The 247,540-nt window shown below is 47.9% G+C and overlaps 9 protein-coding genes, 2 long non-coding RNA genes and 1 other non-coding gene across 22 annotated transcripts; 4 read left to right on the top strand and 8 right to left on the bottom strand.

Moving 5' to 3' along the window:
• Positions 1–4,319: 4,319 nt before the first annotated feature.
• rprm3 (reprimo, TP53 dependent G2 arrest mediator homolog 3) lies at positions 4,320–6,477 on the bottom strand. Its single transcript, XM_088634391.1, has one exon. The coding sequence runs from the start codon at positions 5,206–5,208 to the stop codon at positions 4,882–4,884; it is 327 nt and encodes a 108-aa protein (XP_088490517.1). The 5' UTR covers positions 5,209–6,477; the 3' UTR covers positions 4,320–4,881.
• A 19,569-nt stretch (positions 6,478–26,046) lies between these two features.
• On the bottom strand, positions 26,047–48,350 carry nr4a1 (nuclear receptor subfamily 4, group A, member 1). Of its 3 annotated transcripts, XM_088634450.1 has the most exons (8): positions 47,975–48,350; positions 47,258–47,806; positions 31,176–32,024; positions 30,283–30,412; positions 29,472–29,635; positions 29,096–29,298; positions 28,116–28,294; positions 26,047–27,945 (listed from the first exon to the last, which is right to left on the bottom strand). In XM_088634450.1, the coding sequence occupies exons 2-8, from the start codon at positions 47,483–47,485 to the stop codon at positions 27,689–27,691; spliced, it is 2,010 nt and encodes a 669-aa protein (XP_088490576.1). In that variant the 5' UTR covers positions 47,486–47,806; positions 47,975–48,350; the 3' UTR covers positions 26,047–27,688. The 3 variants fall into 3 exon arrangements, with proteins under 3 accessions (XP_088490576.1, XP_088490584.1, XP_088490591.1); XM_088634458.1 differs by having other exon boundaries at positions 47,258–48,350; XM_088634465.1 differs by lacking the exons at positions 47,258–47,806; positions 47,975–48,350 and adding an exon at positions 36,684–36,831 and having other exon boundaries at positions 31,176–32,026.
• Positions 48,351–48,526: 176 nt separating this feature from the next.
• On the bottom strand, positions 48,527–48,598 carry trnaa-cgc (transfer RNA alanine (anticodon CGC)). Its single transcript has one exon. It is a non-coding gene; the product is annotated as a tRNA-Ala (tRNA).
• Positions 48,599–58,778: 10,180 nt separating this feature from the next.
• LOC148678590 (uncharacterized) lies at positions 58,779–64,964 on the bottom strand. Of its 2 annotated transcripts, XR_015939439.1 has the most exons (4): positions 64,813–64,964; positions 63,275–63,408; positions 63,034–63,084; positions 58,779–61,711 (listed from the first exon to the last, which is right to left on the bottom strand). It is a non-coding gene; the product is annotated as an uncharacterized LOC148678590 (long non-coding RNA). The 2 variants fall into 2 exon arrangements; XR_015939438.1 differs by having other exon boundaries at positions 63,275–64,964.
• A 14,477-nt stretch (positions 64,965–79,441) lies between these two features.
• On the bottom strand, positions 79,442–98,080 carry tamalin (trafficking regulator and scaffold protein tamalin). The gene is made up of 8 exons (XM_088634489.1): positions 96,974–98,080; positions 93,063–93,112; positions 91,487–91,541; positions 87,225–87,327; positions 84,526–84,619; positions 83,027–83,093; positions 80,982–81,048; positions 79,442–80,230 (listed from the first exon to the last, which is right to left on the bottom strand). The coding sequence occupies exons 1-8, from the start codon at positions 97,178–97,180 to the stop codon at positions 79,749–79,751; spliced, it is 1,125 nt and encodes a 374-aa protein (XP_088490615.1). The 5' UTR covers positions 97,181–98,080; the 3' UTR covers positions 79,442–79,748.
• A 2,149-nt stretch (positions 98,081–100,229) lies between these two features.
• On the bottom strand, positions 100,230–134,900 carry dgkaa (diacylglycerol kinase, alpha a). 3 transcript variants are annotated; one of them, XM_088634427.1, is made up of 24 exons: positions 134,742–134,900; positions 122,504–122,638; positions 121,154–121,230; positions 120,685–120,829; positions 119,779–119,859; positions 119,310–119,359; positions 118,649–118,723; positions 117,498–117,614; positions 113,984–114,101; positions 112,562–112,650; positions 111,942–112,061; positions 111,704–111,802; positions 110,535–110,627; positions 109,849–109,922; positions 109,227–109,301; positions 108,583–108,668; positions 108,055–108,144; positions 107,606–107,766; positions 106,665–106,729; positions 105,430–105,520; positions 103,682–103,868; positions 103,464–103,584; positions 103,164–103,224; positions 100,230–102,332 (listed from the first exon to the last, which is right to left on the bottom strand). In XM_088634427.1, exons 2-24 carry the CDS (start codon positions 122,586–122,588, stop codon positions 102,234–102,236), a joined length of 2,259 nt encoding a protein of 752 aa, XP_088490553.1. In that variant the 5' UTR covers positions 122,589–122,638; positions 134,742–134,900; the 3' UTR covers positions 100,230–102,233. The 3 variants fall into 3 exon arrangements, with proteins under 3 accessions (XP_088490553.1, XP_088490544.1, XP_088490562.1); XM_088634418.1 differs by lacking the exon at positions 134,742–134,900 and adding an exon at positions 133,982–134,675; XM_088634436.1 differs by lacking the exon at positions 134,742–134,900 and adding an exon at positions 127,819–128,041.
• Positions 134,901–135,719: 819 nt separating this feature from the next.
• On the top strand, positions 135,720–144,525 carry LOC148678587 (uncharacterized). The gene is made up of 2 exons (XR_015939490.1): positions 135,720–136,264; positions 144,160–144,525. It is a non-coding gene; the product is annotated as an uncharacterized LOC148678587 (long non-coding RNA).
• A 258-nt stretch (positions 144,526–144,783) lies between these two features.
• Positions 144,784–168,452, bottom strand: rnf41 (ring finger protein 41). Of its 5 annotated transcripts, XM_088634525.1 has the most exons (8): positions 168,120–168,452; positions 161,646–161,730; positions 161,190–161,275; positions 158,421–158,534; positions 154,944–155,215; positions 153,713–153,848; positions 152,624–152,727; positions 144,784–151,920 (listed from the first exon to the last, which is right to left on the bottom strand). In XM_088634525.1, exons 4-8 carry the CDS (start codon positions 158,508–158,510, stop codon positions 151,566–151,568), a joined length of 957 nt encoding a protein of 318 aa, XP_088490651.1. In that variant the 5' UTR covers positions 158,511–158,534; positions 161,190–161,275; positions 161,646–161,730; positions 168,120–168,452; the 3' UTR covers positions 144,784–151,565. The 5 variants fall into 5 exon arrangements, with proteins under 5 accessions (XP_088490651.1, XP_088490642.1, XP_088490660.1 ...); XM_088634516.1 differs by lacking the exon at positions 161,646–161,730; XM_088634534.1 differs by lacking the exons at positions 161,646–161,730; positions 168,120–168,452 and adding an exon at positions 167,848–168,086.
• Positions 168,453–168,881: 429 nt separating this feature from the next.
• nabp2 (nucleic acid binding protein 2) lies at positions 168,882–177,843 on the top strand. 2 transcript variants are annotated; one of them, XM_088634645.1, is made up of 8 exons: positions 168,882–169,337; positions 171,205–171,300; positions 171,432–171,544; positions 172,323–172,461; positions 173,183–173,254; positions 174,161–174,236; positions 174,339–174,396; positions 175,811–177,843. In XM_088634645.1, exons 3-8 carry the CDS (start codon positions 171,466–171,468, stop codon positions 175,972–175,974), a joined length of 588 nt encoding a protein of 195 aa, XP_088490771.1. In that variant the 5' UTR covers positions 168,882–169,337; positions 171,205–171,300; positions 171,432–171,465; the 3' UTR covers positions 175,975–177,843. The 2 variants fall into 2 exon arrangements, with proteins under 2 accessions (XP_088490771.1, XP_088490761.1); XM_088634635.1 differs by lacking the exon at positions 171,205–171,300 and having other exon boundaries at positions 169,160–169,337.
• A 1,324-nt stretch (positions 177,844–179,167) lies between these two features.
• slc39a5 (solute carrier family 39 member 5) lies at positions 179,168–190,988 on the top strand. The gene is made up of 12 exons (XM_088634477.1): positions 179,168–179,516; positions 180,743–180,991; positions 183,136–183,377; positions 184,771–184,984; positions 185,415–185,595; positions 186,391–186,560; positions 186,779–186,904; positions 187,645–187,729; positions 188,581–188,718; positions 189,088–189,168; positions 189,748–189,938; positions 190,473–190,988. The coding sequence occupies exons 2-12, from the start codon at positions 180,764–180,766 to the stop codon at positions 190,620–190,622; spliced, it is 1,806 nt and encodes a 601-aa protein (XP_088490603.1). The 5' UTR covers positions 179,168–179,516; positions 180,743–180,763; the 3' UTR covers positions 190,623–190,988.
• A 754-nt stretch (positions 190,989–191,742) lies between these two features.
• On the bottom strand, positions 191,743–234,482 carry ankrd52a (ankyrin repeat domain 52a). Its single transcript, XM_088634404.1, has 28 exons — positions 234,299–234,482; positions 231,634–231,717; positions 227,065–227,143; positions 224,994–225,064; positions 224,046–224,246; positions 222,956–223,043; positions 221,866–222,008; positions 221,335–221,547; positions 220,596–220,674; positions 219,716–219,830; positions 219,298–219,380; positions 218,792–218,909; positions 218,050–218,118; positions 217,788–217,928; positions 217,190–217,252; positions 216,902–217,013; positions 215,977–216,048; positions 215,254–215,455; positions 213,769–213,856; positions 213,419–213,536; positions 212,855–213,074; positions 212,027–212,114; positions 210,748–210,831; positions 210,418–210,563; positions 210,010–210,092; positions 209,454–209,536; positions 209,122–209,213; positions 191,743–208,469 (listed from the first exon to the last, which is right to left on the bottom strand). The coding sequence occupies exons 1-28, from the start codon at positions 234,323–234,325 to the stop codon at positions 208,228–208,230; spliced, it is 3,204 nt and encodes a 1,067-aa protein (XP_088490530.1). The 5' UTR covers positions 234,326–234,482; the 3' UTR covers positions 191,743–208,227.
• A 1,183-nt stretch (positions 234,483–235,665) lies between these two features.
• On the top strand, positions 235,666–247,219 carry coq10a (coenzyme Q10A). The gene is made up of 5 exons (XM_088634610.1): positions 235,666–236,361; positions 241,415–241,570; positions 242,479–242,671; positions 242,955–243,056; positions 243,445–247,219. The coding sequence occupies exons 1-5, from the start codon at positions 236,234–236,236 to the stop codon at positions 243,610–243,612; spliced, it is 747 nt and encodes a 248-aa protein (XP_088490736.1). The 5' UTR covers positions 235,666–236,233; the 3' UTR covers positions 243,613–247,219.
• Positions 247,220–247,540: the final 321 nt, after the last annotated feature.

Below are 247,540 nucleotides of genomic sequence, written 5' to 3'. Positions count from 1 at the left end.
TTTACAGTACATCGAGACAATGCAGGAAAGCCAGTACAAAGGCCAGCAATGTAAGGATACTTAGAAGTCTCAGGTATCTGTTTAAATAATTTGACTGGGTAGCCCGTTACAGATTTCCACACCCTTTGGATCTAAGAAGTGCCTCCTGTTCTCAGTTTTAAATCTCCCTCCCTGTAGTTTCCACTTAATAATAATAATAATAATAATAATAATAATAATAACTCCTTACACTTATATAGCGTTTTTCTGGACACTCCACTCAAAGCACTTTACAAGTAATGGGGATCCCCTCCACCACCACCAGTGTGCAGCCCCACCTGGATGATGCAATGGCAGCTGGAGAGCGCCAGAACGCTCACCACACACCAGCTCTCAGGAGAACAGAATGATGAAGCCAGTTCATAGATGGAGATTATTAAGGTGCCAGGAAACTGGGGTAACACCCCTACTCTCTTCGAGACATGCCCTGAGATTTTAAATGACCACAGAGAGTCAGGACATCGGGTTTACTGAAAGGCAGTCATTTTTTACAGTATAGTGCCCCCGTCACTAAATTGGGGAATTAGGACCCGTGCAGACTGCAGGGTGAGCGCCCCCTACTGGTCCACTCATGCACTGTTGATTCTGAACCAGAGCCCTACCTTTGTCAGTGCTTGTGAATACTTGAATCTGGTCGCCGCTGTCATCTTCTCTGCTCAACACTACATAGGTTCAGTTCATTTAGTCTGCTAGTGCAGGATTTTCCCTTAACATCTGGAATGCATATGGTTTCTCTTCTCCAGGCTAATCCCACATCAGCAATATCTTATTTTATAACATAATTATGAATTTAATTCAGATTTTTAGAAAATGAATTTTAAAAATATAACATTTGTAACAATATACTCAAAACTCAAAAATCAAATGAGTTTTTACTAGAGCGTTGTGCAATTGTAACCTGACATTCCTTGATTTAAGATCTACACTTCTAAGTATCCTAACATTGCTGGCCTTTGTAATGGCTTTCCTGCATTGTCTCGATGTACTGTAAATGGCCACATCAAACTCAGCAGTTCCCAGCTTGTATCTATAGCTTATTTTTGCGACTGGTATGTAACACTCTGCACTGATGTAAATTAAAGGGCAACAGGCAGGTGTTTGTCAAGTCTTGAAATATTTTCCATTGTATTGTTAGGATGTGCTGCTGAAACTCATATCCTTTTGCCACCTGGGACCGGATTCAATCCATCAGTCTGTCACTTCATTGATATAATAATTCCCTCGATTGGGCGCGTTTTCAAGGTCTTGTGTAACCGATGGCATGGATGGTTTACACAGTTCCAAAGAGCAGCTGCCTGTGGAGCAGTCAGTGGCCCAGGAGAGCCATGCATGATATTTCCAGTTTAAAAAACCGTACTAGTAACTGCTAGTAGCAGAGCCTGTCCCGTCAGCCATCCCTTAATTGTTTGACAGCCTTGCCCTTCAAATAAGCTGTACGTGGCCGGAGAGCGATCATGCATCAGACCCTCTGTCACTTTTGACGCGGAATAGATTCAGACATTTGAAAGATGATCAGTCTCTCGGAGCAGATCCGGGATTCAGTCACAGCTTCAGCCTGCCGGGCAGTTTCCTTTACGTGCGCCAGGCACCATTTGAGATCCCTTCGCTCGCACGGGTTCGAGATGGAAGTGCGATGGCACTGTTAACGTGGGCTGCCTTGAGATGTCGTTCTCAAGAAGAAAACAGAGACACGCAGCAGTGGGGAAAGAGAGGCGTTTGTGTGATCGTGTCGGGTGACAAATGGAACAGCTGGGAAATTAATAGCCCTGACAGCCTGGCAGATGGGTTTCTCCGCGCTACAGGTGGGCTACTATATGGGTCAGTGCAGTGACTTTTTAGCTAAGCCTTGGACAAGAGGTCCAGCCCGTCTGAACACTGAGTGCGGCTGCCTACTGCTTGTGGCCCCAGACTTTAGGATGAGTTTAGAGGTGACCTTGTGGGTAAAAAAAAATGGAGATGCTGAATGCTGTCTTAGCAGCTGGCAATGTGTTTTACTGCACTCCCTGTCATGTTTCCAAGCTGCAGAGTTCTGTCTTGCAGTTTTCAAGGGATTTAGAGCTATGCTAATGAGTATCTGGAGGGCTGTAGTCATTCGTGTTGCCACAGTGCTAGTCTGGGAGGCATGCCTTCTGCAGGCTGGCCTTGCGTTGTCAGTGTGAATGCTGCCACTAGCAGTGATGTACTGTAATATTACTGTGGTTATGTGCACTCTGTTTTGTGCTTGGTATTGTGCTAGATAGACATATGCTTATTTAATCCTTTTTTCTTCTTCCGCACATTTGTAAATACTCACGCTGACAGGGCACTGCGTGTCTGTGAAGACCGAGACCAGCAAGCTGCTAAAACCCTATAGGTTGTGAAGATAAACACATTCTTAAGGGGGTTATGCGCCGATACAACTTATGTTCTTGTGATCAATGCCACTATCCAATTAAGCTGTCACACCATAAAACGGGAAAGTGTTGATTGTGGTTACATTGACCTTGCCGATTTTGAAATTGGACAACACTGCTGTTGGCCAGCCCAGGACCTGTCTATAATAAAACAGGCCACCTGCACGTTGTCTATATTTCAAACCTTCAAACATGAAGGCCGGGGAGCACTCTTCAAATCTGTCAGGAGTGGAACTTGTGCTCCTGGGAGACTGCAGGCAGAGTGTCCAGACTTTCTCACACAATGATCTTGATTTTTGCAGCAACTTACGCAGTTGAAAAGAAAGTGCTCTGCGTCTATAGAAACTGGTGTAGGGGTAAACGGCTGGATTCCTGCTCTCAGAGGCTAAGAAATAATGTTTGTTGGTTGAAACGGGGCGTCATGCTGTTCTGAAACTCATGGCGCGTGCCCAGACAGGATTTGCCCTGTTCACCCCCCTTCGAGCTGGAATAAATTCAGCATTGCTCCCGCTAATAGGATCCTTCCCCTGCTGTGATCCCTGATTGCAAGTATGATTGTGTAGCTGATGTATTCACTACGGCTGGCGGACGCACTGAATTATTTCTGAGCTGCTGCATGATGAGCTGTCTCGGAGGCTCGCGCTGCTGGAAGGGGAAGGCCGCGATGCCCTTCGTCTTCAGAGACGCCTCGGAGCTCAGCGCTCCCATCGCAGTGCAGCGGAAGAGTTGCAGCTCCGGCTACCCCCCCAGATCCCGTATTGGATTGGATTGAAGCCACTCGCTAATGGGGGGGGGATAAGGCATGCTGGGAAACGCCACGCCTCATGCACAGCCAGCGCTGGGTGGACCCAGAAAGACCAGACCCCCTGACCTCTTATTAAAACTACCCTGGTCCTAGAAGGCGAGAGCTCCACCTGCCCATCTGTTTTCGAACCACTTTATCCAATCCGGGGTCGTGGGGGAGCTGGAGCCTATCTGACCAATCAACAAGCACAAGGCAGGACACGCTCTGGATGGGACGCCAGTCCATCGCAGGCAGACACACACTCGCACCGGGGGCTAATTTTCCCAAAAGCCCATGAATCCACCAGTATGTCTCTGGACTGCGGGAGGAAACCAGAGCTCCTAGAGGAAACCCACACGAACAGGGGGAGAACATACAAACTCCACACAGACAACGCCCCAGGAACTGAACCCGGGGTCCCAGCGCTGTGAGGGAGCACTGCTCACCACTGTGCCACTCTACCACCTGATACTTTTATATCACAGTATTTCAGCAACTGAAGACTCTTTTGTTCTGTTATTGCTCTGTTGAAGTGTAAAAGATTCATAATACTGTAACGCAATGGGGGCTCAGGCGGGCGCCCTTGCCGCATTAGGTCGGCCCCCCACCGTCGGGGGCTCGAACCCGGGACTCCCGCGTCACTCAGCAGGGACCCAGCCCGGTGAGCCAAAGAGAGATCTCTCCACAGCCCAGTAGCTGTAGTCCTGCTATCACAGGGAAGGGCGGTGACGTCACCGCTCTGGTACGCCGGCTCTTACACAGTGCCTGTCGGCCGTAAGCGTTACAATACAAACTCTACCATCATTCCGTGAATAAATTACACTGCTGACTAGTGAACGGATTTTAACCCCTTGCGTTAAAGAGAACTCTATAGCAGACACCCCTGCTAACTTTATTCAGTGTTAGACATATAATTCATAATAATTATAATATTCGTCCTTTGAATTATTTTAAATCGTTGACGCACGCACACGTGCCCTGTGTTTCTAAGACTGTAGTCGGATGAGCGAGTTTCATTCATACTTGGAAATCAAGCCGTCATTCGAACGTAACCTCTACAAGTCACGAGTTTAAAGCAAAAAATAATACACCGTGCAGGTTAATCAATATGCAGGTGCAAATTCTATTGCAAAACAAGCAAGAAAGACAAGTCTAAAAACAGGGTTTTTTTTCCAATACAATTACAATTAGGTTTAGTTAATAAACCTATCCAGTTGGTAAATTACAGCCTGCAGTATTGTTTACTGTGTAGGTTATACAGTCGTCCATCAACATATTAACATTGATGAAAAACTGTAATCCGTGACAAAAAGGGTTATTCGTTTAAATTTTTAAAATACAAAGTACCGGATTTAAAGGTAAAATCCTTCAGTGTCACTCAGGAACGTCTTCGCAGTTTCGCGCTGTTACCTCTGCGGCCAGTCTTCCCGGAGAGGAGGTCTCTTGGTACCATCCTGGACGAAATTAATTCAAGGGACCGTGACAGATCGCCGTCTGAGCAAGAACTGGCTTCTCAGTAGATAAGGAGCCATTTCCCCGGCAAACTCCGGGGAGCTGAACGTCCTTTTAAACCGAGTTTAAAGCGAGTCCACCCGCTTGGCTTTTAAGAATCGGAAGAATTGCTGGCACCGGGGTACCGAGCGGACCCGGATCCCTCGGCGTACTTTAGGACCCGATCATTATAGCTTCTGCCTCTTTGGAGGGTCTCCGGTCTTCCGCGAGGAGGTTGATCATACTCTCCGACTTGATGAGCAGGTTGCAGCCTAGAAAAAATATCCCGAACGCCACCGTGAGCGACAGCACGCACAGCACCGCGATCTGGACCACCTGCATGACGTACAGGTTCCGCTCGTCCGGCAGGGACACGCCGAAGCCGTCGTTGGTGCTGGCCGAGTTGGTGAAATTGCAGCACCGCAGGAGCGCCTCTATGCCTACCGGCCCGGGGGGTTGTGTACCCGCAAGCGTCCGGTTAAGTATCTCCGTTGCATTCATTTTCCCCGGAACGACCCCGTCCTCGGCCCCACACTATAACCGGCTGCGGCTGCGAGGTCAGTCTCGGTGCAGAAAACTTCCAAGACTCGCAGGGTCCTGCAAAACCTGTAGCCTTCGGTCGCTTTTAAAAGACAGCCGGCGTTTCTAGGGTAGTGACAGGGACTGAACGCGTTCGCGCAGACGTCACGTTGTCTCTTCCCGAGGGGAGTCGTCGGGGCGACCCGCAGCCCTCGGTGGGGCTCCGACTGCAGGGGCAGCGCTGGCAGACAGAAAGACTGAACTGTACTCAGCTGAACTGGGTTAAATCGTCCACGTGTTAATTCTTGAATCCAAACAATTTAGGCATTTTCCTCCTCCTGAATCGGTGTCGCATAAACGAGACGCCCGTTCATTTCGTTTTGTCCTGTCTTTGACGCCCGGGGGACTTCGGTGAGACGCGACCTCCCAACCTTTGATTTGAGGGAATGTGATGAATTATTAGACGGATGTTTCACAGCTCCTCTTGCCTACGCGATCACGCGTGTACCGTCCTCCTTCCCCGTGTAAGCGGAGAGATACCATCTCCAGTTTCTTCTGTTGCTGAAGTCCCGGGTATCTCGGACAGGGTCAGTGCGGCGGTGTCCAGCCCGGGGTCGTCTCTGCCTGCCTGCGCTCCGCGCTGTGGCGTTAGTTTCGGACACGACTACAGACTCGGTGAGACGGGGGAAGGATGACGTCGAACTGCCTTTAACGTTTTGGGAGTTTCGCTCGGTCGGCCCAAGCTTCGTGATGGGCTCTCGGGGGGTATTTACTGGAGTGTCTGGGAGGTCTACGCTCTCTGCTTTGGGTTCCCACGCGTGTCCGGACGTTTGGTCTTCGATTTGTCTCGCTCACGTGAGGGAGAAACTTAAAAAAGACAGCTTTTTTACGTTGCACACGATGTTTTTTTTTTCTTGGTGGGCAGCATATTTAAGAGTGACGCAGTAATCGAGATTTAAGTGAGGGGCGCGGCTGAGAGAGACGATGGGTGCTTACTGCCCGCGGTTTGTGACATACACGTGACCTAATGGCCAAGGATTGAAGACCCTTTCATTTTTGTTCCCGACAGAAAACCGTTTGTGTGTTGTTTAAATTGACTGTGACGCCCGCAGCTCACTGAGTTGCAAATAAGGTAAAGGACTCAGGCAAGTGAGAACTACAGGGAAGTCCATTTTCATCTGTGATCTTTAGGGTCTTTACACAAAGAGTTGTGTGGGCCTGCAGCAAGTTACACAGCCGTTGTTGACTGCTGCCTTTTTAGAAACGGTTGGACGAGACCGAGAAAGGCATTTGAGTCGAACGGCCTCCGCTCGTTTGCACGCTTAAGTTATGTGGTAAAAAAGCACCAACATGAATTTGAAGGCTCAGTTATATATTTTGTTTTTTCTTATCGCTGGAGCATCATGTTGGAAACATCCGCCTGGAGTGCGAGAGGTTTTAGAAATGGTTCCACTTTCATTCCAAAAATGTTTGAAGTATACAGAAAAACAAAAATGTCTGAAATGACCTGGAGAAGGAGGCGCATTAATAATGCCAGAAGCTAACCTTCCCGGGCCCTTAATTAACGTGGTAGTCGAGTTGTTCTTCAACAAAAGGACGCCGGTGGCCTCGTTAAAGCCGCGTGTAAGGACAGGTGTGTCAGGTGGAGCGTGAATGTTTTAAGTGGCCCAGAGGGGCCGAGGCAGAGCTGTGGGGGCTCGGAGGCGAGGGCAGTGAACCGGGACGCGCGTTTCTTTGGCGCTGATCGCTCCGGTATTTGTGACGCGTCTCTCGTACCCGCCTCAGACTCTCACACCGGGACGCTGGGTTCCTGGATCTGAGGTCTGGGCGTTGTGGAACTGGAGCACGGCTGGGGCAGTCCTGCTCCAACCGGGACGAGATGTAGGCGCAGGGCAGCCGCGATTTCCCTTAAAGTTTCATTTGACTTTTCTTAACAGAAGACCACCCTAAATAAACAGAGTAAAACGATATGGTACGGAATACCAGAAATCCGAGTGCAATCGCTTTTTATCAGGGTCCGCTCATGTTAGATGACGCCATCCTCTGCTGTACGGTGTGTGGGTCTTGATCCGAAACGCACTACGGGTAGGCTGTGGCTTGAGCTCCGTATCTCCTGGCTTTTGTTAGTTGAATCAATTATGTGACTTCGTTGTGACATTTCCGCTCCTAAAGTAGAACCTGTTCTTCCAAGAACTACGCTGGTCTTGGAAGGAGTTCATTGTAGAAGTGTGAGTCTCTTGCTTGACTATAGGTTTTCCAGTGGGGGGGAGATCATACTTATGTAGCGCTTTTCTGGACACTCCACTCAGACTGAAACTTGACGCTTAATTACAGGTACTGGGGATCTCCTCCACCACCGGTGTGTAGCCTGGATGATGCGACAGCAGTCATAGTGCTCCAGTACACTCACCACACACCAGCTCTCAGTGGGGAGGAGAAGCCAGTTCATGGATGGGGATTATTAGGAGGCCGTGACTGGTGAAGGTCAGGGTGAAATTTGGCCAGGACACTGGGGTTACACCCCTACTCTTTTCGAGAGACACCCTGGGAATCTTAATGACCACAGAGAGTCAGGACCTCATTTTTACGTCTCATCGGAAGGACGGCGCCTTTTTTTAGAGTATAGTGTCCCCGTCACTATACTGGGGCATTAGGACCCACATGGACCGCAGGGTGAGCGCCCCCTGCTGGCCCCACTAACACCTCTTCCAGCAGCAGCCTTAGTTTTTCCCAGGAGGTCTCCCATCCGGGTACTGACCAGGCTCACACCTGCTGAGACTGACAGTTGTGAGTTGTGAGTTGCGGGGTGATATAGCTGCTGGCGAGATACGGTGACGAGATCTTAATTACCCCATTAATGAGTGAGAGTCAGTTTACTTTGGGGATGGGGTGTTATTTTAATACATTAAATTTGTGTCCCCGTAGAGCAGGCTAGGGGTGATTTTGTAAATGCGGCACATGGTACTAATTTGACAAGTAACCAAATTAGTGGTACGTGCGAGGAGACAGTGAAATTAGCTTGTTTGCCGCTGTTGGCTCTTCTTTCTGCTGGAGCGATCTCCTGGTAAGAGATCGGTCTGTTGTGTGCGCGGTTTTGTTGCCTATCAGTTATATTTAGGTATTATTGGGTAAAATGAAACTTGAATACACGAGAAGCGAGTGATATCTTGAGCATTGTTACATGTCTGTAACATTGAGCATAACCCTATGCTCAATACCCACTGCTCGGCTGTGTCACTAAAGCTCATTGCGTGGGTTTTTTAGATCGATCTGTGCGAGGCCATTTGTGTTTTACGTTTTTATAGCGCGCTCCTGAATGCTCCCGCACTAAACAGCGGCACAGTAACAGCTGCTCTTGAGTCGTTCCTTTCGCACTATAAAATCCAGCACAAAACAGAGAAAGGGCCTGTTGTAATTGTGGTGGGTCGTCGCACGCTACACTAAGGGCATTCAGCAGTTGAATGTTTACAGATAACTCAATTTCTTAGTTCCAGAACTGAAAACAATTGAAAAGTCTAATTGCTACTTTATTTTGATGATGATGAAAAAGCTCCTTACATTTTTGCCCGTCTGTCCAGCTGTGTGTCTTACTGGAGTAGTTCAGGTGACGTTCCTTGCTAAAGGGTACAACCACAGCACACTGTCTCACCTGGGATTGTAACCCACAATCTTTAAATTTCAAGTCTAGAACTCTGACCATTCTGGCACACAGTTTATGCGGTAAGTGAATTGTCTAAATCTGGGTTTCCGTGCGATAATCAAGAACCCGGATCACTGCTCTCTGCACGCGTACGGGGCTGCATCGTTAGCGCTCTCCAGCAGATGGCAGCATTGTCCCGTTTGTCCAATACGAATCGCACCTGTCCGTCGGTCGAAATGGGAAATGAAAAGAAGCCGTTTTCACGCTAGAGGGAGCACGCATAAGCCCCGAGCCGTTGGGACCGCGGTAGAAACGGCCCAGCAGTACTGTGCCCCTGGTAACCGTTCTTCAAATAATGAGAGAGACCAGATAAGGCTCAGCATGTGCCCTGTCTCCAGCTGTCGCAGGGGCAGTGGGACAGCAGCGCTAGAAGGAGGGCTGTAGTTAAGGTTTATCATTATTTGACGCTCTTCAACTAGATACATCAACTGAGAACAAACTGTAGCTTTCAATGGCAGCCCAGAGAGCTAGCCACTTACACAGCAGGGCGTTAATCAGTGCTATCCAAGTGATGTACCCCACTTGAGGACACAACAGAGCCACCCCACTTGGGATTCGAACGCAGGACCTCCTGTCCAGGAGCCAGAGGTCTTGGACATGAAGTGATTTAATTTGGGGTCTGTGATTGTTGTTGCTCTGACACCACATCCATCTTTCTGACCTAGCGATGGCGCACAGCATCTGTTTAGGATGGGACCATCAAGAACATAAGAGCTTCAGAATGGCCATGAACAAGATGAGGCCGTTTAGGTTATTGATTTTTCTGAGGACCTCATCCAGCTGTGTCTTGAAACAAGCCAGGATATCATCTCCAGCATTATGGCTGCATAACTTGTTCCACACTCCCACATCCCTTTGGGTAAAGAAGTGCCCCCCGATCTGTTTTAAATGCACTTCTATGTCTTTCTTGGGGCCATGTACTATGGGTCATCGTACCAGTTAGTCACTGTTACACCAGTAGCCTCAAGTACCTGTGTTTCCTCACAGTGGGACCTGCCGGCACTTCCTCAGTCTCATCATGGGCAGCTGAGAGGGTCGTACCTGTGAGCCAGAAGTTAACATTCAACTGGCTTTTCAGTTCCAGATTGTGAGGTTTTATAAAGTCAAACCAATGCCAGTTCACCATGTTGCTCCATGTTGCAAATCCATGACAGTACTGATCCTTCTCCTGGTCTGCTTGGCTGCTGCTGTCTTCCTTGCCATGCTCTTTTGCTTGATAGAGGAACACGTGTTGTCTTTAGAATCCAAGTGGCAGAATTTAACAACAGATTTTCTAACTTTAGCTGTTATACAGTACCTGCGTGAGTCCTGAACATGACGCAGGCTTTGTCAGCTACAGTATGTACAGGTTTAAATCAGCTTGCGGATGAAATTCTGTAAATTGCACAGTCATGAGATGATAATGCATTCAATGCAGGTGACTGTGTTTCAGCCTGAAATGATCTGGGTGCCTATCGTAACTGGATCTATTGATTCCCAAAGCATAATCGCAAAACCTTAGCGTTGGGCTTTGCTATCCAATACTGCTGTCAAAATCCAGCTAAGTGATGCTCACATGATATAGTGAGGAGAGGCCTGTTCCAGTGAAGACAGTTCTGAACTCGGGACGCGCTGTCCGCCCGGTAACACAGACTGGGAAATCTGATCTCCAGCGTACGGGTCTCTGCTTGTTCTATTTCGGGCTCTGTCTGGGGGCAGTGGGGAGATTTGTGGCGAACCGAGAAAGAGAGATAGCTGGCAGGCCGGCGGTCTCAGTTTGTTCCTGGCAGATGAAACCGAGGCAGCTGAAAAGACTCCGCTGCTGCCCTGCCCCTCTGTAACCGATCAGGAGCAGAAAGATGGCTGAACATGTCGGGTTAAGAAAGCAGCGCCCTCGGCTGAGAAAGTTTCGGGGAAGCGTGGGGACTGCAGACCTGCTTGTGTAGATTTGTCACGTGGTGGCCGATCCTGCAGAGTCACCAGCCAGCAGGTCCTCTAGGCCACACTTACATCATCGGCTTGGCAAGAGCTGGGGTCTGTGTGTTTTCATCAGTCTGGAAGCTTAATTGTTGCCTCTCCTTGCTGGCTCCCCTGCAACCTGAATTGGATAAAATGCTTAGAAAATGGATGGATGATCTGTAAACTACGCAGTAGTGCAAATCCCATGCTTGAAAAGGCAAAAGGAAGTGTTTAGAAGCTAATGGTTCATGGACCATACATATACGAACTGCTGAATTCGGACCATTCAGGGTGAGATTTAACTAACACTTCTATTACACTACGTGCTTCTTGTTATCTTTTTGGGGAAAAAAAGGCAAGGTCGCAAAATTCTAAGAAACATCTTACAAACGTCCACTCTCTGCATGTGGATCTTAGCAGTTTGGGAGATTAAGATGTCCTGCCCCCTGAACTGCTTCACTGTCCTTTCTTCCTTATCTTTGTGGTGAGTGTTTAAGATGCATCCGCCTCAGGTTCAGGTCTGACACTCCTGTCCTTAAGAATATTTGGCACCAAAATCCTTCATTTGTAAGCTGGAAGTGTTCAGGAGTCACGGATGATGTTCTGTTTGTGTGGCCGGAGGAGGACAGAATCCACTTTTGACATTTACCTTCACATTCTTCTAGAATGCCTTGAGATCTTTATCAAAAAGTAAAGCTTTTTCCCAGAAGCCAATTAACCTACCAGTATGTCTTTGGGATGGTGGAGGAAACCCACACGCAACACGCAAACTCCCCACAGCGCTCCAGGTCTGGAATTGAATCCCAGGCCCCAGGGCTGTGAAGCAGCAATGCTCTTACCCCCTCGGTATCAGTGCTCATGCCCTCAAGGCCTGACATCCTGCTGGTGCTTTTCTTTACTCTCCTCTTCCTTATCGAATTAGTTCTATTAAATATTAACGATCACAGGTGGGAAGACATTCTGCAAGACAGCTGTCCTGTGTGCATTGATGAAAACGATGTTAATTTGGCACGGCCTGTTGTGCAAACATCTGTATTTCCCAAGAAATGAAGAATGGTGTATCAAAAGAAATTGCAGGAAACAGCTTTAATTATTGAGTTTACAAAAAGCAACAAATGCTATTTATAGGTTTGCTTTCTAGCTACCTTTCCTCTTTCTTCTTTTAGAAAGAAAAGGCAGACAGGGTTAGCCTTTCAGGCTTGTTATTAAAGTGGCTTGTACTGGAAAGAAGACGCTTCTCTTCCAATGGGCAGAGACGAATCGCTTGCATCTTGAGTGGGTGTCCCGGCGTTGCTCTTCGGGCTCTGCTGTCGAAAGGCCCTGGCACCCACCACCCACCTGGGCCACGTGACAAGCGCCCCGCCCCCTGCCTTGGAGCTGTGCTTCCCTCGAACATACACGCATGGGGATCGCGTTCCCAGAGCAGACTCCTGCCAAGTACAGTGCTAATCCACAGGGCCCGCCAACAGCCAACACACACCAACACGTCTAAGTGGCGTTATTGATTTCATACGCGGCACTATTTTTAAACCGCCAGCAAAACCTAGACCTGCAGAACCGTACTGGGAACACAGTGTTCAGTGGGCCAGGGGGTTGAGGGGTTTAGAGCCCCTCACATGCTAAATGGGCGATAAGCCAGACCGAAAGCATACCCCAGTTTTTTTTTAGCTGCCTTAACCCCAGTATCACCTTGAATCTTCTGCCGTGTTTTAGAAACATAAACATCTGGTTATGTAAGTGTCCCTTTAGCTTTCCTTCTGAGATCCCTGGCCTCAAGACCTGAGCTCAGCACCTTCAACAATTCCCAGAGAAAATACCTTTTCACCTTGCAAGCTCCAGTGACGGAAGAATTCCGGGAGCGTATTCATTCAAACAGTATAAATCTCGAATTCTTTCTTTCTCTAGGTTGATAAACTAGTCACATTACTTCCTGTGTCTTTTCTAGGAAACAGGCTGAAACAAGTTTTTTTTGGGGTGGGGAAGTTAAAATGACAGAGATTATGTGCGCATAGCAAGACTCCTCCACAGATTTGTTTTACTGAGCAGATGGGTTTATCCCAGGCAGCTTCCAGTTGTATTCAGTTGATGTAATAAGTACAGATAAAATCATTTGAATTGTCAGTTCATCGTCTATCTATTACTTAATCTTTATTAACTCTATCTTTATTAACTTTCAGGGAAATAGAATCTGACACCTGGTGACATGGCAGTACTGTAGAGCAGTGGTCCAGCTGCTGGGGAGTCCAGTGTGTCTGCAGGGTGTCCAGTCCTGGTCCTGCAGGGTCAGTGTGTCTGCAGGGTGTCCAGTCCTGGTCCTGCAGGGTCAGTGTGTCTGCAGGGTGTCCAGTCCTGGTCCTGCAGGATCAGTGTGTCTGCAGGGTGACCAGTCCTGGTCCTGCAGGGTCAGTGTGTCTGCAGGGTGACCAGTCCTAGTCCTGCAGGGTCACTCCATCTGCTGGTCTTTAAGGTCTGTTTAAAGCACAAGCACCTGAAGAACTGGGTGACATTGTTAAATTGGTCCCATTAATCCAGTAAACTGCTTGGAATAAAAATCTGCAGACACACTGGGACCAGGACTGAACACCCCTACTCAGTAATTCTTCAAGAAACCTCACAAGGAGGGCCGTTGATCACCAGGCATGACTCTCCACTCCATGTAACATCTGGTTTTCCTCCTGGTCCTTCAGAATAAGAGGTCTATTTTCTCTTGCTCTTAGCATGATGACATTTTCCACCGTTTCTAGCTCTTGGAAAAGGGCAGACAGATGCCTAGTCCTGGGTTTGAGAAAAATGATTTTGTGGAATGAATGGTGCACAGTGCCTACAGAGCAAACCAACTGAATGTATTGCTTGTATGACTTTCCTTTATATTATAGTCTCTTCCTTTTGGCTAAAAATGCAGGTATTTGAGTTGAAACAGTGGGTATAATGAACAAGAAGCCTTTCAAAACGCAAACGTTTATTACGAGTGTTTTGTTTTGCCTGTTAATTATACCTCCTTTTATACGGTATCATTTGTATCTCATTCTTTTATATAATTACAGCAGTCCTATTAACTGGTCAGAAGGACAGTCCTGAATTGTTTGCAACTGTACACTTTTTTTCTGATACCATGGAATGAGTGCAGAAAACAGCTGAAACAACGCCAGATGTTCTCTAAAGGAATTAAAGGTTTAGCTGAGAAAGGCGCGAGAAGCAAAAGACAGTCCCAGGGTCAAAGGCGAGGAGGCTCAAACTTTAAGGGCAAACCACTGGGGCAGTTAATCACCCGGGCTATTCTCTTGTGGTATCGATGTAAAAAAAGCCACATTCTGTACGAACGATCCCCCTGATACTCTTTCCCTTCTCATCCTCCGCGAACATGGTTAAATGCTTATCTAGGAGAAAACATGTCTTTGTCTTCTGGTCCTGACCCTTCCCGAGTGCAGCACAAGAAAGACACTTTGTGTGCGCAGTGGGAAAGTGACTGTAAGGCTGTGTCCAGCCCAGGGGTCCAGCAGGACAGTGCGCCGTTCAGTGTGTGATTCAGGATTTCCTAAGCCCACGCGCGCAAGAATTCTCAAACGATGGAGCCGAAGAAGGAAGAAACAGAAAATGGGATTCCTGTGTCTGCTTGACGTCAGGCCTGGTTGGGCCATTGTGCGTTTTGAGAAATGGCTATTGCAGAGCTCAACAGTTTCTCTGTTATGCTGGGCCAGCCTCACTGCCCTCCAGTTGTTCTGCAATGTGAGGGCTCAATGGAGCCCTTGTCTTGGACATTGCAGTTCCAGCTCCGGGCTGGATCTGAGGAACTGACGGAAAACCTCCTCATATGTTTCCCTGTCTAACGAAAAGTTAAAAAAATTTATTTGACTATAAATCTGGGAAAAATGTTTTCTACCACTGGTTCATCCAGGGACATCAAAATTTGGCCCCTGCCATTGTTTCTAAAAGCTATTTTGGAGAGTGCATATGCTTAAAGATAGATAGATCACTATCACATTGAAATAATACACAGATAATTCCACACTGGCAGGAGTTAAAGTATTAAATAAAGCATACCCTAGCCCCTCAGTATCTGATGCCTTGATCTGCAGGACCTGCTGGAGGTAACCGTGCTGAAGTCCATCCTGACATTAAGCCTTGTGGGTGTGTGGAGCAAATGAGTGAAAAAGGAGAGTCACAGGTTCAGGATTTAAAAACATTTATGTGCCTGGCTTGCTTTTTTGCAGTGTGTCTGCAGTTCTAGGGATAAAAACAGCACAACCCAAATCGTGTAGCAGTGCCTAGAAGGCGACACCTCGAGTAGTACAAGCACAGCACACTCGGCCAGGGCGCAGGCTGGGAGCTGGCCCAAGAACCCATGGAAAAACAGTGTTCCTGCCTAGCTCAGGCAGGCCTGTCAGTCAAGGCATGACTTGAGGAGAGCATCGCTGCAAGCAGATGGTTTTATATTGTAGATGTGAACAAAGTGTCCCACGCATGTGGACACCCACAGACCCAAGGATCTAGTAGCTGGCTGCCCTTGATCTGGTACATTTCTCAGGTAATGTGTTATGCTGTTGCCCACTCTTTTGTCAACATACCGCCCCTCCTGCTGTGACAGACGCATCATATACCGAAGAGTTCTTTTAGCTGAGCCTCTTCTGCTTGACCTACGGTAGATTGATTTCGTGCACAAAGATGTAAAGTCAGACAGCCACCTCATCCCAAACGAGGTCAGTGTGACCTTCGGGCATGACTGGAAGTGAGGTACAAGTGCCTGCAGGGAAAAACCCAATCAGGCACAGGAAAGAATTAAAAGTGATTGGAGAAAACAATAGTCTCCATGCTGTTGAAGCTGACTCAGTGGGGTTCTTCTAATTGTATAAAAGAACTTACAGGTGAGTGACTGAATGCTGGCCTGTAACTAGAACCTACATTCCTTGGAAGAAAATGTAGTCATAACCTCCTTGTGAAAGTGTTAAATCCCTGCCTCTCTGCTTGGGTCTGGATGTCAAGATCAGCCCATCAGATGCTGCTATGCTTTCTGGACACACCCTTCTCCTGCAAGGCTGGGTCGACAGAGCAAGCTGCTTGCGATCAGAGTCCGTCCAGAAGCCAGTCAGCACCAACAACAAAACCACATCTGCCCTGGCCAGCAGGAGATTAACCATATTTAAACCCTCATGGATGGATCTTCTCATGGATAGTTCCAGGGGCATCCATGGTGTGGGGAGTGTCCGACCACAGAAACATCCATGAGCAAGGATCCATGATCCATGAAAACCCTGCTGTAGTGACTCCAAATAATCCTCATTACTGCCAGTGAATAGAGATCTGCTGCAATATTCATAAACCAGGCAGATGTCCTGCCCTGAGACTGTTCCATAGGCCCTGTGTCCAGAGCAGGAGGTCATGGGTGGGCAAGCAAAGACCCTTTGGTGGCTGACTTAGCTGACCACTGTGGTGTTGTCTATCCTTACGAAAGATGTGGATCCCCATGAGAACAGGGGAAAAAATGCTACAGTGCCAGGAACAACACCAGAGGTTCCAGGCCATTCAGATCCCTAACCCAGCCTGCTATTCCAGATGTCTCCACAGCCGTGTGTAGCTCTCACTGGAGAACAGTTCTTCTTAGGGGGATTTGAGCCATGTAGTCTGGATTGAGCCACCAGGATAGGAACAGGACACCGTGGAGCTTCCTTCAACAGATGGGGAGAAGGTGCCACAGGTCTCTGACATCACAGTCCTGGTTCAGACTCTGGGGAGTTTTTCATGGAAATCCAGGCAGCATCTCTCAGACAAAGCTGTCCACATGCAGCAGGGGAGTCCTGTGCAGTAAGTGTTTGTAGCCAGGTTGCATGCAATGTTGAACTGCCCTTGTCCTGGGGCACAGCTTTCTTGGGGACATGCCTTAAAGACGTGAGCGGGCAGCAGCCAACATCACTATGACGGGGGCCGTGAAGTCTCTCGGCCGTCAGGATGTGAGGTCTGCAAATATTTCGGTGATTCTGGGCACAGTCCTGTGGGAGCCTCAAGAGCAGGTTGTGGCCCAGAGCCCCATGCTGAGACCCCACGCCAAAATACAGGACCCTGGGTCAAGTCACTAGACCCTGGTCTGAGGGTCTGGTCTGCATTCACTGCACTGGAGGCAGGGAAGAGAGGCTGTGGGGCTTTTCACATTTGGGACCAAAAAGCATCATATTGAGCAGGCAAGCTGGCCTTTGGCATTGCCACAGTTATAACATAGTTAGCAGGCGTCAGTGTCAGCTCACGTTAAAGGAAGAAACAAATCTTTCAGAATCAGTGTTTTGTCAACATAATTACTGTACTGGCAGTAAAAAAGAAATGCAGAAAGGAACAAGATCATAATGAGAAAGTGTACACTGGACCAAACTAAATCCTACATAGCAAGCACTGTAGCAGATAGGCTAGTTGTGCTAGTTTAATCTATATATACATAGCTAATACTGTATTCATGTTAATATGCAAGCTAAGGAAGGAAATATTACACCAAGATATGGCTTTTACGTAATGTTCCATGATCAGGCAAAATGCTTCCTTCACTGCAAGGGTTTAAGTTTACCAATATTCTAGGTGGGTCCCCAGCCAAATTGTCTGAGAGTCTTGCTAATTTTACTCTCCCTGATCGCCTGCCAGCTGCACTGAAAGAGGTCAGTACTCCCTGTTCCCAGGTGGCAGTACAGTGTGATGTCTCAAGGGACAGATGGGGGCATGGAAGGGAGGGGGGGCATGTTTTTTAATTCGGCATAGGGGGTATCCAATTCTCAGGAGGAATGGGGGGAAGAGCTGCTGAGTTATTTTTTTCCATAAATTAAAACGCTAAGATAAATTTATTAGCTCCAGCTTTACTGATCTACCTTGGAACTATAGTTTTGCCACACTGTGCAACAGCTAATTTTAAAATGGTATCTTGCAGTTTGTAGGATCGCTGTGCATAATGTCACTGTGTAGATGTTTTATGAGTTTATAATGTATCATTAAATGCAATACTTACAGACAGTAATGCATCTGTGGACAGAAGTTAGATTATTATTAGTTTCAGAGAAGATGTTTTAGTAGCTGCTGTAATAATAATCAGAGCACAGTAGCTGACAGTAGAGTTGACACCCTGAAGCCTGATCTGGCCACATCATCTGGTCAGTACTGGAATGGGAGACCTCTGTTGTGCTGTAAATGGTGTTGGTAGAGCTCATCTCTCTAATCCAAAGCCCCAGATGTGGACGCTGCATTGAAGCAGGTTTCATCATTCAAGCAATACCTTCAATTAAGCTGTGTTTGGAAGATTTAGGGGTGTTAACCCCAGTGTCCAGGCTCAATTCTGCCCTGATCTCATACAATCTGACCTCCCTTTCAGTTGGTGAAGGTGAAACATTTTCTCATTCCTCCCCCTGAGCTGCTGTGGTGGGGCTGCTGGTGCAGAATGGCAGCTGTGTGTCACCCAGGTGGGGCTGCTGGTGCAGAATGATTCTGTGTGTTGCCCAGGTGGGGCTGAGCTTGAGTGATGCAGAGGGTCCTCTCCAGTAAGTAAAGTGCTTTGGGATCCTTAGGGATTAGAAGCACTATATACATGTAAGGCATTAGAAGCTGTATTAGTAACAGTAGACAGGCTAGTAATACAAATCCAGAATCATAAATTACTCTTTTCCCTTTGCGGTTCACTTTGGAATGGTCAGCTGATATTCATCTCTTCTTGCTGTTGCTAAACTCAGCTGGGGAAAAATGAACGTCCGGATTCACAAATGTACACAATGCCTGCACTCTGAGCATGCTACCAAAGGGGTAATTTAAGGGTAAAGACATAATTTAAACACAGCCTTTCCAATCCTATGCACAAGCACAGCATAGTAAAGACGGAGCAGATCAGCGTGAAATGCAACACAGAAGCCTGGCGCATTAGAGAAACCTGCATGTAAATTTAGGGTGGTAAACTTTCAGAAAGGCAGCCTGGAGAGGGCAGGTGAAGTGGGCAGTCAATCGGGACGGGCACAGTGGGTTTTCTCTCCCATTCCTCCCGGCCTGTCAGCCCACCTGCTGCCTGAGAGCTGCCCGCGGTGACCTTCCCGAGCCAAGAAGCGCCCAGCCTCGCGGCCGCCTCCTGTGCGCGTAACTCTAGCCGCGCCGCCGCCCCTGTTTTCTCATCGGGACATTTCTGGTGCGCTCGCGCTCAGCCTCCAGAGCTTGGAGCTTGGGCACGGGGCTGTAATATTATCCCCCCGAAGGCTGGGAATCCGCGGGGTTTAACGACCTGGCTGGCACATCGTATTTTCTCAGCTGCACAATCCGTGGGCCAAGCGAGCTGCGAGCTGCAAGCTCCTTTTCACCCGCGAAGCAGAGAGAGAGAGAGCGAGAGAGAGAGAGAGACGTATTTATATAATCGTATACCCACTGTCTCTTCTTCTGCAGCCAGGGTGAAGTTTCACTGACTTTATCCAATTACTCCCCATGGATGGCGGCTTTCCTTTTTCTCCCTGAACACGAGGTTGCCGTGTCCTTCAGTTTGCGCACCCAGTAACCTCAGCGGTCCGGGCAGCACATGTATATGAGAATCTGCAGATCAGGTGCGGCGCAGAGTGCCAGCACCAGCAGGCATTGCTGTCCTTCTCCTGCCTTCGCCCTGAGGGTGCTGAGAAGCTAACAGGCCTTAAGCCTCATGCTCTTGTGCCTTCAGGGCCTTGTAAGCATTTCTGAACATCGGAACATCTGGGTATAGATTATACAGCTCATATCTCTGTCTAGATCTGGAAACTACATGCATGAACAGAGGGGCCCTGGGACCCGACACGCTGTTTTAGGTGCAAATAAAAGGAGACATATGGGTCAGCAGACCCTGCGCAGCCTTGGCGAGATCAGCCGGGTGAACTTTGACCCAGGCACATAGTTGGCCAGCGGGATGCTGGTTGAACTGGGAACCTCTCGGCCGTGAAAAAGGTGATCGTCTCACTCGAGGGTGTCTGCCGTGGTCAGAGATGTGCTTCGACGCACTAGAGCTGGCGGTTTCGCAAAGGAACCAGGAGCAGAAGCGTCTCTCCCAGTGCGCTGTGATTCTCCAGCGGGGACCGTTGCCTGTCTGGGCCAGCGGCGCTCGGTCCACAGTGGGCACAGTATTGTATAGATCGTGTGTGCTGGAGTGTGCTGCCCATGCACAGCCAAGGCAGGTAGACGAACGCCATTGAGCTTATGTGGGCTTCCCCCATTGTCCCTTTATCTGGATCTCTCTTCGCCGAGTCGCTCTGGCAGGAAGAGGTTCCTCCAATCCCACAGTGCTCTTTTCTGTTGAGACTCGAACCCTGAGATGGCCTGCCGAATACTCTGTCAGGGGGTAGAGGTGTTCGTGGGGCCAGCAGGGGGCGCACACCCTGCAGTCTGTGTGGATCCTAAAGCCCCAGTATAGTGACGGGGACACTATACTGTAAAAAGGCGCCATCCTTTGGAAGAAATATAAAACTGAGGTCCCGACTCTCTGTGGTCATTAAAAATCCCAGGGCATTTCTCGAGAGGAGTAGGGGTGTATCCCTGGTGTCCTGGCCAAATTTCCCATTGGCCCTTACCAATCATGGCCTCCTAATAATCCCCATCTCTGAACTGGCTTCATCACTCTGTTCTCCTCCCCACTGATAGCCGGTGTGTGGTGAGTATACTGGCGCACTATGGCTGCCGTCACATCATCCAGGTGGGGCTGCACACTGGTGGTGGTGGAGGGGAGTCCCCATTACCTGTAAAGCACTTTGAGTGCAGTGTCCAGAAAAGTGCTGTATCTGTGTTATTTATTTTTTGTAAGATACAGCTGATTGCTGGGGTATTTACTACATACAGTATTCACCTCCCTTTATTACCCCTCTTTCCTCAGCTGTTCCGCCGGACCTGACCGCGGTACTGGGACGGGATGTGAAATCGCCTCTGGTCCGGCCCTCCGCCGTGTCAGGCTCTGAGCCTCAGCGGCAGAGGCACGCTGGCTGGGCAACGAGGGCACAGCTGCCCCGCCGAGCCATTTGTCACGATGGGCTGAGGGAAGCGCGGATAGAGTTTCAGCGCTTTCCTCCAACGCCGGCCGCGCTAAAAATACCGAGCTGGGAGCTTCCATTTCTGTCCCGTTTGCCCCCAAGCCTGAGGCAATGAGAAATGGAAGCCAGTCTGGACATGGGTGGCAAATGTTTCTCCCTGGGGTCCCCTATTCGTCTGCCTCATGCACGGACAGGAAGCCCCACCTCCATTCGCGACAGTGATGCTAAGATTTACCAGAATTGCAGCTCACTGGGGAAGCACACGGATGGGTGTGGTATTGTGCATTCCCTTACGAGCGTAGAGCACCCACTGGGTTCCAAGAACCCAAAGAACGATCACGCCTCTGTACGCCGCTGTGCTCCCTGAGGATCCAGAAAGTGCTCTGCTTCACATGAACACAAAGTGTGCTTTAAAACCCTCTGGGGCTTCCGGCTTCCTTTCTTTCCTGTCCCGGAACAGGAAGGGATCGTGCTGGGGCAGCGAGAATCTGATGGGATCCTGAATTGCTTCCAGTTATGGGAAACTGGCCGGAATTGACCTGGAGGGCAGTTCCCCTGCAGGGGGAGCCGGACGGTTGGGGGGAGACACACCAAGGAGAGTGCTGAAAGTCACTGAGCCCTCCCGCCCGCGGGGCTGATGTATGTATATGTATAGTGCAGGGGTAAAGGTGCCAGCGTAAATCAATCACCAGGCAGCAGGCCGCCTCTCAGCATCATGCGTCCTGTTGATGAGAAATCCCAGCTGAAGCCACAGCACTGCGTTGCCTCTGCTGGGTTATTTCAGTTTTAAGAGGTTAACGGGGAGCATGTCTACATGTATCACATTGTAGGCGGTAATTAATTGTTATTGAGACTTGGCGTGAGTGATAGGACACAGGAGTGTTTCACAGTGTGGTTGCCCTGGTGATGGCACCCCCCCCCTACCCTGAATCCAGTTCTCGTAATGCCCCTCAAAGTGCCCCCTCAAAGAGGTGGGGGGCTCCAGGGTGCAGTGCAGGGGGTGGGGGGGGGCTCATCCCATGTTTTATCCCGCGGGGGCTGGGGAAATAACAGTTCCCCGGCTATTTCGAGTCGCCATTTATCAGCAAGCAGCAGGTGCGGCCCTCGAAGACAAGTGTATTATTTACTTCCCAGGGGGCAGCAGAACTAACGCCACTCTTTCGCTGCACGCGCCGTGTTCCCCAGAAAGAAGAGGTCAAGGATTACTTCCCAGCGCTTCCTTTCGGTTGCCCGTTGACGTTCATAATTGGAAATTCACCCCTTGAGCGCTGTTCCACTTCTTAGCTCCCCCCTCCTGCACACAGACAATAATCGGTGCTTTTGAGGAGAAATGTAATAATAATAATAATAATAATAATAATAATTTCTTACACTTATATGGCGCTTTTCTGGACACTCCACTCAAAGCGCTTTACAGGTAATGGGGACTCCCCTCCACCACCACCAATGGTGGCAGCCCCTCCTGGATGATGACAAATGAAATGACAATTTGTGCAACCACGTGACACAACCCAACACCCCCACCTGTGCAGCAGCGCGGAAAAAAATCAAACCTGCAGGACCTGCATGGACGGAATTCCATGAGGACCGTGGTGTTCAGGTGTTGCGATGGAGGGGACGAAGTAACTTGACCCAGTCCTGCGTGGAGAGGACCCCTGCCCCTGCCCCTGCCCCTGTCCTTCCCGGCCTGGCCCTCCACCCCCAGGTCTAAGTGGGAAAGGGTAGAAAATGAGATAACAGAGATTTGCAAATAAGCCGTACAAGAATAAATATCAGCCTGTAAGTTGATTCCTGTGGAATGTAGAAGATCCAACAACGATACTGGGGCTAAGGGCAACAAGAGGACCTTGTGACAATCAGAACAGGAGACAGGAGACACTCCGTGACTCACAGAGCCCAGCTGGAGGTCTGGATCAGGCTCCCCAGCTGTGAAATTGGAACTGACTCTGCGGGAGTCCATGAGGAGCAGACTGATGGGCTCCTACTGCCGTCCAAATGAACAAGGCGGGCCGAGCGATTTCACCTCCTGTGTAAGTGCACTCCTGGATGTGTACACTACGTTGATTTATTCGCAGGTGAAGACTTTGGGAATTCTAGGTGAGTTTTGGGGGAATGCAGCCATGTGATGTTCTTCTGTTTTTTCTGACCAAGATTTGAGCTTTCAGATTTCTTGTATTTTCATGTTCGGAGCTAAGCGTGGGATCTGAGGATCTGCGCCTGTGACTGGAAGGTTGCTGGTTCGAGTCCCACGGCCGACAGAGGAATCCTACTCCGTTAGGCCCCTGAGCAAGACCCTTAACCTCAGCTGCTCCAGGGGTGCCGTATAAATGGCTGACCCTGTGCTCTGACCCCATGCTTCAATCTCCCCATCTGTGTGCCCGTGTGTCTCATGAAGAGCAAGCTGGGGTATGCAAAAAGACACATTCCTAATGCAAGACATTGTATACGGCCAATAAAGTGACCTTACCTTATCTTCTTCCCCTTCAGGGCCAGCAGAGTCCTTGAGTCCCCCTCACCTCCAGTGTCTCCGGAGCGCTGTCAAGTCACGTAGTTCACTGGAGCCGGCGCGAGAATGTGTGTGTCATGGCCGCCGCGGTGCTTCAAAGCGGGTCACATGCTCTACATTGCTGGGGTGTCACCAGCTCTTGTCATATAGAAAACTGCGCGCAATCATTTGTCAGCTGGTGAAAGTCACGAAATGTGCAGAAGCTGCACAGGACAGATACAGGCAGCAGCATTGCTCGTGCTCCTGGACAATGCCCTTCATTGCCAATATCCTGGAATTACCCCCCCAATCATATGTGAACACACATGGGATCGCTGATCTGGACAGCAACCTCTTGTGTTCAGGGCTTCTCACACTGGTCTGGTGCATTGGAGCACTTCAGTGTATCCAGGTTCTTGGCTGGTATAGAGATCATGCTATTAAAAGACCAAGATAAGACTCAAAGAGCTGAGGCGTTTTTTTGCACTAAATTAGTGCAGAGAGGAGACCTGAAAAGTCAGTTTGGGAAGCTCTGCTCCAGCTGAAGGTTATGGTGCTTTGATTTCAGTGCAGTTTAGAGCCATGTACAGTAATCTATGTATCAGCCCCTTGCCATCCCAAGCTGCGATCACTGATCAGCTCTGCCTATTCTTCAGCATTCAAGCCTGTTAAACGTCTTCCACAGCCTTCTCAGAGACAGGAGATATAACTGTGGCAGGACGGACGAATTGAACATTTATCTTAGACGACCAGGATGATCATTTATATCAATGGTACCCAACCCTGGCTCTGGACAACCCCTGTTGTCCTCTGGGTTTCATTCCAGATGAGCTTGCCACGGCTTAGTTAAACCCTTCAGTACACTAATAAATATTATTATTAATAATAATAATAATAATAATAATAATAGCTTACACTTATATAGCGCTTTTAAGGACACTCCACTCAAAGCGCTTTACAGATAATGGGGTCTGCCCTCCACCACCACCAATGTGCAGCCCCACCTGGATGATGTGATGGCAGCCATAGTGCGCCAGAACGTTCCCCACACATCAGCTCTCAGTGGGGAGGAGAGCAGACTGATGAAGCCAATTTAATAATTGGTTTACATCTTTTCTGTGGTTTTGGCTGCGGCGCAGGTCAGGACAGCGCAGGCAAGAGTGCATCTGAGCTGTTGACAGCAGGGCTGGAGCAGGAACCAGGACCAGGGCTGAAAAAAATCCCGTTTTATACCTGGTCAGGTCCTGTTGGCGAGCGTTACCCCAAGCCCAACGTGGTTAACAAGCATCCTGCTAGTCAGGCCACAGTGTTTATTCCACAGGGGTTACTTGCAAAGCCCCTGCCCGTGCTGTCTGCTCACGTTCATGTTGCTCTAGTTCCCCTTTTATCAACCTGCAGATAAAACTTTTAACTTCTGATTTCATGAGCAGAGGGCAGCACACGTTATCTTCCGTATTCCGTGAGGCAGGAGGCTCATGTTGGTCTGTCCATTCTGCTCCCTGCCCAGCCTCTGTTGTCAGCAGAGACACCCCCCGCTGTTCCAGATGCCCCCCTGTCATGAGGAGCGGTTTATATTTCCTGTCCTGCCGCCTGATGCATGCCTATCATTGTGTCATAATTCAAGGGGCCGCGCTGCCTTGCAGAGAGCCTCATGTGGGTTTTTTTTTTTCTTTCTTTTCCACTGTGTTTGCCAACAGAGGAACACATGACTGGCACCACACAGTTGGAGTCAGGTCAGCGGATTTACAGGGGGAGCTCCTACCCACTCAGGGAAGAGCGTTTGGGTTGAAAATGTGAACTTAACGAGGAGCTGCTCTCTCTCTCTCTCTCCGTCGCTCCAGATCAAATCTGCCTGAAAGCACCTGCTGATCACGCCGAAACCAAATCGGGTGTTGGCGCATCTCTCTGGCAGGCCCCGGGTTAGGGCCTGTGGTGAGCCACCAGCCACAGAAGGTAACTGCGCCCAACGCAGAGCTGTAAATCACAGAGCTAGAGAACGGCCAAAAAAGGAAGATAAAGATGCCTGCTTTTTTGCTCTTGCAAGTAAATTTGATCACCAGCAGTGGCAGGGTAAAGCCCAAGACGGGCCAAACAGATCCTCTGGCTCCTTTTGGCTGTTTTTAGTTTGTGTGGTGCTGCAAGGATCTCATTTCCCAGCTAAATTGTTTTAGAAAAAATGTTCGATATTTAAGAAAAAAAAAAGTCTAGTTTAGAAATATTGAATTAAAAATATCCTAGTTTTTTTTTTCTTTTTTTCGGTTTGTTAGTAGGCTGGCAACTTTCTTAAAAACATTTGTACATGGACCTTGAGAAAAAAGCTGACCCTCCCCCATCAGTCTGTCCCCCAACCGTCAAAGGCTTCTCGATTTGATTTTAAAGCTGGTTCTACTGAAAAGCTAGAGCTAAGTGAAGGACAGTCAGAGGTCCTTCTCCAGTGCCATTTCGTGCTCCTGTGAAGGTTGCTGTTGCCTGTAAAAACCCAACCAAGCTTTTTATTACTAAACCTTCAGGTCACATTGCGGTGGCCCTTATAGAAACTGTGGAAGGGGCTCCAAGATCAGTTTCCAGTCCCATGATTCCCCGGGGTCTTCCCATCAGACCCTGTGCAGGCCACATGCTGACAGTGCTCTGCAGAACCTTTCCCTGATGTAGCCACTGTCCACACAAGGCAGTCAGCGTAACAGCACGTAAATCACACAGCAAAATGGAAGTACATTTTAAATCCTTTTAATTGAATATTAAATATATACTCAGGAGGAAAAAAAAAAATCACAGAACCGTAAAACCTTCACAAATATATTCAAACAGAAATACTTTATATATTATGATATAAGCACACATAAAAAAAGGAAGTTATATTAGTCTTACATGTACGAGCTGTTAAAAAAATAACGCTGTACTAAGTGCACATAGCTGCTCACGTGTTTTTTTTCCTTTATCACATTTTGTCATGTGCGACCTTGGATTGTGTGTGAAGGTCCTTAATACCAAAGCACATATTCTTCCCACGGAGAATATCCTGTAAGGCAACATTTGTGCTATTAACAGTAGCTCCTGCCCATTGTCTTCCTGTCCGCGCACACAGGCCAGGGGGAATGGCACCACAAAGCGCTTGGTACCAGCATGAATTAAGGAGATCTGAACCAGCTGTACATCTAATGTGTTCTGTATAGCTTACAACAGTGCAAAGGAGACGCGGAGATATCCATGAGCTTGTTTCGTTTAATTACCTGAAGGCTAAAAAGACCTGATTTGCATAAGGCACTAAAAATCTGTTTTCTGCTAGCCTATTGTAAACTGGCGTAAGCGACTCTGGGCGGGACCCCTGGCATAGTCTGGCATTCCCTGGCACCGAGGAGAGACGCCCAGTTGGCAGAGGGGGCTCCAACCGCCCTGCAGACCTGTTCACAACATGAGGCACTTGCACTCAACCTGGCATTGCATGAATACTGTGACCAGCCTTTTATATATGCAGTTTTTTTTTAAATAAGCCAGTTCTACAGAAAGCTGCGTGCGAACACGAGTGTGCTGGGCAGGCCTGGTCCTCAGGGTGCACAACCGCCCCCCCACCAGAAGAACTTTCCGATCTTCATCCATAATGGCCTGATGCCACCTTTGACTTTTTCCCCCCCAAGCACATTATATATAGAAAAGTACAACAACCTTTGAAATACAGGACCAATTGCTGGAACACTGCTAAGGTCAAACCCTGTCACCCACTCACTGGCTAGGGTCATGCCCACTTCAGCAACACCCCTTTGGGAACATGAGTCTGGACCTCTGTTTGGACCTTATAAGCCCTAATGCTGCCTCCGACTGGATTTATGGTCCTCTCCCGCACATGACAGCACCATGATGTAAGCCCCTCCCCTCTGCTCACAACCCCCCCTTTTCCCAGAATCCCACACTCTGTGTGTATCCATTTCCAGCCTTATAAGGGCCCATCTGCAGAAAAAAAGTTCCGCCCCTATACCATCTGCCACTTGGAACTCTTGATATCTTCCACAATAAAAAGGTCACTTGTTTTGTTTTGTTTTTTACAGCAAGGAGACAACGACACAAACTTGAAATAAAAGTCTTGATAGTTTCCAGCTGAAAAGGTGGTAAGAGAAGAAAATGCCCCATCACGCTCCCCCCTCCCCCTTTTTCTAAAGTAGTTTCTCCCAGGGAGGGTGGGGGGGCAGGCACGTGGATCAGTCAGCCAATCACTCAGCGCCTTCTGAAGAGGCGGTGCCACGCAGCCAGGTGGGCTCCAAAGGGGCGGAGTCAGGCAGGCCCCTGTGACGGTAACTGCAAGTGCTTTCCACTCAAGGGCTCAGAGCTGGTTTTCCTCTGCTCCTACTCCTCTTGCAATCAGAAGGGTAAAGTGTCCATGAAGATTTTGTCCACAATGGGGGGTGGTGGGACCAGGTCCTCCAGTTTCAGGTAGAAGATGCGCTGCAGGCCCTGAGTGCACAGTGTCCTCAGCTCAGGCAGTTTCCCCAGCAGTTTGGACAGGTAGTTGGGACGACCTGGATCGCTCATGGTGCTGGAGACATGGTCTTTAAGGCAGGTGATCAGGCGGTTCTGGAATTCCTCCACCCTCTTGGGCTCCTTGAGGCCGTGACGGTCTAAGGGAAACAACAAGAAGGGTTTTAGGGACAAAGGGTCAAGGTGCCTTATCCAAGAGATGAAGGTCTCATCCGTAACCAGAGCTGGTCAGAGACGACAGAAGTCTAAAGGTCAGTGTTAGCTGAGGTTCTTTGCAGAGACGTAGCGGTGTGTGTGGGATAGTGCTCACCTGCGATGATGACCAGGGCGGCCAGGCAGGAGAAGGAGGACACGTCGATGTCCATGCGGTGCAGGCTCTGGGAGAAATCCATGATGGAATCGATCCAGTCGCCGAACCCCCGCACGCACTGCGTCCGGTGCATCACCACCCCATTACAGAAGATCAGCTCGTTTTTCTCCGGGTTTGACCTGCAGGACCCAGGAGAGAGACCAGTCAATCCCCTGCAGATCTAGGCCTAATCTCTGAACAGCTGAGAACCTAATCAGTAAAACAGCTGAATCCGTTTTACTTTTTGGCATTCAACATACTGTCTCAGTTAATTCAGCTGGCCAGTGCACAACAAGTGGGTGATGCATATCCCTAGAACTGTGAAATCACTGCACCGCCAATCCTAAAAACCCGTGTTGGGGCTGGCAAACACGACCACTTAACGAGCTCAATCAGCTCATGACTGGCTTAATGGCTTCAGGTGCTGCTGCTTTGAAGACGCCTAGAAAACCTGCAGGAACACTGACCCTGCTAGAAAAGGACTGGACATCCTGCAGACACGCTGACCCTGTGTTACACTGAGTTATGCTAGGAAACCCCTTTTGAAGCAAATTTTAGGTTGACTTTTCACCCGTTATATTACTGAATGGCTCTGTGGCTGGAAGGTTGCCGGTTTGTATCCCGCAGCTGGCAGAGGAATCCTACTCCGTTGGGCCCCTGAACAAGGCCCTTAACCCCAACTGCTCCAGGGGCGCTGTATAAATGGCTGACCCTGCGCTCTGACCCCCAGCTTCTCTCCCTGTCTGTGTGTCTCATTGAGAGCAAGCTGGGGTATGTGAAAAGACACATTCCTAATGCAAGACACTGCATATGGGCAATATGCAAGCGGTCAGTACAAGTTCTTCAGGATTTGTGGATACAGTGACTGCACAGCCTGGGCTCGGAGGTCAGCGGGACCAGGAGAGGACGGGAGCCGCGATGCGGACCGGGCTTGTCCCTACCTGTACGCCAGCCGGAGGATGAAAAGCTCCACGAAGGCCGACTCGAGCAGCAGCTCCTGGTCCTCGGGGCAGAAGGCCGTGAAGCCCGGGATGGTCTCGGCCCATTTGCGGATCACATCCATGGAGCCCGTCAGCAGGTCGTAGAAGCGCCGGATGTCGTTGGCGTCTTCCTTCTCCAAGAGGCTGGTCACCATCTCCTGGTACTGCGAGAGGGGAGGACGGGGGTCAGAGGCTGCTGGGCCTCCAGCAGGAGGGCAGCGGCGACAGGCTGGCAGCCGTTTCCAGCGCGGCATGGCGCAAGTGCTTTCACAGGGCGTGCAAGGCCTCGGAGAGGACCGGCAAAGGCCCCGCTGTGAGGCTGCAGGCTGGTCTTTACCTGGGAGTAGTCCAGCTTCCCCACGGGGGGCTCAGCGTCGACGTGCGCCCGGACGAGGGAGGCGATGACGTTGACCGGGGGCGTGGCCGATGAGGGGTCCAGGGCGCTCTTTGGTTTGGATGGCAGACGACCCCTGCGACCTTTCAAGCTGTCGGTTCGGACAACTAAAAAGAGAGAAAGAAAATCCCGTCTTCAATAAAAATAGATCTCTCTACAATCAGCTTAGGTCTTAGGACTTAACTTGTGTTAAGGTTTTTGGAGAAGATAAGCTTTCTGTTTTCCCTGAATGCTTAACCACACTTTCAGCCTTTGTTTCTTTTACATGTATTTTTTTTAAAAGCATCTTGATCATCCACATTACTCTAGATCCAGGCCTGCGAATGGGCTGATCACAGACACCGGGAATCTGTATGACAGGTTTCCATCCTGAAAAGAAACAGCCCTATTCCTGTGGTGTTCTGGTTTTTGGAGAGTATAAGCTTTCAGTTTTCCCTAAATGCCAAACCATAATTTCACTTTTTTTCCTCTTACATGTATTTTCTTTTTAAATGTCTTGATCATCCATATTATTCTAGATCCAGGGCTGGGAATGGGCTGATCAGAGATATATCCAGAATCTGCAGAACGGGTTCCCATTAAGAAATGAAACAGCCCCGTTCCCCATGCACAGCCATTCAAAGAAAGCAATGTGTTTTTTTCACATGCAGGTGGAGCCTGGAGTGCATTGCACTTCCTGATAGCGCTGTTGAACAGGTTCTTCTGGAGTGTGCAGCCAGTACCCTCTGCCCCGCCTTGCCTCGCCCCACCTCACCTTCCTTCACCATGCCCACAGCCAGGCACTTCTGGAATCGGCAGAACTGGCACCGGTTTCGCCGCCGCTTGTCCACAGGGCAGTCCTTGTTGGCCAGGCACACGTATTTGGCGTTTTTTTGCACAGTACGCTGTGAAAGACACAAGACACAAGAGATGAGATGGACGAGCTGCTGCTGTCGGAGCTCTGCTGCACGGGCTGGAGAAATCCACCGTGCACGCTGACCTGGATGACTGGCAAGGAGAGCAGGGAAAGGCAAAGGTCACAGGTCAGAAGGTCAGAGGTTACAGGACCTCAATGATTACGACAGGAGGATGGCCAGGACTCATGCAAGTGCAGAGCAACGTGCTTGATTAAAAAAACTGATGTTCAGGACAGATGACAACAACCAAGCCTTTCACCCCAGCTGTTCTGAAGCCCAATCATTTGCCATTTCTCACAGCTATATAACCCTAACCCCCCCACCCCATCTCAGTTCATGCGTCCCTCCTCCAACACAGCTCCCCCTTAGCAGCTGTCCACGTGCTATGTGCTAATAATATTATTCATTCTTTTTTTAAAAACACCCTGGGATTTTTAATGACCACAGAGAGCCAGGACCTCAGTTGTACGTCTCACCAGAAGGACAGCGCCTTTTTTTTTTTTTACAGTTTAGTGTCCTAAATCACCATGCTGGGGCATTAGGACCCATATGGACCGCAGGGTGAGCGCCCCCTACTGGTCCCACTAACACATCTTCCAGCAGCAGCCTCAGCTGTCCCAGGAGGTCTCCCATCCAGGTACTGGCCAGCTGAGAGTTGCTAAACTCTAAACCCCTTTGTCTCTCGCCGAACAACCCCCCCCCCCAAACACATTCAATTCCCTTTTTTCTTGCTCGAACCCGGGCCGCCTACCTTGAAGAAGCCCTTGCAGCCCTCGCAGGTGCGCACCCCGTAGTGCTGGCAGGAGGCGCTGTCCCCGCACACGGCGCAGCGGCCCTCGTTCGTCCCGGGGCTGCGGGCCTTGGGCGACGCCAGGGGCCCGTCCAGCAGGGCCGGGCTGTCCAGCGGGCCCTGCTCCAGCGACAGGGGGCCGAAGGGCAGCGGGGAGGAGTGCTGCGGGTGCCCGTAGGGGTCGGGGTCCGACAGCGCCGGCGGGTGCGGGTGTGGGTGGTGGTGGTGGTGGGGGTGGGGGTGGGGGTGGGGGTGGGGGTGCTGCCCCAGGGGCGACTGCTGCTCGGCGCGGGGGCTGAAGGTGAAGAAGTTTGAGGGCGGCTGGGGGAGAGGGGCCTTGTCGGCGCCCCAGCCGCCCGGGGTGGGGGAGTACGGACTGAAGGGGGAGTCCCAGACGGAGACGGGCTGGTTCTGGAAACCCGGGGTGGAGGGGGAGGGGGCCGAGGCCGGGCTGCCATAGTAGTCCGAGCCGCAGGAGGACAGGGTCTCGTCCAGCTGGCCCAGCGAGAAGGAGCCCGGGTAGCAGCCGAACACCTGGAAGTCATCCAGCTTGAAGGCGGACGGCTGGCCGGCGCCGGCGGGGGAGGGCGAGGAGGAGGAGGAGGCCGAGGCGATCTGGCACAGGTAGGCGTCGAACTCGCCGGCGTAGCCGTCCATGAAGGTGCTGAAACTGGGCAGGGAGGGAGCGGACAGCTGGTCCCGCTGGCCACTCAGGTCCATGGCCAACTTGGTGCTGAAGTCGGGGCTCAGGAACTCGGAGTTGTAGTTCTCGTAGGGCAGACTCCCATACTGGGTTTGAACACAGGGCATCTCTAGGGAAGAGGAGCAGAGAGCTGGGCTTAGTTCGGATGAACGCGGTGTTTTTACAAACAGAAACCATTCCTCCAAAATCGGCGAGCGAGGGCTTATCAGATCGCCACACCGGAGCACACGAAGCAGAAAGGAACACGAAGTGAGAAGTGAGGGCCGGGAGGTGTGAGCGCTATTGTTAATTATGACCCTCTGCAGAGAGCAGCTCGGGCTGCTGTAACAAAGGCGCAGTCTGTGCTGGCTGGGGCTGGAGGGCTCCCAGGCCAGCCTGCCATTCGGGATCCTCCGGGCCCGTTTCAGGGTCCTTTCTGAATCCGGCTTTTCACAATGTGGCTGAACACAGGGCGACTCTTCTCGGCAACAGTCCTGCTGTGTCAAACGCGAGACGCGGAAGGCGACTGCGGTCTGCAAGAGGGAGACGTCCGAGTTGAGGGAGGCGCGCTGTTCCTCCCCCCCCAGCTCCTCCCGAAGGAGTCGGCGTGCCCGCTGACCGAACTGCTTTTCCAGCTGGTGCTGGACTTCGAGACATGGGCCCAGGCCGCATCAGAACCGCGGGCCGGACCCTGGGCCTGGGGCACACGGCCCTGGAATTGCCCCTCGGCCATCGGGCTGAAGGCTTGATTCCGACGTGTGCCGAAATCCCAGCGTCCCGCTGCGGGGAACGCATTCCCAGAGCTCAGGGAGGAGACTCAGCTCTAGACCCTCCTCCCATATTAACCAAAGTCCTGAAATACTGTGTTGCAAATGAGCAGCGGGCGTCTTGCTTGAGCTGACAAGTTTCTTAGCAGGTTTCATTAACTAGATATCCTGCATCCATCTCCTGATGTCAGCTATGACCTCACTATTGATTTACAGCTGTAAAAAGGATTGAGGCTGCTTGTCCGGTCCACAGCTTCAGAAATGAAGTGTTGGTCCTGTACAGCTCTAAGTGAGCATGTAAGGGGTCACCAAATAACATGTCTTGAAAATGACGCCGTGCATGTATGCATTCTCTGTTTTGCATGGGTCTGATGTTCACACTGCTGGTGCTGGTACAACTGCACAACACGAGGAAGGTTACAAGTGAGAGGAGAGCACTGGGACCAGTTTCGGTGGGAAGTCTCACACTCAGCACTTTGGACAGGGTTGATGCCACATTTTGCAGCTCGGCTCCGTTTTAAAACATGCCTGAAAAGAGGTCTTAAACAATAAAACTAGCCAAGCGGATGGTTTAGAAAGAGCCTATGGCTCTGGTGGCGCAGGTGCGATGGACACCGGAGGGCGGAGGGCATTCCCGGCACAGGCAGGGGGAGAGACCCCGCCCTGAGCGCCCCTGTCAGACAGACCCTGCCCGGTGCATCGGAATAATGACCTGGGCTTCCCCACCCCCCCACTCAGTGGGATCCCCGGCTCTGGTTTTCAGTTTCGAGAAGACCCAGGTGGGGAGGGCTTGTTACCGACCTTTCTGCCCTGAAAAACCCTCCATTGGACACCCCCCGGCCTGGAGACTAACGAGGCCTGGAGGTGAGTCGGGTTTCGGCCCTGCCTGATCCCTGCCCTGCCTGATCCCTGCCCTGCCGATTCCTGCCCGGCCTGATTCCTGCCCGGCCTGATTCCTGCCCGGCCTGATTCCTGCCCCTTCAAGCTTCTGCCACCCGGCTGCCGGAGACAAGCCTGCGGCTTCTCCACTTCCCAGAAACCAGGCGCAGAGTCGCCGTCGCTCTTGGAAAGGGTGGCAAACGTACCCGAGGGCGAGACCGAACGATTCCAGAAGAACGGTCGTCTTCCCTCCAGATCCCCGCTCGGCTTCCTCACAGTGCCAACAAGCAGCGAGTGTTTTGGGAGGTTGTTTTTTTTCCAGCTTGCGAGGAGGAACTTCAACCCTCAGGGGTTCGGTCGAGATCTAAGACGGTTACAAATCAAGGGGATTCCGCCAGATCGCGACACCTGAACAGGACTGCCAGGTTCCCCGCAGGGATCTCACTCTCATACCTGCGTCGCTCCAGCAGATGAAAACAAAATCTACCAGACCCGATAGCTCCTCTCAATGGAAAATGACTACTTTCCCCACTTTGCACTTTCCATGAACTCACCCCGCCTCTGAAACAAACTGTGGTCAAAACGAAACGCACTGAAATCAGAACCTCGACTTTGCTGCCTCAACACAGCCCCGTGTGAAACCCCAGAGGCAAGCGCTCTGCAGCCCGAGAGTGCCGAAGCAAGTTCCTCGAACCCACGCTGGGCTGTTGTTTCAGTTCGCGCTGCCATCCTGCGTGAGGGCCTTTCGCCTGCTTGCCTTTGCGTTCGAAGCAACTTGGCCGCGCCGAAAGACTACTGGAGTCACAATACGAAAGGATCTGAAGCTGCTTCTTTTGGCTTCTGATCCCACAGAGGAAAACGGGCCTTGCAGAAAACTGGGGGCACCACTGCACTGAGCACACAGGCCTCGACCAGATCATGAATACTCCTCCTCGTGTAGCTGTGTGCTGCTCTGCGAAAGGGGTGTTCTTTAAGAGATGCCCTCTTTAGCTCATAGTATTGAAGAGCCCACAACTGTGTTGTTTCTCTTCCGGTGTGTTAACGGTATATACACAAACACTTGCTCAAGTCCACTCCCCGGCAGTGACTTTATTCAAGTCAACGAGAGTGGGTTTTTTTTGCCTTATATAAAAGGCCTAATCATGAGCAAGTTCCACAATCAGGGCCTGAGGAATCAGCACTCATTTAGAATACCGTGTACAATTTTGATCTCCATGTTACCAAAATAAAAGATACTGAAGTTGTGGAATCATTCCAGAGAAGAGCAACCAGATATACCTCCAGGGCTGGAAGAAATGTCTAACGCTGACAGGCTGTAAGAACTGGACATTTCAGTCCCCGAACACAGAAAATGATGAAGCAAGTATTCAAACCCCTGAAAGGCCCTGAAAAGTCTACCTGGCAGACTTCTGCAGAATCAGCACTCTGCACAAAGAGTTGTGGGAGTATGGAACAAGCTATGGTACAGAGCCATGGTTCTCTGAAGGAATGCAGAGGGGGCAAAGACCCTCAGATCAATTAGATACAAGCAAGCAAACAAACTGGAAGAGCCAAGTGTCCCCCTCTGAAATGCAATCGTTCTTTTTACTGGTCTAACACGAAAACTGGAACTCCTGTCCAAACATCTAGTGACGGTTCTGGAAGCCTGCAACCCCCAAGGGATTTTCTTTTGTCTCCATTTCAGCTTGGCCGCAGTTTCGGGACCGTTTTACATCAACTTCCAATCCCCCCCAAGAAACTCTTGCAAACACTCTTCTGTAGTAATACCACCGGTTAAGTGTATATATACATCCCCCCCAACTAGATTCCAATCACAAAACCATTAAGGTCAGTCACGTGGTGGATATGAGCTATACATGACTTAATTGATGCAGTTGTAGCTTTATCCAGTACCTATGTAGACTATCAAAGCAATTTCAATAATGATTCATGAAATTCTGCTGATCGTGCTTGTTTGAAGAAACAGCGGCTTTTTAAAATCACTTAAGACCCGCTGAGCCCCGACAAACAACCCTACCTGCCCTCTGCATTGTTTCTCAACAGGAATTTTGTTTTAGTTAAAATATATAAATCGAGCATCCCTTCTCATGACCTCAGCCTGGTTATTCATTTCTCATTTCTACGCGATATCCTTCAGCCTCGGGTTGTCCCAGGACGACGCCCGGGCTGACACGACACGGCGCTCCGAAGGGGACGAACTGCCAATTCGGGACAGTCCGGCGGGGCAGCCCGGTGTGCCCCACGGCCACAGCTGAGAAAACGCGCAGGGCTCCCAGGTGTCCGTAGCACCGTAGGCGCTCTCTGCTCCGTGGGATTCTTAATCACTAAAACAGATTCTCCGCGTTTTTAAATGCGCTGAAAAAAACAATCGCATCCGCGGAGCGTACAGAATTCCTCTTTGGATTTTCAATTTAAAGCCCGTGTGTTCAATGTTAGATTCCAATCCAGAGCTTTATAGAACATCAACCCCAATGTGTAGCTGCGCTGCGGACTAGAGACCATCAAGAACAAGCCAGGAAAAAAAGACAAGGTCCCTTGTAGAATTCAGAATGAAAGCCTGGGACAGATCGAGCCTCAACCCAACCTTTCGCCGGCGCTGGAAAGCGCCTTCCTACTGTCCTCGGGAGAGGTGGGCGTTCCCTGTGCGCTCGGCTTCGCTGTGAGCTCGCCTGAGAGCCGGGCAGCGATCTCCTCATGTCCGGATCTGTCCAGCTTCGAACAGGTGACGACGCGGGCACTAGACAGACGCACTCTTCAGCGTATGTTAAAATATCGAGCCACAACGCAGCGGTCCGTGAACGACACGAATGTTGCCGGCATGCAGCCTTGTAAGAGCCGTTAGCTGTCGGCAAGATGCAGCCGCTTGTCAAGAGTCGAAAGAAACGAGCTGACCCACGACTTAACACCACGTTATGAGTCTTAGCCCAAGTCAACAAGCGATGTCATGTCCTGTACGACTGACAGTACGTCTTTTCCCAATGCAACACGCCTATAGGTAACTTTCCTGCCCGCGGTCACTCAGACTGTACATCTGCACTTCGCTACTCCGGTCAAAGTGGATTTTAAACGCCAACATCTACACTAAAGATCATCGTAATAACATCCTCACACTGCAAATAGAAGCAAGATGTTGTTGCCTACCTGCTTTATATACAGCTCCTGTTGCCGATAACGCAAACAATTTGTATTCCAAATGATACCCGTTTTAGTGCCTTTACCAGTATCACATGTTCCCGGTCGCTCAACTTCTCTAAGCTTTCTGCTGCTAAGCCTTTTATGCCACTGAATTTTATTGCCCCGTGACATCACACAGCATAGGCGTCCTACGCGCCATATAAGGTAATGGGGCGGGAAAGCTTTCCGGCCGCGGGCCAATAGGACGGCCCAGCGCCGACGTCCTAGTGGCTGACGCACAAGGGATTCCATTGACGCAAACAGGCCGGGCGGATTGTCTGATCTAAAAATAGCCCCCGAGCGACAAGGCTACACGCGCTGGGGCTATTACTGCCTGGAATGGGCTAAATATAGGCGGACGATGACATAAATAGGAGCCAGGAAAGCAAAAAAAAGGATAACTCTCAAACCAGAGGCGTTGCATTATGGATAAAGTGTTTATTATAGAAGCACGCGGTGTGACGAAGGGCCGAGAGCAGTGTTTCCGCGCCCCGGGACCAAGCCTGTCCCGGATCCAAGAGGGATTCCCGTTTCGGTTGTGACGGTTGTCTTGTTTGGGTTTGACAAGCTGCACGCAAAAGTAAAGTAAAGTGAAACCACCCGCCGATATCATGTGGTGTCTGCCCGCGACATTAAGGAAAAGGCTATCATCACATTAAATACAGTACTGTACATTCAGATACAGTACAGTGGCTTCTTAGGCTTTGCATCTTAACAAATGAACAAAAACGTAATTTCTCGTTACGACTCGTCCCTTCGCCTTCGCAATTTTCAGATATTCCCTTTATAGCACTCGTTTACAAAAAAAAAAAGTCTAGGCTGCGCTAGGCTCTGTGTAATTAACGACAGTCATTTTTCTTAAATAATGCATTCTTCCGTTATTAGAAAATAGTCAAACTAATACAAGATAAAACGCACAAAAGGGAGAACTACCTTCAATGTCATGGGTTTTACATTACACTCTGGCACCGTATTTGGCGAATGGAATACTCTGTGACGTCAGCCGCTGTTCACGTGACGCGTTCCTTTCACCTCGGCGGGGTGACCGAGAGGAGCTGCGCGCTCGTGAGAGAGAGAGACAGAGCGGCGGGCAGCGGTAAAAGACACTATTTCTTAGTTTGAACATGTTTGGGCAAGGATTTGACCCATCCCTCTCTCGTTTCCTTTCTTATTTAAAAAAAGGTGTAGGAGGCAGGAGAAGCAGAGCTACAGTGACGCAGAGTTGGCAAAAAGCCCGGGTTTTCCTGCCCGAGCGAAATCACGTTCAGGACAGTTGCTGGGCTGCTGGGCGTCAGCGTTAACCCCGACCGACATCGTGACCCTAGAGGTCACCACGCGTTTCCACTTTAGTCCACCAGTATAAGATAAGATCATTGTATTAGCCATATACAATTTCTTGTATTAGGAATGTGTCTTTTCACAGACCCCAGCTTGCTCTCCAGAAGACACACAGACAGGGAGAGAAGCTTGGGGTCAGAGCGCAGGGTCAGCCATTTATATGGTGCCCTCGGAGCAGTTGGGGTTAAGGGCCTTGCTCTGGGACCCAAGGGAGTAGGATTTCTCTGCCAGCTGCGGGATACGAACCGGCAAACCTTCCAGCCACAGGGCGCAGATCCTGAGCCACATAGCCACCGCCCTGCCCTCAGTATAGTAGTGGGATTCTACACACACAGTGATGGCTGGATGTATGTCTGGTACCGTGCTGCATGTCCCTCAATCTGAAGATGTGCACTCGGGCAAGCATGTCGTTCAAGGTTTTATAACTATTTTCAAGAGACACCTAAACAACTCTATAAGCGGCCAGCAAATTGACATAGTGGTTTTCGCTGTAGCCTCACTGCTAATTGTCCTGGGTTTGATTCTCATGTAGGGCACATTCTGTGTGGAGTTTGCATGCTCATTTTTGACATGCTGTTTATGTTAACTGGTGTCTCTAAATGGCATAATTGTGTGCTCTGTACGCGCACTCTGCACCAGACAGCCGTCTCACCCTGCTTGTGCCCCGTGTGCTTACAGGACAGGCTCTGGGCTGCAGCAGAGCAAGAATAAGTGGCAATTAAATTATCTTATTACAACCAATAATAAATGACTTTTTAATAATGAGTGGACTGATCCTGAGGGGAACATGAAGGAGACCGATTTCAGGATTCACGGTTGTAACACTGTCAAGGCCTACCGCATTAAAATGGGCCTCAATGTACGAGTGAGTCAGGCACCATGTGTCACTCAAGCCTCAGCTACCAAACACCTGCAATGTTTTTGCCTGCTCCATTTTATGCTGGGTGTTGTGTTACACACAGTGTATTGCTGAGGCCAAGGCTGCATCTTTTAGCATAGCAGGATGCTGTGCTGTGCCAGAACACTGGAAAATAAACCCGCAGGAAATAAACCGTGGTTTATGTAGTACTCAGTGAAAGCTGCCGTTCACCACGTGCTGTGTTGTGTCTATATGTTGGATTGCTTGAGTTCTGACAAGCAACACTATATATATATACGCAGCGGGAAAAAATTGAAATAGTCTTCACAGGCTTTGAGAGAAACGCTGTTGGACAGTATGTCCCTGTGCTCTTCAAGTGCGGTTTCAATAAAGATCTGTCATATAAATTAATCAAAGGTGTCAGAGTTCCTGGGGGGCCGTGACACTTTGTTTCAGCGTCATAAAAATGAGAATCTTTCGACGCCGCTTACTTTTGCTACCTAGTTTGTTGCCATGTGGATCGTCTTGCAGGAAATGGACAGAAACCCGCTGCGTGCCGAAACCAACACACGGCCCAGCGGGATGCACACACAGAGAGCCTTTCTTTCCCTGCCTCAGAGGGGTTTTTGTCCCACTGTGCCGCCTGGGACAGCTCTGCGTAAGCGTCCTCAAAGGACGGGGTGAAATGACTGAGCCGTGCCGCATTCCAGCCATCCTCACCACCTCGGACTGACTCTTTCTGCCTCACTGCTTTGAGAAACAAAGAGCTGTTGAGTCACTTTGGCAGAACGTCTTCTATTTAGTGTTGAGCGGCGGGAACAGACGCCGTCCGAGCTGTGGAGCAGAGCTTCCATACCTAAGAGGAACAGGCGAGGCCCCCAGCCAAATCATCCCCAGAAGAAAATGGTCCCACCTGACTCGTATGATTCATATCATAGTGTTTGGAAAATGCTAAGTTGACTGTGATAATAAACGTGCAAATCCCCCCCCCTCCCAAAAAAAAAAGAGGTGGAAAAACCAGGTTCGGGGTTGTCTGGAAAATTGGATTGACAACAGAAACCGCAGAATCATGTGGAAAAAGGTGACACGACAAACCACAACTCTATCCTTGCTTTCCTTGTACACAGCTGCAATCATCAGAACAACTGCAAACATTTGTCTTTAAGGTGGTGTGCTAGACATGGCTGACTGCTTTGCATTTTTAGAAGAATGAACTGAGCAGCAGATGGCGAAATTTGAACCGACAGTAGATAGCAGAATATGAAGGAGGCAACAAACTAGAGACTCTTCTACCTGCTTGGTCTCCCCTGCCCCGTTCACTGCCTGGTATGGAATGCCCCGTTTACCAGCGACAGCGCAGCGAAGCGAATGTGAGACTCATCCACGAAATGCGCCTCACAGGTGCAGAAGACTTTGTCGGACCAGTGGATGGTGCTCCGCTGTCTGGATGAGAACTTCAAAACCAATGTCAGCTACAGTGACCAGGACGCAGCAGGTCCAGCAGGAGCTGCGGTCTTCAGGACGGGATGCTAAACCAAAGTCCTGTTGACACAGTCGTTCAAGAGTTCAGGGCGCTGTCTGTCAGGCGACCTGTAAGCCGGTGGCAGAAATGTGCAGGTGCGCAGGGTGACTGCGTTGCAAAATCCAGCAGTCTTCCTCATCTGCGAAGTGTACTAGGTGGATAGTTTAAGAAGAAAGCCTCTTCACTTGTTCGTGTTGCCCTTGTGTAACAAGTACTTCTTGAGCTAGCAGTAGGTCAGAGTTCCCATCACACAATGTCTTTGTTGTACCCAGCTACTGCCCGTAAACTACCCCCGTGCAAGGTGCCTGGGCGACGTCCTGCCCCACTGTGTTCTGAATCAGACCCACAGATCACCACGTGCAGCGTGGTCCCGAGGTGAAAAGCGATATGACATGGAGAGAGAGAAAAAGGAACCTTTTGTTGAAACATTTTTCCGTTTGTGGTCAGAAACGTCAGAACTGTTTAAGGGCTCTTTTCGACCTCCTTACTGTGCTGGAATGTTTCACTTTATTGCAACTCTGGTGGGATCTCAGTTCTACCTCAGTAAGTTTATTTTGCTGAACCAAGATCTGCCTTTTCCACGGCCTGAAGCAGATCTGAATTTAGGGAGGGCAAAGGGCTTTCAAGGACTGACACCAGACAAGGGGGGTCACAGAGCAGCAGGCTCAGACGCCTCACAAAGCCCCTTATTATTCTTCTGTGAGTGCCGAGAGGCTTCTTCTGAGGATCTACACAGAGAGAACCCCTCTCCATCCTGAGCTTTGTGCTGCAACCCCATAGCCAATTAACTGCAGTGAAGGAAAAAAATAGACATTGTCTGTACAGGTCACGTCCACTCACGTCTGATGTTACCATATCGGTGCAGGAAAATAACCACCGGTTTCCTTACTGGCCTCCAGTAAAACACTTTCTGGAGGTGCACTGGTGAAGCATCTGGAGATCCTTGTGATGTGGCTCCTCGTTTGCCAGGCCGACTCACTAACCAACCCAGAAACAAAAAACCCCATAAAAATACGTCGATATGCGTTGGTCAATATTTTCACATCTGCCGCGCAAAGGAAACCCAACATCAAAACAAAGAAAGCAGGCAGCACGCCCACTGGTTAGGCTGACGGTGGCATTACCTGCACAAGAGCCACTGCTGCAAGTTTGGACAGATAGGGGTAAGAGAGTAAGGGTAGTCTGTGGTTTAGTGCAGTAACACCATAGCTGCTTGTCCTTCCTTGCCTGTCTGTGCTGGAACCTGTTAGCAGAATGGACACGCAGGAAGGCACTGAGAGACGTCCTGTGGCCTGTCCTGGCTTCCCACCTCCTATCAGCCCGACTAGTACTCTACTGCTTATGTCCCGTTTCTCCAGACACACCACTGTGCACTTCTGTTGTGCTGCTAGAAGCTGAACCCCTGTGTGCCTTTTCACACCCATGTGGCTCCTGGGCTGATCCTATTTGCCTGTGTTTGGTCAGATGTCTGGCTTCTCTACAGCCATGTGGAGACCAAGCAGAGTTGCTCCAGTTGGTTGTGCCCACAAAGGGAAACCACTGCACGTGACAGTCTGATAATATTCTCAAAAGCGGCGTTCTGACTGTCTGACCTTAATAATGACATCACGTTGGCCACTAGCCCAAGAAAGAGGTTTACTAAATGCTTAGACATGCTGGGTGTGACACATGATTGTTTTTTTGGAGAAAAGAAATCTGCAGCCTCCAGTCTTTGAAAATGTTCATGGTCACAGAAATGGAATGTGTCAAGAACGTGCGCATGAGTTATATATTTGATGCTTTTCAGTGGCATTTCTTGACGTAATATAGTTTATGACAGCACAACCTACGTCACTGCAGTAGAGCAAAGATATGAATTACTAACAAACAATGTCTACCCACAGGGAATCCTTGAAGACAGGCATTCAAGGTGGCGCACAGAGGAAAACACATCTGTATTCCTTAAAAGGAGGTGCTAATTATAGGCTACTAGATTCCCTATGGGCATCATGCCCTGCCTTAGGTTTCCATGCTGCAGGCTGTATGAGGAGTGATCTAATCTTGGGACAGGCCATGCTTGAGCATTGTTTGCACTGAGCTGTCATCGGTGAGGAGCTCCGTGAGGGGGTGGCTGGGTGATGTCAACAAGGGTGACCCAGGGCCATGAGCCAAAGCACAGCAGCTGCCGTCCTGCCGTCAAAAATAGTGCGCCTCCATGGTCTGGAAATCGCTGCTTTTCCTTATGAAGGTTTGCCGCGGTAGGTGTTTCGGTGTAGCGCGCATTAAAGAACGCTCAAGAATGCTGAACCTCGCAGACAGACCGCTGATGTCACAGAGACGCAGGAGTGCAGCCCACCACATTGTGGGGGATCTTTGATTGCCGCATGAGGCTGGAGTTTGCAGAAAATCGCTTGTGATTGCCCAGTTCTCCAAATCAGAACCCTGCGCCCCTCTCCCAACACACTGCAGCCACAGAGGCCGAGCGTTATCTGCTAATCTCCGAAATCCCAAGCATACCCTGTCACGACTATAGTCCCCCCTCCTTAAGGGTGCTCCAGCCCTTTCACTAAAGACTTCATTCCCTGCACCTGTTTCCCATTCCCTGCCCACCTTAAAAGCCAGGCGCTGACGCTCTTCCGGTCTCTGCATCTGATTTCCATATCGTGCGAGTCCGGGACCAGGAGGCGCCTGGTCCCGTTAAGGTTTTAACCCCTGTTCCTTGTCCCTGTCCGCCGGTTCCGACCCGGTCTTCGTGGTTTTTAATTCTTGTTCTGATGGATCTCCTGGTTTTGGACTTTCTCGTGTGTTTTTGGATTTTCCCTAAGGATTACTCTTGGATTGTTCGCCTCGGCCACACCTCCCCCGTGCACCAGCGCACCTTGGACACGCCCCCCTGTCTTCAGCCCCGTTTTCCTGCATGACGTTTCCCCAGTGTTCCCCCACTTCGTCGGATTGTGTCGTCCGCATAGGGTCCGGAAAGAACTGTTCGTTACACACCCGAGATGTCCTTGTTCGATGCCTGCGAAGACCGGTCAGCGAGTTTCCCCTGTTCCTGAGCTCTCTGCCAGACAGGCAGGTCACAGACCCACAAAGCATCTGGTCCCATTCACAGCATACAAAACTGTATCTGCAGCCTGAATGAAAGCAGACTTTTTAAGTGCTCGGGCATCTGTTCATTTATGCCAGTACGTATACATGCAAGGATTCAATGGAGTAGATTAAACATGCATTCATATTTTTCATTTTGAAAAAGGCACATCTCTGCCTTCTTTGACACCATGGGAAAAGCTGGTGTAGCTAGTTCTACTTCAAACCTGAGAGCAACTGAGATCTCACAGATTTATCGCAGGGTGCCTAACCCTCACATTCTCCTCTCTGTATTATAATCCCAGAGCTCTAGTGGCCTTGAGTGAAATCCTTTGCCAACACCTGCCTCAGCTCTTAATGCAATGGATTCCTGTCTCTCCACCCCCCCCCCCCCGCCACATCCCAAACTGTGAGGAGTTGGGTTTCACTGGGGTCCTTTGATGGATGTAGCCTAAAACCAGCGGTCCTTGGAGAGCAGTGTTTAATTAGTCTGACTGACAGCAAGCTCTTTGCCCGATTGCTAATCCTTGGAGTTCACGTGCTGGTGATATTTATACACTTAGTAGCCACTAGAGGGGCAGTGAAAGAGTGGTGTTGCCAGCAGCTATATCACAACTCACAACTGGCAGCCCACTTCAGCTCAGTAGGTGTGAGCCTGGTCAGTACCTGGATGGGAGACTCCTGGGAAAAACTGAGGCTGCTGCTGGAAGAGGTATTAGAGAAGCCAGTAGGGGGTGCTCAACCTGTGGTCTGTGTGGGTCCTAATGCCCCGGTATAGTGATGGGGGCACTATACAGTATACTGCGGATGAGACGTAAAACTGAGTTACTGACTCTCCATGATCATTAAAAATCCTGGGGTGTTTCTTGAAAAGTGTTAACTGGTGTCCTGGCCAAAATTTTCTCCCTGGCGTTTACCAATCATGGCCTCCCAATAACCCCCATCCCTGATCTGGCTTCATCGCTCTGTTCTCCTCCTCACTGAGAGCTGGTGTGTGGTGAGAGTACTGGTGCTCTGGCTCTCGATTCATCATCCAGGTGGTGGAGAGGAGTTCCCAACACCTGTAAAGCACTTTGTGTGGAGTCCCCCAAAAAGCACTGTATAAATGTAAGGTGTAGTGTTACTATTATTGTTGTTCTCAAATATGAAATAAATGAAGTTGCAATTGCACCCTAATAGTATGTAATTAATTTGTTCTGAAAATTTGGATAGAAAGTACTTTGAGATAATGCTCATTATGAATAGTTTTTTGATGATTTATTATTATTATTATTATTATTATTAATTATTATTATTATTATTATTATTATTGTTGTTGTTGGCACAACCAGCAACATTTGTCAGCCTGTATGAGCGTTTACAAAGACCATCACACCTTCTGAGGATTAGCCCGTGAGGAATCCTACAAAACAGCTCCCCGAAGATCTGCCGACACCCTGCCTTCAACCTGCCACCCTGTTTCACAGCACAGAAACTGGATTATTTGAGGAGGACAGCAGTCCTGTGTGCAACATGCTCTACATGCTGCGGGAAGAAATCCTAGAGAATGTCGTTCTTCAGATCATGCCGTCGGCGCAACAAGCTCATCCAATGTTTTTCAGCTCCTGACAAGGGACGGTGGCAGCACAGTTGCATTGTGGTCTCCAAGGCCTGGGGCCCTGGGTTCAACTCCGAGCCTGCGGTACTGTCTGGGTGGAGTCTGCATGGTCTCCCCGTGTCCTTGTGTTTGCTCGGAGCACTCCGGTTCCCAGCCACAGCCCAAAGACATGCAGGTAGGTTAATGGGCTTCAGGTAAGACTGGCCCTGCTGCAACTGTGTGTGTGCCCTGCAATGGGCTGGGGTCCCTTCCAGGACACACCCCAACTTGTGCCCAGTGCGTGCTAGGACAGGCTCCAGCTAGGGTGGATGTATGGACAAGGGGAGGGGGGTCACAACATCAAATCATGGGGGAACCAGCCAAGACTTGAAACAAAACTGAGAGCTGTGTGTGGTGAGGTACTGGAGCACTATGGCTGCTGTTCCATCATGCAGGTGGGGCTGCACACTGGTGCTGGTGGTGGGGAGTCCCCATTACCTGTAAAGCGCTTTGAGTGGAGTGTCCAGAACAGCGCTATATAAGTGTAAGCAATTATTATTATTATTATTATTATTATTAAAAGTGAACACATGGAAGCTGGACAGGACCTTGATGAAGTGGAGATGAAATCGTCCTTTCCTAGCTCCTCCAATTATTTGGCACTGGTGTTCAACCTCATGTTTAGAACAAATAGATGCATCTCTGTCAGAATTTACCCAACCTGAAAATATTTGTCTACATTATGATTTGTTGTTTTACAAATGTCACAACCCCTCCCCCCCAGATACAAACAGGACACACTGGATGTGTGGAATTTATCTTAATTTGAAGAATTCGTGTCTCAGGATAAGGACTGCCTGTCTTAGCCTGTCCTTGTGCAGATGCAGTATCGATGCAGATAACAACAGTATTATCAGCTTTTTGCTGGTGTCCCCTGATCTACTGTATTTGCCACAGTTCATCTTAACCTTCACTGTGGCCAACTTTGTCAGTGAGTTCATGGGTTTGTACACTGCAAAAAATCCCTACATTGTTCTCAGAGTTTTGGACTAAACAGATTTTTTTTTATCTCTAGATATAGAACTTTCTTACAAGGCCAAGCGTTAATCTGGTCGCTCAGCGGAGCCAGAATGTAACCAAAGAAATGTTGCTTTATAAAGTGCTGAACAAAATGACACACAATAGTCCAGTTCAGAAAATGCACCATACAGCTGTAGTACAATGTCCCTTGATTTTAGTTCTTCAACTTACAATTCAATCTTAAAGATCTTATTTTATATATCCTAATGTTTGAGGTCTGTTTTATTAGGCTTTTTGGAAATCATATACAGGTTTCTTATCATATACAAAGAGCTTTGGCACAAAAACTGCACTATACAGACTGGCGTTTATAACAAAAGTTTGGGAGGGGTGACAACAACTAAGTTCAATCAGACTCAGCTGTCAGTAATTAGCAATCGCTTCTGACAATCCACTTCTCTCCCAAATGCTATAAATACCTACGAGATCCCTCTCTCTCTCTCTTGCATCCCACCTCCACCCCATCTCCACCTCTGCAGCTGCCCCTTGGTCAGCCTGCAGGGGGGTCCTGGTCTCCTTGTCCTCTGGCCAGGAGGCCAGCCCTCAGCCAAGCGGGTTAAACCACAATTTGGCTCCATGCAGCTTTCATCCCGGGTGTTGTCATTCCTACTGAATTCATACTACGTCCTCACGTCTTCTAGAAGACTTCAATGAGGAGTCGCGAAGAACCGTTCTTAAGAGCATCCCATTCCAGCTCCCCTCAGGACCGTGCTCCGCCCTGCCTCCTGCCCCAGGCCCTCTGTCAGACCAGCCCAGGTGTCTCCCCACTCCTGATCCTTGTATGGATTTCCTCTGCTGCGGCTGCCTCAGTGTTCGCAGCTCCTCCACGTGTGGTATCGTCTTCTGATTTAACAGGTTCTCCAACTGTGCCGGAATCTGCAAACTGCCAGAACCACCTGGTACCGCACGCCCTGGGGGTCAGGATCTGCGGGTTCTGCCCACGCGTGGAGCAGACGGCAGCTCTCCCGACATCAAAGACACACAGCTACACAACCAGGCAGACGCGTCACTTGCAGTAATCTGCAGTAATCTTGCTTTGGGGGGGGGCCGTCAGTGCGTGTCGAGCGCTGCGCTCTCACAGTGTCCGAGTACTCGCTTACCTGATGCGCGTCACCGCTGGCGCGTCCCCCGGCTGCGCGCTTCACCCGGGACAGCGAGCCCAACCGGCCGTGCAGCCGCCTCCCGTCCCGGAAAAGAAGCTCACTTTCTCTTCCTCGCTGCTTTCTTTCTTTCTTTCTTTCTTTTCGCCTCCGAGGATTCCTGCCGTCACAAAGACGCCCCTGTCTTCTGATCAGATCTTTCACATTCCACGCCATGGCGATATGCATCAGGGAAACCAGTCGGACCGCAAAAAGAAAGCCGGGGTTTCTTCGTTCGCCTGTGTAACCCGACGCCCCTCCGCCCGGCGTTTTTCCAGTCCTGCTGCCGTCTCTCTTTTTTTTTCTCTCTCTCTCTCTCTTTCTCGCTAAGCACTTCCCCTCGCCTGAGAACGATCAGATGCTCCTATGGCTCAGAAACAGGGGCAAGTCTCTCCGATGACGTCAATGAAGGGCTCGATTGACGTAGGTGGAATCCCTGGCGGTGACGACACCGGGCCCTTCTGGGAGGGAGGCCGGCGAAAACAAACGTGAAGGCGATCTAAAAATAGCCTACCGAAAGAAAGAAAAGAGCGAGAAAAAAAGAAAGTCGTTGCTGTCCGTTTCGTGACACGCACACAGATGGAGACGAGATAATTATAGCACCTTTAGCGAAGACGTGAGAAAGTAAAGGACGACCCCCCACACACACACGATTCACATTTTTGCTGTATAGCTAACCTTAATCGCCGCTTCCGACCGACTTCCTGTACAGGGAGATCTGTAGGCGCTTATCTTTTATATGGCAGTTTGAGTTTCCACTGCCTCGGTGAACGTTACATCTGCAGTCATACGCGCAGCCTCCGTGCTCAGAAAAAAATTCCCATTTCCTCGTAGTCTCCAAAAAAAAAAAAATGCGAGGCTCTCTTTAAAGCTGTACCGGGAGATATGCAGAGGAGACCGACAAGTCGGAGCCTTTCATTACTGCTGTAGTCGTACGCTAGGCTCTCACCGCGCATGCCTCTGTGGGGGTTGTGCACTTTCACCGTGCTGCGAGCGAGCTGTCCTGATCCCAACGGGCACGACTAAGCGCCACCACCTTCAGCCCCCACCACGTCTCCGGCAGTTGTGAAAGCTGGGGTGGCGGAATCGGAAAGTGCAGAACCTGAAAAACCAAAACACGCCGGCCGTCACTATTCATACAACGCCTTCCTCCCAGTTTCTATAACGGGTCTTTCTTGTATTTATTTATATATTAAATAATGTCCTACTTCTCGCGAAATAAAATCCGAGTGGAGATGCCGGGGATTGAACCCGGGACCTCACACATGCGAAGCGTGCGCTCTACCACTGAGCTACATCCCCAGGCCCGCTTCAGCCGCCCCCCCCTACAGACTGCAGGAGCAATCCCACAGCCCTCCAGTGAGGGGTCCTAACCCCCTGTACAAGCGGGAGGACGGCCGCGCGAGTCATCCAGCTGGCTTGGCCGCTAATCTTTTTGCCCTTATTGGCTGACTCTCAAGCAAGATTCGCTGTCTCCTCACCCTCCCAAGCCCACATACTGCAGATGCAATTCATCTCTTGGCCCGGTTGGAGGTCGATATAAATCAAATGTTGATGTGTTTTTTTTAAATAAGAATTTCTGTAAAAAGCCTTTTTTTTTAAAAAAAAATCCTTTCTCGCCTACCTTACAGTGCCTTAGTGCAACTCCTTTCGTTGTTTCACCGGCACGTTGTTTCAGTTGGCGGAGACTTCTCGGCTGTCAGAAGAAAAACGTCTGTCCTTTCTTTCCCGCCTCTCTGACCCTCCGCTTACCAGGAGGACCGCTCTGCCCTCCACACGGACAGCGGGTCGCCCGGCCTGCGGGCCGAGCAGTGCAGCCGTACCGTGACGTGAAGCGCTCGGGCCCCAGTGAGGTCCGCCCTGCGGCCGTCCCCCTCAAACCCGCGCTCGCAGGCTCGCAGGCTAAGGGGCTGCACTCTTCGGTCTTCCTCTCTGACACGGCGGGCCCCGTTCATGCCGCCCTCGGTCCACCCGTGGGCCCTTCCTCTCGCGATGTAATCACCACGGACATTTCGATTAATTCACCCCAGCAAATGACTCCGGTGCACAAGCGTCGCTTTCTTTCTTTCTTTTTTTGTCTCGTTTTGTGTGTACGAATGCTGCTCGGGGTTTTTCCTATAGATTCTAGATCAATTTTGCATCTGGGGATCAGGCATTTGCACCCCTAAAGTACTACTCGAGGAAACGTGATTACATAAGTCTCAGTAACATAATACATTAAGCGAGATACGCGAGCCTTGTTATTAAATAGTTGGGAAGGCTCCTGCGTTCTTTGACCGTATTAAAACACCAGTGTCCTTATCGAGTTACTTTCAGTGTGTTCGAATTAAAAAAAAAAAGAGGTAAACCGAGAGGTGGGGTTTTTATATTTAGATGTCCGACACTAGTAGGGCTGCCAGTCCCGGCCTGCCGACAGCTCGCCACACAGACCGAACCGCTGGAGTCACGCGGCCTCCCCGCGCCTCAGCGAGACGAACACCTGGAGCAGCCGCGCGCCACCCGATCCCGTCAGCCCCTCGCTCCTCGCTCGCTCCACCGAACAAGCCGAGGGCTCACCTTGCCGGAAAGAGTTTGAAAGAGACCCGGAAAAGCGGAGGGACGGCGGGCCCCGAGCACTCCTCTGTTCCGAAGCGAACGGGGCAAGTTCGCCTCACAGGAGTTATCGACGGGACTGCGAAGGGAAACCAGAACCGAACGCCGTAATTCAGGACGCTGTAACTCCCTAACCCACCACCTTAGTCTTTAATTTATTTTCTTTCCCTTGAAGGGCAATATCTTAAATCCAATAATGTCTCAAAACGTCTGGTACAACGAACCCACGTTTATCTATCGATTGAAATAAAGACGGCCATGTTTTTTTTTTCCCAATACATGATACTGTTAGCAATTTCGTTAAATGTTATCACATTTCTATGCAACTTTACTCTCGGGAACTGAGGCAGTTAAATAATCGACAGAGTTTAACTGAAAGAGTTCCGTCGGCAAAGGAAGAGATTCAATATATCCATCGACAGGAACTTCATCGCAACACGGCCGCGTAATGACACCTAGCGGCCTGCATGCGACACTACAACTGGGCGATCTGGTTGGACGGAAAGCTGCCTTTCCGCTGGCTTTAATGAAAGTCGTCTTCGCCTCCTCGTACGTTTTCCTTTAGGTATCTCGTTTCAGAATAGCGACCTTTTCCGCTTGCAGTCTCTTCCTTTACCGAGAACAGCCCGTTTTTAAAACAGAGAACCCTTGTGACTAAAGGCACTGACGCCACCTGCCGGAGATCCGGCTGTTTGCGGCGAAAAGGCTCTTGCCCACGGCTCTCGAAATCTGCGGGCGGGTTTCTCGTATAGCGGCAAATTCTGTCTTCGGCAGTAGCGGTATCTAACCTGGTATCCTTGGTTTCGAGGAAAACGTGATCTCGGGAATGTGGACATTGCCAGCTCCCTCCATCCATGTTCGAAAACCGCTTAGTCCGACACAGTACAGGGCAGCAGTGAGCCACAGTCTCACCTGGCGGACAGTAGGGTCACCTGGAGAGAACGCCAGTCCAGCACAGGGCACAGGGGTGAAGCCTTCCATGGTGAAATGTAGAGGTGAAAGTACACGTATTTCATTGTGGTTAATGCTGCTTTTTACTAAGGCATTTATTTAGCATTTGTGGGTTTGTATACAGATAATATACATATATATACTTCACCAGCAGCCATATCACCCTGCAGCTCACAACTGGCAGCTCCCTAAAGCTAAGCAGGTGTGAGCCTGGTCAGTACCTGGATAGGAGACCACCTGGGAAAAACTAACGTTGCTACCTGGAAAAGGTGTTAGTGGGGCCAGTAGAGGGTGCTCACCCTGCGGTCTGTGTGGGTCCTAATGCCCCAGTAGAGTGATGGTGATGCTATACTGTAAAAAGACGCCATCCTTTGGATGAGATGTAAAACTGAGGTCCTGACTCTCTTTAAAGAGAGTCATTAAAAATCCCAGGGTGTTTCTTGAAAAGAGCAGGGGTAAAATCTGGGCATCATTGGCCTTTACCAATCAGAGCCTCCTTATAATCCCCATCTATGAACTGATAGCTAATAGCTACACGTCACTGAGAGCTGGTGTATGGTGAGTGTACTGGCGCACTATGGTTGCAGTTGCATTGTCCTGGTGGGGCTGCACACTGGTGATGGTGGAGGGGAGTCCCCATTACCTGTAAAGCGCTTTGAGTGGAGTGTCCAGAAAAGTGTTATATAAGTGTAAGCAATTCTTCTTATAATTAAATCTGCACTTGGAAGCTGGACAGGGCCTTGGTGAAGTGGAGATGAAATCTTCCTTTCCTAGCTCCTCCAATTATTTGGCACTGGCACTTCTTATTATAACACTCCTTCCTTTTGTGCACATAATAGTACTGTCAGTCTCACACGGGGGAAACACGATGAGTTTTTGGTGCAGAAATTAGTTTTGTCACCACAGCACAATTCACTTAACATTTCTTAAAGGCCGCGATGCCAAAAATGACTGAGCCCACTGACAGACTGCTTGAATGCATAGCAACCGGGCAGCAGCAGCTATAACTATATTTTCTGTTTCTGCTAAGCCAGTCTCACACTCTGTTCCTGGAGGACTGAGCGTCTTGCGTCTAAAATAACTGCCTGCAACTCGCCATCTGTTGCTTCCGTAAACGCAATACATTTAAACAGAAAGACCCTGATGAGTGTAAGTGACCGCTCCCACCCAGCTTTCCCCTGTTTGAGCTCTCTCTCTTGGGGAGAAGGTTAAGAGTTTGGGATGTTGTCAAATCCAAAACAGAGCGGTTCAGGAAGAGCTCCTTTGCTGAAGCTATTTGGTCTCTTAACTCAACACTTACAAAAGTATTGATTAAAGTATTTATGGGCAAATTCATTGATTCTATATTATTCTGAATATGATATGTATTATTTATGATGTTTCTTTCTCTTCTTGTATCTGACCTTTTTTTTTGTATCTCTGTTATTTTGAGCAACACCACAGAAAAGTCCCAACAGCCCAAAGGAATGGCTTGGCAATAAAGTTGACTTTGACTTCTAGTTTTTGTTCCACCCTCAGTAGTCAGTTAAACAGTTAACCTTATTATTTTCTTAGGTAGACACACAGAAGATTCTGTCTTCTAATGCTGATTACTCAAACATTAATTTCATTAAAGGTATAACCACCTACAGAACACCTCAGGGCCTGGCTAGAAATATTCCAATGATGCAGCTAATAATAATAATAATAATTGCTTACACTTATACAGCGCTTTTCTGGACACTCCACTCAAAACGCTTTACAGGTAATGGGGCTCCCCTCCACCACCACCAATGTGCAGCCCCACCTGGATGATGTGACGGCAGCCATAGTGTGCCAGAACACTAACCACACACCAGCTATCAGTGGGAAGGAGAGCAGAGTAATGAAGCCAGTTCATAGATTGGGATTATAAGGAGGCCATGATTGGTAAGGGGCAATGGAAAATTTGGCCAGGACGCCGGGGTTACACCTCTACTCTGTTCGATTCAATTAATCAATTAATTGAATAATTAGATCCACTAAGTAATTGATGGCTCAGACGGAACACAAACAGAAGAACCAGGGCCTCCAGGAAATGAGTCTGACACTCCTGGTCTGAGTGACAATAACCTACTGACACTGCAAATCCAGTAAAATACCCACTGATACTTTTTTACACACTTTGTGCCACAGGTGGGCAACATCTAGCCACCAATTCAGACTCACAGGGCTTCTGTTGGTTGATGCAGGTGAAGCACGTAATTCCTCTGATCATTTCATGAGTCTCTTTTTAGGTTCAGAGCCATAGTAGCTCAGACGGCAAGGGCGTCTGGCTCCTGACTGGAAGATCCTGGGTTCAATCCCAGAGAGGGGCAAGTGATTTAGCTTACTCTAATTCCTTCCAGATGGCTCCCAGGTCCCCTCACCCTGCTTTCCAAATGAGTACTGGGGGTTAATCCTTCCTGGGGTAATAGGCCATCTGGAGTGTGATGCTGACCACACGTCACCATCACCTCCATCTCCAATGTTGGAGAGCTGAGAAAAATGGTGACCCCCCCCCCCCCGCAATGGGTCTTTATGGCCTGAAAAGGCACCTACCTTCTTAGGGTTTTAGTAAGGAAAAAATTTGATGTGCCACTTTGCTGACAACATACCAGCCTGCAGCTCACAGCTGGCAGCCCACTGAAGCTCAGCAGGTGGGAGACTTCCTGGGAAAGCTAAGGTCACTACTGGAAGTGGTGTTAGTGGGGCCAGTAGGGGGCGCTCACCCTGCAGTCTGTGTGGGTCTTAAGGTGAGGGGGATGCCGTACTGTAAAAAGGTGCTGTCCCTTGGATGAGATATAAAACCGAGGTCCTGACTGTTTGCGGTCATTAAAAATCCCAAGGTGTTTCTCGAAAAGAGTAGGGGTGTTACCCCGGCATCCTGGCCAAATTTCCCCCCTGGCCTTTATCAATCATGGCCTCCTAATAATCCCCATCTTTCAGTGGAGTATCTGGAAAGGAGCTATATAAATGTAAGCAATTCATTATTACCTCTTTGGGTCACATCAGCTGTGATCAACTCCCTCCTACAGGGATTGTATAGATATCATATTTCAATCAGCCCTTTTTGTAATTAATTAATCTAATTATTTATTATTTTATCAAAATGATTATTTTGTCTCCTTGCTCTTAGGTTGTATTTTTTTCTAATTAAAAATGGCCATAAAATTCATAAGAATGTGTACATCTGCCATGGTGGTTTAAAAGCCAATACCACATTACTTAAAACCATAAACAAACAGATCAAAGAAAACTAGTTGAGATTTCATGAAAGCGATTTCAGTATTCTCTAAGTAGGATCTCTACCAGTAATAAGAACCATCGAATTCGAATAAATCCTCTGTAAATCTAAAATAAAACAGTAGAGGGCGCCAACTACACACACACAGACAACTGTACAATCGGTACCGCTGCACTAAAAGTCCAATGATAAGTAAAACAACTGGTTAATATCTAACGTCAAAATTCAATTTTGATTTATATTACTTTGTTTTGCATGTAAATTTGGATGAAGGTTACTGTTAAGTGCAAAGGTTTTTACATTTACTAAAGAAGATCTTCCCAAAAAGATGTTTCTCTGCTCAATGTTGTGAAATTATCACAACAGGCGGAGCAGCTTTGTGTCACTGAGTGTGGAGACGGTTGGGGATCTGGCCTTGTAATGGGGAGAGAGCGTGTTCAAGACCAGGCTGGGGCACAACTGCTGAATCACTGAGCAAATGCCTCAGATTGCTCAAGCGTAGTGCCAGATGAACAAATGTAACTTGCTTAAGATCAGCCCATCAAATAAATATAATTATGGAACAAGTAATAGGTTTGTTCCATGGTGAAAAGAAGAAAGAAAACACAACGTTTCAGCTATAGAGCCTTCTTCGGGTGTGAGGAAGGCTCCATAGCCAAAATGTTGTGTTTTCTTTCTTCTCTTTTCAGCATGGAATAAACCTTTACTTGATCTTTTGCAGCCTACGCATGCCGACGCAGCTACCCACCTGAACTAAACATGGGCCTGCTAACACAACACCTGGGATTCCATGGTATGTGTTCTCAAAGAGTGCAATGGATGTATCATCTTTTAAGAAGCTCGGTCCCAATGCCACATGCTCAAGAGCTCTTGGGCAATGGGCCTGCCCCTGGGGTCAGCCCTGCCCCTTGCTTTGCTTGTCGGTCAGCTTGGCATGGTAATTTCACAATGTCTGGCGGAAGCAGGAGTCTAGACTTGTGACCTTGCCGAAAAGGCCTTACTCTAGCAAAATAATGTTGTTTTTTTTAAAAAACGAAGGACCGCAGGTTGATAGGAAATGAAGACCGTTCTGTCATGCTCTTGGGTTCATTCCAATTTGTTAACAGCACGGCTTCTTTCTTCAAAACCGAGTTTTACTCTCTTCTTCTCACACGCATGACAGTACCTCCACTCACACTACGCTGAAGAATGGTGCCCATTTAGCTCTGCCGCTCTTACCCACGTCCAGTCTCCCACTGCCTGGAGCAAACCCGCCTCCCCTGGAGATTTGACATGAGATTTATTAGAATAAATTGAAGAGAAATATGTAATAAGCCAACAACCATACGTGCATGATTAGCATTTATTAGCATCGGAATGTGGCAGCTCTTTATGTATGCCATTGTTCACAGGACTACTGCCTCACTGGAATTCTTTGCTTCCATCAAGTACAGGGGAGGGAGAGGCTGCTGATCCTGGAACAAAGAGGGGTTCAGTGAGGAAACATGACTGACGTCTTCAGGGTGGAAGAGAATCGGGTCAGGCCCAGCTACCGCTCGTGTTGCGTTTGTGTTGTGGCGCTTGGTAGGAGGGCCAGACCCAGAGACTGGTTGGGATTTTTAAAGAGAGACAAACGAGGAGTCCGCATTTCCATCTGCATTTGTCTTCAAAGGCGTGGCTGCCTCTTGCTTCATACAATCAGGGGGCGGCAGATGTACCCTGAAGACGTCTCATCCCCAGTGCAAGACACTTTTTTTCAAAAAACAGTCCTGCATCCCACCAGGATGCTCATGACCCACAACACAGGCAAAATGCTTGCAGGGGTCCCGTCGCTGGTTTTTGCAGCTACAGTATGTGCACGCTCTTGAGCAGAGAAGGGGAGGCTGATCTGCCATTGTGCCCAGCTGCAAGAATGCTGCCATTCAGCTCGCCCACTCGGTGGCCTGCTTTGGCACTCCCACGCGCCATCAGAGAAAAGGGAGTGGATTGTGCGCCGGAGAGTAAAGAAAATGACTGAAATTTCTCGGATGAGCTGGGTAAGCACTGCAATTCACATGCTCCTGGCTGGGATCACCAGTGGGTGTCAGTTAATGGGCTTTGACTAAACTAATCACTTTATGCACGCAGGCTAATCAAACCCTTTTGGTTCACTGAACTCATTTAGGTACATTAGGATTTAGGTACATTAAGTTAGGACTTAACAGTCATTTTTATGTATAGCCAGATGTGATGTTATGAAATGATTATTATTGAGCTAGAGCCTAGGTCAGATTAAAACTGAAATCAGTAGGCGCTGTATTAAAAAAAGGGTGGTGGGAGTCAGGAAGAAGCTACCCAGCCTAGTTGTGTGGAAGGTGCTTGCCATGCTTCTGTCAATAAGGTTCTAAAGTCCAAACAACCAGGGCGGGCTGAATGGCCTCCTCTTGTTTGTAAATGTAAATGCTCTCATGTTCTTAAAAGGGAAAACATAATGAAATACTAAATCCCCAGCGTAAAGCTTCTGTATGTTGTAACGCTTACGGCCGACAGGCACTGTGTAAGAGCCGGCGTACCAGAGCAGGTGACGTCACCGCCCTTCCCTGTGATAGCAGGACTACAGCTACTGGGCTGTAGAGAGATCTCTCTTTAGCTCACGGGGCTGGGTCGCTGCAGAGAGACGCGGGAGTCCCGGGTTCGAGCCTCAGTCGGGATGGGGCCGACCTAATGCGGCAAGGGCGCCCGCCTGAGCCCCCGTTGTGTTACAATGTATTACAGGTGTTTCTTGAAAATGTTGGTGAAAACTGGCACGTAATGCAAGCGTCAGAAGGTAGTGTGGCCTGTCGCACTTTCTAAGCATAAAACAGGAAGTGTGCCTCAGCCGTGTGAGTTTCAGGCAGGTATGGGAGAAGGGGATGAGAAAACTCACTAGCCAAGAGGCCAAACCAAGCAAGAGATGAAAGATCTGCAAACAAGGCCCTGATGCAAACTGGGCCTTTAGATGCTTCCAACTTTGCACAGCTGTGAAAAGCGTCCAAAACAGGAGATACCCTGAGCTGCACACGTCAGCCTCTGCACTGGCGGCGGGGCCACTGGCAAGCACCGATTCCATTTGGAACAGGAAGCACGTGACTGGGTGGGAGCTTTCTCTGAAATCCTTCCCAGAGTCCCACAGGAAGTGAGACAGGAAACAGGGCTAGAGGCCCGTAGCTGGGGTTTTGAGGGGAGAGGCTAGTGACATGTTCCTGAAACTGCATGCTCAGTCAGGGCTTTGGTATACGTAATGCAGGGAAGGAAAGAACTGGCACTTAAGGTTCCTCTTCCACCCTGTCCACAGTGCCTGGATCCAATCCAAAGCCGGGCCAAAGCCATCCCGGACATTAATAATAATAATTAATAATTGCTTACACTTATATAGCGCTTTTTCTGGACACTCCACTCAAAGCGCTTTACAGGAGATCTGAGATTTACATTATGTCTCAGATTTTACTCTACTGGTATTCCTGCTCTTTGAAACAATAGCACACTTCTAGAGCCACCACATTCCTATGCTAATATATTGTTTATCATGCATATTTCCCCACTTGTATGAAATATTTGCACTGTGTAATAAATCTTTACTACACAGAGGCTCTCCGTCATTTCCAGCATCTTACGTCCAACATGGTCTGCACCTCGGTGCTGAAGCATGTGAGAAGTCCTCGGATGAAGGCTGGAAATTTTTCAAGACTGTTCAAGTACCTTTCATGTCTGCGCTGCACAAATTTCACATACTCAGAAATCCTGAAAGGTACCATCAAAGTTAACCCAAAAGTTACCCCTTCTTCCAGATCAACGCTGAAAGCAGGCTAAAACCAGGTTGCTGGTTTTCATCACGATGGGATGAATGGATTATTTTCTAAACACACTTATTGTTGTATGTAAAATATGCACAGGCTAGCGCATGGGTGAAATTTAAATAAATATTGAATCTACTTGAATTTATACAGCATTGGTGAACCCCATTAGTTTCTGTCTGCAGGTGAGAAAAAACAAAAACAAAATGGCTTAAACTGATGTGCACAGAGTTGTGTGTTTCACTGCAAAAGGTTCAGGAGCGCTGTGATGTGCAGTTGCAGACACTGCCCGAGAGGTTTCAGAGCATTGTGCCACACTGATTTGCACAAGCTCACCACGACTGCCTTTCCATGCGGAAACACACAGCAGAACAGATGAGCTGTAGACAGAACACCACTGGCCGACAACGCCCGAGGCATGTGAGAGTCCAATGAAATGACACAACAGGAAAGCTCTCCCTCATTCAGCTTCCTATTTCTTTGAATCTTGCACAACTGGAGGTCAAATAGTGGCTTTTATTGCCAAGTCACAGCCTCAGAGCTTTTCTTCATGGCCCAGTGACACCATTTATACCTTCCTATCATTGCGCCAGCGTCACACTGGCTGATGAGAAAGACTTACTGTATTTCAGAATCGCGTTTACTCCTGAAAAGGTGTTTACTCTAATGTCCCAAGTCCTGTAACATCAGAACGAAAGCATTCTTAAAAAAAATTATTTCAAGTTCTTAAAATGTAATAAGTCAATAATATTACACAATTGCCCCAGGGCAAATTAAAGGGCATTACTTCTTTACATAAAGAATTGTGGGTGTCTTCCGTCAAATGAACCAGCCAATTAATCTGTGGTCAAGGTCAATTCCATGGCAATCTTGAAGAAACAGCTGGATGAATACAGAACACAACTGTGGGGGAACAAGCCATTTTACTTTCACTTGGTTCTTATGTTCTTATTTGCATGCTGATGTGCGTGAGTCCCGTCTCATCCCTTTGAGTTACTATTTCTAGGCTAGTCCGAAACAGGAGATGACAGTTTTGCACCAACAGTTGAACCCCCCCCAACCATTAGAGCACATCCTGAATAGGATGATGTAAAGCACAGGGAGGAAATAGGCGTCAGTACCACGGTGTACTTTATCAAGGGCTATTTTTTCCTCTTCTGGAATCCTTTCGCATAAGAACATGTGAAAGTGATAACATGAAGAAGGCAGCCATCTTGCTCAGCCTAATGATATACCCTTGAAGTTTAAAGGAACAAAAATAAAGTTATTTTTTTATTTTAATGATTCCCACACAATTGCTAGAGCCAGATAAAGACTATGAAAGGACAGTTGCAGGGTATCCAGGGGTTTAAAAGCAGTCAGCAGGCTGTTTTCACGCGCAGTGAGAGAAATAGCAGCCAAGCAGAGCAGCATGTGAAAATAAGCAAAATCTCTGCCCTCTATGCAGCTCTTTAATTCTCATGGATGCAAAAGAGAGAAAACATCACAAGTCCTAAACTTGAGAAAATGCAGAAGCTGGGAAATCACTGTCTACACACAGTCTACTCACAGCCTACACACTAAGGACTGCTTCATCTTTGGGCTGCTGCTGTTGTGTTTTTTTACTGTCCTTTCTGAACTCTCCATTGCTTTGTCTTCAGTCTCACTCCTTCTGTTTTTGTGGGTCTGACAGTCGCACCTGCTGCGAGAGAACAGGTGGGGTCAGCTGAGGTCAGTCTGGTCTGGACAAGCTGTGGGTGCAGCTCCTCCCCCTTCCTGCAACGCTCCCCCAGTGTCACAGCCTAGTGCAGCACAGAGCAGAGACAGCGCACTCAAGCCTCAGCAAAGCGCAGTCTGCTGAGTCAGATCAGAACAGGAAGGCTACCTGTGGGAAGTGCTGGTTTTCACGTAGATGTGCCTGGATGACTGTTCACAGAGCATGCCCAGGTTCCTGCATGCCATTCTGGGCACAGACTGGCAAACGTGTTTGTTGCTCTCCAAAACACCCCTCTGCCTCACCTGCCACAAATATACAGGCCCTCCTCTCATTTGAGTCCACAACGCATTTATCTTCGTTCCTGGGGAGATTCCAAAAGACCTCCCAAACCTTTCCCTCTGTCCTCCCTAAGAATACAGTACTGAGCCCCACTTTTGGAGCAGGAGGCTTTAGAAATTCATACTGACTTTGAGTGCTGACTGGCAGTTTTTTATGGTTTTTTTACACCTCCATGCCAAGGGCTTGACTGCTTGCAACCATCCATTCAACGTGTCATGTGTTCATAAGGGATAAATAAGCAAGCGCTGCAACCTATCTGTTGCCGTCTCTCCTCTCGATTTCTGGATTTGCAAGACTTGTTATTTTTTAAATGAAGCCCACAAGCTCACATGCACACACAACCAAGCCCCCGGCCTCAGAAGCAGTTCCAGACGGCTGTTCTCTGACTTGCTGAGTGCTTCAAGCTGTTCTGTAGGAAGTGCCCAGATGGAACGCGATCTCTCTCCTTCACCCCCCTCCCTCCCTAACCCCCACGCAAGCCCCCTCCAAAACAGCAAACGCCTCCTGATCCCAAGTCCTGTTCTCTCTCCGTCCGGAGGTCCTGACAGGAAAAAACAAAGGGCTCTAATTTCAAAAGGCTAGCCCCTTCACACTGCCATTGCACAGCTCCCCAGGACACTCTGCCAGCAAATAAGAATCCCCCAAATCAAATAACAACAAAAAGGGGGGTTTGGGGGCAGCTGTTGGGTGGAAGCATGTTGTATTCATTTTGCATGCGACATCACAGAGGCCAGGAAATGATACTGCACCCCTGCAATCTGACAGTCTCATAGCTCCTGCCAGGATACAGATTTCTGTAAATGTACCGGAATTCTTAGGAACAAGAACATGTCGGGACATCCTTTTTTTTCCAGATTTCTAGGAAGTTTCCATTATATTATCAGACAAAACAGTGGGGGTAGCAGTTTTGCCCACTGTTCTATGTCTCTCTGTAAAAAACTGTCTCTGGTCTCTCAGCACATTTTAGTCTTCTTGACCGGATGAGGCTAAATGTGCATCTCCTCCTCCTTTTTATGTCTGTCTCTTTCACGAATTCAAAACAATGGCTCATTTAAAGTCCCTAAAAGTCTAAAGTATAGAGAGCTTTCAAGTGCCTAAACAAAAGCATTCAAATATCCTTTTTTATCGAGATCCAGCATTATCTAGATCAAGAGAGTGCTGTGTGTTCAACAAAATTTCCTCACTGTTCTCCATTTGAGATTTCATCCTTCTTGGCTAATGTTTTTCTTCTTTTGTACTAACCGATACTAGAATGGGTGATGGACCTGAAAACCCACAACCACACAGCAAAGATTTGTTAGTAGTATGTTACGCAAAGCTTCCAGTGACTTACAGGGTGAACAGGTGCTATAACATCTGCCGTTGTGTAAGATACACGAGACGGGATTCTTGCCTCACCTGCCGGACGGCAGCAGAGGGAGGTCAGTTAACGCAGCAAATCAGCAATAGATCAAGACACCCTTTGGTAACAAGCCCTTCCCCTTAACCCCTGGAAAAAGCAGAGTGAGATGACAGAGACGAACGAGACAAGACATTTTCATCAACGAGCCTGCTTCGGGCAAGGTGGGACAGATTTGCCCCTCTCCTCCACGATATACTTCCAGGAGTCCTTTATACGGAGCCCTCCTCCCCTGGATTCTGCTCATACTCTCCTGCACGAACTCCGCGGGCCACGTTCCCTGTCTTCTTCTCCCCTGGGGTCGGAAAACTTCTAATTTAGTCTCGGTCGCCAGTCATCTTTCAACTGCTGCAGACTGGCCTGTCTTTGATCTCAGCAGGACCCCTGTCCATAAATCCTGCTCCTGCATTTATATGAGCATCAAGGAAAAGAAAAAAAGAATTGTTGAGGTTGATATTCCAGACACAGAATATTTTCAGTAGAAGATCTGACAGAAGCATGATAATTTGTGTCATCTGTGATGTCACAGGACCTGGATTATGCAGCTAGGTTGTACAAACAGTTTGGGAGAACTGACCACAAGGTGTGGACGGCACAGTGGTGAGCATTGCTGCCTCACAGCAGTGGTGGGGTGGTGTCTGTGTGGAGTTTGCACGTTCTCTTCGTGTTCCGTTGGGTTTCCTCCACTGGTTGGTTAACTGGCTCCTGGGAAAACTGGCCCTGGTGTGTGTGTGTGTGTGTGTCTGTGTGAGCCCTGTGATGGACTGGCGGCCCACCCGGGGTGTACCCCTGCCTTGCACCCATGTGCTTGCTGGGACAGGCTCCCAGTTCCCCCACGACCCTGGATCAGAAGAAGTCGTTTGAAAATGGATGGATCGCAATCTGGAGCTATATTATGAATATTCTAGAAATGGGGTCACTGGGATTTTGGAAGACCACCAGCCTGTATGGGTCTTCTGTGAGCTCCCATACAGTACACTTCTTCCAAATCAACTTCAGGTTCATGTGTAGGGTAAAGCAACAGTGTTTCGCCACTAGAGGGAACTGGCAGCTTCAGTTTTCAGGACAGCAGAGCTTTTGAAATATTACTGTAAGTGGGAGGCAGACATGCTGGGACAGATCACTAAACTTTACTCCAGATGCAAAGTTTGATGTATTTCCTCTGAGAGGAAATTTTAAAACTGCCAGTGTTGCAATCCTAGATTAACACAGTTTGACACAGTTTTTATTTGGCCAGTAACACGTTCCTGACATTTTCAATTGTCCAGTTCTGTTCCTGCTGAAACAAGATTTTAAAGCCCTTTGGATGAAGAAAACACCCTCCACTAGCGATACTGAGTGACACTGAGATTCAGTGTAAGTAAACAGAGACCATCTTAGCTTGACAGAGTTTGGTTTAATCACATAGAAGAGCTTTGTTTATTGCTACAAGTTATTATTTCCCCAGCTATTAACCTGTTCAATTTGGACAATTGAGGGTGTATTCTACTTTATATATTTTTTCATTATACATGTATATTTCTTATTTGTTAATGGGTTTGTGTTGTGCTCAATGTATTGTGCATTGTGTTATGTCATTTACCTGCCCACAAAGTAATTTTCCCATTTGGGAGAATAAAGAAAGTAAGTTAGAAAAAACTGCTGCAGGGTCAGCACTGCCGTCTGAATCTGAGGACAGCTACCAGCTGTCTAAAAACTGGCTAAATAAACCGAACTTCAGTTTACCTGGCATCCCAGGCAGTAGACTTCATCCAGTATGTCGCCCCATAATCCTCTCTGTTCAAGGCAAAAGAGACTCAGTTCCATAAACCTGTGTGTGACGGTCGCTGCAGTATTCTACTGTGGTGCAGCGCACAGGGTGACCGGTCACCTAAAGCCAAAAGACTTCTGTTCCTCCACATTCCTGAAGCCCCAGGCTAAGAAAATGAAGTGGAGGAGCACCTGTCTCGTCCATATGTGTACTTACACAAACGAGTGGGTTTCCAGTGCTGGTCCTCTTGAGCGGGGCTTGAGAAAATCCTGGCTTCTTCAATACAGGCCGCTGCTGGAGCCGGATCCATCCAGAAAATAATCTGCCGAATTTCTTCATTGACCCACATGCTGAAGATCAGTTCACTAGCTTACTGACCATGTAACTTTCGTTACTTTACAGACTGCACTGACTTTACCAGAATCTAGAGTATACTGACATAGATGAAAAAGAAAAGGAGTCATCTTATAGATTCCTGTAGTATTCTACTTATGATGTCCCAAAGTCTGAGTATTTAACTCTTATTTGTAATGTCATCTTAATTAAGCCTTAATGGACCATTTAATCTTTTTCCACAGGTCACACATTAGTGATAAAAACAGGGATGGACAATTTTCAACGTATCTCAGTTTCCGATGACCTCAGTTGGTTAATTATTGGCTTTTAATTTAACCAATTCCTCCCCCCTCCTCCTACACTGGGAACCATTTTTCAAATAAAAAGGCAGGAACTTTTTATTCTCCCAAAATACACAGTAATATCTGTATTTGTTTCACTCGAGAAACCACAAATTGCTGTTCACTGTCAAAAAAAAAACAGGCACTAGACGAAAACGAGGGCTACGCAGTCCGGAATTTCCTTTCGTACTTTCCTCAGAAACCTCGAAATGTAAACAGACCGGAAGAAGCTACAATACAGCCACCGTCTCTTCGTTAAACCGAACGAAACTCCGCTCCAGGCGGACAGGTTCGGGAGTCTTCAATTAACACTGTCAAAGCATTTATAATTCTGACGGAACTCCACTGCTGCGGGTTTTATTAAACGCGTACCGGCTGAAGTGATCGAGGGGTCGTTTCACCGGCAAACCGCCGCCATTGGCGGGGGGCGCGTGGCCCGGGCGCGTTCTCTTGGTTTCTCGCCCCGAGACGCGCGGTTTCGGAGGTCATTAACCTTTGCAAGTTTCCTGGCTTTGTGCTCTTATCATAGCGGAAGGAACGACAACAGAAAAGATCTGCGGTTTTTCTCAGCAGCGAGATCGAGAATATATTTCATCGTCGGGGGGGCACTTCGCTACGCCGGAGATAACATGTTAATTCATTAAACGTTGTTAAAAGCTAGTGATATTTTACTTGAAAAATTCTGAATGAGAAAACTGTTGGTTAGGTATGACCATACATTACCGACAACACCGCTGCCTTTACTCAGTGCATTTTCTAGAATTACTGGGATCTTTCCAAACGTTTTGCAACCCGAGGGCGGCCACACACGTTTGACACAGTTCACCATTTTATCCTCCTCCGAATTATTTTAAGAACAATGACGTTCGGGGAGAGGAGGCACAACGATTACAAATGGTTTCAAGAACTAAAACGCGACGCAGCTTCCAGAACAGGTAAAACGATATGTCGGCATCACACAGCGAAGATGCTCTTTAATAATGCTGGCTTGACAAAATGGGGGGCCGTGCATCTTCAGCGAAATAAACGTTAAAGGAAACCTCAAGAACTATAAATCTGAATAAAAGAGGGAATTACCTGTAGGCAGTTTATAAGAAGCGAGGGGAATTTATATTTAGTTCCTGACACAGGCATAAAAGCCTGGGGCTGTTTGTCGGTATTGTGTCTTGTGCTCTGCGGTTAAGACGCCGGAAGACTCGACTAGCTGTCGGTTTATCTTTGTTGATCGCTCTCTCTCTGACAAGTTTACAAAAAAAAAACGGGGCGAAGCAGCTCCGTTTCCTTTCGTCTGCTATGGCGTATTACACATGATATAAACATTAAACGTGGAGTCTGTAACGCAGAAAAGAGGATTATCTTCTTTATTATCTTCTGCCGCGCGTGTTTCATCTCTTCGTTATCTCATAGGATCAAGAAATAACCGAGAATGAAACTTACAAATATTTAAAAGGTTTTAAAAAAAGAACACACTCTGTTACACTCGAAGAAAAAAAGTGGATCTTTTTTTTTATTTTCCGATGAAGTGTGCACCCGTGTCGGAGAAAAGGCGTGGCTCTCCGGTGCGCGCGGAGTGAAGAGGGGTGTCAATATTTGCACATCTGCTGCCCACTGGAAATCTAATAGATGAGACAAAGCTTCCAGGCAGCAGCGGTCCTCTCCCTCCTCCGCTAGCAAACTGTAATGGCCATCTGCCCCTTCCTTATCAGAGCAGGGGCCGCTTGTTATTCTTTCCAAATTGAGCAAATTACCAACTGCTAACCAGTTTGGCGCACGTGCGGCGGGTCTGTGCGTGCCTCCCGCTCACAGACACGCCCACTGTCTCAGCCGCCGAGCGCACCGATAGGCTGCGAGCTCCACAGGGTCATCCACAGAGAGGAGGACGTGCCCTGTGATTGGAGGAGAGTCCTGAGGAGTGATGACCTCATGGGCACTCAACAAACATACTGTATGTGTGTCAGAGCCCAGGGACACTGTCGGATCCTTCAACAGTCAAGCCTTCTGGGATCCCAAGGCCACTTTTCCAGAGCTGTAGTTTTGAAGGAATTTTATTCCATTTATTGCTTTTCAAAACCCCTTGCCTGATCTGCAGTGCCCACCTAGTATGATACGTCAGAGGTGCCGAACAGAAGCATTTTCCCTCGGGTGTTCAGAGGTCTCTCTTAATCCTCAGCAAGTAAAAAATAGCATTCAGTGGGTGCAGCTGAGCTGAGGTGGGCTGAGCTGAGCTCTAATAAAAACCTACAGCCACTTTGTTCCTCTGGTTTGTGTGCAGGTTTCCTCATTTCAGACAGTGAAGTTCTAGCCTGAGCACAGCGGTTTCCTATTTTAGAAACTGTCCTCAGAAGAAAAGGGCAGCAAACAGAAAGACGATAGCGAACAAGAGCAGTGATGCAACATGCGAACCCACAACAGACACCAGGGCAGAGAGCAAATATGTGGGTGGGATGAACTAACCCCTGAGCATCTCCTGTTTGTGTTTGCGCAATCAGTGACCGGGGCCACTCGTCTGCGGCCACCAGCAGCGCTCCTGGATACTGAGGAGGAGCAGGGGGAGAGGGGAGAGGGGAGAGGGGTGGCAGTTGGCAGGCAGGGACTCCAGACTGGCTCCAGAGGTCAAAGTCAGTGCACTTGGCCGGAATCATTTGGTAACAGAAATGATCCAGAAAACATGACTGTCTTGGCTTTCCTTAGTACACTTTGGTTTATGTGGCTTCATTTCAGACACATTGGGATTAGAGCCACTGGGGATCAGGTATCTGTGGAGCTAACATTATAATAATAATTCCTTACACTTATACAGCACTTTTCTGGACACTCCACTCAAAGCGCTTTACAGGTAATGGGGACTCTCCTCCACCACCAGTGTATAGTCCCCACCTGAATGATGTGCCGGTGTGCTCACCACACACCAGCTATCAGTGGGGAGGAGAACAGATTGATGAAACCAATTCATAGATGTTGATTATTAGGAGGTCAGGATTGGTAAAGGTCAGGGGGAAATTTGGTCTGGACACAGGGCTAACACCACGGACAGTCAAGACCTTTATTTTATGTCTCATCCGAAGGACAGGGCCTTTTTACAGTATAGGTTCCCTGTCACTATAATAATTATAATTGCTTACACTTATATAGCGCTTTTCTGGACACTCCACTCAAAGCGCTTTACAGGTAATGCGGACTCCCCTCCACCACCACCAATGTGCAGCCCCACCTGGATGATGCGACGGCAGCCATAGTGCGCCAGAACGCTCCCCACACACCAGCTCTCAGTGGGGAAGAGAGCAGAGTAATGTAGCCAATTCATAGAGGGGGATTATTAGGAGGCCATGATTGGTAAGGGCCAATTGGAAATTTTGGCCAGGACACCGGGGTTACACCCCTACTCTTATCAAGAAGCGCCCTGGGATTTTTAATGACCACAGAGAGTCAGGACCTCGGTTTTACGTCTCATCCGAAGGACGGCGCCTGTTTACAGTATAGTGTCCCCGTCACTATACTGGGGCATTAGGACCCACACGGACTGCAGGGTGAGCACCCCCTGCTGGCCCCTGCTGTATCAGTCCAGCTGATACAGTCTACAGTATGCCGCAACAGCAATCCGATTGACCTAGCAGCTTGATCTCATCAGATCTCGGGAACAGGGCTGGGCCCAGGGCCAGTGTCCCAGGGATGGGAGATCTATAGTAAAATTAGATTGCTGCTGTAAATGGTGCTCTGCCCTGTGATGGACTGGTGTCCTGTACAGGGTATACCCTGCTTTGTGCCCGTTGCCCGTATGCTCTGGCTCCACCACAACCCTGAATTGAAAGAAGCTGTTAGAGAATGGAAGGATGGACAGCAGTGGACAAGTGGTATTGGTGGACCAGTAGGTGGTGGACTTCCTTCTGGGCCTCTGGAATGTCTTAACTAACACCCCCAGGATGGAGATCAAGGGCAACGTGCTGTTGGTCAGATAGAACGTTAAACAGAGCAACTGACTTCTCGGTTATTAAAGATCCTGTGGATCGATTCATGAGTAACAGCTGCTAGTCCCTGTTTTTTACGCCACCCTTTTCTGGAATTTTAAATTGTGGCCTATCTCACATTGCCTCTTTATTTAATTGACATAGGAATTTCTCATGGCTCCCTACTGACCTGCTGTGTGCAGAATGGCCGCTGTGCATCTCCCAGGTGGGGCTGCTGGCGCAGAATGGCCGCTGTGTGTCTCCCAGCTTGGGCTGCTGGTGCAGAATGGCCACTGTGCATCTCCCAGGTGGGGCTGTTGGTGCAGAATGGCCACTGTGCATCTCCCAGGTGGGGCTGCTGGTGCAGAATGGCCGCTGTGCGTCTCCCAGGTGGGGCTGCTGGAGCAGAATGGCTGCTGTGCGTCTCCCATTTCAGTCTGCACTTCAGTGGTTCCCTCCTATATGTAAAGTGCTTTGGGATCCTCTGGAATGAACAGAACAAAATAATAAAATAAAAACTTAATGTGCCATAGAAATGTCCCTATGTCAAAGATACTGCAGATTTTAATATACAGCAGTAAATCCACCTCCATCCATGATGAGCAGATTAAAGCTGATCATCTGGAATCATGAGCTGTCACAGCAAATCCTGTGACTCGTGTGCATAAGGATAAAAGTGTGAGCACCACACTGAGACAGATTTCTGGCTTTCAGAGAGATGTCCAGCGCTCTCCAGTTTTTTGACGTAAGGACTTAACAGGTAGGAGCAGCAGCACGCGGCTGTGTAGCCCCAGACTGATACGTCTTGTTTGTACGTCCCTTTGGAACTGTGACCTGGAGCACCGGGTTTTGCAAAGGCCACTTGAATACATAATACAACACAGAGAAAACAACTTGAAAATGTAATATATATCCATATGATTTTTCATATAATATACTTCTATACTTTTATATATTGATATTATAATTTTAATGTTATTAATATATGAATTTATATGGATATGTATATACATATATTACTATATATAATATATAGCCATATGATTATATATATTAAATCATATATATAAATATACAGCATATGATTTGATATATAGCCATGGGTAGCCATATGACATTCAAACTATTGCACAACTGGCAATGAGACTACTTGACAGTGGTTCAAGATGGTGGTCCCCATGAAAAGGCGCTATATGAAGGACGAACCGGCTGTGTAGAACAGACTGATTGGATGAGCGAAGGGAATTCCAGGGTCAGACAGCTGTGGCTCTGGTGCTCCAGCGGGGTTCAGCAGCTGACGGATGTTTCTTCCGGGCTCAGCCAAGCCCCAGCCAAATCCCCCGGCACCTGTCGGACCGGAGGGGGGGGATCACAAATGTCACTTCTTCGCCGAGAGGCTGCCGCGACGGCTGGGAGCTCTCGAGCCAAGCATACCCTGTAACACGAACCCGCGATTCGAAAAAACCCCACTGTCATTTCCTGTGAGAGCACATGCCAGTGCTTCACGCACTTACAGTAAACGTGACTTATCGTTCATAACAGATTTTATTTATAAAAGCAAACGTTAGCCCTGAGCCTGCAGGACCTGTGCCTCATTTTATTCAATCAGGAAGGGCACCGGGCTCCGATTCCGAACGAACTAGGAAGTTCAGAAGGAAGCTCAAGCGCTGAGATTAGCTTCCCCACTGTCAGCTCTTGGCAGCTTTTCTTTCAGCCATGAACTGTGATAGAAGGGGTAGAGCCACAGTCCTGCAGGTTTTAAAGGGATCTGCACACCCATTGGCCCTCGAACACCTGGAGGAAAAGGTAGCTTCAGTCAGGTCGAGAAATATAATCAGAGGCTCTTTTTAATTCAATGGCTAAAGAACATTAGTCAAAATGTCCTAGAGATGGCATGTAAAAGCCTTGTTGAGAGCTGGTGTTTAACGTGACAGTTTGGTATGGGAACCTGGGGTCAAAAAGCAAAACCAAACTGTCCAGGATTTTTTTTTTTTTTTTTGGTTTTTTACATTTATAGGAGAAGGCAAAGACAAATTTCCACAGCAGTGGACAATAAAGTATCTATCTTAATTTAGGGCCTGGATAAAAAGAGTTTTGAGGCTCACCAGGATAAGGATAAACAAAAACAGTCAAAAGTGTATCTACCTTTCTGCAGGAGCAGTCAGATCCACCTTGTTTACAATCAAGTTGACCCTAATGTTTTCAGGATTCATCTGGCTGCTGCCCAGAAGGGGGCAGTATGGAGTAGCCAGTAGGGCTCTAGATCCATTAACAGCATGGATCCTGCTCACTCCCTACCAGAGGACTTCACCCATCCTTTCCTTGAACGATCCCAGGAATCTGCTTCAGCCAGATGCCTGGGGAGCCTGTTTCTGACTCCCACAATCCACAGCGCAAAGAAAGATCTCGAGCAAGATTCTTCACCCTCTGATTGCTCGAGTCCGCACCGCCTGTATAAATCACGGCACTGCTGGCTGGTTTCCCTGCGATAAACTGTCATCCCCTCGGAGGGGAAGTCTTCTTCTTTCAGCTCATACTGTGGTATACTCTGGTACCAGGAGCGGCTCAACTCCCAGAGGACTTTAGCCTTCACTTTTGGAAGTCTCTAAAATGATCAAGGGAAAGAGACTTGGAATAGAGTGGAAGGCTGCCTAGTTCTACATTAAACTGCTACTACCCTGTGCTCTGACATACACATTATGAAAACATCTCTGTATTACTGAGCACTGTATTACACTAACAAAACTCTACCAACAGCCCATGAAAACAGGGATAGTACCCACTGACTGGAGTTTTGCTGATGTCACGCCCATTCATAAAAAGGCTGACAACGCCAAAGCGAGTAATAAGAGACAAAATTATTTTTACACATAGATAAACAGAACAAAACGGGTGGGTAATGGGTGTGGCTTTGGTTAATGTGGATTTAGAAAAGGAAAACGTTTTTCTTAACAAACATTTTTCACACCCGAAGAAGGCTCCTCAGCCGAAACATTTCCTTTCTTCTCTTTTCAGCAGGGAATAAACCTTGAACTTGTTCCTTTGCAGCCTATGCATGCTGACGCAGCTACCCACCTGAACTATCTTTTTTAACTAACGCGTTAAGGTTCTGCAAACAGGCAGCAGTAGAAATGGATACAAACAAAGCTTGTGGTATGGTATGTATAGAATATCATAAAGTTTTGATAAAGTTCCTTATTAAAGATTAATTCCTTATTTTGAGGGGTTCAAGGTAATGCACGGATGGGGATTAACATCTGGTTGATGAGTGAAAAGCTGAAAGTACTGGTGAGTCAGGAGGAGCCAGGATGGAAAACAGGAGGCACTTCCTGCCACATGGGATTGTGGGAATCTGAAACAAATTGTTTGTTTCTTTCAACAGTTGCTTTCAATTCTTAGTAAAGATGTGAAGATAGGTCAGAGCCTAGAGAAAAATGGGAACCTATATAGTTAGTCAGGCAAGAAGACGAGCAGTTCAGTGACTTTTTGCAGGGTCACATGGACCCCAGAAGTCAGGGATTAGGGATGAACAGCTCAGTGTCGTTTATTTTCTTTCAGGTGTTAGAAACACTTAAGGTCTACAAATCACCAAGGCCTGGTGATAATCTACTCATTGTGCTAAAAGAAACAAACACAATTAGTCAAGGTGCAACAAGCACAGCAGGTGGAGTCCAGCCCTCAATGTTCCTCACATGCAAGCATTGCAGTGGTGTCATGCCAGCACCACATGGACTGTGACCACCAGCTCCCACCCTTTATACAGTAGCTCTAACCCAGACCGCATTCTGAGTATTTTTGTTTTGGAGATGAGGCCAACCTCCACACTTATTATAAAAATGTCAGTCAGCTATTTTAGGACAATGGAGAAGGTCAGAAAGTACCTGTGACAGTATGACAGAATGGCAGCAGTATTTCCAAAGCCCTGCAGTTTCACGTGCTGGTGGAAAGATTCTGTGCTGCAGGTGGGGCTCGGCTCAGCCACACAGCAGCTATATCACCCTGCAACACATGACTGGCAGCCCCCTGAAACTCAGCAGATGTGAGCTTGGCCAGTAACAGTAATAAGAAGAATCAATTCAAGTGAGTGCATGTGAGTTGCAGGGATGGTGCAATTCTAACGTGTTTCTTCCCTGGCACTTTTATCCATCCATTTTCTAACCACTTTATTCAGTTCAGGGTTGAGGGGTGGCCAGCAAGCAGTGGGCATGAGGCACGGTACACCCTGGACAGGATGCAAATCCATCACAGGGCTCACACAGACACACACACACACACACACACTCACACCTGGGTCAGTTTTCCCAGAAGTCAGTCTAGCATTTTTCCCAGAAGTCAGTCAGCTACTAGCATGTCTTTGGACTGTGGGAGGAAACTGGAGCACCTGGCAAAAAATTGTGTGAACATGGGGGGAACATGCAAACTCCACAGAGACAGCAGTCAGGGACTTTCTTTTGGAAAGTTAAATACTTCATTTATAACAGGACAAGAAGGAAGCAGGGCACAAAGGATCAAGATATCCAGGGTCCCAGCACTGTGAGGCACCAATCCTAACCACTGCACCGCCCACTGTGCCAGTCAGCATTTAACAGTTCCACCAAAGATAATTCCAATGTAGCTGCTATCAGCTAATTGATCCTGGGATCTCATCCAACAAAACCAGGGCATCGGTTTGACAGCCAGGGCAGAGAATTCCAGTCTCCCACAACCCTTTGTGTAAAGAAGAGCCTCGCGTTCACAGGTGAAGACCACAGGATTGGCTCCGTCAACACCTTTGAGAATTATGAATAGTTGGACCAGGTCCCCTCGTATTCTCTGATCAAGACTGAAAAGATTCAGTTAGTTTAGCCTGTCAGCATGGGACACTCCTTTGAGCCTGGGAATGTCACTAGCAGCTCCCTGGCCTGATTCCAGAGCAGCAATATATCTGTTCTGGAACTGGTGACCACAATTGTGCCCAGTAATTTAATAAGTACAGTACTTACTATCGTATTGTACAATTTGAAATTATACAACAATGAATTCTAAATTTAACTGTTATCTACTTTTGACTATATATCTCACCAATCCCAGTTGCCCCTTTACTCCTTCTGGCCAGCCCTCTGGCTCCAGTGCTTGGGGGTATGTCTGATCCCCCCCGTTCACCTGGGGGAGGAGTGAAGGAGCTACACGATTTCGCCCAGCAGAGCTGGTCACGGGTGAATAACTGCCCTGTGCTGGCCAGTCCTTGATTTAAAAAAAACAAAAACAAAACGATTAGTTAAGAAGGACTCTTTTGTTGCCTGTAGTAAACAAACACTTTTGTCAAATGTTGCAAGTATAACTGCACCCTGATCGGGACAGTGGTCCCACCACTGTCGCCCCCTGTGTTTCGCAAGCCCGGGCCTGTGACGTCCTTCCTGTCTGCTCCCTGCTGAGCTCTGTCTGCACACTCAAGTGAAGGCCCACATCCTGTCTTCGCGGTGCTTCGGGCACCTCTTGTACTTCTTGCTGAAAACCACGCTCCCCGCCACATCCTCTAGCAGGGTGTGTGCCCCCCACCCCCCCCATCTCACAGGAAGTTGTCCTTAAATAGCATCTCACCCCCCACCCACCCCCAACACATACACACACACCTCTCCTCCCACCTCAACCCGTCATGACGCGGGCAGTAACCTGATCTCCAAAACAAGGAGCAGCCCAAACCTTTTTCTGGAATGGCGTCATAAAAATCACCGCGTCCGTGTTCTCCACATCAGCCGGAGTCGTGCAGAGCTGGGGGCGGGCCGCTGTCTCTGTCACCTGCTCTGTGCTGGGCACAGGAGTGGGCAGACCCAGCCCCCTGGGCACCTGCCTGCCCGAAGAGCCCTGCATCAGAAGAAGGGGCTCAGTTTCTGAAGACACATACCCACTGCCAAGCCGCCCTGCTCTACCCTGAGCCCCTGTGCGCAGGTCTGCCACCACAGGGCTGGAATGCTGCTCTTTCTGATCTTGTTACTTTGCCAAGAACAGGGCAGGAGGGCAGCATGTCTTGCCCGATGGAAACAGCTGGGAGGCACAGCGCCGCAGCACGTCCGGGGCAGCACCCCGCCCTCGATCCCCTTGTGGAACGTGGGGCCGAGGACACAGCTGCGGCAGGCCGGAGCACGAGACGGACGCGGGAAGGCTCGGTGCCGAGGCCAGGCCGTTCCGCTCACTGGAGCGGAGCAGGCCGGTCTCCAAAGCACGGAGCCACTTCAGGCCCTTGGGGGCAGGGTTTGTTATTTTTATCAGTCAACACAGAACAGTTCTGTGAGGCCTTGGCATTTCTCGTTCAAAGACGTCCGTTTATGAGAACCTAAGGGACCAGTTCTACTAACAGACCAGAGTACTGTGGTGTCCAATGCTGAACGAGGTCACTTTTTCAAATTTAACTGGGGCCCTGACTAGCTCTGTTGGTAGAACATGAGACTCGTAGTCTCAGGGTAGTGGGTTCGTGTCCCACGCTGGGTGCCAGGTCCTCTCTGTTGGAGGTTGGGCACAAGGCTAACAACCCTGTCCTGTAAAAAAATAATGTTATGGTTGCTGTTGCTGCCCCTACATGCTGGAAGGTATTAACATCTACATTCATTAGAATTGAACTATAGCTTGGTGATAAATTGCCAAATAACATTTATCAGTCCCTTAACCTCAGGTTGGGCAGGTGGTAGTGGAAGAGTGGATTCTGGAACCCCCGACGAACCAATCTGGAGCAAAGTCAAGTCTGCTTTTAGGTAGCACCAGCTAGTTGAGCCACCCTTCAAGCCAGCTAATGTGCATTTTATTTTTTGCATCACTTTGCGCCTGAACTGCTCCCCTGTTGTTCTCCACTGTTCAGAGGGGGGGCACTCTCAACACAAGCCCAGTCCGGATCAGTGTCATCTGTCGCTCATGTAGTCTGAGACTGGCCTGGGTTGCCCTCGGAGGGGGTCGTTGCCCTGTGGTGAGGCCCCGCTTCTGGCTTTGTTCCACTGACACTTGTTCCTGCAACAGAACTGTCTCCAGGGAGCTGAGACCAGCAGCAGGAGAACATGACGCAGACGGCCGCAGTTTCACTTCCCTGGCAAGGCAGCTGGTATCGTCCGGGGGCATCTGCAGTTTGACCGAAAGCACCACGAGCTTTGAGCACCCCACCCGACGCACAGATACCCAAACCTCAGCCCACGCCAGTCTCGCGCATGGATCGCCAACGGACGCACCTTTGCACACAATCCGATGCGGTGCTTCATGCCGCAGAATCACCCTCCCAGTGGCCTCCTGATGCACAGCGGCTTGATCCGTTTCAGGGTTTGACAGCCGACCAATTGACTTAACCCTGAGCAGGCTGCTGTGCAGTAGCTCAAACACAACACAACCCCCCTCTCACCTTAAAATGTAGACTGCTTTGTATGCAAATACTTTTTATATATAGGGATTTATATATTCAATATTTTTGGTTTGATTTTATGTAATACTTCAGCATGAGTGTTTCAAAAGCTGGGCCTTTCAAATCTGTTACTTTCACTTCTACGTCAGAGCAGGTTCACGTGAACAGACAGGCAGCGTGGAAAAGGAGAATTCAGATATTTCTGTGGCAAGAGAGAGACCACAACAAGCAGAAAACTGCAACACAGCTAAACTGCTCACGCAAAGGGAGTCTAATCTAAATCCAGATCCTGCTGACTCCAGTGTGTGCACCCACGCTGAGCTTTGGCCCACAGGCCTCACTGTCATTCTCACTGCCTCTTTGATCCGCTGGGCAGGTGGAACATCTCCTTCGAGAAGCTGCGGACATTTTCTCAGTGTGCATCAGCAGACACGGTTTTCCGGAACTTTGAATCACAGACTCCGTGGAAGTGCTGTCCACTGGGGTTTCAGGACACATCAATAGCGTCTCCAGGGCTTGTAAATATGCATCCATCCCCTTTAACTTAAGAGCGTTTTTCCAAACCTAACGTGTCTCAGACATCTCCCAGGCCGTGTGGAGCCACGGGGCTGTCCTCATACACACGCAAACAGACTCAAAACAGAACTTGTCTCATAGAGACAGTTCCTCCTTGGCATGGTCACACACAAGCCCTCACAGGACTGTAAACCGCAGATGTGCGTCAGTGAAGCCTGTAGGCAAATGATTTGGGTTCTTGTACTCTGTAGTTTGCACGGGACAAGTGCTGTGTGCCTGGGAGGTTCAGCGAAGTTACAGGAGGACAAATCTCCAGCCGGCACTTGCTGTCTACATTTAGCATCTGGTTGTCGTGTGCCGGATCGCTGTCCCCCACGTGTACTGTTTGTGCTTCTGTGCCAAAGCGGATGATAAAGAAAAAAAATAGCAATCCCAGAAATGTGTTATTGGTCTCTCACCACTGAAACAAGGGGAGTGGAACATCAGGTCATGATCTCCAGGTTGGCTTTATCCCTAATATATATGCTCTGTATTTTGTATTTTACATGGAAAATTAAAAAAAATGTCACAGCATCCAGTCATCTGATTTGTGCCGCTTAAGTAAAAGAGAAGCAAGAAAGAACAGAAGGCTCTTCTTTACAAAGAGGGTTGTAGGAGTCTGTAACACACTACACAGCCATGATGTTGAAACCCAGACCCTGGCTTCTTTCAATATTAACCAGTATACAACTAACCACCAAAAGATGGCTAGATGGGCCAAATCGCCTCCTCTTTGTAAACGTTCTCATCTTTTTTGTATATGTTTGATATAGTTGGGTATTTTGTTGTTCTATATCACTGCAGAGCTTCATTAAAGAGTGAGCGCTCCAGGATATTCTGACTAGGCTATTTCAGTACACTAATACCATGAGTCCTAGTTGCACAAGCAAAAAAACTCTCTCACACTTGTGTACTACTGTAGGAATTACAGTGCCGTTTACTTTTACTATTACTTTACTATTATTTTTGGAATTACCCCTGGCCAAACGCTGGCGTTTCATTTGCCACCGAGGTGGTGAAAGGGATTCGGGGAGCGGCGTGTGACTGGCGAGTCACCCACGCACTGCCAGCGTGGGACGCGAGCTGACGCACGGACAGAAATAGGCTGCGCTCTGTTTCTTTCTTTTCGTTTTCCGCGTGACGAGGCCTTGAGCCGCAGACACAGGCGACGTTTTCCGAAGAGCAGACGAATGGCCGCTGGACATCTGACCGGCGTCTGTCTGTCAGCATAGCTGGTATAAAAGACATTGATGCAGGGTGATGTCAGGAGGGTCACTGCTCCTTTGTCTTTCCTCAGACTCTACAAGAGACAGATTCTTTGACTCTCTTCAAATCCATCACCTTTTTACTCGGGCCTGTGCCAGATTGCCCTACATTCTCTCTTTATACACCTGTATGTTCTTGTTTTTCACCTTTTATTGTACTTTCTTTGGTCTTTTTCTTTGTACTGTGTACTGTGGACAGCACCCTTGGATTTGGAAAGGCGCTTTTAAAAATAAAATAGCTGCTGATGATGCCCTGCCTGATGCTTAGGGTGTACGAACAGTGAATGTGCTCCCCCCCATTTGTCCTATAAAAGCCGAGGCTGCCACCACATTTGAGCAACTTCTGCATTAACGTCACCAGTACCTTACAAAAGGGGAGGCCGTTGTCTCTCCAGCAATGCACAGATGTCCCCCGCCCATCAAGTATCTGTGTGCATGATGTTCCCAGCCCTGAGGACTGCACTGCACACATACCGTAGGGCAGTGCCTCTCCAGGACCAGGTGTGGGCAGCGGTGGTTCTGATAGGTCCCTCTGACGTGTACGGGCATTGTGGGAAAGAAAGTGGATTTCCTTCTGCTCTCTCGCAGCTATTGTAAGAGAGCCAAGGCAGTGTCCAGACAATGCCTTTTTGTAGAGCCGTGGACAGTGGGAGCCTGCTCGGCTCCGCCCACCATTGTTCCAGGGCCCTGCTGGAGTTGTTTTGTCTCTAAAATCCGAGATGTGGTGCTCCTGCATTCTAGCAGGCTGTCCCACAGTAAACAAGGCCAAGCTATAAATAAACAACGCTTAAAATGACACAATGGTTAGCAAACACATTAGGAAGTAAATCTCCCACTCTTCTACTTGCTGGTACCAATCACCGGCTTCTGTATTCTTCCATTTTGTTATATTCCGGCTCTGCACTGTTAGAAGTTTAGCTTGCTTGCTCCCTGTTCCCTTCCTCTACTTTATACAGTAGGTTTTGCCTTTTGCTCTGAGTGGAGCCTGCAAGTCATTGGGGGAGTTAACCTGACTAGACCAGACAGCTCAATGGATGCATTACCAGAACGCAAAGAGTTGTGGGAGCCTGGAACAAGCTACCCGGCCATGTTGTTGAAACCTTGGCTTCTTTCAAGCAACTGAAATCAAATGGATGAGACCAGGTCTCACACACGTGCACATGGATGACCAAGCAGGGACAATTGAAAGACACCAGTTGATGTATCTACCCCATCTTGGAAAGGTGGGAGCAAACTCAAGCACCCAGATTAAACACACACAGAACCTGCAAGGAACTGAACACAGATCCCATGAGCTGTGAGGCAGCAGCACACTACAGAAAAACTACAGATTTATGAAGTCATTAAGCTTCAGCTGCTGGCTAGTTACATTAACCTCTAGTAACGACAGACTGCTAAAGGCATTTCCACTTGGAAAAGCCTTGCTTCTCTGGAATTCAACAATACAGCTAGCTATTTCCAGCAAAAATAAAATAACTCTTAAGTATTAGTGCTACAAGTCAGCCCCAGCAACATCAGCAAGGCACAGGCAAAATGTAAAGGATTCTAAAGTAATCCTTTTCACATTGAATTAAGCACCTTCCAGTCAGTACACAATACAGAACAATTAAATTTGGCTCAAAACAGGATTGTGAATGCTGTCAGTTATCCACACCCTCAGCATTCTATCACTTCTGTGATTCGTTGGTGCATCTTTGAATATGCAGAAATAAAAGAAATTAAAATAGATATGCAACATTTTACATATGCATCATTGCTGGAAATGTTTACATTCGTTTGTATGTAATTCAGTTTTGTTAAAATTTAAATTTCTTCTAGCCCGGTGTTGGAACTAGTCTGGTAAAGAATCTGTAAGAATGCCTCAGTGCCTCAGAGCACATTTTATTTGGAACAATCTCAATTCTAAAGGAATGAAGGCACCATTGTGGCCCTGTGTTTTCCCATCAGGATGAAAGCACGTGTGCCCCAGCCCTCTACTGTTCCTGTGTCCCAGGGGTGTGTGTTTAGAAGTGTTGAATTGGAGTTTTCCAGTACAATACAATGGAATATGGGACGCCTGCTGGAATGTTTTTGAATTCTACTTCACACATTCCTGACATTTGCCCCCAGGGGTGGAGAAGAACCAGTGACCTCATAGAAGCAGGACAGGAACTCTAACCTTCCATCCTGTGAAAGCTCACTGGGAACCAGAGCAAGGAATTGGAAGAATTTAAATACTGGTGAACTGAGAACCTTTCATTCCCAAGAACACATTCTCCACCTATCCACATGTTCTCATAGAAAACTACTCTGGACGTTTAGGGTAAAGCCTATTGTGGGTCATACTGAAACTAATTAACAGAGAATAAATGATTGGTGTTTTTAGAGAATAGACGATACTGACCGATTATGCACTGACATTTGTTAGGATCAAGGTTTTGAAGTGAAATGTCTTTTTAGGTCACTCTACATATATTAGAATAAACAGTGGAGTTGCAGAGCACATCATTTTAGGAATTCTTTACACTAAAAAAGGAAGAAAAAGCAATCACATTTCCCGTTCTCCATGCACACCAGACACAGACACTCACGGCACACCATGATGTATCCAAATGCCACGCATTTATTTATGTATTTTACTGGGGAACAATGGAGCCCATTCAGTTGCTTCGGGAGAAAAACAAAAAGAAAAAAAAAATGATCCAGAGGGGCCTAAACAAGAATATCTTTGATGATTTGTGAGCATTCCTTTTTTTTTTTAAAGAGGAACCAACCAAAATTGTTTGTTGTTTGTTAAAATCAGGAATATTTACAAATTGAAAAAATTAATAAACCAGGAATAACAAAAATAAATAAATAACTTAGAAAAGAATACAAATAAAATATATACATTGAAAAGCGGCTGGGGGGTTATAACTTGCTCTCCTCTTCCTCCAGCGAGCGGTTCAGTCCCGGGATGAACTTGAGGAGCCTTCTTCGGAAGCTCTTCTGCTTGGGCTTGCGTGGTAAGGACCCGCAGCTGCCCTGCCCGCTGCCCGATCTGTCCCAGCTGCCGCCTGCCCCTCTCTGGTAGCTGCGGGTGCTGGCGCTGCGGGTGAGCTGCGTCTTGGCCGGGGGGAGGAAGTCGCCGCCGCCGAGCCTGACGCTCTGGGCCCCGTTCTGTCCCACCTGCCCCGAGCTGCCGGCGTCGCCCACGTCCAGGCAGGTCTGGTAGAGGGGGTCCTCGCTGCCCTCGGTGGCGGCGCTCAGGTAGCTGGCGCTGCTGCAGGTGCTGCCCGTGGAGTAGATCTGCCGGTGGGAGGCCGGGCTGGGGGCCGCGGAGCTGCTGCCGTAGATGTAGGTGTGAACCGACTCCAGGGTCTCGTACACGGCGGGGTCGTTCATCACGATGCCTGCGGAGACGGGATCAGAGCTCAGGGAAGGACTGGCGGAAGAGGCCAGGTGGCCCGTTCAGCCAAGCGAGTCTTTCCAGAGAATCACCTTCGGAAACATGGAGGGTTTCCTGAATTTCACTTTTAAATGGTGCTTTTTGTGGTGATTTTTGATACAATCATCATCAGCACCATCCTTACACCTTTACAGTGCTTTTCTGGACACCCCACTCATGTGCTTTATAGATAATGGGGGCTCCCCTCCACCACCTGGAAAATCTGGCCAGCATGCCAGGGTAACACCCCTACTCTTTTTGAGAAACACCCTGGGATTTTTAATTGCCACAGAGAGTTGGGACCTCGGAATTATGTCTCATCTGAAGGACAGCGCCCTTTTACAGTATTGTGTCCACATTACTATACTGGGGCATTAGGACCCTCACAGACCGCAGAGTGAGCGCTCCCTACTAACCCACAATTATCTCTTCCAGTAGCAGCCTTAGCTTTCCCAGGAGGTCTCCCATCCAGGTCATGACCAGGCTCACACCTGCTGAGCTTCAGTGGGCTGCCAGTTCCGATATTCACTTCTTTCGCGAGAGCACACTTGTCTATCGCTCAGGAACTTCACACAGACGTGATTCTGAGCCACGGCTGTTGAGATCTGTTGCGAGTGAGCCCCAGCTGCTTGGGGCCAGCAGGCTGTCGATCCTGGCAACTCGGACAAACAGTGATCCCGCCACCTCCCGAAACGCAAAGATTAACGAGGACTCACCATGAACCAGCCTCTGCTCCTGAAGCATCAGTGACCGGTACTCATCCCACTTCTCATGTAGCGTTTGCTGTAAAGAGGGAAAAACAGACAGATTAGAGAAAGTGCCTATTGCTGCAGAGTCACGTCACAGTACCCCAGCTATGTGCCACTCGGTGAACTGTTCAACGGCTCAGCTTGGACTTAAGCACTGGCACCTGGGCATTCCTTCTCCATCCTGGCTGTCTCCTAACACAAGGGCTCAGATCCCTTCCTGCTGCCCCGTAAGGAGACAGTCGGGACGAGCCAGAACCGCACCGTGGGCACAGGGCCACGACCACGAGCCCGAGATCTCAAGAACCGAGACCTCTGTGTAAAGAGGCATGAGAGAAAAGGGCTAGCCTTCCCCCATCGCGATTTCACAGGGCTCTTCGGAGTCAGACAGTGAAGCATATGCAGGGCCTTCCTTCCTGAGTTTTGGAGCAGACTTTCCTGTAATAGAAAGCCATGCCTGTGCTAAAAACAGATCGCTTTCACAACAACTTGGAGGCTTGTTGGGGAAAACCACAAAACAAACAGAGCAGGAGGCATTTTCTGGGAGGGGCATTAAATGGATACTGTCTCTATTTCTCATTTTTAAAAATTTAACAGATCCTAACTGAGCAGACTAAAACTGTTAGGTTGTTTATAGAATGTGATCTTCATTTCACCTTACGATAGCACTATTAACATTCGTTAAAATATGTCATTTTCTAATTTGTTAAATTTAGCAGATACTGATTGGTAAACTAAATTTCATCAACTTATTTTTGATTTCATGCCTGTTTCAGTTCTTTGCACAAAGGGTTGTGGAGCGTGGAACAAGCTGCCCAGAAATGACATTGAAGCTGAAACCCTAGTTTCTTTTAAGACACAGCTGGACAAGATCCTCAGATTGCTACTAACAGCCAGACAAGCTAGCTGGGACAAATGGCTTTCCGCTTAAAAATGATAGTTTATTAAACATGCGGTGATTAGCTCAAAATACTTTTTAAAGGTTGTTCAAAAGTGTCTATGTGTTGAAACAGAGAGAGAGATTCAGACATCTATCCAGTAACTCTTAGGCTGACTCCAAATTCATAATGTCAGAGTGATTTTGGCATGGTTTTAAACATTGTCCATTGAAAAGATATGGGGGGAGGCAAGGTAAAGCCGAATTTGCCCCTATGACTGGATGTGCCCGATTTCTGCCCAGTTTTGCAAAGCAACGGTCAATCCTACAGTAAGGATACACCTCGTCTCTGCAGGATCAGCTTGCCTGGCCTCTAAGGAGCAGTCAATGTCTCTGACAGTGCAGACAATAAGGATTCCTTCTCAGCATTTCCCTATTTATAAGAGTACTGGCGAATCAGACAGCGAGGACGGGCCATTGAGCTCTGAGTCCTACACACTGCAGGACTCTCTCACAACACCGGGCAGCGTTTTGACACATCAACCCACATCACTACGCCTCCACAGCTTGGCCAGGCAGTTTACTCCATTCGCGCATGAGGGCCTCTCTGTGTAGAAACAAAAAAAGTCTTACGACTTCCCCCAAAACACCGACCGGACTGGGAATTTCCATCACGTGCACAGGTGCCGGGCTCTGTGCCAGCGTCAGTGTGGGCAAACACCTACCCGTGACCTGACAGATACAATCTCTCTTTGTCCTCGTACAGACTTACAAGCGGCTCTTGTCCTCAAGCAGAGAGATTGGAAAATGCATACCGTGGAAAAGGCAGGAAATATCAAAAATGACCCTAGGAAGGACGAAGACTGACATTCTTACGGGGGCAGCAGTGTGAAGCAGCCTGCCCAGCCGTGCGCTTGAAGCCGATCCCCTGACTGGACAAGCTGGACAAGATCCTGGGATCAATTAGCCGCTAACGACCGATCGGGCCAGACAGGCCAAAACGCCCCTCCCCCCTCGTTTCTGACTTCCCGTTTGAACTTCATTTACACCTCCAGAGCTTCGGCCCCCTGAACATGCACACGCAGGGCAGCGGTTTCAGAAAGGAGAACTAAGAAGCTCAGAGGGAAGGAGCGCTCACCTTCAGGTACTGCAGTCTGGTCTCCAGTTCTGCCTTTCGGATGGAGTCGCCGTACACGGTCTCCAACCTGCGGACAGACAGCCAGGCAGCTCGTTAACCCCCGCAGCCCGAACAGCTCCCCAACTGCACTGCCCACCACAGCTCAGCCACCGAAAACTTCAGCTGACCCAAGGCCATTTCAGAACACAGAAGAATCTTACAGCTGTGTTATAAAGACCTTTTATGCCCGATGTGAACACATGGCACGTCGAGCTTGACTTGGGGGCCTAAGCAGACTGCTGCTCCCTATCACATTACAAGTCACGCAGCTTTCCTAGCGACTGGTCGACACGCAGCCTGAGCAGTTCCCACGGACGAGGGAGGGTCAGCGTCAGCCACGGGGGGCCAGGCTCACACAGCGAGTCTTGAAGAGGCAGATAAAGCCCTCTGCTGCCCCTGGGCTCTGTGGCTGTTATGGCATCTGATAAGCTGCCTTCAAAGCGTGCAGCGCAGCCAGTTGCGACAGCGCCTTCTTCTCGTTTCACAAGCTGAGAGCGTGCGCAAGGTTATCCTGAAGCCTCCGCGGGCTGGCCTCTACTCTGCCCGCGGGTCATGAGCCATGTGCGAAACAGTTCACACTTTGCAGAAGTGCCACCACAGTTCACACGGGAAAAAAAAAAAGAGTTTAATCTTTCCTTCAGCGGTTTCGACTGAAAAGAGAAAATGAATGTGCGTATTGAGGTGCAGGAAGGGGCCGGGAGAGATGTGAAATTAATTTTCTGCAGAGAGCTGCGACAAGGCTCTTGAGAGTTGAAGGCAAGAGAGCGCTTCAGAAACTTTTATTTTCCCCCGCTTAGGAAAAAAGCAGCATAGAAATTTGACATATTTATTAGGAGACAATGCAGGAAAACAAACACAGGACCCCGACTGCAGAAGCTTTCCAAGCAGAAGTTCTACTGTGGAAAAACTGCAGTTATACTTGTGAAACTTTAAACTTCACCAACCTCTGTAGACAAATTTACTCCAAAACGACCTAACAAATCACAAAATAACCCAGATCAAAGCCTGCAGCTGGGCAGGCCTGAAATTAACCAGGTTGCTGTGCGGAGTGTTCTAATTTTTTTTCTTCTGCTTTTAAAGCCATGGTTATTGAAGAAACACATTCAAAGTGCCTGTCAAAAAGAAATACAGCTGCAGGCACAGACACAGGTATCCTGAATCTGAGAAAAGGCCATTCACAAATTCCTAAGTGCAATAAAAATGAAAATTCACGAGCTAGTTTTAGGGTGTTTGCCTGAGCCATATTAGGTTGCGATACCAGGTTTAACAAGCTTAAGCCTCGTTAATTCCAACTCACACATGGGGCTCTGTCTTGAAGATTATTAGGCACTGCTGGAGAACTGGACCCTGCTGCACAGAAACTGGCAGCTTAACCCCAGCACAGCTGAGTGGTTCTTAACACAGAGCACCACTGTGTTCCTCGCTAGTTCCTTGTTCTGCTTCTCTGTACAGCCTCTCACCTGATAGTGTTCCCCGATGACCTGATAAGCTGAACAATCTCCTTGTGTCGAAAGCCCTCCACGCTCACATCGTTCACAGATGAAATGGTGTCTCCTGCGCACAAACAGGGAGATTAAAAAAAAACGCTGAACTTCACATGAATTAATGCTCTTTTAGACTTAAACCTATTGCTCCTCCCGCTATGCCATGTGCAGTTGAGGAGGTGTGCCCTGTTCACATCCAGGAATACCAGTTTCTCAATCAAAATGAAGTTCTGGAGCAGATCTCGTAGAGGTGCAGGGCTGCTTTTTCCTGTTCTAGTTTGTTACAATGTGAAATACATCAGCCTGAGACTATCCAATCGCAACTTGTGCTCATGTGGTAACAGCAACAGGGTATACATCAGGCCCTGCAGTGACCCACCGGACCAAACTGCCGGTCACCCTGCTATCCATACGGACAACATGGCTCTGTGCGTTGTTTAAGGCCACAGTAAAGGCTGAGGAAAGAGCGCTTTGGGTTTAACTAAAGACAGACAAGAGGTGGTGTTTCCTGTGATCTCACATCGAAAGTGAACAATGAGATCCGACTGCACGGGTCTGTTATGAGGTCAGTCATCATGCGAAATGATCTGAAACCTCACATCAGCACAATACTAGTCGGCATTAGAGAGGCGAATCTCCCAGGAATCTCTGACTGAGCTCCATTGGGATTTTGTAGAAAGACACCAGCTGTTTGGTGATGCCCTTTCCAAGAAAAATGACTTTCTTTCGGTTATTGCAAACTTATTTACTCAGCCAAAGTTGTAATCCCTTTTAATCAGCAACGTGAAAAGAAAAATAAACTTAAAAAGTGTAACAAGTGTGTGATTTCCCAGGTTTCTTTGCGAATGTAATGAGTTTTCTTTTGCTGTGAAACCTAAAACACGAAAGATCCAAAAAGCTTTAAAAATGTCAAACACCTAGCTGAATCTTGTGCGTTTTTCATAAGGCTGCCTGCTTTTTAATGTAAAACAAGACAGCAGAGCATGCCTGTGATGCAGGAAGTTGAAGTCTTGCTGCTCAGTTATTGGCAATGTCACTTCATGGGCGACCAGACCTTCTCCGGCTTCACCCCAAAGCTCTGCATGTCTACCCCAAGATTATCGCCATCCCAGATCTCTTTCAAAACCAGACTCAAAATCTTCTTCTACAGAAAGGCTTTTACTGGATTGGAATCTGTGTCTGCTCCTTGCATCTGCTACTACATTTCTAATCCCTTGTGTTTCTTTGTGGTAATTAAGTAATCTCCTTTTTTTGTTTAACTGTTTTTCTTTAATTGTTTTTTCTTAATTTGCCTGTAAAGCTCTTTGAGATATGTTCAAATGTGCTATTCAATGTTATTATTGTTAAAATAATATTGAACTGTCTGACGTGACAGGTCACGAGGGCAGTAAGAGTCTACTTTTGGTCTGGGAGCCTAATCGCCTCTTCATTCCTGTCAAACAGGTCTGGTCACAAAACAGAAACTGCACCTCCCTGCCAAAACAAACAACAAAAGCTTTGGTGTGTTCTGATGGTTTTTGTTTTCCTTGTTAGACAACATCACCTGCCAAGGGGCTCCAGTGTCTCTGAGATCAGTCACTCACAAAGCCACAGACACGCGAACAGCTATGTTTCGTCCCAGTTTGCAACAGAAACAAGTTGCTGCGTTTGAGCGAACAAATTTATGGTGAGAAACCACTGTTCGTATCTATGCTAAATCAGCCTCTAACAGAACAGTACTGACAAAAAAGCAAACACTATTACTGAGCAACTTCTAAGTTTAAAGATGGCCCACATTAAGGTCCTCTTACTTTTCGTGCCATGGAGTTCCTTCTCTGCCCCCATTTTAAAAGAATTCTGTGTGTTGTATGTCGTAATAAAATTCGACAATCCCATGTGGTATTCTGGGAGTTTAACACACAACCGCATGCTGGCAGGCCCTGCCAGTTCAGTGCTGTCTGACACAAGTGTTCCATATAATTTTAAAGATAATCCTTTTCCTCTTTTTTATCTTAATGCTGTGCGAAAGAAATCACCAGTCAGCATTTTCCGAGTCTCTCATTCCAGATTTCTGCTTCCTGCATCACAGGTAGTTTCTGTCACACCTGATAAGGCTGGTCTGGTTTGTGTGACAGTAGTGGTCAGCGGGTTGGTTTATGACTCAGTCCCAGAATGTACACACACATGCTTGCTTGTGTAACTAAGCACAAGCACCAATGTGTAGCGTACGCTTGTGCTTTGTTACACAAGCAAGCAAATCATTGGTCACTGTAAGGACTAGCGACTGTCCTTCAACTGCTGCTGGACTAAACCAGACAGTGTTGGCATCTGTACTTATTTGTTATATTAAACCTGACAGTGGTGCACAACTAATATAAGCTTAACCATAGTTTCAGGGCTGAGACAGGCAAGAGCAGAGGGGTCTGTAGGTCAGTTCTGTTGGAGACGGGAAATGGGGATGGTGTTTTTCAAAACTGGAGTTCAAGACTGGATTCCAATGAAAAGTATTCCCCCGGGACTGGTCAGTTTTAATCTAGCCCCTAATAAATGAACGGGCCTCATTGGCTTTATCCCAGCAAATGGAGGAATGGAGGATTCAGAGATCCTAGAACCTGCTGTCCTGGATTGTGGCTCTGTAGGGGACAGGACTGACCGCCGGCTTCCGGTATATTTTGTATGCAAAGAGCACCACTCACCAACTTTGAGGCCGGCATGATACGCAGGACTGTCCACGTACACCTTGCACACAAAGGTGCACATCTCCACCGAGTTGAGATTCTGGTGATGGAGTCCATACGTCTGCAACACAAACGGACAGAAGTCAGAAACCAAAAGGACAGAGCTTCAGAGAGCAGGACACAGGAATGAGCATCCACGTTGAAAGCAAAGCTGTAAAAAGCCATACAACATCATTTCTACTTAACGCCCAAAGTATATTCTGCTGAAGCTTAACACCTGCTCCAGTAGACTGGAGAACAGGCTCATCAGGAGCTCTCAGAAGGGAACTGCAGGCCCCCAGTGAAGATAAGCCTTTTCCACCCACTCCTACACAGATCCTAACAGCTGTCAGGTCCGGTCGGTTTGCTGCTTTGCATGTGAAACACATACTTGCTTTATCACAGGGAAGTTTATGGCATTTTGAATAACCCACTGGAGTAAAAATAAACTTTGAACCTTAGGATGGAGTTAAAAAACCCCTTCCATTGTGAGTTAATACCTGTAGAATCCAAACCAAGCTGTCATTTTTGAAAGAATGATTATGTATAAAAAAAACTCTACTCATCCCACATAATTCCAAAGCAGGATTTCAATCCCAAACTGTTTATACAGATCCTCTCAAGAGAGTTAGGATAGTAGGTCACTTGGAATACATTTGGGGTTTTGAGATTATATTGTAAAAAATGTTGTGCACTCATGGAGCTAAACATTTTATTTTAAATCTGAGCGCTAACTGCATTTTGTGGAGACTTCAAAAAGCTGTGCAACATCGTTTGAACTGATTGCTGGAGCCCACCCACTTATAACTGTACTTCCACTGAAGTCCTGACCACAGAAGACTACAAGGAGGCCTGATGCAAGTATTTGTGCTCCTCAAAGAAATGACACAGCAGATGTCTTCAAAATAAAAAGTCAAACACGAACTCTAGGACACAGGTGGAAACTACAGAGAAGCTGCATTTAAAACAAAAGACACTTTTTTTACTCAAAGGGTTGTGAGAGTACAGAATGAGCTTCCAAGCCATGTTGTTGCCTTGTTTCACAAAAAGGCTGCATGACTTCCTTGGATCAATTCACTCCCGACTACCAAACCTATTAGCTGGGCAAAACAGCCTCGTCTCATCTGGAACATCTCATATTTTCTCACGTCTTTAGAAGCAGAACAGCGCACTGCACGAAGCCTGGGTGTGTCGTTTTAAAAGCTCTGCGTGCTGAATCCGCCAATTTGATTTGCAAATAATCGGCACCGAAACTCCAACAGAGAACAAGGCCTCCTGGAGCACACAAAAGAGAGGGCCTGAAGGAAGAGGACACCGAGATAACAAAACGAGCCAGGTGTACAGTATATATACAGTGCGGTAGACGTATCCAGGCGTTTCGAGAGTGGGAGATGTGCCGTTTGTTGCTGGCCGTCTAAACTGGCCTTTTGACTTCAGCCACAGCTGCAGACACACGGGCGCAATTCTGCCTGTTGTGCTGAGATATTAAGAAACTGTGGTCATTTGTAGGATGCCTATGAAATGCCTGTGCTAATGCTATTTCCTCCAACCTTTCCAAACAGTGATTTTGACATCCTACAAACCCCACTTTGTGAAATCTGCGAGAAGCTTTGACTATTTTAGAGGTACCTGTATAGACTGTTACCACAACAGATAAGTGGGCAAAGGAGAAATGCCAAGCAAGCCATGACAACATGACAGTTCAAGCCAGCTGGAGACATGAAGCATGCCTGGGCTCTGTGGCTGGATATGCACTAATTCATTATACAGCACTCGCACAAACCATGAGCAGTGCTGATCCTGGAACTCAGTGCAAGGACTCCCTTGCTAAATTAACATCTGTTTGCTATCTCTCTTCTGGGGTTCCTGGACAATCCTAGCAAGAGGCAGTCATTTGTTCTCGTGGATTAACTCACTTAAGACACAGGGTGACAATGCAGATTGAAACGGTGCTGGACAATGACAGAGAATAGATTCTGTCATGGAAAGACCGTGGGAGAGACAGATGTTCCTGCCAATAAGAGGTGTTCAAACCGACACGCACAAAGAGAATGCAAAATCTCTGAAGTGCCGATCCTTTCCTCAGATAAAGCGCCTCTGACTCTCCCTGCTTTGTTGAATCGTGGTGAAGCCCCTATCCTGCAGCCCCTCTGCCAGCGGGGCCTGCACAGCCATGATCTTCTTGACATCAGCAACGGTGGAAACTCCCTGAAATCAGCCAGTGACGCAGGGATAGATGAGACTCCCGCTGGCACGCAGGGAAATACCCTGGCGCCTCAGCCACGTGGCCAGGAGGTGGCCAGGGGTGCACCCACGGACTCGCGCCAGCAGGACGGACCGGAGAAGAGCCTATTGGGCAATTAACCCGCTCCCCTGCCCGGCTCTGTGCATCAATACGTTCCTTACAGTGTGTCAGACTATCAGCTGGCACTGAAAGGGAAGCACGAATTAAGGATGAAGGCAGGGGCGGGGAACTTCTTTATTATGGCGATTGGTGATTTATTATTATTTCTTCCCTGTTCTACATGGGATCTGACAATCCCAAAGCATTACGATCTGGAAATATTAGGGAATCCCTTTATATCTGCACCACCTTAGTAGTCTCTGTTGGCAGTATGCCTACATGCCCCAGTTCACAGTGGGCTCATGGCTGGTACAGTAGGTGACACGATGCCTACAGTCAGCATCTCCCATCATGTGCACATTTAGTTCAGTTCACACTTACAGGGACTGTGCGGTGAAATGCCCCTTCAAACAGAGCGTTGCTAGGGTCTCAAAACACCACTAAGGGGAAAGACGGGATCCGATGAGTAAATCAAGAATACTGAAATCACTTCCTGTAGTCGACTGAGTCAGGAAAGCCTGTCGCCGTCGTGCAAAAACAGCCCATTTCTATATGCGGCAAGAGTGACCGCTCCGGGCTTGGGGCTGCTTTGAAATTTTACTTTTTTTTTTTTACTTTTCATTTGAGCAGATTATCTAAAAACACAGGAAACCTTGCAAGTTGAAGCCATCAGGCAAAACAAGAGGATGTGGTACTGATTTCAGAACATAGATAAATGGCACGGCCTGGACGGGCTTGCGATAAAATCGGGCTTACGTGCTCCCAGACACATCCGAGCTGCTTTTACCGAGAAGGGAAGACCCATCAAGAGCTCGCTGGACACCAGGATGCACGAGCGATGCCTTAGAGAGGCCGTTCAGCCCCGGACTCCGGGTTGTTAATAATAATAGTAATAATAATAATAATAGCTTACACTTATATAGCGCCTTTTCTGGACACTCCACTCAAAGCGCTTTACAGGTAATGGGGACTCCCCTCCACCACCACCAATGTGCAGCCCCACCTGGATGATGCGACGGCAGCCATAGTGCGCCAGTACTCTCAGCACACACCAGCTCTCAGTGGGGAGGAGAGCAGAGTAATGAAGCCAGTTCATAGATGGGGAGTATTAGGAGGCCATGATTGGTAAGGGCCAATGGGAAATTTGGCCAGGATGCCGGGGTTACACCCCTACTCTTTTCGAGAAACGCCCTGGGATTTTTAATGACCACAGTCAGGACCTTGGTTTTACGTCTCATCCGAAGGACGGGTTGTGTGAGTCTTTAGAGCAGAACAAGAACCGGGAAGGAAGGTGTTCTTCAGGAAGTGTATACACCTTCATCACCATTGTCAGAGATCGTGGCGCCCCTGCAAGGAGATCACAGCTGCTGCAGCAGGCACAGTGAAAGATGACAGGAGGCAGGTTTGCCGGCTCTTACAGTGGCCACTGTACGTCACTGGAAACCTAAAACGTCAGTGTTCTCATTGCCCCGCTTCAGATTTCCTGTGTTTTTTTTATACGTTATAGCTCATCAGGATTCCTCTTCGCGGTCAAACCAAGGAAGAGCTGGGACTCTGGGACTCTGGGACTCTGGGACTCTGGGTACATTAAAAATCATGAGGTGGGAGGGTGGGGTATCATCATGGTTCCACAGAGATCACTTTGCATGAGATCGGACATGGTAACCCCAAGTTTGTCAGTCCATGTCTAAAGTTTCCCCTGTACCCCAAAGTCTCAATGGAAATGCACTTGTGGTCCAGATGTGTAAAAGCAGGGTTTAAGCTCACAGGCTTCTGCACATTGTAGTCGGATATAAAGCGGACGATGTGCTGGATCGGTTATACAATGCTAATCCTCAGAATCCTACTTCCCCCAGCGCAAACTGAACAGCCCTTCCCAGCATGCTAATCCTCTTACCTGGATTTCAAAGCCAAAGGTCTCCTGGTCCTCCTTCTCTAGGATAACAATCTTCCTGGGAATGAAAAGGAAACAGCCGTTAAAAAGTGATCCATGAAGCAAAATCAAGGACACCACCCTGCAGGAGGATTCCCTTTTGGGGGATATCATCCCAACCAAATACTGGCACTATGTGGCCACCACAGATGTTTTGTGCAGTTTTTGAGGGATCGGTTTTGTTTCTGTTGAAGACACAAGATGACGTGCATCAACACAGGGGGCAACTATTTTAAGAACAAAGACTAAGTTAGACCGTTTTGAAAAGTATGTCTAAATATAAATCAGTTTAAAAATGCCCCCTCGCCCCCACACTCGGTAACCAGTTCCTGGAACAAACACATCTGCTTTTGAACCGACAGGCCGAAGCAACAATGGGCAGCTCGGAGCCCGTCGCCAGGGGCAACACAGCTGCTGCCCTGTTGACAAACAAGCACTCTGATCTCTCGCACACGAACACAACTGAAGGCGGCAGAGGTGGCTGCAGGGAGAATTCCAGGATCGGGGTGAGAAAACTCAGAACTACACCACGAGCTAATAACGAAGACGACGACGACGTTTTAGAAAGCTAACTGTAGTCATTCCACGTGCGTATTATCTCTTTGCTTGGTAGCTACTGTTACCCAGGGTGACTTAATCTGGTGAATGTTTACATTACGTGCGAGGGCAAAGAACGGTCATACAATAAAGAAATGGTGCCTGGAGCGCCAGTCCCTGTCTTCCAAGGCCAAAGTGCTGTAAGACCTACCTACGACTGATTAGGACCTTAAAAATAACATGACTTCTTATCCAAGTAAGAAGCTCCATCAAGTAATTAAGATCAGAGGCAGAAGAAAGACCAGCAGACACTGTGGTTCTGAGTGGAGTCCTATAGTCCTCTCTCACCTCTCACAGCAATTTGCTTTGTTTTCATGGAGCCCTGGTGTGCTCGTGCCACATGTCCCTGACGTGCTCGCACTTTGTTATGTCAATGCCAGGACCTGTTGCTGGAAACACTCACACAAACAGCACGGGACAGATCTCATGAGGGAATCCTAGCTCTGCTCCATCGCTGGCATGCGCAAAGGGCTGGTCGAATGTGGGGGAACCCAAGGGGCTGGGTGTGTAAGAGTTACTGCTGGCTGACGCTGTCCATAGTCATGAGCACTGGTCATTGTGAGACAGGTTTGACCACCCTGGGAACAGAATTGTCGCCAGCGCTCGAGACCAGCAATGCCCAGCTGAGGCAAGCAGCAAGCAGGTAAGGCCCACTCGAGGGCCCAAGGGGAGACTGTGTGAAAGCACATTTCACCAGGAGGCACTTTACACAAAAGGTGGTGGAGGTATGGAACAAGCTACACAAGCATGTTGTTACAGTAGCCTGCTTTCGTCTAAAACACAGCTGGTCATTACCAAATGGGCTAGATGGGCTGAATGGTCTCTTCCCATGAGAAACCGGTCTCGTGTTCACAGGATCATGGATCGAGGCTCCACTGAAGACTAAGAGAGACAGAGAAGGCACCACTGGTTCAAAGGAATAAACAGATGCTGTTCCTCTTACCTCTGTTGCTCGGGAGACTGAGTTAGGGATTTCCACTTCAGCGGCACGCCCTGTACAGACACACACAAAAGAAAAAAGACTTGAGGAGCAGGGCAGTGACAAGGAAGCGTGTGCCAGACAGCAGCCTTGGGGCCACTCCAGCTGAAACCACACGGGTCAGAACCCATTACAGACAGAGATCTGCACAACACACCTTCCAGCCACGCCGCCTGCCTCTGCACAGCCCCAAGACGGCAGAGCCAGAGCAACTTTTAATACCCCAGAGCATCCCCCAAAAAGAGAACCCCCCCCCCCCACCCCCAAAAAAACAAATCAGCCTATTTCAGCGTCTGTTCAAGTCCCCTGTTTCGGGGTGGGTCCAATTTCAAATCCCGATGACTTTGCGACCTGTCCCGCGTTTTGGAAGATCTCGGACACCCTCCCAGGACTTTGCAGGGAGCCTCAACGCCCGAAAGGCCTGACAACGCTGACATTGTGCGGACCCCTGCAGGAGACCACCGATCCCAGTCTGCGCATAAAAATCCCCCAAATCATAAAAAATGAGGTGGCTCCCCCCACCCGCCCTCCCTGCTGTACAAACACAGTTCCCTTCCGCGGGCTCTTAACAGCCAGTCCGCTTCTGTTCGATCTCTGCCATGCATTGAAAAAAAAACAAAAAACAGGACTGCTCCTCGGAGTGCCAGTATGCTGTTAAACGGGCCTGAAGAAATACTGGCTTCCTGTACGGGCCACCACGCCGGACACCAACAGAAATTTTCCGGGGGCTTTTGAATGACTCTGTTCATAGCCCCCGACTCCTGGGGGTCCCAGGGGAGTCTCGTGCGGGGGCGGAGCCCATCACACAATGTGTTTTTGTACCAGGACCCACTCCGCCGGTGCGTGTGCGTGGGGGAGGTGGGAGAGAGGGAGGGGGAGGGTGGGGGCAGTTTATTCACTTAGCAAAAAGCTGCACCTGGTGGCTCTCTGTGCCCAAAGCGACCCCTGATTCCGACTGGACTTGGGACAACGAGGAAGAAGGAATGATTGATCCTGGCCTGCCACAGCCACACACTCTTCCAGGACACCATTTTTAAATAATCAATAAACTTTACTATTTATATGGCTCCTTTAAAAATGGCCTCTCATAGTGCTTTAGAGAGAAAAAAAAATTAAAACGTTCTTTTTAAGAATGCCAAACCGCAGACATTCACACATATCATGCAGTCTCCTCTCACATGTTGGACTGATTATTCCGGATCCGAGTCCTCATGCACAACACTTCACACTTTGCTTGGTTTTCTGATGCAGTTTTTTGTTACGGTGCCATTAACCACCCTCCCCCTTTCAACAGAGGGGCATTGAGATAGGTTCAGGGAGCTTGAAATATTGGGGGGGGGGGGGGGGGGGGAATTAGAGTCGCACACTACTCTGAAGCTGAACGGTCAAGCATTCGGCCCTGCAGCCTGCGTCACGTTGATCTGCTTCCCCGCCACCTCAAACCAAGTCTCTTTGGATTGACCTCATGAGGCCTCGAACTGGACTCTAGGAGAACACCCTGCGGAGCTCTAGCCTGGGTAACTCCATGCTGGCAGATCAGACACAGTCAAAACATCCAAGAAGAGATCCGACTTTTTTAATCCAGCATCCCGAGACAGCCCCAAGTCTGTGGTAACACAACGATTTCAAGAAACAAAAGGAAGAGGTTTCTGCCTAGCGCTAAATGCTATGCACTAATTAATCTCATGGGGAGGGATATCTGCCCTCTTTTCTTGATCTCAACAATAACTGGTTGACAGTTACCCTTTCCACGTTTTTCAGTGGTATCTGGCTGTATTTCACATGAAGTGCGTTTCTTTAAGGTTATCTTGGTCTGTATATTATCGGGGGGAGGGGGTAGAAGAATCTTCCAAACTTGTCTCGTGTGTGTGAAAAGGTCACCTATCTGGAAAGAAATGGGTCCGGAGTTCGGCGTGCGAAGCCAAACTCCACAGGACTTCACTGTCAGAAAGCACCGGCTGCTCACGAAGAGCCCTCGGTGACGCACATAGTCCTTTCGTTGTTTCGCCGAGCGCTTCACAATATATAGAACTGTTTGAGAAATCAAACAAGCCCACGACCAGAGTGCTGAAAATTTTGCGGTAAACAAGGGGGGGGGTCTGCGCTCTGTGGCAGGACGGAGTGGGTGGTCTTGATAGCAGGGCGGATGGAGGAGGGAGGAGGGGGGGTCGGGCGCCACAAGTTTTAGGGGCTTTTTGTGTTAAAAGAAAAGAGTCCCGAACATCTTTCGGATAAGCTACAGCGCCTCGGCTTTCCTCAGCTGTAAGGCCGTCCTTAAAGCCCCGCCCCTCGCTGTTAATTGAGCACTCTAATTAAAACCGACACGTGCGTTTATTTGTGCAGTCAAAGCGGATAGAAAACTCGATTGCTTTATCTTGAGAACGGAGGCTGTTTATTTATTTTTTTAAAAACAACCAGAATGTTTTGCTTTATTATCTGAAATTATTTTTCCAGGTGCGATTTGTATAACTAGGCATTTTCCTGCTGTCGTAATGTTTTCATCCTCGTTGCTGCTAAGTAATCGTCTTTTCTGTGACTGGTCCACCAAAAACAGCCCCAGTGTATTCATTACTCTGAACGACTTCAAGTTCACTTCGCTGCGCCAGTAATCGCGCTGCCGGCTACCCTTAGCAATGCAAATTACCCCAACTGCTGGATCAGCTGGTGTCCGAGGGCTAACAGACGCCAGACACTCCTTTACAAATGCAGTCTTGTTCGGACTCCCGCTGAGCATCGCTTAGCAAGGTGATAACACGCACACGTAGTTCCCCACATCTTGTAAACGCGGGTGGGAAATCGCCCACATTCTCCAAGAGGTGCTAGATTCCGCAGGCATCGCCACGCACAGACGCGCATCAACGCTTTTCCACCACAATTAGCTGACGTCTTGATCCAAAAAGGCTCACAACAGTCACTCCGTAGTTCCCTTTGTTAGGAAGCCCTACCACGCGGTTTTGTCGCATTATTTCCTACAATGACATCAGTAACTGGTCTTGTCGCGTTCGGGATGAAACATTTCTACATTCAAAACACAAGGCTCGCAAAGCGAAGCCGTGCGTCAGAGTTCATGAACTGGAGCGCAGCATGCAAATATCTGTGCGCTGAAGTAGACTTTCCAAACAGTGCCCAGGTGTCTGAGTCAGAACACGGCGGATCTGCCCTTTCTCTTTCCTTACATCTCACAACCACAGAGCTTCAAATGATCTCGCACCTCTTCACGGGCCGGCTGCCTCCCTGGGTAATTATCTCCAGGCACTCTCGTTAGCATATGTACTCAGTGTGTGTGTGTGATGGGGGGTGAGCTGCCGACAACGGAGACTTGTGAAGCCCACGAAGTCAGATTCGGGTTCAGTTTTATAGAACACAGCAACGCTCTCCGGTACCTCAACCCAAGAATGACAGAAGTCCCTTTCCAAAAGAAACCGTAGGCGAAACTCGTCTTGAACAGAACAAGAGGTAGATTATGTCGCTGATGATGCACTTATTATCTGAGCGAATTTCCGTCAGGTGCCCTAATGTAAGAATAAAACTGTATCTTTAGACAAAATGTTCTACCACCCCAAATTAATAATAAAAACAGCTCCCAGGTAGCCACGGTCTAAATCTCTAGATCTCTTCACAAGTTTATTTTTTTTAACATTGCGTGTTTACCAAAACGCACCGACAGCGTCTTCAGTACTGGTTAGAAACCAATTTATTTTCAAACAAACCGGTTCACGATTTTAAAATAGAAAAACAATACTCGAATTTGGAACAAAAACACAAAAGCCATCGAATCCCAGCTTCGATCTGGGAAACTTAATATCCGAGTGCAGTAAGACGGGACTCGGTGTGCTGAGGCTCTCCAGGTGAGGTAAACCCACAGAAATATGTACCTTTTTAAAATTCCTGGGCAGTGTTCCTCCGGAGTAAGCCAGCGTCTTGTAATTGTAAACGTCCGAAGCGTTTTTGCACTTTTCCACCGTTCCGTAGGTGTCCGAGGCGGACGACTGGTAGACGTCGCCGCTGTCGTGGTGCGAAGGCAAGCGCCCTGGGTCGCTGGAGTTGACTTTCTTTAGCCTCCTGAAAGTCATGTTCTTCATGTTGGACTCCCGGTTAGCAAATAACACTAAGCTCTTTCCTGGCGGGGAAAGTTCGCGTAGCTCAGAAAACACGAGTCCTCTGTCAGTATGAGCCGCGCCGTGGACCCGGTTCCTAGCTGCCTCTACAGCTGCTTTTGAAAGCGCAGCCCCGGGAGAAACTTTTTGTGCGCAGTCTGTTATGGGCGGGGTGAGGAGGGACGTATCTCCGAGGTTCCTCTTTTTCAATGAAAGACGAAGCTTTTGTTTTCGGACTTTTAAACTCAGACCATGCTAAAAAAAAAAAAAAACACACCGCCCAGAACGCAGTCTCCTGCGAATTACAGCATTTTCTGAGGAACTAATATTTAAAACGAGTGATGTATTCCGTTGACTCTGCGGTGCTGCAGAGAGACTCGATAAAGAGTAGATCCGAATTGGCTACGATGAAACGCGTTACTGCTGTGACAGATTTGTGTTGAAACATCTTTCAAGAATGAGTTAGACGCTTAAAAACATTTCAAAAGCGACGGGGCAACACGATCTTAATATCGCCGTCGATGTCGGAATTCGCTTCTAATTGGAGTCCTGCCTTGTGATCACAGAGGTGCACAAAGAGAGGGGCTGGAGCAGAGACGAGTGACTTGGCATCGAGACGTGCTGGGTTCCCGAAGAGCTCGGGGGTTTCGCTCCACACCGCTGTAAAGCCGTTCTTCTAGAGCGCAGCAGTAAAAAATAATGCTGACGACATTTTCTTAAGCGAACGTTTCTGTTGTTCCGTTTACAGACAAAGCGCAATAGACGTACTTATCTATATAATTTCGTCATGGTCAGAATTACTATCGCAGATGTCGCTGCAAAGCCATGCCTTTGTAATATTGCCATTTGTTGCTCGATTAAAAAAAAAGTTTGATAAATACAGATACCCGCGCGACCCTTGGGATGAGTTGCACATTCCCCTTTAAAACAACAGAACTCCCCAGAAATTGAATAAAAACAACTGCATGTGTCCCTCCGAGTTGCCAGATGTTCACAGGGAGGGGGTGATGAAATGCAGTACACGGGCTCCCCCTACTGTATGTAGTCGGTAAAGACAAAAGTTGCGCTCTGAGCGTTGTTCAATTTTTAACACACGGTTTTCATTTACATTATAGACTGGAGTTTGATTACTCCGAGTTATAAAACCTCAGACACTTGAGCTAACAGCCAGACGGAGCCCCCCGTCTCTCCTCCTTTCTCTGAGTAGTCTCATTCGTCTTCTGAGATTGTTTGCACATGTATGTAGGTTATTTTATATCTCGCACCACACCAATCGGACCGGGTAATGTGCCTTAACTGACTGCGCCAAGCAGAGAGAGTTAAAGAAAACCCTTTTTTAGGCATGCCACACCAACGCCATCTTTGACAGCTTTAAGCCGGTTTATTATGCTCGTGTTTTCCAACCACAGGACCTACGGGGTCATAAGTTAAGTACTCTATTTGGGCTGTATTTTGTGTCTGTCTTTAAGAAAAGACCGTTGTACTGTTACGCTGCGCTCAGAGCTGTTACAGAAGTATTACACATGATGTATATCTGCTTGACTTTTTCAAAAAACCTTTTCTGGTCCTGGATGGTCAGTGTGTCTGCACGGTCAGTGTGTCTGCAGGGTGTCCAGTCCTGGTCCTGGGGGGTCAGTATGTCTGCTTGGTGTCCAGTCCTTGTCCTGCAGGGTCAGTGTGTCTGCTTGGTGTCCAGTCCTTGTCCTGCAGGGCAGTGTGTCTGCAGGGTGTCCAGTCCTGGTCCTGCAGGGTCAATGTGTCTGCAGGGTGTCCATCCTGGTTATGCAGGATCAGTGTGTCTGCAGGTGTCCAGTCCTTGTCCTGCAGGGTCAGTGTGTCTGCAGGGTGTCCAGTCCTTGTCCTGCAGGGCAGTGTGTCTGCAGGGTGTCCAGTCCTGGTCCTGCAGGGTCAGTGTGTCTGCAGGGTGTCCAGTCCCGGTCCTGTAGGGTCAGTGTGTCTGCAGAGTGTCCAGTCCTGCACTGACAGGGTGATGGAACTGACCTCTTGTAGTCTCGACAGAGAAGATGGTCTGAAGAGACCAGTCAGCCCAGCCCAGATAGGAGCAAGATGAGTGTACGACCCTCCGGCTCAGAGCCCAGAGGAGTGGACACCAAATCCTAGAACACTAACCACCACAACCGCCCTCTGCCACCCGTTTCATCCCGCAACACCTGGGGCTCGAACCCGGGTCTCTGGCGTAACGCAACAGGGAACCAGCCGCATGAGCTAAAGGAGACCTCCCTCAGCCCAGGCAGCTGAGGTCCCTGCTACGCCCAGGGAGGGCGATGACGTCACCGTATCCAAACTAGCTCCGCTACACCAGCAGCAACCTTAGTTTTTCCCGGGTGGCCTCCCATCGAGGGAGGCTCACACCTGCAGAGCTTCAGTGGGCTGCCGGTTATGAGCTGCAGGGCGATATGGCTGCTGGTGCTAGTCAGGTCACTAATATCAGTAGCCCAGTCTGGTCCACCAGCATCTGTGACCTGATGTCCGCCAGACCAGTGACCCGACATCCACCAGCACCAGTGACCAGTGATCCGATGTCCACCAGCACCACTGACCAGCGACCCAACGTCCTATACAACCAGTGACCTGAAGTCCACCAGCAGTATTAGCCTCCAGGGGCCAGAGATGCCCGCTGTATTATCTTTACCAACATAGAAATCAGAGACGAGACAGAAGAGCCAGCCAGGCAGCAAACTGACACAGATTCTGTATTTGATTTATTATGACACTATAAGAATGGCTCCACAGAACATCGTCTCTAAAATGCAAACCAGGCTGAGCTGAGTCTGGGGACTTCAGCGCTTGAAAAGTATACATTAGCAAACACAATAAATAACAGGCTACCCACTGCGTTTAAACCTGATAAAATAACAGGGCCCTCGTCTACAAACCACACTTACAGTTGCTGCACGTCTATTAAGATGTTGATATCACATGATTCCCAGGAACCTGTAATAACATAAACCATGTGCGTTGGCTAGACTGTCACTGCAGAGCCAAGAGCAAAAGCAAAACATATACTGTGACACCTCAGTAAATGTCTTTTATTGAGCTTCAGAACACACACAAGTAAGTATTCATTCACTACAGAAAAAAACTAGTCATTCAGTTTTGCAAACACATCTTGTAAGGAACTAATTTAGAACCTCAAGCAAAGTTTGACATTTCTCAGAATTGTCTACATAAGGATCTTCTCGGAACGCAGAATCGTGGTTCCAAACAGCTTCTCGGATCACACAGCGAGATGTAATTCTGCCTGCTGTTGGTTCTTTACTGTACGACCGACCTCCAAATTTCTAGACAACCCCTTTCATTTTATCTTTTCCTCTTCTCGTTCTGGTTTAAATTGAATTCAGCAGCTAATTAAAGCCATCAAACACAGACCGTTATGATAGTTTTTTGAAGATTTTAATACACAGTGGTTTGATTTTACATGCTCAGCACATCAAAACTACCAAAGCAACAGGGTGTTCTAATAAATTCGCTGACTACTGTAGCACAAATCTGGATTCAGTTCACAGAGCAGCTATAGAACAGTACAGAGACTGTTTGAGCCCACTGAGTAAAAGCTAAACTATTTCCTCATGACCTTTTCTTGTTCTGCCCAGTAAATGTTCCACAAAAAAACACCTTCTAAAAAGATTTTAAACAACTGGATGCTAGGGGAAGCAATTGAGCGTCACTCAAAGCTGAAAAGTTCATGAATGACTGAATATTTAAGACTTGATAATCACTGTAATCCGGAAACGACAAGGGGACGTTTTTCCATGTTGCACAAGACCAAAGTCTTAAGGCACAGCAACCTCTGAAGTAAAAGTGCAACTAAGCCTCACCACCCAGCTGCAGGATAGTCTATTTACCTTTTACATTTCAGACAAAAAAAGTCTGAGGGACTGATTAAATTATCTCCTTGCATTACAGCAATTTGGTGCTGGCATTCATTAATCGGTTCAGATCTCTCTGCTACCACCTACATTAAATAAAAGGAACCATGCACACTTCCTCCAAAACATGCATTGTCTTTTTTCACACTACAGCCATACAGCACAAACAACAAGGAGCAGGATGCAGGATTGACACAATTCTCACTTTTGCAGGTATGCAGGACCCCAGCCAGCCACAGGGGGGCGCTGTCAAGCTGTAAACGGGAAAAAAGTCATGTCGAAAGTTAAACTTTACACTGATCTGCCAGTGTCTAAGAAATAGCATGCTGTACCTTTGGTAGTCCTAGTTTTGTTTGACTACCGACAACCAGACCAGGGTCTGACGGAATGTTTTTATCTGTCGCACCAGTATTAAATAAGAGGTCTGCTATGAGCAGTGTGTGCACTGGGAAGACACCTGTCTGACTCTACAACCACTATAAATATCACATCCACCCTTGCCTGCACCGTCTCTCTGTAAGTACAAGAATAGCAGACAATGCATTTCAATTATTTCAGAAACAACTGGAAAACACAAGAAAAGGCCACTGACAGGACAGCATTACTGTAACACCAACTGGAGATAAAAGCAAGAAAAGAGGATGAAACCAAAGTGTCCTGGAAATTCCCAATCCCGAATCCAGTCCGCGTGCCGTCATGATCCAACAATCCCATTGAATGCCGACTACAGCTCATGTAGGAATTTCACCTGTGCACTACAAGGTAGGGTCCGGAATTCTGTTTGGAAATACTTCGGGAATACTTTTGCACAGTCTGGGAATCAAAACCTGGAATAAAGGGCGCTTGCAAGTGGCCGGGTTAGTGGCATTGAGGAGCTGCAAGTCGGAGGGTTAGCACAATGAATACGTGGCTGACCCTTTTCTCTGTTTGAAATGTTGGGATCTGTCTTTGAGGAGGTTTTCCCCTCTACGCTGATCAGAGTGGAAACAGCCATCATGCCATGATGTGACTGGGGGCTTAATTTCTGGGGGAAAAAAAGAGAGTAAAGGGGTGTGTGCCGTCTGTCCGTCTCTCTCGCCGAGCCCCCCTGATGACGTGGGACAGGGGTGGGGGGACGGGAGGCGCCGTGCCTGTCGCAGTCCCAGGGGTTAACTCTCGGGGGCGCTCTTCTTCAGGTGGAAGAAACTGGAGGAGCGAGGAGGAGGTGCCATCAGCATATTGGCCTGGTTCTTGTGGGTGATGTGGATCTGGGGAAAGAAGCCCAGGCAGGTCATGTCAGAACGGGCACCCGTAAGCCAAAAACACGGACGGATCGTCACGACCGGTTCTTCGTTCTTCACTTGGGATAAAAAAATGAGTCCTTGGCTAGGGGTTATCTGACCACTCGAGAACGGGTGTTAAGAGGTGCCACTGTGCCACCTTCCCACTGCAGAGCGGGTGAGGACGCTGGCGCTCGGCTCTGCTTCTTCATTTCACCCAGTGATGGAAAAGGCTGTTGCACACGGGTCCGATAAAAAAAGCACAAGTAATTCTGGGAAGCTGAGAGCACAGAGGCACCTCGTCACCTCTCCTCGAGAAAAGTCAGGTCAGGTAACTTACAATAAATGAGGCAAGTCCAGTTTTCTAACCTAATTAAACCCAGGAGCCACAGCATTGGAATACAGCATTCCTTCAGGACGTGCACAACCTTGTCACCTCTTCCTGCCTGAACCGTAGGCACGTTTCAGTCGTCCTCAAACACAAGCCAGGCACGAGCGGGGGAGGCGAATGAGGCCCCCCGACCCACACTCCAGGCACAGATCAGGAATGAGACACTGTCTTTCGCTGGAGACAAGTGCCTGTCTGATTTTCACCAGGACACGCGTGTTACCGGATTTCTTAGGATCCGACAAAACACACAAACAGGTTGTGGAATCCACAGACCACCTGCAACCCCACCTAAAAATCCCTTCTCTGCCCCCCACCTCCCTCAGGCGTCTTGTTAAAAAAAGAGGTCTTAGCCTCAAAGGGACCTCTGTATGAGGCGAAACGCAGCTCGAGGGTGTAGTGCAGGCAGTGCTCCAGGCCGACACACTTACAGTGCATGGGGGCTGCATCCAGGGCTCCCCGTCAATCTGCATGGGAAGGGCTTTCTTAGTGCTGGAGAGAAAGGGAGACAGACGTTGAATTCCAAACTGTCCTGAGGTAAAACTCACCTTTTTACACTTCTAAGCTTTATGATGCTCTTGGAGTAGAGCTTTTTCCCAGGAGCGGACAGGAATTTCTCTCTTTGGACCCACACCACCTCACCACGCCCTGGCCAGATGTGGTGGTGGTGGTGGGGGGGAGGTACAGTGCTCCCTCTGTGTCTATGCTTTGTGCATGGCAAGGGTGCCTACCAGATGGTGATCTGGGATGTCTTGGCCAGTCTGTGCCCAGCACTCTTCAGTCCGGTGTAGATCTGCCCCATTTCAATCGCCCCTTCCAGCCCCACCACCTCCAGCCTCCGGTCACTCAGGTCTGTGAGCGCGAGAGAGGAAGTGAGGGAAAAGCAATCCCAAGCACAAGCGGAATTTTGCAGCGGTATGTGCAAGCACCGGGGCGCGCCCCCTCTTACCTTGCACGCTCACTTTCAGGACCTCGGGGTCTGTGATCACCGGCGGGGGCTCCTGATTGGCCGATGCCTTGCCGTCCGACTTCTTGGGCTCACCCCATAGGTTGGAGCCGCCATGCATGCTGGGAATGTTAAGGACGGCGATGCCCTCTAATGAGCGGTTGCTGAGGTCAAGGGGCACCCCGCAGCACTGACAGATAGAAAGACTGGTTGGGCTGGAATGCTTAGTTAAGTCATTTTACAGAACAGCGTGAGCCACAAAGCACACATTTTGCAACTTAACAAAACAAAAGAACTGCAATATATTCCAGTGAACCAACAATCACGATCCACTTTTATTACTGTTGAAGCATTGGTTCTGATCGCATCACAATTTGTGCAATTTCACTGCCAGATTATAGGAAACCCGACAGAACCCAGGATCTTAGTTCTTGAACAGCACTCACTAGGAAAACTGCACAACCCAAACACCATGCTGCAGCCTGGTGTGTGAAAACATAGAACCTGAAAGCTTTTCTATGCAGTAGCCATACAACTTTCAAGGGATAACTGCACCTACATCATGAGCAGGAACTCCAGATTAAGCCCAAGGATCGTAATCGCGCGATGCCAAAAAGAAAAGCAAGCTTTTTATTTATGAGTGTTTACATTAATTCAGGTTTAAATGTGAAAGCCAGGCTCGGCTTCTTTGGATGCGGTTTAAACTGACACAGAACCCCAGCAGGCTTCCTATGAACTGAGCTTCAGGTTTGAGTTCCTCAAGGCGCACTGAGCCACTTTATCAGCAAGTAGGCGCCGACTTAATCCAAGGCAGACGTTTCTGTGGTGCAATGTGGTAACTGTGATTAAAACACTCCCAGATTTATCCAATTACAGTTTAGCATTAAAATAAGCATTTTTTATATTGTTGAAATGAAACCCCAGTCTCCTGTTAAAAAAAGAGGAGCTCTTTCCGACAGCGACATGGCGTGCTGTCCAAAGTTCCTCGCTCTTTCTTCAAAGGCCTGACAGAGTCAGGATATTGGTAAGAGGAAATCTAATTAGCTCTCAGCCATGCAGAGCAGTAGCCATGGCTCCTGGATGACAAGGCGAGATGTTTTGAAGAATTTGTCCACTAATAGAGATGTCAGCCAGCAGCCATATCACCCCGCGGGCAGCCCACTGAAGCCCAGCCAGCGTGAGCCTGGTCAGTTCCTGGATGGGAGACCTCCTGGGAAAGCTAAGGTTGCTGCTGGAAGAGGTGTTAGTGGGGCCAGCAGGGGGCGCTCACCCTGCAGTCCATGTGGGTCCTAATGCTTCAGTATAGTGACGGGGACACTATACTGCAAAAAGATGCTGTCTTTCAGATGAGACATAAAACCAAGGTCCTGATTCTGTGTGGTCATTAAAAATCCCAGGGCATTTCTCAAAAAGAGTAGGGGTATAACCCTGGCATCCTGGCCAAATTTCCCATTGGCCTTTACCAATCATGGCCTCCTAATAATCCCCATCTATGAACTGGCTTCATCAGTCTGCTCTCCTCCCCACTGAGAGCTGGTGTGTGGGGAGCGTACTGGAGCATCATCCAGGTGGGGCTGCACACTGGTGGTGGTGGAGGGGATCCCCATTACCTGTAAAGCTCTTTGAGTGGAGTGTCCAGAAAAGTGCTGTATAAGTATAAGCAATTATTATTACTATTATGTCTGAAAAGCTTTCTGCAGTGGTTGTGGGATTTGTCCCACATGGAGTGGGGCTCCAAGCCCTGAACTCACCTCAATAGTCAGGCACTCTTTCAGCTTCTTGCAGGAGGCAGAGATGGTCTCGGAGGTGGCGAACTCAAAATACCACAGCTTGTTCTTCATCCTGGAGCAGACGGGAAAGGCAGAAGCAGGGGGGTACTCACCAGCCGCGCCACACTCACACAGCCCCCCAGCCCGGTGCGGTGCTGCTGTTACCATTTCACCCGCTACCTGGCGTTCACAGGGCACGGCACGGGTCTGACAGGGCTGGTGCTGTCAACTATTACTCATGCCCCCCCCGAAATAAAGTAATATCACCCACAAACTTGCACTCATGCAGACAGTACAGTAGTCGCCTAGGAACTAGGATCGTTCAACAGTGCAGCCAAGAGCACATTTACTGCAGAAGGTCTAAAAACTTAAACTGGGTCATAAGTAATGAATTACACTGCTGTGCAGAACTCTAGAGTCAGCGGCACGCTGTTCTGTTCTTTTACTCTGCATTCTTCCTTCTTTATGCAGAAACACAATGCCGTGGCAATCTGACATCTTAGCTGTTTGCTTTTAAGAGAAGAATGAATCCTGGCAGATCTGTATATTCTGTAGTAGTTGCTACAGCACCTCACATTGGTCGCTTATTTATAGTTTTCCTTGAGTTACTGTGAAATTCAATTACTCTGTTTTTGGGACGAATTGTCCAGCGTTTAGTTTCCTCCCAGTACAAGGAGAACGGTGATTTGAAGAGACCTAGAAACCCCGCAGGGCCTCTCTGTGTCTCTGGACGTACACTGGAAAGTGAGAGAAGAACCACATGGTTTCGAGGGGAGATCTGGCTGTACTAGGGATCGCTACTAAGTAAAGAACGAGCTAATTTGTAAGGACACAAGTCCAGTAAGAAAAGCTACTATGCAAACTGACTCATTTAACTGGGGTAAGGACTGCTTAACCGAATCCTGTGGTGTGGTGTAAAAGAGATCTTTTCAGGAATTTCATGGTTAATCTGTCTGAATAAGAGGGAAGGATGCCCTGTATAATCCCCATTCCTGGTTCTGCTGAATGGCATGTACTAGCCAGCGGAGTTCGGCGGGTACAGTTTTCTCAGATCCTGAACTTGCTCTTGAGAGTCTGTAACCTTTGTCTCAATGTATTCCACCATACTGTCAGCTCAGTTCGTACAGGCCTGGCTCAGAGATAAATCCACTGTGACACAACACCAAGCACAAAAGGGAGCAGACACCAGCAACCTACAGCTGCAGCTCTGTGCCTACCTGCTGTTGAATTTCTGGGGGTACTTCTCCCTCATCATGTGGAAGCGATGGGCAATCGAGGCGTCCTGCCAACACAAGAGCACCCATTCATAAAAGCTGACAGGCTGTCAGTGACTCATTCCAGCAGCTGACCTGACCCAGCAAAACATCCTGAAGAGACTCACACCAGAAGCCCACAGCAGAACAGAGGACACACATAACCACTTTAAAGCCATTCCGCTGCACAGCATGTTTCAGAGAAAGCTGCACGGTATCATCTGCGCAGGGGCACGTGGCTACATCTTTTTAGCATGCAAGTCATTCTCACGCAGTAAATTCATTCCACACTGACGTTAGAAAAAAGGAACCACTGATTCAAAACAAAAACAACTGGCTGCTCTTCATCTGTGTTCAGTTCTGCATCTATGCCAATGTACAGCTGGCAGAGCACTGACTAACGCACATTAAAAAATGGCTAAATTGAAAGAAATTTGTCCGGGCAACTTTAAGGACTGACATTTACAGCATCCTGAAAAAGCTGCAGAGGGGAAGCTATCTGGACTGTCTATTTCATCTTGTTTCCACAACTGTATCTCTGCTGGAGGGCCCACATCGGCTGAGACTCTGAATGCTTTAAGCCCAAGTTGAGAACAATTTGAATTTTAATAATGTTTGCCTTTTCGCTGGAACTGTGTGTCGCACTGCAGGAGACTCTGCTGTGGAGAGCGCTATATAAAAATAGGTTTGACCTGATAAGTGACGTCTCAGGCGGAGCCGGATTGAGTTTCCCAGCGATAGTACGGAAATGATGATTTTGACACCAGCGACGAGGCAGAATCCCCTGAAATACCCCAGGGGGCTGTTTTTCACAGGGTCTGACAGCCTCAAGCCTCTGCAGGCAGGACTACTGTCCCCCCTCCTCACCTAAACCCTTGGAGCAATGCAGGCTGGCGCTGACTCACCACTCCGATGGAGAAGTAGTTGTTGATGATCTCGTACGGAACAGGGTCCCCTTTCTCCCTGCTGTCCTCCGGGATCACAGTCACGCTCCAGCGATCCATCAGCACCTGCGTACTGTTCTCGAGGTCCTTCAGGATGCGGCGCAGATCCATCCCATCGTATCCTGCGTGCAGGCACGTCACACGGGTTCATCCCTCAACCTGATCCCACGGGATCTTCACGTGGGGAGGGGGTGACACCTCCCAACAGGACGTCCTGCGCAGCAGACCGCGAATCTCCCCCCCCCACCCCCCACTCTCTCGGTTTTACAAGCGACACCCCCGCCTGACACTGAAGGTTGCACCGAAATTCCGCCGAGAGGCTCTGGCCCATCAGGGGGTACCCACACAACCGTGGGCAGCTATCGGCCAGAAAGTTAACCTGCTGGTGCCCCCCTCCCAGTGCCCCTCACCTCCTCCCCAGCGCAGGCAGCGGGCCAGATCGTTGCCAGTGCCCAGGGGCAGCACCGCGACTGGGGGTCTCACCAGCAGGTTGGCCTTGTCTGAAAAGACACAAGCGGGAAAGAGGGGTGTGAGAACTGTGCCAGCAGAGAGGCCAGGCTGGTGCCCTCTATGCCTCTGAGCCCGCCGTGGGTTTGATGAGCGGCTCTCCTTCCATCGGTGTGCCATCACAGTTCTGAAAGGAGCAACTTCAGCCCTGGGGGGTGGCACACAGCCTCAGCTTCACAAGTGAGGACGCTTCCTGTAGCTCTGAAACTACAGGACACACACACACGCACAAGACTGACACATCACTCAGAAATCGGCTATACTTGCGTTGTATGACATGAACATCCCCCTTTATGGTGTGTAATTGATCTGATGCAAGAAGACCCAGCTAACTAATTCGCCATGGTGAGGGTGGATTGCTCTGAGAACTGCTCTGGGGAATGCTGGCAGCAGCACAGGAGACAGGGGGAAATTCAAAGGACGGTGCCTACCTATGGCATCCAAAATCCACCCCACTGTGCCGTCACCCCCACACACCAGGATCCGATAGTCCAGGAGGTCTCGGAAAAAGTGAAGCCTGCAATCCCAAGAGACAGAGAACCTGCAATCAGCCCAGAAGCGCTCTCAACTGCAGCATCTTACACTGATACAGTGCAGCCAACAGGGCGGCGCCACTGGGCCCTCTCCTCAAAATGTTGCCCACACTTCACCTTGAAAAGAAGCCAGAAACCACAGGTTCCTAGGAACTGGATAAGAACTGGGCATTGAAAATGAAGGAAAAAAACACAATTCATGACGTAAAAGGATCTGATAAAACAATTCAATCTATCTGAGAATACACAGGACAAGCTGAAGGCTCAGGTACAACAAATAATGACGAAACAGAAAAGCAAATATTTAAGCTTGTTTTCAGGCCAGCAGGACTTCCTACGTGTGATTATCCCAATAAGATTGGCAAATACTGTATCCAAGAGCTGGGGCTGGTTTACAGTATATGGAGCCAGACACACGAACCATGCGGTGGAGTTCTCTGCCCTCTGCGCCTTAACAGGCTTCCCCTGGCACTGCCAACCATAAAACAGCCCCCAGTTTACACACACATCGGAAAGTACAGTGTAATCATAAACCGTCTTACCCCAGCCCGGGGCCTCCATTGGAGAGGTTGTAAACCTGCTTGGGGTTCAGCAGATACTGGAACTTCCTCAGCACTCTGCAACAGGAACACAAACACCGACGCTATTTTAAAGAGCTCACAAGCAGACTGATTGAGTGACGGTGTGCAGGCAACAGGGCGTCACCCAAATTAAGTCCAAACTTCAAAGCATCACCCAAATCTAAACCCTACACTGAGTGCCAGGTTTCCACAAGGGAGAGAGAAGAAGACTCTAGCAAATCTGTCTTTGTCAGAGCATCAGGAAGGTTTCTTCGCTCTATCAAGCTTGTTTGGTTGCTAATTGATCTGGGATCTCATCAACCCCTTGTTTTAAAGAATCCAGGGTATCAGTTTCAACGTAGCTGGACAACTTATTCCATTCCCCCGCAACTCTTAGTGTAAATGGAAGTTGGATGAGTTGAACATTTTTTTTTCAATATGGGCCTAATCCTGCCAGTGGATGCAGACTAATCCTGGACAAGACAGGGGACGCACTTCTCCAAAGGTGAAAGACTCCACGGGCACCAGTACACGATAGCCCAGGAACTCCAGCCTAACTGGATAGCAGAGCTCGACAAAAAGACCAGCTCAGGAGGGTGCTCACCTCTCCCCCTGCTTGCCTCCGCTCTTGGGGTTCACAAAAACCAGGAGGGGGTGCGTGTCTGGGATAGGGCTGATCTGTGGGGAAAGCACAAGAAGGGGTGCAAGTCAGGACGTGGTCAGTGCTCTGCTACAGCACAGACTGCAGCAGAAAAGCTCTTTTTAATGGTGGCATTGGGGAAAACACCAGGAACAGTGTAAGGGTTTGGGGTTCAGGGTAGAATACTTCAATACACTCAAAGATATCTGGGTACCTTGCAATCTTTCACAGGTGCTGTGTGTGCAAAGGTTCGGGTTCTTCTGCTGATTCACCTTATTTGATTTCCCTATCAGTTCAATAAGAATTCTAAGATACATTTACTGTGATGTAACAACTCTATTGCAACAGTTACTGTAGATAAGCTGTGTCTTTTGAAGCCAACTGAGTTAATGTATAGCACAGGAAAACCTGGCTCAAAACGGACACTTGATTAGTCTAGGGGTGAAGAATAGCTTTGCACTCCTTAATTTAGAACAGTCTTCTGTCATTTCTCTATCAAGAAACGGACCGAAGCTGTCCCTCTGTGCCCCTCGCTTTCTTGTACAGTCGTTTTACACACTGACGATAGTTTGGTTATGAGTTAGGAAGGTTTCTTATCCCAAATTCCTCCAGAAACAAACAGGGATTGGGAACGGTGCCAGCCTGCATACCCGTAGGACCTGCCCGTCAGGCGTGGTGTGGTACAGCCCGTTGTCGTCTGGAGATGTGGCACTGGGAGCACCATTTTTCAGGGTGCTGTGCTCCTGTGGTGCAAAATACACGAGTATGAAAGCACAGAAGAATCTAAAGTACCAGAGCATTGTGTGGCCTGGCAGGGCCCTGTCCCTCTAATTTAGACAATCCTGAGCTCAGGGCGTGGTTCACAGCTGTCCTGGAGTGCAGGGAGTCTGAGGCCTGATCTGTCACAAAACTGAATCCAGTGGTTTCCTGCCTCAGCCTCCCAGCCTTCACATGTCTCTCCAGCGGGTACGTGGTGCAATCCAGGCTGCCCCGTGTATCTGGGCTGCTGCATCATTTTAAATGATTGCATGGAAACTGTGTCTCTGTCATAACTGAGGCAATCATGTTCTGAATGTGCACCTTTGATGCTTCATTCATAAGAGCTGAAATTAAGTGGTAGGAGCTCACTACAGGCTCGTACCAGGGAAACAGTACATGGTGGGGGTGGGGGGTGAGCTGTACTCTGGGCGGTGCGGTGGCTCTGTGGCTAAGGATCTGCGCCTGTGGCTGGAAGGTTGCCTGTTTGTATCCCGTGGCTGGCAGAGGAATCCCACTCCATTGGGCTCCTGAGCAAGGCCCTTAACCCCAACTGCTCCAGGGGCGCCGTATGAATGGCTGACCCTGCGCTCTGACCCCAAGCTTCTCTCCCTGTCTGTGTGTCTCATGGAGAGCAAGTTGGGGTATGCGAAAAACCAAATTCCTAATACAAGAAATTGTATATGGCCAATAAAGTGATCTTATCCAATACTCAGTGTCCACAGTCTTAGGAACCCCTGGAGGAGTGAATAGTGGCAGATAGGTGGCTGGGTTTGAGAAGCACGGCTCCCTGGCCCAGACCAACCCCTGGGTCCCAAAATACCACTACACCTCATCTCAGCCTCATCCGTGAGTCATCCTGCTTGAGAAAGGACACAAAACGGGGACAGGGACAGCAGGCATTGCATAGCTCCCCAACTGGTCCAGCTGCTTACAGAGACCCAGCATGGCACTAGGTACAGGGTGGGTTCCTGATATTTTGTGGACAATTCAGGGGGATTCCAGAAGCCTGGGTGATGGTGTATCCCTGGACCATGCTTTTCCGGGAACGGCTCGGCGATACCTGGATGATGGGATAGATGGCCCAGGGAGGCAGGATGTGATCCCTCAAGGGGCCGCAGTCACATTGCAGAGACATCTGGGATACGCATTCGTTGTGGAGCTGAAAGACAACAACAGGATACGCACTGGCACTCTTGTTGGGGTGCACGGACGCTCGCCGGGATCTGTCGCTTCCCCATAACGGGCAGCTGCACTGGTGAAAGCCCTGCTGTGGATCTGACCCACGGGGGTGCCCGTACCTTGAGGTGGCACCATATGCAGTGCTGTCCTGTCAGGCCCTGGTAGCTCTTGATCTTTTTCTGGCACTTGTCGCACTTACTGGAGTCACAGTTTCCATAGACCCATTCGTGAGCTTTCACCTGCGGCCAGAGGTGGGCAGAGAGAGAGAGAGACACACACAGGGGTAAATAACCGAGCTTCACACAAGCAAAAAAACCTCTCAGGCACTGCTCGGCTTGAAAGCTTCATCCCTCTGAGTGGAGAGAGAATTCACGTCCCCTTGTGGGTTAGTCCACTGATGCAGTTGTGGGAAAATGTCTAGGCACGACAGATGAGTGAGTGCCCTGGGCCACCAAATGACCTATCTACTCACTCACACTGTCCAGTCTTGACCTGGACATTGAGGCCGGAGTTTATCCAAGACTCTGTTGTGGGGGGCACACAGAAAATCAGCGGGGTTCCCCTCAGTGGTGTTCATTGCAGGGAACAATGGGAAAAAAAACTCACCGTACATCACAACATCCTTCTACTCCTGCTACTTTTCTCCTGAACCCTGTCCCTAACTGCAGCCCCAGCGGCCCTCTCGAACCTTAACCCTGTCGAGTCTGCACCTCGCCGAAGAGACGCTCACAGAACTCACCGTTGTGTCCTTCTTGGACTTGACGTAGGTGCGGGCGCAGGGCGACACGTCCTTGTTGGCGCAGCGATCGTGAACCGTGTACTTACAGCCTGCGGGATGAGACGGACGGGGAAGAGCGGAGGTGAGGAGGGCACACACTCGCGCGCACGCGCCGGTCTTGATCCCGCTCGGCGCACGGCCCCCTGTCTCTCCGCCCCGTCGCGTGCAGCCTCAGGGGCTTCTCTCTGGCCCTTCCTGAGGTGTGACTGAAAAGCAGGTGGCAAAGGAGTTCCTGAGGCCACGCTGCCCGACTTCCTGCTGGGTGTAGCAGGTACTTCACCCTCCATCTGACAGCCCACAGAAGCTCAGCAACTGTGAGCCTGGTCAGTACCTGGGAAAGCTAAGGCTGCTGCTGGAAGAGGTGTTAGTGGGGCCAGCAGGGGGCGCTCATCCTGCCGTCTGTGTGGGTCCTAATGCCCCAGTATAGTGACGGGGACACTATACTGTAAAAAGGTGCCATCCTTCGCATGAGACGTAAAACCGAGGTCCTGACTCTCTGTGGTCATTAAAAATCCCAGGGTGTTTCTCGAAAAGAGTGTTACCCCAGTGTTATGTTCAGATTTCCCATTGGCCTTTACCCATCATGGCCTCCTAATAATCCCCATCAACTGATCAGTCTGCTCTCCTCCCCACTGATAGCTGGTGTGTGGTGAGAGTACTGCCGTCACATCACCCAGGTGGGGCTGCACACTGGTGGTGGTGGAGGGGCGTCCCCATTACCTGTGCTTTGAGTGTCCAGAAAAGTGCTATATAATAGTAAGGAATTAATATTATTGATTTTTAGGATGTGGGGATGGCGCTGCACTCCACATGGGACACAGCCTGGCTATGCACCTCACATTCCTCGACACCCACTTCCAGTCCGGACTCCACACTTCCTTTTTGGATCTGCCTCCTGCTGGGGGGAACCCAAGGCGATTCCAGTTTTGCAAACTGCAGAGTTTATCTAAGCCACGGTCTTCAAAGTAAAACAGCATTTCTAAACCAATTTTAGAATATTAACTTTTCTGCTTCAAGGATATTTCTTTGTTCAACAGTCTGCAGCTGGTATAACATGATGTGGTTTTGTAATGGGGGCCTTATTCCCACCGTAGACTGGGAAATTCCATTTTTTTTCCCGTTCTTTCTGTTCTGCATAGTCAAATACAGTTTCACTTAATCCAGTCCAGAGTGGGCTTTGGGTACAACACACATCTTAAAATTGTAAAACTGAATAAACACATTAATCAGACACTGCACAAGGTGGTAGTGCCTAATATCCAGCCAAGTGATGGAACAGAAGGGCTGATATTTGGCCAAGATCTAGCTGTTAGTGTTGCATGTGGAGCGACAGTGTGTGTGTGTGTGTGTGTGTGTAGAGTGCCCTCTGGTGGACAGACTTACAAGTGCAGCACAGGCCCTGCTTCCTGAGGCCCAGCAGCATGCTCTGACAAACGTTGCAGTAGACTGGTTTGTTGAAATGCTTCAGCCGCCACAGGTGTTGACCATCCTTCTGGGTCATCTGAAACAGAGACCGAGGTATTAGTACAGTAACACAACACTGCCTCTTGAAATTTTTGTGTCATTTTATCAGTCCTGCGTGCAAGATAAGGGCAGATAAGTGTCCCTGCATCATCATCATCATCATTATCTGGTTGCTTGCACTAATTCAGAATTTCTGCGAAAACTCATGCCAACATGACAAATCCTATCAGTCAGCGGATATCTTCCAGGTCAGGGCATTCAGTTCGACGAGGGCGATCGATGCGGTGTCTTTTTAAATTCATTGCAATTGAAGATCTAACTGACTTTAAAGGGGAACTACAAGAAAGAATCAGCACTAGCTAGTGCTTCAAACCACAATAAAAGTAAGGCGTACACAGTAACCTGTAAAACCTCCAATCTACATCACAAAATTGATGAAATTTCCAGGTATGCGCCAACACCATGTTCCGTGATTCAGAACGAGGCAACAAATCTTCCAGTGACACGAAGCGGCCCTGTGACATTGTAAGCAAGCAGGCTTGTGAATACATCTCTTTCAATCCAATATTGCTCTCGATTTCAAAACAGTTTTGCCGACAGAAGTGCTACTTACTTGTTAACTATGTATGCTGATCACGTTGGAACATTTCTGCACAGCCTGTACTTATACATCACATTACATTAGTCATTAAAGTGACTAGCGAGCAGGATCACAATTTGTGGGAACTCTCATGCTCGCCCCAGGCGAGACCAGGGCTTTGCGACAACATGGCGACTCACTGTCCTTTCACAAAGTTCACGATTTTGTGCTTAATTGGGAATTAATCATTCTTTTCTGCACCGTCAATGAATATATGTTGTAACCCGGATTTAATAACCATTCTGAGAAATTGGGACTGCGGTTCCCCTTCAATCGATTGAAGGACAGAGACTGATCGCCCCTGTTAAAGGCAATCAATCTGTTTATTTAGGGCCATCGCGGGAAATCTAAACTGTCTGAATTATTGTGTAGTCCCGCTGGCATTCCCCAGAGTAGGCTCGATAACGGCAGTAAAACCTGGAGAATTTACTGCCCACGAGACTTTCTAATCTGGACAATGGATGGCTGGCATTTTCCCTGCTCGTCTTTCTGCTGATCAGTATGAAAACAGAGCATCAGTCTTTAATTGTTACATAATACCTGCCATCAGCATCTTTGCGCAGAGAGTCAATGTAGCAGGCATCTGTCAAAGTGAAAACACTGTCACTTCTACAGCCAGCACTTGACTGTAGGAAAAACAGCCACCTCAGAGGAAGGCAGCTGTCTTCCTCCGGCTTCTGCTCTGATATTTCATGCCAAGCTCGACAGAAAGAGACGGATCTCAAAGGGAAGTCCCAGGGCCGTATTGCAAAGGAGGAAGTGGCTCATTCACAAGTCAGACAGTCCTACGATGTGATGCGATGAGTGATGTGAGAGAAAAAAAATTGCGTAGAATGTGTCAAACACATTTTTGTATTAAATGCAAGGGAGGTTCAACGCCCATTCACTGTTTATGCTCCAGTTCAGATAGGACAGCTGGTAGTGAGCTCCCAATTCCACACGCAGGAGGGCCAGACAGGCAGGGCAGTGAAAAATGCATCTGCCCTGTTCGATGACACTGTCAGGAGGCCAGCAGGTTAAAGGTCAAAGGGCAACCCTGAAGAAAACTGACTTGTTATGTTTCACGCATGCGCACATTTCTCCTGGCTCCCACTGAAACTATCTCTGATTGTGTGCCCTGCCATCTGACGCCCAGCTCCTCAGAAAAACAGCATCACCATGCCTTGGCGTCACGTCTGCGCTGGCGAAGTTCTGCACAGGCCCGAGACAGGTGCGCCCGCAGACTGGGAGCGTGTGCCAGTATCGAGAGGCGCACATCTTCCCCTTTGTCTTCAGATCACTGAACTGACCGTTAACTCGTTAGGGAACAAGTAATAGGTTTATTCCATGCTGAAAAGAGAAGAGAGAAAACACAACGTTTTCGGCTGTGAAGCCTTCTTCAGGTGTGAGGAACCTGCTCACACCTGAAGAAGGCTTCACAGCCGAAACGTTGTGTGTTCTCTCTTCTCTTTTCAGCATGGAATAAACCTATTACTTGTTCCTTTGCAGATGCATGCCGATGCCGATACGGCCACCCACCTGAACTACTGCACGTTACCTCGCTAGGCTGTGTGGGAAACGAATACTGGGAACTGAACAGTGATGCAGAGAGCGTGTCAGAGCTCCATTCCGCAAGAGAAACACCCGGCAGATGTCCTCGCTTTGCCCTGCGTCTTAACACAGGAAACAGCCCTTTCAGCAGACCAGCCTTCTCCCTGGACTGACGCACTTCATGTTTCCATGACTCTGCGCTGACTTCCCAACGTGTTTATCCCATCTATCTCTCGGACAACGGAGTCGGCTGCTTCCTGCCGCTGCCGCGGGAAACCCCAAGGGCCAGCGTCCCCGGGAATAAGGCCGTTTCTCTGGGATCCGCCAATTACAGGCAGCGGCGGGAGCTCCCCTGATCGACTAGCCGCTTTCTTTGGCGAGTGTTTCCCTCGTGAGAACAGAGAGCCGCGGCGGCGCTCTCGCGCGCGGCTGAGAAAGGGGAGGGCCGGGAAAGGCCAAGTTCTGACCATGCAGAAGCCACAAGCCCAAATACGGCAGCGTGAGATGGGTCTCTAGATTGGTATCGGTTGCATCCTGCTGGCGCCACAGTCACCGAGATCCGCGATTTTGACAATTATCACGGGCTGCAGCTCATAACGGCAAGAATTTGCCCAGGGAAAGGCACTGAGCAATTCCCTGAGAGCCTGCCTGCTATACCGCAGGGAGAGTTTGGATAAGGATATCACATTTATAACGCAAACACCCCAGGCCTGATTTGAAACCATACTCGTTGTTTGCATCCGTGTCTGTGAGGGGACAAGTGGAAATATTTGCTAATCTACTATACCCCATAAAAACTGTTTTAGAAGAAACGAAGCAAAGGTAAAAACAATCGGAAAGCGCACTTGGCACCTTTTTGCTGCAGGCAGGTACAGCTAGATCTGACCCTGTTGTCTAGTGTAAAAGCATTAGTGCACTAAATGAAAGAAGAATAAAATCGACACATCAGCACAGCCCATTCAACCTCTCAGACAGTCATGAGCCTCTGTTGTCATAGGTATGGAATCTTGACTTGTTTTATGGGACAATTGCTCAGGGGCAGGACAGTCTTGGCTATTCCTGTTTTAGGGAACATGAGCGAGAGGGAAGTCATTGGGAATTACCCAAACAAAAGGACGGCTGTATCCAGAGTGGGTAGGCAGAGAGACGAGGAGCCCTGACAGACAGAGAGGGGGAGGGAGGGGTGGAGGAGGTGGAAGAGGGGCAGTACGAGGCGATGGACCAGGGGAGCGAGAGAGAGAGAGAGAAGAGCCGGTCTCTTGCCTGCAGTCCCAGCAGCACCAGCAGCGGGACATTGTTCATGCCTCCCTCGATCCACTCCTTCAGCGACACCGTCCCGTTCCCATCCGAGTCGATGGCGGTCATCATGTCCTTCAGGACCTGCGGAGGAACCGGGCCACGCTCAGCAGGGCCACACTGGGCTTGACCACACTTCTGCCAAGGTCCAGTCTTGACTTCTGCAGCTCCTTTTCCCCCTTGGGCTCCCCAACACTCCGCTCAGGAAGCTGTAGTCTGTGCAGAACCCTGCAGCTAGACTACTAACTCACAGCAGGCCCTGGCAGAATATCACTCCTACACTTAAATCTCTACATGAGTTGCCTATAAAGTCACGTATTCAATACAAGATCTTGTTACTGTCTTTCAAGGCTCTATACAATCTCCATCACACATCTCTGAACTCCTTCATGTTTACATCCCTCTTGTAGGTTCTGTTCAGCTGAGGCTGGTCCTCTTCTCACTGTACCAAGGGCTAAACCTCCGACTTTGTGGGGGACGGCATTGTTACAGAATTCCCGTCCTCAGACCCTATGAGAGACAACTTCTTTGACTTTTTTCAAATCTCCCGTGATGTTTAAGTGATGACAGAGCCTATGTCCGATTGGCTTACAGTTTATCCTGTATGTTCTTGCACACTATGTATAGTGCCCTTAAGATTTGGAAAGGTGAATCAGCACTCAATAAACAGATTACACACACCACTGTTAAATGAGTATTGCTAACCCATCCGTTACCCATAAGCCACCTGGGGAGAGCGGCAGCAAACAGCAACCGAATCCTGAACCACAAGGCACGAGGTGAGGCCCAGAGCAGACAACGAGTACTGGTTATTATGCTTAAAAAGTCCATAAACAGTAGAGTCTCATAGCAATGGATTTCGAGTCCAGCTCAGAAACGAGGCTGTAGAGTCTGAATAACGATTATTCACAGCCTGTGTCTTGGGCTGTGGGATGACTGAGAGCTCAGTAAAGTTCGTGGAGCTACTGTCGTCACATAAGTGACTGAGGAGAACTATTTGTGACAATAAATTAGCGGGTGGCATCTCAGAAGACAGAGGATGCCAAGTCTTCAGTCTGCGGTTGCTGTGGAGGAGCAGCCTAGCCCCCGTGGTTATGCTGACAGCAGAGAGTCCCTACCGGTCTCAGCTCGCTGACGTCCCAGCCCAGGTACTCGGCAGCGCGCATCATCTGGGCGATGATCCGGTCCACTTCCTGCCAACGCCAAGAGCACAGTCAGCGGTCTGCCCTGCCATCTGAGCGCTTGGCGTCTTGTGAATCACTCTCTTCGAGAGCTAGCGCCGCCCACGCCGACGAGTCACTTCTCGCTAAAAGCGCCCTTTGTGCCAACGCTGGGCACCAAAACAGCCTTTTGCAAAAAAAAAAACTGGATAAGGGTTCAAACTGGTTATCGGCGCAGAGAGCAACGCTGGGTGATTGTTTGTACTGCCCATCCTCACAGAGGGGGTTAGTGTTTCTTTGTGTGGAGCTGTGTACCACAGTGTGCAGTTGTGTACCACAGACTGCAGTTGTGTACCACTGTGTGCAGCTGTGTATCGCAGTGTGGAGCTGTGTACCACAGTGTGCAGTTGTGTACCACAGACTGCAGTTGTGTACCACTGTGTGCAGCTGTGTATCGCAGTGTGGAGCTGTGTATCACAGTGTGCAGTTGCGTACCACAGTGTGCAGCTGTGTACCACAGTGTGGAGTTGTATACCACGGTGTAGAGCTGTGCACCACTGTGTGGAGCTGTGTACGATGGTTTGCAGATGTGTGTAACTGTGTGCAGTTGTGTACTTACAGAGCTGTCGAGAAGCCCGTTGCCATCCTTGTCATACAGCTTAAAGGTAACTGTTGGGAACAAGACAAGAGGTCACTGATCCTGGTCACTTACATAGAGGTCACTGATCCTGGTCACCTCCACACCAGCCACTGACCCTGGTCACTTACATAGAGGTCACTGATCCTGGTCACCTACACACAGGCCACTGACCCTGGTCACTTACACACAGGCCACTGACCCTGGTCACTTACACACAGGCCACTGACCCTGGTCACTTACACACAGGCCACTGACCCTGGTCACTTAAGGTCATATTAGAACTGCTTTTTTTGCCTTTAGACAATGTGGGGAAGCAATAAAAGGGCTTGTTTGGACAGTTTGTGAGGGAATGTAGACTTCAAGTCAAGGCAGGTTAGAAGTGACGGCAGTATTAGTAGGGCCGAGGGTGTCTCGGAGGGGTGAGAGCAGAGGAGAGGAGAAGGCTCACACTCCAGCTTGTCCTGAGGCTGTCCCTCTTCCAGCAGAGAGAGGTAACACGACACATCCTTCAGACACACCTGGCCAGAGCCTGGAGAGAGGGAGAGAGGGAGAGAAGGGCCAGTCACTCACTCTTCTAGACACTCAGACTCACACTCTCTCACTCTTTCACACTCCCACTCTCACAATCTCTCTCTAAACATTCACACTCTCACTCTCTCACAATCACACTCTCACTCTCTCACATTCACACTCTCACTCTCTCACATTCACACTCTCACAATCTCTCTCTATATACTCACACTGTCTCACAATCACACTCTCACTCTCTCACATTCACACTCTCACTCTCTCACATTCACACTCTCACAATCTCTCTCTATACTCTCACTCTCTCACAATCACACTCTCACTCTCACAATCACACTCACTCTCTCACAATCACACTCTCACAATCTCTCTCTATACACTCACTCTCTCACTGTCTCACATTCACTCTCTCACTCTCTCACAATCACACTCTCACAATCTCTCTCTATACACTCACTCTCTCACATTCACACTCTCACTCTCTCACATTCACACTCTCACTCTCTCATATTCACACTCTCACAATCTCTCTCTATACACTCACACTCTCACACTTGTACATTAGTTTTCCTATATTTGTGCGGACGTCCTGGCGACCTAATTCTGTTTAAATGATTAAATTATTGTTGTCACTTTTAAATGGAAAGAAAAACATGTAATTTGGGGTCATACGGACATAATGCACATTGTCCCCCCCCAACAGATTGTTTTTCAAAAACTACGAACTGCAGATTGTTACATTTTGAAAAAAATAATAGAGATTCGTGACAAGAAAAAGCCCTGCTGTACACAACAGGACAGGAGCCGAAAAAACAAAAGGACATACTGCCTGGCGGAACGACGGCATCACTGGCTCCGTCCTTCTCGGAGTTCTGAAAGGATCGGAACAGCCGCTGGCTGAGATTCGCAGGGAGGTCGTCCACCTCCAAGTAAGTCTTCAGGAAGAGCTGGAACCCCTCTTCATCGATCCACTGGCAGAAGAAGAGGCACAGTCTTCACTAACACACAAGCCCGGCTGCAGCTCAGTCAGTACTGGAACATACTGCATTATCTTAATACAGCTCACACACAACACGGAGCACGAAACAGAGCAGGCCCCAACACCACAGCACTTGGTGCAGCCTGGCAGGGTTCTGACAAAACAAATAGTCCTGCCAACCAGCTGACCCTCATACTATGGGGGAAAAGGGTGTGATTAAGAAGAGAGAAGTGGCTGGGCTTGTCTGAAACTCAGAAAAGGATTGAAAGCTGCAGGAATGCCAGAGTCAGGCAGCGTGGGAGTAGTTAGCCCTCACCTCTCCATTTCTGTGCTTTGCCAGAGCCTTGTCCCCGTAGAAATCCTTCAGCACATCTTTGACTTTCAAGCCGCAGTCTGTGGAGAGAGAGAGACAGAGGATCCTTGACGATACACCTCTCAGAGGACAAACACTATGCTCCTGGCTCCTTCCTACTGGCACAAGGGATTTACAGGAAATGAGGAGCTAATTAATATGTGCTCATTCCAAACTGGGAATAGATGGAGGAAAAAAAACGAATTCATCAAGGATTCAGAATATGCAAAAGGGAAATAGATTACTGAAGACAAACTTCGAACAGAATCAGTGCTTGGAACAAAAAAAACCCACAATCATCTACTTTTATCGGATGCTGAGGTCCTTTAAAAAAGACTTACGAACCACCAGTCATTTTCCATTCATGCTCGGCAGATCTGAAGCAGCACCCTTGTACAAACACTGGACCAACCCAGACACCTGCACCTGCATAATAGGGATCACTTGGCACTGAGGCTGTAACAGATGGTGATGTCACCCCTCTTGGAACCCTCCAGTACCAGGAGGCCTGGCCCTTTCGTGTAGTGGAATACTTTGGTGTCTGTGACAGGGCGTTTTGTAGCTATGAAGCCGGAGTTGCTTGTGAGCGGGGGAAATCAAATCCCAAAGGGCCCTCCTGTCACGCCAGTACAGTATGTCCTCCAACATCTGCGCCGCGAGGCCTTCTGTTACGATTCACACCTGCAAGCCCACAGCACCAGTGACAAGCGCTGTGGGATCAGAGGGGGGGAGGGGCAGATACCACCTTCCGCAAGCTCAGAGGAGCCCAGTGAGGAACGGGGCGCGCTGTAGGGACAAAAAACCCCAGGGCCAAGCCTACTGCCAACCCGCGGTGGTGCTTGATTGATGTCGTGCTACCATTTGGGAAATCCCATGGTGCAGTCTGCTGCTAGACACCACAAAGGGAAAATAACTACAGCCAACCCAGCACAAACACATGCCTCGGTGAATGACCCAGAAAGAAAAACGCGTCTCCGATCACCCGCTAGAGAAGGTGCTTCATCAGTTCAATAACCGAACAGCAGCCACGGGCTCGCGCGTGGGAGCTCCGTTGGGATTGCACAGAGAAGAAAGAGGACAAGGAAGAAACGATGGGAAGAAGAAACAAAAAAGGAGAAGTAAATTGAGTAAATCAGTCAATTAAGCAGCGAATAATAAATTGATCCAAGGTTCTGGAAAGGGCTGGATGAGAACTTTGGATCAATTAGTTGCTAAGTACCGCAGTGGCCAGATGAGCCGAACGGCTCCTCTCGCTTGGGAGCTGCCTGCTGTTCTTGTGCCCGAGATGAAGGGAAGAGAACGAGGGTTTCTTACAGTCGATGTACTGCTGGAGCTGGATGAAGTCCACAGGGCTGAGCGACGCCAGCTCCTTGCCCTCCACCTCAGCAGGCGAAGTCATTCTCGGCAGCCAGGCCAGCGGGCAGAAATGGGGTGCTGTCGGGCTGCCAACTGGAGAGAGAGTAGGATGGAAGGGGGTGTCAGTGGAGCAGGCCAAAACTGCCCAGGGCAACAGCGCCCACGAAAAGAGACCTGCACTGTAAAGTCCTACACAATATATAATGATGTCATAGCCAACATCATACGGTCCAGCACAATATGTTATGACATCATAGCCTACAGCATAAGGTCCAGCACAACATATTATGATGTCATATCCTACACCATAATGTCCAGTAAAATATATTATGATGTCATAGCCTACAGCATAAGGTCCAGCACAATATATTACGATGCCATAGCCTACAGCATAAGGCACTGTGGAGTAATCACAGTTTTGCATCTAATGGGTAATTATGCTGAAACTTTTCAAGCAGTATTTTCAGAGTAATAAGTAATTCAGATAAATTACATTCAGAGTAATTCAGAGAAAATTAAGACTTCTACACTGTGATGTTTATAGTGATAGTGAAATCATGAAATCTCATAATCCTTTTGTCGTCTACAAGACTAATTTCTTGAAGTGGTCACACCCTTGCAGAGAAAGGACCAGGAGATAAAGTTAAAACCACGAACAGGAGTAACGTTTTACACAAAGAGTCGTAGGTGTCTGCAACATGTGACCCAGCTACGTTGTTGAAGCTGATAGCCTGGCTTCTTTTGAAACGTGGCTGGATGACATCAATTAAACTCTAGCAACCAAAGGAGCTAGATGGTCGAATGGCCAAGTTTTGTTTGTAACTTTCCTTATGTAACCGTTGTCTCTCAGAGCTACTGCAATTCTGAACACAGGCAACTGAAGAACACTTTCCAGATAAAGCTGCTTGAAAAAAACCATCTAAATTTATGAGCACACTATATAACAGTGAGGTTATACCGGCTAGTGCAGCTCCAGGAACCATTAGTTATGTAAGAAGGCAAATGTAGGTGTTGACAGAGAGGGAGGCAGTGTGGGCTAGAGGGTAGTGCTGAGGGGCTGGGAGAAGGAGAGGCCGTGTGGGCTCATTGTCAGAAAGACGCAGGCAGCGAGGCCTGATGTTCAGAGCCAAGGGACTGAGTGAGAGGGAGGTTGTGTGGGCCTGTTGTGCTTATATATTGTGATAAAAGCTCTTTAACTTTGCGAAAACAAACGAATGTTCCTTTTTTTTTCTACAAAAGCACATACCCGAAGGTCAGAGCTCTAAAAATAGACTTGGTGGGTATTCCCTTGTTTACACAATGAGTCAGAGCGACTGCAGACTGGAGTTTGAATCAGTGCCTTACCAAGAGTCAGTTTTTCTCATATAAGACCGCAATCAGGGAGCTGTGCGCTCTGGGAGGGGGGAGGGGGGGGTGGGGAGTTCCTTTCATGCATGGCTGGGTTGCCCTCCACGGGCGCCCTTGGCAACGGGCAAGGCGTCAAGCTGATGGGGTAGCACTGTCCTTGGCAACCCCCGCCCCTCCTCCTCCTGTCCCCTAGCAACAGGATGACATCAGGCCTGGCAGAAATCTCCCTGGCTGGAGCTGTGATTCCCCCATAGAAGGGCTTTCACCCAGGGAGAGCGGAGGGGGCAAGCCCAGCCGAGCACAAGTCAGCAGCCACTTTACAACCACAGATTTCTGTGGTCTGACACCTGCTCGGCCCCACCCCGCCAATTCCACCCTGGCCCTTCTGCGTTACGCTTGCTTACTCTCAGCTTTCCTTGGCTGAAAGGCATTATAGCCGCTTAACAGCTAAGCAGCCACTTAGCAGATACTTCTAACCTCAAGCAGACATTCAAGGATATACAATACACTGCTCCCTGTTCCGCTCAAATGAAGTGAAGTCACATTAAGGCTGAGCAACACATTAGAAGGGCCTCACTTAGAATCCGCTGGGCTCTTTTAGATGACACTGCGCTACATTAAAAAAAGCTGCTATCTTGAAAGCAGTTCAGCTTAATGCCGCCAGATGCATTAACTGGCCTTGAAAGGGACATCACCCGCCGCCAGGTTATAAGAACGTCACAAGCAAACCACTTGACAGTGTGCTGTAGGCCGGACACTGCCGAGGGTAGGCTGGTAGGAGAGATGATGGCCTCTTAATAATCCCCATTTCTGAACTGGCTTCATCACTCTGCTCTCCTCCCCACTGAGAGCTGGTGTGTGGTGAGCGTACTGGTGCACTCTGGCTGCTGTCGCATCATCCAGGGGGTGGAGGGGAGTCCCTGTTATCCATAAAGCGCTTTGAGTGGAGTCTCCGGAACAGTGCTCTGTAACTGTGAGGAATTATTATTATTATCTCTGCTCCTGACAATGCTGATCCCCCGGCACAGGGCTGCCCAGACTGTGACGATCCAGGAGAGGTGCAGGGGAGCCCCCTGTTCCTTCTCTTCCTCTTTCCTTTCTAGAAAATCCGAAAATCAGCTGGATGGTAGAACCAAAACAAATTGGAGAGTCCATTTTAAAGAAAAAATAACGAACAGCATCTCTTTATGAGCAGTCAAGAGCAAAAGGGGAGATGATAAGGGTACTTAGAAAATTCGGCAAAACACTGACTCCCAGACAAGGAAAGCAGGAGGAAATTGAGAGGATGTTGATACAGGACTCCAGAAACCAGGCTCTAAAGGTGAACTGGCATCTCTGAAATTGTCATGGTGTGAATGCCCTGTGATGAGTGTACCTTGCCTGGTGCCCATTGCCTGCCAAATGAGACTCTGTGGTTGTGCCGGACTAAGCAGTTATTGAAAATTGATGGAAAAAACTATTTGGACACTGAAGTATAATTTAAAACTATTTGGTCAATGGGAACTTCACAGCATGGTACACAGAAGGTAAGATTGTGCCTGTACATAACGTAGTAGCGGTACACCAGCAATGCAGAACCTTTAGGATTATGGAAGCATGCATGGGTTCCTTGCAGAAAACCCTCACTTGTGGTGGGAAGTCTGTACAGATTTGGAGAGTCCTGATGTCTATAAAACAACATCAGCTCTTCACAGAATGACCACACTGTACATCGTGTACACGTGTGCAAGCATTCGACAGTTCAGCTGGCCAACAACGCTGGCCTTCATAGTCTCAAAAGAGCTAGGCGAGCTCCCGAGGATGGAGTCATTCCAGTAGCCCGAACAACAGACCCACGCCGAAAACGGCGAGCAGAAATAATAGAGGCGGGGGCAGACAGATCGAAACCCCACTTCACACTGAGTCACGCTGGCAGGACGCGGGGTAACAGTGAGATGGTCTTGGAAGCCCTGGTTCACTCTAACCACAGCTTTGACTAAGAAAAGCGATCGTGTGCACGAACTGCTGTCTGAAATGTCAAGCTTATGCAATCAGACATCGCCCCCCCGCACTGCAGTGGAGGTGAAGGCTGCAGCACAAGAGTTCAACGGTAAGTCTTAACCGCAAGATACATTTCCATGCTCTCTGGGCGCGTTCGGAAAAAAAAAACAAAGGCAGCAGATGTCTGGAAACCTCTTTTTTTTTGCCGTGCGGTGAGCAGTACAGCTTCTGGCTTCAGGCGGGCCCTGTGGAGAGAGAGAGGGGTGGGGAGAGGGCTGCAGGCTTCACACTTCCACCACGCTGCACGGCAGAAGACTTCATTCAGCTGCACGCACAGAAAAACATCCGGTTTCACATCGTAGCGTGCGCCCAGGCACAGATACAGGCACAAAACGCGCCAGCCGCTTGCTTCCATGCCCCCCAGAAACGAGAAGACCCTTTTACACGTACGCACAAAAAAACCAGCAGCCTTCCAGACGGCGTCCGCTATTGGCTCATCGCCACCGCGCTGGGTCAGACTGCCGTGCATGATGGGAATCCTGTTCGTCCTCCTGCGTGGAGCCACACAACTCGGGGAATGTGATGTTTAACGAACACAGACGATGCGGCTGAGGGCGTGACCAGCTGCGGAGAGCTGCGTCCCGAACCACACACAAGACCATCAGAACATACGAAAGGTTCCATCCAAGAGGAGGTCATTTGGCCTATCTAACCCAGTTGGTAGCACCTAAGGGATCCAAGGGTCCCAGCCCTCCTGCCGGTGACTGGTACTTTGTGATACAACCCTGCTCTGGAAGCCTGCAAGTCAGAAACCTTAAACCCGTATCAGTGACGTAATACTGCTGACACCGCAAGCCACTGCACAGTGGCGTTAAAGATCATTCACACAGGGGCTGATGAAGTGCAGAAGAACATAGGATCTGCAATCCGAGACAGCTGATGCATTAGATTGCCCTGAGCAGTTTGATGGTACTCTATATCCCTGGCCTCCCTGCCCCCACCCTCTGCATTACTTCAGAAACAGATGTATCGGTACCTAAGCCTCAGTTTCCTAATTTGTCTTTATAATCACCGTCATTGGACAGGATATTGCCCTCTGGGGCCCAATTTCCACAGGTTGATCCGGAAATGCACGATCACGTTAGGCCTGAGTGTTATGCAACGTTTCTGGGAAACCAGAATGGATATTCATATGAGCGCCACACTGGAGTGACGTCCACTCGCGCCCCCACTTCACTGACATCCCGACCTACGCTGCAGGAGACGGGATTTTACCAAAGCGACAGCCGATATAAAAAAAAGGAATTGTGGAAAATGGGATTTTAGTGGTGCTTTTTTAGGACTGAGAAGACCTTTAAAAATATGTACAGCACAGGGCTTGGGGAGAGAAAGGATTCAGTATCTTCTGACTGCTCTGGGGCCTGGGAGGACGTATTAATTACCCAATTAACTGGATAAATAGTCGACAGCTTAGCTGCCCTCTGGAAACAGAGATCTAGCCCCTCCTCTGCCCCCCTGACAGGCTGGATCTGTCGCTGGTGCTGCAGGCAGTGGGACAGAACAGGTTCTCCATGGACATGCTCTCACTCGACTGCGCTAGCAGGGGGTGGGTGACCACAGCCCGCTCCCAGCTGCCCACGCCCACGCCCACGCCCACGCGCAGGAGAGTTCGACGAAAAAACAAACAGGCAGCTCTTAAATCAAGAAACAAAGTCCCTGACATTTCTGAACTCCCAGCTTTCCCTTCCTTCCGATGAGAGCCGCAGGAACCCCCAAGGTCAATTAAGCCATGCATCAGGCATTAGCCAGACTCTCATTTACAATAATGCGCTCTGCTCTGGTCACGGTTTCAGAACAAGGATTTCGTTGCCCTGGAGAAGGGAGCACAGATTCATCACGCTCAACAACCAAATGCAATTAAAACCCTACAGCCAGAGGACACGGACCTGTGCTCTGAACAAACGGCAAGGCGCCGATCTGAAGACCACGGCCCCTTCAGCTCACGCCATTCCGCTGTCTTGCGCAGGACATCAGTCGCCGGAAGAAGAGAAGCACTCAAAAGAGCGTGAGGGGCCTGGCTCAGACTGCAGTGCTCACCAACAGCTCCAGATCCAACACTTGATTTAGGCAGGGAGGACCACACTGAACCTAGACTCCCGGGGCCCTGGACAGCCACCCCCAGCACAGTGCATGCGGAAGGCAGGTACGCTGCATTAGTTGCCTGGCAGCACCACTAAGCACAGGATAAACAAGACTGGAAAACCGGCCTCGTGCAATAAAGCAAATACAATAAAACACCAGGAAGCACGTGGATGATGAAATGAGAATCTGGGAAGAAAGGAACTTCCTCTCCTCCCCCTCCTTTAATCAGACAGGGGATGGAAGACCGTGAGGAAAGCTGCATAGCAGCCGCGGCTGAAGGGAGAGTTTGTTAGAGATCTTGGCAAACTGTGGCTGCCGCCTGCGCTGGACTTGTTTCCAAGTAATTAGGGAGCGAAGTGGTGCCTGAGGGTGAATCCCAACGGGCTGCTCCAAACTGCAAGGGGGAAGTGGGCAGAAAATAGAATAACCTCATCACGTCACAGAGGTGGCACTCCTTTAAAAGAATCAACTAATATCGGAGCTATGCTGATCCTAGGGGACTTCCGCACCTGTGTTGTAGACATCAGCTTTCCTCTTGATCTTGTATATAGCATGACACGCCCTCCAGCCTGAAGCACAAGGCCAAACTGCTGTAAGGTGTGAGGGGCTGCCAGGCGTATGGTTTTCCAACTGGATTGCTCCATTTGTAAACGATTTAAGGGCTGTATCCAGTCAGGGGTACTGACCAGGCATGAAATATCCCGTCAGCAGTAATTAACACAATTAGTATTCATTTTTTTTTAGTTTCATGTTAAAATGCATGGCTGCCATTTCTAAGGATAAGCCACAATGTGAAATATATTGTAGATCTGTAGTGATCAGAAGCCATACCTCCCTGCTCCTTCTCGAAAAATGACACGCCCAGTCGAACCTGGCTCGAGAAAACGTCCCGCCCGGTCTTCTGGCTGACCTGTAGATTTTTTACAGTACCTTCCATGTTTCAGTGTGCGCTGCAGTGACTTGGTCCATAGCAAACTGCTCAATGAGGCCCCAGATACAGGACCTGCCTTCGCTGCAGTGCAGGCGTCACAGGCCAAGATACAGTAACTCACTCCTCGCTGTCTGGTTCGGCAAAGCAACAAGTCCGGCAAGCCTACCGTCCCTGCTTTGTTTGGCACAGTGTGCTCGACTCGTATTACCCCTACAACCCAGGTTCTTCCCGGTTCTGCAATTCTCCAAAATTACAGAAACAACACGAGCTGCCGGTGTAAATCCAAAATGCAGAAGCAAGAGGTTTCAAATAGCTGACATTTAGAGAATGTGGTTTGTAAAGCGAGACTTTAAGGGGAAGGATTTTTCCGACAAAAGTGCTCTGTGGTAAACACTCCCAACATGCCCGAAGCTCTCGATATCAGAATGCGCGGCTCAGCCATCCCCTGGAAGTCAAGGCCAATGAGTCATGCTGGATTCGCGCTGTCTGGAAACCTTCCTAAGGAGGTCTTCTCACTATGCTGTTGTCAAAACATTCTGAATTTCGAGGGTTATCTGATTTTCTTGAACTGATCCTGAGCCAAAGGAATCACCAAAAATTTTCCTTTCCAGCATACCCCACCCGACCCGACCCCAGTTGAAATCACTGTTGACGAACGTGGCTTTCTGCCCCGTCTTTCACACCAGTGCGGGTGACAGGCACCGTCCGTGCAAAACACGTGCATACGTTTTCCCCCAGGCGGCAGCGTGGAGGCAAGTGATGAAGGATTGGTAGAGATCCCACTGCTACCACCAAATGTTTACAGAATCCTGATGCATCATGGGAGACACTGTGATGCTTTCCATGTCGACCTGCTACTTGAAGTAGAGAACTTCAATGTTTTGCACTTCCTTCTCCACTTGGAGCTCCTCACCCAGCTCCAGGGCCTTCAGCCAAGCCCCGGGGAGGAAGTGGGGAATTCTAGTCACAGCTACCCAATGAGAGAGACTGACTCCAAGTGCAGACCTTGAATGCTTTCAGCACCTTGGTGCCTGTCTACTCAGCATCGAGAAAACTTTTATCTGTGTTTAGCTTTAATTTCTTCCTCTGCCTGTTCTGGACGATGACATGCAGCACCCATTCACCAAGCCCTGTAGTTTGGTCTGTTTTTCCCAGATGCGCTGGCGTTCCCCTTATTGACTTTCTAACGTTTAGCTGTGAAACTGCAAAAGAGACTGCAGACTACATTTCTCCCACGTTATCAAACAGGCAACACACAAGTTCTCCAAGCTCCTGTGGTAAAGAAGAAAACCACTTTTGCTCAGCCGAAGATGTCAAAAGCCAGGGAACGTGGGTGGTCTAAACTCTGGTATTATAACAAACAAAAGGAATGCAGTGCATTCTGAAGGCCTTTCGTTTTAGGTACTTCTAGCCTGCCTACCTGCCTTTAAAGCCCTAATGAACAGCCATTAAGCCACCTACATCCTGTATCTACTGTAGCAATGTCTATTTATAGAAGAGAGAAAATTCAGGTGCTTTTGCCTCATCGCTTAAACAAGTTTCACAAAAGACAAGAATGGCTGCGCGGCCCTGCCATTCCCTGCATGCTGAAAAGATAAAACAAATTCCAAAACTGGAATGTGTTTAAAAGAAGGGCTTTTGCATAAACACCTTTATTTAAAGAAGGAACCTGCCCGTCCACATTGGTGACTCCAAATTTGGATGCCCTGGGTGTTTTTCGCAGTGCACCATCGCAAAAATACAAAGTCCCCCCCCTCCTTCAGGCTGCGAGCTAAAAGCAAGCCGAATGTGGCCTTTCATTTGAAGTGGGTTTATTGAAGAAACTGCTCCAGCTCCAAAACTGCAGAAGCACATCATCAACATCTAAAGGTCTGGGGAAAAGGGCCCTTGCTCATATTGGACTGCCCTGAAGTTTCTGCTGCGTCTCCTCTATATTTCTGGGCCTGTGTTTCTGGGCTCCGCAGGCTGGCCGCTGCTGAGCTCCTTGAACAGCCAGCGCAGCTGCTGTCTCAGCTCGTCTCAGACAAGCCCCAGCCCGTCCCCACGGCCCGCCTGAGAGCGCCGCTGAATCTGCCCCCGTTCTCGCCAGAGCTTCTGCTGTGCAACCAGACAGCGCTTTCTGGAGACGCCGATGATTCACACACAGTACCGTCTTCGCGGGGCAGCACGGCGTCGGCTTGCTAACGTGGAGATAAACGAGGCCTGCGTCTGCTCTCTTGGAAGGAAGGGAACCGAAGAGACGACGTCTCCGTGGCTGTCGGAAAAAATGAGGACCGCACTTGTTTTTTGTTTTTTTCAAATGGAAGCACTTAGCACCAGCAACCCCTGAAGGGAGGCCGCTGGAATGCTTACTTGTTGGCCCTGTCGGGAGCTTCTCCAGATGCAAACCCGTGTTATTTTGGAGCTCGTGGCAATCTGACAAAAGCCATTTCCATCCCAAAGCCGAAGACGTGCCTTTTCAGAGCATGAAGGGATATGTCTCTCACGAGCTGCCCGTTTCATTTCCACTTGCTAAGCTATTCCAGGAGTCCCGGCCCAGTCCGGCCAGGAAGGATCCCCTCGCGGCAGGTGGCTGGCGCTGGACGAGCCTGAAACTCCATGTCAAGACAGGAGCCTTCCTATTCAACCCGGAATGTACTTCCTCCGGATTCGGGTTTCCTCCGAGCTGTGAGCCTGGGGTCCGCATTTCAGTGTCGAGCCTAAAGCAGTCCTGCAGGTCGATGTCCCCCCAGATCTCCAAGGACCCGAACCCCCCCCCCCCGCTTTGCAATCGCCTTGCATCAAAGACTAAAGAGATTTGGCGACTTTAACCCTTGGAGAGCAGGCCGATAATTATTCCGGATTTCTTTCTAAGAAATCGTACTGTGGAAGCAACCTTCTTTTTTTGTACTGTGGCCACCAGGTGCTTATCGCTCGGCAGCATGGTAAGACGAGAAATGGGGAATGGATTTTTCTGTTTTAAAAAAAGGCGAATGAAACCCTCACAGCACCTCTTTTCACTCAAGTTTTCTAACCTTATTTGGCATGCCTGGGGATTATGAGTCATTAACGCTGAAAGCTGTTAATTTAACCACTTGTGTCAAGGAGGGCAGCTCAGCGTGAGCGACGAGGGACTGGAAGCTGCCGGGCCTGATGCGCAGTCAAGGTGAAACACATCACAGGACACGGAATGACAGAGCAGAGGGCAGAGGGCGGCCTGCGGAGGACGCCTACAGCAGAGCGGATACAGTCACACGCCAGGAAAAAAACCATTAACACTCTAGCATGACTGCAAGGAACGCAAAGCAACCGCCACAGCCTCTGGGTTTCATCACAGCTGAAGTTTTAATAACGCACATCAGACAAAGCCTTTAATTGAGCCCCCTTGCTAATGTTTTTTTTTTAACTGTTTTCACCTCTTAAAAAAGTCATGGAGGCATTTAACGCCAGCACCTGCGCTCCGTCTACTGGAGAGGGAATGAAGACCAACAGGCTGTTTAAAACAAGAGGACAGAAACTAAATTCCTCCTGGAAAAATACATAAACCTTTAGCGAGTCTCACGATACAGAAAAACGATCTTATCAAATTAAATCTTTAGAAATGCTTTATGAGGAATATAGTTTCATTAACAATTCTATAAGGCTAAGTATCGTCAGTTTTCCACTGAAACGTAAATCAGAGAAAACTTGGCGTTTGGGTGACCCTGACTTTAGAGTATTTCCATAAAGTATCTATCGTATCTCTCATCAGTCCACTGCCTGGCCCAGGGGAGTTCTTGTTTCCACCCAGAAGAAAGTGGGGTTCAGTGCCATCCCTGCTATGACACCCCATTGCTACCCACCCAGGGCTGGGAGTGGGGTGCCTGTGCTGCCGAAATACAATGCAATGCTGGAGCCTACTGTAACCAAACGCCCAACGCGTCCGTTTTGTCCAGAAACCCTTAAACGGGTCAAATGAAATGTCTGAGTGCAGACACCGCGATGTGTCCCTGACGTCCAGTGATGCCGCTCCAGAGCGGTGTTCTCAAGGCTGCACTGTCCAAAGCTTTGACCATAGTGAAAACTGCTCCCTTCTCAGGGTGTACAAATCAAGCACGTCTCACAGACGGACAGCAGGAGGGTGCCTAGTGCCTTTCCTGCCAGTGAGGCTCAGCCTCACGGGTCCATACATAGTGACAATGTGGACCGCAAGACCACCGACACACGGGGAATTTTTCTGCTGTTTGTCTCTGTTCATTGATTTGTTCCCCCTCCACCCCCCCACAGACAGTCACTTTAATATTACAATTTTGTCATCTTGATAACCATTAGATAAACAACCAGGGGATGCGGTACACAATCAAAGACAAGTTAACCACAAATCTGATAAGGAAGATAGTGGGAGCTCAGCTACTGTACAGCAACACGAGGGGTGACAAATTCTTATATTCTTAAATTGCATCCTTGGGGGATGAATACATTATGTTGAATTGAACTGAAAGGGATGGTGCCTATTTAGAGTTCTCCTCGGGACAGGGCTCAGCTCAGGCAGTCTCTGCACCATACCCAAGCTAGGGAGACAAGCTGGGTTTACGATGGCACCACACCGGCAAGCATGTGTCCCAGGAAATTAGTTTTCCTCAACGCAAACAGAGGAAATGGGAGTTCCCAACATATTAATCCATCAAACCCATCCAAGCTAAAACCGGTGTTGACATACAGGAGAAGAGGGTTATACACCGAGGGACACAAAATTGCAAGAATGTTTTTTTTATTTTAAGCATCAATCGAAGAATAATAATGATTTTTGACAATGTATTCTTACATTACAGTTACATTTATGGTGCACAAGCATTATCGCCGTCGACAGGTGTAAATTTTGTGAACGGATTCGTAAAACTGTCCAAAACAAGCCCGGAGATTAAAAACGTAGGGTAAAATAAACCCAGTTACAAAAAAAAAAGCCTAAAGATGGTCTACATGATTCTGTAGAAATCTACCCAGTCTCTGTATGGAAAATGTATTTACATTAATTCAGATCTATACAGTAGAGAGAATCGGGTCATTTCTATACAAACCTCCAGGTTGTTTTCGGCAGGGACACGCCGCGTTGCAAGTCGAGGATGAGCGCATTCGAAGGTAAACATTATTTTTACAGCCATGTTGTGGAGATTAAAATACTGTTTTAGTAACTCCCCGCAGGCTCCAAACCCTCGGCTTGTAATTCAAGCTAAAGAGAGCTCGAAATGACACAACACCTGTAAAGCAGACCAGATGAGCCGGTTACTCCGGCCGCCGGCTCTCGTCAGAAAGAGACGGCGCTCCGTCTGCTGTGAGAGCGGTTCATTGACCAGACCCGGGCTGTGAACAAGTGCGATGTTACGGAGAACTGAATCCAAACAAGAAAAGACAATTTCGAAAGACTTTTAAAACGCTAGATTTCTCCCAGATGAATTGTGGTGAATCTGTTGTTATCAAACTTTGTATCTTCCTCCCCGGCCGCTAAATTTACTTCATCTCTCTTCCGAGCTGCGCTTCAAGTCCGATTCTCCCAACACTGTACTGAAATCAGCTCGACACACACACATCCACTGCTTTAATACAGATGGGTATTCGCGAACTAGACGTCGTCCGTTACGGTTTTTTTGGGAAACAAACGCCTAATGAAAGCACACACATATTTCGGATTTCCCTTAATCTTTGCTATCACAAAATGACAGATCTAGAGGAGACGGGAGAGACCTAAACGCGACTACTAAGCAATTATTCGTTTAGGGAAACGCACAGCGAACTGCGTCGGAAAAGACAAAAAAAAAATCGAAGTGACAATACTATTACCTTGATCGGCAGATAAGCGTCGTCAGTTGTTCCCTTTCCTGCAAAAGCAAGTGTTTAGATTTCGTAGCGGTAGAAACAGCACACAGGAACTGAAAAAAAACTCAGAAACAAAAGTGGTTCGCTGTCAGATCCGCAGTGCCTGCCCCGGCTTCTGCGTTGTGGTAAAGAAGTAAAAAAAAAAGAGCTCTGGGTTGGACTTCAGCCCAGATTATTAAAAAAAGCTTTTCTACACGCCCAAGACTGAGGGGGACCCTCCCAGAAGACGCGTCGTAGCTCCTGAGGCGTGATTCGTAACCCGGTCGGAAAACTAAATGGAGAGGAGCGAGAATAAACCTACTTAAAGACTGTATTTATTCTGCACATAATAACCAAATAAAATATCTCAGACTGGCGACCTGCGGGGTACCCACGTAACTCACGCGGGGGAGTTATTGACTGAAGAAATGATTGAAGTACCCCTCCCCCTTCAGACCACTGCTTCACGCTGCATGTTCTCCTTTAAGTTAGGACACTTCTTCTTCCTCGCTGGCCACTCGTGACTCAGTTTTGAACGGGCTCTTACGAGGAAGGAGGATAAAGTCCTCCCGCACACCCACGCGCGGCGGAGTTACGCGCGTCCCAGCAGCAGCACGGATTGAGCGCTGCTGGAGCTCAAATGAAACCTCACACTGAGTACTTTATCGCCGAGGAACAATTCGATTTTGAGCGTGGGTTCCCTGAAAGTACTGTTTCTCAAGAATCAATAACGCCTTTTCAGAATAATGAGATTCTCTGTCGAATCTTGTTGAATGAGATCATTATTGCTGTTCTGTTTTTCTCCGGGCTGCCTTGGTAGGTACCGCAGGTACAAGGAGGCAATATGTCATCATACCAGCTATGTCGAAATGCAATACATGACTTGTTAGAGAAAGTCACTCGACCGTCTTGAAACAGAAACTGCTTATCTGGCCCCGTAACGCAACCCGACTGACGGAGCTGTCATGTGGCGTCAGAGCTGTGCGTGAAACTATAAAAAGGGCGAGTGAAAATCTCGCCCACCCGCTCCCGGAGGGGAGCAGCCTGCGGAGGAGCGGCGGAGGTAGACGGCACACACTCCGCTCGCCGAGTTCAATCGGGCTCCAGCCTGGCACAAGACTAGGGCCTTTCGAGTCGCCTTTAAATCCGGACAGGAAAAACTCTCATTCCTCGATTGAGGCAACCTCTGGGTGCTCTAGGACAAAAAAACAGAACGAGCTAAGGAACGGATGACATATCATTAAAGGAGTATGGTTTTGAACAATGATTCAGAATAATTCCTTGCATGTCTGCAGAGAATGCTTAGCGTCCAGGAGGGAGCCCTCTTCATACACAGCTGCATTTGGGACAGAGCAGCCATCCTGCACCTGTAGCCCCAGGTCGGTCAGACAGGCCGAGAATGGGCAGCTGAAGGAAGGGGAAGCTTTGGGGAGACCAGACTGGGCCAGCCCAATTCTTAGAGAAGGGGCTCTTCTCCCTGAGACGCCGGCACTCCAGCGACGGGTCAGGTGGGCCCCCTTCCGTATGCAAAGTGCTTCGTAATCCTTGGGGATGATCTGGCGTGTTAATGCAAAGAATCATTGAGCCATTACAGCTCCAAAGCTCACTGAGGTGTCCCAGTGGCTTGGCAGCGAACGGTACAGCCTCACAGCTGGCAGGACATGCAGGTTATTCTTGTCTAAAGTGTACCTTTCTGGCGGTGGGGGGGTGGCTGGGTCCCATGACAGCCAGCACAGTCTGTGGGGCTACAGGCAGTGCTCTGTTGGTAGGAATGGGATGGCGGGACAAAGGCACAGCACATAGGAGTGCTGCATCGAGGAGCTGGGGCTCTGGGTTCAATTGGGGACCTCGGCTGCCGTCTGCATGGAGTTTGGATGGTCTCCCAGTGTTCACATGGGTTTCCTCCCACAGCCCATAGACATGCTGGTAGGTTAACTGGCACCTGGGGATATTGGTGTGTGTGTGTTTGTGAGATCGACTGGTGTCCCATTCAGGGTGTATCCTTCCTTGCACTTGTTGCATGCTGGGATAGACTCCGGCCCCCCCACGACACTGAATTGGACAAGGCACTTGGACAATGGATGGATGGATGTAGTATATGAAGAACACAGCGCTCATGTAGACAGAAGGAACATTCCACCAGTACGGCTGTCCACCAGCGGAGAGACCCCAATTAGGAAGCTGATGAGGAGGGGTGCCCATGACGCAGGACAATGGGGTGCTTTTCCAGGACACCTAACCAGGAATGTGGAAGGAGAACCTGTGTGCTCTGGAGCAGCACCCAGCAGGCCTGGACAGACTCTCCACTGACCCTGTGTGCACAGCTGGGTTATTGCTGATCCAGCACTGCAAATGCATTCGACTAAATCTGCGCCCGGGGGCTCAAATCAGATTACGTGCCAGGAATGGGCTGCAAAACAGCAGAGCAGAACTGCTGATCTGATCACACAGAGGTGTTAGCCCACTGCTGCCTTTGCATAATGTGAAGGCCTGCAATGCCAGGAATGTCCCCCCTCCTTATTAGTGCTTTGCTAGAGGATGTTATTGCATAATAACAAACAAACATTTCCACTTCTAAAAGACAGGTCACATTGTGGGTTGTGTCTGGTCTCAATACGTGAATAATTTTGCATGGAAGAGCCAGCTTTTATTTTTGTACTGTGTTTGTTATAATTCATGGGAAACCTAGGCTGTTCGAATACAAAAAAAAGGATCACTACATGAGGACTTCCTTTTAAATGGGGAAATCAGAGAAAAACACAAAGAGATGAGAGGGCGGTACATTAGTGTTGCTACAAAATGGGTGGTTTGATAAATAATTAATTAGGGAAGGTCTTAGTAATGTGTCTGTGGCACTAATGTCCTTTTATTGGCGCCTCAGGACCAATTTATCTGATCACTCAATCAAAACTGACCTTCTCTTCTTTAGTGATTTGCTCCATTATAAACCATCTTGTTTATCTAATTGTACAAATGATTTCCCTGCATTCCTGACTGTGTCTGGGAGAGCTAACAGTAGGATTGTGGCCACTGTGCTGCTTATCAGGTGCACAGACCAGAAGCAAAGTACCTGTAACCTGCACACCCCCAGGGTGCAGTCAGAGGCATTTTTCCCTGCTTGCAGGGTGCATCTGCCCATCACATCTGCAGCAGACACAATGAGCAGCCTGGGCGGATATTGTACTTGGCCTTATCATCAAAATATCACAAGCTGTGCTACAGGCGATACAATGAAAAAGAGAGCAGTGTTCTACTACTGGCTTAAAGCAGAGTGGTCTGTTGTAGAATGATGCAAAACCACTTTATAATCAGGACTCTTACGACATGTAAATACAGCCAGTTGTAATTTTAGAAAGCTGGAGGTTGGATTTGAACCCGTGAAACATGAAGACAGCTAAGTCAGGGTTTTAGCACATTGAGCTATCTTGGCTTCCTCGTTTATCATGTAAATATTAACAGCTGTGTTCAGGGCATCATGGACTGAATGCGCGACAAATCAGCTTCATCTCTGAGAGCTCAGGAGGGCTATAAGCACAGCAAAACCAAATGTCATGGTGACTGACGTTACACGGTTAGCAGGAAGAGGAGGGTTACAGCATTGCCTATTTCTTAAGCCTTCAATCATTTAACTTAAGCAAAATAAATAATTTCTGTAACGGGTTGCAGCCACTTGAGACTTCAGGACCTGTGGCTCTGAGCCTTGTAAGATTAGAATTCAATGTAATTGACACCTTTTTTCTGTGCTCTTTAGATTCCAGCTGCTGGTAAAATGCCCAATTTTCCTAGCTTTGCATATTTAACATGCTTACTTATAAGAGCCTGAATAAGCACCAATTAGCTGTACAATCTGTCAATGCATTCTCTGTAGTTCCCTCATGGTGTCTCCAGATTGTCTTCATGTTCTGTATGGTACAAAAACGGAAACTCCTAGAATATTATTATTATAAATACAGGTTAATGGGGACTCTCCTCCACCACCAATGTGTAACCCCACCTGGTGCGCCAGAACACTCACCACCCACCACACACCTCAGTGGGGAGGAGAACAGACTGATGAAGCCAGTTCAGAGATGGGGATTATTAGGAGGCCGTGATTGGTAAAGGCCAGGGGGAAATTCGGCCGGGGTGCCGGGGTATCACCCCTACTTATTTCAAGAAATGCCCTAGGATTTTTAATGACCACAGAGAGGACCTCATTTTTATATTTCATCTGAAGGACAGCGCCTGTTTACAGTATAGTGTCCCCGTCACTATACTGGGGCATTAGGACCCACACAGACTCCAGGGTGAGCGCCCCCTGCTGGCCCCACTAACACCTTTTGCAGCAGCAACCTTAGCCTTCCCAGGAGGTCTCCCATCCAGGTACTGACCAGGCTCACACCTGCTGAGCTGCAGTGGGCTGCCGGTTGTGAGCTGCAGGGTGAGAGAGCTGTTAGCATGACTAAATATAAAGAAACAGAAGGGTAAGGATCACTGCAGGGTTTCAAAGCAACATGTGACTCAGGTTGGCTTCCCAAAATTCAGCTGCTTAGAGCTGGACAAGAAAATATGAGAAAAAATGATCCCATAGGTGCAGAAAAGGCACCCTAAGTTGGCAACCACAAAAGCGAAAGAGGATGTTGATCTGCCGCCAAGTGTCACCCTCATTCTGACGCAGACGTTCACAGGAAGCCGGGCTGGAGCGCAACGTTCAGTAGTGTGTGTGTATGCGTGTGTGTGCACTTATCTCCTGCACACCCACCACGCTCAGTGTGGGCCGAAGCCTATTATCAGCACCCGCGGGGAGCAGGGAGGACAGTGGGAGGGAGAAAAAGTTAGGGGAGGCAGGTAAACCGGTCCCCCCCCACCAGCCTGCCCCTTGAAGACCTGCTTTGGCATGTGGGCGTCTCCCTGCCTTATCGATCTCAAGGATCAGGCTGAGGAAAAACTCTGAGCGCATTCAGCCTCAGTTTCACCTGCTACATTCAAACCACATCAGGTTTTTCAAGTTCCACTTCAGCTGGAACAAAAAGCGAGATGAAAAATTTAAAATGATTCAGGTTACTTTCTTTTTACTGTTAACTAAGCTTCCAGGAAAGGCTCATTTATGAGTTCTTGTAAAGGTCTGTGCAAACTTGCCTGATATTTGAGTCAACAAAAGATGATTAAAATGCAAAAATCATATTGTTGGTAATAAATCATTACTTCATTTTAAAAGTAATTTGAAGTAGGTAAATATTAAACAAGAAGTATATAACAAAAGCAACGGGCACAAGGCAGGATACACCCATATGTCACAGTGCAGATGCCCAAAGACACGCACTCGCTCACACCAGCGCCAACTCTCCCAGAATCCACTTCACCTACCAGCACTTCTTGGGACTGTGGGAGGAAACCAGTGCCCCCAGAAGAAACCCACATAAACATGGGGAGAACATACAAACTCCACACAGACAGCACCACAGGAATGCAGTGATCCCATTAATTGAATAATGAGAATAATGATGTAACTGAGACCTAGGGTGGAACTGAGACAGAAGGTATTGCCCAATCCAGGAAGATTCTGAGAACATAAACTAAAGCTTCCTAGAAGCGGGGGCTTCAGATAGGCTAGGAAGGGCTTCAGAGCTTCACACTGACCGCCAATCTACATCTACAAATGTGTCCTTGAACGAGATGTTAGTTTCTCAGCAGATGTGCAGCTACACTCTGAGCCGGATGAACACCGAAAAGCTACGAGTTACTGAAACACAGTTTTGACACAGGCCTTCCAGCCCACACACAGGTGCGCGGTATTAAAAGAGAAGGCTGTTCTCCTGGTTTGTAAACATTGGCACTGGTGAAGCCGAGTGAACAGTTTCCCTGCTTCGGAACGTCGCCCTGGTTCAGACTGGTGGCTCTGGGGGGATGAAAGAGCGAGCCGCCTGCTGTCAGTGTGGGTGAGAGGGGTGGCTTTGCGCCCCGCTGCGTAAGAGACAGTGTGAACTGTAGCATCTCAAGCTGCAAAAGCAGCCGAACTCGCTGCTCAAGAGCAACGCACGCACTTTGCACCGACACGATAAAGCACTCGGGCTTTTACTGTAAGTGGCTGTGCCAACTCATCAGTGAGTGCAATATTATTGAGAATTATTACTTTAGGGTGCATTTGGGCCATGCAACAGTCATGTCACCTACACGCAGGACTGGAGTAAAGCATGCTCATATTATGACTGCCCCACAGGGTTTACGCCTTTGTTTTCTGGAACAAAATACTTTCAATTCCCATCACATTGGAAGGGCACAGCACTCACCTCGTTGCCAGGCATTTCATCACAAACGGCACAGGAATGCACGCCCTGTGAAAGCATCAGCGATGCTGAACACGCGTGGAATTGCCTGAGCTCGCTCTGCTTAACTCCTGCTCGAGTTACCAGGCTGAAGGACATCCCAGAGCTGCGAATGGGAGGCCCACAGAGGCTGAAGTCTGTAAAACAAATGTGTGGGCCTCTGTCTCCATGAAGGCGTGCTAAGCCCCGTTCTAAGTGATCAGGGGGGTTGGCATTATTGCTGTTGCAAAGGAAAAGAAAAGGTGGTTTCTCTTATTAAACTGCTTTTCCCCAAGAAGAATAGTCATGACCACAGTCCCATGTGTTGAGAGCTGGGTGCAGTCTTCAGCCTCCCTAATAAGCATTGAACTGCAGCTGATTGTGGTCCTGGATGTACAGAGACACCCTTTCTTTATCCCTCCAAGTGCAGGTGAAAGAGTATAAATATTCCTCGACTTGGCTACATTTGCTTAACAACCCCTGATTGCAGGCACACACACCAGCAGACAGTCAGCAGTCGCACCAGAAAAAAACAGATACCAGTGAAATTCAACACGTCAGCAGCAGAATCAGAAGAGCTGCGAGGCAGCAAGATTAAAGAGTTTGCACTGCACTGCGGGTGGGCGAGGGGGTCAGCTGGGTTTTGGTGCAGTGCTTTGCGCTGGACAGGGACCACACGGGTGGGGCTGAAAAAGCAGGGCCGGATTAAAATGCCCAGGCTGGCAGCGCCAGACAGACCCAGGCACTGCGGGATCGGCCATCAGCATGATGCTGCCTGCGTGGTTTGTACTTCCCCACCCCACTGCTCTGCTTTCAGAGAAGGAAAAACACATTGGGCTCTACCACAACCATTAAGAGAGGAGCCAGTTCTTTTAAATGAGAGAGACTCTCATTTCCTGGATGTGCTTTAGCAATCCCTCTGTTAGCTGAGCCCTGTGCCATGTGAGGAAACAGATGAGATCGTTAGCAAGAGGGGGGGGGGTCGGGCTATGTAACTGCCCATCTGTCCACTTACATTTAAAGTGCAGGATTTATGGACTATTAGGAAACTTCCAATAGAGTCACTCGCCCAGATTTTGCCCATAAACACCACTAACTGACGGAAATGCTGTCACATTCTTTTGCACTACCTTCCCTGCCCGCCCGCCTACCTCGGTCTGTTCTGAAACCATTGCGAACTGTAAACAGATGGATGGTGAGATAGCCAGGCGAAGTTATGAGTGCAGAGAGAGACGGAGACTAAAGATCAGCCAGTGGAGCCAAAACAGACTGACGCATGTGTTGCTGAGAGAGTCAGAAAGACAGACGCCAGATAAACAGATACCAACAATCAGCAAAAAAGAAATAAGCAACCTGCCAAACAGGTTGGTGTCCAGATACGTAAACAGGCCAATGGATTGAAAAGAAACTAATACAGACATTGAACCAGTAGACATCCAGATCTGTAACAGATAGACACCATACCTGGACTACACAAGGACGACGGCTATCTCGCTCATGTGTTTGAGAGTACCTTACAGGTCCTGCATCAACATAATGCCCACTCCCACTTCAGGGTTTCAGATAACCCTGGAGCTCTCAGACCTGAGCAAAAACAACCAATTGATTTTGACAGCTACACTACACCCCGCAGTGCAGGGAGGTTACCTCTTCAGCGCAGTTCTAAAAATGACAGAAAACATTTACTATATATGCTACAGGTTTTTTTTTGTATGATTCTTTTGAAAACTACACAGCCACAATCTTGAGACCTTGAGATCAGGACTGGTGTCCTAAGGGATACGTACTAAGGCTCGTTCATGTACAGTGCGAGTTTTACATTTGTCCTTCTGTCCTGATTGGCCTGGCAGAATGGCTATTAAACGGAATGCTGCACAATAGTGCCATCTTGTGGTCCATGTTGGGAACAACAAGCATTTTTGTTTAAAAAAATGCAACTTCGATGTTAAGTTTATCACTGACACCCACAACAAATTCTCCATCAGAAAATACTTTTTTTTTGTAGCAGGCACACTACCCAGCAGTATAAATGGATGTAAATGTTAGACACTGGATACAAGGGTAAGCCAAGCAAAATAATGTTAAGAGTAATAACAGCCAGAATTCCCAACAAATTATTCAACTTTGCACCTCTGAAGATTGTTTTGCACAGAGCTATGCTGCAGTAGAACGCAGAGACTGGCAATCAGTGCTGACATCCATCATCTGAAACGTTAGTGCATTTGCAGACTTGTTAACTTTTCTGAAACTGTCCCCCCCTTCATCTTTGAAAGAACATTTATCACCAGCAGCCATATCATTCTGCAACTCACAACTGGCAGCCCACTGAAGCTCAGCAGCTGTGAGCCTGGTCAGTACCTGGATGGGAGACCTCCTGGGAAAAACGAAGGTTGCTGCTGGAAGAGGTGTTAGTGGGGCCAGCAGGGGGCACTCACCCTGCAGTCTGTGTGGGTCCTAATGCCCCAGTATAGTGATGGGGACACTATACTGTAAACAAGCGCCGTCCTTCGGATGAGATGTAAAATTCAGGCCCTGACTCTCTGTGGTCATTAAAAAATCCCAGGGCTTCTTGAAAAAAGTAGGGGTGTAACCCTGGCGTCCTGTCCAAATTTCCCATTGGCCCTTACCAATCATGGCCTCCTAATAATCCCCCATCTATGAATTGGCTTCATTACTCCGCTCTCCTCCCCCCTGAGAGCTGATGTGGGGTGAGTGTTCTGGCGCACTATGGCTGCTGTCGCATCATCCTGGTGGGGCTGCACACTGGTGGTGGTGGAGGAGGAGAGTCCCCATTACCTGTAAAGCGCTTTGAGTGGAGTGTCCAGAAAAGCACTATATAAGTGTAAGCAATTATTATTAAACAATAGGTGTTTGTATTTTTTTATTTTAAGGAAAAGGTAAGTATTAGGCCCTAGCCCTGAACTGGTTTGATTTTACATTGTTTAAAGATTAACAATACGAGGGGTTGAGCACCTCCATAGTAAAGGCCCCTAGTGTGTCTGGGAGCAACTGTCTAAATACTATAGCGCATTAAGGAGGTATTCAGAGCCAATCAATGTTTTATTGACAAGGAACATTTTCTTAAGCTGTATGTTTTTTGTGCTGTTCTGCTATCTTAGAACCACGGCTTCAAATTCAGAGTCGCAGGGGAGCTGGAGACAGAGCCAAAAGTGGCAAGCAACAGCTGCAAGGCTGGGTACACCCTAGACAAGGCACCAGTCCATTGCAGTGCAGACAGACGCACTCCCACTAGGGTCACGTTTCCCAGAAGCCAGTTGACCTACCAGTATGTCCTTGGATGGCAAAAGGAAACCGGAGTACCCAGAGGAAACTGACGAGAACATGCCAGCTCCACACAGACAGCACCCCACGTCAGGAGCTGAACCCAGGGCCCCAGTGCTGCAAGGCAGCAATGCTCACCACTGTGCCTCCCTCATTTTGTTATAGTTTGGCTAAATAAAGATGGGCTTGGAATTGCACTACAACACACTGAATACAGCAGGGCTACTTAACCTGCCCCTAAAGCAGCCAGCTTCTGATTATGCCAACTTACTTATCTGGAGACCTTGTTTGGGACCTGCTTATCAACCCTGCTGGCTCCTGCAAACACAAGTGGTCAGAGAACAAATGTAAATACAGGTAATAACACATTTCACCCAGCCTCAGGGGGGTGAAATCGGCTCGCTTCATATTTCCCCAAGCCCAGCTGTTTCAGGATGAACAGAAAGACCACCAGTTCAATATGTAGCACAAATTTTTTATGTAAACAATAACATTTTCTTCTCAATTACAGATCAACAGTGTTCAAGAGATTTACTTTTGCGTAGTTACTTGAGCTGCACACACCCGTCAAGCAGATTATCGGAGTCAAGCTCTTTCAGAGAGGTTACAAGAAAGCCTAAATCGCCATGAGTGCCATTCTTTTCAACAGTTGCTGCAGTTTGATTCAAGAGGAGCCGTGTGCAAAGCACTTAATTCATGAATACTACATTCACCTGGCCCCACAGTGAGGATGCGTGAAAGAACTTCACTTCATCAAGAGCCGTTTGGAAGTTAGGAGGTTAAACGTAAAGTTCAAAATGCTTTGTCAAAACAAAAGAACCCTATTGGCACTTCAGTAGTTAATTTCTGCATTTTCCCATCCCTTTATCGTGTTCTGCATGTTTTACCATTTCTTTCTGCTTATTGTCTGCAGGAGAAAACCCCCTGAAAAAGGCTTGAGCCAGTATATGTAACTGGGAACATAAGCTATATATTTCCTGCCCCCTGTAAGCAGTCTTGATGCAACAATTACAAACATCCCCCTATATTATATAAATCTAGTGTAGGAAATCACTTAAGGCAGCAGGGAGAGGAAATCTTAATAGAAACAAGGGAATCAATCAAACACAACAGCCTGAGCAAACAAGGAAATAAAGTATTGAAAAGATTTACTACTACATATCGCCTGTCTGAGAACAATGGGAACTAATGCAAACTTCAGCAGCTTTTCTTCATCTTAAAGCCATCAGATATGCCCAATTCACAGTCGTTTCTCCTCTAGGAAAGAACAGGTTTGTGCAGCTCTAGGTTTTACGCAGGGTTGATACTGGGCAACAGGTAATTGTCTCATCTTTCTGTACATCTACCCAGTCCCAGACTTCATACACTTCCCCAAAACATTACACAACTGCCAACAAACCAAACAAGGCCAGACCATACAGACTACTTCACTGCACAGGACAGAGGTTAAAAATCACACAACAGGAACTGAACTATCCATCAGGTCTAGATGATTTATAAACTGAAATCTAGAGACAAAAAAACAGCAATCACTTTGGAACAAAGTTCAAATCAAATAATATAGGTAGGAAGTGCTCTTGAATATCAATAGAGAAGATTCATTGTATTTACAAGAAAAAAACGTGAAAATCCAAGATCATTCCTTCCCAAAGCAGGTTGGTTTTGCCCAAGTGGTCAGGGAGAGGTTGTAACTGGTAATACAAACTCATGGGGTTAAAGCAACACGCTGCCCAAAAAGTTTTTTTACAAAAAAAAAAACATTCATTGCAATGAATCACTACACAGAGCAACACGGCATCTTGATAAGCCAGGATTCCCTTCCCCATCCCAGATGTCCAGTCAATGACCCAGAACAGCATATCCTGAAATGCTGGATCTGTGACATTTCAAAAGGGAACAGTTAAATACAGAGGTCAATATAATCTCAAAACAGAGAAGTAAAAATGATAGATAAGATCACTTTATTGGCCATATACAATTTCTTGTATTAGGAATGTGTATTTTCGCATACCCCAGCTTGCTCTCCATGAGACAGACACAGACGGGTAGAAAAGCTTGGGGGTCAGAGTGCAGGGTCAGCCATTTATACGGCGACCCTGGAGCAGTTGGGGTTAAGGGTCTTGCTCAGGGGCCCAACAGAGTAGGATTCCTCTGCCGGCCGCGGGACATGAACCGGCAACCTTCCACAGAGCCACAGCACCACCCATAGCACCACCCATAGCAGCTTTCAGCTCTATAGTAGGCAACCAAACTTTAAACTTCACCCCCTCCCCCCCCCAGGTGCTCAGCTCATGCTCCTTGGTATTTACCTTTGCTGCACCAATGCTCACCCAGTGTAAACACTGTGAAGCAGGGTGTAAGTCTGTACTATAGCCTGAAACTCCAGAATCTGTTCACAGGAGGAAGACGGAGCCTGCTGAGGTATGCGGTGTTCTTACTCATTCAGTTTTCACTTTTACTACTTTTACTGATGTGATAAAAACAAAACTGCTTATGTTAATTAGAACAAGGAGTATGGCAGACAGATCCAGAAGAAAGTTTGTTTATGGAAGTGGTCACCTTTAGGGCCGGCTGTTTTACTTTCCCTCTCAGTAATGTACTCCCTGTGTTTTTATACACCAGTATCAACAGCCTTGGCATATATTGTACTGTATATCTATACACTGCAGTCTTTTCATGTCTAGCCCCTACGAGTAACTAAAGAAGATGCTCAGGGCTAAGGGACAACCATCACCTTTCCCATCATTTTGCAGTGCATGTTCCTATCTTGCAGCTGCTGCTCTTGTAAACAAATTACCTATGCTCCCCAAGGGCTCCTACTGAAAGACAGAGAGATGCCTTTTCAGTGTACTGGCTGGATGCCAATATTGCCCTCTCTTTGAGGAAGAACAGAATGGAAATTAATTGGAAAAAAAAATCACACCATAAAAAAAAACCTTGTTAAATAAAGATTTTGAATAGACAAAATAGTTCAAAGTCCACTTTGAAATGGCTGGCAGTAGTTAAATCTTACAACGGTGCTTTTTAGTTTGTTTCCTGTCAGATCACCTCTGCCATACCCTTTGTGCAAATGTTTCATCTTCAGCTATAAATTGCAACTAAGTTCTTTTAAAAAATCCAGTCATCAGTGAAGCCTACTGTACTTAGTACACAGCATCAAACTACATAACCAGACGAACCCAGTTAGCCAATTTTAGCTAATCTAGCTAGCCTAGGACCTGAATACAGGTTTTATGACAAGGCCCTAGTACTTTCCCTTTAGCCCATCAGAATCATGGTAATCCCTTGGCTGGCTTTTAATCATCAAAAACAAAATGAGTTTTTGTAACTATCACCACAGCAATTTGCTAAACCAACAGGGCTATAGAGCTCAGCAATTGTCAAATTATAACAAGATAACAGAGATGAAATAGGAAAGATCTAACAAATCAAACAAAACATATAAAAAACAAATACAAGATCAGGAAAGGTATCTGGTATTAAAGAACTGGGATGATCCCTGGTGAAGTTGAATTAAAAAGGTACATATATGTTTTAGGTTAATACTTTGGCAGCTTTGGATTGGAGGAAAAATGCATATGTACAAACACGTTAATAAAATTCTGGATGAACCCCAAAAAATAAAACTTTTCAATTGCACAGAATCAAAGCACTTTATACACAAACACAAAACATTAATACTTTTAACCTACTGACCCACTTTGAAAACTTAGCATGGCAATCCAGTCCACCCATTGAGGCAAGAGAGGAACCTTACAGGTCAGCGAAACAAGCTTCCCACAACACTTCTAAACATTGACCAGGCACAAATTTCCTTTATTTCAGAGCCCATTAAACTCAAAACTACATTTTTATGGAGTTGAAGAGGGTTAAAGGATGATGGGTGCTTCTTTAAAAATCCAGGGAACCGGACCAGAACACAGAAAGGATCAAGTAACATTGTGACAGTCAACTCCGAGACTCCCCTTGCAGGCCAAGCATTGCGTCCCTCCCCTCTTTGAAATCTGGGAGAACAAACCGGATCATCACACTGCAGGTCAGGTAGAATGATGGTTTCAAGGACCCATAAGGACTAGGGAAAGTGGTTTCAGTGGTTCCCAACAGGCAGAAAAACTGGGGGAAAAAGTGTCACATGGACCACTACTTTTTGGGATACCTGATGAAGAAACAATTGCAGGCCAAGAGACCATACTGCTGGTCTAATAACCCCTGGGCTGCATTTCCACTTGGACTCTCCAACTTCCAAATAAATCCGATTCTTCAAAACAGGCCTTTGCTTTTAAGACGGCAATAATCTGAAGTAGTTTACAAAAAGCAACATTTTGGTGTACAACCCTCTAAAACCACACCTGACCTCTGATTCAGCAATTGCACATCTGGGTGTGAAGATAAAGCTCACTGACCTTCAGCTTACAGTCATGTATGGCAAAATTCTGAAATCTAAATTGGAAACTACATTTTTAATAAAAAATCTGTTTTAATATACAACCATACTTGTCCTTAATAGTACAGTAACCCCTCAGTTAAAAAGACCGAATTGATTACTCAATTCAAAGTGAATGAATGTTCAGCCCCCCCCCCCAAAAAAAAACAGTAATATACTAGAATTATTCATGCTTTCAGTATCTCGATAATGGCAATCAAAGTTGTTCCTGTGCCTTTTCATCATAAAAATATCACACATCATAAATATATTGACTAAACATTGATATTCCTGAATTATAGTAGTACTTACTTCTACCATGCTTTTTTTGTGCATTTCCCATTATTGCAGGAAAAGTTTGGTATTTCTGATCTTACACACAACCCCTTTAGCAGATTTGCTCAAATTGAAGTCTGTTAAACCAAGGGTTTACTGTACTTCAGGTCTGTGCACAGTTAGCAAACATTAAATACATTCTTCATCCCCATATGCTAAAATTACAATATCTTTACACCATAACTTGTTTTGGTGCAGTGCATTGTGGATGAAGGACACAGAACGCTGGAAATGTTCCATCACTGATTAACAAGCAATCAACTTTACAAGTTACTTGTTCAAATACTACTGTACTATGTGTATCTTTAGAATAGAGCTGTCTGCTATGTCTACAGTCATAAGCTTCAAATGGCTGGATACATAAGTGCTGACTGACAATTTAAATTTAGTTGAGACAACGCCTCAACCTTCTCCTCTACAGAAATATAAAGCACATTCAGATTTACATATCCACAGTAAATAAATGTAATTAAGTGCTACTGTAACTGTGGTAAACAATCCAATTAAAGCTTAAGGAAAAGTCTTAACAGCAGTAAATGCACCTGCATTGCAAGTGGAAGGGATGAGGCAAGCATTTGCTTTCTGCAAGACTTCTAGACTAGAAGACAAATGTTCCACAAATCACCAAAAAGAGAAGTACAGCAGTGCCCTGCTGTTGATTGATGAACTGCTTCCTCAGCTGTTTGTTACGGGGTGGTTAATGAATGAACAGGTTACAGGTTTGACTTCTTAAGGGGGGGGGGGGGGTATACACAAATGGACACAAAGAACCACATTATAAAGCTGGTCCCTTGTACAGTCCATACGCAAGGCAGTACATGTGACAGTGACATGTCTTAAAATTGAGAAGGTAATCTACAGGCTTCAAAAAAACCTTTAAAGGAATGTAGCCACTAAATGCTCATCATAAATGTTTTCAGTTACTACTTTAACTTGGCTTTAATTAGGCAGCAGACTGGATTCAGGCGTGGGGTAAATGCCTTTAAACGGCAGCAGGCTACTACAGCTACCCCTGAGATTTAAGACGATACCGATAGAAAATGAAGCCAAGACACCTGTGTAAAGGAACCTGTCCCTTGCTGCATAATTCGTTATCTTGCACCATCTTGTGAGAATTTCTGGCAATTAACAGCTTTTATTTTTGATTTAGTGTTCTTGGACTTAACATAAGGGCCAATGGGCTATTTTTCATAATTCTTAGATCCATAAGAGCTAATGTACTTCTGATATTCCTCCCCAGACAGCAAAAATGCTGCTCACCCATCCTGACACGGTATTCCCCAAATATCTAATGTTACAATTGCTTCGATATTTTGATATACACTCCCCAAGCCCTCAAAACCCAAAGTGAGAAGTGGTAAGAAACACTCAACATCGAAGTCAAATAACCACTGACAGAATTTGGGAAGAGTTCCTGAGATTCACAACCCAGAATGTGGTTTAACCCATTCCCACCTTCAACAAAGAATTAAGGTTCCCCCTGTGTAATTTTCCAATGAGAAATGTTTTTAGCCAAACAATCAAGAGTAAATAAGACCATAATTCCAAACAGCCCAGTATTTCTGTGAGAAGTAAATGAAAATAAGCAGGGAAGTTAATCTTCAACAGCCAGTCTTGGAAACAGGACAATACCAATAATTAAAATCAATTAATCCTGGGATTAGAAAATCCATTGCAGGAAGTGCATGTTATGACAACCAAACTGCTTGACTGTGTTAAAGGAAGTGATCAGAAAGGGGACCAGCATTATAATTTAATTCCCTTTCTCGCTAGGCATATTTAAATCCTTAAAGAACCCACCTGAGATTCAGCTTGACATTATAACCTGATGGTACAAAATGCTCTTTGTGTAAAAGGAGTTCACTTCCACAACTAAGTGCTCTACAAAACCCATACCAATAGGTTTGCAGTTGAAATGCCATGTTGTCAAAATCAAGGGAGGACAGTGTTTAAGCTCAACAATTTCACTGAAGTGGAATAGGAGTTTCAAAACCACTGAAACTTAATTTGGAATTGTCTGATTACAATACTCTGTATATACATTACATGTAGCCTTTACAAACACCCAAACAATGAAAGCATCAAACCTCAATTTGTTTGTGAATACATGAAGCCTTATTAGTGGGGAATGCTTGGTTACAGCTGCAGGAAAGAAGGCATTATGTTTAGCGCATGAATCAGTCATATACTTTTTATTAATAAAATCTTCTGGATAATGATAGTTTTCTTCCCGTTGCATTTTTAGCCCATCCATTACTTTCATGTTTAAAGGCTGAAAGCTGCAGGTTTGTGATTAGCCTCCCCTGCATGTTAGGAAGAACGCTATGAGGTCTGGCGTTGAGAGCAGTCCTTCACGATGGGTACTTAACAGAGAAGCAAGAGCAGGGGTTTCCAGGGGGGTGAAGTTATCCATGGCCAACAGAGGAGATAATGCACTGAAACAGTTCCATCTTCTCTCCACCCCAGCCCTCTTTCCTTCCCTGATTATAGTATTTCCTCCACCCCGTGGGCAAAAATCATGACCAGTCCCGGATCGAGAATCATGTCCTCCCCCATGTGCTGGTTCTCGCACGCCATCACCACCACGGCCTGCTTGCCGGGGATGCGCTTCGCCACGTAGTTCTCGTAGTAGCGGCGGTTCATCTGCCGCGTCTCCAGCGTGGCCAGCCCCTGCGGCCAGTTGCGCTCGTGGGCGTTCTCGATGAGGTCGTTGACGATGGACAGGGGGCAACCGCTGTCGATCAGGGAGCGCTTGATGACGGCCTGCAGCACGGCGTCCGGCGTGGAGATCATGCCCCCCCAGCGCGTCACCCGCGCCGGCTGCAGGGAGTTCACCCACCTGAGGGAGGGCGCAGAATCAGGGAGTGAATGAAAACAGAGGCTATGCAGGTAATACAGCAGCGTGTAAATGTCTCAGCACACCCCGCTTATTCTGTAATTTTGATGAGTCACAAATATGAAACTCAATCACTATCACCTAAAAAAGGGGAATACACAGCTGTTTGATTCACTTCTGCTCTAATACTTCTACAGGCACAGATCTTGCAAGTCCGGCTTCTGAATAAACTATATAATCAATTCCTGGCATCAAACTGCCAAACTTAAAACGCAGCACTTAGTGGTGGGCTACATTAAACTTGAAATGTAACAATGTGCTGTTCATCAAGTCTTTTTTTTCTTGGGGAAAAAAGGTAAACAGGAGAATGGTCAAATCTTTTTTGTTTTTACATAGCACACAATTTGAGAAAAAGATGCACAGAGCACTGCTGTTCTGTCTATAGTAGACAAGAGGAGAAACAGAGGAAGAAAGGTGGGGAGGTAAAGTCAGAGAGGTAGAGAGAGGAATGGTAAGAGCCACACCAGGTCCACTCAACATCCTGCATTTTCAATTCCAGCATGGGCATCGTGTGACCACATACTGAAGCAAACGCTAGAACCTTAAATGGTGGGGAGTTTAGGCTGACAGTGAGCCAGCAAAAGAAAAGGGGTTTGAGGGGTCGTTTCATTACACACAGAACACATCAGCACAACTGACTACTCACTCAAGGATCTCGTTGTACTCGATTGTCTCCTCCAGGTTCTGGAGGTTTGGGTTGGCGCTGCGAATGGCCCTCATGTACGCTTTCAACAGCTGAATATCTCGTTTCTGTCAAAGGATAAACGCACACATTGGTCTCTTTTCTAATGAACTGCCAAAGTATTGGCAAGCCATTGCACGCTGTTTTTCACAGCTTGCTACCATGCCTTTTTGTACATTTAATCTATTATAAATTATAATTATAACAGTATAAATTAATACCGTGTTAACCAAATTATCCTATCTTAAGTCACATTTCTCCCGCCTCAATTTTGTTCAAAATCTACAAATCAGTATGAACAGTTTGGGCTTTACAATGATTTCCAAGAAAAGTTAAATTTGACAGTGCTAATTCAGAGCAGGAAGAACTGACTTTAACTGCAGGCACTTCAGAGTCGTGGCAGACTGTCTCACCTCATTTATAGAAAGGCTGGTGGCTAAACTGGTCAGTAAGTAAGTGGCTCTGTAACCCATACAAGGTGGGCTTTTCAAGGGATTCAATGCACTGTGAGAAGTGTTGGGTGATTTTATACTGTTGCTAACAGTGCCATGCTGTTTGGTGAAATTCAGCTGTTGGGAAGAGTTAAGAGAACGTTCAAATCAAGCAAAGACAACAAATTAATGTCACATGGTAAAAATGTGTGTACTTCACAGGCTTCTTGCATAACACCATCTCCCCCGACTGCATTTCCGAGAATATAGCACTCCTATTCAAAGCACACTTTATGCATGGAGTGTCCAACACAGGTCCAGAAGAGCCAGCTGTCTTCTAGGTCTTTTTAACGCAGCAGCACCCAAAAAGCTTGCATATGCTGCTAAATTGGTCTAGTTAAGCCAGTAACCATCTGATTTAGCTCATTAAGAGCCAAGAAGGAAGGAAAACATGCAGAAAAGCCAGCCCTATGGGAACAGATTTACATCTTGGCAAAGGGAGGCACATAATAAATAGCAGGACAATGCAGATGTTAGACACTTGGGTTGAACTCTGACAGAAGATGCAGTCAAGCTGTGACCCTGTGTGCCAAATCCTAAGGGGACGGTCTGCATGACTGACCTGTTCCGCGAGCTGGTGCTTGTGCTCTGCGGCGGTTTTCTCCAGCTCCGCAATCTTGGTCTGCTGCTGCTGCACCACGCTGCGCAGGTGCTTGATACAGTTGTGGTTTGGGAGTTCGTCTTTGGGCATTTCCAGCCTGGCACAAAAAAAGAGGATGAAAGTGTACATGTTTATTGAATGCCACTCAGCCACCATTGTGTTGCACAGTCACAATGCCATCATCGAATACCAACACCGTCTTCCCCTGTACAACAGGACTCTCTTCACTTACTGAATCACAGCCGATATGTCCTCTATTAACAGTAGGTGTTCAACTTCCTTTTTAAACCAAAACTTACCTTCTCTAATCCCCGTTCTGGGGGCAACTTTAGGAGCTCAGGTTCATCTAAAATGAGGAACCTTCCCGTCTAAATTTTAAATTCACCTTCCTTAACAACTGAGCAATAAGCTCTCTTCTACAGCCTTAGGTCAAACAGAGCAGTTGGTGTGATCTCTCTTTTTAGTTGAAGACCAGCTATTATAGCAGGCTGAATACAAAGGCTCCTACTAAATACTTGCATTTATATTATGTCCACACAGGTACAGGAGTGAATCGATAAGGACCGTCAATACTCTTTCATTCTGAGAACAAATTTGACAGTGCTTGACTAAGTGGTTGAAGATCCTTGACAGTTCCTGGGGCAATGAAAAACCCTAACATAAGTTTCTTTCTAGTTTGAGAGGGGCAGTCTGAACCTGTACTGCAAGAGCAACTCCACAAACCAAAACCACCAGCCAGCACTGCAATGTTCTAAACAAGCATATGGCAGATCATTCTACAAACTGCTTTTTGTTTGACAGCCAATTAGTGTACAAGAGTTTCCTTTCATTTTAAGGAGCTCCTCATTACCATAAAGAGCAGCAGAAACTAGAACACAAGGCCCTTATCATCTGCCTGCAAAAAAATGCTAATTATCATTGTACACAGTGTTCTATAATTAGCTAATCCCTCAGGGTATGTGTGCAAGAGCTATCTCTCTGCTCACTACTCTAATCCTTGTGCCTAACAGTGCAGGCAGAGCCACTCAAAATTTAACCTCTCCTTCTCAAATGAATCACAGCCCTAATCACCTTGGAGAACCTCATCAAGGTATTGATTTAATCAGTGCCTGACTCTGATGAAAATCAACACCCGGGGGGAGGGAGCAAAATGAAACAGGAGTATCAGGTAGCCAAGAGCAGACTTACTCACCCACAGCCTTCTTCGCACATGACCGGCCTCTTGGGGTTGTGCTCACAGTCTTTAAGGTGGGACTGCAGCTGGTCCAGGCGGAGCACAGCCTTGCAGCCAAACACAGCGTTGTCGCAGGTTATTTGTAGCTTAGAGAGCATGTTGCGCATGATGCGTGGTACAGGGCGCAAGTGAGCCAGCGTAACCACTGTCCGGTCCACTGGGCAGATCTGCTGTTGGGAGAACCACTGGGTGATGCAGGCATTGCAGAAGGCATGTTCACAGTGAGGCGCCTGTGGAGAGGATATACAAAATGAAATGGATAAGGTTAGGCACAGTTTTATAACGAGCAGAATTTCACAGTACTGCTCCTTGGGATCTCCAGTCTCTTCTGTTTATTAGTCGAATTTAACTCATTACTTCAGCTAATCAAAGCTTTTGAGAAACAAATCAAACTGTGGGATAGGAGTCTTTCCATTTTGATGGCTTTTTGTTACAAGCACTGAAATTACTTTATTAGGAAAAGTAACACTTCTATAAACTGTAACTGTATGCCACATTCACAATGATTTCTCTAATTCAACCAAAGAAATAAGCAACATTTGATTTAATGATTGCCCTTAAAGAAAAAACAGTAAATATTCTGTATGTGAAAAACCTATTCATGGTGCTCCTTAACAAGCTTCAAATCTCTGCATTTTTAAGGACTAAAATACCTGCATTATCCCTTACTTCCTGCCCCAATTGAGAGCTCTATACAGAACAGATATGATCAATTGGACTCTGAAAGAGTATAAAAATCACATTCCTGGAGCACTTGAAGAATAAGTGACATGCGCAAATACAACAGAGCATTTCAAAACTCAGTGCAGCTGAAACCACACAGTACCAGAGGCAAGGCTGCCCACCTTGGTAATGCAATAGCTAAAATTTGGAAGACAGTCAATGTTTGAGAAGACTCAATTGGTACGTTTAGCCAAGTAGGACTGTCAAAAGTAGAGTAATTAAAGTTTACTGAAATTGACTAAGCCTTTAATTTTCCAGAAATAGCTGTAAAGCTGACAGCTACTGACCACCAGTGTTCAGTAATGGGCCACTCCAAATAATGTACAGAAATTTTAAATTAAGCAAGGCCAGAGCTTTTGTCTAAGAATGTTCGCCAGCAGAATACAAGCCAGTCATACTTCAGCTGAGACATGTTCTATTTTTTAATAAACCCATATTAGAGACCAATCAAATCACAGAATTTAAGAAACAGCTATATCAAGAAGGATCAATGCTAATAAGATTAAAGTGGGTGAAAAAAAACATTCTGATCACAAAATGCATAAACTTGTTTCTTCTAAGCATTGGATTCCTATCCTGGCTGTACAGCTGCCAGCTCGCTGCGCAAACCTCTGCAACATGCTCAAGAGCAAACAGACTAGACAGGTCTGCAGCCTGGGAGAAAAACAGCAGCGAGCCAGGGTCCGCACTTCAACATGAATACGGTACGGGCAGTGCATGCATAGAGCAGACTTCTAGAACGAAGAAGCACTAGCCTTATCTGGTTTTCCTTGTCATGTATCCCAAGACAAAACATTTCACTAAGGATACAGTAGCTGCATGTCACTATGCTGGAAAGCTCAAAAGCAAAACAGTGGGGGGAAAAAAAACTCACCTCATAGGCCCTCGGATATGACAGCAGTGACTGAATTAAGGCATTCAGGAAATACATTTGAAGCTCCGTATAAACAGCACTCTGCATGACTAATACTGGTCCATAGTCTTTCTCCTAACCTGACAAGGATTAGGACACTACCTATCCTCCTCTTTCTTCATATTGTCAGCTCAGAAAGGCAGTGCAGACAGGCAAACAGGCACATTGTAAAGGAGGGATCTTTGCATCCCTTTGCTCTGTCACTTTGTCCCCTCACAGCAGATCAGTACATCTCTCTCCTCCCCCATCACTCCCTCCCCTCTGCATCTCTCATCACTCCTTAAAAGCTCCACAAACCCTTGCGATAATCAGCTTCCATACCTGGAGTTAAAAGTACAGTTAAATGTTTTTACATCAGAAGATTATTACCAGTAATACTTCAAAAATGCATCTTGGATTTTCAATACACTTTAGAAACTGTGGTCAAATTGTCTTTTGGGATTCATGCTAACTTTTAAAAGCATGCAATGCTTTTAAAAGACATGTCTGTGCAATGTCTCTTATGTAAACAGCCCCAAGGCAATAGACACAGAAAAACAAGAATAGAATCGATTACAGAAGCTATTTTAGACTGTGGAGTAAAAGATCGGTCGCCATTAAATACCCCCAGATGAGAAACTGTCAGGGAACACAAACAGCCCTAATGCTCACTCAGCTGTGCTCTACAGGAACAATATACTTGGCTTTTCATCAGGGGTTAAAAAACTAGGTAAACGTCAACATGAGTGGCCATTATGCCAAACCCAGACACAGAAAGAGTTTTTGGCTTCAGTTTCATCCAAGGCCTTGCTACAGGGACTCAACCGTTGAATATAATGAATGTAGAATGTATTGATGTTGAAAGGGATGCCAAATTCCTCTAAAAACATCTGTAGGTCTGCGGCAGTACAGAAACAGGCCGGGCCACCCTGGCTGCACATGGTGTTCAGTCTTACGAAACCAGCTAAGATCTCAGTTATCTCAAGATCCCACATTGCAAAACACTACAATTATACTTTTTTGCTAGGATTTTAGCCTTCCAGCTCAGAGACAAATGTCCCTGAACAACACAAACATCTGTTTCAACCTCCTCCCTACCCTCTTTCTGTCACTCTGTCTCAGTGGAGGACAAGCAGGCACAGATCTTGGTTGATGAAACTGGATGAGGGTCCCTGGACAGGGCGAGTCAGAAAATAAAGCTGAGACTAAACAGGGAAGATGATGACACTTCATTGAAATGAATACATTATTTCTGTGTGAAGAAGTCATTTCAAGATTCCAGTATGCTCTTTACAGCAAAGCTCTGGATATTTTTACTTCAACACCACAGTCTTTAGTTTACACAACATTATACATAACTACGTCACTAGATAAATAAGCAGAAATAAGGGTGAGGCAGTTATCTAACAAATCAATTCAGTCATGAATGACACTAAGTAATACCCAGTAAGACCAAAATAAATGACCTGAACTTCACACCTGAAGAAGGCTCCACAGCCGAAATGTTGTCTCTTTCTTTCAGCATGAAATAAACCTTTACTTGTTCCTCCAAAGAAAATGAATTCTAGTTGAACAAAGCCTTTACCATAAGCTTGGGATAGCATGTCCCAACAGTCAACTTCTAACCACACAAACATACTTATTTTACAGTTTCTATCTAAGCACAGACAAAACACTACTAAAAAAAACAAAGTAAGCAACACATCAAATAAATGTCTGTCCCATGGATGCCATCCTATGAGCTCCCCCCTGAAAGGACTGGGCTTATTCAGGGCACAGTAGGAAGTGTGTGTGACAGGACGCGAAATCGCCAGGTGTACCTGCACAGGCTCTTCTAAGACACCGCTGCAAATGGGACACAAGAGATCCTCGTCCACTTCCCCTTGGAACCTGGTGACGTCATAGCCCATGGCGCATTACAGAAACCATCAAACCTGGGAAGGACGGAAAGCGGCAGGGGGTTAGAAATGCCCGATTCAAGCACACAGCAGTCTAGCTGGGTTTTGAATGCATGGTGCAGCACGGGGACAGTGTGCAATACAGACACGCAAGAGAAGTGCTCCTGAGTCAAAGGGTCTCTTCAGCAAGCTGATTTTTTACCAAAGCAGCTCTTGAGCCTTGTAGTTCAAACACAATCAAGCTATGCGCAAACCTCCATTACCACGGCATGGCCAAGGGAAAAAAAATATTCTCTAAATCTGTTCTCTTATGGTTTTTATTCCATTACTACATTTAATGAAAATAACAAATGAACAGCTTATTAATGGTAGCCACTGCAGGGGACATTCAGCAAGAGAATGTGCTCCATGTTGCTGTGAACTGTTTCATTAACCACATTCCAGCTAACATACAGGCCTTTTATGTTTTAGACAGTTTTTGTTTCACATTTAGATGTCAATTCTAAATTTGTTCCGAATGCGAAACCACAACTACTTAATAATAAAGCATTAAATGCTGAACTTTGTATGAACTAATAACCTTATTTGCACTATTAAAAAAAACAAAGTGAAGAAACTATACTCTAGCATCCACTCAATGAATGAAATGGCAAAGGACGTTAAATGTCAGAATTTTGAGGATATATCAAGGCGCCAGACTGTGTGGAGCCAATGCTAGCATTTATAAATCAATTCTGTGTTTGACAGACAGGTGCACAGTCATGCAAAAACAAAACTTTCATGAGGTCACAGCTTTGGCTTAACCAAGATGCCAATAGATACAATAGATAGTTAGACACCTCCAAGAAATATATAAGCAATATCAAGGGGGTGTCTATGAAACCAAAATGCTTGGATAGAATACCTTTGTATGAGTCAGTTAATTCCATGTTTGCCAATGCACTGTATTCTTTTGACTGAACGAAAGGAAAAAATCTGTTGTCTTTATTCACAATGCCTTTTTAGCTCACTTTGCTAAACTCAGAGAAGAAAATAAATTACTTTAGAAACAGCAGCAATATTCATCCTCCGTCACCCTGTAGAGATGTCTGCATCCTTTTGTATGTTTTGTTAATGCATCAGTTAGAATGCTAAAACTAATCACTGAATCAAACTCTTAATACAAAATGAAGTTGTAACTGGATTAGAACGCATGGGTTAGTTTTGAAATACAATTATTCTTTTAAGCAATCAACAAACTTGGTGTTTAGGTTATGGTGCAAGAGTATATACTGTACATGCAAGATCAGATTTCTAGAAGAGGGAAAATGACAAGCACAATAACATCCACAGCCCGTAAGGATAAAATCTCAAGACCAGGACCAAATATTATTCTGGTATAGAGATTTAATTAAAAGCGCACAGATTAATCTGTGCTGTAACCCTTTAGTAGTTCTGCAAGCATGCACAGATCGATCCAATGGACATGTTCTTGTTTTAACCACACCCAGGGGAACCCTGAGCTACAGGGACTAAACCCATGATCACCAGTGCTAACTGATTAATAGAATCAATCTGCTTGCTTACTTTTAGACACCAAGAGCCCTTGGTTTAAAAAGTAAATTTTCATTTTTTACAATTTTAGCACACAAACATATAGTGTCGCCTCAACTTGCAATTAACAATCCCTGATTTATAAAACATCTTGTTAGGTGACAAGTTTATGCTGAATAGTCACAGATGGGAATGCCAATTTATCCAACATTCAGGTGCTGTGTGTTTGGTTTTCCTTCTGCTTATGTGCCAATTCCAGTTAGACTAAGTAGATGCCAATTAGTAAAAGCATATAACAGCTAAAAAGCTGAAAGAAAATTAAAAAAATAAGAATTTGTTATTAAGGAGCCGGATGGAGAAAAAACAGAAAAAGTGATTAAGAACCACTGATGTAGCGTTTACAGTAAATAAGTTCGGCTGAGACTCAAACAGCAAACCTGGTACTGTATATATACAGTAAATAGCACACAAAGTAGTGAGTCACTCCCATGCGGATGTTCCCTTGCATTTCTTATCCTGCAATCTTATACTGTCTGTCTACCGTGCTTCACAGCAGCAGACCATATACACAGCAAACTGTGTACTGTGGTTAATAAATGCAAATTCAAACATTTCAGTTTCTTTTTGCTTCACATCAAAGATGAATACATCATCACAGGAAATACACATCCTGACTCGCGTGTCTAATTAAAATTCTATTTGAGTTAAAGCACTCTTAGCTGTCTAAAGACAGGCATGTGGTGACCGTGAATTAGAGAATCATACAGCAACAGGCACAGTCAAGTACAAAGCACCTCTGAGAATAAGGAACATGTTCTTTGCTGAAACAGCAGCCCTGCAAAGTCTGTTTGTTCTATTTAACACAAGTTAACACATCACCCAGTACACTGCTAAATGTGGAAAGACTGTAGTACCAGGGAGGTCAATGTTCCATGCTTTTCCAAAAAGCTGTTCACCAAATGCACTGCAAACAGCTGGACTGGACAAAAGTTACATGTCTTTTGTAGGAGTGGTTCCCTTTTTTTTTTGACTGCTTCACCAGGTAAGGTTTTGGCTCAACCACAGAGCAGAACCCAAAGGCTACTAGCATAAAACCCTGTTAGAAGTCTTTGATTCCCACATAACATGAAGGACAGCTGACCCAAGCTAGCTCGGTACCTCACGCAGAAGTGGTGGTCATCTTCTATGTGCTTGGTATTCCCCCCCCAGTCACATGGGCTGTTCCTCTGCTGCTGGTCTTCACCCTGTGGACAAGACAGGAAGGATTTCCATTATTTTATTGGTAGTAAACAGCAATATAGAGAATGACTGGCCTCCCTCCCATTTCTTGGCTATGCTAAATCTTATTTTTCTACGTGTAACACTAACCTGAGGGATCTGCCAAATTAAAACTCCTGAAAAATCTGACCAATTTCCAGCGTGGGGTCATGAACCACCTGCACAGGAAAAAGCCAGTGTGCCTTGTGGAAAATCAAAACCAAGTGACCTCTGTAACCCCCACACACTTTACTGGATGTTTTGATGCACATTTCTAGCTCCGACAGGACGCTAGCCAGTATCACCTGGCTCAATTCAATCACTGCCAGGACTAGAACAATGGAAAATATTACTGACCCGACAACTGATGTCTGTTTTTTTAGATCACTTTCCCTCAGCTTCGGAAGGTTTTAAAGGCCTCATCAACAATATTACAAAAGCACTGAAATAAAACAAAAATATCTTTTAACACTTTCCAGTTAGACTTGCTTGGTACAATCTGCTTCTGTTGTAATTTTTGCCCACCCAGTTAGAAAATTAAAAAAACTTTTACAAAGAGCTTTTAATCCCAAAGGATCCTAAGTGTTTTACCTACAGGAAGGGACCCCTTTCATCCAACTCTATAACTGCAGGACCCACCAGGGAGAGAGTCAGCAGTAATTCTGCAACAGCAGTCCCAATATGCAGGAGCTGAGATAGAGAACTTAGAAATTGCTTCACCGGTTGAAGGCAATAGGCTTAAATTTCTCCTTTTAGATACAAAACCCACAAACAGACAGGAATTTAAATACTTTACATAATAAATATCAAACCTGTTCCAGGTTTCCATGTTTCTGAGACAACGGTGTAACACAGACTAGAAATTCAGACATCCCCACAGGATCTTCTATTGCGAGTTACACTGTATCATGCCTAACCCTATTTCAGACATTCTAGCAATGTTTATCAGCTGACAAGCATAACTTTGTAAGGTTAACAACTGTGCTTTGAGTTATCAAAGTATTACAGTTTCTAATGCTTCAGTATTAATTGCAATAAAACCTAGCTGCAGAGTACAAACATTACCAAATAATACTGCAACCCGAACTCTTTTATTTGAGAGAGACTGGCGTCAGCAGTCAGTGGCAGCTGTGTGGGTGGAAATAAAGCTCTTATTCCACCTTTATTAAGAATTCATTGCACTATAGCCGTATTGCAGTCTTCATAGCAACTGGGCTAAATATAGTTCAGGTCCCGCGATTACTTCATTCACAAGCTTACAGCCTTTACAGCAAGCTCCATGGAAACATCCAATTCCCACTGAAGCTCAAGAAATACTTAATGCATTACAAGTTCGGCACAAGGAGAAACCATTTACAGTACTTTAGCCCTGCTATGTGAAAACATCTGCTATTAATATTAATTAATATGGCCTACCAAAACAAATATATCAAGACAAAAAACATACTAGTACATACAATGTTATGGAACTCTTCCATCTCACAGAAGGTAAAAATCCAATATTTGCCCTATAATTGCTGACTGGGATATTCTTACTAGAGCTGAACTGGGCAATTTCTTGGATATTAATTTCCAGGTAGAAGTTAGATGAATGACACTGAGTATCATAATGCATTAACCTAAAACACACCTGCAAGCATCCACGTTGAACAATCAGCATCACTCTGAGTGGAGCTACAAAACTAAACTTGTGAGACGGGAAAGTTCTTCTTCACACCTACCTGTGTTTTAAAGTCATCTCCTATCAAATACAATGCAAAACAATAATTTGTTAATGACATTAATAATCTTGTAGAAAGAAAAAAATGGTTTGTTGAAAGAAGCTTGTGCATTATTTAACTCCTTCCTCTCTGTTGTTCTTACATTTATGGACAGTTTGTGGTGCTTAAGCGTAAATAAAGATTTTAAATCAACCAAACTCATTCATAAGACTTGCAAGTGAAATCAGAATAGCCCTACTTTCCACTTCCAAATTTTTGCGTCCTCTAGCCAAGTTACAATCTGCTAGTTTTTCTAGCAGCTCCTAGTTCCTGTTCGAGTTTGCCTGGTGACCCACTTTCACCAGTGGCATGCCAGGGTGCTCTAGCCTAGAGGATGAAAACTTCAAATCTAACATGTCTTGCCATTACAGAAGCATGCATTATTTTTCATGCATTTTTTTTCAGCAAGGACACAGCCCCTGTTGTAAAGAACACCGTGAGACTCTGCCCTGCTGGTGGGAGCAAAGGCAGCTGCAGGAGAGCTCTTTCCTTTGGCTCTCCGGGGACATGACCTTGGAAATCAAGTTGCCCTCACTCCCTCCCCTTTTCTCCACTCCCCTCCCCTTCGCCACCAGCCTCAAGCATTGATTTCAGGTAGTGGTACTTCAGCAGATGACACACTGGTAGGCCTTAGGTTCTGTAGGGCTTGTGATTTTGTATTTTGCACTTGTGAAATGTTACCAAAGTAGTTCCAGCTGAAGCCCAGTTCCGTGCTAATTTTTAGCTAATGAACACCAACAACCAAAAAGCATAAAACCTCAAAGTTGTAACCATGTTTACTACACTACCAGTGACCATATAATTATAATTGCTTACACTTATATAGCACTTTTCTGGACACTCCACTCAAAGCACTTAACAGGTAATGGGGACTCCCCTGCACCACCACCAATGTGCAGCATCACCTGGATGATGCGACAGCAGCCATAGTGTGCCAGAACGCTCCCCACACACCAGCTATCAGTGGGGAGCAGAGAAGAGTATTGACGCTAATTCATAGATATGTATTGTCCAAGACCCATTCAAATTTAAGAAAGGTTGTCAAGTAGGTGTCAAGTATTCTTGCAATCCCACTTTTAGTACCTTTCAAATCTTGTGAAATAATAAGCTAAACGTGCGCCAATGTCCATGCTGATCAGTAACATTTCTGGGCAGTTGACAGGGCTGATCAAAAGACTGCATGTATCTGCCATTCTCCCCAGTTGTAACCCCAAAATGATGGCAGTAAAAATGAAAATAAGCAATCCATAGGAAGGGAGATAGGCAGAGCTTCTGAAACAATCCTAGCTGAACCCATATATCTGCTGTCACAGCATATGCCTCAGTAAATGGGTTTAATATATAATAGGCCACATGGGAATGCTTAAAGCAGATGGATCCAAGCATTTTTATGTTCATAACAATGAAATACATCCCGTCAATTTATGCAGAGCCTTGCCTTAAGACTACAGTACATATTGCTCAAGAGCATTGATGAAAAAAACATTATTCAATTATTTGTAACTTCAATAGAATATTGGTCCATTCACATTTTCTCAAAATCAAGTCATAGGTTGGAAACTGACATTACCCAGGAATGGATTAAATAATTAGTTTAAAAAAATGTAAAATAGATCAACCTGTTAAGAAAAGAGAGTTGAACGGATAACGCTGAATTTCTTTTTCATTAGCAAATATTCTGCTTATTCATTCAATACAGTAAATAGTATATTATTTCATATAGCGTGTGTGCTGTGATACAAATACACTGGAGAACTACTTAGACTCAAAACAGACTCATACCACAGCGCACTGTTCTCCCTCCCAATTTGAAGCTATTCCCTTCACAACTGCTCCAGTTGTGTGCTAGTCTCAAACGTTTAGATTCAAAGTTTATCTTGCACCATGCAAATAATTAAAATCGTTCTGAAAGAAAAACTAACCATATAAAGCTTAATAAACCCTAAACCGCATATGACTTTGTATTGGGATGCTACATAAGCACTTCATATTAATGCATCACTATACAATTATAAGCTATTTCTGTAACCTTCACACCTGAAAAGCTTGTGACGTGATTTAACTATGTTTTATAGCAGCATTTTAATAAGTTCTACTGTACAGAGATGCAAAGAAAGCCAAGTCACTAGGCCAGCCTTCAAAGGCAACTATGTGCTAAGGACTTCTGCCCCTTTCTGTCCATCAAGGACACCTGGAAACTCTACTGGGATCAGCAGTTAAGGTGCAAGTCAGCTGAGGGAGACAGGCTCTTACGATTGAGCTTATGAAAGGCTACAGCATAGGTATGTGTGCTTCTCAGTAAGAGACTCACGGTGTATTTAAGGGGCCCTACAGACATGTCAAAGATCGTTGACACTCCTTCAATGTGACTAGCAGAATGGATGGCGACAGACAGACCTAGACTTAACATGACAAATGGCTATGGGGAAAATAAATGGCAAACTGGAATAAAAGTGATCCACAAAAGAAGAGTGAGCAGGAGCGGTTAGGGTTCTGGACTCCCTAAGGGATGGCTGTGGATTTAAGTCCCTGCAGAGTATAGGGCTACTTTACCCTCAACTAAGGAGCCTTATTTTTCAAGGTACCAAACCTCCTGCTAGCTGTAGAAATGGGTAGCAGCATTGCAGTGGGAGTAACCTCAAGATGGACTAACATTTCATTCAGGGGCGTCACATATTCTCAACATGCTTAATGCTACAGTAGACAGATGTTCATCACCAGATCTCAGCCCTCTGGAATAAAACACTCTTTCCATAAGCAAATCATTTATTGATGTTGAATCAAGGTCCGGCAGACAAAGTTCAAGGAAAATTTCAATATCATCCCAGTTGTTTCCGAAAAGTCAGATGGAGTTTGAAGCCTGAATCCGTTTGTAGTCTAGCACGTGGGAGAAATAATTCTGCACTTGCCCTGCAAAGATGGACTTTGTGTTTCCCTCCCCCATTTATAAATCATCTGACTGGAAATATAATATAAATATAAATCAGTTTCAGAATGGAAAACAAAAGTACAGATGCATAAACTGCTGAAGTTGTTTCACTAGTAATATTAAAAAACCTTTTGAAAAACTTGACCATGGCACCTTAACAGCACTGAGTAGTGAAACAAACATCTCACACAAAGGGCAGTACTTAAGACTGCTCTCCTTTAATTTTCATTGAAAAAGCAAAAATCAGCAGGTTTAGAACACTGGATTCTAGCTCTTTTTATTTCAAAAAAGCATATCCCCTACTACTGGAATACTGGAAGACAACAAAGACAGCTTCTTGACAGAACAGCTTTACCCACCTGTGACATGTCCATTGAACACAACAGCATCTTTCTAAAACAGCGACATAATCTATCATTGGGTTTCCAGGACCTGGAACTGGGAACCCCTCACACTTTACTGATGCTCATTGTATTGCCTGGGAGTTATAATAGTGACTTACTGCAGTTGGTTAGAGTAGACCTAGAAGATAAACAGGCTGGACTCATGAACCCCTTGCAGTAAATGTGTCAGAAACACACCTGTCATCATACAGTCATTAGGACTGCAATGGGAATACTACTTCTCTGCCACACATGCTTTGCAAATCCACCCAGTATCTGAGCATCTGTGAAATACAGATGGGATCTGCTGCTTGCCCAGGACCCAGTCAGTTATTAAAAAAACTATGCTCCAGGAAACATCTGTGATAATGCATATACATTGAATGACAGTGATCCCACTTTTGAGGACAAAACTTAATTCAAGCTATGCATCATTCTTTTCTTTCAGTCATTTCTATGGAAAAGATGTCTGCTCTGGAAACAGTCAAGGAACTGAATATTTTTAGTGTTGAAGAGAGAAGACTACAAGGGACCCTAATGCATGTATTTAAAACCCTCAAAGGCCTTGACAAAGTAAACCCAGCAGCCTTCTTCTGAATGAACAGCGAAACAAGTGGAAACCGTACTTAATCCTGATAACTGGATGCACATCTTTACCCAACGGATGGTGGGAGTAGGAAACAAGCTACCCAGCCATGGTGTTAAAATCGATACCCTGGTTTCTTTAAAAAAAAAAGCTGGATGAGATCCTGTAATCAATTAACTACTATGGAAAGGGCTACATGGAATGCATGTTTGCATCTCGTCCCCAACCTCTCGTGTTCTAATTCGTCTTTAGACTGTGCCTGGGTGAGTCATTCCAGCATCTACAGTAAATACGGATTTAAAACAGCAATACATCGTACAGCACACAACCTTTACTGAACTGCAGCTAGGAACCTGGGCTTGTGTGCATCGACGACAGCTTCGACACGAAAAACGGAAAGCTTTGCAAAAGTTAGGATTCTAATGAATCCGTACTGTCTTATTTGATCAAGACAAATACGGACTATCTAAATGTCGTCAGCACTCTGCCCAACCTGTACCTTTTGAAATGAACCGAAAACAAAGTGCCTCCCAAACAAATCTGATGTTGAATTAATCCGTCTTTACCGACACTCCTGTAAGGGCTGAATGGTTTTGCAATTTAAGATTTATATTAAAGTGCTTGCCCGGCCACAAACCTTGATTTACAGCAACTGCTCAGAACCTTGCAGTACTAGTATTCAGTACTCCTGAAATTAATACAAAGGCTATGTTTGGTCACAATGCTGAGTGAAATAACGTTCTGCGGTACCTCGGCCAACACAAACGAAAAGAGCTCGGTGCTCAACTTCAATAAAATAACTTTCAGATTGACGTTCGAGATTTGCGAATGCCTACAGTTCACCGGGACGCGCAGGGGCTGCGTTTGAAAACACAACCGGTTTCGTATCAGTGAAATTTACCTGAGAATATCATCCAGCCCTTCATTAATAGAGACATTCGGAATTGCACCTTCTCGGTCTCTCGCTCTACGGCCTTGTTCCTCTCGCCGCCCCCACCTGCAGCCTCAGCCTTTCCTGCGCTCGGTCTGCCCGCCCCGTGCTCGCCATCCCCCGGCTCTCGCCAGCCAGGAGGTCCGCTCGCCTACAACTCAATGACCAAACAAGCGCTCTGGAGAAACACCCCCCTCGACCTCATAATTATAATAACGCTCAAGCGTAAACAAACTGAATACCTCTTCCACTCTTTTTCACGTCTTCTTCAGGTCTTATTCCTTTAATTTAAAACGTAAAAGCTTCCCTTCTCGGGATTCTCCTCGCCAAACACCCCTCCAAAATCCGGCCTCCGCGCCCCGCTGCTACGCAACCAAAAAGACAGAAGGGGTGGAACACCCGTTACGTCTAAGAGTGACAGTCAAATCGACCTATCACAGGTTGAGAACTATTATTGGCAGGTCCCGAAAGCCAATCAGATAGAGAAGATCGCGTAGTAACAGGACTGCTGGTATAATTGGACACTCCCGCAGTGTCCTCGCTCTGTCACCAGACAGGTATTCTGGTGTCACGCGTCTTAAAAAACGCGTCTGGAAGTGTTTTAATATGATTTTAAATAGCAGGTTATGTTTACTTTGTGTGGTCATGTGAAATATTAAATCTGAAAGCTAATCAAGTCATAAGTGCAAAATGACATTATTGTTTTGTTTAGCTATACAGTACACGTCTACTCGTGTGTCTTGTGTGACGTACAAGGCGCTTTGGCTAAAAGCCTCAATTCGCGATAATAACATGTTCAAAAGCCAGAAAAAAAAGTTACCAACAGCAGAGTGGTATTTCAGCCTGTCCTGGGGACAGCTCTAAAGAAACCTCCCCGTCAGGGTAGGGACGCCATTTGAGTAAGGTCAGACTGAAGTCTGTTTAGAATTAACAAGAGTATTCCAAATCATGAAGAGGAAAAAAAGCAACTGGAGTTCAGCTGTACCACCCTGACCTGTGTTAAAGCACGCACAGTTCTGTAGTCTGAGTTTACCACTAGACTAGATGGGGACGGTTTCTTTGGTAATTTGGTACTCATGCTTTCTTCCGATCTTTTAGTGAGTTAACCCCAGCACAAGTACATTTGTATGCACTTCGGTAACACTCCCGGCAGTATTCTAAAGCATGTGGCCCTATAAATGAGCGCAGTCTGGGACAAAAACTAGCTCAAGGGTTAAAAAAAAACCCGTCGCTCTCTACTGGGTACGTTTGGCCACTGCAACGTTTTTTTGCGAGGGACGTCACGCTGTGTTGTACGTGCGCGTCCTCGATCTTCGGCCCCGATTGGACGGACAGACGAGGGGGGGCGCGCTAACAGGCTGAGCAGAAAACCTAGTCTTACAACAGAAACAGTGGATCGCCGCCAGTTCCTGGTACACCCCCGGACTACAGATCTGTGAAGGCGACGAGACGTCTAACAGGTTGTCATATACATTTTTTTACTACTGAAGCAAAACAGCGCCCCGAAATTTTTGCGATCGGGCTACGTGTAGGATTCTCTCCACAGGATTAGAAAAATACAGCCTCTGCATTATTGGGCTCCAGTTGGTAAAATATTAAAAAACATGCTGTGGGAAACGATAGTTTGACATATAGTACATTTAGCTGCGGAAGTTAATGACAGATGGCCCGTCTGGGTTAATGAAGACTGAGCACCCAAAAGAGTTTCTCGCTTCTCGCTCTTTGGTCAGGCTGACATTTACAGTACAGTAACAGATTGTTCCGTTTATCCTCAAAACGATAACATGGCATACATGTGTCAGCTCACATATGACATATTACTGGGAATTTGTCCCATTCTTCATAAAGGGTCCAAAAACCATGCCCGAGCTGGGACTGGAACCTAATTTTGAGAGGAGAGTCTGAACCACCGCGTTACACAGGCTGCCTGCTAACTTAATCGGGGTGGTTTAAGGAATACAGCAAAAACCGACGGACAGAGATTTTTTTTTAATTATAAGAGCAATACCTGTAGTAGGCGCGAGAGATTTGAACGACTGCATGTAGCATTGCATGGTTTTGCTCATTTACCGATGCCACTGCGAGTAGTGTTTTTGCGACTTCCAAAGTATTGCTGGAAAATGTTGTTTAGCGGGCATTTAGTGCACATGAAGTTCCTGGCCGTAACATTGATCGCAATGCAAGTACCGCATCGCAAAGGGTTCCGCCATCAAGTGCAGAGTGTGTGTGTGCGCGCGCGTGCTGGGGTGTATTTATTATTGCACCGGTGACGTTTTTATCTGGATCCTCAGCCATTGATGGATAGTGTAACTGGAAGAAATTGGCTCTATTCTGCGCTACAGTTGATTAGAACGCGGGCCCTGATTGGCTAGTTGAAAATATATTTACACTGGCCCTGATTGGCTAGTTGAAAAGATATTTACACTGGCCCTGATTGGCTTACTGAGGAGGTATCTGTGTTGGCTCTGATTGGCTCCTTGAACAGATGTTTGCACGGGCTCTGATTGGCTCCTTGAAAAGATATTTACAGTATGTGCTCACAGTTTGATGCTAAGCATTATGATTCACACTGGCTTTATGTGACAGGAGAGGAGCGACGGTGGTTGCCCAGGCCCCCTTTCAGGGGGCGGAGGCCTTGGCTCCTCTTCCTATAGAGGTTTGCTCCGGTCCAGGTCTTCTGATCGGCCTGCTGTTGTTCAGTCTGTCCCACGACACAGGAAAGAAAGTGTCTATGCACGTTCTCTCAAAACAGGCCAACAGAAGGGCTGGGGAATCCATCCAGCACCTGAGGATAGGGCACATGCATTCGCGAAACCTGGCATGGCTTGTAGAACTTGAACTTTATTGCCATATGTAACCAGTACATGTACTGGTACAATGGAATTTTTACTTACAGAAAGCCTCTCGATTGTTAAAACAAGTGTAAAAAACACAAAGTGCAGACAGTGCATCAAGACAATATACAAACAAACAGTAGACAATGTACGAGTAAACAAGTAAACAGTGTGAATGTAAACAATGACTGGAGATGTGCAATAAATAAGAAATCATAATGAGGTCGATGGTGTAGGTGTGGTCCGAGGGGCATGGCTAAATGTGTTCGCCAGTCGCACTGCTTGTGGGTAGAAGCTATTGAAGAATCTGGTGGTCAGTGTCCCTATGCTCTTGTATCTCTTGCCTGAGGGCAGTGGGGTGAAGAGCTCATGCCCGGGGTGGTGACTGTCCTCTGTGTAGAATTCTACCACGGCAGCGGTCCTTAAAGAGCTGTTTAATCTTGGTGAGACCACAGCCGATGATCTTCTGGGCCATATTGACCATTCTTTGCAGTGCCTTTCTCTCACGAGAAGAATGTGCCATACCACATGGTGATCCCGTTGGGGAGGACGTTCTCGATGGTGCAGCAGTAGAAGTTCACCAACACAGGTACTGGCATCCCCCATCGCAGACTGGATGTTCAAAGGGAGTCCTGCAGTATATCTGTCCCCGTGTAAAGCACTACCAGGCTGCCTTGTGCAACGCGTGACGGCTGACTTCCGTTTCTCTTTTCCTCCCAGCCAGAGGGAGGGGGGAAGGGAAGGGCCCTGAAAGATGACGACGGAGACACACGTGAAGGATATCAAGCCCGGGCTTAAGAACCTCAACGTCATCTTCATCGTCCTGGAAACCGGTAAGGCCTGGTCCTGTGGAGCAGAGGTCCTGACTCCCTGTGGCCAAATTTCCCCCTGGCCTTTACCAGTCATGGCCGCCTAATAATTCCCATCTCTGAACTGGCTTCATCAGTCTGTTCTCCTCCCCACTAGGAGCTGGTGTGTGGTGAGTGTACTGGAGCATCATCCAGGTGGGGCTGCACGGGATGTGTGGTGGAGGGGAGTCTCCATTACCTGTAAAGTGCTTTGAGTGGAGTGTCCAGAAAGTGTTGTAATGGTGTAAGCAGCTGCTATTATTATAACACTGCAGCAGCTCCAGCAGGAATGTAAAACGGAAACTACTTTGTACGCAGCTACTTGTTATATATCAGAATTTCTATAGTCAATATTTTTGTTTAATTTTATGTAATACTTCAGCATGGGTGATTTTCTTCTTAATTAGTTTTTTACAAATTTGCTTTACATAGTCAAACCATTCTGTTACAACGAATGATCAGCTTTGATGCATCAAGAGGTCGTGTCCCTAATGAATAGAGTGGTCTCTTAACCCAGGTCCTGGAAGAGTCCTTGGCCTTCAGGTTTTGAAGGCGACTTCTCTCAGAGGCTGAAGATTGTGCTCCTCGTGACAATGGACTGAGCCACCGCGTGTTGTAGTGGTGTAGCTGGGAGCGCAGCTACAGGGCGGATTAGAGGCTCTCCAGCGACTTGGATCAGACAGCCCTACTCTCGCTGAGCACCAAAGGTGTTGATGGGAAGGCGAGGACGAGCTCTGACACCTGTTGTCTGTCTCTGGCCTAGGGCGCGTGACGAAGACCAAGGACGGGCATCAGGTGCGCACCTGCAAGGTGGCGGACAAGACTGGCAGCATCAGCATCTCGGTTTGGGATGAAATCGGGGGGCTGATCCAGGCGGGAGACATCATCCGACTCACCAAGGGGTACTGCCATCCTAGATCCTTAACTGTAGCGGTTCTGTGCTTGTCTGGATAATCGGGAATGCTTGATAAGGGGGCTGTGTATGATGTTCTAGTTGCCTGGCACTGGATAAGGACTCATTGGAAAGCTGCAACACATGTGCCCAGGCCTGAAATCCTTTTACCACTACAGTAGTTTGCAGTTCTCAGTTAAGGTTTATTGGTGTACCTTGATTTAAGCAGATCTTTCTAAATAAATTGAGCTAATAATAAAATAACATTAAATACTGCATAGGAAGAAGTAATAGGTTTATTCCATGCTGAAAAAAAGAAGAAAGAAAACACAACGTTTTGGCCGTGGAGCCTTCTTCAGCCTTCTTCACACACCTGAAGAAGGCTCCATGGCCAAAACGTTGTGTTTTCTTTCTGATGCAGCTGATGCAGCTACCCACCTGAATTAAATACTGTATGTCCAGTAAGATAGCAATCAAGTTTTTAACTAAAATCCTAACCTTTTGCCCTGCAAACTCAGCTTTACACCTGTATACTTGATAAACACAGCAGGTTTTGTCAACTAAGGATCAATAATTAAGGTATGATGTAGTACAGCAAATACCGATAACCTCTAGGGAGCTTACACAGAACAGTGATAAGCATGGCTATATCGGTATACCAGTATTCCCCATTCACTCCCTGATTACTGCTGAGGTGCCCAGGCTCTGATCCCTCTGTCTGTGTCTTTCAGCTACGCCTCAGTCTTCAAGGGCTGCCTGACTCTATACACGGGCAGGGGAGGAGAGCTGCAGAAGATCGGAGAGTAAGTGTCACACTGCCTGCTTTTACTATAACTGAGCGACAGCCCTTCCCTTCCTCAGCTACTCCGCGAAGCTAATCCTGTGCTGAAGTGAAAGGGCAATAGGTGACATGCAAACAGGACATGTGCGCATTATTATTATTATTATTATTATTAATAATAATAATAATAATAATAATAATAATTCCTTACACTTATATATTTGTAGTACTTTTCTGGACACTCCACTAATAGTTCTTTACAGGTAATGGGGACTCCCCTCCACCATCACCAATGTGTAGCCCCCACCTGGATGATGTGGCAGCAGCTGTAGTGCTCACAGTACACTCACCACACACCAGCTCTCAGTGGGGAGGAGAACAGAGTGATGAAGCCAGTTCAGAGATGGGGATTATTAGGAGGCCATGATTGGTAAAGGTCAGGGGGAGATTTGGCCAGGACGCCGGGGTTACACCTCTACTCTTTCCTAGAACTGCCCTGGGATTTTTAGTGACCACAGAAAGACGGGACCTCGGTTTACATCTGATCTGAAGGACAGCGCCTTTTTACAGTATAGTGTCCCCCATCACTATACTGGGACATTAGGACCCACACAGACCACAGGGTGAGCGCCCCCTGCTGGCCCACTAACACCTCTTCCGGAAGCAGCGTTAGTTTTTCCTAGGAGGTCTCTCACCCTGATACTGACCAGGCTCACACCTGCTGAGCTGCAGTGGGCTGCCGGTTGTGAGCTGCAGGGTGAGAGAGCTGTTAGCATGACTAAATATAAAGAAACAGAAGGGTAAGGATCACTGCAGGGTTTCACAGCAACATCGGGTTGGCTTCCAAAATTCAGAGGTGAGGGCGGGGCAGCATCTCCTCTCCTCGGGGCGTCTCAGCTGGCCTGACCCTTCCTGTCCCCCTGCGCAGGTTCTGCATGGTCTATTCTGAAGTCCCCAATTTCAGCGAGCCCAACCCCGAATACGTGACGCAGGCGAACAAAACGGTAGGTTTGTAATTAAAAAAAGAGCTACACGGTCTCGGGAGCGGAGGACGACAAAGGTGTCGTTGTGTCTCACCTCCCCGTCTCCTCGCTGTCCTCACGCAGACGCTGAGCGACCAGGGCAGCACGTCACACAGCAGCAGTGCTCCTGCCAGCGGCGCCGGTGAGTGCAGGCCGGGCTGAGGAAGGGGGGCGGGGCGGGGCGGGGCGGGGCAGGTGGGCGGGTTCCTTCTCACACCCCAGAGGGCGTCACAGTCTCACACCCACAGCGGGCAGGCAGGGAAGGCCCGACAGCCACAGACAGCCACACTGATTCCCTGGGATCGTGACATAAAGCGATCGCTGGTAAAAATTGAAAAGGTGGTGTGTTAGGGGGATCCATCTGACCTCTGACAAGTGAAACAGTGTTTTTTCACTTGATCGACAAATACGGTCGAGAATCAATTAATTAAACTCACAGTCATCAGTCTTCTTTAAGGCCCTGAAAGTAACCACATTTTTTTCAGGCAGTTTTACAGGGTTCTGTAAGACACAGAGTGCAAACAACAGGTTTATCTCGAGGTCAGGCAGGCTCTTGAAAGATGCAGCCTGACTGGCTACTTGACTTCTTGGCCTTTGTAATGACCAGCACAGAGCTGATAAGGTGTTAAGTGTCCTTGTCCCTCCTCCTCTCTCCTACCCTCCAGGGTGCAGATAAAAAGGTTCACCTTTTCAAGGTGATGAGTGCAAACATTCACAATCTTTGTTCTCTATGAAGTTGGGGGCACATGTGGACTCAAATGAGTTTGCAAATAACCTTTTAAGCAGTTTTAAGTGTGTATTTACTCCCATTAATCAAGGGTAGGGCTGCCACTTGCCAGCTCAAATCCATTCATCAATTTTTGTGAGCTTTTCGGCCTCTGAAGCTGATTGACAGGATCATGACCAGATGAAGGTGAATGGATGGTAATTGCTGGTGAGCAGGTCTCTTGTGACGAGGGACACTTTTTGAATACTAGTTTGCACTGTGACCAATTAGTTTGCAGATTTGTTTTCCCACGAAGCATGAAAGGAATGGAAAATTAGATCTTCCTAAGTCAGTATCTCAAAACCTATTGTGGCATTAGTTAGTCAGGATGACATAGGATAGTGAAGGAAGGGAGTTCAGTTTGAACAATTACATTTAGGAGTTCTTGTCATGAAGATATTAAAGGTGATACCCATGCATTTTTCTGCTCAAAGTTTTCGAATCTGTGTTGTTTTTGGACTCTTTTTTGATTGGATGTGTGTAAATTGTCCATTTCTGGAAGGAGTAGGAGTGAGGCTCCTTCCTAATTAATTCTCATTGTCTGGAGTGTCTCTGCTACTTCGCTTATGTCAGTGTGGTTTGGATGAGATTCAGGTGAAAAAAAATAAGTAGCATATCCTTTTGGAAGGCTCACAGTAAATATTTTATTTAATAAAAATCTGCATTTGAGGGAGAGCGAATTCAGGTCTGTGTGATACCACAACAGTGTGCATTTGGCTGTCCTGGTAGCTACTGTAGGTAGCAGATAAACCGGCAGCTTTGAGCTGGAAAGGTGTCTCCTCTTCCACAGGAAGTGAGACCACCAATGGGAACGGAGTGAGCAACCCAGCTGCTGCCAGCAGCACCAATCCCCAGCAGGGTGGGCGGGGCAGCAGCCGCGCAGCAGCCAACCAGGGAGCAGGGGCAGCGACCGTCAGCAACGGCAAGGAGACGCGACGCTCTGCCAAGAGATGATTGGACCAGGGGCTGGGCACTCCCCCACCAGCACATGCCATTGGACGCAAAAGACAGTCTGCCAGAATTGTGGACTCTTCCCTTACCTGCTGGAGTTCCCAACACCCCGGCAGACTGGGCTCAGCATCTCCAGCCCACCTCACACAATAGAAACAGAGATGCAGAGACCTGCTGCCTGTGATGAGCAACCCTGATAAAGATAGTTTGCCTGTGACACAACACCCAGCACAAAACAGAGCAGGCACAAACATGGCTATCAGCTGAATGGTTTGGCTCTGTGCATCGTGCAGGGCCAGACTCAGCCACTAGGGTACTGGTAGAAGAACTGTTGGTTGAGGGTGCTCAGTTTAATTGTAGGTCTCTGAAATCCCAATAATTATGATTTCAAAAATAAAACAGTTAGAAATAGGGGTTTGCGGAATTTGTGGGACCTGGTTTTGTAAAAAGCACAGTGGAAAAAAGCCTTCTGGGTAGTGGGAGCATGATGATAGAAAATACTGGCTCTGTTTTGTACTGCCTGTATTCCCCCTCATGAAAGCACAGGGAGAACAAGTAGGTGTCAGTTGACAAGCTTGCAGTACAGGACATTAGCGATTTGTGTACTAAACTACACTTGTGTACTTGCGAACCCCTGCTTGTAATTGTCATGAATTTCTTCCTCTTAGTAAAGAAAGGCTGAATGAAGGATTGCTGCCTGTACCACTCACCGCAGAGAGCCTCCCAGAAGTCTTTGTGTCAGTTCCTTGGCATGGCTGTTGTCCTGACAGAGAACAGTGAGTGAGACAGGATGCGATCTGATATTCAGCCTCTATACTAGGTCCCTGTGTCACATGCAATACTAGAGAGAGAGGGATTTAACTCATGTCGTTTTTATTTGTCTGGGCCCCGTGTAAGGTCTGTATGTCCTACCAGCTGAATGTTATGACAGAGTTTTATAAAATGTATTAAAGCGTTGTCACCTCTTGCGTGGCTTCTGATCGGACAGCTGAACGAGCCGATCACCAGGGTGCCATGTGCCAGGTGAATGGGCACTGGAATCCAATCCTTCCTGCTCCCGACTGCTGCTGCTGTGTAATTGGCAGTCAGTCCAACAAGGATCTTTCTCTGATGGCTGGGGTGTAATTTTGAATACAAGAGTGTATGTGATGTTTAAAAAGGAGGGTGATTGGGCATTTGTGTCTAGCACATGTTAAAATCCTAAATCAACATTGCTTTTATCTCTGTCTTTAGTCCTGGGGTTTCCAGAGATAAGGGGAGCTATATTGCATTATTGAAGCTGGAAAACAATGAAAGCTGTCTGGGAGGCTGTGCTGGACTTTTGCCCCAGACTGGAGATAAGAGGACTGAGGGAGTAAATACAATCCTCTGAACCTCACTCCCCCCCAGAAAACAAAACATTTCCTGAAGAAGTGTTAAGGCAGTCAGCTCCTGTCCATCAGTGGTCAAGGGGCATGCTGTTCATGAGCTGCAAGCTGAACGAACTGATCTGGTTCAGGAATGAAAACTTCAACAGCTGTGCCACTGACACTGTGCTTTCTCGCTTCCCAGATGGTTGACTCGATCGGCCAACTCTGGTCCTTATGCACCAGCTGGTCAACGAATCCTATTGGCCTTCGAAATCCAGTTAGCCATCCGGGTCAAAGGTTACTCGCAGCCAGCTGAAAGATAAAAGGCACGCCATAGCGTGAAAGATCCATGAATGAAAGCATCGTGAGGGATCCGTGTCTGAGTTTGAAATGTACACACCGATCTTTGTCTTGGTGCCGATTTTAGCGAGAGCTTTCCTTTACTCAGACAGATCTCGATATTGCTGTAAATGGTGCAGCGCATCTGCGTCAGTGTTTTGGAAATAAAGCTGCTGTATTGGGAGCACGTGTCGGAGGGTTTTGTGTTGGTGTGTTTATAGTTGAAAATCCTGCAAGATGGGATTTCCGTACTTGGATCTCCAGTACTGCCTGTTTTTACACAGACCAAAATTCATATGAGATGACAACACACGTCTTCCCACTAGCAGTACATAGGCTAGCTCTAACAATGGCATTTTCGGCTGAGCCTATAATAATTAATAATAATAATTGCTTACACTTATATAGCGCTTTTTCTGGACACTCCACTCAAAGCGCTTTACAGATAATGGGGACTCCCCTCCACCACCACCAATGTGCAGCACCCACCTGGATGATGCGACGGCAGCCATAGTGCGCCAGAACGCTCACCACACATCAGCTATCAGTGGGGAGGAGAGCAGAGTAATGTAGCCAATTCATAGAGGGGGATTATTAGGAGGTCATGATTGGTAAGGGCCAATGGGAAATTTGGCCAGGACACCGGGGTACACCCCTACTCTTTTCGAGAAACGCCCTGGGATTTTTAATGACCACAGAGAGTCAGGACCTCGATTTTACATCTCATCCGAAGGATGGCGCCTGTTTACAGTATAGTGTCCCTGTCACTATACTGGGGCATTAGGACCCACATGGACCGCAGGGTAAGCGCCCCCTGCTGGCCCCACTAACACCTCTTCTATGCACTCCTATGCACTCCTAATGGTGAAAGGGAGGGTGTTCAGGTGGAAGATGACATGGCCCAACAGATCTGGCTTTAAAGAGAAAATCTGCAACACAATTCCACTGCTTTTGTAGGGAATTCCAAAAACATGGTGCCACATCATGTGGCTAAGATCTGTATCGCCCTAATTTTGCACCAAGACATAGCACTGGGAACAGCAGAGTTTCCTAATTAATTCATATTACTACTGAGATACAGGTACTAGAATACAGGTAGAGATGTTTTTCCTAAGAAGTGCTTGAGGAGACCACTGGGATAATTAATCTACCATGAATTTCCTTGTTGTCAACTGGATTCTGATGATATTTTCAAGCAATGACACTGAACAGTTGCAAGTAAAAGGACTCAATTATGTATAACAATTTACTGTTAATAATTGTAACATTATACATGTCCTGGATCCTTGGAAAACTGGAATCACTGAACCATCTATTCTGAAATGAAGGCAGACCACAGAAAACACAAGTCAAGTAGTTGCACCTTACCTCAGTCACACAGTAAATTGTTTTCCAATTTTTACTACTACCATAGCCATTTAAAGCCCAATAGCATCGCCAGAGACTGGTTTGCGGGAGGAAATCACATTGTCATCGCCTGGTAATTGAATCACGGATGATCACTGAAATGTCCGAGAGGTCACCAGTGTACCGGTTAGTTTGTGGTTTCTTCCCTATCTCCTGCCGAAGCAAGGCGATTGTGGACCTGCAAAGGCTCAAGAGCTGTAAAAGAACAGCGCTTTTAATGGCCGTAATTTGCTTTAAAACTCTTTATCAGTTCTCGCGGGTCAGCCAAAAGTTAACTGCCATTGTTTCGTGCAATATTAACTCGCAGAGGCCCGGGATGTTTATTAGCTCACAGACAACACCTCGCTGTTCGCCGACCGTCAGGGTCACACTGCAAAAAGCATACAATTAATCCTCTGGGTAGCCGGACTGGGCGATGGTTGCTGTGCTCTTGTTTTGAGAACGATTCAGGTAAGATGCTCTCAAACTCAACTGTTCTCGTTAGGCCGCGAATGGGTTGCTACAGCTGTAAGGAAAGATGAACGATTACAGTGCGTTATCGAAATGTTTCGCGGAGAAATGCGATCGCGCCTGATTTTATTGTAAAGATCGGAGACATTATATTGTGAAGATACTGCAAGCAGCCCGTGGTCAAACGGGAAAGCAACAATGCCGCAGACACTTTGGTGAAACAAAGTTGTCTCCCAAGACAACTAGGTAGAAAATTACTCAACCAGCTGTAGACAGAAAGCTGTTTTTTTCCTCAAAATCTGAAAATCAGGTAGATCCTCTTTGAAACGTAACGAACACCTTTATGGTATTTAGAGAGACGCAGCGCAGCACGCCGTAGTGTGCGATTTGGGGTTGTTGGGTAATATATTCCAGGTGTTTTTAAGATTTAAGCCTTGAAATGCGTATAACGGGATATCGTTTGTTAAAAGAGCGTTATACACAGTGAAATTATGGTAAATGTACAGGATAATAACAGTGAATCCTGCCGTACTGTGGGAAACTAGCAGAGTCATAATTGTGCATATGAAGTCAATTGCCAAAGCATAGTAAACCTGACTGTATTAAATCTCGATGGGGTTATTTTATCCCAAATAAAAAATACTTAATATGAAATGAAAACTACAATGAAGACTGGGTGAGGTGTTACAGCACCCCGAGCAGCTGAGTGCCTGGGGCGTCCTGTCCTGTTCAGGAGCTGAAGAAGAAGAGTCTGCAGAGGTCAGAAACCCAAGAGCAAGGGGCAGTCTGGCCCAGCTGCCCAGTCGGACTTTTGGAAGCCGATTGCGCAGGATCCTTTGACCACCAGCTGGACAAGATGTTCAGATCACTGAGCTGCAAGCAGCCTGATGAGCTGGCGGGGCTCATTGGCCTCTTCTTGCTCGTTACCAGTCTTCTAGTCCAATGAATGTGTCCTTGCTCTTGCCAAAGATGCCTAGTCAGTGCATTTCTGGGTAAAGTGTAGATCTGCATGGCTTCACTTTTAGCCCACTGTGTGAGGAAGAAAAGAGAATAGTATTTGGTACATCTCCCAAAAAATGAAAAGATGAAGAGTTTGTGGGTTTTGGAAGCTAGCAGATTTTGTTTGAGGGTGATTTGACAAAACCTTTAAGCTTGCAGAGGATTGAACTGCCCTGTTGTGGAGTGCGCACTGTGCTAATCCATTCCTTACTGCTCCTTCCTTCCAGACACTGGTGTCAGCCAATAATATGCCCCGGCCCATCAAGACCACAGAGTGGGTGTGGTTTCTCGCGCTCGTCACCCCGCCCACATTCCTGTCCTCCCTATTCATTGGTCCCACTCGGGGTCAGGAACTGTCTAATCACGTGCCGGCAGAGGAGCCGCACCAAGGCAATGGGTCAGAGGGGGCGTGGGACGCCACTGATGAAGGAGGGTCTTGGAGGCTGTCCCCCTTGGGGGAAGCCCTGGAGGAGCAGGTATGGACGTGGGGGGCAGGAGAGAGGGGGGGCAAGTCGTTTTACAGCAGCAATGTTGGTATACAGACGGACTTAAGAAAAAAGACAGGACCAACAATATACACACATATTTAACATAACATCACTTTATTAGCCCTATACAATTTCTTGCATTAGGAATTTGTCTTTTCGCAAACCCCAGCTTGCTCTCCATGAGACACACAGACAGAGAGAGAAGCTTGGGGTCAGAGTGCAGGGTCAGCCATTTATACAGCACCCCTGGAACAGTTGGGGTTAAGGGCTTAACAGTTAAGGGGGTTAAGGGGGGTTAAGGGGTTAACAGTTGCTCAGGGGCCCAACGGAGTAGGATTCCTCTGCCGGCTGCAGGATTTGAACCGGCAACCTTCCAGCCACAGGCACAGATCCTTAGCCACAGAGCCACCGCTCCCCCCTATATTTGCATAGAGGGTGTCAAGTAACGATATGGCTACAGGTATGAATCTGTTTTGGAGTGGGGGAGTCGGTATCTGCGTTCTGATCACATTACATTAGTCATCATAGTGACTAGTGAGCAGGAAGGGCCGCCTCACGTTACAGTTCAGTTCACGTTACAGTCCAGGAGTAACTGGAAATGATTAAACAAGGGGGGTGAAGGATCATCACAGGTGGATTTTGCCTTACATGAAACATAGATGGAGAAGGGGAAATGGGGAACACTGAAGGTGCAGAGAATAGCAGAGAATAATCCCGGCAGGATGAAAGCTTGCTAGACTAGCAGGGGGGAGGAAAGGAAGCAAATTACCGAACTGGAATGAGGTAGTTTGAGTCTGGCACCAGGGCAAGGAGACAGGAGGTCTCTAACAGGAGATCGGGGTTCCCCCAGAGCCATCTACTCCAGTAACCTGGAATACACCTCCTCGTGCGAGAAAATGAATACAAATACTCTCACAGTCATCAGTTTTACACTCCAAAAGCTGGGGTTTCATCTACTGCCAAGCCTCTGTAGTCCTGCTCTTCCTGACTTAATACCTGTGGTACACATATAGGATTTGATTGGGGTACCTTGTGTGTGGAGTTTGCATGTTCTCCACATGGTTGTGTGGAGTTTTACCAGGTGCTCTGGAATCCTCTACCTTCCATAGACCTGGATGGCATAATTATTGTCTGCAAAATGTGTGTAATGGACTGGTATCTTTTCCATAGTGCAGTCCCCTCTTGCACCTAGTGCTTCAGGAACATAAGAACATGAGAAATGCTACAGGGGAGAGAAGGCCATTTGGCCCATCAGGCCTGTCTGGTTGGTAGTGGCTAATGGGTCAAGGATCACATCCAGATGTTTATTGAAAGAAGCCAAGGTAGCTTCAACAACACAGCTGGTTAGCTTGTTCCACACTCACTCCCCACTTTGTATTTGTACTCCTGTCCCAGTGCTTTGTACGACATCTTAAAACCATACTCAGTATTACATGCACTTCCCCATAGTTTCCACTTGTGTCAGCGACACAACCGGATCCCACGCCTCTCACGAGGAATAAGATTAATGGAATGGATGGTGATCTGGGACAGGTTAAAGGGGAACTGCAGTCCCAATTTCTCAGACTGGTTATTCAATCTCGGTTTCAAAATAAATTGACGGTATGGAAAAATTTCCCAGATTTCGAATTTCTAAGCACAAAATAGCAAACTTTGTGAAAGTACTGTAAATCACCATATTGTCACAAACCCCTGTTCTCTCAACACGGGCAAGAGTGAGAATTCCCATGAACTGTAACGTGAGGCGGCCCTTCCTGCTCACTAGTCACTATGATGACTAATGTAATGTGATGAATGAGCGAATAAGTACAGGCTGTGCAGCAGATATTTCATCGCAGAAATGCTTCCATGTGATCTGCAGGCAGAGTTAACAAGTAAGTTATCAGCGGGTTTATCAGCAACACCGTCTTGACGTTGAGAGCAATATTTCTATTGGTATTAAAAGAGATGTATTCACAAGCCAGCTGAATCGCAGAATGTGGCGCTGCCCATACCTGGAAATTTAGATTATTTTGTGATGTAAATTGGAGGTTTTACAAGTTACTATTGCATTTTACTTTTATCATGGTATTAAATGCACTCATCAATACTGATTCTTTAAAGTGCCTTTGACCTCCTGCATGTGTCTGCAGGGCTATTACCTGCACAGGCTCTTCCTGCAGTATGGCGAGAATGAGACGCTGTCCTTCACTGGGCTGCAGTCGCTCCTGGGCAGCCTGGGCCTGGGGGAGGTGAGTGTCCTCGAGATCAGTCACTCAGGCCCCCAGCACCGCCAGAGGCTGGCACCCTCTCACTCGCACCCGCGCCCAGCGGACCACCAGGAAGACCAGCCCTCCCGTCACCCCCAGACGCAGCGCCTGGCACACCTGGACAGGTAGGGCATTCCTGCTCAAGAAGCCCGGCTGGGGCGTCGCAAACATCAGGGACCAGACCTCAACAGTGTCCCCATGCTCTTCTGGGGCTTGAGGTCTCTTATGGGACCATTATGCCAGCTGCCTTATCACCCTGCAACTCATAACCGGCAGCCCACTGCAGCTCGGCAGGTGGAAGTCAGTCAGTACCTGGATGGGAGACATTCTGGGAAAACTTCTGCTGCTGGAAGAGGTGTTAGGGGGACCAATAAGGGTCTATGTGCGGTCCTGTGGTCTATGTGAGTGATGGGGACGCTATACTGTAAAAAGGCGCCGTCCTTTGGATGAGATGCAAAACCGAGGTCCTGACTCTCTGTGGTCATTAAAAATCCCAGGGCGTTTCTTGAAAAGAGTAGGGGTGTAACCCTGGTGTCCTGGCCAAATTTCCCCCTGGCCCTCACCAGTCATGGCCTCATAATGATCCCCATCTATGAAGTAGCTTCATCAGTCTGCTCTCCTCCCCACTGAGAGCTGGTGTGTGGTGAGCAGACTGGAGCATCATCCAGGTGGGGCTGCACACTGGTGGGGGTGGAGGGGATCCCCATTACCTGTAAAGCACTTTGAGTGGAGTGTCCAGAAAAGCGCTATATAAGTGTAAGTAATTATTAGTAGTAGTGGTAATACTTTCCCAGCATCTCCCGATGCCATTTATTTTTCATCACCCATAGAACACTCTCCGATCCCCCCCCTGTGTAAGGCCTCTTGCACTCAGCAGAGCAGCGCTGGTCAGAGGAGTGCTGCCTCTCTCGCTGACAGTTCACACAGGCGCCGATGAAGTCCCAGCGTGGTGCAGTATCTCCTGCAACCTCTTCTTCCATTAGCTGTTTCATGCACATCGGACACAGAAGGAATTGGAAGGCCACTGGACTGGAGTTGTGGAGGGTAATCAGTGATCACAGCTAGAATCTGTTGGACACCGTGAACCTTTTGCACGTAAAGCACTTCTCCATCGGGGTACAGAGATAAAATTAATCCTTTTGCTTTCTGCTTCCGCAGTGCAAGAACATACAAGTTGTATAACCTGAAATGGATCTGACTGCTATGGATTGGGACTCCTAATGAGTTTCCTGTAGTGCGAAGGAAAAACTGTGACTGTATGGCTTGTGCTTGTTGGATAATTCAATGTTTTTCTGTTGGATGGTAACAAAATGGTGTAACTAGGGTGTAGTGAGGAAGGAGGATATCCCAGCTGATTCAAGCCCACTCAGCCCTGGAGGTGAACATCTGGAAGAGTAGCCCAGGCTCAAACCACCAGCACGAGGGTGCAAGCTGCTCTCTGAGACCCCCTCTTGACCCATGTTGTTAGCTACCCCTGAAATGTAAGGCATTTTCATGTGACACTCATCTCTCTTTCAGGAGCTGGCTGTCCAAGGGAGCGGATCACGTGAGTGTGTGGCAGGAACAGTCTCCTGGCGGCACCATAGAGGGACAAGGTGGGCTGCAGAAGAGCGGGATGGGAGTGGAGCACCCTGGGATAGCTACAGACATCCACCCCAGAGCTGGAGGTCCAGGGACCTCTGGGAAGCCCGCTGTCTTTGATCACCCAACAGAGACCCATCTCCATGGCAATGTGAGCACACTTGCCCCCGTTTTTCTTGAACTGCACCTGCGCTGTGAAAATAGGCAGACAGTGCAGTGGCCTGGCTGGGGGTAGCTCGCTGATTGTAACATCGATCCACCCTTCACACCAATTCATACTTCCCACAGAAATTTTTGATTTTCTGTGTGAGTCCAGATTGTTCTGCAAACATCATCCATATTATTAGCCAGACAGGATTACAGCTGGCACAAATCCTAGGTTTTCACATAAGAACACATTTACAATGTGTTCTTAATCATTCTTTGGCAAGGTAACCTTTTCTTTTTACATTTTGAGTGTTCATGATCCTTTCATGATTGATTCATTATTGACGAGTCTCCGATGTCTCACTGTCACCTCCCCCTCACCCTTCCACACTCCCACTTTCACATCACCTTTCCTACTTCTTTGTCTTACTTAGTGCCTGAATGTCACTCAGCTCCTGGGAAACTTTGGTCTGGGGCAGGAGTCCTACATCACTCCCGCCCACTTCACCTTTTTATGCCCCGCCCTACTGTATCAGATTGACAGCCGTGTCTGTATCCACCACCCCGAGGAGGAGGGGCGTTCATCATCAGAGGGGGGCGTGTCTTTCCTGAGGGGTAAGGACAGCATGGCCTCGTACAGGCAGGGTTTCGACTTGCAGATCAAAATATTGAACTCTGCTTTTAAGAGTCATGCAGCATCTTCTGCAATGTCTGCTTCCGTGAGCTAATTTTTTTGCACATCGGACACAGAAAGAATCGTAAGGGCACTGGAAAAAAAACAAGGCTAATAAATGAGGATTTATGATCACAGCTCGTATCTATTGGACACCGTGAACCTTTTGCATGTAAAGTCCTGACTCTCTGTGGTCATTAAAAATCCCAGGGTTTTTCTTGAAAAGAGTAGGGGTGTAACCCCTGTGTCCTGGCCAAATTTCCCATTGGCCCAATCATGGCCTCCTAATAATCCCCATCTATGAATTGGCTTCATCACTCTGCTCTCCTCCCCACTGATAGCTGGTGTGTGGTGAGAGTATTGGTTCACTCTGACTGCTGTTGCATCATCCAGGTAGGGCTGCACACTGGTGGTGGTGGAGGGGATCCCCATAACCTGTAAAGCGCTTTGAGTGGAGTGTCCAGAAAAGTGCTGTATAAGTGTAAGCAATTATTAATAATAATAATAATATTAATAATATTAAAGTACATCTCCACTGGGGTGCAGAGACAACATTTAACCTGTTGCTTTCTGCTTCCTCAGTACAACAACATACAAGTTGTATATCCTGAAAAGCACCTGACAGCTGTGGACTGGGACTCCTAATGAGTTCCTGTACTGTGAAGGAAAAGCTGTGGCTGTGTGGCTTGTGCTTGTTGCATAATTCAGTGTTTATCTGCTGGATGGTGTGTCCACAGCTCTGGGCTGGGGCTCCCTGGCACTCACAGTCATCAGTCTACCCTCTCTCCTGGCTCTGGGCGTGGTGCCCATCCTGTCCCCTCGCCATCTGCGCGTCCTGCTGTGCCCTCTGTGTGCCCTGGCGGTGGGGACGCTGTGCGGAGACGCCCTCCTGCACCTCCTGCCTCACGTACGTACCCGGCTCGCGCACTCACTGGGGCTCGGGCTGGCAGGGTGTGGGAGCCAGAGACCAATATGCCAAAGTGTCAGGACAATCCAGGAGGGCCACAGAGTATAACCCATGAGCCTCTTTTGCAGGCATCTCTCAAGAACAGCCGAGAAGTCGTTCTGTTTTCCTATGAGGGAGAACGAACTCAGACCTTTGCCTGGTATGTGTGTGTGTTTCAGGCACAGCAGGGGTCTCTGTCCGCCTTAGAGCTGCAGGACTCTGTGCTGAAGGGGCTGTGTGCTCTTGGGGGGATGTACTTCCTCTTCCTTGTCGAGAGTCTTCTGGGAGTGCAGCGCCACCGCAGGGTAAGTGAGGGGACTGCGGGGGGGCAGGTGATCTGATGAAGTGCAGAAAATAACATGAGAGTCTACTAGCTGAAGAATAAGAGCAGAAGATCCATTTAAATAAAGCAAAAGAGTCTGGCTGTGAAAGCAAGTAGAGATCTGGAAAACATGGTAACCTGTAGTAGTTCAGCTAACATTTGGTCCAGTGAAGTTGCTGAGAGCTCAATGGAATCAGAGTGAGAGAGACTGTGTGTCTCCCGGACCAGGCCTGCAGACTCCAGCGCTGTGTGTGCTCAGCCTTGTTTCCTCCAGCCCTGCTCCCGGGGAGACCCTGGAGGGTCTTTTGGTTTGTCTTCTGTCCGAGCTGTCGGCACATTAACTGACCCCACAAGTGTCCGGATTAATCGAGGCAACTAAGGTTTCGAACCTGGGGACCCTGTTCCTGATGGACTTCATTCCTGATGAGTTTCTCTGTGGCTTAATTAAACTTGCTGGTTTCAGGTGCTCAGGATGATCCATATTTACATGTACTTATAAAATGTTATCTTGTTATAATAAGTACTACAGCTGAAAAGTCCTCATTAACCAAGTTATTGTTTCAGAAAAAGGGCTCAGTTAAATGCGTAAAGGAAGAGCTTATCAGGAACAAAAAATAGAAGACAGTGGGGCCTCATAACTGGACCCCCATTTCTAAGGTCTGTCACTCTTACTAGACACTTCAGTAATTCTTGGTTCCCTGTGGGTTTTCCATTGTGTTTCAGGCTCACAGAAAGAACACCAAGAAGAGGGAGCATTCTGGCTCTCTCCAAGAGGGGGTGCCAGAGAGAGAGCAGCTGGCACTGCAGGGTGAGGGCACACAGGTTCACTGACCAATGGTGACAACCACAGTCTCACATGGAAATGCGATGATGTTACTCACTATATGGGTGTTCTGGGGAAACAGGTATTGTAGGGGTTTCTCCAGTTCTCATTACACACAAATATACTTTCATGGTGACCACTTGCAATAAAACAAACTGGGGAATGTCTTAAAAGATGTATTAGCCCTTTAACTTTTGGGGAAATTCATACAAATATATTTAAAATAAATAAGAGTTCTTCATTTGTAAGAAATGAGTGGACGTTGGGCAAAGTTGAAATAAGTTTGGTTTTTGAGAATTTATTTTCTGGTTTAGACACTAGAAATTAGTTTTAGAATTGAGATTTCCATTCAGAAAATGGGTCTTTTTTTTTTTAAATGTCATTCTTTTTGTGATGTGGTAACAAGTCAAAGGGGAGTGTAAGAGGATCAAACATTCAAAACTTTAGAAGGGACTAGTCTTGATAGATGGATTTGGCCTCCAGGAAGGACAGACACCATCACATGGGCAAAGAAATGCATCATCCAAGTACAATGCATAAGGTTATCAAACACAAAAAAAGTAATTCAAGTAGGGAGCTGCGTCAGGATGCGTAGGCTGCAAAGGAACAAGTAAACGTTTATTCCATGCTGGAGAGAGAAGACCGTTTCGGCTGTGGAGCTTTTTTTGTTCTCTTTTCAGCATGGAATAAACCTTTACTTGTTCCTTTTCAAACACAAAAGTACTCTCCCTGAGGTTGAAAGCAAAAGAGACTAACTACCACCATCACAGAAGTAGGACATGGGAATCCATACGCCTGGACTACTGTGTCACACTACATCCTCTGCTCATCCCCAGAGAGCCAGGGCCAGGCAGAGCAAGGACACGCCCATTCACACGGCGGCCCGGCCCAGGGGAATGCTGGGATTGCTAGTCTGGTCTGGATGGTGATCATGGGAGACGGGATTCACAACCTGACTGATGGACTGGCCATTGGTAAGGAGTCTTGGTGCAGGTTGATCACCGACAGTGATCATACATACTGACATCTGGGCTGACCTACTGTATCTACGTGCATATTCTGATTCGGGCAAGAAATTGATTTATTTTTAATCTCCCAAGAGCTGTGTTACAAATTTCAGCATGAGCACCTGCACATGATGCAGAGAGACCAGGCTACTACAGCTGGCTATGACCAACGACCAGGATTCCTGCAGGGCCTGGGAAGGCTTGAGTATCCTCAGCACTGTGATCTTGTATCTCCGGGTGCAGAAGATCCATTAGAAATAACTGAGAAGGTGCAGTTAGCAAACCCCACTTGTGAAGTCCGACTGCTCAAGCCTGCTCTGCTTGCCTCTGTTTCAGGAGCTGCCTTCTCCCAGAGCGTGACAGGGGGACTCAGCACCTCACTTGCGGTCTTCTGCCACGAGCTGCCCCACGAACTGGGTACACTCTCTCCCCAGCCCGAACTCCCGCTTCCTCGCTCTGACCTTCCTGGCTGGGGGTTCGAAGAGTGATCACTCACTTCGCACTGCTGCTCAAGGCCTTCATCACAACTTCGCACCCAGTCCTCCTCGCTTTCAGCAATTTTTACTTTCCAAGCTTGCAGCCTCCCCCCCCGATAGGCAATCGAGGGTGTATTACACAAGCCTGTCTCGGGAGGTGATAAACGATTTGTCGAATCAAATCATCAGAAATATGGACAAGTGGGACAAGTCCCCAAAGACACCGCAGCCTTCAGCTCTTCACGAGTTGAGGTTTAGGATATCGGTCTGTAACTGTTGTGAAAGGTTCCTCTCTCTGTAGGTTTTATTATTTTACTCTGTATTTAGCTCTTTATCTCTCTGGGTGCAGTAGATGAAGAATTGTTCTATTTCCCCAGGTCACTAGATTAAGATTTGTGCAAATTCACCTGGAGCAGCAGATCTAGAATTGTTCTGCGTCTCTTGAAGAGAGCAATTCTAGATCGGCTGGTCTAGTATTGTTCTGGTCTGCATTCAGTCTGTCTGTCTCTCTTGTCTGCAGGTGACCTGGCTGTACTGCTGGGGGCCAGCTGGCCTGTGCGCAGGGTGCTAGTGTTCAGTCTGCTCTCGGCAGCACTGGGCTTCCTGGGGCTGCTAGGGGGCGCCGCACTCAGCCACCACTCCTCCCAGCTCTCCCCATGGGTGTTCGCTGTCACCGCGGGGGTCTTCCTGTATGTGGCACTCACCGACATGGTGAGTCTGAAAAACAACAGGGCTCCCCACCAACTAGTCCTGTTCACACGTAAGCATGTTCCAGGGGCAAGGGCATTTATGTCGCAGAAGGGATCAGCAGGCCCACAGGCTCTGGCTTGACAGCATTCAGAGAGGCCCGCTTGGCCTCACAGAGCCATTGTCTCTTGCCCGTTAAATACCCTTTCTCAACCCCTACTTGTGAACCAGGCCTCTCTGCCACGCGATGTGCCCAATCATTAGCACAAATTGGCACAAACTCGGCAGGATCTTAAACCTGCAATGCTTGTGCCACGCAGGGCCTTAAGCAGGTGATCAGGCGGTTAGTGTGCGATGATCCAGATCAGCACAAACGGTTTTGTTTTCAGTTGTGAAAAGCGTGGTGCTTTCAGTTTCCCCTAGGTCTGGATTACACAAGAACTTCGTCCGATCCCCAGACACAATGCATACCTGCGACTTCATTGCAGCCCTTTGCTTGCGAAGTCCTTTGTCCGTCTACCCACTAGAAACCCTTCCCCCCGTCTGTGCTCTCCTCAGGTGCCCGAGATGCTGCACGGAGACCACGGTCCAACCGATGCCCTGACACGCCTCTTCCTGCAGCACCTGGGCCTTCTGACAGGGGGCGCCCTCATGCTGTGCATCGCTCTCTTCGAGGACAAGATCGCCATCGAGCCCGGAGCCTTCTGAGCAGCAGGACGCGTCGAGCACGAAATGCTACATATCGGACTTTCCGAAACAGAAACACGGAGCTCCCAACAGGAGACTCAAAACCGCTCGTCTCAGGGGCTGGCGTTTTCTACATAAAAATCAACTGCAGTCTCCCGTCTTAAAATCCAGTTTACTTTACTGGTATGTGTGTCTGACGGAACGTGAATAATGTTTAGTTATGAAAGTTACATTTTACATAAAATTAATATTAAAAACGAGAAGAAAGAGGCATTTCTCTTGCATGTCATAAAGACATTCATTTGGTCAGTACTGTTATTTAATATGATGGGATTTTAAATGGTTGCCCTACTGATTTAATGTTAGTACATTAAAAAAAAAAACATTTGCAGGCCACCTTTCTTTCCATACCAATGTACACAAGATTTGGGACATGTGGACCTCCGCTTGGGCAAGCTGCAACACTGGCGCCGTCCCTGCTAAAGCTCACTTACCTGACGTGCAAGAAACAACACAGCAGGCGCCTCCCTCTCGTGCGTCGTGACCATCGCCCTGCTCACCAGCAAGAGCACGGTCGCCCCCAAGTCACATACATCTTCAATGGAAAAATTACCCAGAATTACCCATAAGCTAATACATGAACATGGGGAGTATTTGTTGAGTTGATCCAAAGTGACTCATCAGGGTTGCACTTATTTTTGTACACACAGAAGTTGACCATTTTATCTGGGCTTGGTGGTGCGCTCTGGGTGAAGTACCCTGTATTAGGGCACAGGAGCAGTAGCACTGCCAGGGCCTGCTGGGCGAGCCTTAAAGACTCTGCTGCCTGAAGCAGAAAGGGCTCAGTGCATGGGTACCGCTAACGAATAGAGAGAGGGGGCTACAGCACCCGCAGCACGAGAGAGTGTCACTACCCTAGCGCAGGGGAGGCTATATGCAGCCTTGCAGATCTTACAGGGCTGGCTGTTCCAACCAAACACATCCAGGTCCTTTAACCCCAGCACGTTCATCAGCTGGGAGCTTGGGTAAAACACAATAGCAGGGGAAGATCTTTCAGGTCTCCAGGACTCGGAGCCACCAGCTGTGCAGTAGTACTGTGTGTGAAGAAACAAAGGTTAACAAAGAACTCATGGCTCAGCAGTGGGTATAAGCAATAGCACTTTATTTAAACATAACCAATTCTAAGCCACAATATTGAATTACAAGACTCGTTGGCTGCAGCACACATTGTATAAAATAGATCAAGTTTGAATGCCTAGGTTGTAAGTCTTTTTTTCCTTTAATGTCTGAAAGACCAATGCAGATCATTTTTTTTTCCTCTTATTTTTAAATACATGTAACATCCTTTTTTTTTTGTAACAACCATTCACCAGCTCACACAAATGAGTCAACAAGGCAAAGTGCTTTCAGGATTGCATTGTCACGTAAAATTATGAATGGCTTGCAGGTTGACGTTCAAACTACATTTTCTCTCCCTGCAGGGGCGGGGGGCATGGGGGGTGGGGGTGGGGGTACCTGGACCCCCCCCCAGGTCTTCCCTCTTTTGCTCTTATCTTTAAGGGGGGAGGGGGTTAAAAGGGGGGAGAACAGGACAGAAGTTTTATCTAAGGTGTCAAATCTCGTGGCAGACAAGACAGAAGGCTGGATAAACAATTTCTTTTATAATTGATATCCCCTGGTACCCCCCAGCAGACAAACATTGTTACTTGTGTACCAAAGTCAAACACATGCATGCGGACACACACACACATTAACATGAGGGTCTGTAAACTTCAATGGAGACATATGGCTCAATTTGTACACATATTCAACACTTCAGAAAGTACTGGAGTGGCGATTGTGGTTTTGGGAGGAGGGAGAGAATCTTTAAAACTTCTGCTTTCTGAAAGAAAGGAGCAAGCCAATGTACCCTACTGGACTCTGATCATTTTAAACAGGTCAGGGTGGAATAAAAATGAACAGTGCACCACAGGTATTTTCATGTATATGCTACTGTTGAACCATAATGGAGACTATTAATACAGTTTGGCTTCACATTCCAGTGGTATTTGATATAGATATATATATAAATATTTCCATAGAACACACACATACACTCAAACATACTTTTCTCCTCATTGAAGATGGTAAGATGCTATATTATTTATATATATATTTGCTAATACAGATGGATATCAGCTGGATACGTTGATGAGCTGTAAAATGTGGAGGTAGGAATAATATAATAATAGTAACAACAATAAACCAGAATAGGAATACTAGGTTTACAGCATTTGTAGTAGCATTCGATCACTGGCCTCCTGTTTTGAGAAGTTTCATCTTGAATGGAAAAGATGGGGATAGCCCTGTGTTTGTAGGCTGGAGACCCAGGAGCCTGGGAGGAACTGTGTCGCGTGTTCTGGCAGTAAGATGGTTGTATTTACAGTTATGTCTATGAGGTAACGGGACATCAGATGCCCTGGATTTAATATATATATATATGTATAGGCTATAGGTGCTACTTGTTCATTTCTTCTGCTACAGTTTGGACTGAGTGCCTGATTTACCAAAGCTGGAAGAAAAAGATTGAAACTTTTTTTTTGACTAGCAAATTTCACAGATCTAAAATTGTGAAAAACAACGTGACTTGCAAATGAATTGAAGGGGAAATGTCAACAGACCGATTAAGGAAAACCTTGAACCAGCTTTGGAAAATAAGATCATTCAGCATGCATCCCCTAAACAATAAAGGTTTGTGTTTTTTCCCCTCCTCTCTATTTCCGTCCCCGGTCGGGATTCGGAATCTCCAGCCGCTACTTAATCCCATTTGCCCACCGGGACCCAGCTCCCTTGGACCCTGAGATCCAAGAGGCACTGCTCTTCTCGCCGCGATCCCTGTAAACTCACATATGTGCAGATTCGGTTTTGCTTGGACAGGCCAGACCAGGCAAAAATCAACGTGTGCTCATTGGCTCCTCACCGGTGCTGAGAGGACTGTGCAAGGCAACATGTGCTCAACCCGCTGTAGTGACTGTGAACAGCCAGCCCAGGAGACAGCAGTGCGCTGGAAGGTCACAAAACGTGCTCAGTAAGTAAACCTGGTCCATCTGGCGTGGCTAAATCACAAACACACAGACACACACTAGTGGCCACAAAAGGGTGGGACTAGCTTCTCCCCCGCCCCCCCATTCAGTTATTTCCCCTGTCCAATTCATTTCCCCTTGTCTCGAAGTCCCATCTAGCATATAGAAGCAGTGCCTCTAGGAACTGAGGCCAAGAGAGTTGCTGTACTTGGAGATTCATCACAAGATCTGCAAAGTCATTAGTGCACTCTGTACTCCTGGCCCGTTCTAAGCTACAACATAAAAAGTGTTCTTATGGTGCTCTTAAGGCAAAACCTTTGCCTAACGTCATCTAGTCAGAGCTTTCCTATGATGCCCCATTGAAGTCCCTACCACAGAGATGTTCTTCCAGGAACCCAGACCGACGAAAAGCACCGCGCATATGAGGCTCTGCCTGCTTTCCACACACCCTGCAGCTCAAGGCTCCAAACCCAAGCCAAATGCTCTCCACTCGCCCTCATCGGATGAGGGGACCAAGGGAATGTTAAGTAGTGTTCCGCCACCTGGGGACTTTGCAAAACTGTAAACGGGCAGAGTAGTGCGCGCTCGTGACGGACGCACAGTAAACATTCCTGACGCAGTCTCTCTCTGTTACCACACGCTTAGCTGCCTCGTATGTACGCCTGTCCCTCCGTGTGCGTGTCGACAAAGAGAAACCTGTCCGCACAGAAACCCTCGAAACTCGCCAAAAGAAACAGAGTACCTGTGGCGTTTTAAGCCTGTGACCCGTAATAACACGACGATCCACTCCATTTTTTGTTCCTCTTTTGAGCAGGACGTCACCCGTGCCCACTGTGAAAACAGGGCCTCTCTCTGGTATATTGGTATGTCCTCTGCAGCCCACCTGGCCCCAGGACCCCCAGAAACTGACAGCAGCAGCACTGTTAAAGGTCCGGGCTACACAGTCCTCTTCTAGCCCTGCTCTGAAGCAAACTCAAGGCCAGTCCTAGTACATGCGCAACAACACTGATCAAAAGACAACCGGAATGTGTAGAGCACTCCAGACCTCCTGTGCTTGATCAACAGGTGGATTACTGGGGGAAGGCAGCCACCTCCCGTTCTTATGCTTGTTACTATTGTCTCGACCACAGAAGACACTTGCAAACCAAAAACCAAAAACAGGGTGCAGATGCACACTAGGACAACAGCATAGACTGGGGGGGGTGCATATTGACCAGGTGGGAGGAAAAAACTAAAGTTTTCAACACCGGATAGTGAACTGGCAGTACGAGCACCAGGGTTCCTCTCTGAATAGCTGCCTGCATTGATGGCTGAATCTATTTAATCCTGGCAACCGGGAGCCACAGGGCACAAGTGCATCAGTGGATATATGTGCAAACACACACAACTGGGGCACCTGGAAACCCCCCCCACACACACACAGAAACATGGGAACATGCAAACTCCACACACAAGGCACCCTAGACTGGAATCCAACCCAGAACCTGTCATACCTAGCCGCTGCCTCTGAAAATGTTCAATTTGCCATTTCAAATACTACAGATGCTTTGCGACACTCAAGGTTCGGAATTAAAACACAAAAGAGCGCAGCATCTACCACCGATTTCTGAAGAACACATCCACCTCCAGCTGCAAGACACTTTCCAAGGAGCCTGGGTAGCGAAACTGATTGCATATGTTTTTACATCGTGGAGGAGTGCAACACACTGGAAGAGAATTCACTGGAATACTTCCAAAAGCATCTGTAAGAGGTCTTTGGATCGAAAAGCTGCCGTCTCTAAAAAGATATTTTCACTGCTTTAAAGGATTTGCTGGCTGTCTAGGCTCCTTTGCTCCCTTTCCAGGGACTGTGACCCAACTAATACATTTACTTAATTGATCCTACTAATCTTAAAAGGTTTCCTACTAAAGATCACATGAATATCACTCTAGAACTGGAGAGTTCTGCCATGTAGCTCCCATGCTGGTTAGACTATGGATAAACGGAAGATGTTTACAGTTGTTCCCATAAACGAACTTACAAGTGACGGACTTGGGAGTTTCTATTGTGCTGATCAACCCTTCTGGTTGCCAAGAATCTGCCAGTGTCGGTGATCGTGGTGGGTTGGTCCAACTGGGCAGGGACCAGCAGGATACAGTCATGTGCTCACTGCTGATGGCCTGGGTTTAAACAGGGCCTATTTCAGTGAGGCATTTTCATCCAATGCTGGTGCACGCTCTGTGTGTGTGTGTGTGTGTGTGTGTGTGTGTGTGTGTGTGTGTGTGTGAGAGAGGGACCCCCCCCCTCCTACAACAAACAAAATATGACAGAGATGTGCAAGGTCAGATCACACACCTCCCATGAAAAGGTTTTGGTTCTTAGTGCCTGATGTTTTACAGACACCTCTACAGAGGTCAATGTTCCTGAAAAAGCCTAAAACACAAGATAATTGCTTAAACCAAACCCCACTGTTTTAGAGGGGCATCAGCACTGTGCAAACCAGCTGAGGTGATCTTGCTTTTGTTGAAAGACATTGATGAGGTTTTTTTTTTTTTTGCTGTAGTATTACGTTCTACAAGCTGGTCAGCGAGGAAGGGCTGTTCACTTATTGCACTGTCTACCACCCATTCCTGCGGGTCTCAGGTCTAATGCTGCAGTTGCAGTGTCATTAGAAGACATCAGACACGGGGACCTACAATGAGATGACGGCTTACTAAAGGCTAGTACAGACTAATAAAGATACGGCACACTACTGTAGCTACAGCAAGAACAGAAGATACAGCTGCACACCACCAGCTAGACTACTAGAAATCCCAGACAAGAGATTGGATCCCTTGCCCTAAACATCAGGTAGATTCGTAATGCACACTGCCAAAAACTGATAACACTTCAGGTTCAATCTGACTACCTTTTTGATATAATGACATGCAGTTCTTTGGGGGGGAAAAAAACCCCAACATAAAAAGCTTCCATTATTTTAAACCTTTCAAAGATCCTAGTCAAGCCACTCTCCTCTGTTATTGCATTGCACGCCGGAAATGAAGCTCCTTCCTAGCACATCAGGAGGACTGTCCTGGCTCTCCATTAAATGCTTATCCATCCGATCCGGTGTCTGCGCTTAAAGATGACACTTGAGTATCCCAAGGTTTGCAATTCCACTGTAAAATAATTAGATTGGAATTTCAACCTATCTGACCTAAAGGGCCATGATCCTTTTTTCAGCACACAACGTGGTATAAAAGACATGAGGGAATCCTGACCGACAAACTACCCAGCATGCAACTTCCAGCAGGCTTTTGCTTTCAAATCTCCTAAAACCATAAATGTGAAATACACCAAGATATGATACTGCTGTGTGCAGAAAAAAAAGTTACCCTTCATTTGGAGCCCTCCTAATGCAGAAGGCGAAAGAGGCAGCGAAACAGGACTCCTGTGGCATAGCAAGGTGGTCCGCTTCAGGTTTTAACATCTGCAGGCTCTTGCACCCACTGCAGGCAGAGAAGCAATGCCACTTTGCCTTCTTGCATCTTTGCAAAAAAAGCATGCCAAAGAAATAACCAGTGCTAGGTGCTGGATGATGTAAAGACATGCAATTCGAACAATTCTGAACTGGATCCAACTGCAATGGGAGCTACAGCATTCCTTGAACAAAACTGACCTGTTTCTTCCTTGAATGTGCTCTAAATCACTGTTTCTAGAGTGCTGGAGACAAGAAGAAGCCCTTGACCAATGCAATGAACAGAAGAATAAAACTGTTAGTATTGAAACAGCTTCCCAAATAAGGTGAACAGTGTACAAAAACACTGGCTTTTGAGACTTAAAAGAAAATATATATTTTTAAAATGATTAAAAATTAAAATTCTTCTCTTGACCAAAGTGTTGGGGAGGTGCTACTGGCACACGTTCTGTGCAAAAACAAACACCAAAGCTCTTTCTCCTCAAGGCTAGCTCAGCTGCTTCCGGGCCATCCAGGCTGAGTGAAATAAAATGCAAGTCTATCGAAAACTCAAAGAATTTTTGGTGAGGACTCACACCATTACCGACACGAGACGAACTGCATGTTGAGTTGCAAAGTGCTACAGGCCAAATAGCTCTGCTCAAAACAGCTACACTACACTCCCCCGCCCATTCAAAATGAACTTCTGTGCTCAAGGCCTGGGAAAAAGGCTGTGCCTATGATCAGAGTTTGGAACTGATCTTCTCCTTGTGGAACACCAAGAGAAATGAAAGCGATAAGTAACTGTTCCCCCCTAACCGCCCCATGTTTTTGATGGAAATCACAAATCGGAGATCAAGCACTATTGCCCAACGTCCGCTATGCAGTGGTTTAGCAACGGGCAGCACTTTAATGAAAGAAGGCAGAGGGATGCTTCACGTGCTTTTGAGTCATCAAGGTGATTGTCTGCATTGAGGCAGTAACGTTAGAGAAGCGGATCTGTCTGAAAGATGTCAACTGAGGTATGGAGGAACGTCTTATTTGGCCTGAATACTGACCTTTTTTTAAAAAAAAAAACGACTCTGGGATCACCCCCCAGTGTCCTGAGCCGTATAGTGCACATGGAAATAAAAGCAGAACAGAGGTCACAGTGGGTCTTCTGTCACGCAGCAGGGTTTTGAAAACTCTCGAAAATCATAATCGTAAAAATTATTTTGCCATGATATGAAAAGGAATGCAATCTTACTTTTTCACATGCATATAGCATTAAGCTCAAACTACAAAAAAAACACAATGCAGTTACAGTACAATCACCCGGCAGAATGATAAATCACTTAAATTAACATCACTGCCCTTGACAGACAGAAAGAAGGGATTTACTGAGGACTACTTAGGAGAAAAATGGTGTTAACCTTTCAGGAAAGCAAAGACGCACACAATGAGAGAATTATTCTGACCTTTGTCCACACAGAAGCGCCACATCCTAACACTTGGACTTCTCTGGACCAACATTATACCAAGAGATCACAGCAAAGGGAAATTCAAAACTAAATACACAAACAAATGGACCGTGGACTTGAGATTCCGAAAAATATACAGATTACAATTTACAAGGCAACGCGTTAGTAGCTTTCCAAGTTCTGTCCTGTGCCTCAGGACAGACCCGCTCTGCAATAAATGTTTTTTTTTTTAAAAAGCATGCCATCTTGTCCAACAAGCTCTTTGTCCAGTATTGCAGCCAAACATTAACAACTTTAAAATCACTATTTAAAAGCAGACTTAAGGTATATTTGTGAACATCTGAACATGGTTGATTCCTTAACCCAGCTTTAAGGCAGAGTGCTGCTGAGCCCAGCAGATCAATGGGGCTGATTTGCTATTGCCTCAGAACACATGCATCTTCAAGTAGTAAGGGACTCGGACGTCCACGGAGGTAAAACGGAACACTCTTCTCAGAGCAATGTTATCAGCTTACTAGCTTACTAGCTACCCATAGAAGAATATGAATGAACTTTAATCTTGCAACTCCTACCGAAACAGACAAGAGAGACAAAGATCACATTTGACAAGAGCAACACCTGGCTCCGTTTCTGCACCTGCTAGCGTTGCTCGCCACAGTCACCAGTGCACGCTAATAAACTGCCTTTAGATTCCCTTCGAAAACCAGGAACAACGAGCAAAGACCCATATCTGCCAAGATGCTGTAACGAGCATGAGAACCCTCAACTGTTTAATGGGGCTGCGTTAACCACTTGCCCAACTGGTGACAGTGCCCCACACCTCAAGTGCCCCGAGTTTACAGTCCATCTCCCAGCTTTGCAGAACGGTCTCTTCTAAGTCACTCTGCTGCGGTACTTGAACCACCAGCACTTTAACTGCTACGCTGACCCAACTAATTGCCGGTTAACTGCTTAAGGGGGCGACTGAACTTTCACACAGACAAATGCTGCCACGGAGCTGCCCACGAAGAGCTGCAGCTGTCAAACACCCCTCCAATTGATCATTTCTTGTGGTGGCAGCTGGATCTGAAAAGCCAAAACTGATGACGGAAGCGGATATACAATCAGGAAAGATTAACCAATTCTGAACTGAGAAAAGAAACAACAAAACTCTTGCCTTGCTTCACCCAAAAACTCAACCCTGAACTTAAATGTCTGAGTCTCTAAAGATTAAATGATTTTTTATGCCTTTTTTGGACCCTCCCCCCACCCTTTTGTGCAACATGACGTCACTTGGTGCCAATGTCATCTACTGGCGATTGCTTTTGCCTGTAATCTGAATCAGCTCTGAAATCAAGTTTAATGTCTGAACGAGCCCTGGTTCTCTGCTATAGAATTACATAGTCAGAGCCTGCTCCAAAATTAACATTTCCCACCTCTTTTGGAACTGAAAAGCCTGGTAGTCTGAACCAATCAAGGACATTAATCACAAGTGTAAACTTTGCCTGTGATACTGCATACCTTCTGAAAGCCTGCTGATCTCCGCTATTGCGTATTTCCTGCAAAAAAACTGCACTCCCCAAAAGTTAGAGATTCCTTATGCACGTTCTTCAAAAGACACGTCAAATAAAAGACAGGAGACAGCAAAGACGTCTCTAAAGAATAACTAAGGGTCTTATGGCACTTTATAGAGACTGGTTTGTTAACATGGTAGGTGGTTGAGATACTGGAGTATTGTTTAAATTGTCATATATTTAAATCACCCTTCAAGTGACTTGGAGAACTTTAAAGACCTGTTAAGGCAATCGCAATCAAGTTTTCTGCGCTGAATTTCCGTTTGTGTTTGGTCACGTCATGGGACACCCACTGTCCCAACAAAGCTAACTATCTGAGCGCATCCGGGATTAAGGTAAGTCTTTGTTTTAAAAAAAAGCCTTCATCAATATGAAGATTGTGCTGATTTGAATACAATAAGACTTGAGCACTAAGATTAAATGATTGGCCCAGACATTTTCACTGTTCCTAAAACATGCTCGAGTTTATATCTGGACTGAAACGGTCAAGCGACGGAGGCCCAGGATAAAAAAAAAAACAGCAAAACAGCTTGAAAAAAATGGACATTAACCGCAACCCCCGATATTTCAGAATAGGGGCGCACTGTCCAGTCGCAGGAAGACATCTAGATCCCTTTTTTTAGGGTAGGGGAAATTGCTGCCTTTTTTAAATTCATTTATATATTGACAATGCAATTAGATTCAAGATTATAATAGTCTATAACCAAACTACTCCTACCACTGCGCATAATGGACCATACATTCAGTTTATGTCAGCAAATCACTTTATGGCTCAGTTGAGTTGTCCTGTCTTTATTTTCCCTCTTCAGTAAAATCTTTTTTTTTGGCAACTCTTCTTTAAATGAATGGCAGTGCAAATACACTTTTTGATCTGAAATGTATTTGTGCTACTCGCACACGTGCCCCCGCGTACTGTGACGGGCACGTGTGCGCTCCCCCCCTCTATCGATCTGTCCCAAGAGACGCCTCTCCGCATCTCTTGGCTACGTCCCTCTCGCCCTCTCTTCTCTCGTTAAGGTTCCGCTTAGGAGATTTTAACCCTTTTGTTATTAGAATATATACACGCACACATACATATATATGCATATATATTTGAAAAGTATGAAAGTGCTTTTTTTTTTTGACCAAGTGCTTTGGATCAGGGCTGAGTGGAACGATTCATACACTTGCAAATCTGTATTGTTTTCAACTCTGAAAAGCTTAGCGGCTTCGCATGGCCCCCTGACTACAGCGCAAATCCAAACTCCCTATCGGTAACTGGGCAGGCAAAAAAAAAAGTTACTTAGTAGGATAGTAGGATACAACGTGCCATCCTTTACTTCATGGGTATTACCTCCCTGGTCACAGACCGCTGCATGCCGACAGACTGCGGCACTCTTAAAGGGAACTGCACACTCTTAAAGGGTTTTTTTTTTGCCTGCCCAAACTAAACCCTCAGCTTCCTTCTCAGATTCGGCCTCGTCGATGAAATGTCACAAGGTCACTCAACAACAACAAAAATGTGACTTTGCGCTTATGGAAAAGAAAGCCTAAAACTAATCTCCAATTCGACAATTTCACCGTCAAATGGCTTAAATTCTCACGATGTCTCGTCTCCTAAACTCGCCCCTTTCTGACATCAAAAAAGGCTACGTAACAACCTTAAAAAAATGCTCAGGTAGCTTAATACAATCATTTTCAGCATATTTAAGTACCATACAAATGAGGAATAACAATGACACTATTTTGGCATTCGCTATTCCTACATAATGTAAAGGATATCGATTTAAAGGCTGTGAAATTCAACATTAAAAAGACCTTGTGAAACCATTTTAAAAAATCCCAGTACTGGCCACACGACGGCGCAAGTTAAGCTTTGCATTTTCACGCCCCGGTTCCTCCTCAGCCCTCACATTTACGCACCAGGGAACCAAAAACAATCTCACTCCGCGAACTACCGCAAGATTAATTGTTTGAGTACTACGAATATTACTCTTAGTAGTAACAAGCTGTGCTGTTGATGTGTACAACATTCCGTTAAAAGAGAACAATCCTGCGGGTCGAATGAAAGGTTAACAGCCGTGAGGATGTCAAGTCAAAGCTTTTTGCCCAGACGCAGGCGTCGGTCGTATTCAGTGTAAACTTGAGCAGGGAAATGCTGGTCAACAGAACACGTCAGAAATCAGAGGGGGTTTCCACTGGGGAAGGGGTTAACAGACGCAACACACACTTGACATGGCCCCGGACAGTCTTCCAAGTTTTTAAGGAGAGAGAGAGAGGAAAAAAAAAATTCTAAAAACCGAAACAGACACTTGTGCAGCAACGCTAAAATAAATAAAGTGTTTCTTTGAGAAATAAAAGCCCTTACGATACTGATTGTCACTTGAAAAAAAAAATGACATGAAAAGTTCTGTTTGATGCAGCAGCGTTCTTCAAAACATTTGGGAGAGGGGAGGGGGGGGGATGAGGAACCACTGACAGTTCTGCAACATTGAGGTCTCCCCTCAACACCCAGGTTCTCAGCCATACTGGAAAGATTGCTTGAAGACACCCATTAGTTCTCTGTTAGAATAACACGGAGGCTTAGCCACATGGTGCTCGAAACACGGCCGACTGATGCTCATGAAGGCTTTGGGGCTTTCGTAATCAAGATGGGGATGGTCCTCCTGTGTATGATGAACAGCTACAGTTCTGCCTCTGTCATTATACTGCGCGTCAATCTTTGGAATTCCCCCTGAAGAGAAGGCAAGAAGGAAACCCTCTGGCCTCCATCTCAGCATTCTGGAAATCCACCTGTTCACCAGCTGCTGAGAAACGGAACTTGAAACGCAAAAACTAGACATCGCCTACTGTTCCATTACCCAACCGAGTTAAAAGTGAATTCCTACCCAGACTTCAATCCAAGTACCCCAAAACACCACCTTCACATTAGTATCCCAAGTTCTGGTACATGGGCAGAGTGACAGAGTTAACGCCAGTATCATTAAAATTTCTTAAAGCTATAGTAGTTCTGGGATTTTCGTTAGCAGGATGATTACAGTTACAGTTTATCCGGTCGAAAACACAAAAGTGCCAAAACACAGGCAACACCACGAAGAACACAAACTTTAGAACAGCTAATATACTGGCCTTCAAAATCACACACACACACATACACACACTCAGACAAGCACACAAATAAGAGACAACCCTTCAAGTAAAAAAAAAACCGACTCAGTCCTTCAGGATGTCAGATTTTTCTGCTCATCTCCAAAAACGTTTGGAATTACAACAAACTAAAATCTAAAGAAATCCATCGTATCGAGCGGGCCCTGGCAGTTATGAAGAAATTAGCACCAAAAAAACAAAACAAAAATCATAGCTTTTCCCCCCATTTAAGTGCTTTAGTTACCACATTGCCACGAACAGTAAAGGGGTGTGTTAAGTCACTTCTTGGTCAATGGCCAAGACAAATTAAGCTCTTTGAAGGGACTTAATAACAGAGAGACAGGATGTTAATCCTGCATTCTGATACGCTTTTTGCAGGATGAAAGATGTCACCGGTGATACCCTCAAATATAAAGAAACTGGAAGACTTTCCTATGGGGAAAAATGGCAGAAAAGAAGATCAGATGTTACAGCAAGTAGCCAGGGGAGGTCAGAAAGCAGCGAATAGCGACACCGACGGAACCTTTGGGATGGTAATATTGCTAAACTGGGGTGGAAGTTAACAGGTGCAAGTGATCAGGACTGCCTGGTGTCGGATTGCTTAAGGTCCTTGGGTTTTGTAAAGCTTACAAATCTCAAAAGAAAAAAAAAACAGTATAAGTCTCCACTTAAGAGGAAAAAGTGCACCGAGCGGTACATGTGCAGTCCTGGATTCAAGCTCAAATGCACCAACCAACTGGCTGAGCTGTACTGCCAACCAGAGCCAGCGGGCACAGAGACAGTCCTGTGGAGCTGTAGAAACAGCTGGCCTGGGATTGGGGAATCCTCTGCTGCAGGCATGCCGTGCCATAAAACTGAAGGAGCTTGCAAGCGAGCTGGACACGCCGTTGATTAGCAATGCTAAAACACAGCAGTTCACAAGTGGTGTACACAAGGCTTCTCGAGACAGGCACACACACCCCACACACACAACCCTGCAGTCTCTGCCATTTCGAAGGTGCGGGGGGGAGAGAGTGAAATATTTTAACCAACGCGTAAACAGAACCACACTAAAGTAACTGATCCTGAGTTTGCATTGTAAACATTGGAGAGCGGGTCCTGTTCTATCAACACGAGACCCAGCTCCGTGCGTGAAGAAACAAAATCACAAAAAGCCACCAAACATAGTGCAACCGTTTGCCATACGCCACACATATTGCTGTTCGGCCCCAGACCATGAGGTTAGAAGGGTTTTCGATTTTACTTTAAAAAACAAAAAGAGGTCCTGTGCAACGTTAACTTGAAAGAGTAAGGCAGAACCAGAGCTGCGATCAGAACGGACAAAACAATGCTTCCAATTAAAAAAAAACAGGACTTGTAAAGATTTCCTTCCACCTTTGGGTGAAGGTTTTTATTATAGCCCCAATCTAGAATGGGCAAAATCGCAAAGTGGCCCGTCTAAGGACAAAGCGATGAGGACAACAGTCGTTCCAAAACTGTCCAGTGCCTGGCCGTCTGCTCAATCCTGACTGCAAGGCTGCAATGCCAGCAACTGAGCTCTGACCCGGGTCTCAGTGGAATAGCTGCAAGCTCACAGTTTAGTTGCACTGTGCTGTGAGCCACCCAGAAAAGCACCCAACTCCAGCATCACGTGAGCAGCTGTGAGCCACGCCCCCAAGGGAATCGACCAATCAGCCGTCTGCCCTGGCGGAAGTAAAGAACCTCTGGACATCACCCGTCGCTTATGCGTAAAGCATCTCTAAAGTGCAATTCATTTGAATGCCCCATTTCATCCACTCCTATGCAAGCAAAATGTTCAAAGAATGGACAACCATAAAAAATCATCTTTAAGTCAGTCCTTAATGATTCCTAGAGCAAAGGGAGGTTTTTTTACAGTACATTGTTGGCCACCGTGTGACCTATATTTACGCTACACCACAAAACCAAAGTGTGGAACGTCGTGCAGGTTGGTTCCCCAGTTTCTCATTTGTTCAGCTCAACGCCCGAATATGACAGATTTCACATCAAGAGGCATTCGCTCTCTCTCTTTTTTTGAGAGGAGTACAAATTGGCCAATTTTGGACTATTTCAATTGACATTCTGAATGCAAACGCACTACTGAAGATATCAAAACTGCAGGTTTGGTGTCTGAAGAGAAATGTCAGTTTTCAAGTCATTTATATCACCCTGAATTCAGACTTCTGATTAATTTTATTTGATATTTTTTCAGGAAGTCGTGAAAAGCAATCTTTTCCAGTATGGCTGCCTGGCATTCTCCAATAATTAAAATGAAAGACACTTACGTTGAAGGAAATCATAGCAGTCACCATAACATTTATAATTATAGCAGTCATAAAAACAAATAACCTTTGGTCATTTTAAAAACAGTAAACAGCATATTCCAGTTTAACAAACACTTCACTACACTTCAGACAATACTTTTTAATTTAAGATTTAAATTAATTGGGTGTCAACTGACACCTCATCACACTCCTCCTTCTTAACAAAAAAAGTGCACATTTCAAGAAAAAAGGGTACCGTAACAGCAAAGTAACACTTAAGAATTTGAAGGCTTTATCTGTGACTATTGCTCTCAGCACATATGGAAAAATTTTTCAAAACAAAAAGAAAACCACTAATGCAGCAATTATTTGTCAATGTAAAAAGGCAGCAAACATTATCAGCAGCTGCAGAAAGCTAGTGTCTGTCCGGAAGCAGAAACGCCTGCTTTTAACTGTTTTGTGCAAATTTTATCCAGTGCTAACAAGCTTTTAGAGACAGCCATCACTAGGCTATCTTTGGTACTCTCTCTAATAGTGTTCAAGTTTTACAACAGAATTCGAATAAGTCCTTTTAATACCACGAGCCAGAAGGAAGCTACATAATAATACTAAAATAATACAGTAAGGACGACTGAAAGCTTTGATAAGCGATCTCCTCTTAAACTTGGTCAGGGCCATGCTTGAAGTGTGTGTTGGTCTTTTCAAGTAGTTAACGCACCACGTGGGGAAATGAGCATTGTTCTCTTTTAAAACCTTCCGATCATCAGTTTAAAAAAGGAGGGGGCGGGGCGATTGCTTCCAGAGGGTGAGATATCGGGGCACACTGCAAGGGAAAAAACAAACATGCTGAACATGATCCTGTTCTACTGCAGTGTGCTGGGCTCTGAAAACAATTCTTTCTTGTAGGGGACTACAGACTCCCCGCTCCCTCCCTCTCCCATCCACCCTCCCCTTCTCTCTAGAGGAGTGTGCAGAAGAAAAATGCATCTTGCTGGGGCTACACCCACTTCTCCTTTAAGGCATCATAAGTTCTTGTAATATGAAAGGTCAGGAAGGGGGGGTGGAAACTGAACCAAATTCGGCAAAAAACACCCCAACGTAATTTTACTGCACTCTGCTAAGGAGGAATTAAGCAGAAGGGAATTATGATTTGCATTTTTGAGGTTGCTTATGAGCGCTCTGCCACTACAGAACTATGATCCACTCCCCCTTCCCCGGGACACTGCACTGTTAAAACCCCTGCAGGACCCGTCTCTTCACTGCGATCAGGATCGGCTCTGCAGTCCGATGCACAGGAAGTGTCCGGGTTCTGTAGGAAATCATCTGCACACTCCTAACCCCACCTGTTTGTCTGTACAGTCAAACCCATTACAAACACCACACTCTCCGTCTCGAGTTGGAAACAATCCACAGATCACACAATGGGGCTTCCTAGTCAGGACTCGCTGGGTCTGGATTGTAAGCACATGCCCACCTCACAGTCTTATAATGCTGACGTTAGTATGACTCAGCAGCAGCAGTCAACAGAACACTGCAGTAATGCACAAATAGGCAATTACACCATCTTTTGCAATCAAACCTACAAACACATCTTTAAAAGTTTTCAAACACAAGAAGTCTGGTAAGTTAAAATGAAGGTTCATGATGAATGGAGATGTATTACTGGCTTCTATATGGGATACTAGCAGAGTCCTCATCTATGGGACGACTAGCCTGTGGAATATAGGTAACAAAGCATTCGTTACCAGTTGCCTGCTAACTGAACAGCTTAAAAATGCAGAAGCTTAAGCTACGACTGGAAACTGGAGGATCCCCTGGCTCTTTCTACTGTGCAGCTCTTTGGGGCGGGGAAAAATCAAAGTCTTCCAGCCACCATGCCCAGACCAAACAAGCTAGCTACTCTAAGATGCAGGAGAAGCTTGGAGCAGTACAGGTCAAACGTTTCTCTGGAGCACATCCCTGGAACACTTGGGTTCCCCCACAGGAAAGAGGAATCTGATGACCAACAGGCAATTCTGTGTTTTTGGAATACAGTACTGCTCAAGCAAGAAAAACGGCACAAACAGCTGTGCGAGACCTGTGGTCATTTCATGCAAACTAATTAAAGAAAATACAGTAAGCGAGATAAAATCAAGATGTAAAAGCACACTTCGGAGTGCTACTTTCAAGCATAGGAAAACTTTTGATAATTTTACTTAATGAACTAACAACAGATAAGTATAGCTATACTTAAAACTACCCTTTTTGGAAAGCTTAAAATTGTGGGTGTGGGGGTTCAGAACAAGACCAGAGTACCGGATGAAGAAACACCACCCAAGTCTGGGATGGTGTTGCTTGGTCACCCGAAGTGTTCAGGGATTTGCAATTCCATAGGAACATGCAATACAAGCGACAGTCGTTTTTTTAAGAAAACAGATTAAATTAAAAGCAATTAAAAATGACCTGACTGCTCCAAACTCCTGCATTAAAAGGATATGGAAAATCCTGGAATTTCAAACCCTCCTACCAGAGCGTGCAATCAGAGACTTCCCTATAGCTTGGTATTTACCAACACAAGCGATCTAGGAGCCCCTAGGAAAGACTCAAGTTTTTTCAGGATTGGCCTGGAGCTACAGGAGTCTGGGGGTCGAGAGAGTGGGAAGAGAGGAGTGCGTATGATTGTATCTGGGTTTGACTGTACTGCAGGATTCCCGCTGTTTATTTTAGGGATGATTTAGGTGTCACCCGGCACGGGAGGGATGGTGGGCATCACTCAGAGAAGCAGCCATCCAGGCCAATGGCGCCGGGGCGCTCCTTGGCGTAGGGGTGGCGCAGGTTGCCGTTGGGCAGGGGGCTGCAGGCCGCCGCGATGCCGCAGTGCTTCAGCAGGTTGAGGCCGAAGGGGGAGCCCCCGGGGTCTTTGGGAGGAAAAGGCTTCATGGTGGAGAGGATCAAAGCCAGGCAGTCAGCTACATCCTTGTTGGGGGCGCAGGCCAGGGCTGGGGTGTGACCTGGGAGGAAAAAACACACACATACACACACGGGCCTGACATTGCTCCTCCAACAAGGCACATGGATCTACATGGAGATTCATGTCGGAACACTTTATCCATCCCCAAGGGGGGCAAGTTAAGCCGCAAGCAGGGCAACATACAACACATTCCGAAAAGAACAGCGTATCACAACATTTCTAAGAAAACAAATGACACCAGAATGTCCATAAAACGATTATGAAGCTAAACAAGTGCATGTGCACTTTGTCCTATACTACAAAAAAATCACTTCATTAGGAACTTAAGTATTAAAGTCCATGTCTGTTTGCAGAGGGGGCTCTATCCAAGTGAGATCATATTGATAAAACACTTCACACTCATTTCTTGAGAGCCTGAAGGCCTCTGGAACAAAGCTAAATCTGAACAACCAGATACACATTTTCAGGGGTCTGTAAATAACAAAAGGATTACCTACAAGCAGTTTCAATTAGTGCAAGAAAGGGGAAAGGACAACCAATACTAAGTACTGAATTCACACAAAAAATAACCACTGTGAAAATCTCTAAGGCTGCTCACGTATCCCAGGCCTCATGCTGGGCATAAGTAGAGTAGAGGAATTGAACTGGACCCAGCGATTTCCGAACATGAAGTCAAAACACATCTGGCTTACCCTCCTCGTCCACAGCCAGGACAGTGGCCCCTCGGCTCAGCAGGACCTGCACCACTGTGGCCAGGCCGTTCCGCGCCGCGATGTGCAAGGGCCTGTGGGGAGACACAGGTAACGCAAGCGCCTCCGGGCTCATCCTCGCAAAATCGAGAAGAACGTTTCTCTAACAGTTAAACACACTTGTGTACTGATGTTAAAAAAAAAAACCAAGAGCCTTCAGTAGTCTAATAACATTTTGAGGGCTGTTGGAGCCATATGGATCTCAGAAGGAACTGATGCCAGCCCTCGGAAATTAAGCGCCTCTTGAGATTGGCGCTACCCAACACTTTACTTACATCTGCAGCGCGCTGTTAGTTGCATTGATGAGGGCCTGGTCATGGGTCTCCCCCAGAATCAACAAGGCACACATCTCATGGCCCTAGAGAAGACAAGGCACACCTGTCAAGGTGGAATTAACTGCTGAAAGTTCAGCGCGACTGCTGAACTTTCAACCTGTTCCAAGATCTCAGCATGTGACACGTCCTACTCTGACTGGCAAATGGCGATCACTTGGCCGATCAAAACAGAGGGACAGTTTAAGGCCCGAGCACTACGACATGCTCACCGACAATCACCGAGAGTCAGGACCTTAGCTTGACATGTGATCTGAAAGATAAAACCTATTCCGACAGAAAGCACCAGTGTTCCACAGGAGGTATACCGCCTAAACCTCTAGCAGCAACCAGAGACATGACCAACCCATGTACCGGCCAGGCCCTGCGGATCTTCACGGGTCTGAAGCGAGTAGGCTTCACTGAGACATGGCTGCCACCCCCCTCTGCTAGCTCAGCATCGGAACAGAAAGACCAGAGGAAGACAGACAGGCGCAGCGCGAAGACACTAGACCCTCACCTTGCTGCAAGCCAGATGCAGTGCAGTGTTCTTGTTGACATCCATCAGCGTCAAATCAGCCTTTGCTCGGTGCAACAAAATTTCTGGGGTGGGAAACAGAAGACCCAATACATCAGCGGTGCCCCTCTTTCATCAGGTCCACGAAAAAATGCTTTCGTGAAACAAACCACGGAGCATAAACGTAAGATGTCTGTGTACGTCTTAACGTCTTTGCGTTCGACAACCCCGTTCTACTTGACACCTTCAGCCCTTTATCTTACGATCTGCATTTCCTCCGCTGGTCGGTACCAGTCATGGGTCCTCGATGCTCTCTGCACTCCCGACATTTGAAACGAACCTTGTGAAGCAAAGCTCAGGGGAGTTTGGAACGAGAGAATTGAGACTTCAATACGCTTCGGCTCATCTTACCTACGGCGGCTGTCTGCCCGCGGTCTGCCGCCACCATGAGGGCAGACCTGCCCGACTGGTCCACGGCATTGACGTCTGCCCCCTGGCACAGCATCAGCTGCAGGCCATGCACGTTCTCGGAAAACGCGGCGGCGTGGAGCGGGGTCCTGCGGGAACACAGACAGCAGCTCATGGATATGCAGGTGGGCATGATCTGCTCCACTAAAGGCCTTCAATCTATCCAGCACCTAACTGACTTCAGGTGCATGACTGGCCAAGCTGCTAAGAATCCCTTATACGATGAAGGGACAACTGGACCGTTCTGGGCCTTTGGCAGCCACCCATGCGTACCTTCCTTTGGCATCTCTGCAGTTCACGATCTGGGCACCGATGGACTCCACCAGCAACTCTGCAGCACCATCATGACCATTTATTCTGCAAAGCAAGGAAGAGGCCCTCCTTTCTGTGAATCCTTTCCCACTCATGGTTCCAAGAAGAGCCTGCAGTCCTTCTCATAACATAACATCACTTTATTGGTCATATACAGTTTTTGTGCATACCCCAGCTTGCTTTCCATGAGACACACAGACAGGGAGAGAAGCTGGGGGTCAGAGCGCAGGGTCAGCCATTGTACGGCGTCCCTGGAGCAGCTGGGGTTAAGGGCCTTGCTCAGGGGCCAAACTGAGTAGGATTCCTCTGCGGGCTGCAGGATTTGAACCGGCAACCTTCCAGCCACAGGCGCAGATCCTTAGCCACAGAGACACCACTCCGCCCCATACCGATACCGCCGACAAGTTTTTCAGTTCCAAAGCAGTAATTCGTCATGTCACAAATTCAACATTCCATGATTGTAAGTTTAGGAAAGCTTTTTTGCAATAAAGGTAAACTACCTACCTACTATAAATTGCCTGTCTACTCCTATTCAACTTCTGTGTTCAGAGAAGTCACTACTGACATTGCTGCGTAGAAATGCGTTTTTTTTAATTGTACCTTGCTAGAAGACGTTTGGGGCCATAAACTTCTTGGCTCCAAAACACATGCAATCCCAACATTTGGCCCCACATCCTTAAAGTAAATGTTCCCTCAAATTTCAAAATCGACCAAAGTACGAAACCCTTTCTGATGGCAATCCTTCTCCAAGGGATTTTGGAAATGAATCAACCTATTTCCCCACCTGCCTTTCCTGGCAAAAGTCAATTCAATGTGTGCTAATCAACCACACTCAGACACGACCTGCTTGACAAAGTTCATCCCAGGCTTTTTTCCGATTACAGAAAGAAGGCTGCTTTGTTGCGAAACATCAGTGACATTCATGCTTGGGTTTGCGTCTAAGAATCCATTCTAAATTGCCGAGCTATTTCATCCGCTTTCACAGATGGCGAGATCTTGTTGAAGCTACAGGGTTCAACGCGTGTTCAGAGCCAGGAAAGGGAGAGGGCCACTCTCCTTCACTGGCTGAGCTCCTCCATGTGAACAGTCTGAAGCAGCACAGTACTCCCCATTTCCAGCACACACAGGCACACCTGCATACTAAAGACAGGCTGGAACTAGCTGAGGGACCACCATCAAAATACATGTTTAAAAATCGTCAGCAATGATAAATCCTAACAGTGTGAACAGAACTACTCACAGAGCACAGTGCAACGGGGTGAAGGGGTTTCCTTCCTGGATACTAAATGGTTTGTTTTCAAGTAAAACGTCCAAACAGTCTTCATGCCCTGGAGAGAAGAGGGGAAATGGAAACTCAATCACGACGCAGTCACTGCCAAGAGGGTCTGCCGCGTTACTGCTGAAGAGCGCTCTCCTGCTCGGAGTCCTGCCACTGAAGGCCAAGTGTGGACACCCACCTGTGGGCAAATCTCCCCCCCCGAAATTAAAAACACAAATCTGAGGCTTTTCAGTGAGCTAATGCGAGCACCACATGTGAAAGATCCCATGAGTGAAATCACGACGAATCCCTATTAACGTGAAACAGTTTTTGCTCAGAAAACGGCAATGCCCCGCCCCAGTAACAGCCAATTTTCTTTTCCAAACACATGAATATTACGGAAATTTGCCTGAGAAAGCTTTTGAGGTTCTGTGGGAGCGAGGTTGCTGCTCAGGACAGTTGAAAGAATGACAAGAGCAATTCCAGGCCTTTAAGGAATGGCCTATACAGTCCATGAAGAGACTTCAACACAACTTACTGACACAGTTAACCTAGAGGACTACTTCAGGACCTGTAAAGCAGCCAAGGCCCAAGGGGGCACATGTAAAGAAATATTGTTCTGTAAATGCGTCTAGAAAGAGCTGCAGGGAGCAGGGGCCTGGAACACACTGCTCCACCTTGTTAAAGCCGATTCCCTGGCATCTTTCATGAAAGGGGTAAAAGGGATCCAAAAAGACCAAAACAAACGAGCACAGCGAAACCTTTATTATCCCTGTAGAAAGCGACCGAGAAAACCAGGGAGCCGCTCACCGTGGTAGGAGGCCCAGTGTGAAGGGGTGTACCCGCTGTAGTCCAATATGGAGTCCAGGGGGTCTGTATTGAAGGCGGCCTGCAGCAGGCTGCCCAGGAGCTCCATGTGCCCGCAGGCCGCAGCGAAGTGCAGTGGGGTGCGCCCCTTGAAGTCCCGGCACAGCGCAAAGGCATCGTGGTCCAGGAGGGCCGAGACACAGTCCTCACAGCCGATCACTGCCTGGGAACACAGAGGCACGACAGAGGGGGTTGTCACCTGGTCAGCCCGTTACAGAGTCCTATTACAGGGCAAGCAGCTGGTCACTTGCTCCTCTGTAGTTTATTTCCCCGTTTGGCAAGGCCGTCTCTCTGGACTCTGCTCAAAAACACGCCACGCTTTACGTGATCTGAAGGATGACCACAGTGCAGCTCAGGGTTCCGCAGTGGGCCAGAGGCAAGGCCACAGGGCCTGAACTGGGAACCGCCTGGGAACACTGTTTTCTGAATGGCTCTAAGCAGTAAGGAAAGAAGAACATCGCGGAGGGCACTGGCCGCCCACTGTGGCGCAGTGCCCAAGATGCTCACCCCCCTGTGCAGGGCGGTCCTCCCTCTCTTGTCCCCCGCGTCGGCCGTGGCCCCCTTCTCGAGCAGGAGGTGGACGCAATCCGTGTGGCTCCCCAGCACAGCCAGCATCAGAGGAGTCCTGCAGCCAGACACACGCACACAGAGGGCAGAGGTCACTCTACACTGCAGGCCGGCATGCTGGGCCTAGTCCAGGGGAGCTCAAGGGGCCGATTTTTCATCCTAAATCTGGGCCGGAGGATTTAGATCTCCCCGAGTTCAACAGGACCAGAAAATGGATGGAATAAGGTGAGGAAAAAAAGGAAGAAAAACCAGGAACCACAAGCCCTTTAGGATTTGAAAAGGGTACTCACTGTCCCTGGGCGTCCATGACATCTGTGACATCTGCTTTCTCGCCACCGTCGATCAGCATGTGCAGGCAGTCTGTGTGGCCGTTGGCAGCTAAGGAAACACAAACACGCCGCTGTTGCCTCGTGGGAGAACTCATGTCCATTGAGGAACAGCTACAGCCTGGTAACTAGCCTGCCCGGCCCAGAATCCCACCACAGGTCTGAACAGCTCACGGCCATATTAGGCCGAGCCGGCAACGAAGCAGAGATTTCTATACCACTTTAGACAGAACACACAACGTAAACCCCTATTTAAAAAATACACAGCCAGCACTTCCGCATAAATACATCAACTGTCTATGAACTGAGATGAGATGAATGTTGTCAGACTATTTGAAAGCACTAAGGATGTTTCAGTTCTTGAGGACAAAGGCCCTAAGGTTGGGAGTACTTCCCATCCCGATTTTTTGGGGGGTTTGGTTCTTTTAGCAAAGGAAAAGGTCTGGCATCAACAGAGGAAAGTGCCCATCCATTTGCTCCTGCAGGATGTCTCCATGAAGAACCTGGAATGGCAGCAGAAAGTGTTTCAAACCAACTCTAAGAAAAGGAAGGGGACGATGAAACACTTTTGTCATCTGAGTGACGTGCTCTGGCGAGTCAGCAGGCGATTCCAAAAGGGGGGGAAAAAAAACATCTGAATATCTGGCATGTGATAATTCAGACGTCCCAATGATCAGATCCATCAGTCCCTACAGGAGAAGGCTGATGATTGGAGGCCAAAGAGGGAATGATTTAAACAATGACAGTTTACGAGGGCCACAGCCTTGCCCTTTCAGTGGAGCAAGTAGAACAGGACAAGTACCTGGGGACTGTTCTGGACTCCAAGCTTAATTTAGAAGATGTTGACCTTTTCTGAGGATCAGGTCAGTATTGCTGTTTTTTTTCTTAAGGAAGCTCAAGCATTTTAAGGTCGATGATTCATTATTGATTTTGTTCTACCGGTCCTTCCTTGAATCTGTTCTAACTTTTACCCTGATCTGCTGGCTTGGCAACCTGAAATCTGAGAGGCAAGGACAGGCTGGGCAGCCCTGTGAAAATATGGCAGAAGGTCACTGGCGCTGATCTTCCAGCCCTCTCCTCCAACTGTCACTCACACGTTTCTTGTAATCCATCTGTGACGATCCTTCACCCCCTTGTTTCATAACTTCCAGTTACTCCCATCAGAGCGCAGATACCGACTCCCCAGCTCCAAAACCAACAGATTCAAGTTCTCATTCACACCTGTAGCCGGATCGTTACTTGACACTTGACCTGCTGTGTGAATGTGTGAATATTGTCGTCCCTGTCGTTTTCTTCTTCTGTCCATCTGTACACCAACACTGCTGCTGTAAAACAACTTGCCCCCCCGGGGATAAAAGACACTCTCTCCCTCTCCCTCTTGCAAGCTCTCCTGGCGATGCCGTCAGAGGGGCCCCAGGGGAGACGGTGTTGGGGAATGCCGGCCCATACCTGCCACGTGGAGAGGAGTCCATTTGTGCCGGCGCTCCTTAAGGACGCAGGAGGCCCCGTGGCTCACCAGCACCTCCACGCAGTCCGTGTGGCCCTTCTGGGCGGCCAGGTAGAGGGCGCTGCGCCCGGCGGCGTCCCGCACGTCCAGGCTGACCAGCGTCTCGGAGAGCACGCGCAGGGCTTCACAGTGACCGTTATAGGCCTGTTCGAAGCGCACGGGAGATTAGCACAGCAAGACTACCTGGAATCAGTCTGGTCTCATCAGAACTCGGACCTAGAGCAACGCTGGGTCTGTTAGATCTTCAATTAAGATTATAGACACTAGTTTATCATCTAGTAACTAAAGAACTGCCTGGAATTACCTAATAACCTGCATCATCTTCAAAAAGTCAGGATTTAATTTATTTCTAGGGCCATGCTGGTACAAAGCACCCCGTATACCTTAGGCCTTTTCTATTATTTTCCATTGCCGATACCAGTAAAAGAACCGTCATACAGAGTAAGCTAAAAATATGTACGCGTATATGTTACAGTGCCTTGCTAAAAACAACTACCCATTACAGCGCATCGGTGCAGTTTATAAATCACCCTCCATGCTGTAAACCAAATGAATAAATCCACATAAATAAACACTGTGCCTTGTCTTAATTCCTGGTTGGAAAACTAACCTGAAGTACGCGATACAATATGAGAAACTGGTAGCAGAAATAAGCCAGTACTTACAGCTAAGTGCAAAGGGCTAACTGGAATGGAACTCTCCACATCTTCCAGGCAGTTGAAAGACATTTCCAAGAGCTGGAAGGCAGAGAGACGACAGTGGAGACAGCAACTCTTGTAACTCTGTGCCAAGACTTGGTCACCCATATCAGACGCTTGTTTCCTTCAATATCCTTTTTTTATCCCTTTTATGGGAGTCACACAACATCTCTATCTTCCTAACCCTTTCAAATATTTTAAAATCAAATTTTGAGAGGAGGCTAGATTTTCCTTGCAAACATAGAAAACCAATGATGAAATACGAGGAGAAAAAACTGCATGCCCCCAGAATGCCAATAGCGTTAAGTCATCTTCCAGAACACACAGGGTTTCTAGGGTGCCCAGAGAGAAACCCCTGTTTGACGAGCAATACAGACACAGATGGAGAACTGCAGGTGTGAAGAGATGGATTCCAGAGAGACTGCACTAAAAGGTCCAGACTGCGACCCACGTCACTGCTTCCTTGAGGCTTGCTGATGTGGGTGCCTGCAGCACAGCAATAGTGCTTTAGCCTTCAAATACTGCACGAGAGCACACACTAGTGGTTATTGCTCACATCACACTAACATACACACAGGTCAAGGCCAGAAAAAGGAGAGAGGACCCCCGATCCTAGAGTCCATGCAAACTCCCCCACAAAATGACATTTGGCACCCAAATCTTTTTGGGCCAGGGCTCTGGGCAGCACATTTCACGCATTTAGCATACATATACACATACAGAACTGCAAACTACCCCAACGTTCAAGTCAACACACACCAGGTGAATTAAAATTCCACAATCGCCTTGAAACCAATCAGCGCTCCAAACATTGCTAAACTGGAGGATGGTTGCTCACTTCGGGCAGATTATTTCACTCAAGAGATAAATAGCAAGTGCCCTGAAGCCTCACCAGTTCAAGGTTTTGCTTGTTGCCATGGGCAGCTGCATAGTGAACCGCACTGTATCCCTGCTTGTTGCGAACGGCTGGGTCTGCGCCACTGTCCAGCAGAAACTCCAAACAGCTGCAGGGACAAACAGAGAGGTCAGACACGTGTCCAGCTTGTTCTCCCTCCCATTCAGGCCTCCCCGGCTTCCTGCAGCATCTACACCGAGCAGAAAAATGAAAACCACTTTCTGGCCTCAGGGCTCCGACTCCAGCAGTCCTTCTCTACATGCAGGCACCGGACGAGAAACTCACAAAAAGGTCTCCTTTGCTCTCTCCTCCTCGTTCTCATGGCTCCCGGAGTAATGGCGATCCACTCTGAAAACGAAAGCCGGCAATTTAGTGCTCCGGAGAGACGCTGCTGCCAGGAAGGCTCTCACAGCGGTGCCATTCAGCAAAACTGCCTACTGAAACCAACGTCACCTTGCCCGGTCTGCTAGCACTGCAATCTCCTTTGCATTCCAATAAACTGAAAATCACCATGGAAATGCTATGTCGGAACCCGACGCTTCCAGGAGAACATTTCTGAAAACGGGGCCTTTTAATCCGAGGTTATTCCCCGATCTCAGGCAGGACAGGTTCTGGCGCCGGAGCCAACGGCTGGCTACATGTCCCGGAGACGGATGTTATGAACGTGCTGGAAAGTACACAAAATGCTCCCGTTTATAGAATCAGCTGGCCCACTCAAGAGCATTGTGAAAACTGAAGCAACGAAACACACACGCAACACTAACGATTCAGACCGGAGGGCAGTGCCCCATCTAAGGGTACAAAGTATGTTCCTTTGAGCTTCCAACACCATTCCACTCCCACTGTTCTTTCAAGAAGAGGGCAAGCGTGCGACCGGGTTTACCTTCGGAAGGTTTCGGAAGCAGCAGAGTAGTGCAGGGGGGTACAGCCTTTATTGTCGCCTTCGTTCACCTCGGCGCCGGCGCTCACCAGGGCCACTGTGCACTGGTAGCTCCCGTTAGCAGCCGCATAGTGCAAAGGAGTCCTGCGGACCACAGAGAACACCTGCTCACGCCATCGCCGGCTCACCGGGCAGCAGCCTCGCACAGAGCTCTGCACCGATTCCGTATCGGACCAGCCTGTGGGTACGGCCGGGTCTGCCTTACCTTCCAAATTTATCCTTCTTACTCAGGTCAGCCCCGCTGCTCAACAGCAAGTTAAGACATTCAACGTTTCTGTTTAACGACAACGGAGAGGAAAGAAAAGACGGGCATGAGAGTTGCAGAACTTTACAGGGTGAAATATTTGGCTGTGGTTAACAATTAGAGACACGGGTCCTGGCCTGTATCCCACATGAATGAGCTCGGCAGAGCATCTTCACTATCACACGCTAGGATCAACAAAGCCAGGTTTGTCACACGGGCTGCTTCGCTCACGTGCAATCAGTGCGAGGACAACAGTGACGCCAGAGACAAAGCGGTCTTCTTCAAAACCGTGTTGCTTCAAGGCCAAATCACGTTGACCATCAGCAAGCTGAATATCTGGTTTAAGTGCATCAATTTGAAAAGACCCCCCCCCCCCACCCCCGAGGATGATATTACAGTCCATAACAGTGAGGTGCCCAAACACATCGATAAAGAATTGTTCATTAGGGGCATATTCATATCCCATCACCACTTCTTCCCCGTATGGTAATCCCTCAATTATTTAATACACAAAATTGAGAAAAGAGCGGTGTATCTGGCAATGGAGGAAGACGCAAGAATGAAGAAAGAGAAGAGCAAACAGAAAGCAAAAACACAAAACCACAAAACGCAGAAGGAAAAGCAAAAGGAAGGAAATCCAAACTGAAAAACAGTGCACAAAGGAGCAGAGAGCCCCCTGCAACCCCCCAGGCCCCTCGCTCACCCTCCCGATGCAGCAGCGTGTAGGCAGGTCCTCCCGAGGTTATCGGGCGTGTTGATATCGAATCCGGCCGACAGCACGTGCTCGTTGCTCAGAGACGAGACGATGCTGTACAGCTGACCTGCAGAGACACGGGGCACCTTTCACAGACCTCTCAACGCTCCGAGCTCCGTCCTCCAGCAGGAAGAGCCGGAAACGCGTTTAAAAACGGGAACAGGAAGCAGAGGATTGTGGGGGGAACAGAACAAGCTGCCCAGCCGTCTCGTTGTCATCCTATCCTCTTTCAAGAAAGGGCGGGATGAGATTCTCAGATCAGCCAACTACCAAATAGGCTGGATAGGCCAAGATGGCTCCCGTCGCTGGCAACGATTCTTGTGACCCACCCTGCATTGAGATTTGCAAGCAGAGCTTGTAGCACAAGTGTAATTCATGGGCAAGACTGATCATAACCCAGCAGTGCTTCAAGACGGCACCACGTGCAGGTCGGACTGTAATTCTACACCACTCACCTGAGGAGAGTAACTTGCGACAACAGTCTGAAAACCCGTAGAGCACAGCCAAGTGCAGCGGAAACATCCCATGAATCCCTCGCCTGCACGGACACAGAGACAGGTAAGCAGGTCACGCCAAGTGTCAGGTAACGCTCTCGTGCAAAATAAATACTAGCCCTACCAGGCCCCGTCACATCAAAATGAATGCCCCACTGAAAAAAAAAAAAACACCCAGGTTGCGTCTAAATAGTAATAAACCACTCTTGGTGACGCCAACCAGCCAAGCTACCGGATGCTTGTGTTTGCGTTTACTTGCACACTTGAAAAGGTGTCCAACCCATAATCGAGGCTGCGGAGTCGATTGTGACAGGGCTCTACGAGTGCCATGGGGCTCCGATAAACACAGGTGCGCTCGTGACTCTGTGACAGGCCTCACCTTGCTGTGTCAGCACCGTTTGTCATCAGGGTGCTAATCAGCAGTTCATGGCCATACTTAGCAGCAACGTGAAGAGGAGTATTGCCATATTTATCCACACAGTCGATCTCCCCGCCTGCGAGAAAACCAGGAGAGAAGACATTCAGAGCCGTCTGCTGAACCGCTGGTGTGTCTGCTCCACCACAACTGAGCCCAATCCGAAGCGAGGCTTGATTTAAAGCACGAAAGACAGATTTGCCAAAATGACAATGGCACGGGGAGATTCAAGTTCAAGCACATGTAAAAACGTGCCATGGCAATAATTACAACCCAGCCTCATCTCACAGGGTGCAGTAGAAGCATTTTTAAACCGTCTTCCCCCACCTGCATGGAGTGACAAACAACTCTCAAACCCAGAGTCACCCATGTCAGGCAGTCCCGCTGACCGTACAATACGATCTCTCGGCGGGTTTGACGCCAAGGTATCATGATCCAAGGAGGCTGGTATGAGGTTCGACCCCGGCTGCCACCCTCTATATCGAAGATGCAAAAATCACCCACAAAAACAGAGAATCAAATTTCTTTAGTCCACCCGCCCCCAAAAATACATCAGCCCAACAGGACTAAGGAAACGCAGTTAAAAACATGAAGAACACAGATGGAGGAAGGGATATTTCAGACCGCATCTCAGGAACTCCCCCGATTTAAAAACCAGAGAGTCACTAGACTTGGTGTCCAGCTGTGTGAGCGCGCAGGGCTGGTACTCTTCTGCGAAGCCCTCCCAGTGTCGGCGGAGGGAGGGAGGGCACAAGCCCCCCCCTCTCTATCCAGGCCAGGATCAGAGGCCGCAGCCCTGAGCGCTGGCTCACCACACCCACGGCGAGACAAGACGGCGACTCACCATTCTGGATCAGGATCTGCGAGCGGGTGAAGCGGCCGTGAATGGCGGCCATGTGCAAGGGGCTCTTCCCTTCTTTACTCTGGAAAAGAGGAAACCGCGAGCGAGGGTCAGCCGGGCCGGGCGGGAGCTCCTCGGCCTCTGCGCGGACCGAGCTTCGGGCACACCGAAACGAAAACAACGATTCATCCGTCCCTCAATTGAACAGGAAAAAGCCAAACCCGCAGACGGCCAGAACAGGAGGGAACTCCTTGGTGAAAGTCTGTGGCGTTACATGGGCAGACGGAGTCGCAGTCCAAACACACATTTCTATACAGATCTCAGACTGAATCCTTTTCCATGACTAATTAGCATCATGAATACAAAACCCAGAGAAAGGGAAAAACTGAGAAGGGAGCCCCGGCGCCCCAGGTTCTTGACCTGTTCACCCCACTTCTCTTTTAAGGGGGAGGGGGGGATCTTATAAAAGGAAAACGTAAAATGAAAAATAATTAAAATTTGCCTCCAAATTAAATCTTGAGGGAACACGGGGTCCTTGATCACGTTTTCGGTCGGTCTGGGGTAAAGGCAGTCACCGAAAAAGCAGGGAAAATAACCGAAAATCAAGTGACCAGCCAGGCACGAGTCTCAAAGTCCAATGAGCTTGGGCTACTGGATCCCACGATGAGCTAAGCTCATCAGGACGGGGAGACCCTTTCCGGCCACGCCCGGAGTTTCCGAGACCCCCCCGCCGCGCACAGACCTGCATGTTGACGTCCGCCCCGTTGTTGACCAGCAGCTCCAGGCAGAGGGCGCCGTTGGTGGACACGGCCGCGAAGTGCAGCGGGGTGCAGCCGCGCTCGTTGGGCTGGTTGACGTTGGCGCCGTGGTTGACCAGCTCGTTGGCCACCGCCTCCTGGCCCATGTAGCAGGCCACGTGCAGGGCCGTGTTCCCAAACACGTTGGGCTCGTCAATCTGAGAGAGAGAGGGAGGGAGGGAGAGGCAGAGCGGGGAGATCAGAAGAGGAGGACAGAAGCAAGCAGAGAGAGGGAAGGCAAGAAAAGGGAGGCAAGAGAGTTATTCTTCGACGAACTAACCCATGCTGCTTTTATCCCATCTCACGCACCCCTCCCCAGTCGGTAAAAAGGTCATCATCGCGTGCTTTAATTCCACAACACGCGAAGACCTCTGACCGAGTTAAAGCCAGAAAGAGACGGACGCCTGCAAACAGACAGGTGCACCGACACGAAGAAAAGGCTGCGGATTAAGACGGGAGACCCCGGGGGAGCCCACCTCCGCGCCGAGCCGCAGCAGGTACTTGACCGCCTCGATCTGCCCGCTGGAGGCGGCCGCGTGAAGGGGGGTGTAGCCGCGCTTGTCCTTGCACATCGCGTCCGCGCCGCGGGACACCAGCAGCTTCACCACCTCCAAGTGCCCTGCAGGGACGGGGAAGGGAGGCGTCAGGGAAGAAGGGGGACGAGGAAAGAGAGGGCTTAAAAACGTAACCAGCTGCTCCAGCCACAGCACACGCTGACTGCATGAGAGCTGACAAAAACAGAACCACAGCCGAGGCACGAGAGAGACGCGCTTAATTATGATCTAACACAACTGCATGTGACGTAACTCAAATAGCTCATTAGAAATCGGGGCCTCCTACATTTTACTTCATTTACATCATTCACAGTACTTTTGAACCTTCCTTTTCTAATGCAACGAGTACAGCACTACTACTACAGGCTGTGCTCTTTCATTGGCGCGTTCTATTAGCAGATATACGCCTAGAGATTCTCCGCTGGGCAAAAAATAATTTCTGGGAAACTTTTGACTGCAAGGGCACATGCACATGAGGGTAAACGAGTGCCAAGACCAAGCTGAAAGGAACCAAACCCGCTTCAGAAAGTCGGCCCTGCCCCCTCCACCCCAGACCCGATAGAAGGATCTGGAGGAGGCGCAGAGACTGCGACGCATTAAAATGGCCACCCCACCTCAGAGGGACAGCGTGCCGACACTTCCACAGGCACGGGTGCCTGTATGATCACAGAGGCCAAGATACCACATGCAGACCGTGCTTGCTTCCTTCCGTTTTGGCGTTGTTACACACCGATTCTCACATCACAGTATTCTGTGCACGTCTCCTACAGCATCACAAATCCCTCATCCCGCCGGGATGAGGTGCTGTCTTGGCTCGTGCACTCGCCAGTTGGCAGCCACAGAGCTTTGCAGTCGCCGTTTGCGGAAACGGAGGGCGTGACAGATGACTGAGAAGAACCGCAGAACACGGGCGGTACCAGAATTTCACACAGGCGGGGAGGGCCGAGAAGTCGGGGGCACCAGATCGCCTATTTACTGCAGGTTCCCCTGGAGGGCTCCCAGCCTGGCTCACCTAAGTAGGCTGCCCAGTGGATGGGCTGCCTCTCCTTCTTGTCGCTGGCGTTCAGGTTGGCCCCTTTGTTCAGCAGCAGGTTCACCATCTGGGAGCAGAGAGAAGAGTAACGGTCAGCCGTCGGCCGCCAGCAGGGGAGGGGAGCAGAGGGGCAGCGCGACAACAGACGCCGACAGTAAATCTCCTGGCAGCGCACTCTTCCTCGCCTGTCAGAGGACATCTGCCTCCTTCTGCTCTCTGGGCACCCCTGGAAAATTCCCCCCTTGGGAAATGTGCGCCACAAAGCACGCTACAACACACTTTTAACCTATCCTTCTAAATTTGCTACGAACACCATTTTTTGTTAAAGGAGACCTTCCGTGTGATGGGGGTTTGTCTTTGCGCTGCGTTGTACTTGTTGTATATGAAAAGTACTCCAACCATAAGGAAAAAAAAAAAGCTCCTGTTGTGTTAAGAAAATACAGGGCAGATCCAACTATGCGTGGTAAATTCTCTTCCAGCAGACTTCTCTCCCACAACCAGGCAGTACTCTTTTTTTTTTTCTTGGAAATGCCCTCATTTTACTAAGGCAAAACCTGTCACACCATTGCGTCACACCGCAATGTGGTGTGGGCAAAGTTTTTTCACTGTGCTATCAACCGACAAGAATAGAAAAATCTAGCTCCATCTTTTACCATAACGCTTCACAGTGCCATCAATGATCTCATGCTGCCCTCACATTTGATCATTTACTCTAAAACACAATACTTTCATCCTTCCAATGCCAACGCCTTGCATGTGTATTTGGAAATGATATTCTCTCAACCTTGCTGGGCCGTTTCCTTTTGAAAAAGCTCCACGCACCCCCTCGATTGCAAGGACAAAAGTCCGCTTGCTGCTTGCACTGCCCCGTTCATTCCGAACGAACCCCTTAAGAGCTAAAACCGGTCAGCTACAGCTCCTCTACTGGATCCAGATGGGGCTAAAGGAAAAACGTGGCTTCCTCCTGGTTTTGGGAGATCAGGCGGTTTATCCTGGGGGGGCCACAGAGCCAGCTGACCGAGACCAACGGGCACCCCCCTCCCCCCCTCCCCAGCTTCCCGATCCTCACCTCCACGTGCCCGCTGTGCGCGGCGTGGTGCAGCGCGGTCCTGCCCGTGCGGTCCGCCACGTTGACGCTGTTCAGCAGGGGGATCAGGGCCTCGGCACACTTGGTGGCGCGGTTGGCGGCGGCCACGTGCAAGGGCGTCTGCCAGAACTTGTCCCTGGCGTTGATCTCCGCCCCCTGCCGCAGGAGCAGGCTCACTGCCTTCTGCACGGAGAGGACAGACCGACAGCCGTCAGCAGAGAGGGTCATGACATGGCCCATCCCCATGCCCACGTCCGTCTTAATGGAACGCAAGCGACTTCCTTGACTCACATCACACGCAGACCAACATAATGCCCAACAATCATTTTTTGAATTTAGTCTGCATGACTAAACGTTTCTGTAATTGGAATGACCAGTTACACAATTACTGCACTGGAATGACAACTTCTTCATCCCCATGGATCACCGAATCCAAAAGACATCCCAAGTCCTCTAAAAGGCAAACTTTCTGCCCCTTGGACTCCTCACCACACTGCTAAGCTACCTGCAGCTGCTGAAGAGCCCCCGCATCAGAGGAAGAGGCAATGATGATGGGCTCACGACGGTACAGCTAGTTCATGAGCACCAGGGGGAGTGGTTCTGCGCACAACCCCTTGGCCACGCCTGCTCCTCGAACTCTGCCTACCGCCAGGTTATGACGGCCCAAATTGGAACGAGTGACTTTCTAGAGGCCCCAGCCAGGGCCTGTCACAATGCGAGGAACCCCGCTTTCACTTTCAAGCTGCCAGCTGGTAAACCAGGAGCTGTTACAGGGGCGTGCGACCATTGCTGCATATCTGAAGTCTACTGGAGCCACTGTCCTTGGAACAGAAGCGACTTTCGCCAGGATGCATCTTGCGTTTCGGACAGAAACCAGCCTGGAAAACACATTCCTAAATCAAAGCCGAGAGCCGGCGGACTGCTACTTACTTCATTCCTCGAGGCAGCGGCGCGGTGCAGAGGGGTCAGCCACACATGGTCCTTAGCATTAACACTAGCACCTGTGCAAGGGGACACACACACACAGACTCTTACTGGGGGGGACGCGTTCACAGCGCAGCCCTGGTGTTAGCAAGAACCGACAGGCGTCTTGCTGTGACTGAAATGCCTTGAGCGACTGTAGTTGGAATTAGAAAATGCATAGTTAAGGAAAATATTTTTCTACTCACTCAAATGCTTCTTGGATACCATTTTCAAGTAGCAAGGAATGAGATCCATCACTAAACGCATCAACACAGGTACAGTGTTATGAGGTGAGGGAAGAACTGGCTAAAACGGCTTGAGTTCATCAAGTGGTGGAGAGCTAGTGTTCAACTGGTTCCCAGTCCCTCCCTAGGGAAGTGTGAAAATGAAGCGGTGCGAGGAGGAGGAGGAGGAGTTAGCCAATTCCAGGATGTGGGAGAGCCGGCCAATGAATGGAGAAGAGGCAGGTCAGCACAGACTGACGGGGCCAAAGAACAACTTTCACCACCAGGCATCTGTTCCTCTCAAATCCTCCAAGAGTGTGGAGTAGTTCTGACCCTTATAAATGTTTACCTGGGACTGCCCAGCCCAAATGGAATTGGGTCAACTGTCCAGATCAGATCATAAACCACGCCCAGGCCCCCAGCTCCATGGCTGGACAGCCACAGAGAGCAAGGATTTGAAAGATCGAAAGTGCTGGGACTCCCAAGACTCGAGGTTTAATAATAAGAATTCCTTACACTTATATAGCGCTTTTCTGGACACTCCACTCAATGCGCTTTACAGTTAACGGGGACTCTCCTCCACCACCTGGATGATGCGACAGCAGTCAGAGTGAACAGTACTCTCCCCACACACCAGCTCTCAGTGGGGAGGAGAGCAGAGTGATGAAGCCAGTTCAGAGATGGGGATTATTAGGAGGCCGTGATTGGTAAGGGCCAATGGGAAAGTTGGCCAGGATGCTTTTCGAGAAACGTTTGAGAAGCGCCCTGGGATTTTTAATGACCACAGAGTCAGGACCTCAGTTTTACGTCTCATCCAAAGGACTGTGCCTTTTTACAGTATAGTGTCCCCGTCAATATACTGCGGCATTAAGACCCACATAGACCGCAGGACCACACACAGGCCCTTATTGGTCCCCCTAACACCTCTTCCAGCAGCAGAGGTTTTCCCAGGACGTCTCCCATCCAGGTACTGACCAGGCTTCCACCTGCTGAGATTCAGTGGGCTGCTGGTTATGAGTTGCAGGGTGATATTCTTCATTAACCCTTCATTGGCCAGCAGCCACAATGTTATCCGGGCTTCGCTATAATTATTATTAGCAGTTTCAACACCGATGTGATCAAGACATTTAATTTATGAAATGTACTGCAAGGAAGATCTACACATTTTTCATACAATACTTTTATAAATAACCATAAATCAACAGTTTATGTCGATTTCTTTAGTTTATGTTGAAAACGAACGTACCCCCCTGAGCGTCTGTGTAAGCAGGGGTGGTAGGGTTCAGAATAACATATTGAACCTTTATATCAACATTTATGCAAAAACAAAAAGATTCTTGGTTGATGGAACAAAACTCATGGCCCAGTATTTTAGATGCTTATTGAAATAACGGTGCTGCTCTGTCAAAACTGTTTCACAGCTGCTAAATCATACGGCTCCCTGCTTAGAGCCCCTCTCTCATAGCTACCGGCACTGACACAGGAACTGTGGTATCTGTGGCACGGAGGCCCATAAGGGCAGAAACAGGCATCGGATGCCTGCGATAGCCGACTGGTTTTCCTATTAACGTGAAGAAAGTAAATGCAAGTACTCTCTCAGCAGTCAGCTCACAACAGGCAGATTGCGAACACTGAAACCGTTGGCAGCCTGGGGCTTTGTCGGTGTTCTGGGTGAGGCATCTGCAGGATCACTAAGCAACCCATCCTGCTGACAAGGCTAGGCACAGGGTTTCCTAGCAAATGGGCACCTCATGTGGACAACGTGAGGAGCTGAGGCGGGGGGGGCCCTGCTGGGAGGAGAAGTGGGCTCTTACCTGAATTGATGAGGAGGTCCATAATCGGAACATCGCCTAAACAAGCAGCAGCATGCAGGGGGGTACGCCTCTCTTGGTCCTGCAGAAAGAGGGGGGGAAACATTACGCACAACAGTGACCCATCTGCTCGTACGGTCAGCAGACTGGAGCTCAAGTGCCCATACATAAAACTGTACTATTACAGGAACACAATAATTACAAATGAGAGGAGGCCATTCACCCCTTCTTAAGCATTTGGATGCTAATGGCTTATTGATCCGAGGATGTTATCCAGCCATTGCTTGAAGGACTGTGGGGACAATATGGCTGTTCCTACCAACTACTGGCAAAGTTTAATGGATGGAGGGCCACAAGAATGGAAAAGAGGTTAGTAGCAACCAGCCCATTTGGAAATCAGTAGTTAATTCATTAAAAGATCTCAACCAGCTGTTATTTGAAAGGAGCCAGGGTAACAGCTTAGACCACATGACTGGGTAGCTTGTTCCAGACTCCCACAACCCTTCTGCTGTCAAGCCTGCTACACTTTGTTTTCAACACAATTCAACGCCTTGCTTTTCCCCTTTGATCAGCAAATGACATGCAAAAGACTGCACCTCGCAGAGCCAATGGCTGTGCTACGGATCGATCCTCCATGACACAGCAGGATTACAACTGCACACATGAACGCTGCTGCTTAGCGCGAGGAAAGGCTCTCTTGTTTGGATGTCAAGCCGTCAGAGCCGGGAGTTTTTAAGCCTGTTAACAAAACCCACAAAGGGATGACCTAGCCGGTCAGTAGGGCGTCCCCTTCCAAGAAGCACAGCGAGCGCAGACGCCACCCGAGTTGAGATAGCAGATTCCTCCACAGGTGCCGCCCAGACAGATGCTGGAAGCCCCTGCGAGGCCGACTGAAGGGTTCGAGGAAGAGGAGGCTCCATTCAAACAGCTTTCAGTCCAAAAGGAAACTGCCAGGAAGCAAGATGGCTCAAGGAAAGACCAGCTGTCCACACAGCTCTCTCACTCTCTTCCGAGACCAGAATGTTAAAAAAAACACCCAGAGATCTCACCTACAGAACTGGCGGACCCTGCGCTGCAGTATTCTGGGAAAGTATGCCAAAGGAAGTCTGAGAGAAATTAAACTTACAGCATTTCTACCATGTTGCGTTCTTCACCTTGAACCAATTTAGCGAGATTTAATCATCTGCTTGTCCTTATCGGTACAAACCTCTTCAATGATCCTACAGCTGGTAAACCTAGAAATAGCTTCACCGCAATGCAACAGGAACAATGCCTTGGTTGGATATTTAAAAGGACACATTTTTAAACAAAAGCACAAACCCTAAACGGATGCCCTCTGTGCAAGTGTCCCACAGAGCAGAACTCGTCGTTGCCGAGCCAGAAAGAAAGGTGACTCTGAACTCTGGCATTATGGGTCCAACAGCCTGGCAGACAGTCATACAGACAAGACAGGACCTGGGCTGGCCAAGTGTTTAAGTGGTGGGGGGTCAGTACACCAGACACTGCTTTAACATGGATTAAAACTACAAACTAATGAAACTCTTAAATTAACATTAACAGTCATTACCAGAAAGAATGGCAAACCACGTAAATGTTTGGAGTTCTTAACTTATTTTATCCAAAAAAACACCAGTCTCAAATCAAGTGCATCAGTAGAGAGATTGCTGGTCATTGACCAGGAAATATCTTGGCTACAAGCGAGGATAACTTCAAAACGACGTGCTAGTGAATGACCAAGCTGGATACTGGAGAACCGCAGTCCAGCAGATCTGACGGGCTCACATTAAGGCACCAGCTTGTAAAGGCCTGGAACACAGGCACGCTCTGACCACTTAAGAAATAGCTCAAATACATCAGGAACAGCTCTCTGGGGTTCTCAAAAGCAACGAGGCAAGTGCACTTTAATTTCAAACGATAGCTAAACTACCAGACTGAACCTCCCTCAGCGATAAAAACAAAGATAGAACATCTTCGCAAACTACCTGCCTCACACAGGTGTGGTCTGACAGGGAAGCACATCAGCACAAGGGCAGAATGGAAAAACAACAGCAAACGCAAGAGCACTTCTCCCCACTAAGTAACCTTCCAACAAGGTGCTCTTTTATCTTTTTTTGTATTATGAGTCAAGAAATCACTTCACCATTATGCAACTTCATCATCGGTCTCAGGAATTGAACCCCGGGCAACTCAAGCCCTGGAGCGCTGCCCTCGCTTCAGGTTTTCGTGCCAGCTCGGGCCTTAATGACTTGACTGAATTACGTGGATGAGAAGTGAATCCTGCTACACTTCCCAGCTCTTAACCCCCAGGAACTCAGATTTCAGGGACTGGTGCTGCTGATCCCCAATTCAGCCCCTGTGTGAAGGGCCACGGTTCGACAGGCATGCCAGCCCTGTGGAGAGGAATGCTGCCGAAGGTGGAAATAATGAACTGCGACGAGCCCCTGCCGAAGGCATACAAGCAAGATGTCGAGTAGAACGATTTTTGTGCTTCGCATTCCTCTTCGGGACCTATATCTTTCGGAAGATGTGCGAGGGATCAACTGCAGCTGAAGAAGCAGGCAAAACAGATGCGATAGTCTGGAACAAGCTGCCCAGCCATGCTGTTGCAGCCGATACTCTGGCTTCCTCCAGGAAACAGCTTCCTCCAAGATACGACATCCTGGGATCAATTAACGTGCTGCCACACGGGCTCGGCAAGCGGAACGACCTCTCTTCTGCGACGTTCAAGGAGCGCACCGCCGTTACTAGGGAGGCCGGAACACAACACACGCCGCACTGGGCCTCATTAAAGCACACCGCAATTCCCAGATCAGGCACCGCTGCCCTCCTGCGGGAGCACCCGCCGGAGTCCCCTCAGCCCCTTCACCCCGCTCGGAGACGGCGCCCGGCCCTCGACAGGGCGGGGTCACGTGCTCGTCTCGGAGCCGCCGCGGTACCCGTGGGCAGATTTGATTTTCACACGGTACCGTCCCAGAAAGTTACAGGACGCTCGCTGGGGTGCTGGCCCTCCCTGCTGCCGCGGGTTTCCCCGCGAGTGGCCAGTCAAAACCCTACGGCTGAAAGCGGACGACAGGTTTGGGGCGACTCAGGGCCCCGAGTCAACAACGACAACAACAACAGGGCCCCACATCCAGCCGGCCGTCATTGAGCAGCCCATCTCGAAGACGCGCTGTTGGAGTGGAGACGTCCAGGGAGCTCCACGCCCCCAGGAGTCCTGCAGACCAGGAGCCCACGGCCCGGACCTGCTGTGGAATAGCATCTGGCCTGCCCATGGAGCCCAGCGCGAGGACTCTAGCTGAACATCTAGGGGACAGCGACAATTTCAGCGCCGAAGCAGTCCAAGACGCGGCTCGGTTATCGAAAATGTTGGCTCAGACCTTGTAATCAGTTTTGATGGGGACATTCAGGACAACACAGCTGGAGAAGACGGGGAGCTCATGCTTTTTTTCCCCCACTACAGTAAGCCGAACAGGATACGCTCCGGATCGACTGTGGGGAATTGAGTGGGGCGAGCCCCTGACACAGCCACTTCCGGGACATCATCCCCACTCCTCAGCATACCAACTCCGGGCACTCCCAACTCCCACTGGGGCATCTGTGGGAAATCGGCACAGACAGATAGCACTGGACAGCAAAGCGCAGCCGGAGCGGGGCTGGTTTAGATCTGACGGTAGGTCCTTCACCCACAGAATCAAGTACCGCGTGAGGAGTATCTGACCAGCCGAACAATAAGGTCACTGAAAACAATAATGCACAGTGACTTGGCATCCTTCTGTTCCGATACCGAATCCTTTTCTAAGGTGATTTTTTTTTATCAGCCCCACGGAGTCAGAAGTTTTGACTTGCTGCGCAAAGGAAATCAAACCACCACAGACTTCGGATCCCGGAACAACAGGCAAATTAGGGAGGCTCGGATTGTGCAGAGGACTTTTTAAAACCGCGCCGCACACAGTCCAGGCTCGTCGGACGGGTCGGGGCCGGGTTACCTTCGCCGAAAACAAAGGAATCAGAGGTTCTACTAAAATCCCATGTTGCTCCCCTCCATCACAGCAGAAGAAGAAGCTGACAGGGCACAATTTTCATTTCAAGACGCTAATAGCACCAGATACACTTCCAAGAAATGCCATAATGCTTTTAGTTTTGAATTAATTTCAGGACTACTTAGTCTGGGAAAGATTCATCAGCTAATTTAGTTTTAACCCTTTGTGGCCTTTTTGTTTTTGCTCAAAACATGAACTTGTATGAATGCCTGCTTCAGAAGAGTTATTTAGATAGATAACTCAAAGTTGCATTCATTACTGTACAACAATATGTACAGGTAGCAATTTGGAATAGCAGGACTTGGCAGTCTGCTGCAGAAGGCCAGATTCAGGGCTCACAAAGGGCAGGGACTCGATTTGTAGAACGCCGCACAAAAGAGACATCACAAAGTGATCTATCGAATGTGCTCAGCAAGGCACACCAACCAAAGCCAGGCCCAATCGCCCACGAGCCATCACAAGAGAACCATTTGTTAATAATTATGGACTCCACCCGCGAAGAACGTGTCAAGAAAAAGACCGCAGTTCTCACCAGTGCATTGACATCTTCCTTCTTGTGCAACAACAATTGAACTTCTTCTGCATTCCGGTTAAATATAGCCTGGACCAGGGGGGGCTGCAAGACAAAACAAGACTCTTTCAGAGTTTAGAAATAACACACAAGCACTTAAACACCCTCTCATCCTCTCGGCAGACAGCATGGCTGGTCACTGTCCTAGGGAGAGCACAGCAGCTGGGGTACGAACAATAGCCACTGTTTCGGGCGAGGAACACCTGGACTCCTCACGTTCATACAATTCTATACATCCATCCGATGCCGTTTGATAAAGGCATTTCCTCGCACGCGCCGTTCTGCAATTTGGGTTTGTAGTTCAAGAACAGGAGAAAGGTTACACCGCCTGCTCGGCAGGAATGCATTGTAATAGATGCCACGATCTGACCCACCCATTTCTTGAAAGAAGCCAGTTTACCAGCTTCCACAACATGACTGGGTGGCTTGCTCCAGACTCCCGCCACCCTCTGCGTAAAGAGGGGTAGAGGGAAGCTGGCGTAACTTAAAATAAACAAACACGGATCACGACTTGAGCACTATTCAGGACTGCGCGCAGTGCGACTCGACTGGCTTTATCTTCTTTTCCCTCAAAGGGTTTTCCTGGAAAGGCAGATCTCATCTGCTTATTGCGGGGGGGAGTCAGGATGCTAACAATGGAAAGAGAAGGAGGCGTCTCCTACACCTTCGCCATAATACACAGAGCGAAAACATGGAAATACAGGGCTGTTGTCCTGTAAAGCAAAGCCCAGCAGAGAATGGAGGTTCCCCATCCGCCTTTGGCAGGGTGCAAATAAATAAATCGCAGGATTGTTAGGTCACAGGTTCACCGCACGATCTAGCAGAGATCACAGGATCCGAGCTAGAAGGACACAGAGTACCTCCCTCAGGTGCTCACACATGGCTCACAGGCCTTCAGAGGAAGATCTGCTCCTTCATTCACTTTGAGGAAAAAGCCAACTGTCTTCATTACCCCCCCCATACTGGTTAAGAGGGCCAAATTGATCTTTGAAGGGTGAACAGAACGCAGGGTTTCGAAAGACGGAGCAGGGATCCAGAGCACAGCGAGACCTCCCCACATCTTCAACACTCGCATCCCTCAGGCCCTGCCTGGCTTCAGGAGCTCCGCAGTGAAGACCTTCCTGTCACCCCTTGAAAGCCCTACAGCCCTAACTGTCAAACGGCTTCTAGGCCAGGCAAAGCACTCCAGGGATGTCCACTGTGTGGACACAATCCCTAACACTGCCGTATTTTTGCACCACACAGATCATATCACAAGAGGTTCTAGCAATACTCTCTGGGCAGAGGTGTCGGGTCTGGCTCGAGATTTAATGTTCTGAACCACGGGCTCTAACAGAGTGCACACGGGGGGCTGGAAGCATAACAGGCAAAGTTAAGACGACATATTTACACATTCGCCTTCTCTGCTTCCCAGTGCCTCGTCATTGCTCCAGGCAAAACCTGGAACGGCCTTAACAGCGACGTCATGGGAGCAGCAAAAACAACGACGCATATACACACACGTCACACTCAGACCAGGGTCAAAATCCACACCATGGACAGTATAAAATGTGTGGCTCATTAGTTTCATGCCCACTGCACCACAAAACGTTTTAAAAGATCGGTAATATTGTATTTATAAAACGTCCGATTCATCTGCCAGGGCGCCTTGTTTCGGCTCACGGATGGGGCTTTGGGCGCTGACCGGAGACGCGCAGTGTTGAGCTCAACACCCCGGCCAGGCGCAGGCACCTTCAGGTGCTCGGACATCTTCAAACACACACTCCCGCGTTTCTTGGCAACCTCCCCGTCTCCCTTCCCAACGACGGCGGGGGGGGGGGGGGGACAATTCACCCATTAATATTCTTTCGCTTTTATTTTAAGATAGGCAGGTGAGCCGCGACCCTACAGATTAATGGGTGGGCCGCCAGCCCTCAGTTTACCGCTTAGACCAATTGCAACGGAATCGCTTTTGCCAAATGTCTTTCCTCTAAATGTGCAAGCGTCTGGAAAAAGGTTGTGTCAAAATTACAAAAAAAAAAAGACCTGCGTTCAGCTAGCCTCGGCAGCATCACTAGCCAAAAACGTTCCGCCTCACCATGCAAACACACATAAAAACGACGTTGTCTAGGTACAGCGCTTTAGATTCCCGGACAATCGTAGAAAAAGATGCATTTTCATAGTTGCAGAATTTTTTTTTTTAAGCATGGAAAAGAGCTAAATATTTCCGGGAACCGAAAGCGGCGGAAAAACCCCCTTCTGTGTCTGACATTACAACCCGGAGACGGGAGTGCGCGTCCCTCATCCCTCGGCCGCAGCTGCAATTGGAAAAAAAAACTACACGATTGAGACAGCGCACAAAAGTCACACAAAGAAACGGTCGTTAAGAGAAAATCCAGATCTAACACCAGCCGCGACTGCGACCCAGTCCTGCCCTGCCCGGGGGGAGTTTTAAATACGAGGAGATTTGAGGGGGGGGAAAATGTGACGCGAAAAAGGACGTCGAGGGGCCTACAGCCGCCGGCCTTTCCTAGTCAGCCCGGGCCGAGGTCTCAGCCGCCCGCCCTCCGGAAAAGAAGCGGAAAAAAAAAAACCCGATCGTTATTTCCACCGCGTTTCTCCCCTCCGCACGTCGCGGGTCCCTCACCTGGTCAGTTATGTTGAGTATTCCCATCTCCCGGACTCAATCAGGGCGAAGCTCCTTCATCAGGATGGGCTGGAGAGGTAACTGGCGGTAGTTTTATTATGATTATTACTGAGGAACAGGGTCGCTCGGTATCAGTGCGCTCGCTGTTGTTTATTGCTGGTAGACTGGAAGGGAGGGGGAGGAGGAGGAGGAGGGAGGCTGGGGGGGGGGCACCGCCTACAAGAGCGGCGGCGAGCGACAGCGCCACCCCCTGGCGGGACCGAGCAGCGGCCGCTAAGGCTACCGCCGGCTCCGAGGTGCTCGGAAACGAGACCCAGGCTGCGCTGCGTGGGAGTAATTAATTACGCCGCCTGTAATGAAGGAGGGAGCGCTAGGGGGACTTCACTCTGCTGCTGCGGCTAATTATAGCCCTTACTCGCAATACACAAACAGGCCGGGTCACACGATCCCAGATTTTCCTTAGGCGGCCTTCTGAAAGGGGAGCCGGGAGACCCGTCTGGAAGAAACAATGAGGACCGATAGTTTGAACGGGGGGACAATTTAGAGGCTGATTCCCACGCCGGAACGCAGACAGAAGATAACTACGTCGCGAACAGGGAGGGGGATTCGGGTTTCTACGTTTCAGCGGAATTAATCTCCGCTTCGCGTTCAGCGACGCAGGAAGAAAAGCCTGTTGACGGATCCCGACTGCACCCCTGTCCCACGGACAGTGCGTCACGTGTGCACAGTTCCGAATAAAATCGAAACTGAGCGGTCTTGTGCCCAGGAAAGCGCTTTCGTTTATGCCGGGATCCCGGATTCACAATGCGAAAGTACCGAGGACAAGCAGGGCGTGACTCTCTCTCATCATCTCCCCAGTCGCCACATCCCAGCCCCGTTTAATCTCTCGGTGACGCAGCAGGAGCCAAGAACCTTGTCCAAACCTACAAGACAGGTTGCAGGGTTTGGTTTTGGAGGCGTCCTTGCACCCCGGATTAGTGTGACAGAACTAAGCGCCGAGCTGCGCTGCGTGTGCAGGCTGGTCTCGGTCTGTGAGGAAGACTGAGCCAATAAAGCCCATATCGAGGCAGCTGGTGCAAGCGGCCACATTCATCAGCTCTTATGTGTGAATAAACCTTGGGCGGCAGACCTAAGAGACAATAATGATCTCTGATTTATCGATATTCAGCTTTTTTTACTGCAAACGACGAATATGCACGATTCTTTATATATACTATTATCCATATTAATAATATTTTATATAACTTTACAAAAAACAACTTAGAATATCCTGCAGTTGAAATATTTTAAATAATCCCATGAAATGTTTCATGATACTGTTCTGTACTTGGTGTTTTTAAACTTTAAAAAAATATTTTTTTCCCCCAAGATAAGCAATTCGGTCGCGGCTCGGGAAGGTTCAGAAAACTACCCATCCCAGAAGGCTTTATTCTCGCCCTCCCAACCGGACGTTGTCACGCTCTCGGTTTTACGCAACACCCATTCCAGGGGGTTGGCCTAGCAACTGTATGACGTAACCTCCAGTGACAGTGAGAGGCGACTGAGCCGGTATCTGGCGGAAGGTCGGGATTTGGCGAAGAGGACGACGGACGTACAAAACAGAGAAAAAAAGGAAGAAGCAGTCACAAAAATGACAACAAATCGCTGACAGCAACTTGATTTTTGGGTACTACATGAAGGTCACCTATTTTGGAAAGCAACAGCCGCTATTTTTAAATGTTGGGTTAATCGATCGTGTCCTGGCTTCGTGATATCGTATAGTTTGTAGTATTAGCTGCTCCGGAAAAATAGTAAAACCGAGGGACCGTCCCGGGAGAGAAGAAAGGAGCCTCCTGGACTGCGGAGGGCTGCTTCCTGCCGTCGACGGGGCTCTTTCGGGGAAGGGGGGCATCTGAGGAGAAAGGAAACATCCACCCCCGTTTCAGGGACCTGGCCATGGCCGTCGCGCGGCGGCTGCCCATGGGCGTGCGGACGTTCAGCGAGCTCCTCGAGATCGCCACCCTGGGCACGAGCCGGTCCGCCAGCCGAGTGGGGTCCCGTGCCCGAGGAAAACAGCCAATCAGGTGAGAGAGAGCCCCGCTGCCACGAGCAAAACAAACGGCGTCAATGAGAGAGGGGCGCGTGGGTCCGCGTCCGAGACAAAGCGCAGATACCGCGCGGGTGCTTGTAGACCTGGAGCAGGTCCGTAAGGTCTGACCCCGACCCGGCCGGCGTCCAGGTCTCTGGCGTGAGTATGTCGGGGGGTTTCCTCGGGAGCAGAACTTGGTCCCCCTTCTAACTTTGAGTCAGATTCCGAAGGGGTTACTGGGAGGAACCGGTCTAAATATCCACAGGCCACCCTGTCAGTTCAGCCCGGCGCAGTGCGGCTGGAAATGTTACACCAGGGCCTCTCGTCTCATCCCTTCTGGCGTTTGCAGGCAGCGCATACGCCCGAGAAACGCTTGAGAAGAACATTTTGGGGAGAAAAAGAAAACACGCTGTTATGTCGGCTCCACTACACCGCGTTTGATCTCTTTTGCCAAAACGTGGTGCTCAGCCCGCAGTGTTGTTTCCAAGGGTTTAGTCTTCCGTGCTGAGCGGGGGAAACCGGTCGTAGCGCCTTGGCGTGTTTTCGGCACTGAAACCGTGACACAGCGCGGAGGAATGCTGCCGTCCCGCGGCGCGTGGCCGTGTGGACGTTCTTGTTTCACTCAGAGTTTTGACGGGGACCCGAGTGAAGGTCGGTCCAGTACTTCAGATCGGGACTAGCAGAATGCGGCTCCAGTCTCCTCGTTGTGAAAGGCACATCAGTGTAAAGGGAGAACACAACCCATGTAAACAAGTCGTTCAACAACGGGGGGGGGGGGGGGAGTTCTTTACACGAAGGGTTGTGGGTGGATGGACCAAACAACCTATTGATGCTGCAAATGCTGAATCCTTCCCATTAAGCTTCCTCCAGCCACCTAAAGAAAACAGGCCCAAGTCAAGGATGTCAAATCGCTAGTCTGAGGAGAGGGGAAAACTCTTGTAGGGTTTGCATCTGAACAGTGGCTCCTGTGTCGGGTGGCTGGCAGGGCTTCAGGCCAGACCGGCAGAGGGTGACCTTCCAAACTGGTGCAGCGAGTTAGTGTTGGTGCAGACAGACAGAGGCTTCAGGAGACCTTGACGTTAGACCTTGTCTGACAGTGTGTCACATGCCTCCCATTCCCAGCAGCTGTAGGGGGAGCAGCGCGTGGGGGCGGGGGGGGGGGTCTCCTGTAAGACCTGTACCCCCCTGTGAACTCTGACCCCGGAAGGGGTCACCAGCCACCCAAGCCTGTAGATCCCTCCCCCTGACCAATGCATGGCCTTCATGGAATTAGGGTGGGAGATGTTCTGTGTGCTCAGATATAGTCCTTTTCACTTCACAGTGTGGCTTTTCACCTGAGCTATGCCAGTGCAGCCTTGGGGCTTAAGATTACTGTGGCACCGCTCAGGGCAAGACTGAGATCTCAGATCTAGAATTCCGTACACTACAGGCCCGAGTCCTCGGATTGTTCCTCCCTTGTTGTCTGTGTAGGCAGAAAGCAGGAGTCTTTACAGTGTTTTTCAGTGGGTGTGTTCTTTTTGGAAGCGGCTTCATCTGTTTCTTATTCACGTGAATGTGGGGGAAAAAAAAGCCTTTCTCCTTAACTGAAAACAGCAGGACTTTCTTTTTTTTCAGATTCTGCACAGAAAACAAAGTAAAAAAAAAAACCAAAACAATTCCCCGCTGTTGACTCATACGGTAAAATAACATCGGCCCACACTCACAGAAGATCTAAATCCCTCACAGGTTTTTTTTTTATTTGCAGCTGCTTCTGGCACTGTTGTGCGATTGTCCACATGGGCATTTTCCTGTTATCAGCGGGGTTTTGTCGTGCGCCGTCTACCCGGTGAAACTCAGGTCGGCAATATGGAGGTCGAATGTTCCTGCTTTCTTGTCCTTGTGCTGAGCACCAGACCCCAGTGTGTGCGCCGCCTGAAGAGACTCTCCGCCTGGCGGTGCCGCTCGGCGAGATCGCTGCGCTGTTGTGTGTTTTTGGGGGGGGGGGTGCGGACTTGGCACCCTCGGGGGTGCTCTGTGAATAAGGTGCCTGCAGCAGGGTGGCAGGGTGGCAGAAAGGGGGCGCCGCAGGAGGTGGGTGACGCACGCTGTCACCCGGGGCTGCTGGGGGGCCGCCGGCGTGTCATCGTGTCTGGTTTGTTTTTCCAGTGTTTGCTCACCGCAGGCGGAGCTCTCCCTTAAGCCAGGGAGCGGGAGGCTTGCAGTGCAGCTCAGCTTTTAGACAAACAGACAGCGCAGCTCCGCGGGTGCGGGCGAACCTGCTCGCGCCAGTCAGGCTCAGGCCCGGCCCGCCCGGCTCGGGGCTGGCCCCCAGAACCAGAACCGCTCGAGAGACGGGCTGAAAGAGGAGCTGTCGTCCACACCGTGACTGGCGAGAACTCAAGGAGGCAAAAGCCCCCCCCGAACGTGGATATCCCCAGGGCAGAGTTAGCTTTGCCTGTGCTTTCCAGCCCAGTGGGGCAAATGGTGGCGTGAGTTGGCTGGATACTGTGGTACCAGTGTGGCTCCTCATCACTGTTGTGAGAACAGGGTGTTACTGGCCATTAGCTTTAACATGAAACATTTCTGCCCTTCATCCATTGACCTTGTTGCACAATAAAAGAGCCTTCACTAGCTTCCCCATAGTGTCTGCTGTGAAGAGTTCTGCATCATTTATACCCTAAAGTGCAATAGGTTTTAAGCATTAATTACACGAGGTAGAGAAGCATCCTAACTCATTGCTTTTTTCCCTATATTATTTTTCGTATGTGAGAATGGGCAGACGGTTTGGTTTTTGTACTGACGTGACGTGAGGCCTGAGAACCGGAATCGGTGGGCCCGAGTGGCAGGAAGGTGAAAGGTCAGGACGGAGGCAGCGAGCGCTCGCTGGGCTCTCTGATGAGCAGACGGGAACGCTGGCTGCTCAGGGAATGAGAGAATCCTATCGGCATCCCGGACGGATGGCAGGCCGAGGGGGGCGGTTGGCGCTGCTGCCTTACGGGTCCAGGGGTCCTGGGTTCGATTCAGGCCCCGGAAACCGGCGGTGTGGAGTTTGTATTTTCTCCCTGTGTGCACTTCCGTTTCCTCCCAGAGACGTGGAGGCACTCAATTCTCCCTCCCTGCTTCCTCCCCCGGTCCCATGAGCAAGGGAGGGAGCTGGGCCCTGCCCTGCCCTGCCCTGCCCTGCCCTGCCCTGAATGGGTCTAGTGCCCGTTCGTCCTGCACTCAGATCTGAGTACAGATTGCGCAGACAGATCTAAAAAGAGAGATTACATTTCAGACCCAGTGCTGACAGGCTCCCAGGCCTGCCAGTATAAACATGATGTGTAGCTTATGACTGATTTTATGACCATTGCAACTACATGGATTTTTCGTGGTGTTTCCGTATTTGATGACGGGGTTGTGTGTCTACGGCGGCAGCCTTCTGGCCAGTTGGCCATTTCTGAGAGAGATGTAGTTCTCATTTGACCTTTCTGAAAGGACTGCTCAAACAGGGCTGCCCTGATCAAGCTCAAGGGAAGGGCTTCGGTGATGGAGGCCTCAGGACACTGGGCAGCACTGGGTCTCTTCCTAATCCTAATCTCTGCTCAGCATCCTGACCCTGGGGTCGGCAGGAGTGGCACCTGAACTGCGGGAGCCCTCCTGTGAAATGTCTTGTCAGGTCCGGCTGCTTTCCCTTGCGCACTACCTCAGGGCCCTGGCTGCAGAACTGGCCCTAGACTGGGGACAAGAGCCCGCAGGTGGCCAGGAAGTCTCAGGGCCCAGCTGGGCAGCAGGCAGAGGAGTACCCTGCAACTCAAAGCCTGTCAGCCCCAGACAGTATCAGCCAGTGATACTCCTGCTCACAGTCTGCTGATGATAATAATAATAATAATAATAATAATAAACTTTATTTTATATAGCGCCTTTAAAGGTGGCTTCTCAAAGCTCTTAGAGACAAGATGTCTGGGCAACAGGACATCCTACCAACCCTAATCCTCACCTGTGCCTCTGCAAATGCGTTTTGTTTTCTAAAGTAGCCCTTCAACACTCCCCATAATCCAGTAACTAACAATAACAGGGACAGAAGAACTGAGGTCTGCCCCCTCATGAGAAGTGTTTGACTAATCCTGCCTTTGTGCTCATTTGTTACCGGGGCAGCTATTTCAAAACACACTCTGTGCAAACAGTCTGAGCCGCTGTGTCTTACGCAGTCTGTGAGCGAAGGGGTTATGCAACTAGCAGTGGGGCAGCGTTACGCGTTACTGGCATGTGGGCTCATTCATGCATTTGCACAGACGCCCAGGCATGTGGGGATCACAGAGACAGTCCAGCTCCTCCGCAGCGTGGCTGCTCTGATACTGACCACACTGACCAGTCTTTCGTGGCTGAAATGCTGAGTTTCAGTAACTTGCGCAGGGTGTTTCCCTCGGCTTCCCACCCTTCCGCAGTCTGGGCTGGGGTTACAAACCAGTGCAGTGGACAATGTGTCCGTGTCCTGCTGGCGAGCTGGATCACAGAGCGATCGAGTCCTGCAGGGGACTGGATAGGAGCCACCCTGCTGAGCTACATGAGAGATCGGTCATCGCCGATACTTCCGTGCTCTAGAAGTGTCTCAAATCACATTGAGGGTCAATATTTGCATATCGTTCTACTGCAGTAACAGCAGGAATCCCACTGTGTTTCGGAAGGGCTCTCGGGAAACATCAAAGCCGTTCCAGTCTAACATTTCCAGAGGTTTGTTATCTGACTATAGCTGTCTATAGTCTTACTACTACCATGATTCTGATGAGAGGGTTATTTTTTAACACTGCTTCAAAAAATAATCTAACCATGAATTAATAATGCCAATATAGAAGTCAGATTAATGATGGTTAGACAATACGATGTGGTGACGTCACATCGCTTTGAAGCTCTTAAAATCCTGGGCAATGTTTTGCTTATAAACAACTTAAATTTCTCCTGATGTGGCTTGGAAATTTGACCTGGCTGCCACTCAACGCGTTGCCACCTCGAGTTGTTTTTGTTCCGTGTAAATGAGTTCCTGTGGAATTACTGGGTGAATGAGAAGTGAACCAGCCGAAATCTTGCAGGCACCTGTCCTCCTGTGGGATTCTAATGACCCGGGCTCCCAGAATGCTTTGCTGCCTAGACTGGGACACACCCATCCCTCACAGCCGGTCGTTCATCAACCTGAGCAACCCGCTGACCAACAAGAGGAAAGAGTACTCTGAGCGCAGGATACTGGGGTAAGGCCGCCCACCTCTGCTAGCTCAGGGTTGACTTTCTAGTTCCGTTAGGCTTTCTTTTAACATGCTCATGCTTTAACCAGCATTTAAAGTACCTATCTGTGTTTTGGAACGAATCACTGCATGCCTAGTCACAGGCATAAAGCCACCGTAATGCCTCGTAAAACAACGGTCAAGCTACTTCTAGTTATAAATGAAAGTCGAACTTGGTCACGAGCATACAGCCACCCTGTATCTTCCTGTGGCAGGTGACGCGGAGGCACAGGCCTGCCAGACCGCGTGACGGGAGGTCTGAGCGAGGAACCCGATCATGTGGGTCATCCTTCAAGTTCCAATTACATTGTCGTGCCTTTGGCTTTCAGCGTATCGGCTGCTGACCTTTGATCAGTAACCCAGGCCATCAGCAGACTAGATGGATGAGAACAGCCAAGGTGTCATTTATAACCAGGTCACTGAACAGCTGCCCAATAGGTCACAGTCTGTTTTCAGTGTGGACATGCTCGCAGACGTGTGTGCCGCCTTTCCTAACTTGCCGCTTTGGTTAAAAGACAGATCCCAGTAGATTCTGCCATAATCTCCCCAAAGGCTAAAGGAAATTGAGAGGGTGATCATATGCTTTCGAGACAGAATTGGCTCTTTCTAGTTCTATGAGGAGTGTACAGTAGGTCTCGGTACGTAACAGTGGCACATACAGTGTCAGCATGCTGACTGATATCCGGTTCAGCAATGTCAGTCACAACTGCATTTTGATATTTAATTCCATCTATGTGCTTACGGACATTAAGACTCTCTTTCACCCCATTGCCAGCACATCCCTTCAGTGAAGAGAAAGCAATCTTTGCCTGTTGGCAATGTGGTTGACGTGTTTCTGCCATGAGAATTAATCTTGTCCTTCTCTTTCTGGGCAGGTACTCTATGCAAGAGATGTATGATGTTGTGTCCAATGTAGATGACTACAAGCACTTTGTGCCCTGGTGCAAGAAGTCTTTAGTGGTTTTCAAGAGATCTGGTCACATCAAGGCCCAGCTGGAGGTGGGCTTCCCCCCGATTGTCGAGAAATACACCTCCATGATCACCAACGTGCGCCCCCATCTCGTCAAGGTACCCTTGCTCTCTCGCATTGTCACAGACAACCAGCAGCGCCCTGGACCAAACAGAGCTGTGATTATCTGCTCTCCAGGGCTCGGGGGAGGGAAGACGTTCTTAGCTTTTCATTCTGTTATCCACCCTGTATCTTCAAGAACAGTCCGAGTGCTCTTCACATTAGAAGTTAAACGGGTGCCATCTTTTCAGATTCTTTAACATAAAAAGATTTGCTGCCTTTCCATTGCCAGATGGCGTTGTCAGCTTGAAGGGTAGGTCTTACCTCTGTCTGGCTCCCCAGGCGGTGTGCACTGATGGCAAGCTGTTCAACCACCTCGAGACGATATGGCGCTTCAGCCCTGGCATCCCCGGATACCCCCGCACCTGCACTGTCGACTTTTCTGTGAGTGGCACCTTTGTTCCCCCCTAGAGGCTGGGCAGATGGCCTTAGCGGGCATACTGGCACAGAGAGGCGTTCAGCGCTTCAGTGCCACACCTTTGTCTTCTATTCTACCTGTTGTTGTCCAGCCCGTTTTCCCGGGAATCGCGGAGAGCCCAGGGTCTTTTACGGCCACCAGAAATTCGAGGAGGTCAGATCGTAGTCTGTAGACTCCTCGTGTCCTTCATCCCTGGCCCAGTCATACTTCCTAAGACACCTGTTTAAGCACTTTTTCAGTTCAGCTTAAAACGCCACCCCTTGCTTGGCTCTCATCACTGCCAAACAGTTTTTGTAGTCGAGCAGAAACGAAAGTTCTGTTTTCTGTGACGGTTTTTCTCTCCGCCCCCTGCAGATCTCCTTCGAGTTCCGCTCGCTGCTGCACTCCCAGCTGGCCACCGTGTTCTTCGACGAGGTGGTCAAGCAGATGGTGGCCGCCTTCGAGCGCCGGGCGTTGAAGCTATACGGGCCCGAGACGCGCATCCCCCGAGAGCTCATGTTCCACGAGGTGCACCAAACGTGAGGCCGGGGGCAGCCACGACCCCCCCCAGCCTGATCTGTGCCACCAGACGCCCAGTCCCATCCCACACCCCATGCACACTGCTACGATTACCCGGGGGGGGCACAAGCCCCAGAGTGCCCCCAGAGGAGCTCAGAGCGGGTGGAGCCGTTCCAGTCTTTACCATCGGCCTCCGGCGGCAGCGCGGCACACATCCACACCGTGTCCACACCACACGGACCAACAGTTCCGGCCACATTCATGCGCGGGGTTCCCCGCGCCTGTAGTGACAGGGGAGCCCTTGTACTTTTTACACCTAGCTCTTTTCATCGGAGACCCCAAGAGGAAGGGTGAGAAGGAATAGTAGGGGAGCCGTCACACCACTTCGTGTGGAAAGTGGTTGCGGTGCAATACAGGAAGCGCAGTGCTACAGCGGCGTGGAGGGAGGGTGCTTTGACCGGATTCATGGAGGTTCTGCGGGCCCCAGGGCCTCCGCAGTCTGCTGTCGGAGACCTTTCTTCCTCCAAATAATAAACACACATTCCTGCTGTTGAGTCATGTGTAGAGGATGTGCATGGCAAGCCGGTTGGATAGTTAGAGGTTTGCAGCAGCCCTATGCCCCTCTGCACGCTATCCTCGTAGATCGCTCCCAGGCTTAATCCGATACCGAGCTTCAAAACCAGGAATGCTGCTTCCTTGGGCAGATCCTGTTTTTTCCCCGATTCTCTAGTGCTTTCCACTTTTCTCTTCCCTTTTATTTGAGCCAGTATATTATATTCAGAAGTTCTCCCATAACCCCACGCAGTCAGATAAAGACGTGAAGAAATAGCTTTTTTTTTTACCCCAAAGAAGGGGATTGATTTTGATTCGGAACAAGTCATACAGAAGGTCATTTTCTTTCTGTGACTTTTGTGCAGATCAGAAAAATACAACTATTAAATGTCTGCGCTTTTTTAATTGAAAGTGATCTTACTGTTTGAATATTGATCTAAAAACAGCAGTAAGAAGTTGCCGAAGAATCAGTGGTACGCCTTTGCTCTTTTAGGGCTGTGTTTTGGCATTTTAAGGGTTCAGAAACATGGTAGGTGCCTTTTGAAGTTCAATATCAGTGAATGAGAAAGGTCAGCAGAGCACACATTTCCAAGCATGCAGGACACTAGGATCATTTTCAGTCCTCGTTTGTGTGTGTGTGTGTGTGCAAAGCCATATCTACAGTCAGCAGGCTCTGATTGAGGTGGCCTGTGAAGGGGTCAGAGGACATACCCAGGCAACAGATCAGCAGAGAGCTCTCGTCATTTCTTCCTGCTTTAGAAAAACAGGACCTCTGGGAGTAATCTAGCAGGCCCAGTGCAGTGTGGTTCCCACTTTCAGATGCTACGTGTTATAATCCCGAAGTCTGCTCATTCCACTCCTGCCCGAGATTTATTTATTGCTCTTGCACACTTGCCATTAAACATGGAGTCCCGGCTTTAACTTATAATCACAAAGACAGTTTGTTAGTTATGTGCAAAAAAACTGATAAACAGTTGCTCGTCCCACAATTCCCTGCAGACGCTTCCGGGACGTGCAGGAACTGGAGCAAATCGCAAAAAAAGGTCCAGTACATTTCACGCACGAGAGTTCGGCTGAGGCATGGTAAACCCTGGAATGGCTGAAACCGCCCTGAAAACCGCTCACAAGGCATTTACCACATCTTTGAGGCAGCCATTCCCTTCCATTGAAAAACCTATGGACTCTGTTGCAGTCGGGACAGCAGCACCTAACGCGAATGTAGGAGCTTCCCACTTGTTCCTCACAGGCGGCAGCTGAGAAGCTTTCCACCTAGGTGCAGCTGGACAACTCCTGTCCTCTTGGGCTGCAGCGACTCCTGGTTTCCATTCTGTCCGAGTTTTCCGTTGCTGGATTGGAATGTGCATTTATCTTAAGTGGACCAACACTGTTCTTCCAGGACTGAGGCAGCCGTGGGTTTAACAGTGCCCAGCTCGAGCAGCCTGCCATCCTGGCCCAGGAGAGCCACGAGGGCTTTCTTGTTTGCACTCCAGGCAAACTATCCCTCTCTTCATTGAGACCATTATCGATCAGATTCCTCAGGGCCTATCCCATCTTTAGCCTCTGATTGAAGAAACGTACAGAACGCATGGACTGCATTCTCCAGGAGCAGGGCTGGAGGGCACTACCACTAGATGACAGGAGTTGTACCCCTGACGGTACTTGCAGTAGTTTTTTCTGGGGGGAATCTGTATTGACTGAAATCTACTCGAGTCTAGATATAGTGGTAAAGGCTTTGTGATCCTTTCTGGTATCCAGGCTGGCCGCATGAGCAGCTGTGTGTGGGAAATGCCATGGTCCTTTCAAGGTTTTTCTAATTTCTTCTTTCAGGGCTGCCAGTTTTGGAAGATTTTTCTGCCATAAAAGCTTGCCGTTCGCCTTCTCTTGCACTGACAAAAAAAAACTGAACCACAGGATTAACGTTCATGAAGTCTCCGTTTTCTCAAAAAGGAAAAGGACACAGTGTTCGAACAGGTTGCTCACGCAGCGTCACTCTGCTGCAATTGAAATAGTTTCCTTTAATGACTCGGGCACTAAACTAATCCGCCCAAGCCATTCCTTTTATTTGTGCATTGTCATTTGGTACCATAGGTGCCTTCAGACCAAATATCTTTATTTTAAGAGATCAGCAGCATGGTGGTGACATCAGCTGGAGATTGTCATCTACCTCTTTTAAGTGCATAATTAGAAAATGATTTGAACTAATTCAATGATCAGGTATCATTTCAAGTAAAAAGTAGCTGTGGCCCAGCAAAGGTAATCTAAAGTTTCAAAGTGGTTAACAGCAGCTCACTGGCTGCCCTGCTCATTTTCCATTAAGGCTGTCAGGCTGCTTTTCTGGAGTACTGGAAACAGGATTATGTTTCCTTTTGGCCAGGATCTGTGTTTTTTGTTTTGGACAGTTTTTGTTTCAAAGTGTCCGGGTTTCAGCAACTTTTGAAACGGACCATCTCCACACCACATCTTACGTGTCTTAATATAAAGAAATGTCTTCAGCAACTTAGGTGTCCAGTTAAGCAACAAAGACCTCCAGTTCAATAAACACACATGCCCCTCCAAGACTGGCAATCCTGAATCAAGCATTTAAAAATGGGAAAAAAAACATTTTCAAGTTACATATGTAAGTACGAGGAACTGCTGAGTACTGTATATTTGTAATACTGTAATGATGGGAACTACTCTAAAAAAAGTGTGCTTATGTACACATGCTGCCTAGCTATAAATCTAGTTTGAAAGAGGATAAATAAATTATATATGAAATATAGGCTTAATTTTAATGTTTGTTTTAAGGAATGAAAGCATGATGTATAATGAGACTTTGTGTTTTTAGAGAGAATTGTTGTACAGTATTAGTTCACATTAGGAGGCAGTGGGAGCCAGTTCTGGTTTTTCACTGGAGCTTGATTAAGTGTGCCTGTGGCGAGGCAGGGTAGGTTATCAGACTGCCAGGAGCACATGGAAGAGCTCAGCATGGTCTGCATTTGGGGAATTCATTTCCAGTCCTGTTAAGAGCTGTGCGTCAGGGTGTTGCTTCTTACCAGACTCATATCTTTACACTCAGGGTATTAAAAGGTAAACCGTGTCCCCTGTCTGCCTTGTGGTCATTATCTTGGAGACTCTGCCCATCTCAAGTCTCACCTCGGCCCCCGTGTCCTGCTTCCATCACAAACCCCTTGCACAGCAGCCTGGATCCAGGGAAAAACCATCTCTCTTCCGGCGAAACAATAACAGGCAAAAGAAATGCAAGGGACCTTCCTAACGTTATTTTCAGAGGAATTGGCATCTACGCCGTGTCTGCTAGAAAACAGTTAGCAGTAGAAAACTTAAATCAGCCCTCGATATCTTCAGCACGTGGCTGGTGCCCATCAAGCTTTCACTCGTGACAGGAGTCCTGGAAGGAAGC

Source organism: Lepisosteus platostomus, chromosome 1 (assembly GCF_059453375.1).
Source record: "Lepisosteus platostomus isolate fLepPlt1 chromosome 1, fLepPlt1.hap1, whole genome shotgun sequence".
Classification (NCBI taxonomy): domain Eukaryota; kingdom Metazoa; phylum Chordata; class Actinopteri; order Semionotiformes; family Lepisosteidae; genus Lepisosteus; species Lepisosteus platostomus.
Note: the sequence above shows the minus strand (reverse complement) of the source record. Positions and strands in the feature narration are given on the sequence as shown.

Excerpts from the sequence above, each read along its gene's own strand:
- slc39a5 (XM_088634477.1), top strand. The coding sequence starts at position 180,764 with ATGCCCCGGCCCATCAAGACCACAGAGTGGGTGTGGTTTCTCGCGCTC. Across the intron at positions 185,596-186,390 it reads GGGCGTGTCTTTCCTGAGGG|CTCTGGGCTGGGGCTCCCTG; the intron begins GTAAGGACAGCA and ends GTGTGTCCACAG. Across the intron at positions 187,730-188,580 it reads AGAGCAGCTGGCACTGCAGG|AGAGCCAGGGCCAGGCAGAG; the intron begins GTGAGGGCACAC and ends GCTCATCCCCAG.
- nr4a1 (XM_088634458.1), bottom strand. The coding sequence starts at position 47,485 with ATGCATATCGCCATGGCGTGGAATGTGAAAGATCTGATCAGAAGACAG. Across the intron at positions 30,413-31,175 it reads GCTGCAAGGGCTTCTTCAAG|CGTACTGTGCAAAAAAACGC; the intron begins GTAGGCGGCCCG and ends TGTCTTTCACAG. Across the intron at positions 28,295-29,095 it reads ATCCTCCGGCTGGCGTACAG|GTCAAACCCGGAGAAAAACG; the intron begins GTAGGGACAAGC and ends TGGGTCCTGCAG.
- nabp2 (XM_088634645.1), top strand. The coding sequence starts at position 171,466 with ATGACGACGGAGACACACGTGAAGGATATCAAGCCCGGGCTTAAGAAC. Across the intron at positions 171,545-172,322 it reads CTTCATCGTCCTGGAAACCG|GGCGCGTGACGAAGACCAAG; the intron begins GTAAGGCCTGGT and ends TCTCTGGCCTAG. Across the intron at positions 174,237-174,338 it reads TGACGCAGGCGAACAAAACG|ACGCTGAGCGACCAGGGCAG; the intron begins GTAGGTTTGTAA and ends GTCCTCACGCAG.
- rprm3 (XM_088634391.1), bottom strand. The coding sequence starts at position 5,208 with ATGAATGCAACGGAGATACTTAACCGGACGCTTGCGGGTACACAACCC.
- tamalin (XM_088634489.1), bottom strand. The coding sequence starts at position 97,180 with ATGAAGAACATGACTTTCAGGAGGCTAAAGAAAGTCAACTCCAGCGAC. Across the intron at positions 84,620-87,224 it reads TCATGCCGGCCTCAAAGTTG|GAGACACCATTTCATCTGTG; the intron begins GTGAGTGGTGCT and ends GTTTGTGCGCAG. Across the intron at positions 83,094-84,525 it reads TCATCGGGGAACACTATCAG|GTTGGAGACCGTGTACGGCG; the intron begins GTGAGAGGCTGT and ends GTCTGTCCGCAG.
- rnf41 (XM_088634509.1), bottom strand. The coding sequence starts at position 157,869 with ATGACTTCTTCACACAGAAATAATGTATTCATTTCAATGAAGTGTCAT. Across the intron at positions 153,849-154,943 it reads ATGTGCGAAGAAGGCTGTGG|GCTGGAAATGCCCAAAGACG; the intron begins GTGAGTAAGTCT and ends TTTTTGTGCCAG. Across the intron at positions 152,728-153,712 it reads AGCACCAGCTCGCGGAACAG|AAACGAGATATTCAGCTGTT; the intron begins GTCAGTCATGCA and ends ATCCTTTGACAG.
- dgkaa (XM_088634418.1), bottom strand. The coding sequence starts at position 134,036 with ATGCGCTCATCCTCGACTTGCAACGCGGCGTGTCCCTGCCGAAAACAA. Across the intron at positions 112,651-113,983 it reads GCAGGGCCTGTGCTGCACTT|GCTGTAAGTACACGGTTCAC; the intron begins GTAAGTCTGTCC and ends CTCATCCCGCAG. Across the intron at positions 111,803-111,941 it reads GCATATGGTGCCACCTCAAG|CTCCACAACGAATGCGTATC; the intron begins GTACGGGCACCC and ends GTTGTCTTTCAG.
- coq10a (XM_088634610.1), top strand. The coding sequence starts at position 236,234 with ATGGCCGTCGCGCGGCGGCTGCCCATGGGCGTGCGGACGTTCAGCGAG. Across the intron at positions 241,571-242,478 it reads TCTGAGCGCAGGATACTGGG|GTACTCTATGCAAGAGATGT; the intron begins GTAAGGCCGCCC and ends CTTTCTGGGCAG. Across the intron at positions 243,057-243,444 it reads CCTGCACTGTCGACTTTTCT|ATCTCCTTCGAGTTCCGCTC; the intron begins GTGAGTGGCACC and ends CGCCCCCTGCAG.
- ankrd52a (XM_088634404.1), bottom strand. The coding sequence starts at position 234,325 with ATGGGAATACTCAACATAACTGACCAG. Across the intron at positions 223,044-224,045 it reads CGCACAGCGGGCACGTGGAG|ATGGTGAACCTGCTGCTGAA; the intron begins GTGAGGATCGGG and ends CTCTGCTCCCAG. Across the intron at positions 219,381-219,715 it reads AACGGTGCTGACACAGCAAG|GCGAGGGATTCATGGGATGT; the intron begins GTGAGGCCTGTC and ends GTGTCCGTGCAG.